The sequence below is a fragment of the Pleurodeles waltl genome, chromosome 3_1 (assembly GCF_031143425.1).
Source record: "Pleurodeles waltl isolate 20211129_DDA chromosome 3_1, aPleWal1.hap1.20221129, whole genome shotgun sequence".
Lineage (NCBI taxonomy): Eukaryota > Metazoa > Chordata > Amphibia > Caudata > Salamandridae > Pleurodeles > Pleurodeles waltl.
In genome coordinates, this window is record NC_090440.1 from 921,749,866 (window position 1) to 922,038,223 (window position 288,358).

Below are 288,358 nucleotides of genomic sequence, written 5' to 3' on the forward strand. Positions count from 1 at the left end.
AATCATCATTACATTGATCAATTCTGCAACCCTGCTTATAATTGTCTCTTCAAACATAATTATAAGGTCCTCTACTTTGATATTGTAGAACACGGATTTGTCTACGTCGCTGTGAGTTTAAAAAATCATTATTCAGCATGTGCATTGGTGATGGGAGCATGAACAATACACCCTTTCAGGGCGTTTGTGTGTTGCGGGAGCAAAGGTGCGTATAAAGTTCAAAGTGAGTGTGGGAAACAGGAGGCGAGAAAGAGAGTAGTGTGAAAGAGCAGCGACAGAGTGTAAGGTGCATGGGGGGCGTGGCAAGACAGTGTGTGAGAAGGTAAAATGAAGGGCTTGCGACGTAAAGGACATACAATATAGATCTCTGTATGTGTCATGGAAAGGTTTTTTGTCAGAGAGGGGGCGGGAGGGTGCCAATGCCAGTGTGAGAGGTAGTGGATTGGTAAGAGAAGTTTTTTTTAAAAGAGAGGGGGTCGCAGAGAGAATGACGCGAGGAAAGGTGAGACTAAAATATACATGCCAGGAAGTGAGAGTAGGAGGTGAGATGATGGGGAGAGAGAAAGAGCGAGAGACGGAGGGAGGCATGGAAATGAAATGTAAGATAGAGTGAGAATGGAGTATGTAGGTCAGTAAAAAGGAAGAGGGGATGAGAAAGGGGAAGGTGTTGTGGTATGCATTTAAGAAAAGGATGAAGGATAGTTAAGAAGGGTACAACAGGAGAGGTGAGAGAAAGAGAGGACGGTATGAGGGACACAGGCGCGGAAAGCAAATCTATGTGGATGCCTAGTTGCTACAAGCAGACTGTGTAATGTTACCTGTACAAGCAGCATAGCTGCTAGAAGGTATGGTACAACAAAGGTGCCTTCCCCTAGGGTAGCAAAACTCCTTGCCCAGGTGGAGGGAATGTAGGAGCAGGAGCTCGCAGGATGTAAGAGGGGAGGTAGTAAAAATCAGACGGGAAAGAGAGTGGGGAAGCTTTAAACTGTGCGATAGAGGAGTGTAGCTGCCAGTGGTGCAGCCCAGAGGTATGAGGGGGCCCAACTGCAGCAACCCCTTGAGCCCTGAGAGGGCACCTAAATAATAATGCTGGAGTTCTGAAGCTGAACAAGCATTAAAGAAGACTTTACATTTTGTTTTATCTTGTCACATTTTCTGTGCATTTATACACAGAGGTCAAATGTCAGTCTAGACTTCAGACAAATTGCTGGTTTTTCTTTTAACAGGGAGTCTGGTGTTTAATTTTCTTTGGCTTACTGCAAGGTTTGAGGATTTTGTATTGAAAAATGAACTATATGACAATCTTGCTGGTGTGAAAGGATAGGTAGTAGAATGTTGTTTTTGTCTAACCCAACAACATTTAAATACCTACAAATGAACAGTACAAGCATAAATAGACAATTAGGAAAACGCAAATGAAGCATTTTTTCTAATTCTGAAGTGTGATGGAAACAAAGATTTTAAAAGGATCAAAACATATCAACACTCTATACTAGATGATGCGCAAATAGTGATGCACACATGATAAATATTCACTGAAACCAAATTTCCACACATTCGCATTTGTGCACTATACATGTTATTAATAAAACTGTATGTTTGTGCAAGTTTAGGTGTCATTTCAGTGGAAAACATGATGTCTGTTAATGACAGTGACTACCACACCATGCTTTAGTAATATATTTGTGACAGTGTGCTCCTAAATGGACTACCAACAGTAAACTACACCATTACTACTCTCCTACTATACGGACATGGCACTTTTGTGACACTTGTTCTTTGAGTGATGCTTGGATCTTTAAGAAACCGTATGAGTTCACTTCCTACTAAGACCATAGGAGCTCTTAAGGCACGCAGAGCATGCTGTTAGCTCTGTCAGATTCCCTCAGCTGCAGGAGTCAGCCTCCAAGCAGCAGAATCTACCGAAGCACCTGTGAGGGTACTGCAAAGCCTCATTGCGCTTGTATTGAATGGCAAAGCAGTGTGTATGCTCACTTTTGTAAATTCAGAGTGTGTCATTGGGCCCTGGCTACCTGATGCCAGCACAGGTCAAAGGAGACGTTATGCTGATCCTGCCGGGTGGCTTCTGAAGACAAGATAGTCACAGCAATCTCTGCATTTAGCCTGACCGGTGAAGGGCAATTGATGGCAGTTCCTTACACACACTAGTTCCATGTCTTTGAAGGAAGCTTGCACTGGTCCTGCAGTACCACACTTATTAAGTGTCTTTCAGTGAAGATGGTGATGCTCTTGATCAGTGCTGTATGTCTTATGCATGTGAGAAAAGGACCCACTGTGCTCCTGCTCCCTGTGCTCTATCTATTTCTGTGGCTTTTAATCTGACAAAAAGACTGTTCTAGCTGTCTCATCAGCCTCATATTGTCCCTAAAAAAATGCTTAATACTGCAGTCATTCACATATTAGCTCAGCTCTTCAGAACAGCATACATACAATTGAGCATTTATTTTGTGGAGAGCTCGAAGGCGCACATCTGTGGTTTCTACACTGTTAAATTTGGAAGATTGTCAGTTGCAGTGCATTTATTCTAACTTTTAACAATCTTGCTTGCTTGTTACATTCACCTGCGCACTTTCAAGTGATCCACTTACTGGTTGGCTGCGGTGTGTGCATCAGCATGAGGAGAGTTCTCCTGTCCTCACACATGCCAATGGTGGGATTTTATTGTACTTTGGAGCAAATCCTCTCCACTGTAAAAAGCACGTTGTTTCACGTACTTCGCAGTCATTTTGAAGGAGCAAGCTCTAATCCACTCTGAAAAGCATGTTGTTGCATGTACTTTTCAGCCTTTTTGAAGCTTTGGGATTGCTTTAATAGCTTTTAATGGAAGTTCTGAGGTTCTCCATTTTAGAAGTATTGAGTGTTGGTAAATATTATACAATTACAGGCACATCTATTTCGCCTGTCTACACAAGGTATGGGCACACCTTGAACAATATCGGATTTCAGATTAATCTACATTGGGAGTTTTAAACATCTTGTTTCTACTTAGGTGACAAGCACGCCCACGACATCTGTCTACACATGATGATGGGCACACCTTCACTTCTTTACTGATAGTTGGTGCAAAGTATTGGCTTTGTTCTTCTAATATTTCTAATATGCACTCTCATTTTTTATTGTATAGCCATTGACTTGTGATTTTTTCAATCTAATTATTTGTCTAGCTTCTTTCTTACAATCAGATTATCACCATGGCAATGCCCAGCAATGTTGTTCAGCCTCCATCATTTCTGCAAATTCCAGGTAGACCATCAATGGCTTGGAAAAAATGGCTTCGGATCTTCGAAAACTACTTGGTGGCAAAAGATGTCTCTAAATTTAATGCTACTCCATGTACAGCATTTATTAATCAATCACTCAGGGGAAATGGGCCAACAAGTCTTTTGACAGTTTACCACAAGTAAATTTGTCTTATGGTAATGAGGCGTGCAATTCTTACACTCAAGCTTTAGACCATATGAGGAAGCAGTATTCTGACGAGTCTTCTGTTCTGCTAGAAAGGCATATTTTTTTTAAACAGAAGCAAATGATGGAAGAGTCTGTTGAAGATTACTTAGCTGTACTCAGGGTGTTAGCAGCAAAATGTGAATTTGGAAGAAACTTGGATGTATACTTATGTGTTTTCAATTGCTATAACAAGAAAATTCAAGAAAGATTTTTGACTCGTAAAAATCCTTCGCTAACTGAAGTAATGGACATTGTGAGAAGTACAGAGCACTTGTTAATGCCCTCTAAAATATTTACAGAAGATATGAGGAGTAAGACAATAGATTGTACAAGTGGTATGCAAGTGGCAGCTGTGTGTGAATGGGACAATAATGAGATTGTGCAATTTCTAATAAAAATAAGTTTAAGAACAATATAGAAAAGAAAATATCTGTAATATGTTACAGGTGTGGATCAAGATATCAAGTGGGCAACAGTGCAACATGTCCAGCACAAGCAAAGAAGTGTAATAATTGTAAGAAGGTTGGACACTTTCACAGAGTATGCAAATCTGCTAAGATAAAATCCAAGGCTAGCCACATCGTTATGGAAGAAGACACTTTATGCGAAAATGTAAACAATGTCTTGCTAACTGTGGATGTTAGCATGTGAAATGCTTCTCGTAAACAATGTAAAGATCCCATTTACAAGTTGGAGATAGGTTTAGTCAGTTTGGGAGTGATGACTGATTCTGGTTTACCTATCACTGTTCTCACTGATGTCATCTTTGAAAATTTGTTAGCAAAAGGTTGTTGAAACCTACAGATGTTAATCCAAAAGCATTTGAGGAGTATGAGATCGTTATGAAATTATATTTTACAGATATAGTACAATTTAAAGGAAGAACATTTTCACCAAAGTGTATGTTGCACAAAATGGATGGAACATGTTGGGTTGGCAGGATCAGGCAGAATTGAGTATGAGACTTAAACCACATCACAAAGGATCAGTGGTCCTACAGGACTATCCTGTTTTGTCAGTGGAGAATTCGTACACACATGAGAGTGTAATGGATTGATCAAACAATATAAACAAGTATTTGAGAACAATGCAGGACTGGTGAAAGGTTTTGAACACTCTATTAAATTGAAAGGTAATGCTACACCTGTGCTTCAAAAGGTTAGACAGTTTCCTATTTCAGTGAAACACGCTTTGAAAAGGCTATTAGAGAAAATGTATACAAAAAGTATTATTACATCTGTCAAATCATCTGAATGGGTGTCAGGTGCTGTGACTACCCGTGAATAACTTGGGGACATGGCATTTGTGTGCAGATTTGAGTGTGAACTGCAATATACTGGTGGATTGTCATATCCTACCCAGAATTCTTGATATTCTGGCAAATCTAGAAAATATGAAATACTTTCCAGCCAAATATTTGAGGTCAGCATATCACCCGATCCCACTGATAAAGAAGTCTCAGCCTTTACCTACTTTCAAAAATTAATTTGGGGCTTATATGTATATGCAAATGCCAATTGGGCTAGCATCCGCAGCTAGTGTTTTTCAGGAATTAATGGATCAAATGTTTGGTGTGGAGGCAATACAAGCCTTCCAGAATGATATCTATTCATACGCAAGCTCTTAAAAATCATTATGAACTGTTAGAACTGGTTTTGAAGGATTCCCTCAGGAACTTCTTGGGACTACGCCAGATTAGGCAGTTATGCCTCTAAGAAGCCTGTTGAAACTTATTAAATATGTGTGGTCAGAGGAAGCACAGCAAGCTTCTGATAACATCAAAAGATTGATTGTTAATAATATCTCAGCCATCAGACCTTTTGCACACAGGAAGAGAAGTATCATTACTGTGGATGCTGGCTCAAAAGGTCTAGGAGCAGTGTTGAGTCAGTTTGTTAATGGACAGAAGCATACCGTAGTGTTTGCCTCTATGATGTTAAGTGTGGCTGAAAAATGACAGCAATATTGAGAGGGAGGCACTAGCTTGTTCTAGGGCTGCAGTAAAATGTAAAATGGATATTTGGGAAACAAAGTTTGGCCCGTTTAAGGATTACAAGCCCATGATTTATATGTTGGGGGATAGTTGTTCTTATAAGCCATCTTGAGGATTGATTAGATTGTTATCTAGGTTGCAAGAGTTCAATTTTGACATAAAGTATTAGCTTGTGTGCAAGCACATCAGGGCAGGTTGCATGTCAAGACTACCTATGGAGGATCATGAGGATTATGGTAGTTATCTTAATAAAGTTGAGTGTATAATGACAGTAACTGATGCCGCAGAACATTTTTAAAATCACTGAATTGGAGGACAATTGTGCTAATGATCAATGTCGGAACAGAGTTACAAAGTATTTGGTGAACGGTTGGTCTTGTGATATAGGTTTAGGTTTGGAGTTGCAAACCTTGGCACTGGTTGCATCTGAGTTATTGTTGGTTAATGATATAATTGTGAGGCAGGATGTTTTTGTACCAATTGTTGGATTATGTGGCAAAATAGTTTCCATTGCACACAAAGGGCATTTAGGGATTACGGCTACGGTAAAAAAAAGATTAGGCAACATTATTGGTGGCCAGGCATTGATAGTCAGGTTAAAAAATATATAGAGAAATGCACAGAATGTTTATGTTCCGACAAGCATTAGAAATTGACCACAACTCCCTTAAATACTGTGGAATGATCTAAAGGTACTTAGAAGAAAATTGGTATTGATTTTGCTGGTCTATTTAATATACTGGACATTGAAAAAAAAATCTCATTGTGGTTGTGGACTATTTTCGAAATGGTTATATTTTGCATTCATCAACAATTATGACACACACACTGTTGTGAAGTTTCTGTAACGATTGTTTCAAGTATAAGGTACACCTAAAGAGATTGCTTCTGATAACAGCATGCATTTTGTCTCTGATGAGATGGCAGCATTTCTTTGAAAGCATGATGTTAGATGTAGTGCCACTGTAAGTCCCTCTTCTAACAGTCTTGTGGAAGAGCAAATCGTATGTTAAAAGATGGTGTAAAAACGGCTATTGCTAATAAGCTTAATGTTGCTGAATATTTACGACAGAAGGTGTGGAGTTACAAACCTACTCCACACACCACTACCGGAGTTACCTCTTTTGTTCTTTTGAGGGGAAGAAATCTCTTGTTTGTTTTTGTGTCCTGCATGGTTGCGGGATAGAGTGCGATAAAGCAGTGGAGCGTTTGATTTGGAGGAAGTTTGTGAACATCTGACAAATATGCACCACCAGGAATGGGAGTGGGTCCGGGTGGCTTTGAAATGGACAGCCACATTATGGACCGTTCTGGCAGGCATGGAATAATGAATGGAGCAAACCGGTTTTCATGATATTACAAGGTCCACTGGCAGGTGAAAAAAATTAGCACCGCAAGCCCACTGAAGAGTAAGAATTGTGCTGTGCGGACTACTAATTCCAGGATGCACCAGTACTGGTAACGTATTTGGGAGCCCACTTGAGGGCAGGAACAATCTTGTGCAGAGTGAATTTTGAATTTTGTAATCCATGTCAGTTTTGTTGGTGTGCTCTCTCTCACCTTTGAAAAAGGTCGATGCTGTCCGAGACGCGTCAGGTGAAATGGAGGGAAATTATCATGAAATTATCAGATTTGTTTTTGCTGGCCCTGAACGGGATTGCGTCTCTGTCTGATGGGCAAACTTTGGGAACTATATATATCTATAGATATAGATATATATACACAAAAACTTGGACTTGAATAGCGAAGCGCCCCTCTGCCGGTGCAGCGTTAGGGTTAAGACCAGAACCCACATATATAACCACAGAAGAACGACGCTGCACTCCCGGAGGCTGCAATAATTACTTTTCATTTATTTCCTTAATGAAAGCTTTCCAACAGACACCACAACGCATTTCAACATAATGTCTTCTTTCAGGTGGTTTTGTCTGCTCTTTCCGTTCCTCTCCTGCCATCCTAATTTATACACAACATTCTAGGATTGGTAGTCCAAGAAATTACCCACACCTGGAAACAATTACGACACTTCTCCTCCCATGAGCACGTTCGTTTCACTTTAAATAATACAATAATAAACATTTTCAATTCGTAGCATTTCTTCATCCTTGTGAAAGTATGTGCTTACATAAATATCATTCTCCAAGACGTTTCATCCATTTAAACACTGCAGAGTTGTTCTCCTTAAGCATCTGTCTTTCACTCCAAATTAGGATAGTATATATCGTTGCGCAATTCACCACGTTCATAACAGATCGTGCCCTTTAAAACAACATTCTGAATGTCCCTGTGTTTCCTTGTAAAATGTAAACCATCAGACCATTTTCTTCTCAACATACTTTCAACTATATAAACTAAAGTAAAACACGCAGTCTCCGGACCCCATATTTAGGGCTGCATCACCTATGTAAGAAACTAAAGAGGCATCTGCTCACCATATTTTTCTGACAAGATAGTGGCTCATTCTGGGGGGGCACCAGGCGTTTTTGGAACTCAGATAATTCCATTATCTTCCAGTCTAATGTACACACTAATGTACACATGCAGGAAGTAAATATTTCCTTGCTCACTCCAAAAATATCCACAGTCCTTAAAGCAAGGTACTGTCTCTACTGAAATAATTCATACACAAAAACTTGCTTTCCGACAGACACCACGATGCGTTTCGACATAATGGTGGTCATTATAACCCTGGCGGATGGTGTAAAAGGTGCAGTAATACCGCAAATAGGCCGACGGACAAAAAAAGGGAATTATGACCCTGGCGGAAACCGCCAACAAAGACAGCCATTTTAACACACCGCCCGCCACGGCGGTACAGACAAGCAGCGCAGCGGTTACCGCCAACAGACAGGCGGAAGACAATGTACCGCCCACACTATTACAACCCGCCAATCCGCCACCTTTTCCGGGGCGGATTCACCGTGGATAAAAACACGGCGGAAACAGTTTCTGTAATGGGATAACGCTCACCTGAACACATCCCACGAGGAACGAGGACTCCATGGACCCGGAACTCCAAATACTCCCTGCCCTTGTCTTTCTGCTCCTTTACGACCAACAGCTACGTAGGCGCAGAAGATACCGGTGAGTACTGCATCTATGACACAGGGGAGGAGGGTGGCAAAAGTCAGGGGGACACCCACCAAACACCCCCACCCCCACCCTCGCATTAGACAACATACACACCAATGCAGTCACAAAAATCACATTAACAACCGACAATCCCCCCGGAAGAATGCAAAGACAATGCGAAATTCGGCCAAACATTGTAATGTGCCAATATACATGTCATACAAAAATATACAGATATATATCTCAAAATCACTCTAACTTACACATACAATCCGAGAAGTAGTGCAGATATGTACACAACAATGTCCGTGCACCAACAGTCCAAAAAAGCATGGGCGAGGCCCGCAATAGATACCTGACCAAAATCCGAGAGAACACTGCCGGGGAATCAGATAGAAACACTACAGGCACCTCAGGGGGAAGGGAAGGGGGGACACCTCAGCCACATGAATGCAGAGCCAGATCCACGACGGGGCTCCATGCCCATTGATGTATCCTGGGGAGTGCAAAGCCACAGTCTCTCAAGTCTCTTCAGTGGGTGGTTTGCCCACTGTACCATCCTGGGGAGTGCAAAGCCACAGTCTCTCAAGTCTTTACAGTGGGTGGTTTGCCCACTGTACCATCCTGGGGAGTGCAAAGCCACAGTCTCTCAAGTAGATGCAGGTCTCCACTGGTTCTGGAGGGGGACTGGTGCCCAGACTGGATGAGTCTCCCCGTGAAAGTTCCTGTCCTGTCACTGTCCCAGCTGCACATGGGATAAGGATGCCTGATGTGGTGGTCCATTCATTCCTACACGGTGCATGCCCTGTTCAGCGGTGCTTTGCATGGCGGTACTGGACTGTTCAGCGGTGCTTTGCCATGGCGGTCTTTGCCCTGTTCAGCGGTGCTTTGCCATGGCGGTCTTTGCCATGTTCAGCGGTGCTTTGCCATGGCGGTCTTTGCCCTGTTCAGCAGTGCTTTGCCATGGCGGTCTTTGCCCTGTTCAGCTGTGCTTTGCCATGGCGGTCTTTGCCCTGTTCAGCAGTGATTTGCCATGGCGGTCTTTGTCCTGTTCAGCGGTGCTTTGACATGGCGGTTCTGGACTGTTCAGCTGTGCTTTGCCATGGCGGTCTTTGCCCTGTTCAGCAGTGCTTTGCCATGGCATTCTTTGCCCTGTTCAGCGGTGCTTTGCCATGGCGGTCTTTGTCCTGTTCAGCGGTGCTTTGCCATTGCGGTCTTTGCCCTGTTCAGCGGTGCTTTGACATGGCGGTTCTGGACTGTTCAGTGGTGCTTTGACATGGCGGTCTTTGCCCTGTTCAGCGGTGCTTTGACATGGCGGTTCTGGACTTTTCAGCGGTGCTTTGCCATGGCGGTCTTTGCCTGTTCAGCGGTGCTTTGACATGGCGGTTCTAATACTGACATTGGTGTGTGGCATGACGATCTCCACACTGGACATTGGTGTGTGGCATGACGATCTCCACAATGGACATTGGTGTGTGGCATGACGATCTCCGCGCTGGGCATTGGTGTGTGGCATGACGATCTACACACTGGGCATTGGTGTGTGGCATGACGTTCCATCATTGGTCAGCGGGGCTGTGGCATCCTGTCCCCTCCTGGGCTGTGACTCCGGCTTTGGTTTCTGGACCAGTAACGATACTTGTGCCCTCCTGGGCTGTGACTCCGGCGGTGGTTTCTGGAGCAGTGACGATACTTGTGCCCTCCTGGGCTGTGACTCCGGCTGTGGTTTCTGGACCAGTGACGATACTTGGGCCCTCCTGGGCTGTGACTCCGGCGGTGGTCTCCTGACCAGTGACGATACTTGGGCCCTCCTGGGCTGTGACTCCGGCGGTGGTCTCCTGACCAGTAACAATACTTGTGCCCTCCTGAGCTGTGACTCCGGCGGTGGTCTCCTGACCAGTGACGATACTTGGGCCCTCCTGGGCTGTGACTCCGGCGGTGGTCTCCTGACCAGTAACTATACTTGTGCCCTCCTGGGCTGTGACTCCGGCGGTGGTCTCCTGACCAGTAACGATACTTGTGCCCTCCTGGGCTGTGACTCCGGCGGTGGTTTCTGGACCAGTGACGATACTTGGGCCCTCCTGGGCTGTGACTCTGGCGGTGGTCTCCTGACCAGTAACGATACTTGGGCCCTCCTGGGCTGTGACTCTGGCGGTGGTCTCTGGACCAGTGACGACGGTGCTGGCGGTTGTTTCTGGACCTCCGGAAATGATGGCGCACTTCTCCGCCGTGACACTCACAACAGGCTGGGCAGACTTCCTCTGGACCTTCCCCACCTTTTTTGGAGTTACAGCTGACTCACCAATCGCCTTCGATCCCATTTCACTTGTTGTCCCACCAGGAGTCTTGACACGGTCCCGTCGTCCACTCTCCAATTACAGAGCCTTTACAGGGGGTGGGCTGCCAGTGCCTTGGCTCCGGGTCCTACTGCCTGCCCCGGTGGACGGTGCACTCCAAAAACCTGGAACACGCACCACTGGTACTGGAGGCTTTTTGGCTGAGGCGCTATGACGGGACTGATGAATTGGGGGGGGTGAGGGCAAAAAGGTCAATTTGACATAGGGACAGTTTCTGATGGACACTGGGATGGGTAGCTGGAGGGGGTCTGGGAGTGGAGGAAGAGGAGGTGGTTATAGGAGGTGTCCCTTTAGGTGTTTTGGGTGCAGGTGCATGTACTGGAGGCTGTCGTGAGGTGGATGGATGTTGGGTGAGTGATTGCCGGCGTTTGTGTTCTTTGGGAAGGGGCGTCACAGACACACTGGGAGAGGACACAGGGGACGTGTAAATGGCAGTGGAGGTGGTGAGTGCAGGTGAGCGGCTTGTGGTGCTGGGTGTCCTGATGCGAGTCCTAGTGCCTGTAGATGTGGTGCATGCAGGTGTGTGTGTAGACAAGACTGGGAGGGAGGAGGGAGAAGAGGAGGAGGGGAACACAGTGGAGACAGTGGAAGTTGCTGTGTCTGTATGGGTGTGATGCTTGTGTGAGTGCCTGTGGTGTGTGTGGTACCTATGTTTGCCTGACCTACTTGTGTGTGTTGACTTGTGTGCATGCTGGTCTGTAGGTGTGCTTGGGATGGGCTGGGGTACAGGGGATTGGGTCTGGGTGGAGGAAGTTGGAGGGGGAGGCTAGACACAGGGACAATGGCTGCCATCAGTGCTGAGGCCAGAGATTGCAGGGTTCGCTGAAGGGCAGCCTGGCCAGAATGAATGCCCTCCAGGAATGCATTACCGTGTTGCAACTGTCGTTCTACACCCTGGATGGCATTCACAATGGTAGACTGCCCAACAGTGAGTGACCTGAGGAGGAAAATGGCCTCCCCACTGAGGGCAGCAGGGGTGACTGGGGCAGGGCCTGAGGTGCCTGGGGCGAAGGTGATGCCCACCTTCCTGGGTGAGCGGGCACTGGGCGAACACTGAGGGGCTGCTGGGAGGACGGTGCTGATAAGGGAGGTGGCGGCTGTACCTGTAGAAGTGGGGCGCACAGATGGTGCCGCCACCACAGGGGAGCTCCCATCGGCGGACGAGTCCGTGTCGCTGGTTGGTGATCCGGTGGCTGACGTGAAGCTCCCCTCGCCCTCCGTCCCACTGGTGCATTCAGAGTCTGTGGTGTGGCCCTCCATGGCCATGTGGGATGCAGCTCCCTCGTGCTCCGGTGCCACTGTACCTCCGCCTGATGATGCTGATGTACAAAAGGACAGGGAGAGCAGGAAAAGGGGGGGAGACAGAAGAAAGAGAGTTTTAGTGCATGGCATACCGCTACCGTTGGCGGACAAGACAGACGCAGCAGCCCCAAGCATAACGCCGTGCTCCTGGCCTCTGCACATGCAATTTCTGGGATATGGCCTACATGGCAATGGTGGACATCTGCGCACATGGATGCCACTGGGGCAACTGTACCTCGAATTGGCACTCTGCTGAGGTGGGGTAGAGTGCCACATGGCCTACATTACAGAGGGGCCTTGCCTACCTAACTCACCCTGGCCTAGGGACACCCACAGCCCACCACCCCACCCAGACCCCTCCACTGCACGGAAAGTCCGCAGAATGAGGTTGTACTTACCCCCTTGTGTCTGCTGTGATGCTCTCAAGCGCCCATCAAACTCCGGGTAGGCCACCGCCAGGATCCGGAACATCAGGGGGGTCATGGTGCGACGGGCACCCCTCCCACGTTGGGAGGCCATCCCCAGCTGAGCCTCCGCCGTCTTCTTGCTGCAGCGGCGAATGTCCTCCCATCTCTTCCGGCAATGGGTGCCCCGTCTCTGGTGGGCCCCCAGTGTCCGGACCTCCTTGGCGATGGCACGCCACATGTCCCTCTTCTGGTGGGCGCTGACCTACATGGCATGCACAAGGGAAGAGGAGCAGTCATTACCAACTGCACCGTCAATGTGAGTGGCCCCCTCCCTACTCTGACCATGTGGCCCATTCATTCCCATGCATTAATGTACTATGAACTCTGGCCCCTTCCCTCTTCCACCCTGGCCTCTCCACCCAGGCCTAGCCCATACAACGTGCTCCCTCTGTACTAACCTGTTGGTCTGGAGGACCGTAGAGTAGCATGTACTGGGGAGGACCCCATCCACAAGTTTCTCCAGCTCCTGTGCAGTGAAGGCAGGGGCCCTTTCCCCAGACGCAGCAGCCATCGTCGCTTCCAGACCGAGGTCACAGCAGCACTAGCAGTGTAGGTCCTCTCCTGTCGAAGGTCAGGTATCTAGTGATTCAACAGATAGAAAATGGCGGTGACGTCCGCGGTGGTGACGTCCTCGGCGGGGCGCATCATCACCGCCGGCGCACCTGTTCATTGGCTCCTGGGACCCATAGGGTCCAATGTTAACCAAAGCAGCATTGCGCCGCGGTCTACGACCGCCTACCGCGACGGTGTGTAACGCCAGCGCAGTTACCCCACAATCCCATTGTCCCAGTTTAGAGGTCAGGCAGCCGCCATTTCAGGGGCCCACATGGCTTCATTTACTACTGTGTCACACATAGCTAGGCCTATACTCAGCACACATACAGGAAGGGTTTATTGTCTGGTGTGGTCTTGTGTGTAACTGTGGGTACATACCTGGAGGAATAGTGACTGTTTGTTCGCTGTTGTCCTTCTTAGGCACCGTCAGCTGGGACATATGAGAAGATGGCGGAATCCTCCGGTGTACCGACCGCTGGTGGACCTGTTGACAATGGAAGAGAGACATGTCATCGTGACCTACAGGTTTGACCGTGCCACAATCCAGGAACTATGTACCCAGTTGGATCCAGACCTGATGTCACCAATTCGCCATCCGACTGGAATCCCCCCTGACGTGCAGGTGCTGTCAGTGCTCCATTTCCTTGCAAGTGGGTCTTTTCAGACAACTGTGGCCATGGCATCAGGGATGTCCCAGCCTATGTTTTCCAACGTCTTGTCCAGAGTGTTGTTTGCCCTGCTGAAACACGTAAGGAGATACATTATTTTCCCTCAGGTGGAGGATTTGCCTACAGTCAAAGGGGACTTATATGCCCTTGGACATATCCCCAACGTCATAGGTGCCATTGATGGGACACATGAAGCTCTGGTCCCCCCCCCACAGGAGTGAACAGGTGTACAGGAACAGGAAGAGTTATCATTCGATGAATGTCCAGATGGTCTGTTTGGCTGACCAGTACATCTCGCAGGTAAATGCTATGTTCCCTGGCTCTGTGCATGACGCCTACATCCTGCGCAATAGCAGCATCCCTGATATGATGGGTCAACTCCAGAGGCACTGTGTATGGCTATTGAGGAACTCTGGTTACCCCAGCCTTTCCTGGCTATTGACCCAGTGAGGAATCCCAGGACCAGGGCAGAGAAACGGTACAATGAGGCCCATGGGCGGAGTAGGAGGGTAATCGAGCGGACCTTCGGCCTTCTTAAGGCCAGGTTCAGGTGCCTCCATATGACAGGTGGGTCCCTATTCTACTCACCGAAGAAGGTGTGCGACATCATCATCGCCAGCTCCATGCTCCATAATTTGGCATTGCGATGCCAGGTGCCTTTTCTGCAGGAGGATGATCCAGATGACGGTGTTGTAGCAGCTGTGGAGCCTGTGGAGCCTGTGGACAGTGATGAGGATGAAGCTGAGGAAGAAGAAAACGACAACAGGGAGTCAGTCATACAGCAATATTTCCAGTGAAACACAGGTGAGTACATTTTCAGGTTTAACATTACATTAACTTTCACACGTCTACCTCTATCCTGTACCTACATTTCACTCACTATTTGTTAACTAAGTTGTCCCCTTCCATTTCAGTTTCACAAGTGTGGTAACCTAAGTGTCAACTGCTTGCATCCTTGAAGGGCTTGTGATGTGTGACATTGGTATGTTAGCCTTCCAATGGGTAACCCATTATGACACTGTAATTGATAATACAAAGTTCCAAATCATAGACTGACTCCAGTTTTTTTTGTGTTTCAAGGGTGTTTATTTAAGTGCTAAAAAATGATGGAGGGGTTGTAAAATGGGGATGGGTGATGGTGGAGGAATGTCCATGGCAGAGTCCAGTCTATTAGTCTCACAGGTACATTGTACATCTGGCCATTGGAAGTGGAGCTGGGGCAGTTCCGATTTGGACAGGGTAACAAAGTGGGACAGTGGGGGGACAATCAAGGTGGTCTTATTTCCTGGCGGGGGTCTTGCCATCTTGCTCTGTCTTGTTCCTGGATCTCAGGGACCGCTTGCGTGGTGGTTGTCCGTCTGCAGGGGATGGGGTGCTGGTGTGGTGGTCCTGTGGCGGGGCGTCCTGTCCACTAGCGCCAGCGGAGGTGGTGGGCAGTTCATCGTCGTGGCTAGTGTCAGGGGCCCCTTGGAGTGCCACGGTGTCCCTCAAGGTCTTTTGAATGTCCGTCAGCACCCCTACGATGGTGCCCAGGGCGGAGCCGATGGTCCTGAGCTCCTCCCTGAACCCCAAATACTGCTCCTCCTGCAGACGCAGGGTCTCCTGCAACTTGTCCAGGACCGTTGCCATCGTCTCCTGGGAGTGGTGGTAGGCTCCCATGATGGAGGAGAGGGCCTCGTGGAGAGTTGGTTCCCTTGGCCTGTCCTCCCTCTGTCGCACAGCAGCCCTCCCAGTTCCCCTATGTTCCTGGGCCTCCGTCCCCTGGACTGTGTGCCCACTACCACTGCCCCCAGGTACCTGTTGTTGTTGGGGTGGTGGGTTACCCTGGGTGCCCTGTAGAGGTGGACACACCGCTGATTGACCTGTCCTAGGTAGGGAGGTTTGGGCCCGCTGGGTGGGTGCTGTGCTGGTGTTAACAGAGAGTGGAAGTTCGGTGTTGGGCTGTGGCTGGGCAAGGGGAACCGACTGTCCTGAGGCCCACGATGGTCCGGGCTGGTCATCAAGATCCAGTAGGGCAGAGCTGCTATCGTCACTGTGGGCCTCTTCTGGGGGTGGAGTGGTGTTGTCTGGACCCTCTGGTGTGGTGACGTTCCTTCGGGTTCCTGCGGGGGTATAAGAACATGATTATTGCATGTGTGTGTTTCGTGGTGTGCAATGGTTGGGTGTGCGTGAACCCCAGTGCAGGCATTCGTGTGTGGGGGCTTGTGTGCTGATGGTTGGGGGGGTGTTCTGGGTATGTGCAGTGGGCATGCTTTAGTGATGGGTGTCCATGCTTAGTTGTGTCATGCAGGGCTTGGGGTTGGGATGGGTGGTTGGTGTCATGGGTACATTAGTGAGGAGTTTGGGTGATAGGGGGGGGTGAGGGTGGGGGTGTGTGATAGCATGCAGGTAGGGTGGGGGAAGTGATAGTTAAGATTTGACTTACCAGTGTCCAGACGCCTCTGAGGCCCTCAGGATGCAAGATGGTCAAGACTTGCTCCTCCCATGTTGTTAGTTGTGGGGGAGGACATGGGGGTCCGCCGCCAGTCCGCTGCACTGCGATGTGGGTGCTGTCCCACGGCGTTGACCCTGTCCACTATTCTGCGCCATAGCTCCATCTTCCTGGCTATTGATGTGTGCTGTACCTGTGAGCCAAATAGTTGTGGCTCTACCCGGAGGATTTCCTCCAACATGACCCTGAGCTCCTCCTCGGAGAAGTGGGGGTGTCTTTGGCGTGACATGGGGTGGTGTGGGTGATGTGTGGGGTGGTGTATGTGGTGATGAGTGTGGTGAGTGTAGTGGTATGTGGTGTTTTGTCCTTGGATGTTGTGTGGGTGATGATGTTGTGTGCCTCTGTGTGATGGGGTTGTCTATTCTGTGCTCTCTCTCTCTCGCCTTCTCTCAGAATTTCAGGTTGTAGGGGTTTGTGGGTGATGTGGGTGTGTGTTTTATATTGTGTTGGGTGTGTGGGAGTGGTGTTTGTATGTGTCTCAGGTGTGTGTATTTGTAATTGTCCAATGTGGCGGTGTTTTGTAAATGTGTGTGTATTTTGAGCGCGGCGGTGTGTACCACCAATGGAATACCGCGGTTGTAAGACCGCCGCGTGGATTCGTGGGTCGTAATGACATGGGCGTGTTTCTGTTGGCGTGGAGGTGGAGGATTTGTTTCTGCATGTTTATCGCTGACCTTTGGTGTGGCGGTATTGTGTGGGTGTCTGAATTTCGGCGGATTCCAAGATGTGTGTCATAATGGCTGTGGCGGTCTACCGCGACCGCGGCTGTGTATTGGCGGTCTTCTGCACGGCAGTGAGCGCCTTTTACCGCCAATGTTGTAATGACCCCCAATGTCTTCTTCCTGGTGGTTTTGTCTGCTTTCTGTTTCTCTCCTGCCGTCCTAATTTATACACAACATTCTGGGATTGGTAATCCAAGAAATTACCCACACCTGGAAACAATTACAGCACTTCTCCTCCCATGAGCAGGTTCGTTTCACATTAAATAGTACCATAATAAACATTTTCAATTTGTAGCATTTCTTCATTGTTTATCTGTTAAGTAGTTATTAAGATATTGAAGAAAATCAAATTTGTTTGTATAGGGACGCAAAGGCTCTGTGAACCCTCTTGATCTCCTGCTGAGATCTGATTGGCTGCCAACACTTCAATCAGGAAATGTTGGCAGTCATTTCGGGTCTCTGCTTCAACCAAGTCCATGAAAAAAAAATGAAAAAAAGAAAAGGGGGCATAGTAGGTACACCCCTGACCCCTTAGCTCAGGTGCTAGTGTACCAGAGGGACCCCGTCAGGGGGAAAAAGCATTTTTTTTAATTCTTACCATAAATCACAGCGGACCCGCTACTATTGTGAAAATAAAAAAACAAGCGCAGGCTCCTGCTATTGTATTGAAAAACGCCCCCAGGTGGGCCTGTTCCTGGGGCATTGTTTAAGAAAGGGAGGGGAGCACACGAAGCCCCCCTTCTGAGGCTCTTGGAGCCCGAGGGACCACCACCTACCCAGAGCTATTTATGAAAAAAGGAGGGGTGCACACGGGGCCTTACTTCTGAGGCTCTATAAGCCCTGAAGACCACTCCCCCAGGGCTAAATGAAAGTAATGGGGGGGCCGCATGGACCCTCCCAAGCCCCAAGGACCACTGCCACCTCACCGGGCTAAAGTACCTGTAATGGAGGGAGGCCCATGGACCCCCCAGTCCACGGGGGTCCCCCTTCTGAGGCACTTTGACAGCTTCCGCCAAGTCAGAGCAAACACTCTGGTTCCAGCAGTCGAGAGCTGGTAAAGTGCTCCCATCTGCTGGAAGCGGAGGTTTCATCTCTTTCTCTGCCTGCAGACGTGAAACTTTGCTATTGCACACAGGGAGCTGCATGTTTAGCAGCTTCCTGCGTGCAATTGCAATGCCAGCTCCCGCAGGAGGTAGGGAACCGGCTGGGACTACAGAGGCCTTGAGGCTCCCCCCACAGTCCTATTGCACCCAGGAGACATATCCGGGCTCTGGTGGATGGGGTCCCCTGCCATAAATCAGCCCATTTAGGGGGACCTCATGGTCCCCCCTTCACCATAGAATGAAGGCTGGGCCCTGGGGTCTCAGGTCCCTGGGGCCAAAATCGGCCAAGGGACGGCAGCCCCCTTTTCCATTTGTTTATGGTCGGGCCCCAGAGGAAATCAGCCTGGGGAGGGGGGGCAGGCAGCCCCACTCCACTATTGAATGAAGGCCAGACCCCAGGGGATAGAGTCCCTGGGGACAAAATTGGCCTGGGGAAGAGGCCCGCATGGCCACCCTCCTCCATTTGTTTATGGTTGGGCCATGGGGGAAGTGGGGTCCTGGGCCAAAATTGTCCAGGTGAGGGTGGCCTTGTGGCCCACCTCCTCTGTTTGTTTATGGCCAGGTCCCAGGGGATGGATTCCCCAGGGCCAAAATTGGCCGAGGGAGGGGGGCCTTGGGGCCCCATCCTCTATTGAATGAAGGCTAGGCCCCGGGGGATGGGGTCCCTGGGGCAGAGATCGGCCCGTGGAGTGGGTCCGTGTGCCCCCCACCTCTATTGAATGGAGTCCAGGCCACAGGAGATGGGCTTCTCGAGCCACGATCAGCCCAGGGAAGCCCCCCTCTTCTATTAAGTGTGTTTACTCTGCAATTCCATATTGAAAAATGATCTGAAATCCACTGTGGAGGTGAATGTATTGTTGTTCTATTGGAGCGCAATCTGTACGTGATTGTGACAAGTGTATTCTTTCTTGTCCTCTCCTGGTGAGAGCAGAGTGCATGGTTCTCCCTTTAAATTGCTACAAGTATGTAAATCACTTGGAAGCTCTGCCTGCTTGGCCCCGCCCCATCCACTTTAGTAGTATGCAAAGGTCTTTCCAGCTATTATGAGGATGATGGACAGCTTACCAAAGGGTCCCCCTGTGTGTTTCCCATTGATTTTGGTGGCATTTTCTTGATGCCAATGTATATGAGGACATCTCCACAAAACAAAGAAGCTCTTATGTCATATAGATAAAAGAAAGGGCCCTGTTTTGGTGGAGATGTATGTCTTTGTAGTCTTGTTGGCCTCTCTGTAGGAGGATTTATGTTATAATAGAATTTTGGAGAAAGACGCATGAGTCACTATCACATTGCCAAATGCACACAAAGTCGTTGGAGACATATGTCTGTGGTCCACTATGCAGCTGTAGTATAGATCACGTACTGGATATTTACCCAAAGAGGCAGAAAGAACTCCAGTTGGGTAGATATTTTGTGCAAAAATTTGAACTCTTCGTGGATTAAAGGACAGGTGAGGTTCCATTGTGGCTGAGTCACTCACACAACTCCTGATACACCCACACAGACACTTACACACCCACTCACAGATGCGTTCAGACACTTACTCGGATACTCATGCAGCCTCTCATAGACTGACTCAGAGACTCATGTACTCACTCACAAAACCACTGAGACACTCACACACCATAATCACAAACTGACTCAGACCCTCATTCACCCACTCACAGACCCACTCACGCATCTACTCACAGACCTACTCTGACCGTCACACACCCATTCACAGACCCACTCAGACACTCATGCACCCAATCACAGACCCACTCAGACAATAATGTTCCAACTCACAGACCCTCAGACAGTCATGCATCAACTCACAGACCTACTCAAAGAGTCATGCATACACTCACATACACATTCAGAGAATCATGCACCCACTCACAAACCCACTAAGGTAATCATGCTCACAGACCCACTCAAAGGCTTATGCATGCAGGTTTGGGTGATTATGAGGGGTTGGATGCAGTGAACTATGCACGGCAGGGGCATGAGTTATAGTTATCCTGGGCTGCGAGTTATAATTACTTGAAATAACTCTAGCTATAACTGCTGAATTTCTATGGTTTTGTGTAAGTAAATTCAAAACTATAACATCCCCATAACCTTTGTTTTTTTAAGGGAATATATATATATATATATATATATATATATATATATATATATATATATATATATATATATATATATGTATATATATATATATATATGTAGATATGTAGATATTGTTTAGGTATTCTTGAAGTGTTATTTTTTTTAATTTGGTAACAACTCTAGCTGGAAATTATACTTTTATCTAGATTTTCAGTCTGTCCCACTCATTAATGAAGTCTAAGTCTGGCAGCGTTGAACCTCAAATATTGCTCTGCATACAAATTAGTCTGCTCCACAATCTCTTCCAAAAACACATCGTCCATAAACAAGTGAAAGAAATGGACAGGCAAAAAGTTTTCCGTATTGACTCTACACCCTGGGAGACCAGTAAATGCAGGTAACTGTGGCTGCTCCATGTTTGGGGCAATCCAGGTGTCAGGTCTTCTAATGGGAAACCCTTCAGCCCCAGGCTGCTGCACTCTTGGCACATCAATGTCCTCCTCTAACACAGGCCCTTCATCTGCACTGAGAGTAGCTTCCTCATCAGAAGAACACTCTTGGACAGAAAACTCCCTGCCAGAATCTCTCACTTCCTCCTCTGCCTCAGATGCAGAGTCAGTCTCGTAATCATGGTCAGTATCGTGTGTGAAATTGGCCTCAGATGGACCATCAATTTTCTGATGGTGGTGCTCCATTGGAATACTCACTCTCATGGCCTGATTGAGTATGGGCTAATGGAGTAAAGGCATCAGACCAACTGCCCAGACCACTGGCTCTATTTATACAAAATGGTATGGTGTTCTTTTCTAATCTCCGTCCCAACCTGAAAAAAAAAGAATAAAAAAGCTCTAAGGGTGCAGTACCATTATTTTTTTTTTGTTTTTCCGAAACGCCTCAGGAATTTTTTTCTGTATAACGGAAAAGTTTGGTGCACTCTGTAAGAAACATTGCAGATGTGCAACATTTTTTTTGGGCGACTCCAGTGAAGGCATAGAGATCACTACTGGTCTGGCAGCGATCTCTAGAAATGGTGGGTGGGAGTTTGGCAAGGGTTATGGAAGTAATGACCTATGCTGCTGAGATACACGGCGGACCGTCCACTATGCATTATTTGAGGCCTTAACTTCCGTTCTCAGAGTAAGTATTCAGCTTTCCCCTGTTCAGTATGAACAGGTACAGTCTTCCCTTTATTGCTATGATATGGTCCCTGTAACTTCAGGGTCTGGGAAAAATGGGACATTCTGTACATCATGTTCTAGACTCCCTGCATTATTTAGTATCAGATGCTCTCTGCCTCTCTCTGTTTCTCTGCTTTTCTCTCTCCCTTTCTATCTGTTCTACCTTCTCCAATCTACCCGTTTCTCTCTCTTCCCACGTGTATCTCCTCGACCCTTTCCAGAGTTTTTCCCTCTTTGTCAGTCCCTCTCCACAGTCTCTCTCGTCTCTGCTTTAATTTCTGTCCTGTGGTATTTTGCAGTCTCCGGAATCTCATTGCATCTTGTAGCAGTATGTGTCTCCCCTGGAGCCAGTGTCTGTCTCTATCTCTCTTTTCTCTCCCTGCCTTTTTTAGATTCCCACACTCCCCCGGCAGGGAGCCGTCTCATATATTCTGTCAGACTCTCTCCTTAGACGTTATCCTTCTCCTAGCTTTAGTTTCTGCCCCTGTTGTTTTATATAAGTCTCTCTGTTTCCATACATTTCATCCCCCAACTCCCCCCCCCCCCCCCCCCCCCGCCCCCGGAAGTCTCTCTCCTCTGTTCTACAAGTCTCTCTCAGGGCCTCTATGCCTTTCTTGCCACACTCTCTCCAGCACTAGTCTCTGCCCCCAGGCTTTCTCTGTGTCACGGCCGTGCTCTGTATAAAAGGCTTTAAGGTATGCGTCCTTGTCACTCGTGTCAGTGTCTGAGGCATCCACCTGTCTCCGTCCGAGGCTCGGGCTCCTTCTTAGAAGTTTGTGCCGAGGAACAGGTCGACCTTCTTGCTTCTTTGGAGCCTGCACCGCGGCCCCGAAGATGAAGCTTCTCTTCGGACTCCTCCTGGCTGCGCTCCTCGGGGCAGCAGGTAAGAAGGCCACGCTAGTCTACTACGCCTCTCGTGTCCCCGAATCCACTGCCAGTCTAATCCAGAGTATTTCTGAATCTTGGTACTTTTCTTGAATTTCTAGGTTTCATTTTTTATGATGCGATCTGCCTGTGTCTTATAACGCGGCGGAGAAACGACAAAAAAACATAACCCCCTGAATAAAATAAAAATTAATAAAATAAACGAATTGAAACACTAAGTGGCTTGAAAGCTTCGGATACTTGTGGTCAACTCCCATCGAAAGTCCAGTGTATTCCACTGAGTATTTATGAAGTCATTGTGTGACTGCACATCAAGAGCTCTGTACCTCCGTTACCGCGCCAAAAAGCAACTAGCTGCGAGCTATGCTGGGTAGTTGCCGAACGGCACTTGTCCCTGTATATTTATCAGAGGGCACATGAACCTGCAAAGTTTCCTAAGCATTTGGCTCTGCACAGTTACTAAAGTGCCATTTTCATTGCACAATTACTAAAGAGCACTTTCTTCTACACAGTTATAGAAACGTTTGTTGCCCTGGACTGCTACCAAAAAGAAGCTTCCTTCGGCGCAATACGTAATTATTATAAATTCCATTCTCAAAATGTTTATACACGGCCTACTCAATTTTGTCCACTCCAGGTTTCGAACCAGGATATAATGATGCTTTATCAGTAAGACATACATCTCCTACAGATCAGTATGCCGTGTCCTCGTTCCACTGCTAACGCCTCCACATCCTGAGTCGCTTCCCCATGCACTGTGCTGCTGACCCTGTCCTGACCTGTCCCTATGTCCTGTACTGCTCGTTTGTGCCTAAAACAAACCTCTGACTTCAAAGTGCTGCTCCATTTGTTTCTATTCTACTAACCTGTGCAATGTGTTACATTCTCCTTGAGGCGTTGTGCTGTTCTCTTTTCTTGTGCAGTTCCTTATGTCCTGCTCTTCACCTTTACATCGTGTCCATCGTAGCTCTCTTGTTGTTCACTTATGTTCCCACCACTGTGCTTGTCCTGGACTGCTTGCCCAATGCCGGGGCTATGCCTCTCCCCCGTTGCTCATACTGCTACCTTAGGCCTCTAGCTGTTCCCCATTTGTCTTTGCTTATGGCCCAAGCCCATACCCTTGTTCCTTTGCTGATCCCTTGCTCCCAGAGGTGCTCCTCATGGTCTGCTCCCCCTATTTCCGTGCTGCTCTCCCATGCACACTTGTCGGTGCTACTCTGCCTCTCCTCTGTATCCTGCTCCATTTGTTCATGTGCCCCTCTCCCTTGCCCTATGCTGCTACAGTTGTTGCTGTGCTTCTCTCCCGCATCTTTTACTGCTTTAGTTGTTGCTGTGCTGCTCTCCCACATTTTTTACTGCTATAGTTGTTGCTGAGTTGCTCTTCTGCGTCCTTTACTGCTTTATTTGTTGATGTGCTGCTCTCCCGCATCCTTTACTGCTTTAGTTGTTGCTGTGCTGCTCTCCCGCCTCCTTTACTGCTTTCGTTGTTGCTGAGTTGCTCTCCCACATCCTTTACAGCTTTAGTTGTTGCTGTGCTGCCCTCCCGCGTCCTTCACTGCTTTAGTTGTTGATGTTCTGCTCTCCCCGCATCCTTTACCTTTACAGCTTTAGTTGTTGATGTGCTGCTCTCCCGCGTCCTTTACTGCTTTAGTTGTTGCTGTGCAGCTCTCCTGCATACTTTACTGCTTTAGTTGTAGCTGTGCTGCTCTCCTGCGTCCTTTACTGCTTTATTTGCTGCCGTGCTGTTCTCCCGCATCCTTTACTGCTATAGTTGTTGCTGTGCTGTTCTCCTGTGACCTTTACTGCTTCAGTTGTTGCTATGCTACTCTCCTGTGTCCTTTACTGGTTTAGTTGTTGATATACTGCTCCCCCGAGTCCTTTACTGCTTGAAATGTTGCTGTGCTGCTCTCCTTCATCCTTAACTGCTTTAGTTGTTGCTGTGCTGCTCTCCTGTGTCCTTTATTGCTTTAGTTGTTGATGTGCTGCTCTTCCGCGTCCTTTACTGCTTTAGTTGTTGATGTGCTGCTCTCCCGCATCCTTTACTGCTTTAGTTGTTGATGTGCTGCTCTCCCGCATCCTTTACAGCTTTAGTTGTTGCTGTGCTGCTTTCCTGCATCCTTTACTGCGTTACATATTGCTGTGCTGCTCTCCTGTCTCCTTTACTGCTTTAGTTGCTGCTGTGCTGCTCTCCAGCATCCTTTACTGCTTTAGTTGTTGCTGTGCTTCTCTCCTGTGTCTTTTACTGCTTTACTTGTTGCTGTGCTGACCTCCTGCGTCCTTTACTGCTTTAGGTATTGCTGTGCTGCTCTCCTGCATCCTTTACTGCTTTACTTGTTGCTGTGCTGACCTCCCACGTCCTTTACTGCTTTAGTTATTGCTGTGCTGCTCTCCCGTATCCTTTACTGCTTTAGTTGTTGCTGTGCTGCTCTCCTGCATCCTTTACTGCTTTAGTTGTTGCTGTGCTGCTCTGCCGAGTTCTTCACTGTTTTAATTGTTGCCATATTGGTCATTCACGTCCTTTATTGCTTTAGTTGTTGTCATGTTGCTCTCACACGTCCTTCACTGCTTAATTTTGTTATTGTGTTGCTGGCCCATGCTTTTCTCCCCCTGCTTCTCTGCTGCTGTCATCCTGTACCATCCCATTCCCTGATACTAGGCACTCTGTCCCGCAAGCCAGTGCCTAGAGTTTTGCGTTCCTGTTCCACTCATTCTCTGTTAGCCATTCCAGACCCATGACCTGTTTCCTCAGGTCTCTAACATTATCGTCTTCTCTTGCTATATCTGTCTTTGCGAGCCAAGAGCATCCTTGTACGCATTCAACATTAAGATCCATCAACTGCTGGCCAGACCATGTTACAGATTACTCCCTTTGTAGTCTGGCTTGAACTAATAAAATCGATTGCATAACTGTTCACCAATACTCATACAATATCATATCACATGTACTATGTGGGATGCTGTATGAAACAGATTAGTAAAGCCAACCAAACATATGGAGCCTAGCTTCCTTCCATAATTCCTGTTTTTCTTTATTATCGGGAAAGCTCTGTGGGTTCACTGAGCGTCACAGTTTGCACCTGGATTTAGGCTGGTTATTACTAGCTAGCCCTTGACGTCCCAGAAAATCTCTAATATGTTCCATGATAGAGGGCCCGCTGCCTTGTGTCACAACAGAAACTAGACTCTTTCATATAGAAATGCCTCTTACGTTTTGTCCTTGAGAAATGTTGGCATCAATCCAGAGCAAGAAACAAACCAACTTTGATTTGTTCACTAAAATTTAAATATATGAGTCTGGGCAAGCTGCATTTAGTTCTTTATACCTATTTGGTTGATTCCATTTCACCACAGCATGTTTCTCATGTTTACTACGCCATATGCTTCTCCTCAGTTAGTGAAGTAGTATTTGTTTTACGTCTTTAGACACCGCCTGTGTATATGTTCTATCTCCAGTGAACACTGATCTGATAACAATAATCAAAGGTGAGCTTCCTGCTTCTGTGTCAAAGCCCCCATCGAGAGAACTTCCCATGCCTCATCATTCCAACTGAATGTATGATGGAACAACGAATGCTTGAACCACCGGTGCCTGAAAAACGCAGTCTGAACAACGACCACGTTGTTACCACGAATGTCTTTACCATGCATGACTTTACAACAATTTTTTTGTTGTAAAAGCATGCCTATTAAAGGCAAGTGTGAGAACGGCATGGGTGTTTCTAGCATGCGACCACCCACCTGTCCTAAGGCCCAGAGGTACCCCACCTCTAATACTAAAACTACCCCGACCACCAACCCTAAAACAAAACTACCACGGATACCTCCCACCCACCCTGAGCCCTAAACCCTTCCCTGACCTTCCCCAACTGCCCTAAAAACAACCTACCCCCCCACCCCAACCCTAAAAACAAAACTACCCCAATCCCCCCAGCAACAAAAACCAAACTACCCTGATCCCCCCATGCCGCCCCTAAAAACAAAAGTACCCTGATCCCTCCACCCTGGCCCCAAAACCCTAAATACCCCAATCCCCCACTGCCAAAAACAAAACTAGCCCAATCCCCCCCACCCATCCTGAGCCCTAAACCCTTCACCGACCTCCCCAACACTCCCTAAAACCAACCAATCCCCCCTCCCTGCCCCTAAAAACAAAACTCTGCCGATCCCCCCACCGCCACCCCTAAAAACAAAAGTACCCTGATCCTCCACCCTGCCCCAAAAACCTAACTACCCCGGTCCCCCTCTCCAAATACCACACTACCCTGAATCCCCCACCCGCCCCTAAAAACCTAACTACTCCGACCCCCCACCCCCAAAAACCAAACTACCCCTATCCCCCATCCCACCCCCAGCCGCAAAAACCAAACTACTCCACCCCCCAAAAACAAAACTACCCCGACTCCCACCCTTCCCCAAAAATAAAAGTACCCTGACCCCCAAAAACCAAACTTCCACGATCCCCTCCCCAAAAACCAAACAACCCTGATCCTCCCGTCCCCAAAACTCAAACTACCCCGGCCCCCGACTCCCCACACCTAAAAAACAATCTACCCCACCCGGTGCCCCCAAAAACGAAAGTACCCCAAACCCAAAACAAAACTACCCCGACCCCACACCCTGCCCCACCACCCCAACCCTAAAAACAATGACTCCAGAACAACGACCTACATTGTTAACACAAGTGGAACCACGCTTGCATTAACAACGACTTCGTTTTTCTCTGCCTTAACCATGCATGTGCTGAACAACACAAATGTGTGGTTAATGCAGAGAAAAAGGGAGTCATCATCGGGAGAGGACTTGGTCAGTTAAGTGGGGCTGGGGCAGGGTTGGGGGGTAGTTTTTAAGGTTGGGGTGAATTAAGGGCTTGGGGTGGGGGGAGGTCGGGGTAGTTTTTTTTTTTTAGGGGCGGGGGTGGGGGGATCAGGGTAGTTCCAGTATTTAGGGGCAGGGGATTGGGGCAGTTCTGTTTTTAGGGGTGGGGTAGCTTTGTTTTGGGGGTGGGGTACTTTTGTTTTTGGGGTGGGGGATCAGGGTAGTTTGTTTTTTGGGGGTGGGGGGTCTGGGTAGTTTGGTTCATGGAGGTGGGGGGTGGGGGATCGGGTTAGTTTGTTTTTTGGGGGTGGGGTTGTGGGATCGAAGTAGTTTGGTTTTTGGGAGTGGGGGGGTCGTTGGTTTTTGGGGGTGGGGGCTCAGAGTAGTTCGGTTTTTTGGGGCTGGGGAACGGGGTAGTTTGTTTTTTGGGGTTGGGGTGGGGGATCAGGGTAGTTAGGTTTTTTGGGGTGGGGGATCTGGGTAGTTTCGTTTTTGAGGGTGGGGAGGTCGGGGTAGTTAGTGTTTTTGGGGTGGGGTTGGGGGTCGGAGTAGTTTGGTTTTTGGGGGTGGGGGTTGGGGTAGTTTGGTTTTTGGGGGTGAGAGGAGGGGGATCGGGTTAGTTTGGTTTATCGGGGTGGGGGGTCAGGTAGTTTGGTTTTTGGAGGTATGGGGTTATTGGTTTTGGGGGGTGAAGGTCGAGGCAGTTTTGTTTTTAGGGGCAGGGAAGTTCTCATTTTGGGGGTGGGGTCAGTTATTTTTAGGGTGTGTGGGGGTAGATTTTAGGGCTCAGGGTGGATGGGGGTATCGGGTTGTTTTTAGGGGCGGGTGGGGGGTCTGGGTAGTTTTATTTTTGGGGTGGGGGGAGTGTTGGGGTAGTTTTATTTTGTGTGTGGAGGTCGGGGTAGTTTTATTTTTAAGGTGGGTGGGTGGGTTGGGTAGTTTTATTTGTAGGGTGGGGTGGGGGGTCAGAGTAATTTTGTTTTTAGGGCCGGGTAGTTTTATTTTTGGGGTGGGGTCAGTTTTTAGGGCAGGTGGGGGGGCGGGGTAGTTGTATTTTTAGGGCAGGTGTGGGGATGGCATGCGAAAAGCATGCATGCCGTTCCACACATGCCTTTACTTGGCAAGTCTTTACATCGAAAAATGGTTGTAAAGGCATGCATGGTAAAGGCATTAGTGGAAACAACACTGTCATTGTTTCGACCGGGTTGTTCATGCATGAGTGGTTGGCGCATGCGTTGTTTCATCATACATTCAAAACAAACATCTAATACGCTGCCCCTTCAAAAAGCCAAGTCTCAAGGTGGCATTTTAAGGTAAGTTCATCCTCCAGTGTCCAAAGATAGAAAATAAGTAAATTCCAAGCATTGGCAGCAAGAAAAGAAAACGAGGAACCACCCCATTTTTTCCTCCTTATTTTCGGGACCACAGTCAGCAAGCCATCAGAAGAGCGCAGGGGTCTAGTCGGATGGTACAGAATTATCCTATTCCCCAAGTACCATGGCCCTAACTGGGGAAAGGCTCTGTTGGTCAGCAAAGCCCTTTAAACAGTACTGTCTCCTCGATGGGTAGCCAATGCAGCGCTTTAAGATGATGCTAAATATGCCGGCTTTTCAGAGGTTTTAATAGAAGCTGAGGTGCAGCATTATGTACAAGCTGCAGTCTTCTGAGTTGGCATGCCGGTTTGCCCCAATAAAGGGATAATCAAGCTGAGAAGTGATAAGGGTGTCTATTATCATCTTCTGATACTGCACAGGTAGCAAATACAGGAATTTCGTTTACCAATTTTAATAGACCAGACAAACGCCCACCAAGCCATTGATCTGTGGGCCAAAAGAAGTCGTGTTATCAAATTTCATCCTGAGATTCCGTGAAATGATAGTAGGAGCTGATGGGGGCTGTACGAACTGGGACAGCGTTCACCATCCCACATGGGGGGAGGTATGCCAAATAGCAGGATCTCAGTTTTGCTTGTGTTGCACTGCAGATTGCTCAGACTCATCCAGTGGAACACTGCGGAAAGGCAAGCCTTGAAACTACTCAAGACTTTTAGTACATTTCCGTCTAATGTAAGGATAACCTGCGCATCATCAGCTTAGGACCCCACCTGAATGCCAAAGGATTCAAGGAGTGTAGCCAAAGGTGTCTTATACACATTAAACTGTGTTGTTCTCACAGCAGAACCATGGGGATCATTGTACATTAAAGGCTTGGATTCAGAGGCATAAGGTGCCATCTAGATTCATTGGCTTAGGTCCAAGGGAAATAATTGAATCCAAGCCAATGCAGATCCTCTGATGCCAACATTATCCTATTGTAGCAGAGTGGAATGAGGCACCATGTCAAAAGCTGCAGATAAATCTAAAAGCAGCAAAGAAACCTGGTTTCCTTGATCTATTGCCGTCTTGATGGTATCTGAGACTTCCACAAGGGTGGATTATGTGCTATGAACAGGGCTGAAGCCCGATTAGGAAAGATGCAGTAGCGGATGTTGTTCAGCTAAGAGTTAAACATACATTTGGACTCGTTGTGTGGAGTATTTGAGATCAAAACCAGTATTTTGACATACTTCCCTTATATACTCAAAGCACATTGGCTCCAAAAGCAGCAGATGTTATGGCATATCCTGAATCACACCAGCGTGATGCACCGATTGCAATGACTGTTGTCATGTAAGTGAACAAAACCACCTCACCATACAGATATACATAATCCATTGGCACTATTTACCAAAGAGAATAACATGTAAGAACACAATGCAGTGTGGTCTCCACGAACATTCATCCCTTTCATAAATGGTACAAAAGCTCGTCCCTCATGAGGCATGTGTCCCTTGATGCCCCTCATCATCTGTTCCTAGCTTCTCAGAGGCAGGCATATAAACCTGACCCTTAACCACCATGGACGTACCTCTTGAACAGCTCCTTGTCAGTGGAAAAATGTATAATCACCATTGGTTCTGCTGTGGTGTGAAAACTTTGCTGTTTATGTCATTATTTCTGACAATTCCGTGCTCTAAGGCATTTTTGACTGCGTGTTTGTCCTAACACATATAGGATAGTCCCTAAAGCGCTGAAATTAGAGAAAGGTGCTTCCCTGTCTGAGTTGAGTGTAGTCGAATACGTCTTGAAAAAAGTTCAACGTGTAGAGCTATCATAATCAGTGACACGAGATGACAACTAAAAATATGGCCATATGTATTTTTAAGCTCTGACTATGTTTTTTGTTTTTAAGTTGTATTTCTGTTGGATTCTACACCAATCCAGAGTCATTATCCAATTATCACGGTTCAGGTTTCTTTACAAAGTGGAAAGATGTAAGGTTCTAAGGAAAATCTTAAAAACCTCGCAAATAGACCATTGACATTGTTCTTGGAGTACTTGGCGGCAAGGTCTGCTTTAAGACACTGGCGAAGGTTATCCTGCACAACATATTTCAAAGGCAATTAATGGATTTTATTAAAAAAAAATACAATGTCTTCTTTCAAATAAGATGGAGTTCCATAATAAAAGTAGTCTAAATATGTTTCCAAGGACATTAGAGAGAACTTGCACTCCCAGCAGTTTGAGACATCTTGAAAATCAGTGGTGCCTGTCTTCACCCTGAATGTCCCCATTCTTTCAGTCAGCCTTCAGTCGCTGTTGCACACACTGGGGCAGGTCGGTCTCAGCAAGTCTGGAACGGACACAGCACAGACTTTAGCACAAAACACATTCCCTGAGTGTTCTCCGAATGTCTTGTTTCTGACGAGTTTATGTGGATTGCTTATCTGTCAGCACCCGTTGTTCGTCCCCAGATCGTATCAGGAATTTATGGAGCTTGATGAGCAGACTTTCTTAGTATGTGTAATACCGGAAGTCAGTTCACCTTCCTCAGTATGCCCCTGACACTTCCGTGGGTCCTTTTTAGGGTCGAGCGCACGCAAGTGCTCTAGACCATGTTGTAATCTCTCTGTGGGCGGCTAACCACGCCAATGTCACGACCTTCACTTTTTCATTAGTTTGTGGGCTTTTTAGGGTTGAGCGCGCACAAGCACTCTGGACCATGTTGTAATCTCTCTGTGGGCTTCTAACCACGCCCATGTAACGACCATCACTTTTATTAGTTCGAAGGCTTGCCTTTTAAAAATCGATTGATTCCATTTGTGGAAGGCATGCATACGTCATGCCTTTTCTGGTGTTTAGACCTCCTTGAGTAACATACAAGACTCTGTATTTCCAGCTGGTTTCTGGACTACTTTATCTTTTCATTTTCTGCGCATCGTGATCTCGCTGGGCAGAAGTCGAGCGCTTTACATGATATCGACCCTGTTACATGGATAATTGCACTTTTGCTGGTTACATGGATAATTGCACTTTTGCCGGTAACATGAATAATTCACTTTTGCAGATAAGTTTCAATGCAAGCGAACTTCTGTTTCCTTTTTTGTGTTCCCTTCACGCTCATGGCGACCATCAGCTTGCATATGTGAAACTGTTTTACTTTTTATTATTAGTTTATGTGACAAGGGAAGTCCGGTCAGGAGTTTAAAACAAAGATTGGTTTGTGTGATTAAACACTCTCATATAAATAATAAAATCAGAGGAATAATTAATTCACAGTGGAGTCTCTTTCTCTCCCACTGTTTGCTTTGAAGAGAAATGCCAATTTAAAAGATAAATTGGTTAGAGCTAGGTTCTCACCTGAAAATACATTTACACAGAAAAGCATTACTGGGACTAACCCCATTTTAGGAAATCATAGATGTGGGCAATGCCAAGCATGCACACAGGCTATAGTATCTGATCATTTGTCATATAATAACAGGAATATTATTTTGGTGACCATGACTAATTGTAAGAGAAAAACAGGAGTTTTTTGGATTTTCTACTTGAATACAGTGGGAAAAGGTTTGAATGACAGAAATCCATGGGAGAATGCATTTTAGTATGTCGGACTATTATGTTATGTTTTGAATTCTCCTTACTTGTTACGCCCTGATGAGTCTTTGCTTATTGACATAGATTGTGTCTTTTTTATTCCATCTGGTAGATCTTGGCTTTAAAATATGATCTTGCTTATACATAGAGGGGGAGGACAATGATAGCTGTTTTTTTACTCTAGAATTTTGATGTAGTAAAATGTATTCCAACTATATTTTCTTCTAGCCTTCTTTGTTGTTCCCACTTTGTCATATTTAGTGTTAGTATATTTCTGAGTGCTCTATAGTTGGTATATACTCTGTTATTAGTATTCTGCACTGTTTCTTTATAAATATTTTTTTTAGTTCTTCACGGTTTATATATCTGCCTATTGTGTTTTATTTTCTTGAGTTTTTATTGTTTATTTCCAGGTGGCGTGTGGCACCACTGTGTTTTGCTCTCTCTATGATCATTTCATATATGTAATTGTCGAGAGTCCCTCTCTAAGATGCCGGCCGCATGGAACATCATTTAGCGGAAAGAACGCATCAGTCTGTTTTCTATGCTTCCTACCAGAGTTTACGCATTTAGCGTCTCTGTAAAGAACAATAAGGTGCTTGATTGTTCCTGTTTGGCAGGGTTTCAAATATAACGTAGTGCACATTTGCTTAAAGGATTCACTGGACTTGTGATTTACCCGAGTTGGTGGCCTTCGTTATATCTTTATTATGTTAGAGATTGGTGAGTACAACGTTTCGAATCCTGTCAGTGCATTTTGGACATAGGCCTGAGAATTTTTCGATTTATATGTTTCTAATGTTTGTGCCATCATACAAGTTTTTGCTACTGCCTGGTCTTTGTGAGCAATCATTATACTTTTACATTCAGGCTACAGATGAGAACTAAATGTATGTATCTCCCGGTGGCATATTTGATGGATTATTCAATAGGTTTACTTTATTATTTTCTTTCCTAATTACTTTATTTCAGACTTTATTGGTTGGATATATTTTTTTAATATTAGGTTTGTCCTAATACATCTGCTTTATATGCAGGATATAACGCTATTTAGCTATCTTTTTGAAACACATGTTTTTTTGATTTGTCTTTTTCTTATTCTAGCACCTGTTAAATGCATTTTGTACACAGTGTTATGGATATAAACTAGAGGCCTTGTGCCCTGATTTAATAGGATGTTTAGTGTTCTGACATTTATGGGTGAGCTTTTTTAGTTTTCTTCATAAAATAATATTTTTCTCTTTGGTATTTCATTCCTCATCTAATTCTTATTTTTTATTTTTTATCTTTATTTTTGCTATTTGGCAGTAGTTTCTCTTATATATCATTTATCTGGGGTCGAATTCTTTTCTGACTACGGGCTCATCTCTTTTAGTCTGTCTTTCTTATATTGTCACTGTAGGATGTCGAATTTGCACTCTTCTTTGGTGATTCTTTTCTTTATACACAGTATCTTGCTGGTTCGAGAGCACAGTGGCATGCTCTATTTTATCACTGGGTGTGTGGAGTATCGTTACTGTTAGGACTTTCGATTGAGCTTCTTTATGATATATTGTTGTTTTTTCAAATTTGTATAGAGTTGACTCTCTGGATTGAATCTCTCTTTCTGGATATTTTTAATTAGTTGTGGACAGTATACCAGTGCCCTGAGAACGGTGGGTGACCTTTTGGCCACATTGCACCGAAACGTATGTCAGCACTGTAGGTGACTGTGTAAAGTTTGGAGAGGGCTAGACAGTGCATTTGGAACATTGGATGTTTACAACCATTACAATTAAAGTCCATCGAAGGAGGAAACAATACAAGATTCTCCAGAAGAACTGTTTGATTGAAAGAGGTTTATAGGCTATCGTACGATATTGTATTACAAATGATTGACTTTATGTATAAACAACATTTTGTATAAGGCACTGATATGAGATTGAATATTGGTGCATACATGTACTGTTTCAATCACTTGTTTACGCTATTTATTATTTATTTTCAATTGTGAATGAGTATGTGTGGTATACATGAGTATGAATGTTGATGAGAGAGAGTATTATAATTTGTTCTGAGAGAGTCTGTCTCTCTCTCTCTCTCTCTCTCTATATATATATATATATATATATACATATATATATATACAAGTATTACATATCTCTGTGTTATTACTTTAAAATAAACAGTATTTCTACGTATGGTATAGAATGATATTTGTTGTAGCTCAACGTTTTTTTATATAATCTTCTTTGGATTCCTTTTGGAACCATGATAGGAGGTGAGTTTTTGTTTTTCATTGTTCTTATCCACCAGATCCTTCTAATTTAAGTCCCTTTCTACACGCTTGCACCTCTTCGGGTTCACAACATGGCTCTTACAAGCGCTTAGGGTGGCCCGCAGGACTGTGTACCCACATCTTTACCTAACATGGGTCAGACTGGCTGGAGGACTGAAGTTAGAATATATTGTGCATTTACGTGTATATATATATATATATATATATATATATATATATATATATATATATATATATATATATGCATGACTTGGGCTTGGATGCCAAGTTTTAGGCTTGCTGGGTTAGTTATGATGAGCTCAAGTGAGAATAGTGATTGTTTAAATGTGATCACTGATTAGATGTCAACACAAACTGAAGTGAACTGTGATAGAGTTGGTCACTTGAATATCAGATCTGTGGATGTATAGATAAGCCATGGTATTTTGAGGGCAAATATGGACATTTTGGGAAAATATGTAGTTATTTTGTGAAACTGTTTTTTGAAACGAAGAAGATAGGTATTCCGAATTTTTTTTACAGTTTGGACAAAACAAATGTGTTATAAAACGTTCTATGGAAAGAGGGGACAATAGTAATGAAATACTACATCCAAGCAAACAGAAACATACATAGACACAGACGGAATACCTTTTGGAGCGAAATGGTATTTTGGGAAACAATATGTTTTTTGTTTTCTTCAACAGGAGACAATAGTGATAGGTAATTGAATGCGTAAGCACAAAAACAACATAAACAACATATAGTTCATAACGCAAACAGTTTATAAGGACAATATGTTATTCATCAATGAAAGATGCTTAGTAGATGTGAGCAATTGGGCTATTGGTTGAGGAGGGTGGAAGTCCCACTCAGACAACAACTACAATTCTTGTAAGGGTGAACCACCAAAGTCAAGAAATTAACCTGTCCTTAACCCTCTTTTAGATTGGCACAAAAGCAGTCAGGCTTAACTTAGAGGTGATGTGTAAAGTATATATGCAACAAAAACAGGGATAAAGTAAAAAAAGAGCACATGAAAATTCCCAAACAATTTACAAAAATAGAGTAAATTTTAATGTATAAAATGTTACCAAAACAACAAAAATCCAATCATTAGAACCCGACATATTGAATTAAAAAAATTATAGTTAGAACCTAAAAGCACAAATCACCACTTGTGGTATTCAGATCACTCAAAACTGGGGGGAAGTCACAGGTTTAGCTCAGACCCAATGGAGCGTGGGTTTGATACAGGGACCAAGCTAGTCCCACTGAAGAGTGACCTTCGGAGTCTTGTGCGAAGAGTTTCGTTTGTGTTGAATGATGCAGTGAGAATCAGTCAGAGCCTTGTGGATGGTCATTGCCGTAGAGTGAAGAGCAGACCGGGCTTTACAAGCTGTCTTCGCTGTAGCTCAAAGATCCAGTCAGTGTCGCAAACGGTCACTGCTTTAGCTTCATGTTGACGGTCACTGTGGGCTATCATTGCTATAGCATGAAATGCGACTCCTGCGTTGCCAGTTGTCACTGGTGGTCACTGTAGCCCAAAGAGCAGGTTTCACCAGAGCTCCGCAATGGCTGTCATTGCAGGTGCCAGAGTATTGGTGCAAATGACGCATTCGCAGTCTTGAGGAGCCCAAACTTTAGATTTCTCATCTTTTCTTCAGGAGGACTACACTGTAGTGCCAACCAAGGGCCAAGGACTTAGGGTGGTGCCTTTTGGGGATCAGGGACTCACATCAGCAGATGCCAGCAGACCACAGGCAGGTCCAATTGCACGTCCACCCAGGTCCAGTTGGGCAATTGCAGGGAGACTTCTGAAGATTGTTGTGACCCTGTAGCTCACACAGGAAGTCAGGAAACTGACCATTTGAGTCAATCTCAGACACCAGGGATGAATGCAAGCAGGTTCAGTCTTCCTTCTCAAACAGCATGGCAGTCCTTCAAGCACAAGGGCAGTCATCTGGCAGCAGGGCAGTCCTTCTGTAACTTCGATAGCTCCAGGAGTGTTCTGAAGAGTGGATCTGAAGTCCAATATTTATACCTGGCGCCAGTCTGTGGGAACTCCCTGTCCTACCTCCACATATGGTTCTGGAAAATTCTTCCCCATCATCTGTAGAATCTCCAAACTATCTGAATGTGACAAAAAGGAGGGCAGGCCTAGTGTCAGATTCCTTTGTCTGTGCATGAGCCAAAGCCCTTTGAAGTGTAAGTGTGGCTTGGATAGCACCACCTATTCATCCTACCAGGATGGCCCGTCCTGTTCACACCTAAGCCCCCTTTGTTTTACTGTCTATAAGCAATACAAAACCTCAACAGTAGAGCCATTCACAATTATGTGACCTGGGACACAGGCAGAAGGCAGAAATTGTTGGGACAAGAAAAAAGAAACTTTCTAAACGTCATATTTTTAGAATTGTGCCCTAAAATCTGACTTTTACTTTAAACAGTATTTTAAATTATAAAACATTTGAGTCTAAACATCATATCTCTCAGCTCCCAATCCACGCTCAGAATGTATTAACGGTAATAAGGAAACCCGTTGTTAGTCAAAGGGAGTAATTGACTTTGCAACAGTGAAAATGACTTTAGTTTTTCACTGACAGAACATGTAAAACTTAAAAACACAACACACATGTCCTGCTTTGTAAATTCAGTGCACCTTGTGCCATGAGCCTTTCTTACGGGTGACATGTAAGCATTAAAAAGGAAGGTTTAGACCCACCAAGGTTTATTTTGCCAAGCAAAAATGGCTGCTTAAAACTGCAATACAGGCTGCAGTGGCACACCTGAGACATGTTTTAAAAGACTACTTTATCAGGTGGCGCAATGGGGATTGCCTCCCACGAGTTGTATTTAATTTAAAGGCCCTAGGTACAAATAGTATAAATTACTAAGGACTGACAAGTAAATTAAATGTACCAATCAGGTAGACACCAATTGGGTCATGTTTTAGGGAGCATGCACAAGCACTTTACCACTGGTATGCAGGGACAAAATGCACAGTCCTAATGCCAACAAAAATGGGTTCAGCAACCAACTCTCTAGGTTAGACCTGCAAGAAAGGGCCAGGTCCAATAGTAAATAATAATGGAAATGTTTGTAGTAGATCTATTTGGTTGGCCAAATATAAAATGCAAAATAGGTAACTGTTTTCTCGAAAATTCTTGTTTTGTACTTTGAAAAATGTAATAGTTCATTGAACATAGTTCCACTTCTGTGCCTATGATACAAACAAATTTTGCCTGCCTCAAACCCAATCCAAGGACCCCACTAAAGTAAGAAAGGAGTAGATCAAAAGCTCTGAGAAGAAGGGCTGAAACTTGTTTCTAATTACATCCTGATGAACTGCTATGCACTTGTACGTCTACATTCCTTGGTTTTAACAAGAAATTCAGTGTTTTGTTCCTTTTCTGAAACTTGCAAGAGCTAAGCTGCAATTTCATGAATATTGCAAGAATGCTACAGAAAAAGATGATGGACGGAATGCTGAACATTCACTCCCAGCCACAGATCTCAGTTTAATCCATCGTTATTTTGCTTGCCATGCCATTCCAGTTTGGACCCAGCTATATGCAAATTAGCCTTGACCCTACTCCCCATGGGAACAAATCAGTCTGAGGTGCCAGGCACGGTCCTCACTGGACCAGAAAATAAGCATCCTGGGATCAGTTTAGGGGTATCACCTCTCAGCAGCCAGGCTAGTTTGAAACCGGTGGCAAGCGAGCACGGCACCCACGTCTGGGAATACCCTTCCCATTTAAGGCGAAAATGTAAACACAAAGATGATGGACGGAATGCTGAATATTGTTAAACATACACCCTTATTCACACATCAGGTTTAATCTATAGTCATTTTGCTCACCACGCCATTTCAGTTTGGACCAAGCCATATGCAAATCAGCCTTGACCCTGCTTCCCATGGGAATAGTCCAGCCTGACCTGCCAGGAAAACAAGCATCCCGGGACCAATTTCGTTAGCCTGGCTGATGAGCGATGATAACTGAAACTGGTCCCAGGACTCTGGAACATGAATCCTACTGAAATGCATAGCAGTAAATGACAGGTTTTCAGGGTCATAAAAAGGAAAATGTATAAATGGTGACAACAGATTTTATTTACAATATAAATCATTTGTTGGTGGCACCCAAAGAAACATCACACACACAAAATGTTGAAGAGTTATGTGATGTTTATTCCACAAGTGATAAATAAAGCCCAATGGTGAGGAGAGGTGCATCACAGCCTCCGTCCACCAGCTCAGCACCCATTACAACTCAAACTCATTCCACTTCTACATCAATAAAAGATTCTAATGAAATAGTAGAACTCCTAGCAACAGAATGGCATGATGTAATTACATGTTAAACACTATGGATTACACAACATACATTTACATATATGATTAAACACATCCAAACAAAAACAAAAAAAAACAAAATAATGTGAAAGCAAAGAAAAGTTTCCACTAAAATCTAGAACCCCTCTAATAACAACATATAACATTTTTCAAATTCACTGGCTATTTGATATCTCTTTTCGACTGACGTCATACCTGGCTCTCACCAGAAACATATGTCAAAACATCTGTTGAACCTGAACCATCTGTTAAATTAGCCATTCTTTCATTAGAAACTACTTTGCAACTGACTTGTTACATCACTGTAAAACCTGTAGATTTTGCTCTTTGTAGCAAGCGTTCATCAAGCACACATCTATTATGACTTTCTGTGTAAGCTTTTTGCATAGGTGTCACATCTGCACCAGGTGATTTACTTATCGAAGACTCCTTTGCTCCCTGTGGCTGTAGCTCATTAAAATTAGGTCCATCCAAATGTTCCCCTCTGAACATCTTCTCCCTGCCTGATTTCAGAACTACCAGAGAGCTCTTATTCCACCAACCCTTTTTATGTAGTATCATTGCACTTCCAAAGACATTATCCACTGGTACAAGTGTTGTGAACTTTGTGGAAGAAGTCACCAGTGAACATCTTTCTTGGTGGGAGAGGCAGGAGATGGGTATTTCATCACTGCTCTCTGGAAAGAATCATACACATATTAGCTCCATGATTAATGAACGGGACACTATGTATTCCACAAACTATAGTTACTCAAATCGACCTGTACTTGGCAGTTTGTAGTTAACAGATGGTTTCCGAGTAGCAAATGTTGGTTTGTCAGGATCACAGAACTTGGACATAAGATTAGGACACATGAACAGCTCATAAAAGAGCAGTACAATAAAACACTTGGGGGCTTATTTACAAGCCACTTGAGTCGCCGGTGGCGCAAGGGGCTTGGGAATAAGCCGCTTGATTCCCAGAAGCACTTCAAGCAGAGCCTAAAAGAACATGACACAAAAGGAACCAAGCATTTGCAAAGCTAATAGGTATTGCAAGCAATTTTTGTTTTGTTGTGTCATGACTTTTGAAAACATTTAGGGGGTCATTCTGACCCCGGCGGGCGGCGGGATCCGCCCGCCTGGAGGGAACCGCCAAATGACCGCACCGCGGTCAAAAGACCGCAGCGGCCATTATGGCTTTTCCGCTGGGCCGGCGGGCGACAGCCAAAAGGCCGCCCGCTGGCCCAGCGGGAAGCCCCCTTCAACAATGAAGCCGGCTCCGAATGGAGCCGGCGGAGTTGAAGGGGTGCGACGGGTGCAGTGGCACCCGTCGCGATTTTCAGTGTCTGCAAAGCAGACACTGAAAATCTTTATGGGGCCCTGTTAGGGGGCCCCTGCACTGCCCATGCTAGTGGCATGGGCAGTGCAGGGGCCCCCAGGGGCCCCACGACACCCGTTCCGAACAGGATGGCGGGAAGGGGGTCGGAATCCCTATGGCGGTGCTGCAAGCAGCGCCGCCATGGAGGATTCCCTGGGCCAGGGGTAAACCGGCGGGAAACCGCTGGTTGCCCTTTTCTGACCGCGGCTTTACCGCTGCGGTCAGAATGGCCCAGGAAGCACCGCCAGCCTGTTGGCGGTGCTTCCGCGGTCCCCGGCCCTGGCGGTCATGCACCGCCAGGGTCGGAATGAACCCCTTATTGTTTAGAAATATGCTGGGCCCTTGTCAATCTAAAACAACATTTAGAAGCAATGTGTTTTTTGGTCTAAAAAATACATTACCATTGTGTGTGAAGAACTTCAACGTGGTATACACACAATTTTAGTAAAATCAGATGTTCTTGGCTAACACAGAACTAAAAAAGCTAATCAGTGGCATTGGCTGCAAGCCTCTTGCCTTTAAGAAAGAAACACTCAAGCAAAAAAAAGGCAGACAAGAAAGACAGAAATTAAACAGGCAAGAAAGTAGGCAGGCAAGACAGAGAAAAGGAAAAGAAAGAAGAAAACTGGAAAAGAGGCAAGCAAGGAGGCAGGTAAAAAAAGGGAAACAGAAAGAAAGAAAGAAGAAAAGAAAAGAAGGAAAGAGGGCAAGTAAGAAAGAAAAAGGGAAACAGAGTGAAAAAGAGGAGGAAATAGTAAAGAAAGAGGAAAACAGTGAGCGAAAAATGCAAGAACAAAGAAAGAAAGAAAGGAAGAAAACGATAACTTAATACAGAGAGATTCAATTAACACAACCTCGTATGATCTGAAGTAGTCACAGTCGGAAAAGCAAAACACCCCAAAAGAAATTTACAACAGCATTGTCAGGTGATGTGATCTAATAAAAACAAATGTGCATTAGAAGCATCCTGCATTCACACCAGGCTCCAAGCATAAAGGCAACACTAAAGTAATAAAGTTAAAACAAAAACACTGGCATTAGTTGGTGTGCGAATGTGCTTCTTGTGAGAGAACAAAATACAGACACTTGAAGTGAGCTTCAACCTGAAGTTAGCCAGTGGCTACAATAGGCTGCCCCACTGCCCCAAGCTATATGATGTAGTGAGTGGAAGCAAAATATGAATGACACAACAGAAGAATGGATGAAAAGAGGTGGCAAAAGATATGTATGTTTATTATACATCTGTCAGTAATGCCAGACATTAAAAGTGTCACTGCAAGAAGGGCAGCTGCAGAACTGCAGTGTCTCTCCCCAGCATCACTGACCAAGCTTAGCTATGTACAGTTGCAGCAGCTTCCCCTGAACTCCGGTTGGAGGATCACAGTAAAGGTGCTTTTTTTTTACCAAGAGTCAGTCCTTGGCTGGCTCTGGCTGCTGAGCCTCATTCAGAGACTGCAGGGAGAGTGAGACAGCAGGTCCCCGCTGCGAGGAGGCGGGGCGGACGGGGCTTTATTAGTGTATTTTAGACGTGGGTGTGCCGTCAAAGAATTCAGAATGCGTGGCCACCACCGTGTTAGTTTATCTGAAGCAGAATAATTAATGGCGCAGTTTGACACCCTCAGGATATAATCTTCGCCTTTAGGGCCCGTGTACTTTACAAGACAGCTCTACAGAACCGCTTTCTACCAGTATTTCTTGTTTTAAGTGTTTGTTTTTCTTTTTTCTTTTCTTAGAAGCTCATGTCCTTCTTTGCCCGCTCTTACGTAAAAATACCTGCTAGGCGACAGCACAACCTCCGTGAGAGATAGCCTCCTGCCTCTCAGCTAAAGGGCGGGCCCCTAAAGTGCTATATCATACAATTACTCTACTATGTATGTGTCCTGTTAAGACGTATGTTTCATGACGGTAACATTATTGTCTTGTGGGGAGTTTATAAAACCTTCAACAAGGCGCAACTTGCTGTAGAACTAAGAATGCCTGCTTCATGAAGTCTTTGACAACCAGAGAGTGTGTGTCGGGGGAGTTCGTGGGAGGTAGGGGGTTTTGCAAAGTGGGGACTATCCAGCCATCAGCTCAAAGAGGTTTGTTACAACCCTCGGTTCACAGTGGTTGGTTCATCCTTCAGCTCACAGACGGGTAAAATCAAACTTAAGTTTATAGTGCGATTAGTTAAATACTCACCTCACAGATGGTCAATCCAGCCCTCAGCCCACAAAGCGGTAAATACAATTCTCACTTAAAATGAGATTAGTTCTACCCTTAGCTTTTTCTGACAACAACGCCATGGCTGCCTGAGTGTAAACTCGTGAGGCCTGAAGCTGTGATATCTTCATGAAGCGCTGCTGCCCATGCCAGAGATTAGGGACCTGTAAAACCTTTAATTTCCTCGTCCTGACATTTACAAGTAGATTCGCATTAATAAAATGTAACTGAAAATCAACTTGGAAATGGCGAATGAAAAACGAAAGTACATGGAGTGCATGAAAGATGCTATATGCCTTTTGAAAAATAACACACACCTGAAATTGCATGCTCATATCTTCAGTACTGTCTGCAATACCTGTGGCTTTCAGACATTTTTTAAGGACATTGTGAATGAAAAAAGCCGCATTTTGCAAAAAAAAATTCCAAAGGTTTTTGGGGGGTGTGAGTCCCAATTCCCTTTGGGAGGGTCAACCTGCTTTGTGCACCTTGAAAATGCTAGAATATTTCATTAGTGTACGGTATATCAAATTCCCATTTCACCAATTTAAGAGACAATTGTGCTGCGAAATCTAATGTCATATCATGTTATATTTATGTACTGCACGTGCTGTCAATGCCTTGGCTTCTTGATGTCATTCAGGAAGTCCTTTGATATTTTCTTCTGCAAGAAATTGGTTCAACTTAGTACTGAGGTCAAAATATGCTACAAGTCAAAAAGTCAGAGGATAGGCAGATGGTGGAGGTTTCTGTCTGAATATTTCAAATGGTCTCAGTCGAGATTCATCTAGAAGTGAGATACATCTTGTGGCCTTCCGCTGAACTAGAACATGTACAGGATTTTCACTGTTTGTGATTACAAATGTGTGTGTGTGTAGTCAACTGGCCCCTTGGGAGCTTTCTACAATGCTGTTGGGGAGGGTTACATTAAAGGTGTTTTGTGGGGAGAGATTAAGGGGGTAATTACAACATTGGCGGTAAAAGCCGCTTACCGCCGTGCAGAAGACTGCCAATACACCGCCGCGGAATTCCGCCAAAGCTATTCTGACCCACACCTCGGAATCCGCCGAAATTCAGACACCCACACAAGTCCGCCACACCAAAGGTCAGTGTTAAACTGGCGAAAACAAAACCTCCACCTCCACGCCAACAGAAACACGCCCATGCTATTACGACCCACGAATCCACGCAGCGGTCTTACAACCACGGTATTCCATTGGCGGTACACACCGCTGCGCTCAAAATACACACACATCTCCAAAACACCGCCACATTGGACAATTCCAAATACACACACCTGATACACATACAAACACCACTCCCACACACCCAATACAGTATAAAACACACACCCCCATCACCCACAAACCCCTACGACCAAAAATCAGAGACGAAGGCCAGAGAGATAGCACAGATTAGACAATCTCACCACACAGAGGCACACAACACCATCACCCACACTACTTCCACGCACAAAACACCACACACCACTACACATCACCACACTCATCAACACATACACCACCCCACACATCACACACACCACCCCATGTCACGCCAAAGACACCCCCGCTTCTCCGAGGAGGAGCTCCGGGTCATGGTGGAGGAAATCCTACGGGTAGAGCCACAGCTATGTGGCTCACAGGTGCAGCACACATCCATAGCCAGGAAGATGGAGCTATGGCGCAGAATAGTGGACAGGGTCAACGCTGTGGGACAGCATCCAAGAAATCGGGAGGACATCAGGAAGAGGTAGAACGACCTACGGGGGAAGGTGCGTTCCGTGGTCTCCAGGCACAACATTGCGATTCAGTGGACTGGCGGCGGACCCCCACCTCTTCCCCCACAACTAACAACATGGGAGGACCAAGTCTTGACCATCATGCATCCAGAGGGCCTCGGAGGAGTCGGTGGAGGAATGGACACTGGTAAGTCAATTCTTAACATTCATATCCCCCATCCTACCTGCATGCTATCACACACCCCCACCCTCACCCCCTCCCCTATCACTCCAAATCCTCACTAATGTACTCATAACACAAACCACACATACCAACACCAAGCCCTGCATGACACAACTAAGCATGGACACCCATCACTAACGCATGCTCACTGCACATACCCAGAACACCCCCCCAACCATCATCACACAAGCCCCCACACAGGAATGCTTGCACTGGGGTACACAGTGAGCCACCAATTGCACACCATGACACACACACATGCAATAATCATGCCCTTATGCCCCTGCAGGATGACGAAGGACCGTCACCACCCCGGAGGGTCCAGACAACTCCACTCCACCCACAGAAGAGGCCCACAGTGGCGATAGCAGCTCTGCCCTACTGGATCCTGATGACCAGCCCGGACCATCGTGGGCCTCGGGACAGTCGGTTCCCCTTGCACAGGCACAGCCCAATACTGACCTTCCACCCTCTAGTAACACCAGCACAGCACCCACCCAGCGGGCCCAAACCTCCGTACCCAGGACAGGTCAATCAGTGGTGTGTCCATCACTACAGGGAACCCAGGAAAACCCACCACCCCAACAACAACAGGGACCTGGGGGCAGTGGTAGTGGGCACACGGTCCAGGGGACGGAGGCACAGGAACACAGGGAAACTGGGAGGGCTGCCGTGCCACAGGGGGCTTACAGGCCAAGGGAACCCACTCTCCACGAGACCCTCTCCTTCATCATGGGAGCATACCACCACTCCCAGGAGACGATGGCGACGGTCCTGGTCAAGTTTCAGGAGACCCAGCGCCTGCAGGAGGACCAGTATTTGGGGTTCAGGGAGGAGCTCAGGACCATCAGCTCTGCCTTGGGCACCATCGTAGGGGTGCTGAAGGACATACAGCAGACCTTGAGAGATACCGTGGCACTCCAAGGGGCCCCTGACACTAGCATGGACGATGAACTGCCCACCACCTCCGCCGGCGCTAGTGGACAGGACGCCCCGCCACAGGATCACCACACCAGCACCCCACCCCCTGGAGACGGACAACCACCACGCAAGCGGGCCCTAAGATCCAGGAACAGAACATAGCAAGATGGCAAGACCCCTGCCAGGAAATGAGACCACCCTGATTGTCCTCCCACTGTCCCACTTTGTTACCCTGTCCATACTTAAACTGCCCCAGCTCCACTTCCTATGCCCAGATGGGCAGTGTACCTGTGAGACTAATAGACTGGACTCTGCCATGGACATTCCTCCACCATCACCCCTCACCATTTTACAACCCCCCTCCATTTTTGAGCACTTCAATAAACACCCTTGAACCACAAAACAATCTGGAGTCAGTCTATTATTTGGTAATATGTATTATCAATGACAGTGTCAAAATGCGTATCTACTTGTAAAGGCGACATACCTATGTCACACATCACAAGTCCTTGAAGGATGTATGCAGATGACACACGTTGGTAAACACACCTGTGAAACCGTCATGGAAAGGAACAACTCAGTTACTAAATAATGCTATGAAATTACACACAGGATAGAGGAAGACGTGTGACAGTGAATGTAATGGGAAAAAAGAAAAATCTCACCTGTGTGTCACTGGAAATATTAATGTATGACTGACTCCCTGTTGTTGTCTTCTTCCTCAGCTTCCTCCTCTTCACTGTCCACAGGCTCCACAGGCTCCACAGCTGCCACAACACCGTCATCAGGACCATCCTCCTGCAGAAAAGGCACCTGGCGTCGCAATGCAAGATTGTGAAGCATCGAGCAGGCGATGATGATCTGGCACACCTTCTTCGGTGAGTAGAATAGGGAACCACCTGTCATATGGAGGCACCTGAACCTGGCCTTCAGGAGGATGAAGGTCCGTTCGATCACCCTCCTAGTCCGCCCATGGGCCTCATTGTAGCATTCCTCTGCCCTGGTCCTGGGATTCCTCACTGGGGTCAATAGCCAGGACAGGTTGGGGTAACCAGAGTCCCCTCATAGCCACACACGGTGCCTCTGGAGTTGACCCATCATATCAGGGATGCTGCTATTCCGCAGGATGTAGGCGTCATGCACTGAGCCAGGGAACATAGCATTAACCTGGGAGATGTACTGGTCTGCCAAACATACCATCTGTACATTCATCGAATGATAACTCTTCCTGTTCCTGTACACCTGTTCACTCCTGTGGGGGGTACCAGAGCTACATGGGTCCCATCAATAGCACCTATAATGTTGGGGATATGTCCAAGGGCATAGAAGTCACCTTTCACTGTAGCCAAATCTTCCACCTCAGGGAAAATGATGTATCTCCTTACGTGTTTCAGCAGGGCAGACAGTACTCTGGACAGCACGTTGGAAAACATAGGCTGGGACAGCCCTGATGCCATGGCCACTGTTGTCTGAAAAGAGCCACTTACAAGGAAATGGAGCACTGACAGCACCTGCATGTCAGGGGGGATTCCAGTGGGATGGCGGATTGGTGACATCAGGTCTGGCTCCAACTGGGTACATAGTTCCTGGATTGTGGCACGGTCAAACCGGTAGGTGACGATTACATGTCGCTCCTCCATTGTCAACAGTTCCACCAGCGGTCGGTACACCGGAGGATTCCGCCAACTTCTCAAATGTCCCAGCTGACGGCGCCTAGGAAGGACAACAGCGACGACTGAGTCAAATTTTAGCAAGGTATGTACCCACGGTTACACAGAAGAGGACACCAAACACAAAACCCTTCCTGCATGTGTGTTGAGTGTAGGCCTAGCTATGTGTGACGCAGAAGTAAATGAAGCCACGTGGGCCCCTGAATGGGCTGCCTGATCTCTACACTGGGACAATGGGATTGTGGGGTAACTGCATTGGCGTTGCACACCGTTGCGGTAGGCGGTCGTAGACCGCGGCGCAATGCTGCATTGGTTAACATCGGACCCTATGGGTCCCAGGAGCCAATGAACAAGTGCGCCGGCGGTGATGATACGCACCGCCGCGGACGTCACCGCAATTTTCTATCTGTTCAATCACTAGATACCTGACCTTCGACAGGAGAGGACCTACACTGCAAGTGCTGCTGTGACCTCGGTCTGGAAGCGACGATGGCTGCTGCGTCTGGGGAAAGGGCCCCTGCCTTCACTGCTCAGGAGTTGGATAAACTAGTAGACGGGGTCCTCCCCCAGTGCACGCTACTCTACGGTCCTCCAGACCAACAGGGAGCACGTTGTATGGGCTAGGCCTGGGTGGAGAGGGCTGGTTGTAAGAGGGAAGTGGGCAGAGTTCAGGGAACATGAATGCATGTGCCAAATGGCAAGGGTAGGGAGGGGGGACACTTACATCTTTGGTGCAGTTGGTAATGCCTTCTCTTCTTCCCTTGTGCACGTCATGTAGGTCAGCGCCCACCAGAAGAAGGACATTTGGCGTGCCATCGCCAAGGACGTCCGGACCCTGGGGGCCCACCAGAGACGGGGCACCCACTGCCGGAAGAGATGGGAGGACATTCGCCGCTGCAGCAAGAAGACGGCGGAGGCTCAGCTGGGGATGGCCTCTCAGTGTGGGAGGGGTGCCCGTCACACCATGACCCCCCTGATGTTCCGGATCCTGGCGGTGGCCTACTCTGAGTTGGATGGGTGCTTGAGGGCATCACAGCAGACACAAGGGGGTGAGTACAACCTAATTCTGCGGATTTTGCGCAGTGGAGGGGTCTGGGTGGGGGAGGAGGCCTGTGGGTGTACCTAGGCCAGGCAGAAATACGTAGACTAGGCCCCTCTGTAATGCAGGCCATGTGGCACTCTACCCCACTGCAGTATAGTGCCAAGTACAGGTATAGATGCCCCTGTGACATCCATGTGTGCAGATGTCCACCATAGCCATGTAGGCCACATCCCAGGAATTGCATCTGCAGAGGCCAGGAGCACGGCATAGTGCAGGGGGCAGCTGTGTCTGTATTGTCCGCCAACGGTAGCGGTATGCCATGCACTCAACCTGTTCTTCTTCTGTCTTCCCCTCACCCTTTTTGTGCTTTCCATGTTCTTTTGTGCATCAGCATCATCAGGCGGAGGTACAGTGGCACCGGAGCACGAGGGAGCTGCATCCCACATGGCCATGGAGGGCCACACCACGGACTCAGAATGCACCAGTGGGCCGGAGGGCGAGGGGAGCTTTACGTCGGCCACCGGATCACCAACCAGCGACACAGAGTCTTCCGCCGATGGGAGCTCCCTTGTGATGGCGGCACCATCTGTGCGCCCCACTTCTACAGGTACAGCCGCCACCTCCCCTACCAGCACCGCCCTCCCAGCAGCCCCTCAGCGTTCGCCGAGGCCATTGACCTCCTCAGGTCACTCACTGTTGGGCTGTCTACCATTGTGAATGCCATCCAGGGTGTAGAAAGAGAGTTGCAACACGGTAATGCATTCCTGGAGGGCATTCATTCTGGTCAGGCTGCCCTACAGCGAACCCTGCAATCTCTGGCCTCAGCCCTGATGGCAGCCATTGTCCCTGTGTCTAGCCTCCCCCTCCAACCTCCTCCACCCAGACCCAATCCCCTGTACCCCAGCCCATCCCAAGCACACCTACAGACCAGCATGCACACACGTCAACACCCAAGGGAAGCTCTGGCAAACATAGGCACCACACAACCCACAGGCACTCAAACAAGCATCACCCACATGCAGACACACCAACACACACTGCCTCCACTGTGTCCCCCTCGTCGTCGTCTGCCTCCTCCCTCCCAGTGTTGTCTACACTCTCACCTGCATACACTAAATCTACAGGCACCAGGAATCGCACCAGGACACCCAGCACCACAACCCACTCACCTGCACTCACCACCCCTACTCACATTTACACGTCCCCTGTGTCCTCTCCCAGTGAGTCTGTGACACCCCCACCCAAAGTACACAAACGCCGGCAACCACACACCCAACATCCATCCACCTTACGACAGCCTCCAGTACCTGCACCTGCACCCAAAACACCTAAAGTGACACCTCCTACAACCACCTCCTCTTCCTCCACTCCCAGACCCCCTCCAACTACCCATCCCAGTGTTCGTCAGAAACTGTCCCTCTGCAAAATTGACCTTTTTGCCCCCACCCCTCCCCTCCAATTCATCAGTCCCGTCGTAGCGCCTCAACCAAAAAGCCTCCAGTACCAGTGGTGCCTGTTCAAGGTGTGTGGAGTGCACCGGCCACCAGGGCAGGCAGTGTGACCCGGAGCCAAGGCACTGGCAGCCCACACCCTGTAAAGGCTCTGAAATTGGAAAGTGGCCGACGGGACCGGTGAAGACTCCTGGAGGCAAAACAACTCACAGGGGTTCCAGGGGGATTGCAGAGGCAGCTGTGACTCCTCCAAAGGTGGGGAAGGGCCAGAGGAAGTCTGCACAGCCTGGTGTGAGCATCACGGCGGAGAAGGGCGGCATCCTTCCTGGCGGTCGGGACGCCACCGCCAGCACCGTCGTTACTGGTCTGGAGACCACCGCCAGAGTCATTGCCCAGGAGGGCCCAAGTATCGTCACTGGTCAGGAGACCACCGCCGGAGTCAGTGCCCAGGAGGGCCCAAGTATCGTCACTGGTCAGGAGACCACCGCCACCGCCGGAGTCAGTGCCCAGGAGGGCCCAAGTATCGTCACTGGTCAGGAGACCACCGCCATCGCCGGAGTCAGTGCCCAGGAGGGACCAAGTATCGTCACTGGTGAGGAGACCACCGCTGGAGTCAGTCCCCAGGAGGGCCCAAGTATCGTCACTGGTCAGGAGACCACCGCCAGAGTCAGTGCCCAGGAGGGTCCAAGTATCGTCACTGGTCAGGAGACCACTGCCACCGGCAGAGTAAGGCCCCAGGAGGGCCCAAGTATCGTCACTGGTCAGGAGACCACCGCCGGAGTCAGTGCCCAGGAGGGCACAAGTATCATCACTGGTCAGGAGACCACCGCCACCGCCGGAGTCATAGCCCAGGAGGGCCCAAGTATCGTCACTGGTCAGGAGACCACCGCCAGAGTCAGTGCCCAGGAGGGCCCAAGTATCGTCACTGGTCAGGAGACCACCGCCACCGCCGGAGTTAGTGCCCAGGAGGGCCCAAGTATCGTCACTGGTCAGGAGACCACCCCCGGAGTCAGTGCCCAGGAGGGCCCGACTGCCACAGCCCCGCTGGTCAATGAGGGAACGTCATGCCACACACCAATGCCCAGTCCAGAGACCACCATGGCAAAGCACCGCTGAACAGTCTAGAGACCGCCATGGCAAAGCACCGCTGAACAGTCCAGAACCGCCATGGCAAAGCACAGCTGAACAGTCCAGAGACCGCCATGGCAAAGCACCGCTGAACAGTCCAGAGACCGCCAGGGCAAAGCACCACTGAACAGGGCATACACCGGGGAAGAATGAAAAGGCCGCCACATCACGCATCGTTATCCCATGTGCAGCTGGGACAGTGACGGGACAGGAACTGTCACGGGGACTCTAATCCAGTCTGGGCACCAGTCCCCCTACAGAACCAGTGGAGGCTGTTATCTACTTGAGAGACTGTGGCTTTGCACTCCCCAGGATGGTCCATTGGCAACCCACCCACTGTAGAGACTTGGGAGACTGTGGCTTTGCACTCCCCAGGATGGTCCAGTGAGCAACCGACCCACTGTAGAGACTTGAGAGAATATTGCTTTGCACTCCCCAGGATGGTCCAGTGGGCAACCCACCCACTGTAGAGACTTGAGAGACTGTGGCTTTGCACTCCCCAGGATACATTAATGGGCATGGAGCCCCGTCGTGGATCTGGCTTTGCACTCATCCGGCTGAGGTGCCCCCCCTTTCCTTCCCCCTGAGGTGCCTGTAGTATATCTATCTGTTGTCCTGGCAGTGTTCTCTCCGTTTGTGGGCAGGTATCTTTTGTGGGCCTCGCCCATGCATTTTTGGACTAGTGGTGCACGGACATTGATATGTGCATATCTGCACTACTTCTCGTAATGTATATACTTTTGACTGATTTAATGATATATCTGTAAAGTGTTGAGACATGTATTTTGATACATTACAATGTTTGAACTGATTTCGTTTTGTCTTTGCATTCTTCCGGGGGGGTTGTGGGTTGTTACTGAGATTTTTGTGAATGCATTGGTGTGTGTGTTGTACTATGCGAGGGTGGGGGTGTTGCGTGTGTGTCCCCCTAACTTTTGCCTCCCCTATGTCGTAGGTGCAGTACTCACAGTTGTCTTCGCCGGCGTTGGTCTTCATAGATGAGTAGGAATACAAGGGCCAGTAGGATTTGTAATTCCGGCTCCATGGAGTCCTCCTTCCTCGTGGGATGTGTTCAGGTGAGCGTTTTCCCATTGCAGAAACTGTTTCCGCCATGTTTTTATTCACGGTGAATCTGCCCCGGAAAAGGTGCGGATTGGCGGGTTGTGATACTATGGGCGGTACATTGTCTTCCGCCTGTCTGTTGGCGGTGACCGCCGCGCTGCTTGTCTGTACCGCCGTGGCGGGCGGTGTGTTAAAGTGGCTGTCTTTGTTGGCGGTTTCCGCCAGGGTCATAATTCCCTTTTTTTGTCCGCCGGTCTGTTTGCGGTATTACCGCACCTTTAACACCGTCGGCCAGGGTTGTAATGAGCCCCTAAGTCCTGTAACCTTCGTCAAAGCAAAACTGGCAACTGGGGGTTATAGGCAAAGCCAGCTTTAGAGGGGGGCAACCGGTGTGGCCACACTGGGAGCTGACCTGGGGGGCACCGGCATCGGGGGCTGTGTTTTTAAATAACTTACAATAAAAAATATTTTAGCTTTCGCGTCAAGAATTTTCAGTTCTATTAAGGACACGGAGGTGAGGATTATGCTTCTCACTCTTTACTGCACAGAAAACAGCAGCCAATGAAACACATTAAACACAAAAAAATACTTCTCCCAAGATAGCCAGTAGTCCATATCACTGTCCAATCATATGTCATCATCATATATGTATGCCCCATGCAACAAAGCCCTTCCTCTTTCTTTGCGATGGACTGAAAACATAACCTGACTCTTAAACTCATCGAACCGAATCTTCTCAAAATGTCTTCCCAGCGTCGTCAACCCACAGGGCTCCAACATGCCAGGTGAAACTTAATCCTCCAAACTCCAGACTTCATGCGCCTTTATTATCCTCCCCTAGGATAAGCAAAACGTTCCAGTAATATACATTCCAAACAATGGATCAACGGGTGGGTATTAAAAGACATTTCATTCCAAAAAATAAATGATATTAACTCAGATTAATACAACATAATCCAGTCTATTATAAGGGGGGGTTAATCCTTGCTTCTGTATCCTTAATATAATTGAAAATTCTGTGTAACATTTTTCTATTCTATGTCAAGACAGGAGGCTTCGGATTATGCTAGTTCACAGCTGATCCACCGCTACCGATGCTACATCAACAATAGGTTTATGATAAAACACTTTGAATGTAGAATCTGAAGACCAGTCTGCAGCTGCCATAATGTCCTCCAAACGAGAACATGCACCAAAGGCTTTGGAAGCCATAGCACCCTGAATTGAGTGCACTCCAAACATAGAAGTATCTATAACAGCCTCATCTGGCAACCATCTAAACCACCTGGCCAGAGTGACTGACGAAAATAAGTAATTGGCATTGGATATCACGACAAACCTCAAAAGTAGATTCTTCTTAAGCAAATTTACCAACACATAACTTTTGATGCTGAGATAATGCAGGATCCGAAATACATTTAGAAGCTGTCTTTGTTCTCTTGGAAATCGTAAGACACTCCTGAAGGAGTAAATATTGTATCTGCTAAGTCGAGTGCCTTCACATCCGAAACACGGCAGCAAGATATTAAACAAAGATGCACTGTAAGCTTCACTGACAATTGTTTGCATGAAAGATCTTTGTTGCAAGTTCTTGCTCTCTAGAAATGCAATCTCCATCCACATCCCACAGAACCGAATATTTCGGTTGTGGAGGTTTGACCATCCTGATGCAAGGCAACAATTTGCATACCAAAGGATACTCTCTAACAGGTTTACTCCCTACATGGGGATGGCCTGCAAATATTGCAGACCTAAAATTATTAAAGGTCCTATAAGCCAAACCCTGGGCGGCTAAATCAGAAAGGAATTTAACAATTATATTAATGTCTGTTGCCACTGGATTAATACGTTGCTCACTACACCAACCAGTCCATCTTTTCCAAGATAACTCATATCGCTTGTGAGTGGAAGAGGCCATGGATTGAGACAAGAAAAACAACATGTTGTCCGAAACTCCTGGCACTTGCCAATGCCCCCTGAAATTCTCCACGCCATGCAAGACAACTGTCCTGTTAGTGTCAGGGGATGAGATAATCCCGCTAGATCCAGCAATAGAGATGGATGAGAGGAGATGCGAATTGGACGAGCACATGGCAGTGACATCACCACAGGGAACTGTGGCTGAGCCTTCCAAAGAGGCGTTACCAAAACAATCTCCACTGATTGGCTCCTCACCTAAGAGTACTCTCTGAATCATGGAGAACGGGGGAAAGGCATACAAGAGTCCCATCTCCCTTGACTGGAGGAACGCATTCAACCCTGCTGTTATGGATCTGGTCTCCAACTGAAAAACCGGGGCAGCTGAGCATTTAGGCATGGTGCATACAGGTCGAGGGAACATGGGCCCCACAACCGATTTAGGTTGAAAAACGTAGTGAATCCAGTTTCCAGTAGCTGCCATCCCTCAGGAAACGAGAGTTCCAGTCTGCCACCAGGTTAGTCCGTCCCAGAATGCACTCCGCCATTACAGAACTCTGATGTTTAGAGACAAAATTCCCAGAACTTCTTGACTATCGCTACTGAAAGCTGTGATCTGGTACCCCCTAGGCGATTTAAATAATGCACCGCCAAAATGTTGTCCATGCGAAGCATGATACAACAACTCGCTTTGCGAGGGGAGAGGGACCGAATCGCAAACACCCCCACCAGAAGCTCTAGACAATTGACATGGAGCGTCTTCTCCTGAGAGGACCACCGTCCTCCCATTTCCATTGAGCTGCTGCGAGCTCCCCAGCCCCATAGAATGGCATCTGACTCTATCACTACCTCCAGAATGAATTAAAATATTGCCCTGCCAGGCATCCATATGATCAAACCACCAGGTTATCTCTGCTCTGGCGTCGTCGGACAATAGAATCTGCTCCGGATACAATAGACCCTTGCGAAGTGCAAGATCTTTAATAGCTGAAGAGCCCAATAATGACGGGGCCTCAGAAAGATCCCCTGAATGGAAGAGGCCAGGAGACCCACCAGGTGAGCCAGACTCTTCAATAATACAGTTGGAGAGACAAGGGCTCTCCTCAACTCCTTTTTGATAGAGTTCAGCTTCGAAAGGGGCAACAACATTTGGGTCCTGATAGAGTCTACCTGGAAGCCTAAAAATTCAATGTTCTGATACGGTGTCAAGATTGACTTGTCTGAGTTGATGAGGAAACCTAGATCCTGAAGAAGTTACATCACCCATGACAAATGCGTCAGCACTGTCTCCTCTGATCGGGCCATGAACAGAAATTCATCCAGGTAGATGATAACGCGAACGCCTCTTTCCCTGAAGAACTGTACCACCGGACTCAAGAGCTTGGTGAAGCGTCAAGTAGCAGACAATAGACCGAAGGGAAGGATGATACATTCATACCACTGGCTTCTGCAGAAGAATTGAAGATACCTTTGATGCGGCACATAAAACCGGAACTGTTAGGTAAGCGTTCTTGAGATCTAGCAGCACAAGATAATCTTTCTTCTGTAAAAGGTCCCTTTGAAGATGGATAACTTCCATCTTGAAGTGTTGACAAACAATCCAAGAATTGAAATCTCATAGATTGAGTACCAGGCAAGAGCCTCCACCTTTCTTTTGTACCAAGAAGATTGAACTGACAAACCCTGAAGGATGAGGACTTGTTCTGATTATGGCATGGTTGCGAAGCAGCGCAGAGAGTTCTACGTCTATAAAATTGCTCTCTTCTTGGGGAAAAAAGTATAGCTCGAGGAGGCTTGGTTTGTTGAGGAAAGGCGTAAAATTGCAGCCTGAGCCCCTGAACAGTTTGCAAGTTTCACAAATCTTGAGGAACACTATCCCAAGCGTGGACTTACCACCTCAGTCTTACCCCCAGAATTACTTCTGAAAACAGGATGATTCTTCCCTGCTGTAGTGCCATCCGATGCATTGAAACCACCTTGGTTATTGCCTCGGAAGCTTCGGCTACGACCCCTTCTAGATCTGGAGGGGTAGAATTCAGATGCGGCATAGGTGCCACCTTGTCCTTTTTGGGAATAGCCTCCTGATGCCTGTTTATATCCATGGTTTGGCACACTGAAGCACCCGGCCTTGACAAAAAGGCCCCCACTAAACATCTTCTTCATTGATGTTTGGACCTTGTCTTAGGCAGAAAAGGTGGCCACATATTTTCCCAGGTCTTTAAAAAATTTATTCTCGAACAACATGCTGTTTACCATGGTGCCAGCTCTGCCAACTTCGGGTTAATTCTCATGAGAAAAGATCGTCTATGCTCTGTAGACATCAAACAGTTGGCATCGCCCAACAGGCATATGGCTCGCTGAGCCCACTACTAGATAATTTCAGGGTCTAAGGGCAAACTAGATCCCTTAGCCTGCACTGCAAGTTCCAGGATTTTTGTGATGTGACCAGAAATGTCAAGCAACTTGTCCTGACAGCCCTTCCATGCCTGGTCCGGACCTTTCTTGGGATCCTTTGTGATTTTGTAAAACTGATCAATAAGTTCAGATCCAACTCAGGCGTTTCCGCCACCTTGCCCAATAGTGAGTGGCGTGGTCATTTGGAGCGCAAGATACTGCTGACATTCTGATCAAATCCTTTACAGAGTCTGTCCGGCACATAGTGTGCTACCTCGCCACAAGGTACCCACTCAGTAGATCGAGGGTGGATAATGGTTTCTGCGTCAAAGAATAAAGTACTCTGAGACTGGGTATCATCCTCAAGGGTCTGGGATTTGCAGTCGCGCTTGCCTGATGGCTGAGGATCATCTCACACTTGATCTGAAACAGAGGAGTGGGAAGAGGCAGACTGGGAGGTATCCAATGTGACTGTGGAGAGCCCTGGGTCTGAGTCCGAGGCTCTCAACGAAGTGAAGGAACCATATTCATGTTCCTTTATCACCAACGCAGCCAGCTAGCTTCCGAGTCACTTTGGTGCACCTGTGTTCAAGGGAGCAGGTCCAGTCTTCCTCCCTCAGACAGCAGAGCAGGGCAACAGAGCAGTCATTCCAAATCTTCCACAGGTCCAGGAGTGATCTGATTTGGGGTCTGAGAGTTCCACCTTTTATCCCCAGTGCCAGTCTGTGAGTGGGGGATGCCACCTTTTTCTTTTCTAGGTCAATTGTGATCCAGTTCCGGGAGGACCTGGCATTGAAGTTTGGGCTGGACTGTACCAATGAGGAACAAGTTCAAGGCTGATTTGCATATGGCTGGGTCCAAACTGAGATGGCATTGTAGGTGAAAAACAATGGATTGGGATGTGGCCCGAGCGATTGCCAGTGGCTGAGATTAACTTAAGCATTCTCTACATCACTTTTTGTTTTAGCATTCTAAAAGTGGCATTTTCACTATTGTGATTTTAAAAATAAACTTCACTATTAAAGAGGATTTTAAAAGACAATACATTTGATTATAAAGAACATATGTCTACCTACTCCCAATCTAAAGTTAGCATTTATTATAGGTAATAAGGTATCCAGTGTTGGGAGAGACAGGCCTTAGTGAAGAATGACTTCAGGAGTTTGTCACTGTCAAGACATGTAAAACCTGAGTTCACATGTCCTGTTTTTAAATAGAATGCATCCTGCCCTGTGAGCTTTTAGGGCTTACCTTAGGGGTGATTTATAAGTACTAAAAAGGAAGCCTTTGGCCCTGTGAAAGGTTTATTTTGCTAGGTCAAATTGGCAGTTTTAAACTGCAGAGAGGTTGTAGCGGCAGGCCTGAGACAGGTTTGACAGTACTACTTTAGTGGGTGGCACAATGAGTGCTATTGCCAATAGCATCATATCATTTACAGGACCTGAATACTGCTTGTACCATTTTACTGGGGACTTACAAGTAAATTAAATGTGTCAATTAGGTGTTGTCTAATTTTGCCATGTTTGAAGGAGAGCAAAAAGAACAGGTGATGGACGGAATGCTGAACAATGCAAACATTCACCCCCAGTCACAAAGATCTGGGTTTAATCCATAGTTTTTTTGACCACCACACCAACCAAGTTTGGACCCAGCCATATGCAAATCTGTCTTGACCCTGTTCCCATCAGTCCAGCCCAAACTGCCAAGCCAGGTCCTCCCAGGACTAGAAACAAGCATCCTGGAACCGGTTTTAGAGTATCACCCTTCATCAGCCATGGTAGCATGAACCCAGTGGTGCAGCGAGCACAAAACCCACATCTGGGCATACCCGTACCACTTAGGGCAACTAAACAGGTGATGGATGGAGCGCTGAACAATGCAAACATTCACTCCCAGTCACAAAGATATGGGTTTAATCCATTGTTTTTTTGCCCACTCCCAGTCACAAAGATATGAGTTTAATCCATTTGTTTTGCCCACCATGCCACCCTAGTTTGGACCAAGCCATATGCAAATGAGTCTTGACTTTTTTGTTGTTATCTACTTACTTGTTAGTGTCAAGTGAGTGTTTCCCACCATACATACAATCCAAGTCTATTTCTGAGTCTGTTGCAGCTTGTGTAAAAGTCATACTGCTTGCTTCTGCTGTTGAGGTAATTTGGTTGGGTTTTAAACTATTTAGAATTAGTCAGTCCACATCACTGTTTGTGGTAATGGGTCTCGTGATTGCAGTGATGAAACAATCTAATATGGTCTTTCACTTCATCTTCTTTTCATACCCATACACGTTAGGTATGAATTGTCTTTCAAGGCTGGATTAACCATTAAGCAAAATAGGCACTTGCTTAGGGCATCAAGGGAAGGGGACTACCACAGAACATTGCCATTGCCCGATTCACCATGGACCATATGGTGCAAAACTGGACATGTTGCATCTGAACCAGGTTCTACAAAAAAGGGCTCCCACAATAAATGAAAAAAAATCATATTTATACATATATATATACACACACACACACACACACATATATATCAATAAATAAATAAATATATATATATATATATAAATAAATAAATATATATATATATAATAAAAATAATAATAAAATAGTAATAATAGAGGTTAATGATATACATTAATCTTGGGAATTAGAATAATTAGGAGAAAACTTTTCAAATATAAAGCGGAAGTATAAAAAAATGAGCATAATTTTCCATCTTACTGTAAAAAAAATTCATTTAAAAAAATACCATTTTGTTTTATGGTTTATTATTGTTTATATTTTGTATTAGATATATATGGGGCACCAAAATCTTTTAAGTGCTTAGGGCCTCTAAAGGTCTTAATCCGGCCCTGTTTAAACCAGTTCTTTTTGGTTGTCACTACCAGCAGAACTCCCATTTTAATTGATGTTATTAGCCTCATGTCCAAAGTACGTTACCTATGTGTTTTTTTTTTGGGATCACTTTAGCATTTTCCAGACTTTCAGGATTATCTCTTTCAGTATTTTTCATTTTTCAAATTTTTGTTTCATGTTAAAGAAATGATTGGCAGGTGATCTCAAAAGATCACATGATGTTACAAGGTAGTGAAGAGTGCAGGTGTGAATAAAAGTTGTGAAAGATGAGACCTCGGGAGGATGCCACCCAACAAACTACAACTTGGATTGGGCAGTGGTTATTTCTGCCCTGTAGAAAGTAGTTGTAGCATCCTTCCCAGCCAGGGTATCCACCAACGACTACGCCACACACAGAGTTTAATATTACACATCTTTATTCTTCTGTATGTAACTGCGAGCTCAACATTCTAAACTAAGCTTTCATTGCATTTTGCTCTAACAACTACATCACCCTTCTATGGAGTCAGTTTGGAGACAAAAAGGTTCTGTCATAAAACTCTCAAGACACTTCGGGGGTCATTCTGACCCCGGCGGTCTAAAACCGCCGGGGCCAGGGTCGGCGGGAGCACCGCCGTCAGGCCGGCGGTGCCCCGCAGGGCATTCTGACCGCGGCGGTTCGGCCGCGGTCAGAAGAGGCAAACCGGCGGTCTCCCGCCGGTTTACCGCTGCCCTTAGAATCCCCCATGGCGGCGCAGCTTGCTGCGCCGCCATGGGGGATTCTGACACCCCCTACCGCCATCCTGTTCCTGGCGGTTCGCCCGCCAGGAACAGGATGGCGGTAGGGGGTGCCGCGGGGCCCCTGGGGGCCCCTGCCGTGCCCATGCCAATGGCATGGGCACGGCAGGGGCCCCAGTAAGAGGGCCCCACAAAGTATTTCAGTGTCTGCCTAGCAGACACTGAAATACGCGACGGGTGCAACTGCACCCGTCGCACCTTCCCACTCCGCCGGCTCAATTCTGAGCCGGCATCCTAGTGGGAAGGTTGATTTGCCCTGGGCTGGCGGGCGGCCTTTTGGCGGCCGCCCGCCAGCCCAGGGCAAATCTCAGAATCACCGCCGCGGTCTTTCGACCGCGGTGCGGTGTTCTGACGGCGGAACCTTGGCGGACGGCCTCCGCCGTCCGCCAAGGTTAGAATCAGCCCCTTCATCTTTGTTAAATATATATATATATATATATATATATATATATATATATATATATATAAATAAATATAAATATAAATGTATAAGTATGTACAATTACATCTCTTCAATCAACCTTCTTGGAGCTTTGATCAGTGGTCAATCAACAAAGGGGAAACAGAGTGTCCGAGGGTCTGGAAGAACTTTTATGGGGGGGAAATAAGGAAGGAGAATCCCCCAAAAAGGGTGAATCAGGGATACACACTCCCTTTCTTAACTTATTATCACAATAGAGTATCCCTAAGCCCTACAGTAAATGATGATACCATTAGTATCACCAGCTTCTCTATGGTCGTCCCGATATAGAAAAGATTCATTTTCTTTTTTAGTGACCCTTACACACTCTAGTAGTGGCATGCTTCATCATCGGGTCCACCCAGCCCCGAAAAAGCCAGGGTGGGCTCTACCGACTTGCAGGAGCTTTTATTAAGATCCTCCCAGGGGTATAGAGATAAAACTACCTTACGGTTTACAAATGTGTCCCTTTATTCAGAGTGACAATAGGTATGATTAAAAACAAATCACAAAAAGGGTTAATCTAGGTTATAGTCCTATGTCCCTTCCTAGTATGTCAACATGTTTCAGCTTTTGGAAAGGCCGTTAAGGTCCTGTGCTTTTATTAGGACATATATCTCTAGTGTGGCCCGGTTAGTTGACACAGCTTATTCAGTGATTTTGTTGAACATGCATAATATACTAAAAATGCATTCAGGTTTTCTACCTTCAATCGCCTGTAGGTAGTATGAAACACGGATGTGGTTGTGTCTCGGGTAAATACTCAGCTTCTCTGGGGAAGTAGGGGAGTGTGCCCCTATAGTCACACAGTCATCAAGAGGACAACGTGGTGTATTTCACATAAGTGGTCCTTTTGCCCGAGACCTGTGCGACTTATTTACTTCCCTCAATTTGCCTCAACTGATGTCGCCGCTTGGCCTTGAGGGTAAGGCACTGGCACTTATCCTTTTGTAAATGAAGTACTGTCACCACTCAACCCCGAATGAGGGTTGCAAGCGGCACAAGGACCACCTTCGCTCAGGGTCCTCAACACTCAGCTGCCTGATCTGCTCTGCAAGCACTAGGCACTTCAGAGATTAAAGGTCACCAGACACCCCAACCCTGGTTGGTACAATGGCCGGGCTAACGGTCACCAGGAGTGACAGCTGAGCTGAGCCGGGTCAAGGTGAGAAAAGATGGAGTCAGATTGATTAATGCCGAGGAGCATGAGTTCTTCCAGCCCTTCCTGCGTTCCTGCAAGCATAAAGCAAGATTTGATAAGTTGGAGGGAGAGCAGGTGGTCACTATTACTGCATCTGGGAATTGCTCACGCCGTCCGCCAAGGTACCGCCGCCAAATGACCGCACCGCGGTCAAAAGACCGCGGCGGCCATTCAGACATTTCCTCTGGGCCGGCGGGCGCTCTCCAAAAGAGCGCCCGCCGGCCCAGAGGAAATGCCCCTGCAACGAGGACGCCGGCTCAGAATTGAGCCGGCGTAGTTGCAGGGGTGCAACGGGTGCAGTTTGCACCCGTCGCGTATTTCAGTGTCTGCATTGCAGACACTGAAATACACAGTGGGGCCCTCTTACGGGGGCCCCGCGGCACCCCCTACCGCCATCCTGTTCCTGGCGGGAGACCCGCCAGGAACAGGATGGCGGTAGGGGGTGTCAGAATCCCCATGGCTGCGGAGCGCGCTCCGCAGCCATGGAGGATTCACCTGAGCAGCGGAAAGTCGGCGGGAGACCGCCGACTTTCCGCTTCTGACCGCGGCTGAACTGCCGCGGTCAGAATGCTCGTGGGAGCACCGCCAGCCTGTTGGCGGTGCTCCCGTGGTCGGTGGCCCTGGCGGCCACCGGCCGCCAGGGTCAGAATGACCCCCTTAGAGTTGATGGCCTATGTTATATTATCAGCACATAATAAAAATGTATTTCAATAACACGTGTATGAATTTTGTTGGTGAAATCCTAATAACATATTTACTCATACCAGTTATTCACTTTAAGCATCTCTTTCTGCCCTAACAGAGCCGGCTTGTACTCCTGTGTGTGCCATCGATGAGATCTGCCAAGATGCCACTTCCACCTGTCAGTGCAACTCCACCCAGTATCAAAACTCAAGTAAGTGTTTGTTTGTGGGTTCATGCTTGTGTCAGTGTGTGCAAAGAAATGAGGCAGGAAGGTTTTTGCACCCAAATTAATTTGCTTGTAGTGGACAATACCTTGTCAGGAGAGCATGACTGTGTTTGAAGCAGTACAGAGTAGAGCACATCTGACTGCACAGCCATTCAACATTGAAGTCTGTGCAACCCCTAGAAAGATATTACTATCAGTGGTGTTGGAAACTATTTTTAGACTGGGTATGCTGCCATTACTGTTATGTCATTGAACTCATATGGTTTGAATAAAAATGTCACACAAGGAATAAGTATAGTGAAAGAGCCATATCCATTTACACCCATTAGGCAGGGCAGGAGAGTGGGAAGGGTGTGGTATGTAGCCAGGGGTCAGTTTTGGAACACACTTTTACAAATATATTACTAAAGCATTGTGTAGTAGCACCCTATCATATACAGACATCACATTTCCTATGGAAATGGCCCATAACATTTGCACTAAAATACAGTTTAAAAAACCCAAAACTATATAGCTCACAAATAATATGTGAAAATTAGGCACAGCAGATATTTATCATTTGCTCTTTGCCAAGTAATCAATCAGTCAATTAATCAGTATTTGTAGAGCAGTGCACTGTCATCCCTGGGGGTATTTGGGTGCTGGGGTGCAACGTCTCTGTTGAAAAGTCAGATCTTGAGTTTCTCTCTATAGTCTATGATGGTGGATGCTGTTCGAAGGTGGAGGGGTAGGTTGTTCCAGGTCATGGCAACAATGTAGGAGAAGGAACTACTGCCACTGAGACTGCAACTGATGCGGGGGGAGTGTGCAAGGGCTAGTGAGGAGGATCCCAGGTCTCTACTGGGTTGGTGGAAGTTCAGTCAAGGTTAACGTAGGTCAATCCTTGGTCTTGGTCTCGTTGTGCATTGTAGGGTTGAGTAAGGATCTTGAACTGGCATCTCTTCTGAATGGGGAACCAGTGGAGGTTTCTGAGGTGGATGGGTGATGTGGGTCCATTTTGGGAAGTCCAGGATGCGTCTGGCTGCAGTATTCTGTAAGGTCTGGAGTCTTTTGAGTAGATGGGTGGAGATGCCAGAGTAGAGTGCATTGCCGAAGTTGAAGTGGCTGGTGATGAGGGTCTGCTTGACGGCCTTTCTAGTCTTGACTGGGATCCATGTGAACATTTTGCAGAGCGTGCGGAGGGTGTGGTACCAGGAGGCAAAGACTCAGTTGATTTGTCGCTTCTCTGTGAGTTTGCCCTCTAGTATGATGCCAAGGTTGTGTGCATGGTCTGTTGACGCAGGTATGGGTCCGAGTTTGGTTGCCCACCAACTGTGGTCTCATATGGATGTGTTTCCCTGAAGATCAGTACTTCTGTCTTGTTTGAGTTGAGTTTGAGGCAATTGGCTTTCAACCAATTGGCAACATTGGTCATGGCGTCACGAAAGTTAGTTTTGGTGCTGGTGGGGTTTGGTGAGTAAGAGGATGAGCTGTGTGTAGTCTGCATAAGATTTGATGTTGAGGCTGTGGGATCTGACAATGTCCAAAAGGGGGGTCCTATAGGTGGTGAATAACATAGGGCTATGGGGAGATCCTTGGGGCAACCTACATATGATGTTCTTGGGTTCAGAGGCAAAAGGAGGCAGCCAAATGCTCTGTGTGTGTCCTGTAAGGAAGACTAACCACTTGAGGGCGTTCTTCTGTATGCCAATGTCGTATAGTCTGTTGATGGGGGTGTGGTGGGATACGGTGTTGAATGCCACTGATGGGTCGAGGAGGATCAGGTTTGCAGTCTCCCCATGGACAAGGAGGGTTCTGATGTCGTCTGCGGCTGCGATCAGTGCAGTCTCTGTGCTGTGGTTGGCTCGGAATCCTGATTGGGCGATGTCAAGTAGGCTATTTTGTTCCAGGTGTCTGATGAGCTGTTGGTTGATGGACTTCTCGAGAACTTTAGCAGGCCAAGAGAGAAGGCAAATCAGTCGATAATGTTTGAGTTTGCAGGGGTTGAACAGGGTGTCTTTAGAAGGGGTCTGATGACTTCCTTTTTCCAACTGCCCGAGAGGGCTGCTGTGGTGATGGAGGTGAAAAATGGTGGGTGCATTGGTCGGTGTGTGCTCCGGTTTGGATGAATGACATGATGGCCTTGGGTGATTTTGTTGTGAGGTGGGTGTATGTAGTGATCGTTCGGCTTGTGTGCTGTGGTTGACTAAGGCTCTTAAGGTTGAGAACTGTGGTATGGAGGTCAAAGTTATAGATGGTGGCAATCTTGGTGTGGAAGTAGTCTGAGAGGGTGTTGCAGAGTTCTTGGGAGGGGAGGACTGTGTTCTCTGTTGCTGTTGGGTTTGAGTATTCATTGACTTTTTTGAATAGTTCTTTTGTGTCCTTGGCTGTTGTGCCGATGCAGGCTGTAATGGCTGCTCTCTTGGCTTCTTTGATGCTCCGGAGTTAATTGTTGAGGGCTGCTTTGTGAGCGTTTCCATCAGAGGGGTTCCTGGTGGAAGAAAGTAAAGTGTTTTGATGTGCTTGGGTCCGATTAAAATCTTTTTTTCTCATCACACTTAGAATTACAAAAGAAACATGCTTGATCCCAAATGCTGATCACCATTGAAATCTTATTAGTTAATTTACATGTATTTACATTTTGTTGTATTGGGAAGAAACTGACATCCTACAGCTTTTTCCTTCACACTCTGTGTATGCCTACAAGATTGTCAGATAGTTAACATTACCAAACCTTCAACCTTTGTAGTTAGATTAAAAAATGTAAACACTCCTATGTTAAAATAATACTGAGCAATTCATCAGAAGACACAGTCTGACATATGAACTCTGTCTTTAAGAGCGTAGCAAATGTGACAAGATAACAACAACATTTATATGTTTCCTTTGTTGCACATTCTCCTACTGAACTCCAGCATGGTTATGTTGGGGGTGTTGCAGGACCCCCTACCCTCACCCTTACCTCCAACACTTATGATCAAGTGATAAAACATTTTCAGCCTGGTTCGGTCAGTTTGATTGGCACAAATGGTCTGTGCAAACCATAAAATGGTAGTGAGGTGAGGTCTGGAATGTGCCATCTTTTTGAAAATTTAGGCTATCATTAGTAGGTGCAACAAACTGCTTTTGCTCCATGGGAAAGAATGTAACCTACAGGGCACAGTTCCATCTGCAAATCGCAAGTTTCATCCTCAATTCACGAAGAACCATGCAGTTTGAGTGTGTGCATCTTCCTTTGGCAACTACTTCCAAACTAAAGAAGACAAAGAATTAAACTCTGTTATACCACCTGCTGGAAAACAAGAAAACACCAATGTCTCTACATTGATGTTATGTGCATGACAGCTGTAGAATATTACTTTTAGAACATGTGAAATTTTTGCATAAACAGTGCCTCTTTTGTACATGGTGCATAAGTATGAATTTTTGCACACTGAATAAATCTGGTGTTGAGATTGTTTCATCCAACAATGCCTCACTATTGATATACTGCATTATGTGGTTCCGCAGCATGGTCTCATGGCTTCCCTTTGCAAATTAATGTGCTTTCAATCATAACTCAAGATGGCTGCTGAAGTTGGCCACAGAGGATCCATCTGCCATGTAAACTGACAACAGGGAGACACTGGCTGTTCTCACATGCACAGACAGACACACAGGGATTCTATTCTTGAATTATTTTGCAGCTCTTCGCCCTTATCCCACAAGTTTAAGTAGGGTAACCTTTTTCCTGGCAAGTGAATGAGCCAGAGGCACACAGGTCTGCTGCTGTAGTACAGAAAGAGAAGGATGTGCCCACCATCAAGGATCACCACACCAGACATGCATACCTGCATGACAGTCTTCAGTTCTTGCTTGTCATTTAGGTCTCCTCTGTGGCTCACTGTAATAGGGTCCCAGGTTACAGGGTAATTTGTTTATTAATTCTTAACATTTATATTGTGGAACTGGACCTCAAAGTATGAAAGTACCTTCCATTTAAATATTTCAAACGAACAACATGAAATTACATAAAGATGGCGGGGAATTAGCCTGTAATGCTAACATATGGCAGGTAATAGACTTTGCAATATACATAACGTAGCTCAGTTTATGTAATAATGGTATTGGAGTGAGCCACATAACGTAGCATTTAGCACATAAAACTAACATTCAAAGTTAGTATAAGGATGTCTGAAGAGCTGCACCTTAAGTTGCTTTTGGAAGAAGAGGAATGTGTTCAGGGTTCTTAGATCAGGAGATAGAGAATTCCATGATGCTAATGTTGCATCAGAGAAGTATGTTTTTGTCTGTTGCAATTTGAGAGTTACTAGAAGAAACGTTTTGTGACTTCCTAGACCCTCCGGCCCACCTGCGAAGGGGATAAGCCCCCTAGGATAGGCTGGGCTAATTTGGTGAATGGCCTTGTGTAGTAGGCAGCAGATATAGAAATGGGTAACCAACATAGATCAGTCTTGAAAGTGTCCTTCTGTGATGTTTTGCTGTGGTACCTCTGCTCTCAGACAGGCCCCTTGTTAGTCCAGCTGGCATTGTATCATGTCCTCCAATGAAACAGCTTCCAACGTGTTGCCTGCCTTGTGGACATGGACATGGTGAAATTCCAGTGTCCAAAAAATACACCCATAAAGCCAAATCACATCTATATTCGAAGTAAAGGGTGCTTTGATATATGGGCTCAAAGGGGCATGAATATGCATCCAGTATTTGGGGAGGTCGTTAGACAGGTCAGGCAATCAATCACATCAGATCAGGTTACAACTAATCAGATCAGGTGCACGTTTTAAATAATGGGTGCTCAATTAGTCTGGGTGATGGTTGGCTTGTTACTTTCTCCCAGGTTGACCTACATGAAACAGGTGGGGACTAGATGAAGGGGCTGACTTTAAATCTCAAGCCAAATCATATGAAAAGCAACTCAATATGGAATTCTTTCTTTCCCCCAGAAGAGAACATTTATTGACATCCCATTGAAATTTTGAGAGATAGCTGACTGTGGTGCAGTTTAGAAGCTAAGATCAATGTATGTCCTATAGCCAAATCAGACAAGGAATAAGGACATATAGAATCTGTGGAGATTAAGGGGGTCATTATGAACATGGCGGAAACAACCGCCATGTTCATGCTGGCGGTCAAAACACTGACCGCCAGTGACCCCGGAACCCCGCTGGCCAGATAATGAACCTTTCTGAGAGCCGGCTTGTTTCCGCCCGCCGGCTAACAGAAAGGCTCGGCCGGGACATTGATGGCGGCTCCACATGGAGCCGCCGTCCATGCCTCTGTGCGGCAGGTGAGATGGCACCCGTCGCGCAGATCACTGCCCGAAAATCAGGCAGTGACCTGCGCGTCGGTGCTCTGCACCGGGGCCCCTGCACTGCCCATGCAAACTGCATGGGCAGTGCAGGGGCACCCCCTCCGCCACCCTTTTCCTGGTGGGAATCCCGCCAGGAAAAGGCTGGCGGAAAATGAAACATAATCCGCAGGGTAGCGCAGCTACCCTGGCGGATGTGTTTCAACCCGCCGCCAGGCTGCCTGACGGTGGCAGCCTGGCGGTGGGTGACAGCTGCCGCTGGCGGCCATCACCATGTACATTATATGGTGGTTTGGCCCGCCATGCCGGCATGGCGGGCCGAACCGTCATGTTCAAAATGAGGGCCTAAGTTTGGGCCAACATGCAGGGACAAAGCCATTGTTTCAGAAACATAGCTGTTTATCAAAGAGCAGATTCATTCTGCACGTGTTATCAGCTTGACCTTGTGGTAGAGGAAAAGGGAGTCCAAATTTAAAGGATCTGTAAAGATTTTACAAGGGGAAGAAGACCTTAACACTTGGGGGTGGGGGCTACAGCAAAAATGTCTATGCCACCAAAGCATAGGAATTGCACCTCATAAGACATAGATGGTCAAAGGAGTGAATACCCATGAGAAGGGTGGTGTTGTTTGGAGTTCTCCAGCAGCAGGCTAGTGATAGAGTGTAAATAATGTCACTGTTCACAAATTGGACAGAATTTAGATGTGAACAAGAATCTTGTTTATTTAGCAGCAGCACTGCAAAGAGTCTGGTACACTTCAGACCAGCAATATATATGTGTTCAAAGCACCATTGGTTACAATTGAAATAGATGAGCCAGGACACAAAAATATCCCATTGTGTGTGAACAGCTTCGAAAGGATGTGGCTATAAATGTGCCTGACAGATTTATGACTCACTTTTAGAATTCTTGTTTTGCCCTCATAACTTTCAAATATAAATTAGAAAAGGCCTAACCAGATACTTTCCAGGGCAAAAACACATAACTTAGCAGAATTTACTGCAGACTTCAGCAGTCCTCTTAAGAACAAGCGTTTAACCTTGAGGTATTATAAGACAGGAAAGAATTACACTATTCAGCTGTTCCTGAGTATCAGGAGAATTTAGAGGTTAGCGGTATGTGAACAGATAAGCATTTCTCAGAAATAGCACAACACGTAGACAGATCAATTAGTGAACAAGAATAAGTAAAACTTGTCTGGCACAGAATTAATAAAAACCCCATGAAATGTAGACATTACGCTTTCTCACTAGAGAAGTACTGGTGATGGTATTCCAATGGTCACTAATACTGTGAAAAGAGCAGACAAAAAAACTGTGGTGAGAAGTTTCAGATTTTTTTTAAAAAAATTACAGATCATTCATTTGCCACTGTAGAGTTTCACTATTAAAACAATGTCACCTTTGCTAGCTGACTTCTGAGAGGTTGTTGTTCATGTGGTCATGTGGTCAGGAGCACTGTCAGTAATGTTAATAAAAGCTTGGTTGATGTTCTAGAGGGAACCTTGTTGGTGGAGAATGAGTCACTGAATCTATCAGTGTTATCCAGAGAAAATCTGCAGCGGGCTCTAGGAGAAGCCCTGTTACATAGTTAGAGGACATTCTGTTGTTGGGGTAGGAGAGTCATGAGTTCTGCCATTGGTGGTAGAAGATTACTCGGAACCTCTGTTGGGTGACAAACAGAGCAAGTTTGGGAGCTCTCCTGCTGTTGTGTGAGCTCTTAATTGGACTTGGAAGTTGCACTGTTATGGAGCTTGGCAGTGTTCTGGCAGTTTCAGTGATGTGTCTTATTGGAGGATGTCGGTAAGGTCTGTTGGGACAGCTAGGGCACTAGTATGAAGAGGAGTCTTGGCTGGAAACAGGAGAAACATTTGAGGGAGTAGATTTGGTGGATTTGGAGAGCTCTATCTATTTTAATTATAAGTCACAAAACTTGGGGAGGAAGTTACAGGCATACCTCTGGCACTAAGGCATAACATATAATAAAAATCAGGTAAGAAAACAATTTTGCTTCTCTTTATAGTGCATCTAAATAGAAGAGGATAGTTCAGTAGTCTTACCTACCCAAACAAAATCGCAAGTATTACTGTGAAACCCACATTAAATTTTGGAAAAGGGATGGCGCAGTTAGTTTCCACAACTACAATCTGCATTCCAGGCAATCAAACACCCTCCTGAAGTCAATGTAGACACAATATAGGGGATTGGACCAGCATTCCACAGAAGCCCACACAGCCTTTCAATCAAATGGGAAAATACCCTTTGCCTCAACCTAACACAATAATTGGGAAGAGAGCATCTCTCCAAAGCATCCTGGCCCACAGTCCTTACCCAAGAAGAGCAAATAGATGTAAATTACTTGGACTTCTCAACAGACCTTTTTGTAGATTGGAACCTATTTTGCGAAATTGGTCATTTGATGAGCTTCATTAGGGCCTCTATTGACCGCAAAAATATTGTGTGTCAAAAATATCACTTTCAAAATATCAGCAACTAAAATGTAGACCTTACATACATATAATATAACTCCTTCACTGCCAGGCCTTTTCCCCTCAGGTGGCAAGCCTTTTTTTGGCTATATGGGGCAATTTGCGCTTAGGCCCTCATAACTTTTTGTCCACATAAGCTACCCAGGACAAATTTGCATTCTTTTTTTCCAACATCCTAGGGATTCTAGAGGTACCCAGATTTTGTGGGTTCCCCTGAATGAGACCAATAAATGAGCCAAAATACAATGAAAATTTTGTTTTTTTTTTATGGGAAAAAGGGCTGCAGAACAAGGCTTGTAGTTCTTTTCCTAAAAAATCACCTAAAATCACCAGCTTCCCAGCTTTCAGGAACAGGCAGACTTGAATCAGAAACCCCATTTTCCAACACAATGTTGGCATTTTACAGGGACATACTCACTTTTAAAAATTTTTGTGATTTCAGCCTTCTTCCAGTTAATGACAGAAATGGGTGTGAAACCAATGCTGGATCCCAGAAAGCTAAACATTTCTGAAGGGTAGACAACATTTTGAAATTAGCAAGGGGTAATTTGTGTAGATCCTACAATGTTTTCCTACAGAAAATAACAGCTGAAATAAAAAATAGTGAAATTGAGGTGAAAAAAACAGCAATTTTTCTCAACGTTTTACTCTGTAACTTTTTCCTGCAATGTCAGATTTTTTAAAGCAATATACCGTTACATCTGCTGGACTCTTCTGGGTGTGGGGATATACAGGGCTTGTAGCTTCATCAAGAACCCTAGGTACCAAGAGTCAATAAATGAGCTGCACCTTGCAATGGGTTTTCATTCTATACCGGGTGTACAGCAATTCATTTGCTGAAATATAAAGAGTGAAAAATAGGTATCAAGGAAATCTTTGTACTTCATAAATTGGCACAAGATAAGGTGTTGAGAAGCAGTGGTTATTTGCACATCTCTGAATTCCGGGGTGCCCATACTAGCATGTGAATATAGGGCATTTCTCAAATAGACTTCTCTTTTACATAATGTCTTACATTTGGAAGGAAAAAATGTAGAGAAAGACAAGGGGCAATAACACTTGTTTTGCTATTCTGTGTTTCCCCAATTTTCCCGGTATAAATGGTACCTCACTTGCGTTGGTAGGCCTAATGCCCGTGACAGGAAACACAACCTAGACACATCACAATTTTACATTTAAATCTGACCTGTTTTTTGTAAAGTGCCCAGCTGTGGATTTTGGCCTCTAGCTCGGCCGGCACCTAAGGAAACCTGTCAAACCTGCACATATTTGAAAACTATACACCTAGGGGAATCCAAGATGGGGTGACTTGTGGGGCTCTCACCAGGTTCTGTTACCCAGAATCCTTTGCAAACCTCAACATTTGGCCCAAAAAACACTTTTTCTTCATATTTCGGTGACAGAAAGTCCTGGCATCTGAGAGGAGCCACAAATTTCCTTCCACCCAGCGTTCCCCCAAGTCTCCCGATAAAAATGGTACCTCACTTGTGTGGGTAGGCCTAGCGCCCGCGTCAGGAAACGCCCCAAAACACTATCTGGACACATCAAAATTATCAAATACAAAACTACCTGTTTTTGCAGGTGGGGGAACCTGCGTTTTTGGTCCTGGGCTCAGCAGCCATCTAGGGAAACCTACCAAACCCAGACATTTCTGAAAACTAGACAGTCGAGGGAGTCCAGGGAGGTGTGACTTGCGTGGATCCCCCGATGTTTTCTTATCCAGAATCATCAGCAAACCTCACATTTAGCTAAAACAAAATCACATTTTCACACATTTCTCTGTGGGATCACCACACTGGAACAAATTTCCCACCACCCAACGTTCCCCTCAGTCTCCCAGTAAAAATGATACCTCACTTGTGTAGGTGGGCCAAGTGCATGTGACAGGGAAGACCCAAAAGCATGTTGAAATTGAGGGAGAACCAAAGGTGGTCCAAAAGTGCAGTTTGAAAAAAAAAATATTTTTAGGCTAACAAGTGCAGCAGAATTGTATCGGAATAGATGAGACAATGCTGGGTGGTAGGAATTTTGTGAATTCCTGCAGATTCCGGAAGGTTCCATCACAAAAATATGGGGAAAATGTGTGATTTCCAAAAAAGTTGGAGGTTTGAAGGGCATTGTGGGTAAGAAAATGGTGCGCGTGCATGTGAAGCACACCACCCTGGAATCACCCAGATCTTTAGTTTTCAGATGTGTCTTGTGGATTTTTCTACATGGCAGCGTCCCAAAGTCCACAAAGTGCAGCCCTCGACATTCCAAGTGGGACGATTGTGAGAGTTAGCCAAGCTCTCATGGCCCAAATGTAAAACCAGATCCCAAAATAATCAAATGTCCTCTTGCTTGTCATGGGATAAGATGTTTTAGTGTGCAGGGGGAGAGTTAGAAGACTGTTACCCCCTTCAGTTGGGGTGGTGGCATAACCAGGCCCATAGTGGTTGGTAGCCATCACCTCACTATTTTATATATTTTTTTAATTCCCTGACATCTAGTATGCTTTCTGCCGCCCCGGGGCGTGGATCCGGGGTAATTGCCCCATCTGCCCACCGGTGGGCAGAACAACTTTGGCCCCATTTATTTGGGGTGGGGGAATGGCCAAACTCCCACCCTCTTATTTTGTGAAAAAAATCTTCCCTGGTCTCTGGTGGGCTTTCTGCGCCCCTTGGGGACAGATGGCCTTCCAAAATTAGGCCGATCTGCCCCCAGGGGGGCAGACATGGCCAACAGTAATGTGCCCCCGATGGGGAGTGACCCTTGCCCAAGGGGCTGCCCCCCAAACAAAACATACACACACACCAATCCCTGGTGCCTAGTGGTTTCTGCCCCCCTTGGGGGCAGATCGACCTAATAAAAATAGGCCGATCTGCCAAATGACCTAAAATAAATTTGCCTCTCAGTGGAACGACCCTTGCCTAAGGGGTCGCCCCCCTTGCATGAAATTGACGTAAAAAAATAAAAATCCCTGGTGTCTAGTGGTTTCTGCCCCCCTTGGGGACAGATTGGCCTAACAAAAATAGGCCGATCTGCCCCCAAAGGGGGCAGAAATGGCCTAAAGACGATTTAACCCCCGGGGCGCGACCCTTGCCTAAGGGGTCGCTCCCCATATATAAAAAAAAGGTAAACATAAATAAATCCCTGGTGTCTAGGGGTTTCTGCCCCCGGGGACAGAAAAGGCCTAAACATATTTTGCCCCCCTTAAGTATAAACATAAATAAGAAACAAAACTCCCTGGTGTCTAGTGGTTTCTGCCGCCCTTGAGGGCAGATTGGCCTAATAAAAACAGCTGATCTGCCCCCAAGGGGGGCAGAAATGGCCTAAAATAAATTTGCCCCTCAGGGGAACGATCCTTGCCTAAGAGGTCGCCCCCCTTGCGTGAAATTGAGGCAAAAAAATAAAAATCCCTGGTGTCTAGTAGTTTCTGCCCCCCTTGGGGGAAGATTGACCTAATACAAATAGGCCAATCTGCCCCCAAGGAGGGCAGAAATGGCCTAAAGACAATTTGCCCCCTAGGGGAGTGACCCTTGCCTAATGGGTCGCTCACCATATATAAAAAAAAAAGTAAACATAAAAAAATATATATCCCTGGTGTCTAGGGGTTTCTGCCCCCCACCCCCAGGGCAGATCAGCCTTATTATATTAGGCCAATCTGCCCCCAGAGGGGGCATAAATGTCCTAAAAGTAAATTTGCCCCCAAGGTAACGACCCTTGCCTAAGGGGTTGCTCCTCACATACATAAAACAAAAAAACAAAGAAATTATCCCTAGTGTCTAGCGGTTTCTGCCCCCCCCACCCCGGGTCAGAAATGGCCTAAAAATAAATTGCCCCCTGAGGAGCGGCCCTTGCCCAAGCGGCGGCTCCCCTTATGCACAAGTATATACAAAAAAATACCTTGTGTCTAGTGGTTTCTGCCCCCCCGCCCCTTGGATTGGCCTAATTATAATAACTTCCAGCGCGGTGGGGGCAGCCTCTTATAAGGTCAGCGCCTGTTCTCATGTTGATGTCATCAGACGCCACGGGGGTGCAGGGGGGCAGGGGTGGAAGGGGAAGTGATTCCGCTTCCACCCCTGCCCAGGGTAGGGGGGTGCCATGGCAGCGGGGGAGCGCTAGCGCTTCCCCCGTGGGCCCCTGCCTGGACGTACGGTTACGTCCTGGGCACCAGAGCGGTGCTGCCCAGGACGTAACCGTTACATCCACTGCACCCGAGGGGATAAAGTTAAAAAATATTGATTACCAAAATACATTATATTGGTAAGTAAATGTGTTTCATTCTAAATAATGTAATTTTAAATAAAAGTAAAAATGTTTATGTAATACATCTAAAACAATAACATAAACATAACAAATAAACAGTAATGTATTAACTTTAAAAAAATTGCAAATGACAAATAACTTTAAATTAATGTTATAAATAAATGTAAAATAACAAAATATGCATTACAATAATTTTATCATACACCTATAATATTTTTTAATATTATGTAAATATTACCCAATAAAACACAATACAAACAAATGGAATGATTAATAAATTAAACATATCAAATATTTTACATTTTATAAACTATTATAAATAATCTTTGGAAATACATAACACAATGCATTTTCTTTCATTTTAAAACACGACAAAAAATAAAAACAATAAAAATTTAAAGAATTAAAATAAAATGTGAAATACTTTAAAGATAAATATGCTTTAAATAACTTGAAGTATATTGCATCGATGTAGTAATCTAACTCCAAGCTAAGACCTTTAAAAAGTACTGACATTGGGGAAAATGTATATACAGGGAGTGCAGAATTATTAGGCAAATGAGTATTTTGACCACATCATCCTCTTTATGCATGTTGTCTTACTCCAAGCTGTATAGGCTCGAAAGCCTACTACCAATTAAGCATATTAGGTGATGTGCATCTCTGTAATGAGAAGGGGTGTGGTCTAATGACATCAACACCCTATATCAGGTGTGCATAATTATTAGGCAACTTCCTTTCCTTTGGCAAAATGGGTCAAAAGAAGGACTTGACAGGCTCAGAAAAGTCAAAAATAGTGAGATATCTTGCAGAGGGATGCAGCACTCTTAAAATTGCAAAGCTTCTGAAGCGTGATCATCGAACAATCAAGCGTTTCATTCAAAATAGTCAACAGGGTCGCAAGAAGCGTGTGGAAAAACCAAGGCGCAAAATAACTGCCCATGAACTGAGAAAAGTCAAGCGTGCAGCTGCCACGATGCCACTTGCCACCAGTTTGGCCATATTTCAGAGCTGCAACATCACTGGAGTGCCCAAAAGCACAAGGTGTGCAATACTCAGAGACATGGCCAAGGTAAGAAAGGCTGAAAGACGACCACCACTGAACAAGACACACAAGCTGAAACGTCAAGACTGGGCCAAGAAATATCTCAAGACTGATTTTTCTAAGGTTTTATGGACTGATGAAATGAGAGTGAGTCTTGATGGGCCAGATGGATGGGCCCGTGGCTGGATTGGTAAAGGGCAGAGAGCTCCAGTCCGACTCAGACGCCAGCAAGGTGGAGGTGGAGTACTGGTTTGGGCTGGTATCATCAAAGATGAGCTTGTGGGGCCTTTTCGGGTTGAGGATGGAGTCAAGCTCAACTCCCAGTCCTACTGCCAGTTCCTGGAAGACACCTTCTTCAAGCAGTGGTACAGGAAGAAGTCTGCATCCTTCAAGAAAAACATGATTTTCATGCAGGACAATGCTCCATCACACGCGTCCAAGTACTCCACAGCGTGGCTGGCAAGAAAGGGTATAAAAGAAGGAAATCTAATGACATGGCCTCCTTGTTCACCTGATCTGAACCCCATTGAGAACCTGTGGTCCATCATCAAATGTGAGATTTACAAGGAGGGAAAACAGTACACCTCTCTGAACAGTGTCTGGGAGGCTGTGGTTGCTGCTGCACGCAATGTTGATGGTGAACAGATCAAAACACTGACAGAATCCATGGATGGCAGGCTTTTGAGTGTCCTTGCAAAGAAAGGTGGCTATATTGGTCACTGATTTTTTTTTTTTTTTTTTTGAATGTCAGAAATGTATATTTGTGAATGTTGAGATGTTATATTGGTTTCACTGGTAATAATAAATAATTGAAATGGGTATATTTTTTTTTTTGTTGAGTTGCCTAATAATTATGCACAGTAATAGTCACCTGCACACACAGATATCCCCCTAACATAGCTAAAACTAAAAACAAACTAAAAACTACTTCCAAAAATATTCAGCTTTGATATTAATGAGTTTTTTGGGTTCATTGAGAACATGGTTGTTGTTCAATAATAAAATTAATCCTCAAAAATACAACTTGCCTAATAATTCTGCACTCCCTGTATAATCAGGGATTGGGGCCAGATGTATCATCCAATTTTCAATCTAACTTACATTGGAGAAAGCGCATACTTTTGGGGGCGGTGAGCATTTGTACTATTTCAACTCCACTAAGTTTGAGGAAAGTGAATACATGGTGGAGAGTCAGATTTATAGTTCTAATTTCAGACCAACAAATTTTGGGGGGATTGCATTATGGGGCGGGTCACCTTATCTATTCTAAATCTGTTTTATCAAACATTAGGGAAAGTGTATACATGGAGGTGGGGTTTTTAAATGTACTATTCCACAAACATTAGAGAAGTAACATACATTTTAATAGTCCGATTCCATGCACCAAATAATATAAGTGAACATTTAAAATATTTACAAAGGTAAACACATTTTTTTAAAGTACAAATTTCAATAAAACATCATACTGTATAAAAACAAAATACATTAACAACTTACAAAATATATTGTTAAAAGCTATTCAAATGAAAATAAAAAATATAAAATAAATAGTCCCTTAAATGTACGCATAAAAAAGCAAGCCATAAAACTATGATAATAAACAAATATTTTCAACATCAGTTTACAATTTTGAAATTTTACATATTTAACCTTCAAATTATTTATAATGTAATAAATTCTTCTACAGGACACAACCCACCCATTTCTCCAATAAAGCTCACAATCCGCAATAAACATTTACTAAACAGTTTTCTTTTACAAATTAATGCAGAACAAATTTAAGTAACTTAAAACACATTAAATACAAGTTGTCCTCTTAAAACGGAAGAACATTACTTAATAAATAATTATAAATTAGTAAGCATTTTACATTACCACTACCAGCACAATTCACTAATAAACCACTTTTCCATAAAAATAAAATAAAATAATTGTAAAATTACCGGACATTAAAACAACAAAATAACAATATCAAACTTACACATTTAAAATATTAAACTGTTAACAATATTTATCATAGACTTTAAAACTAACACTACTCACACATACCCAATAAGTTCCACAACTATAGAAAATGAATCAAATATTTTTCTAAAAAACATAAACAAACTATGTTATATATTAAACTTATTGAATAACTGAAATAATAATTTTCAATTAAAAAATGAATAATTAATGTTAATACACTTAAACATATTTTATTTAAAACACAACCCACTCAATTTTGCAAAACAAATCCACAAGGCAAGATGTAAATTTGGTACTGGATTAAAACATGTATTAAGCATGTAAACAAATAAAATAATTTAACCCTTTGGGCGCCACGGACATAATAGTTACATCCGGTGGCACGTGGACGTAACCATTACGTCCTGGCACCAGCCCATGGAGGGAGTGCTAACACACCCCCCAGGCGCCTCCCGCCCAACCACCCTAAGGCAGGGATGGAAGGAGAAATGCTTTCCCTTCCACCCCAACTCCCCATAGTGACATCTGATGACATCAGCTCAGCATCCAGTGCGATCGGAAGAGAAATGAACGCATTTCTCTTCCAATCGGGGGTGGGGGAGACTGGAGAGACATGAAAGGAAAGGCTTTTCCTTTCCTTTCATGTCTCTCTGAGCACGTCTGCAGCCCGATCGCATAGCGATCGGGCTGCAGAAATGCCCACTAGACACCAGGGAGTTTATTTTTTTGAAGAAATGGACATGAGGGGAGCGGCGCCTTGGGCAAGGGTTGCTCCCCAAGGGGGGCATTTTGTATAAGGCCATTTCTGCCCCCCTTTGGGGCAGATCGGCCTATAATAATTAGGCTCATCTGCCCCCAAGGGTGCAGAAACCAGTAGACACCAGGGATTTTTTTATGACAATTTAACGAAAGGGGAGCAACCACTTACGCAAGGGTCACTCTCCAGGGTGCAAAAATATTTTAGGCCATTTCTGCCCCCCCCGGGGGGCAGGTCGGCCGATTTTAATAAGGTTGATCTGCCTTCACAGGGGCACAAACCACTAGGCAGAAGGTATTTTTTTTCTTTAAAGATGGGGAGCGACCCCTTAGGTAAGGGTCACTCCCCTGGGGGGCAAATCTATTTTAGGAGATTTCAGATTGGCCCATTTTTATTAGGCTAATCTGCCCCCAAGGGGGGCAGAAACCACTAGACACCAGGAATTTTTTTTATGACAATTTCACGAAAGGGGAGCGACCCCTTAGGCAAAGGTCGCTACCCTGAGGGGCAAGTTTATTTTAGGCCATTTAAGGCACCGGGTATTTTTTTTTTTTTTCACAAATGGTGAGCGACCCCTCAGGCAAGGGTCGCTCCCCTGCGGGCATTTTTATTTTAGGCCACTTTGACCTCCTTTGGGGCCGAGCGGCCTATTTTTCTTAGGTCAATCTGCCCCCAATAGACACCACAGATTTTTTTTGTGTGCCAATTTCACGCAAAGGGAGCGATCCCTTAGGCAAGGGTCGCTGACTAGTGGGCAAATTTACTTTAGGCCATTTCTGCTCCCCTTGGGGCAGATCGGCCTATTTCTATTAGACCCATCTGCCCCAAAGGGGGCAGAAACCACTTAGGCACCAGGGATTGGTGTGTGTGTGTGTGCTTTTTGTTCGGGGGGTAGCCCCTTGGGCAAAGGTCACTCCCCATGGAGGCACCTTACTGTTGCCCATTTCTGCCCCCCCCCCTTGGGGGACAATCGGCCTATTTTTGTAAGGCCCATCTGCCCCCAAGGGCGCAGAAAGCCCACCAGACATCAGGGAAGAATTAAAATGGGGATATGGCCTTCCCCCCACCACAAATAAATGGGGACAAAGTTGTTCTGCCCACCAATGGGCAGATGGGGAAATTACACCTGATCCACTCCCTGGGAGGGGGGGCAGAAAGCCTACTAGATGCCAGGGAATAAAAATAGTGGTGTAGTGGCTACCAACCAGTATAGGCATGGTTATGCCCCCACCCCAACTTGAAAGGGGTAACAGTCTTTCAGCTCTCCCCCGCACACTAAAATATCTTATCCCAGCAGCAAGCAAGAGGACATTTGATTATTTTGTGTTTTGATTTTACATTTGGGCCATGAGAGCTTGTCTAACTGTCAAAATCGTCCCACTTGAAATGGTGAGGGCTGCACTTTTTGGACTTTGGGACGCTGCCATGTAGAAAATCTACGAGACCTAGACACATCTGAAAACTAAACATCTGGGTGAGTCCAGGGTGGTGTGCTTTACATGCACCCTGCACCATTTTCTTACCCATAATGCCCTACAAACCTCCAACTTTGTTTGAAATCACACATTCTTCCCATATTTTTGTGATGGAACCTTCCGGAATCTGCAGGAATCCAAAAAATTCCTACCACCCAGCATTGTCTCATCTATACCTATAGAAATTGTGCTGCACTAGTCAGCCTTAAAAAATTTTTTTTCAAACTTCCCTTTTGGACCTGCTTTGGTTCCCTTCAATTTTAACATGTTTTGGGCTATCCCCTGTCACAGGCACTTGACCCACCTACACAAGTGAGGTATAATTTTTATCGATAGACTAAGGGGAACGTTGGGTAGTAGGAAATTTGTGCCAGTGCAGTGAGCCCACAGAGAAATGTGGGGAAAATGTGATTTTTTGGTAGCTAAATTTGAGGTTTGCTCTGGATTCTGGGTAAAAAAGCCGTGGGGAATCCACAAAAGTCACCCCTCCCTAGACTCCCTCAGGTGTCTAGTTTTCCGAAATCTCCGGGTTTGGTAGGTTTCCCTATATAGCTGCTGAGCCCAGGACCAAAAACGCAGGTGCCCCCCGCAAAAAAAGGTAGTTTTGTCATTGATCATTTGGATGTGTGCACATAATGTTTTGGGGCATTTCCTGTCGCAAGAACTATGCCAACCCACACAAGTGAGGTACCATTTTTATCAGGAGACGTGAGGGAATGCTGGGTAGAAGGAGGTGTGTGGCTCCCCTCAGATTCCAGAACTTTGAAGCACCGAAATGTGACAAAAAAAGTGTTTTTTTGTTAATATTTGAGGTTTGCAAAGGATTCTGAGTAACGAAACCTGGTGAGAACACCACAAGTTACCCCATCCTGGGTTCCCCAAGGTGTCTAGTTTTTAGAAATGTCCAGTTTTGCTATGTTTTTCTAGGTGGTGGATGAGCTAGAGGCCAAAATCCACAGCTAGTCACTTTGCAAAACACAGGTCAGTTTCCTTTGAGAAAATGTGATGTGTCCATGTTGTGTTTCTGGGCATTTACTGTTGCGGGCACTAGGCCTACCCTCACAAGTGAGGTACCGTTTTTATCAGAAGACTTTGAGGAGTGCTGAGCAGAAGGAAATTTGTGGCTCCTCTCAGATTCCTGAACTTTCGTCACTGAAATGTGAGGAAAAAGTGTTTCTTTGCCAGATTTTGAGGTTTACAAAGGATTCTGGGTAACAGAACCTGGTGAGAGCCCCACAGGTCGCCCCATCCTGGATTTCCCTAGGTGCTTAGTTTTCAAAAATGCACAGGTTTGGTAGGCTTCCCAAGGTGCCGGCTGAGCTAGAGGCTAAAATCCACAGCTAGCACTTTCCAAAAAACACGTAAGATTTAAATGTAAAAATGTGATGTGTCCATGTTGCGTTTCCTGTCTCGGGTACTAGGTCTGCCCACACAAGTGAGGTACCATTTTTATCAAGAGACATGGAGGAACACAGAATTGAAGTACAAGTGTTATTGCCCCTTGTCTTTCTCTACATGTTTTCCTTCCAAATGTAAGACAAATGTGTAAAAAAGAAATCTATTTGAGAAATGCCCTGTAATTCACATGCTAGTATGGGGACCCCGGAATTCAGAGATGTGCAAATAACCACTGCTTCTCAACACCTTATCTTGTGCCCATTTTGGAAATACAAAGGTTTCCTTGATACCAATATTTCACTCTTTATATTTCACCAAATGAATGGCTGTAAATCCGGTATACAATGAAAACCCATTGCAAGGTGCAGCTCATTTATTGGCTCTGGGTACCTAGGGTTCTTGATGAACTTATAAGCCCGATATATCCCCGCAACCAGAAGTGTCCAGCAGACATAACGGTATATTGCTTTAAAAAATCTCCCATAGTTGGAAAAAGTTATAGAAGAAAACATGGACAGAAATGGCTCTTTTTTTCACCTCCATTTCAATTTTATTTTTATTTTAGCTGTTACTCTCTGTAAGAAATCCATGAAGGATCTACACATATGACCCCTTGCTGAATTCTAAATTTTGTCTACTTTTCAGACATGTTTAGCTGTCCTGGATCCAGCATTGGTTTCACACCCATTTCTGTCACTAACTGGAAGGAGGTTAAAAGCACAAAAACTAGTAAAAATGGGGTATGTCCCAGTAAAATGCCAAAATTGTGTTGACAAATGTGGTTTTATGATTCAAGTCTGCCTGCTCTTGAAAGCTGGGAAGATGGTGATTTTAGCGCCATAAACCCTTTGATGATGGCATTTTCAGGGAAAAACCCACATGCTTTCTTCTGCAGCCCTTTCTACCCATTTTGTTTAAAAAAACAAATTTTAGCTGTATTCTGGCTAATTTCATGGTCTCCTCCAGGGGAACCCACAAACTCTGGGTACCTTTAGAATGCCTAGGATGTTGGAAAAAAGGACACAAATTTGGTGTGGATGGCTTATGTGGCAAAAAGTTATCAGGGCCTAAGCGTGAACTGACCCAAATAGGCAAAAAAAGGCTCGGCACAGAAGGGCGAAAAGGCCTGGGAGCAAAGGGGTTAAATAATAAATAAGTGATGCTAGTAATTTCAAATAAATTAACATATAATTTTAAAAAACACTACCTACCCAATGTCACAATAAACACAATTACTCCAAGAAAGTCTCCATTACTATCTTACATTTAAAAATAATTACAGATACATTTCACAAAAATATAAACAAATAGATAAAAGCATAATTCAATGCAAAGAGCATAATAAAAACACATTATACAAAGCTATATGTTAAACATAATTATTTTTGTAAAGCTACAAACAATAACCTCCCCTAAGATATTTTTGCCCATACTATTTTTTTAATCACAATATTTTGACACAATATTATGGTCAGACAATGGGGCTCATTACAACATTGGCGGTCCCACCACCTGACCGCCAATGCCGTGGGGAACTCCACTGTCATGCCGACCGCATCCCCCCAGTCATATTACAATGTTCCCGCTGGGATCCCAACTTTGGATAATAAACAGTAAATAAATTCCTCCTTTGTTGACCACTAGTTTCATGGAAGGCCGAAGTTTGAATTTTTTTCACTACCTTGCCTCTCATTCCTATTTTGTTTAGACCAGTCTTGTCTCATACAGTTCTCTATTCAATGTAAGACAGTATCGTCATTGTTCTTGTTACAGTGCAGAGTGCTTTTAGAATGCACAGTGCCTGGGCACTATTTAAAACCATTACATAAAATAAATAAATCAATGTTCCTGAGCTCCCAAGATCTTCTTGCTCTGACCTTTCACGTGTAGCACTCTAGTCCTCTCACAACAGAGTAGCCAATGCAGGGATTCTAAAAGTTAGACTATTAAATCTGCAGATACATAACGTGTGGGTTGGGAAAACTAAGATCCAGTAAATGTTAACAAAGATGTAGATGATTGTGACTTTACCCAGAAGGCACTTTGAAACAATTCCATCTACTAGTTAATTACCAAGGCCTTTATGCTCCTGACAGATGCAGGGTTGCCAATTGGATAGTTTATAATCTTCCAGGACAGCTGAATTTTTGTTTCTGGGAAAAATTATTTTGGAAGTCAACTTATAAGAAATGATGTGGATTATAAATGTCGTTTCATTCAAAATCAGCACCAAAGTTGATCTTTTTTCTTTTCCAGCTTACAATGACATTGATCCAATTGTCAACTGCCTTTCCGGTAAGATGGTGGTCTCTGTTGGTAAATGCCTAACCAAGAAGTTGCATATCGACCCTCAAAACACATCCCTGGCTGACACTAACTGCACAGGAGCCAATATAACCTTGCTGAATGGTATATTTGTGTATGACATCACAGCCACAGCCAGAACTGCCTACTGTGGAAATGTAATGACGGTAAGAGGGGTCAATTGGAGAGCCGCATAAAGGTGTATGAAAGTCACCTACAAATGTACAACAGAACCACCTGTTAAAGAGTCATCTTGCATGTGTGATGGATGGTCAGGGTGAGACCCCTTACGGTAAGAGAGAGGGGGCATTTGGAGGGATTCTGAGGTTGGTGTGAGAATAGTGACTACAGAGCACTTGTGTACTAGCGTGAGAGAGCTGGCTGGGGGAGATCAGTTGATGGAAGGACAGAGGATGCTTAAGGGAGTGTTATATTAAGGTAAAAGAGAGTTGGCTATTAGAGAGTCATCTGGTGGAGTGAGAGCCTGGTGAGGGAGAGGGGCCTTAGGGTGGGAAAGAGGTGACTGTGAAGGAGTCAATTGATGGTGGGAGAGAGGTGACAATCGGAGAGTGTGCTGACATAAGATGGCTATGGGATAGCCACCTGGTGTGGGGGAGCCCATTGGAAGTGTAAGAGAAACATCTGATGGTATGAGACAGATGAGAGAGGTCTGCAGCTAAGACACCTGATGGTGCAAAAGAAGCAGTTTTAGGAGCGTCATCTTGTAGTGTGTGAGAGGAGACTCTAAGGAACTCCCCTGATGCAATAAAGGAGAGGGGTGTTAGAACGGGCTGTGAGACAGGAATGTTGTGGGACAGTCCGGTGGGCAGCATTGTAGTGGCCTGTAAGGTAACCTGGCAGTGTCTGAAGGGCTGGCCTGACAGGTCAGTGTGTGGGCCGTTTTTTTGGATGTTTGTGTGTCAGTTTTATGGTCTGGTGGGCCAGTTTTTATTGTTGATTGCCACAATCATTGCCTGCATAAAGCACAAATGCAGTCTCCCCTATTCTGCAAAACACGTATAAAGTGTCTTTGCAAATTCAAAACTGCCACGATTAGAGAATGTAGGCAACTTTTTTAGTTATTTGACTCACTAATGGGGGCCACGTTTATTTTTGTGCCAGGGCCTAATTTCAGTTTCAGTCCATACTTGTAGGTGGGAGATGTATCTGATGGAGTGAAGGCTTGTGGGGCAGGGATATGTGGAAGTGTCACTTGATGGAATAACAGCTGAAGAAAAGGATATAGCTGTCAGACTGCAGTACCTGTAGGTTCCACCAGCATAAGATGATAGTTCCTAAAGCAGAGAAATGAGAACAAACAAAAAGCTCAGGTCCCACACAGAGAGCCCATTTCCCTCCAATCAGATCCCACACAGAGGGCCCATTTCCCTCCTACTACCAGAAGGTCGAGTCTACTTTAACCAGAAGAGGTTTTACACTCATGAGTTGAGGGAAATAACAACACTTCTTAGCTTTTCCATAATTGCAAGCGGAGAAGTGAAGTAGTAAAGCTTCACATTAACATTGAGGTACAGGTATTTCATGTCACCTGGTGGTCAATGATTGTTTGTTTGTGCAATATTGACGAAGTAACCACTAGAGCTTTTAGCATCCACCGTCTAGTCTAATAGATTGTGTGTAAGGCGTTTTGTGCTAGGAACACTATTATTGAGGTGTTTAGTCATAATATATAGAGGAGACAAGCAGCAGGTAGCTGAGAAAGATGGGCCTATGCCAGAGTAGACAGGACCTATACTCAAGGACTACACCAAACACAAGGCCTGATTTAGATTTTGGTGGATGGGTTACATAATGGTGACTGGATATCCGTCACCCTTATGAAAAAGTAACCTGTCTGCTGAAATCTAAATCAGGCCCACAGTCCCCAGGCTCCAGGTGGCCACTGCAAGCTGGCATGCGAGGTTAAGAGAAGCTTCACTGTCCTGAAGGGGAGGACACTTTCATCTTCTTTTGGGCTACAAAAGGGCAGAAGGAAGATTCAGGACCTTCACTGGAGGAATAGCTCAACATCAGTTCTTGCTACCAGTGAGTCCAGCCCACCACTGCAGTCCGAAGTTAAAGGTGCCCTCATTCTCCTGCAGTCAAAGAAATATTAATCCTGTTTGTAGATGTTTGGAAGGGAGGGCTAAAGGAAGAAGCAGAACCTCTGCAGGCCTTTGCTCTCTTGTGGCACAGTGTGTCTAGAGAATGCGGCAGGGCCACTCCCAGGTAAAGTAAGCCCTATTAGAGGCTGGAGGAGACTGGGCTTTGCCCATTTCTTAGCACTCCAATTTTAAGCCCTGGTTTTAATGCTATTAAACGTCACTGAGATGGAAAAACTTAAAGTCAGTAACCCTTTTGAGAGAGACAGTTAGGGTAAGATCAACTCTAAATATAGGTAGGTACTTGGACAAAGTGGATGCGGATATGAACATTTAGATTGCCTACACAATGTCTAGCCTAAATACGGCTCAGGATGTAAGGCTCTCATTTCGAGTTTGGAGGTCGGAAAACTCCGACGCTAAACTCGCAGGGAGGAGACAGCCATCATACTGGCTGCCTCCCCCAGTTGTATTACTATGTTCCCATCAGGCTGACCAGCGGGAACATCATACTACAACGTTCCCATCGGTCAGACAGGTGGGATCAGTGCTACGGTATTTGTCTCAGTTCCCTTAAGGGAGTCGAGGCAAATACTGTAGCACTGCAACATCCTCGGAATGCGCACTGTCTGCAAAGCTGACAGTGCGCATTCCGAGGGTGCGGGGCAGGGGGGCCCTGCACTGCCTATCTCATGGGCATGGGCTTGCAGGTATCCCCCAATATCCCTCAGCACTGTGTTTCTGCCAGCCTTTCACCCTTTGGAAAGGTTGATGGAAACAGGAGTCGTGATCAGCACAATGGTGCTGAATTCAGCGCTGCTGTGGCTGATCACAAGTCCAGGCCGTCGGGAACCTTGTTCCCAGTGGTGACGGCTGTCCCCTGGCAATCCCACCGCCAGACTTGTAATGAGGCCCTTAGTCGCCATAAACAATGACCTTATCATTGGATGTAGCAACCATGTTGATTTGACCTGTAGCCTAAGAAAAATACAGGTAAACACTTGCTGATGTCTGCTGCCTTGAGTCAGGCAACCATGGTAACCATGAATGCATTATGCCCCTGTTGCCAAATCTCATCAGCTTAACTGGGGAAATGAATGAAGTGGTCAGGTGAGTAGCAATGTGTATGATGTGTACTCTTTGGAGGGTGGGACACTTGGCCCAAAAAATTCCTGGGGACTGCATCTTTAGGAGGCCATACAAATTGGAAGAATTATTTAAACATATTAAATTGTGTTGTAATCTAAAAACGTGTCAAAGCAGTTCTTCTAGGCTATTTTTATAAACCCCAAATTAATATTGCAATTCTACTGTAATTGCATTTATATAGCACTTACTACCCCTGACGAGGCATTGATCTGTTTTATGCCCAGGTACCATGCTGCTCCAAAAACTCAAGGTTAATGAGTAGTTCAGTGTTATTGGTCACTTTTGGTTATTAGGATTAGTCCTGTGTGCTCAAGCAAACCATTCCATTGTATGCCGATAGTGCTATACTAGGAACTTCGCTATGCACTAGATTAGGTCAAACAGGATATCCCCTAGACCACTGCTTGCGCAAGGACATCTGATCACTTCAGAGGGTTTTAGCATAAGGCAGTTGCAGGACTCGAACATTGATGGACGATTCTGCAAATGCTGGAGTGAATGTTACCGATGTTCACCCTCAAGGTTGGCTCACAATATTATTTATAAAAGCAAAGTGGGACCCATTTGGATGCCGTTGGTTGTGGCATGACACAAGGTGAAAGGTGAGGGGCTCCCTTTAAAAATTAAATGAGGAGTTTGTTAGCAAGGGGCTGCTGGTTAGACTTCCTGAAGCAATACTAATTGTTAGGTGGTAGGTAGACGGTTGGGTCTGTAGGATCAGTTGCACAAGGTCAAGGGGCACCCATTAGGAAGCCTATGAGCCCATTAACCTCAGCCATATTTGTCTTCCTTGATCACACTTTCAGTTTGGCTGATGACAGGGAAGTGCTGAAGCCTCACGCCTCTTTGCGCCTCTGTTGTGGGTGCTACAGGTTAGAGACTACCCTGCTGTGAGGGGCATCAGTACACAAAGAATGTGTCTGAGCACACTGGATTAGGCATCTCAAAGGAGAACCAATCTAAACTAGTTCTGCTACATGCATCCTTTGGAAAGATTTATCACCAGGAATTAAGAAAATAAATGTCTTTACTTTCAGTTTGCAAGTGGTCATGCCAAACCTCTTAATGCAACCAGAAACAAGCACAAAGCATGTGAACACCTGCTCCATTCATCTGTCTTTTGAGTTAGCCATTTTTTCACCTATGCTGTTTTGGTCTCATTTTCACTTCTCTTGGCTGGAGGGTTCTCTATGATATTTAGGTTTCTCTTTTATTTATCCACTGGAATGCATTTCATATTTAAATGGTGATATGTATTATCTTCATAAAGGCATCCTTTCAAAACTACTCCCTCCCTAAACACAAACTCCTTTCTGCTGACAAGGTCACTGTTAGACCTGACATCCTTGGTATAGTCCTCTTCCAAATGATTTATCTCCACTGCTCCTGTTTTCTAAAATTGGTCAATGGTGGCATAAGGACTCTGTGCACTTTACTACTGCTAACCAGAGTTAAAGTACTTGTGCTCTCTCCCTTAAGCTTGGTATTTGGCCTATATATCAATGGCACATTTAACTTACAAATAAGTCTCTAGTAAAGTGGCACTACATGTACACAGGGCCTGTAAATTAGGCGTGTGGCACTCATTGTGCCACCCACTAAAGAAGCACTTTAAAGGCTGTCTCTAGAATACCATTGCAGCCTGTAGTGCAGTTTAAACTGTCAAACCGACCTGGCAAAATACACCTTTTGCCAGGCCTAAACCTTCCAACCCTACGGTAGGCACTAGAGAGCTTAACGGACAGGAGACACTGTATTTAAAAAGTAGGACATGTGTTTTTAAGTCTCATATGTTCTGGTAGTGAAAAAACTCTTATATTTGTTTTTTACTGATATGAGGCCTACCTCTCACATAGGGGGACATTGGATAACCCTATTACATTTTATAAGTGAAAACATTTGATTGGGAGCAGATATAAATAACATGTTTGGACTCAAATGACTTGTAATTTAAAATCCTCTCTAATGGTAAAGTCAGATTGTAAATTTGAATTTTGAAAATGCCACTTTTAGAAAGTTGTCATGTTCCTACCCGAAACTTTATGATTTCAAGACTATCCAGCTGCCTTGGCCTATTAATTCCTTCCCCATCAGGAGTGCATTTTGGGCCCAGACAGTGAACATAGGACCTGGGTATAACTGGAAAAAGGCCATCCTTCTAGGAGGGCTGGTGGCAGAGATGTTGTCTGCCCTACTTACAGTTCAAAGGGCTACCTCCAGCACAGACACAAAGGAATCTGACACTAGTCTTTTCTCATCCCAGGCTTCTTGGAGCCTTGAGAAGGGAGGAGAATAACTGCTCTGATTCGTACTGAACAGAGACGTGATTTCTTCACCCATGGGCACTCTACAAAATTTAATGACACTTGCGATTGTATTGCCAATTTGTGTATCTCAACTAATTGCTTTCCAGCAGCAGATGTGGGGATAGCTTAGAAGATTTTCCCTCTTCAACAGCCAGCACTAGGTGTAAATATTGGACCTTCAGAACACCTGAACCTGCAGACATTACAGAAGAACTCCCTTGTTTCCTAGAAGGTGCCCCTGCTACTTGAGGCCTGCCTTGTTCTAGGACTGATCTGCTGCTTGAGGTCTGCCTTGTTCCTCAGAGGACTTCTTTTCTGCTACCAGAGGACTGGCCTGCTACTTGTGGCTTGCCTTGTTCCTCCGGAGGACTGCCCTGCTGCTTGAGGCCTGCCTTGTTCCCCAGATGACTGTACTGGTGCTTGAGGCATGCCCTGCCCTGCCTGAGGCCTGCTCTGCTCCCATCATAACAGGCTAACCTGAGTGACTTCAAGGGTTAGTTGGCTGACCTCCTGTTCTCAGCAGTCTAGCATGACCAGATGACTGTGAGTGGCAATTTGTGATTTTAGGAGATATACTTACCTAAAACTTTGAAACTGCATATCTTATTCTACTGATTGGATTTTTGTCATGCTGACCTCTTTATTACTGTTTGCGTGCTGCTTAAATACTTAACACATTGCCTCTATATTAAGCCTGACTGATTTTGTGCCAGATCACTGAAGGGTTAGGCACAGGTTAAATTAGTGACTTTCATGGTTCAGTCTGACATGGGTTGTGGTTGTTGCAGGAGTGCGGGTTCCACCCCCCTATACCCATAATGGCATTTCTTACAATTACCATTTAATCCCATTGTATAATCCATTCTAAATTGCAATGCTCCAGGTGGGACACTGCTGTCCTATATGTGCACTGCATATTCCTCTACTACTCTTTCCCAGTTCTGCAAGTTTGTGCTTTCCCCCTTTGTGACAGTTTTGTGTCATTCTCCTCCTCCTTTCTACTTTGTGTGTTTTCCCTCTTTTGCGCTCTGTAAATTTCCGATGAGGAAAAATAGATGCCGGTTGTTAGACCTGTCAACCTTAGGCTGGTCTTTTTCCTCAGACCCTTTTTCTCTCCTCCTCCATTTTTGCAGGACCCTTTTTTGTTGGTGTTAGGACTCTGGGCACTTTAGCACTGCTAACCAGTGCTAACGTGCATTGCCCTCTGCTTAAAAAATTGTAGTATTGGCCTATCCACAATTGGTATATTTAATTTACTTATAAGTCCCATGTAAAGTGCACTGTAGTGCCCAGGGTCTGTAAATTAAGTGCTACTACTGGGCATGCAGCACTAGTTGTGCCATCCACTTCGGTAGCCCTTCAAACATGTTTTGGGCCTGCCACTGCAGAGCCTGAGTGTGCAGTTTTAAACTGCCACGTCAACATGGCATTTAAAACCCCTTGCCAAGCCTTAAACTCCCCTTTTTATTACATATAGGTCCTCCCTAAAGGCGCCCCTAGGTAGCCCATAGGGCAAGGTGCTGTCTAATTAAAAGGTAGGACATATACTTTTAGATTTTACATAGCCTAGTAGTGAAAAACCCTCAAATTTGTTTTTCACTGCTGTGAGGCATACTCCTCTCATATGATAACATTGGGGATTCTTTATTACATTCAATAAGCTGTAATTCCTGATTGGGAAGAGGTAAACCTGTTGTGTTTAGAACTATTGAAATTGTAATGATAAATCTTCCTTAATGTAATGGTAGGGTGGGATTTATTAGTACCATTTTGAAAATGGCCCTTTTAGTTTCTTGCTCTAAGCTCTGTATGCTTGCATTCTGTCTCCAAAACATATCTGGGATAGAGTGATAGCTGAAAATGTGCATACCGTCTAGACAGCCACACACAAAGGAAGCTTAAGTGTTACTGATGTACCATCCAGGGCAGGATGGGGGGGAGAAGCTGGTCATAACCTCACACTTGTATCTGAATGTACTGTGCCCTGTCCACACACAATAGATGTAACAATCCTATATTGTCACTCCAGCTAGCTTAGAGCCATGGCATGGGAGGAAGGGGGGTCCCTGCACTTTAAAGTCACTGTCTAGAAGCTTTTTCCATCTTCCAGAACCAGGGCACCACAGTATAAATACTGGACCTCACCCACCACCAACTCAGTACACTTCCGTACCTGTGTATACCCTGCCAGTAAGAAGGACTGCTGTGCTGCCACAAAGACTGATACTCTGCTGGACTGATACACTGATGGATCTGCTGTCCTTCTGCCTCAGAAAGAAGAACTGGACCAGCATCTCAATCTTGCTCTCAGGACCCAAGAGTGACACAGAGGGTTAGTCTGTTGGCCTCCTGGTCTGAGCCTCTGGGACAGAGCAGGCTCCCCTCTGTTCCTGGACCAGTTTCCAAGAAGCTCCTGATCCCCGAGAGGGTCCTCTCAGGCCCCTGGAAGTGGTTGTGTGGCTCTTAAACTCAAGGCTTGGGCACTTTGCAATTGCGGACAGACCTGCTCTCACCAGAATCACGCCGCTTGCACAAAAAATAGGTGCAAGTCGCAGTCAGTTTGTCAATTTGTACAGCAAGCATTGCTAGTCCACGACGCCTGGCCGACTCTTCGGGCCCCCAGACCACTATCAGCGACATCCTTCTTGCTTCCAGCAACCTTCTTCCCCTCGAATGGGACTTTTGGCTCAATTTTGAGAAGGTAAAACTCGAGCTGTACTTGTCTGGGACTGTATCTGACCCATGCTCCATCGTGGTCAGCCTGGACTTTTAGTGTGTATTTTGCCTACCCTGTCTAGGATTGTGGATTGTGATTGTGCACACAGCTGCCAGCCTGAAACCCAATTTCTAACACTGGTCCCAAAAAAATTAGAGCAGTGGGCTTCACCTGTAACTCCTGGCTCAGATAACGCACTGGTACAGAGCTATATTTCTGGACCAATAATTTAGTTGTTTTAGTCCTTGTCTAGTTTTCGTTCTCTGAATCCCATCACTTTCTCTTTTCATTGTAATACATTAGATGAGCAGTTCTTAACCTTTTACATTCTGTAAACCCCTCTTGAATCACTCTTAGATTCTGGGGACCCATCTAGGTGCTACAATTGAGGCCACCATCATCAGTATCAGATCTGATTTGCTGTATTTGTACTGCATTCGCTAATCTAGATAAGGATACCAATTTAGGGCCTAATTCACTAAGGTAAAATTACAGTTTCTGCATTAAGAGCACAGAACTCCGCACATAAAAGATAAGCCTCTGTTCTGACTACAGAGTCTCTGCAGTTGTAATCTTACTATTAACTCGGAGTTTGTGACTACCAAACAAATGTAAACTTACACAAAAGTTTAAGTTTACCACTGTGAATCAGGCCCTCAATGTTTAGCCCCAAATGTCAAATTCCTTCACATTTACAAAACATTTTAAAATGTTTACATTTGTTTTTATGTGTATGTACTTCATTAATCTACTAATAATATTTAATTTTCCAAACAGTTGTGCACACTTAGAGTAGTTGTCATGGACCCCCAAGGATTCACTTACCATAGTTTTAGAACTGCAGAATGAGAGCCTTCTCTCCTCGCTCCCCAGATCCGGCAATGGTTCTGTAGGCAACTATGCTTAATTTGAGCTGGTAGTGCAGGTGGGGCCCTTGGCACTCATGTGTGGGAACTGGCAAACATTTTTCCTCTACAATCTTTTGATCCAGTGCAATAAAGAGAAAGCTACAAAAGTGAAAAAGAAAGGGGTAGAGAAGGATGGAAAGAACCTGCAAGAGTGAGATATTGACAGGTATTAGAGGAATGGTGTGAAATCAAGACTACACAGTGGATACCCGATCTTAATAGCACCAGAACTTATTATTTTTACAAATTAAGCGCTAGTAGGAATGCCTTTGTTTCCCGGGCCACTATTCCCCGCTTCACTCTGCATTTATAAATAATGTTTATCTGCTTAGGAGATTAGCTGCACCTTGTAACCGGTTTTACGTTGCTTATATTTTCTACAAAACACCCCAGTGATGGGCCCACAGCATCATGTCTGTCTGAGCACTGTTCGATTTATCAAACTAAAAGGGTTGTCGCTCAGGGCTGCATCTTGGGATGCATTGACAGAAACATTCTCTCTCTGTAGTTTCCAAGCTCACAGAAACATGCCTTCCCACAGCACAATGACATAATCATACTTCCAAAACAAAGCCGTCTTCAGCTCTTTCACTTGACATACTCCTAACAGCAGGCCTTCCTCAGAATTGCTGTGTGGACCAAGCCTTCTTGGATTTTTTCCAGTGATGCTCGTAGTTGGGTTGTAGTATGAGGATCTGCAAAATAGGATGGTGATATTCGTGGTGGATTCTGAAGTGTAGGTGCATGTAATAAGTAAGTTATCTGCAAATGACAGTAAGTGTTGTTTTATATTGGGCAGTGGTTTCCTGTCCTTGTACTGGAACATTTTGTTTGGATTAAGGGACATTCCTGCGCATGACAGCAGCGTGGCTGTTGATGTATCTTGCTCACAGGGGCTCAGGTTCAGTGGCTTGGTACCCAAATCAAATCTGATGGCAGGAGTGTCCCATGAGAAGTGGGGATGTTCGGACTGAGAGGGCATTTGCCGCACTGACAAGAAAACTGCCCTGCCATGTGAGGAAGGAATTCCTAGGCTACGGAACATGAAAAAGGAGTAAGCAGGTTGCGATGTAGAGGAAGGGAAATGGGATATAGTCGACCTTTTACTGAGTAAGATATAAGTGGGTATGGCATCAGTTTCAATTTCCAGGAATTTATCAGGGATAACTTTCTATGGGAAGTGCTTATGGCAATATGTGTTGAGAGGTTGGGAGTTGAGCAGGAGGATTTTGCAAGAATGTGCTAGTGAGAGGGGTTAAAGAGGAGACTATCAGTTGGCAATGATGATGAACTTTGTGCAGGGCATTATCTCTCAGGTGAGACAAGTGTGTTCATCGACGTGAACAGTTAAGCTGTCAAGAGCGATTGTTTTGGTTTTGTTCTTTGGGGCATTTTGGGTGCCAGAGGTGGTGGGGTAAAGGAGTATGAGGTTTCCAAAAGGAATATGTGCATCTGAGGGGTGATAGGATGAGTAGTGTGGGTGCAGAAATGTAATATTTACAGGGTCTTCAGGAGTAGCAGCAATATGCTTGGTATGAGCATGAGCAGATGAGATCGGAGGCCCTTTGTTTTTGAAGTAAAGTGATGGCCACGCAGGGGTGTTTAAATTCTGCTTACCGAGGGGTGGATTGGGCTCAATGAGATTTAGCACTTGGGCCCATATTTATACGTTCTAAGTGCTGCATTCTTGCCATTTTGTGACGCAAAAGCAGCACAAACTTGCAAAAAATAAATTGTATTTTGTAAATTTGACGCAAATGCGGTGCTAAAAATGTATAATTATGGGCCTAGTTCTTTCCGGATAGGTGCAGCCATTGAGGGGGTTTAATGTAGACTTAAAGTAAGGGTAGCTGAAGTCTTTGAGAAGGTGGAATAGTGATTATATATTGGGTTATGTGTGCTCAGGGAGTGAAGAAATAGGGATTATGGATTGATCATGATGTTTTCTTCATCAAGTCAGGTGGCAAGGAATAGTAGAAAGGAGGTATGAATGTGCAGACACTCTATCATGTAGTGGACTGGGGCCCATGTGGGCAAACACTGTTCATTAGTAGGGTATGAGATGTGAATGCCCTCCTTATGGAAGCTGAGGGACAAGTGGCTGCAGCTGAGGTGTTGTTACTTCACTTAAGTGTAAATGACCTGGTCCAGGCAATAGGTAGTAGTTTAAGCTGTTGAAGAAAACTTTGTGAATGGGAAAGACCGGTGGGGTGGTGCAGCTATGTTTAGGATGCATTCGGTACCCAGGATGGTATGGAGAGGGGTTAGGAAGTTGGGCATGATCAACAAAACCTGGAAGGAGCTGAATACAGAGGTGTTGACTTACCGAAAATTAAGGGGAAGGAAATCAAAAGGACTAAACACATGTACATAGTATATGACAGTCTGATACTAAAGATGTCCCCCGTCCCCACTGGGTAACAGACTATGGTGGTCATTACAACCCTGGCGGTCGGTGTTAAAGCGGCGGTAAGACCGCCAACAGGTGGGTGGAATTTTTTTTTCAATTATGACCGTGGCGGAAACCGCCAACAAAGACAGCCACTTTAACACTCTGACCGCCACGGCGGTACAAACAAACAGCTTTGCGGTCACCGCCAACAGACAGACGGGAGACAATGTACCGCCCACACTATTATGACAGGCCAATCCGCCATCTTTTGCGGGGCGGATACACAGTGGGTAAAAACACGGTGGAAACAGGAATTTCGAAGGGAAAACGCTCACCTCTATACACTCCACAAGGAATGAGGACACCATGGAACTCCAAATCCTACCTGCGATAGTCTTCCTGCTCCTCTACCAGGAGCACGAACGCCGGCGGCGAAGACCACAGTGAGTACTGCACCTACGACACAGGGGAGGGGGAGGGAAAAAACAGGGGGACACACACGCCACCCCCCCACCCACTACAACATACACACTAATGCATATCAATACATCACAGTTACACCCTCCAAACCCCCCCGGAAGAATGCAAAGACCAAAGAAAATGAGTGTAACCATCGGAATATCTTACAAACAAGTAGGCAGAAATATATATATATATATATATATACACCATGTACAAAATAAATACCAGGCCTAAAAGTCCAGGTATTGCACAAAGAAAGTACGTGGAACACTGGGACCACACGGTATGGGCGAGGACCACACAAGATCCCCGACCATGACGGAGAGAACACTGCAGGGGCATCAGAGAGCAACAAAACAGGTACCTCAGGGGGAGGGAAAGGGGGGGCACCTCAGCCGCTTGAGTGCACGACGCAAAATCCACGAGGGGGCCACATGCCCACTGTTCCATCCTGGGGAGTGCAAAGCCACAGTCTCTCAAGTCTCTACAGTGGGTGGCTTGCCCACTGTTCAATCCTGGGGAGTGCAAAGCCACAGTCTCTCAAGTCTCTACAGTGGGTGGCTTGCCCACTGTTCAATCCTGGGGAGTGCAAAGCCACAGTCTCTCAAGTCTCTACAGTGGGTGGTTTGCCCACTGTTCAATCCTGGGGAGTGCAAAGCCACAGTCTCACAAGTCTCTACAGCGGGTGGCTTGCCCACTGTTCAGTCCTGGGGAGTGCAAAGCCACAGTCTCTCAAGTGGATAACAGTCTCCACTGGTTCTGGAGGGGAACTGGTGCCCAGAGTGCTTCATCCTGTGAAGGACAGAGGTAGTGGATGGTTGTCTCCACTGGTTCTGGAGGGGGACTGGTGCCCAGAGTGCTTCATCCTGTGAAGGACAGAGGTAGTGGATGGATGTCTCCATTGGTTCTGGAGGGGGACTGGTGCCCAGAGTGCATCACTCACCCCGTGACTGACCCAGTTGCGTCAGTGCCCCTGTCGCTCATGGGCTAGCGGTGCTTGAGTTGCCGGTGCCCTGTTCAGCGGTGCTTGAGTTGGCGGTGCCCTGTTCAGCGGTGCTTGAGTTGGCGGTGCCCTGTTCTGCGGTGCTTGAGTTGGCGGTGCCCTGTTCTGCGGTGCTTGAGTTGGCGGTGCCCTGTTTAGCGGTGCTTGAGTTGGCAGTGCCCAGTTCAGCGGTGCTTGATTTGGTGGTCCTTCATGGCCCAGCGGGGCTTGTGCTGGCGGTCCTTCACGGCCCAGCGGGGCTTGTGCTGGCGGTCCTTCATGGCCCATCAGGGCTTGTGCTGGCGGTCCTTCATGGATCAGCTAGGCTGGGGCGGGCGGTGGCCTCCTGGGCAGCTGGGCTGGGGCTGGCGGTGGCCTCCTGGGCAGCTGGGCTGGGGCTGGCGGTGGCCTCCTGGGCAGCGGGGATGATGGCGGTCTTCTCCGCTGTGCAGCCCTTCCCAGACTTGCCGGGTTTCTTGTGGCCCTTCCCCACCTTGGAAGGTGTCACAGCTGACTCCACACTCACAACGGGACCCCTGGGAGCAGCTTTGGTGGCTGGAGTCTTCCCCCTCTCCCGCCAGGCACTGGCCAACTTCTGATGCTTCACAGGTGGGGGACTGGCTGTGCTGTGGCTCCGTGCCACACTGGCTGTCCTGGTGGCCGGTGCACTCCACATACCTGTGACTACAGGTCCCGGAGATGTTGTGGCTTAGGTTCTTCTTCCGGACCTATGAGATGGACGGGGTGGGGGAGGTGTGGGAAAAAGGTCAAAGCTGGACAGGAAAATTCTTTTGGACACACTGGGATGGGTAGCTGGAGGGGGTTTGGGAGTGGAGGAAGAGGTGGTGGTAGTAGGAGGTGTACGTTTGGTGACTTTGGGTGCAGGTGCATGCGCTGGAGGCTGTCGTGAGGTGGATGGCTGTTGGGTGGGTGTGTGCCTGCGTTTGTGTATCTTGGGAGGGGGCGTCACAGACACACTGGGAGAAGACACAGGGGACGTGTGAATGGTAGTGGGGGTGGTGACTGCACATGAGCGGGGTGTGCTGGTGGGTGTGCTGGTGAGGGACGTAGTGGCTGTAGAGGTAGTGCATGCAGGTGGGAGTGTAGACGAGACTGGGAGGGAGGAGGGAGACAACGAGGATGGGGACACAGTGGAGGCAGTGGATGTTGGTGTGTCTGCATGTGTGTGTTGCTTGCGTGAGTGCCTGTGGGATGTGTGGTGCTTATGTTTGCCTGAGCTTCCCTTGTGTGGTGAGGTGTGTGCAGGCTGGTCTGATGGTGTGCTTGGGATAGGCAGAGGCACAGGGGATTGGGTCTGGGTGGAGGAAGTTGGAGGGGGGGCTAGAGACGGGGACAATGGCTGCCATCAATGTTGAGGCCAGAGTTTGAAAAGCTCTGTGAAGGACCGCCTGACCAGAATGAATGCCCTCCAGGAATGCATTAGTATGTTGCAACTGCCTTTCTACACCCTGGATGGCATTCAAAATGGTAGACTGCCCAACAGTGAGAGACCTGAGGAGGTCAATGGCCTCCTCACTGAGGGCAGCAGGGGTGACTGGGGCAGGGCCTGAGGTGCCTGGGGCGAAGGTGATGCCCACCCTCCTGGGTGAGCGGGCACGGGGCGAAGGCTGAGGGGCTGCTGGGAGGGCGGTGCTGGTAGGGGGGGTGGCGGCTGTACCTGAATATGCGGGGGGCACAGATGTTGCCGCCACCACAAGGGAGCTCCCATCAGAGGACGAGTCCATGTCGCTGGTCTCAGCTCCTGTCCCCGCTGTGGACCTCCCCTCGCCCTCCGTCCCACTGGTGAATTCCGAGTCTGTAGTCTCGCCCTCCAGGGCCATGTGGGATGCAGCTCCCTCGTGCTCCGGTGCCACTGCTCCTCCGCCTGATGATGCTAATGCACACAAGAACAGGAAGACCACAAAAAGTGGGGGGGGAGACAGAAGAAAGACATGTTGAGTGCATGGATTACCCCTACCGTTGGCGGACAAGACAGACACAGAAGCCCACTGCACTGCGCCGCGCTCTTGGGCTCCACAGTTCAATCCCTGGGAAATGGCCTACAAGGCTATGGACGACATCTGCACACATAGATGACACAGGGGCATGAATAGCTGTACTTGGCACTCTACAGAGGTGGGGAGGGGTGCCACAGGGCCTGCCTTACGGAGGAGCTTAGCCTACGGAACTCGCCCTGGCCTAGGGAAACCCACAGCCCTCCTCCCCCACCCAGACAACTCCACTGCACGCAAAGTCAGCTGAATGAGAGTGTACTCACCCCCTTGTGTCTGCTGTGATGCCCTCAAGCGCCCATCCAACTCCAGGTAGGCCACCGCCAGGATCCTGAACATCAGGAGGGTCATGGTTCGACGGGCACCCCTCCCACGTTGGGAGGCCATCCCCAGCTGAGCCTCTGCCGTCTTCTTGCTCCAGCGGCGAATGTCCTCCCATCTTTTCCGGCAGTGGGTGCTCCGTCTGTGGTAGACCCCCAGGGTCCAGACGTCCTTGGCGATGCCATGCCAAATATCTTTCTTCTGGTGGGCGCTGACCTACATGAAATATACAGGGGAAGAAGAGAAGTCATTACCAACTGCACCGTCAAAGTGAGTGGCCCCCATCCCTACCCTTGCCATGTGGCACATGCATTCACTGTCTTTCATGCATGCAGCACTCTGCCCCCTTCCTTCTTACATCCAGCCCTCTCCACACAGGCATAGCCCATAGCCCTGTGTACTTACCTGTTTGTCTGGAGGACCGTAGAGTAGCGTGTACTGGGGGAGGACCCCATCAACGAGCTTCTCCAACTCCACCGATGTGAAGACAGGGGCCCTTTCCCCAGACGCACGAGCCATTGTCTATTCCAGACCGAGGTCACAGCAGCACTTGCAGTGTAGGTCCTCTCCTGTCGAAGATCAGGTATCGAGTGATTGAACAGATAGAAAATGGCGGTCACGACGCGGCGGTGCATACCGTCACTGCCGGCGCACATCGTCATTGGCTCCTGGGACCCATAGGGTCCAATGTTAACCAATGCAGCATTGTGCCGCGGTCTTCGACCGCCTACCGCGACGGTGTACAACGCCAGCGCAGTTACCTCACATCCCATTGTCCCACTTCAAAGGTCATGCAGACTCCATTTCAGGGGCCCACATGGCTTCATTTTCAACTGCGTCACGCATACCTAGGCCTAGACTCAACACAGAGATGGCGGCATCCTCCGGTGTACCGACCGTTGGTGGACCTGTCAACAATGGAGGAGCAACATTTGATAATCACCTACAGGCTTGACCGTGCCACAATCCAGGAACTGTGTACCCAGTTGGAGCCAGACCTGATGTCAGCAATCTGCCATCCCACAGGAATCCCCCCTCAAGTGCAGGTGCTGTCAGTGCTCCATTTCCTTGCAAGTGGCTCTTTTCAAACAACTGTGGCCATGGCATCAGGGATGTCCCAGCCTATGTTTTCCAACGTTTTGTCCACAGTGTTGTCTGCCCTACTGAAACACATGCGGAGCTACATCATTTTCCCTCAAGTGGAGGATTTGCCTACAGTGAAAGGTGATTTTTATGCCCAGGGACATATCCCCAACATCATAGGTGCCATTGATGGGACCCATGTGGCTTTGGTCCCCCCCCACAGGAGTGAACAGGTGTACAGAAACCGGAAGAGTTATCATTCTATGAATGTACAGATGGTATGTTTGGCAGACCAGTACATCTCCCATGTGAATGCCATGTTCCCCGGCTCAGTGCATGACGCCTACATCCTGCGGAATAGCAGCATCCCTTATGTGATGGGTCAACTCCAGAGGCACCGTGTGTGGCTATTAGGTAAGCACCTGGAAGCAAGTCAGTGGGAATGGTTGTCTGGGTCTGGGGTTATCCCTCCAGGTTAGTGTGTGTCTAACAGTTGCCCCTCACCATTTGCAGGTGACTCTGGTTATCCCAACCTGTCATGGCTACTGACCCCAGTGAGGAATCCCAGGACCGGGGCAGAGGAACGCTGCAATGAGGCCCATGGGCGAACTAGGAGGGTGATCGAGTGGACCTTCGGCCTCATGAAGGCCAGGTTCTAGTGCCTCCATATGACAGGTGGATCCCTATTCTACTCACCAAAGAAGGTGTGCCAGATCACCGTGGCCTGCTGTATGCTTCACAACTTGGCTTTGCGACAACAGGTGCCTTTTCTGCAGGAGGATGGTCCAGATGGAGGTGTTATTGCAGGTGTGGAGCCTGTGGACAGTGATGAGGAGGAAGCAGAGGAAGAAGACATGCACAACAGGGACTCAGTGATCGTGCAATATTTCCAGTGAGACACAGGTAAGAATACAAACCTGCCTACTAGATGTACTTTAACACTACTACCTCTCTACTGTCTGTCGTTTTCACCCAGTGTATGGTCACTGAGTTGTCCCTTTCCCTTATGGTTTCACAGATTTGGGTCCCACTATGTGACATCTGCTTAGATTCCTCATGGACTAGAGCTGTGTGACATAGGTATGTTGACATTACTATTATAAAAAACATTTTGTCACTGTAATTGCTACTACACTATTTCGAAATCACAGACAGACTCCAGATCATTTTGTGCTTTAGGTGTGTTTATTTAAATGCTCAAAATTGGAGGGGGTAGTGAAATGGTGAGGGGTGATGGCGGAGGAGTGTCCATGGCAGAGTCCAGTCTATTAGTCTCACAGGTGCATTTCCCATATGGGCATAGGAAGTGGAGCTGGGGCAGTTTAATTTGGACAGGGTGATAAAGTGGGACAGTAGGATGACAATCAGGGTGGTCTCATTTCTTGGCGGGGGTCTTGGCATCGTGCTCTGTCTTGTTCCTGGATCTCAGGGACCATTTGCGGGGTGGTTCTCCCTCTGCAGGGGGTGGGGGTGCTGATGTGGTGGTTCTGTGGTGGGGCGTCCTGTCCACTAGCGCCGGCGGAGGTGGTGGGCAGTTCATCATCCATGCTAGTGTCAGGGGCCCCTTGTAGTGCCACAGTGGCCCTCCTGGTGTTGAGTAGTTCCTTCAGCACCCCTACGATGGTGCCCAGGGTGGAGCTGATGGTTCTGAGTTCCTCCCTGAAGCCCGTATACTGTTCCTCTTGCATGCACTGGGTCTCCTGAAACTTGGCCAGTGCCGTTGCCATCGTCTCCTCGGAGTGGTGGTAGGCTCCCATGATGGAGGAGAGGGCCTCGTGGAGAGTGGGTTCACTTGGCCTGTCCGCCCCCTGTCGCACGGCAGCTCTCCCAGTTCCCCTGTGTTTCCTGGGTTCCCTGTAGTGGTGGACAAACAGCTGATTGACGTGTCCTGGGGACGGAGGTATGGGTCCGCTGGTGGGTGCTGTGCTGGTGTGTCCAGAGGGGGGGAAGGTCTGTGGTGGCCTGTGCCTGTGTGAGGGGAACCGACTGTCCAGAGGTCCCCGATGGTCCGGCTGGTCATCTAGATCCAGTTGGACAGAGGTGCTGTCATCACTGTGGGCCTCTTTTGTTGGTGGTGTGGACATGTGTGGACCCTCCTATCCGGTGACGTTGGGTAGGGGTCCTGCAGGGGTATAAAAGGATGTTTATTAAATCTGTGTGTGTAATGGTGTGCAATGGGTGGGTGACCGTGTACCCCAGTGCTAGCATTCCTGTGTGGGAGCTTGTGTGATGATGGTTTAGGGGGGTGTATGGGTATGTGCAGTGGGCATGCTTTGGTGATGTGTGTCCATGTTTTGTTGTTGCATGCAGGGCTTGGTGTTGGGATGGGTGGTTTGTGATGTTGGGACATTTGTGAGGAGTAGGGGTGCTGGGGGTGAGGGTGGGGGTATGTGATAGCATGCAGGTAGGGTGGGGGATGTAATAGTAAGGCTTTGACTTACCAGAGTCCATCCCTCCACCTACTCTTGCGAGGCCCTCAGGATTCAGAATCGCCAAGACCTGCTCCTCCCATGTTGTTAGTTGTGGGGGAGGAGGTGGGGGTCCGCCACCAGTCCGCTGAACCACCTGGTGGTGTCTTGAAACAACACAACGCACCTTTCCCCGTAGGTCGTTCCACCTCTTCCTGATGTCCTCCTGATTTCTTGGGTGTTGTCCCACTGCGTTGACCCTGTCCACTATTCTTTGCCATAGCTCCATCTTCCTTGCAATGGAGGTGTGCTGCACCTGTGATCCGAATAGCTGTGGCTCTACCCTGACGATTTCCTCCACCATGACCCTGAGCTCCTCCTCCGAGAACCTGGGTTGTCTTTGCCGTGCCATGGGGTGGTGTAGTTGATGTGTGGGGTGGAGTGTGTGGTGATAAGTGTGGTGATATGTAATGGTGTGTTGTGTGAGGTGCGTGGAAGTTGTGTGGGTGATGGTGTTGTGTGCCTGTGGATGCTGTTGTTCTTGCTGGTGGTGTTTCTCTCTGGTTTTCTCTCGGTAAATTTGTTGTAGGGGTTTGTGGGTGATGTGGGTGTGTGTTTTATATTGTAATGGGTGTGTATTTTGAGCGCAGCGGTGTGTACCGCCAATGGAATACCGCGGTTGAAAGACCACCGCGTGGATTCGTGTGTCGTGATAGTGTGGGCGGATTTCTGTTGGCGTGACGGTGTCGGTTTTGTTATCGCCAGTTTGTCACTGACCTTTGGTGTGGCGGACTTGTGTGGGTGTCTGAATTTTGGCGAATTCCGAGATGTGGGTCATAATAGCTGTGGCGGAATTCCGCAGCCGTGGCGGTGTGTGGGCGGGCTTCTGCACGGCAGTAAACGGCTTTTACCGCCAATGTTGTAATGAGGGCCTATATCTGGAGAAGTTGACTGAAGTGATGGAGGATGGGTAAGGTAGATAAGGCTGAAGTGAGGTATGGTGGGATATAAAGAAGACTGCAAGGGAGAGTTTTTCTGGTGGCAGTGATGTTTCAAAAGAGATCTGGTTAATAGGTAAAGGGAAGAGCAACAGGTGTAGCAAGAAAGAAAAGGAATGGTGTAACCCAGAGGTAGGCCTGTTCTTGGAGAGGATAGGCCAAGGAAGCAATGGAAAGCATTAACAGCCAAGCAGAAAAATGTATGTTCTGAAGGACAAGAGGTTTAGTTGGCGCTGCAGTTAATAAAGTAAAGAAATGGTGCGATTCCCTTGTCTTATCAGCAATTACCACTTGATGGGTGGGAATGGCTTAGGGTTCGGAGGGAAAGGATAGGGCATGAATGTTGGATAGGGCATGCTAGAGTGTGCGGTACAGCCAAAGGTTTATATGAGGCAAACTCATCCGGTTCCTAGTTGAACGTGGCCTTTTACACTATGATAAGTGTATCCATGCTATTTCCTTTCTCAAAGTGGGCCTTAGGCAGAGGGGAAGGCAGAGATGTGGGCAAAGAGAAGGGACGACCCTCTCTGTCCAGGTGTGCTAGGAGGGGGGACAGCAAGGATGCTTTGATCCAGGGCCACAGTGGTTGCATCGTTATGCTAGTTGACCCATTACCCACCCAGGTATAATTAAGCACTTTTCTGCAGCAAGTTAGTTAATAGGGGAATACTCTATGTATATGTTGTACCTGGGAGGAAGCAGTGTGATAGCCATAAGAAAACGTTTTGGTTAACATGTAAAGGGACGAGTGACAGGATTAGAGATTGAGAGTGGAGGAATTGAGCAGTGGAGGTAGGAATGATCCTGGAGAGGGCAGGCTACGGCAAGCACTGGGAAGGATGTAAAGCCACTTGGAAGAGTATTTTGTTTTAGTTTGTGATTTAGGGCCTGATTTAGAACTCGGTGGACAGGTTATTCCACCACAATGGTGACGGATATTCCGTCCGCCGAAATCTAAATCCCATAGAACATAATGGAATCTATATTTCAGCAATGGGATATCCATCACCGGTGTGACAGAGTAACCTTTCCTTTGAATTCTAAATCTGGCCCTTAGTTTTAATTTGCATTAATAAGGAGAGAAGTGGATACTATAAAATTGGAAATTGCTGATGGGTGGGGTAAGGGATAGGGGCATATTAGAGCGTGCAGCATAACGTTTGTATAATGTGACCTCATCTTGCTTCCATTTAAGAACAGCTTTTTACACTGTAAACGGTTCCTTCCACACTGTCACAGTAACCCCTGGAAACAGGTCTGCCTTAGCACTGCCACAAGGCTGACCCCAAAGAAACATATCTGCCTTAACCTTGTGGTCACAGGGAGCAAATCCACACTTCCATCGCACTGTCATATGGAGCTACCCTAAACATAAAAAAGATTTTGTCTAAGTTGTGGTAAGCCTCGATCACAACCCGGGACACAGTGTGAAAAGACGAAGTATTCCAAAAACGTTCTCTTGTTACTGATAAGTGGAGCCATGAGGAGAGGATATAGTCAAGAACAATGTTTATTTTCTGTTCTTTAAATGCCTTTATGGTAATGTACCTGTCCTTGCTGACATGTCCCATCTTTTCTAGGGTCTCTGTGCCCTGTGCTTGCTTCATATTTGTATCATCTCCATTTTCATCATATTCCTGCCGGAATTTGCCTTCCTGCTTCTCGACTTGTGTCTGGGGCATTTCTTCTGAGTCCCTGTGGAGTTCTTCCTGGTGGAGTCATGTGTTATCTACTTGCCGCTGGTTCTGTGGATTTCACTGGAGTTTTACCCTAGCGCATCGGGGTCAGCAGCGGCTTCCTGGCCTTTCACATGTTCTGGAATCTAGTGTCATTCCTCACAAATGCTCATGAACTTGTGCTGATTGTAGAGCACTTCCCATCTGCTATTGTCTCTATGTTTCTGCTCCTGTCTTGTTACTCACGTTTAGCCCAGCTCCCTCCAAGTCATGATTGTCTTTACATTCTTGACTGTTCCATCTAGTGTTTTCTTTCAGTCCTCTTACATTTGCATCTCTCAGGGTGCCCTCTTTACTTGTGATGGAGGCATGACTCCTTGTGAACCATTATTTGCAAGACATTCATTCATACTGATAGTGAACTGGCTCGTTATATTCCTGTTCTATTGCTCAGTGGCTTTGTTCATCATTCACTCTCTTTTTCTTTAATCTGACTTGCTTTTATCTTTTTCTTATTAACTGATTAAGTACTATCTTCATGCAATTTTGTAAAACACTTTGGCTAAATTCACTATACTATTTATTCCAAAGTAATAACTAAATACATATTTGCATGCCAAGTTTGGCGAAATTTAATGGAATTTTTTTTTAGAAACTCTGCAAAGAAACCCGAGCTATAATTGTGCTCAAAACTGACATCAAAAGAATCCTATAAATAAGAAATCCTTGATCAATGTCCACCAAACATCATTTGCATACTGGGAAAGTCTGGTCATCTTCCATTCAAAGGTTATAATGGCCATGCCAATAGAAAATGTATACGGCTTTGCTTTGAAAGGATAAATAATTCACATCTATTTTTTATGGTCGTATAATGCCAAGAAAAGAACTGGCAGCATTCTAATCATCCATGAGGTAGAAGGGTTTCCAATGCAAGTAGAACGCAATAATATATAACCTGTTTTATAGATTACTTGTTATGAACATTGACACCATAGCCCCAACCGCATTTACTCTCAGAAACACTGCCATCCCATAACTGTATCATACAAACCTGGTAAGCAGAATAGCCATTTTTTGGTGTTGTGACCCCCTGCATTGTATTTAATTGAAGCTCCAGGGAGGTGGTCGTCACTGGGGCTGCAGGAGGTGGGGTGGGGGAGGCAGCCCCTCGGCATTACATTTAGTTGAAGCCCAGGGGAGGTGGCGGTCCCCGGGCTGTGGGGTTGCAGCTGGGCCGCCCCACTGCATTTTGATTCATTAAAGCCCCTAGGAGGTGGCGGTTCCCAGAGCTGCGGGGAACTGGACCTCCCGCATTATATTTTATTAAAGCCCCAGGTAGGTGGCGGTCCCCAAGGCTGCAGGGGGGGTCCAGACGGCCCCCCGCATTTAATTAGACATAAGACCTGGGGTGGTGGTGGTTTCCATGGCTGCAGGGGAACTGCCCCCGCATTGAAAATTGCAATGCTCCTGAGACCTGGCCCACCCGGGGGCTTCACTGAAACAAGCACAAGCCAGCGCTTGTTTTTTTTTAACATTTATTTTTGTACATTTTCAGCAAATCTGCAGATCCGCCTTGTCTCCAGCCAAATTCTTTTAAAAAAAAGCTTTTTTGCTCTGTGGCGTCCCGCTGGGACCCCAGCACCAGAGCAAAAGGGTCAGGATGTACCTACTGTGGTCCCTTTTCTTTTTTTTCATCTTTTTTCCAGGACTCGGCTGAAGCCGAGTCCCAACATGGCTGCCAGCACTTCCTTGTTGAAGTGTTGGCAGCAATTCAGATCTCAGCACAAGATCAGGAGGGTTGGCAGAGCCTTCGCGTCCCTATATATACAAATTTGTTTTTACTTTTATATTTCAAAAACTACTGAATTTAATTTACACCAAGTAACAACAAGCAATTGAAATGCAATGGATCTCACGTTTGCACGAGTTAGAGCTAATAGTGTTGTAAATTCCTAACTGGACTTTTCTTGCCACATAAATTGACAATGAAAAGTTTGACATAAGCATGCTGAGTCTAAACTCCATGGCCGCCATGAGCGAGAAGAAGGGACACAAAAGAAAAAAGAAGTTCGCTCAGTCAGTCAAGCATATCATCAAACATGCAATTATCCATGTAATAGGATCAATGTCCAAGGCAGTAACAAAAGATCCCCAAGGAGCATTTACCAATGATAACAAAGGATTTTTGAAAGGCAAAGCACATGAACGAGTGATAGTGATGGGGGTGAAGTAGGAGTGGTTAAAAGCCCACATAGATACCAACAGGTCAGAAAAGCAGCCATTGCGCGCTGCTATACTCAACCTAAAAATCTCGATTTACATCATTTCAAAATAAAATGGGTCGATTTTATTTGAAGAGACTAAATGAAAAGTAAAAAAGTTAAAAGCAGATGCAATGGTTTACCCTGGGTGTACGGCGCTCCTATAAGCAGGTATGAATGCCACAAGAATAGTTGTTTTGCAGGGAAGCCAATGATTTGCCCAAACATTGACATAAGTGACTTCACTCAAATTTGGCAGGGGATCAGCATGCAAATTAACAACCACTTGAGATGTTGGGCTTCATTCCTTAATGGATTTTCACGGCTGGTGCACAGGGATGTGTTTACACAGCACAAATGACTTTATACCTGTGGGACAAATGTGCCTTTTCTTTTCGCTCTCCCTCTTGAAAGCATCTGACAAGGGGTTCAGAATTTGTGCCCGACATCAACCAGGGTTCGGGATTATGGAATTAAAAATGTGACTGCAGCCTTTAGATTCTTTATACATCAAGCAAATGCCCTTGCATACAGCAAAAGGCTGGCAGCTAGACCAACAGCAACACAAAGGCCCATTTTCACCAAGAGTGCACAGGAGGCCGGTTCCAAAGCTGCTAAATTACTTGTATGTACCATCAACAAACATGCATGGGCATCGACTACTGCCTTGCAACCAGGCAAAAAGCAGCATGGAAACGGTTTCAAATCACACAAAAAATAAGCAACGGCAAAGGCAATAGATCTGAGTTGGCTGACAGCCACCTGGCTTTGCCAGTGCTTGTTTTTTTAATCAGTGCTTTTGTAAAACTTTGTTTGGGGAAGCTGCTGCACCCTCACTAATATAAAAACAAATGCCTAAAACTCAAAAGTATTTTTTTCTCAAAAAGCACAGTGCCATTAAGTGCTCCTTGTAAAATAGCAGAATAACTTAATTCTCAGTGAAATGTTTAACAATAGCTTATGTAGGCTGACTAACTGTCCCATTGTATATATCTACCACTGGAGCATACATCAGTCTAGGCTAACATCACACCGATCAAGCATAATGCCTTCTTCACTGTCAAGCACTGAGAAAAGTGTCTGACTTTGCCGTTACCCCTGCATGCCTTGCAAACCCAAAGAGCACAACAGACAGCAAAGTGCAAGCTTCCACTAAACTCAGAACTAAACAAATCAGACCCACGAGCAACGCCAGTCTCATCCAGGCATTATATCATCATGGTTACCCCCAATGAACAGCCAACACCACTAGATGGGAAAAAGTGCAGATTGACTGCCGTACAGAGTCACATGGCGCTGCATATCGCATGCCAAATTCCTCGCCTTGTGTTCAATCAAAACCAAAAGCAAATACCTACGTGACCAAAAAGTGGAGATTAAACTCACTCCACTGATTCCGGAAGACAGACGGATTGTGAAGTAAATGTCCCTTTGATAGCCATTTTTCAAACATCAGAAAGCTTAATATTGCCCGGAGATGTCTTGCAATTAAGAATAGAGATTTTCACAAACAGCTTTAATGTGATAGGAAAGAATGGGATATCGGTCTTAGTCCTAAAATCACAAAATGCTGCTTTGAACATACATTGTAACAATACAGCTGTTTACATAACTCCTGATGCCTGCACAACATGACCGAGTGAGCACCTGGCAGGAGCTATCATCCATATGAAAACATTTTCATAAACCCAATGAAGCCAGTCTTCGGTGCCCCTGACCAACCCACTCCCCTTTCTTGCCTACCCATCAGCACATGACCCCTGAACCAGGAGAGAGGCCAGACCTCAGAAAAGTAACAGCACAGGGCCCAGCAGCAGGCTACCCAGGCACTGTTAATAAGCACCAAGGGCGGACTCAGGAAGCCCACAGGAATCGAGAAAATTACCTTCATAATTGCACAGACAGCTCGTTTAAACTCCACTGACCTGAAACCTTGACAGGTTGGAAGAGTCATTATCCATTTAGAAACCCACGAAGCCAGCTGCAGAGTTGGTTTACATTTTAGAGAAATTTCCACAATACGATAGTTCTTGCCAGTTAAATACCAACCCACTGAAAACAAGCATTTTTGCCTTGCATTTCAACAACTCTAATGAACTTAGTAGAACAGCCTGAGAAGATGTATGGCCCCAGTAAAAATAAGCAATACCCTGTGTGCGATGTCGTGAGTGCTGGCAGGGAGGGACCCTGGAGAGAGAGCTATGAGGACAGCACTGGGATAAAGCCAAAACAAATGTCAGGGACATGGGAGGAGGTGGGAAGAACAGAATGCTGCAATAAAACACAGGCTGCTACCAGCCTAAAGCACCCACAGTGAAAGGGAGCATCAAAGAAATATAAAAAAAAGTCCATCACAGCAGCAGATAAAGAAACCAAAGTGGAACAATACAGTAGTAGGTCACTGGTCTGAAATAGAAAAAGGAGGGAGAAAAGGACACTGCAACCAATTAATGAAATTGCTTCCTTCCACAGTATAAGTATACTTAAGTATACTCTAGGTCAAACGCTAACGCTCAACCTAAAAAGGGGTGCTTTCTGAACTATCTGGTCCTTTCTGCCAAATTTGGTGTAATTCTGTCCAGTGGTTTGGGCTGTAGTCGTGTTCAAAATCCCTATGGGAATTAATATGGGAAACACAACTTTTTTGACCCTCCCTTTTTCTCGGTCCCCGCTTGACAGATCACCCTGAAACTTTCCAGACTGCAGCTGTCATGAGCGTCACATTTTTGGGGAAAATTCTGAGACGATTCATCAACCAGCGCCAAAGATATAGGCAAGTAAAAAAAAAAAAATTCTATAGAAACTAGGTCCTAACGATAAGTTCCTACTGGCACCTGCCAAAAGAGGAGATCTGGTTAATAGGTAAAGGGAAGAGCATTGTCCTTACATTCAGTCCCCTTTACGGACCTCCCATATGCCAGCGCGACTGACTCCATCCAAACACGATACCATATTCAACTGAAGTTCAATCCTTCATTAAAGCGAATACTGAATTAAAAGACACTCGAAGTGCAAAAAAGTTTACAAATACACAGCTGACGTGTTTCAGCTTCATGAATTCCACTAGGCCTATATATAAATATATATATATAACCTTAGACACTCCTTCAAATATCAGGAGAACCAGGACACCTCCAATATGAAAATTCAATTTATTTCAGCACAAAATCCAACGCGTTTCGGCAACAGCCTTACTCATGGATATATATATCTCTTCAATGTATGTAGTGCAGTTAAGAATAGTAAATCCATACTCACCCTTTTGCACATACCTTCTCAATATGTTAGTCCTCGATATATTTTTTACACAGTAATCTGTCCACACAATATTTTGTTTCTGATATTCTGTCAGTGATCCCATTTTTCAGCATTTTCCAAAAAGTCTTCCAAAAGGTTCCTGTCCGATCTTAATCAGCAGGCAATTTCACAATTGAGGACAAGCACTGATAATCAACTGCCCTGCCTAGATATACATTTTGTGCAGGTAAAAACTAGAAGCAGATTGGAAATTGGAGGATGGCAATGTACTACCAGGGCTTTACTAGCTAAATGTATTGGCTAGGATTGCACGTCCTAAACTATGTCACCATTTAAATGTCAGTGTAAGAATTTTAAACCTGATTCTGGCATGGATGAAAAGCCATCGTAGCTAGTAATTTTATTTCCTGTGATCTAAAGCTGGATTACATTTTTTGGTCCAAAAATCATTTAAATGCAGTGTTTTGAATAGCTTTATCCATTGTATGTGACACTATGTGTGTCCCCCATAAAGAGGGTTTCCATAATCAAGCCTAGTTCTTTCATGGCTCCACCTATTCTTGCTATTTGTGAAGCACAACAATCACTCAAAAAGGAATCCTGGTGCACTGAAACAGCTAAAAAGAAAAAAGGGAACCCAGAAGAAAGAAGAGGAGAGTCAAGTTTAAATAGCCTTCTGGAACCCTGGAACCCTCAATAATTAAATGTCAGAGTACGCTTTAGAAGAAGTGAGTTCCAGTGTTTGGTGGCAAGATAGGAGAAAGCTCATCCTTCTAGTTTTTTGAGTCTGAAAACCGGGGATCTGAAACAAGCAAAAGGACGAGGGTCTAAGCACTCAAGCCAGAATATAAGGAAATAATTTAGAAAAGGGGCTCAGAGGACCAAGATTGTAATAGGCTTAGTAAGCCAAACAAAGCCAAGAGCCAGGAGAGGAAAAATAAAACAATAGTTACGCTAGTGTTTTATTTTTCATCTGCTGGCTCAGCCAGCAGTACAGGGGAGGGGCAGGTCAGGTCAACAGAAGGTGGGAGGGGGGAAGAGGAGTGCACATGTGTGTTTGGCCAGCCATCTCAGTGGCTAGAGGGAACACATGGGGGAATTAACACAAAGGGAGAGCAGTGAGAAGTTCAACACCCTAATAGACCATGACCTATGCAGGCCCGCAGGTCTCCGTCATTAACCCAAATTCATACAGATGGCTGTCAAATTCTGGCATAGATACATTTTTAAGACTAAAATGGTTGCCCTATATGCACCACCGATTACCCCAGCAAGCTCATTGTGGGAAAGGTTGTCACAATAGGTGGACCACCTGCCCAAGGGGGAGGGTTCCAGATCTCTTACAGTAGGGACTGTTACAGAGAAGGGAACCTCCTAACGATTGAAGATGTGGTGACTGAGCCGTAACTGCAACAAACACACTTCCTAACAAATGGCGAGCTAACTGAGGCTGTGAGAGATATGTGGGGCCTAGCTGATGAAGAAACACAGACCCATGAAACGTTGCAGCTATTGTTCATGATGGGGAAGAATACCAAATAGATATCCTTGTTTTAAAAATCGCTAATACACATAACCTGACCCATTCTACAGGAAAAAAGACAGGTGAGAGCAATACCTTGGAATGGAGCCCACAGAGAAGGAGTGACTCATGGTCACAAATTATGCACACAGTATTTCTAGAAATGCAAGACTAAAATACACACAAATCAATTTTTTCCACCTATCTCATGAATAAACCTCATACTGAAAGTTCGCACTAACATGTGCCTGCTCTGCCAAGAGCCAGATGCATACTTCATACATATGGTGTGGCAGGGCTGGCTTTAGGGCAGTGCGACTGCTGCAGCGATCGCACTGGATGTGGACCTGGAAGGGGGGCACTGACCTCAGGGGGCCGCTGTGTTTAGCAACAACTTACTATTTAAAAGCACCTGCTGCGGAGTTCCTTGTGCGTCCAGCTTTCAGGGAGCAACAAAAAAGTCAAGATAACTTGTGATTAATGATGAATTTTGTCTAGTGGCAGTTTTGACTCGCCATAAAGTAGTGCAGAGGGTTAGTATACCTGCTGCACAGAACAGATCTCTATTTTATGTGGCTTGCTGAGTGGATTAGTGAAGCCATCCTTTACCAGCGCTTTAAAACAAATGAAACACGTGTGAGAAAGGGGCTATGGAGAGATGAGTGACACTTTCGCCAGGTGGTAGTGAGGGAATCCATGAAGGAGTTTAAAGGTGGTCACCAAAAAAGATTGTTGCAACAGGTGGTACCATCACTAAAGCCGACCCTGTGGTGAGGCATTGTGATGATCTGCAACCTTACTGGGAAGAGGTGACCGGGACTCTCAACAGGGTGGCACATGCAAGCCTGCTCCCCACTCCCGGCATGTCTTTATTGGGCTTATTCCAGAGGACAGCGACTAATAGCCTGAATGCCCGATCAACAGAATCGGCCCTAATGCTGGTTAAACAGTGCATCGCGAATCACTGGAAGGCAAAGATAGCCCCAGCCATAGAGAAATGGAAACAGGACGTAGGCAAGTGGGCCACCAGTGAACAGCACACACTACCACAGGAGGAGTGATGTGGACTTAGGTGACAATTAATTGTGGAACGCTGGAGTGAAATCCTCACAGCCTTCACCAATCCAGAGCAGATCCCATCCACTAGCCCTTCGCAGCACACACAAGGTCCTCATTACGAGTTTGGCGGCCCTGGGACCGACAGACTCACAGTGGAGGTCGGACCGCTGCCAAAGCAATGGTCCGGCCTCCACAGTACGACCACAGCGGAGCCACCACGGTCCAACTGTCGGCATCGCCAGGTTGCCGCCACTCGACAGCCCCTGTGGTGCTGGGGGTCCTAATCCGCCAGGGCAGCGCCACATGCAGCGATGCCCTGGGGATTAGAGTCACTTCTCCAACAGCTTTTGCATGGCAGTCCCACCATTTTGTGAGTTAAATTACTGTGTTCATGCACATGTATATGCCAGATGTTATCACATTTATTTAGTTTGTTATATTTATCTTACTTTTTTATAGTTTTTTTATACAGTATTAGTTTTTCTTAACTTTAATTGGTAATAAATTTCAGATTTTGTTTACTTTAGTGATGATTAGTTTGGGGTAGGAAATACTTTCATGCATTTTGTATTCTTTGAAATGGAAATGGATTAACTTCAAAGAAGTATTCCTGGTGCATGAGACATTGCATCAGGCCACATCAGGATGTCTAAGATAGCTGAGGACTGTCTTTTCTTGGTATGCCCCCAGTAGAGCCTTGAGTTCAGTAGAGAACAAGAAGCTAATACCCCCAGATTTAGGAAGGCCAGATGGAGGGGGGCTTTCTCAATGGCAGCAGCCAGGCTTTGGAACATGCTAGCACCAGACATCAGAAGGATTGACTCACATCTTGAATTTCACAGGGCGGTCCAAACCTGGCTATGTAGGATAGGTCTGTGAAAGAACTGCTTCACTGCGCTGAGGGCTTATTCACACACCAAGCGTTTAGATACCCACTGGGTTGTATGCGCTTTACAAATGCAAATAAATAAATAAGTAAATAAATAAATTAGCTTCCTTCACTCCCATTCCAGCCCTCAATGCTTTCCTCAACGTTGCATAGTTTAGAGTGGAAATAGTATATTTGACGCCTCACCCCATAGCCAACGTCATCCTAAAGTTGCCTAGTTTGGAGTGTGAATAATACCCCAGATTCCAATGCCTTCTCCATGTTGCTTAGTTAAGAGTGGGAATAGTGAAGGACCAAAGGACCACTGTGTACTCATAAACTTTTTTTTTTAAAACATCCTTTTTCATTTAAGGTAAATGGGCTGCATTTAAAAACAAAGATTGCTTTATTTAAAAGCTGTACAAAACATGGGGGTCTGCTCACCCCAGTAGGCTACCACCGTGGTCAATCAAAGTGGATGTGCATGTGTGTGTGTGTGGTGGGGTGGGGGGGGCTGTTTGTAGGGGAGGGTCTGTTGCACCTACTGGAACAGCTAAGAAGGGTTCACCAGTGCATGAGGAGTTTCATCAGCAATATTAAAAAATCTTTTATGACATTGTCATTGTTGCTGTCTGAGTCCTGAGAAGGTGTTGCCTGACTGCTGCCTCATCCTATGGTCTCTGTGTAGCTGAGCAGCAGCATTGCAGTGTGTGTCTGTAAGATTGCCCTAGCTCTCGTATCTACCTGTGATTGTGTTACTTGTGTTACATTGATTTGCTCACCCTGCCCCTTTCATATGAAGTCTATTATAAGATATGACTGGAAATCAACTTGGCATGGGATGAATAGAAAAATGAAGTGATGGAAAATGGTGAAAGCATGTTGAAAAACAATAATTCATGTGACCTTGTATAATCAGATATTTTAACTGCCTGAAATACAGCTCTTCGGCCAAAATTTAAGAAACATAATGTTGAAAAGTCTCTATGTTGCCAATTCTTTTTCAGATAGTTGGAGAAGTGAGTCCAAGCTCCATCCACGGAAGGGAAGGCTTGCTTGCACAGCGCAAAAGTATAAGTGTAGCATGCAGAAACTGTACTACAAAATTCACAAGTTGGCTCTACTTTCTTTAAACAAATGTATTGCAAGGTCAAGCACTTCCCTTGCTCGTCCAATCAAAGTTGATGAAATTATTAATGCCTCATGCCTTTTCAAAGATCTCCAGTCTCCTCTGACAGGCCATGCAAACTGTCACATTGTTGACAGAAAGAGACCTCACTCATCACTGTCACTGGGGAGCTGCTTAGAAATATATGTATCACAGAAACAGGCCCCCGTCAGCAGTGTCACAATTGTTCACCTCATGGAAATAGGCCTTGCTTACCAACAGAGACTTAGCTTCTGAAAATAGATATCCCTCAACACTGCCCACCACCCTCAGCATTGCCACACATCCTGACTCCAATGAAACAGGTGTCTCCTCTGATATTCTCTGAGAGTGGCCACAAAGGAACATGTCTATCTACTCATTGATATGGGCTTGTTCCAAAAGAAGCAAGTCTGTCATCAGGACAGAGAGCATTTGCTGTTATGTGTGACTAGAAAATCGTGGCCCTAATAAGCATTAATAAGAGGAAATATTTTACATTCTCAAAAAAACACTCAATACTTGTGTTCTGAAGTGCGCAACACACATCCAGTGTGAGGGATCCTTCAGACTAAGTATTTGTGCTGTTCTAGTACACAACCTGTAGCAGCTAGCATATGCTCACATCTGCACCATGATGTGAGGCTGTTTGTTGAACACTGCAGTTTAATTAGAGCACCAATCCAGGGGATGACAGCGGGAGCAGATCAATTTTAGTAGATGTTGCTCTGGATTATTTTTTCCCTTGTACAATGCAGTGCAACAAATTTATTTCCAGTACTGTGTTGCATTAAAAATGAGAAAACTAGCCCTCTTGATTTTAGGGTCAAGCGCTCAAGCGCTGTAGCCTGCTGTAATCTCTCTGGGGCTTTTAACCAATCCCACCGCACGCCCATCAGTTTAGTTGCTTCGTGGGCTTGCCTTGTAAAAATCACTTGCTTTCATTTGTGAAATGCATGCATACGTCATGCCTTTTCCCATGTTTAGCCCTCCTTGAGCACACCAACCAACCACTGAAAACATACGAGGCTCCATGTTTTCCGCATGACTTCTGGACTACTTTTTTTCTTTTTTAGTTTCATACACAGCAGGATCTCGCTGGGCAGTAGTCGAGCGCTTTGAATTACATCGACCCTGTTACATGGATAAACGCACATTTGCAGATACGTTTGACGGCAAGCGAACTTCTGTTTCCTTTTATGTATTCCTTCATGCTCATGGCCTGGCACTTTAAATCGGCTCGCTTATGTAAAACTGTATTACTTTTCATTTTCAAATTATGTGGCAATAAAAGTCCGGTTAGGACTTTAAAACTCTAAAAGCTCTAAGTTGAGCAAATGCGAGACCCATTACATTGCAAATGCTTGTTTTATATAGCGCTAAACACCACACTTCTGCTGTTATTGAGTACTGTCAAAAGTGTATGTCACAATTTCCTAATTTGAAGTACTCAGTTTATTCACATCTAAAGATGGAAGGTTAAGACTTTTTTCTGGGATTCAAACTCCCAACCACCCAACACCAGATTTGTTGGTAGCAAATGCTCATCCTCCCAACAATCAGAGCAAATTACAAACTGTTCAGTAAAATGAATGCTTGAATTTCTTATTATTGGATAATGTGTAATATCATCTCTGAAGACCTGATTATGGTCAGCAGCGGACGTCCAATTCCCAGTGAATGCTGTGTCCAAATCAGCATTATTCTTTGAAATAATGTACTAAAATCACTTCTTTGATTTTCACGAAATGTTCATTTTATCCTAGATTAACACCACCCATGTAACCTACTCGAATATGCTGCATATCCCACCCTTGAAATACGCAGCAGGATTTATAGCAGGAAAACAGGTGGAGTTTCCTTTCTCCTGCACTTACCTTCTGAATATGAAGACCAGCCTGGATACCGTCCTGAAACCTGTGGCAAAGTAAGATGGTTTATAATCACTCTTTGAATGCCTGGGTGGTCTCTACCCCTCACTCTCAGGGCGGTGATATATCACTACATTCTGATAAACTGCTTTAACTGATTTCTACAAGTTGTCCAGATCTCTTTCAGTCCTCCTTATAGTTCTTTGAAAGTCATTTACAGTTTACTCAGACCAGCCAAACTCACTCAGTTCACTTCTGTTCCTCCAACAACCTTCTCCCTGAGAATCACATGCGTGCCTCTGAAGAAACAGAGGGCCTGATTACAACTTTGGAGGAGGGGTTAATCCGTCCCAAATGTGACGGGTATACCACCAGCCGCATTACAAGTTCCATAGGATATAATGGACTCGTAATACGGCTGGTGGTATATCCGTCACTTTTGGGACGGATTAACACCTTCCTCCAAAGTTGTAATCAGGCCCAGAGTGTGTTTCCCAATTCTCATATTGGCCATACAGTTTGGGATTAGATTAGGTTTAGACATCAGTCTCAGGGTATATCACAGACGGTGGAAAGGATTAGTGCATGAACGAGTCACTTGGTTGGTGTCCCTGGCATATTGGGCCGATTTGCCCACAGAGAAAAGGTGTGTGTCAGTGTGAAGTGAACCATGTAATTTAATCTCATGACATTGTAGCCATGGCATATTTCCTCACACAGCTATCACACTTTATTCCTTTGAATCAATTTCCTTGTCATGTTAGGAATAGTATTGTAATATTCTCAGTGAACGTGAAATAACTTCTAACAAAGAGGAATGGTCAGATGTAACTTAACTGTGTGTCTATTGTGTGTGTGTTTGAGTAGCACTGTGGGGTTGTGGTGTATTTAAGTAAATTGACATGGTATTACTGTGGGTAGTTTATTTTTGTGGTGGGCGCGTCTGTGGTGGATTGGCAATGATGCGTTTTGTCAGGTGGTCTTGTGTTCAGTAGCCTTCATGGCTGCAGAGGTTAGGTGGTGTTTAACTGGGAAAACAGTGACTGTGGTGGAACTTAATGCAACTATATTTCTATATACTTTTCTGTAGGTGGTAGTATTGTGCTGGGTGAAGGACCTTGGTACTTGAATGTTGATGTGTCTGGGTAAATGTATGTGGGATTTGTATACCGCAAAACTAGCTAAAGGCAGCACAGCACTGTACAGGGTCTACGGTAAGGATTCTGTGAACAAGTGATTTGAGAGGCAGCTTGTTTGTGGACTGTATACATGTATGTATGCGTTATGTGGTCACAGCTTGGGAGGGCAGTTGTGTATTGGCTGCAAACATGGCTTTAATAATTTGTTGGTGGTAAGTCTGTGTGTTGAGGTTGCTTTGGTTGAAGTCATGAATGGGAAGTTGGGTGTAGTAGTTTGCTGAATGTCATAGATTCTGTGGGATGGATTGAGTGTGTGCATTTGTGACAGCATGAGTTAGGTTAAAAGTTATAGTGAGTGTTTGCTATAAAGATTTTGATTTGATCTTCAGTACTATAGGTCTGTCTACAGGGGGCAATGGAGTGGCCTCTACCACCATGGCAGCATACAGCAACCCTTCCTACACCACCCCTATCCCTCAAGGTCAGGAGGACACGTCTATAGGCTCTACCATCTATTTTGGTATGACCACAGAGTTTGAGGATGCTGATGTCTTCGTCTTAAGAGTGGATACCTGCTATGCAACTCCAGTACCAGACCCCAACAGCAACATCAGAGTATCGATCATCAAGGATGGGTAAGGAATGCTTTCAACTACAATCACCAACCAAAAGAGTGCACTTTATGCAGTAAAGTTGTAATCTCAAGCTAAATGAATCTCGCACAGTATGGGTAAGCAATGGCCTCATCTTACAGCCACTCATCAAAGAGTACGATATTCAGAATGGATAAGAATATAAGATATTTTATTGAAGAGTTGCGAAATGGCTGTCTCTGAGCAGAGTTGCTCAATGCCCTACACTTACCACACTGCCTTAGATCTCTACAGTGATTATGGAGCTTAGTGTCTACTGCATTGATGGGGCCTAAGTGAGTACCCTAACCATGGTGCCTCAATTTTTGCATTAACATTGTGCTGGCCACATGCATGGCACTTTAGTACCTACCTTAAGCATGATCTTTAAAAGTCTACCATAACAGTGATGTCTCACTGCCTACCTTAACAAAAGCACCTCAGTGGCCCAGTTTAACCATGGTGCATCAATATCTGACCTTACACATGGTGCTCCAGTGACCTTACCTTCCTTGTCCATGCCACTCAAGTGCCTATCTTAAGCATGATGGCTCATTATCCCACCCTAATCATGCTGCTGCAATGGCTTAAATATCTGTGGTGCTTCAGTGAATGTCCTTAACCATGGTGGCCACGTGTCCCTCTGTAATGCTGTGCTTTACCAATGGTGCCTTTCTCCCTACCAGAACCTAGTGGATGTAATGTCCTAACTGAACTGCAGCGTCTCATTTCCCTAATGGCATCTCAGTTAACCATGCTGGTCATGTGTCCCCTTTTATTCCGAATTCCACTATAGGGTAACACAAGCGAGATCCTATTTCAGAAACCAATGACTGGTGTGAAAAACTAGCACCCTGTTGCAGTGCCGCCAACTGTTTCCTGGTTTCTGAATGCAACTTGGACTGGAGTGCACTAGGGATCCAACTAACCAGGCTCCCAGGGCCAGTGTTATTTTCCCCAAAAGTTACAAAAGTATTGATCCAATTGGCAACACCTTTAGCTGCCCCTGTAAGTCCCTAGTAAATGATACTTTGGTACCTAGGGCATGAGGCACTAAGGGTAGGCCTCTGAGGGCAGCAGAACAGATTGTGCCACCCTCAGGGGCCATGCATCCAAGAGCACCTAGCCCTGTCATTACAGGCTGAGTGTCCTGGTGCAAACCCAAAATGCAAACCTGACATGGCACCCATCCTGGGTGCTCTGTACACTATACACTGCATGCCTTATAGGTAAGTCACCCATTTGGCAGGCCTTCCAGCCCTAAGGCAGGGTGCATTATACTGCATGTGTGGACATAGATTCTTGAGCGATATGCCCCTATTGTGTTCTTGCCAATCCTGGGACATAGTAAATGTACAGAGCAGCCATTTGTAATGCATGTGCTGGAAACTGCTCAGTACGAGTTTCACATCTGCATGATGGCCACTCTGAACCCTAGGTTGTTTGGCATCAAACAACTCAAAACAGAAAACCCAAACTTGTGCCAGTGTGGGTTTTGCTACCAAAGATACCCAGGAACCAACTTAGAGGTGACCCCTGCAAATCTAACTAACCCTGGCATGGTTGCTGGCTGGTCACAACCAGCCTGCCACCACTAGAAAAGATTCTGGAACCCTGTGGTGAGAGCCTCTGCTCTCTGAGATTAGGAACAAAGCCCTTCCCGGATGAAGGTGTTACACCTCCTCTCCCAGGAATGAGCACTGCCCTGCTAGCAAGTTTTAAAGGGCTACTGCCCTTAAAACTTGACACCCCCAGCCTGCTGCTAACAGCAGATTGGCGCCCCCACTTCAAACCCCCACTTTTGGCAGGAACAACGGTGGTAAAATGCACAAAGGACGGGAGGAGTGGCCCCTCCCAGCTTGCACCACCCCTAAGGGGTTGCACGCAAGGTGACCCCTCCATTTAATTTTCCTCCATCTTGCAAGGTAGTTAAATAGTCAATCAGGGATAGGGAGGTGACCTCTGCCCACAGGAAGTGGTCACTTAGTGGGTGTAGCCACCCTAAGGTAGGTGACCCATTGGTCACTACTAGGTACTCCTCTATACACCCACCAAATATAGTATTTAGTGGGCACCCCTAGACCTGCAGATTGGATTCCAAGGATACAAGAAGATCAGCAACAAAGAAGACTCAAGGTGTGAGACTGCAGTCCTGCTGCATCAAGAAAAAAGCATCAAAAACTGCCTGCTGCACCCGGGACTTTCAACAGTCGTCGCTGAAGGGTTGCTTGGACTTTAGATGGACTCTACAAACCCCCAGGGAACCTCCACTCTTTTAAACATCACTGAAGATCCCCCTCAAGAGTGAAGGTATCACTTTTTTACAACAAAGACCCAAAAACTTCACTAACCAGCTGCTGACCAAAGAACCAGACAGTGCAGCCAGACCAAGTTTACCTGACAGACTCAGAGAACAAACCGTGCAAGTGTGCCATGTTTGGTGGCACTGCAATCTCCAATGGCTCAACCGTGCAATAGCCAGGGGTACCGGCCCCTCAACATTGGACACCTAGAAGGACAGTCCACTCTGGATTCCAAAAAGACAGGAGGAAGGCCCAGTCAAGGGACTTCAGAAACCACCAGGATCCACCACCAGAGTGACCCTGCTGACCTACGAGAGGCCATCAAAGAGACCTTGCTCATAGCTTTTGGCTCACGATTTGCTCTGCATCTGGCCGCCCTGTGCCCTGCACCAAGGATTCAGCTGTGTTATAAAGGTCCCCCACCCCTTGCGACCTAAACACACCAAGGGGACCTACAATACTCACCTTGAAGTCCACCTATGCAGTACTTTTCCAAGTGGTCCTCCATAGTGGCCTGGCACCACCTCCAAAGAGCCAAAACTGGGTGCCTCCCAGACTTCTCCAACCTAGTGTATAGGGCCCACTGATGACCTTGAACCACTACCAAGATGAAACATTGGTAAATGCATTGCCTGATTTTATATGCATTTTTAACATATTTCTCCATTGATTCTGCATAATTACGCACAGAACTGAGACATTTTCTAAACTTTGAAAATTAATAACTTAAAAAGTACTTACCCGATTTTGAAGATCTTGGTCTTACAATTTAAAAAAAAATCTGAAGTAGTTTTGTAAATTGGTCTTGAGTTACTCTTTTGAGTGTGTGTCTTGCTTTATTGATACTGTGAGTACAACAAATGTTTTGCACTTCTTCAAGATTAGCCTAACTGCTCGACCAAGCTACCATAAAAATGATCAGCATTAGGAGGTCTAGATTTTACCTCTGTAAACCAACATGTGGTTGCCCGGACCCTCTGCACAGTGTACAACATTTTGCACACTGCATACAGAGCCAGCCTCCTACAAATAGAGTGCAGTGGATGGAACTTTGCTCTATAGCTCCCTGGTGTAATAGTGGTCCACCTACTGGATTAGGAAGTAGGCTTTTTAGAGTGCAGAAAGCCTATATAGTGCACAACTTCAAGAAAACTATTGACAAAAATTCCTTAAATTCCTGAGCCAGCGATTATCGTGATCATGAACACAGTCAGGAGATACGTGCAATATGTTTCCAAAAACCTGTAATACCATGATGAGGTCTTGTGGGAGATTTTCTCTTTGCTCTCTCTTCTTGCTGAGGCATGGACCCTGCAAATGTCCCTGTGATAAGTTAACTCCTATAGTCAAAATAAAGGGGTATCAAAGGGTGCAAACCCAGTAGCCTAACACAGGACCCTGAAGCTCTTGAAGCGCTAAACACCCCCTCTTACATCCCACCCTTCAGGGCCCTGCATTCACTCCAAAGGTTGTAGAAATCTGTGAATTATGGAGGCTTTGGGGTGGCAATTTCAGAACATGTTGAAGGGGTCGGTCATCATTTTGATTCACATGGAGTTAGCTGTATCATCCCTTTTCTGATGTAAAATTCATCATAGTGGAAGTGCTTAATTTGAGCTGGTGGTTGCAGGTGGGGCCCACCGGCACTCATTTTCAGGGACCGGCACTTATTTTCTCAACAAACTTTGATCATTACCGCTAGAGCGAAAAACACTAAAGGGGGAAAGAATGAGGAAGAGAACGATGTGAAAAAAACTGACAAATAGAGAAATCAGGAACTAAAAAACACCTGCAGGAGTGAGACAAAGAGCCAGGAAGTGTGGGGTGGTGGAATAACGAGGAAGGCAGCATAATCAAGACAACACAGGCTTGCTATTCAGAAACCTGCCCTTCGATAGCACCGACCTCTGGCTTCTGAACAAAACTTTGGGCCTCTGCACATAATTCTTTTTACAAAGTAGGTACTGGATATGAGTCCCATAATGTTATGATATATGGAGTCACAAGAGGCCTTTTCGAGCTCTCTAACTCAGGTTTGTTGCCAAGGCATCCAAGCAGCAAGCAAAGCTGAAAGTTGATTTCATAGTAGTTTCTGTTTGATTTTTTATTTTAACATTCCATTAATGTTTCCTTTTTTTGGACTTTTACATTTATTTGAATATGAGGAATGCTGATGTAATATTTATTTCTCTTTATATTTATGGATGCGTATGAGGGAGGGCCTCTGAGGGCATCAGGAGTGGCAGAAGCACTCACCATGTTTCAGAAAGCACAGACAGTTTTAGAAAAAGCTACAGAAGAAGTGGACGAGGCAAAATATTTCACAGACGGAGAGAGGCAATAGTATTAGAGAAAATATATAAATGTGAAGCCATTTATGGTCGTGTGCCTACAGCAGGATGAGAAATCAGGTCTTCATCTGCACTCAGGTGCTGTGTTTGTATTTTTAGCATGGGCTGGACAAAAGAAGAGTGTATTCCTAAGAAGAAACCTCAGCAGTAAAGAACATTTTCCAGAACGAGCTAGAGAAAATACTGAAAAAAAGCAAGCCTTGCCTTACGGAATTTCATATTTCATTGTCTTTTCAATCTTATGCTACTCCTTTTGGGCATTCTAGCCCTTCAGTTCTGACACATCTCTTAGGGCCTGATTAGGACCTCAGTGGATGGACTTCCATCACAAACTTGGTGGATATCCCGTCCGCTGTATTACAAGTTCCATTATATCCTACAGAACTTGTAAAACGGCGGGCATGATAACCGTCATGTTTGTGACCAAGTATCCCATCCGCCAAGACAATAATCACGCCCTTAATTTTGTTGTTATCGCCTCTCACCCCAGACTTTACTGATTTGATTTATGTTATCACTAACTCAGTCCATCTCTCACTTATGTCTCTACCGAAACACGTACAGGTTTCTTAACCCTATCTTGTACTTAACTCACAGTATCTATGCCATTTATAATCCTGCATTCTCCTCACACCTAGCACTCTCCTTCTCTTTCTGTATGCCTCACTACTTGTCCAGTGGCGGCGGGTGATATTAAGAAGTGGTTGGGCCAGAAAATCAATTAATTTGGCCTACTGACAAGCACTTTGAGGAACTAAGAATGCCTTTAATGTCAACACCAAAGTTCTCAATCATGTCTTGCTATAAACATAGTTTATAATGGACAATAATTGAGAGTTCTGGTACTGAGGCTGAAGGCATTGCAAGTCTCTCACAGTGCCTGCCAATGAAAAATAAAATGTGTACTTACCCACTGCCTCGCCTCATCCAGGGCTTGGTGTTTTTGCAGTCCGTTCAGCGCACGGCTTAAGAGCCAACTCCCCTAACCAATCGGCAGACCACTCTCATGCTGTTAATAATCTTAAGCAGCATGAGAGAAGCACCAGGTTTGGTTGGAGCAGGCTGGCTCAATGCTCTCAGACTCGGGTGACCTGTGCCTGCTATCAACCCAGCTGTGTAAGACAGCTGAGGTTGGAGATGTCACAAGAGAGCCAGCCAAAGTAACATGTGCATGTTAAACAGGACTGGGCACCACTCCTCCACTACTGCCAATCAGCAGCAATGGCCCTCCCCACCCACACATGCGGCTCAGCCTGGGAGCAGTGAAAAATAAAATGGTAATAATTCATTTTATTATCACTTTATTTTTCCCCTTTGCAGCGCAAGCAGCTCGTCACTCACTCTCACTGCTCTGACACTTAAACTTGCCCTATTCATTTGACTCTGCAAGTCTCTCACCTCGACTCTGCATATTTGTGTTCCTTCACTGTGCACATACTTTTATAGGGTGTGTAGTTTCTGCTCAGGATGTCAGCCTTGATTGCGCTTCCAATCCCTTCCTTGTTCATATAGTGTATTAGCTCAGTAGCATGCAGTATCCCTTGCAGTGCTTAATTTGAACCTATGGTTGCTGGTGGTGGCAGCGGCACAAATTTTTGGGGGGCGGCACTTATTTTTCTGCATCAGGCATTTACTGCAAGCAAAAGACATATATGAGAAAGATGGCGGATAAGAAGGACGAAAAAGCGTCACAAAGGGAAACAGCAGAAAGCTGCAAGAGTGATCAGAAGGGGCAGGGAGTGCCTGTAAAAGGATTAAAGAGGCCCAAGATGGCTTTAGGATTACACTGCGTCTGTATTCTCTGCTCATAAATTTAAATGCAGCAGCCGTGTGTTTCCGAGGAGAGATTTGGGAACCAGCACGTTTTTATTGACAGATTAAGCACTCGTCACTTGCCTTTAAAAACAAAAAAGTGAATGGCTACTACTCAGGTTACTAATTCCAGTTCTTGCCCTTCGGCATCCTTTTAGATCACTGCATCTTCTTTGAGCACCCACTTTTTGTAGGTGTACACACACACAATGATCATCTCACTTTCCTTATAGTTAGAACTGTGCGTGTAGCTGTCTATATTTTTTAGTCTTTATTGTAATTACAATTGGCATGTTTATCTCCACATACCCTCACCCATGACACCACAGCAGCTGCATTATATTACACAAAATCCCACCTCGGTGGTTGTCATACACGACATGAAAACATTTATTGCTAAGCCTCAAAACAAAGCAAAACACCTCTACCACACACCCTACATGTTGTAGCTTACTATCCATGTGATAATAGCTCAGCACCCCACGCAGGGCTAGTACGTACTACATAATGCTACAATACAGTACAATACGCCTGATTCCTGAACTTACGTGTGTCTCACACTTGATGCTTTTTAAGACTACTAAACTTTAACTGTGACAATTGAAGTCATTTACCAGTCATATCCTGGGGCCACGGTGCTACTGGACTTCAAACCAGTGCTTAATTTGTGCCTGTTGTTTCCGGTGTGGAGCACTGGCACCTATTTTTGAGGGACGGCACTTATTTTTCCACCTCTAAAAGACAGATATAGGAAAGACGGAGGAAGAGAAAAATGAAAAAGCGTCACAAAGGGAGAAAGCAGAAAGCTGCAAGAGTGAGTTGAAGGGGCAGGGAGTTGTTTAAATGGATTGCAGGCATCTGAGATGGCTTCAGGATTACGCTGCCTCAGTATTTCGTGTTTGCACATTTAAATGCAGCAGCCGTGTGTTTAAGAGTAGGGCTTTGGGCACCGGCACACTTTTATTTACAACTTAAGCACTGCTCCAAACTGAACAGCCAAGTGTTTTCTTTTAGTCCTTTACACATTCAAGTTGACAAAGCAGGGGAGCCCAATGCTTACTCAAGGCGGTCGTGTAGGTTAAACACTATGGGCCTTATTTACAAGGCGGCAGCAGCACACTGTGCCACCTGAGCATCATTTTTTTTTTTTATACTCTGGTGGCGCAGTGTGTCAGCCCATATTTACAAGGCTACGCAAAGCCACCTTGCATGGCTTTTCATGGCTTGGTAAATATGGACCCTTTCACGCATAACACTGCATGAAAGGGGCATTCCATGGGTGCTGCTTGGGGTGTTCCCACACAACACACATGGAACCCGAAAGAATCTGATGCATTTCCAGATTTACAAGTCTGGAAATGCGTCAGATTCCTACACCAACTCATGGGTGGTGTAAAAACGATGCAACAGGGGGAAATATTTGTATTTCTCCACTTTCGTTCCTCTTTCTATGTGTCCTGAATTCTGCAGCACACATAGAAAGAGGAAAACACCTCTTGCGATTGTTTTTGTGCAAGAAGGTGTCCCTTCCTGCACAAAAACAATCATCCTCACAATGCATTGGTGCTTGTGTTGAATAAATTTTAAAAAATCAATGTAAAAAAATAATAATACACTGTAATATACTACAGTTTAGAAAAATAGTGTGCTATTCTGTGTTTTCTATTTTTAACATATTTAAATATTCACAAAAAGTCTTTAGCGTAGTGAATTAATACATACAAATTACTGCATGGGAGAAATAGGGTTGTTGGTTGACTAGGATGTGAGCCCTGGTCAAGCAGCAACCAAATTCTCGTCATGGTAAGGCACAAGCAAACCCCAAATTAACCTGTGTTCATCATAAAGTAGCTTGGAACAGAGTCGTTAGGCTTAACTTAAAAGTTATGTATAAAGCATTTGGCAAAACACTTCAAACAGTAAAAACACCATGCACAAATAATCCCACACCGGATTAGACAAGTAGGAATTAATTTAGTAAATAAAACAAGACCAAAATGACAAAAATCCAATACGTAGAACATCCGTAATGATTTTTTAAAGAATAAACAGTAAAACAGCTCTTAGAAACAAGAAGCACCAACCTGGGATATCTGTTCGCAAGGACCTGGACGAAGTCAAAAGTTCTGGCTGGGTGCAATAGAGCGGATGCCAGCTCGAGAGATCCATTAGGCCAACTGAACCACGGTGCCTTAAATTCTGGTATTGGAGCATTGCATGGGTCTGAGACAAAGATGCATTGTGCAGCCGAGGTGATGCGTCGGTTCCAAGATGCGGTGAGGCTGTGCTGCGAGAACCTGATATGTTGCAGATCCTATTGATGGGGATTGTGATTCAAAGACTGGTGTTGAGGATTCATGGTGTAGTTGAGATGATGTGTTGGTTCTGAACAACGCAATAGTGGTGATGTGGTAGTTCATCTTTGGTGCTGCTGTCAGCAAGAGATGCGAGGAGCTTGCACTGAGGAGAGCTTCACTTAGTGGCTGTTCTGAAGGCGATGTGTCAGTCCCAAGTGTGCAGGGCCTGTTGCATCAGTTCCCACCCATGCAGAAGAGGTGATGCATCAGTTCTGTTCCACGCAGCAGCAGCAATGCTTCAGTTCTGCTCCTGCAGCAGAAGATGTGTTGGTTATGCTGGAGCAATACCTCAGGCCACACTGCCAAGGGTCCAGGATTGTGGTGGCACCACTTGACAGAGCAGACTCACAGATGGCAGAGTCCAAGCACGAGAGCAGGGTGGTTGGAAGTCTTTTATGTCTCTGAGACTTCAGATCAGGAGGTTAGCCAACTAGCCCTCGAAGTCACTCTGGGTTCTAGATTGGAGAGATGCAAGTCCAGACCTTCTAACTCCCAGTCACGAGGGCAGCAGACAGCAGGTCAGCACAGCAAGGCATGAGTCCGAAAGAGTAGCAGTGCAGCAGAGGGACACTCCCTTAGCAGGACAGCAGTCCTTCTTTCTTGTAGAGTATCCACTGGTCCAGATGTGTCATTACTTATACTCAGTTGTGCCTTTGTAGTGGATGAGACTTCAAAGAAGTTTGCAGAGTCCCTGTCCTGGCTCCAGACTCATTACAGGGTGCTATGCAGCCTATTGTGTGTGGACAGGACACAGCCTATACAGGTGTAAGTGAGGCTGTGCCCGCTCCTCCCTCCTGTCCTGCCAAGGATCGCCCATCAAGGCTTGTCAGTTCACACATAAGCTCCCATTGTGGCTGTCTAGGAGGAATACACAAAGCCCAGCTATCACCCCTCCCCAGACATGTGAGCGGAGACAGGCAGCAGGAATGAAATGGCTAAAGTAAAACAAATGGCAACTTTCTAAAAGGGGCATTTTCAGAATTGCAATTTAAAATCTGACTTTACCATAAGCTTTGATTTTAAATTGTGATTCGAGAGCCACCAAACTTGAAAAATCAATCTCTTCCCACTTGGAAGTTATACTTATTGAAAGTTATCAGGCAACATGGTATCCTATGGAACAGATAGGCCTTGCAGGAGGGATAAATGAATTGAGGAGTTTTTCACTACCAGGACATGTAAAACTTAAAAGTACATGTTCAACCTTTTAAATACACTACACCCTGCCCTTGGGGCTGGCTAGGGCCGACCTCAGAGGTGATTTATATGTATTATAAAAATAAGGATTTGGGTCTGGTAAAGGGGTTATTTTGCCAGTTCCACATAGCAATTCAAAACTACACACACAGCCTCTGCAATGGCAGGGCTGAGTCATATGTGTAAAGGGCTATTTAAGTGAGTGGCACAATCAGAGCTGCACGTCCACTAGTAGCATTTAATCTACAGACCCTGGCCACAGGTGTTGCACTTTACTGGGGACCTATAGATGGATTAAGTATGCCAATTGGGTATATTAATATCTAATCATGTTTTAGCGAAAGAGCCCAAGCACTTTAGCACTGATTAGCATTGGTAAAGTGTGCAGAATCCTAAGGCCAGTAAAAAGAGGAGAACTGAAGACAAAAAGCTAAGGGAAACCATGCCAAGGATGCCAGGGCTAACACGACAAGACTTAAAATAGTTTTAAATGTGTAGTTCTCACTAAATGTTTATAAAAATATATAGAAAATTATACATACATTTCTCTACCAATTACCACTTTATTAAAAAGATAATCTGTAGTGAACAACAAATAAAACCTACTATTTACCTATATGAAAGATCCTATCTAGAAACATTGCAAAACACAGAATTCAACCAAACTGCGATAAAAATTACATGGCTGTCTTTTACCTTTGGTAAACACAGCCATTAGCCAATCACATACTCTCTTCTCAAACACATGTACTTTTCCATACCGTCACACAATTTATAACTAAGGGCCTGATTTAGATCTTGAAGGTAATACCGCCACCACGCCCCTGTGGCAGACCAGAGTACTCCGTCAAGCAGATGGAGTTCGACTGCCATATTTAGCTCTATTGCGGCTGAGCTGCCAACTGCCTGGATGGAGAGTTCTTCTTAGCCGTCAGGCTAGCGGGCTCCCGCCGACCATATTTAGATGTTACAGCTCTGCGGGCAGCATACTGGCAGCAGATTTCTGATGAAGGGAGCCCGTCGTGGGACTAAAAGCACAGTGTACAATGGCATTGGCCCTGGAATAGAGGTAAATTACATATACACACTGTACGTTAGCCATATGTGTCTACCTGTACAACACACTTCACAACACACTACATACACACCAACATCCATTGCCATTCCACCACTACACAACATGTATATGAAGAAAACACACTTTGCTATACATCCATGACACAACAAACACACGCTATTAATATTACTCCCACCTACAACTCAACCACAACAACAACTACTCGATGCGGATGGAGTTTTCTGGCAGTCAGTAGGATTCTGGCGATCTTTCACCTGTGGGACCACCAACATCTAAATCAGGCGGACGGGCCGTCAAAGTGGTGGATGGGTTTTCTAACAGAAAACCAGTGGCAGGTCCATTGCCACCAAGATCTAAATCAGCCCTAAGTTTTTTAAACATATAACTTTAAAACTCCTTACACTATTCACACACTACCATAAATTACCAAAATTTACACCTCATAATGTACACTCCTAACACATTACATCTACATCCATTCATACACTTTTACACTCCATCTGTTTCAATCACCACACTTCACTTTACACCACTGCACTCTAAGCTATTACACTTTACACCACTCCATTCTTGTCACTCCGCTATATGACACTACACTGTATGATAATTCATTCAACCCCACTTTACTTTACTCCACTCCAGTCTATGCCACTCCACTCTACACCACTCTACTGTACGCTGTTATATCCAATACCACACAATTCTATGACCTTCCAGTCTACGCCACTCCACTGTTCATGGCTCTATTCTATGCGACTCAACTGTAGGTAACTGTACTATACTCCACTCTACCACAATGCTGTATATGTTATTACACTGTATACCGCTCCATTCGAAGCAGGTCCACTATACTGTACCTCATTCCACTGTGTCACTCCACTGTACACCATTCCATTATACACCACTCTACTCTATTCCATACTATGCCATTCCACTCTACCCCATTCCAGTGTACACTGTTCTGCTGTAAGCCACTCCACTGTATGCCACTCCACTCAACCTCACTACACTGTACGCCAATTAACTCAATGTCATTCCACTCTGCAACACTACGCTGTATGCTACTCCTCTGTATGTCACTCCACTCTTCATTACTCCTTTCCATGCCACTCCACTCTATTCCATTCTGTCACTCTACTACAAAATACCACCCTACACCACTCCACAGTGTACTATTAGACCACTCCACTACAGTCTACCCCACTACACTACACCGTACTCCACTATATGCCTCTCTACCCTATGCCACTCCAGTCTACACTATTCTATTGTACGCCACTACACCGTATCTCACTCCACTCTATGCAACTCCAATGTACACTACTCCATTGTAAACCACTCTACTCTTCTGTATACCATTCCATGCCCTTCCAATCTACCCTGTTCCAGTGAATGCTATTCTGCTATATGCCACTCCATTGTATGCCACGCCACACTATGCTATTTGACTTTATGTCATTACACTGTACCTCATTCCACTCTACACCAGTCCACTCTACATCACTCCACTGCACACCACTCCACTCTATGCCACTCCACTCTATGCTATTCCACTCTATGCTGGTTCTTTCGAACTCACTTCTCTATGCCACTGCACCGTACAGCACTGCACTGTACACTATTCCACTGTATGCTGCTCCACTGTACGACACTGCAGCGTATGCTACTCTACTGTATTCCTCTGCACTGTATGCCAATCCACTCTACACTATTCTACTGTATGCAACTCCACTGTACAACACTTCACTCTATGCTATTCCACTCTATGCTACCCACTCTACCCTAGTCCACTGCACTAAATGCTATTCCATTGTATGCCACTCTACGCCACTCTACTCTATGCCATACCAGTATACGCCACTCCATCGTACATTAATCTACCCTACCCCACTATATGGTCTTTCACTGTACGCAACTCTACTCTTGCCACTCCATTCTATGCTATTCTCCTCTATGTTATTCCACTCTACAATACTCCACTCTATGACACTCCAGTCTCTGCTATTTCACTGTACGCACTACACTGTACCTTACTCCACTGTATGACACTTCACTCTATGCTACTTCACTGTATGCAATTCCACTCTTTGCTATTCCACTCCACTCCACACCACTCCACTCTACGCCACTTCAATCTACTCCACTACAATGTACGCCACTCCACTCAATATTATTTGATTATACGCAACTCCACTCTATGCTACGTCAGTGTATGCCACTCCACTCTATGCTATTCTGCTGTATACGGCTCCATTATACTACTCTCCTCTCTACAGTATTTGACTTTATGCCACTCCACTCTTCGCCTCTCCACTGTACACTATTCTACGGTATGCCACTACACTCTACAACACTTTTCTGTACGCTTTTCCACCCCACTCTACTGCATGCCAGTCTACTCTTCGTCACTTCACTGTACCCTTCACTCAGCAATGTTTCACTGTACACAACTACATTCTGTGCCACTGAACTCTATGCTTTTCCACTCTGACACTCTACTCTACCACACTCCAGTGTACACCACTCCATTGCACGCTATTCAACTGTACCCCACTCCACTCTACACACAACCACAGAATGCCACTGCACTCTTCGCCATTCCATTGTCTGTTATTCAATACTACTCCAATCCAGTGTACGCTACTCCATTCTACTCTTCTCGACTGTATGCTATTTCAGTGTATGACAGTTTACTGTATACTATTCCACTGTATGCCACACTACAGAGGACTCCACAACACTACACTGTACCCCGTGCCACTATATGCTATTTCACTGTACAGCACTTCACTCTACGATGCTCAAGTCTGTGCTGTTCTACTGTATGCCACTACAGTGTACCTCATTCCACCGTATGGCACGCCACTCTATGCCAGTACACTCTACATTATTCCACTGTACTCTTACACACTCTACAACATTCCACTGTACACAATTCCATTGTATGCCTCTCCACTCTCCACTACTCTACTCTATGCTGCTTTACTGTACTGCGCTCTACTCTATGTCGCACTACGCTATTCCACAGTACACAACTGCACTCTGTATAACTCAACTCTATGCTATACAACTCTATGCCACTCCACTGAATGCCACACCACTATACCATATTCCACTGTACACAACTACAGTCTACACAAAGCAACTCTACGCTATTCAACTCTGTGCCACTCCACTCTATGCAACACCACTTAACACTGTTCTATTGTACACAACTACAATCTGCGCAACTCATCTATACACTATTCAACTCTATGCCACTCCACTCTACCCTACTCAACTGAATACCACTCCACTATAGGCTTTTCCACTGTACACTACTCCACTGTACCCCACAGTCTACACCACTCCATTCCACATTATTACAGTGTATGCTATTACAGTTTATGCTAGGGTATTCTGCATCTTTACAATGTATACCACTCCACTGTACTCTACTCCACTCTATGCCACTCCACTGTACACCACTCCTCTTTATGCCACTCCACTTTATGCCATTCCACTGTACGCCACTCCACTGAATGCATTTACACCATGCCACTTTATGCCACTCCACTTTCCGCCACTGTACTGTATGCCAATCTACTGTACCTGACTCTACTGTATGCCGCTCCACTGTATGCTTTTCCATTCTGCAGCATTCCACTGTACGATATTCCACTGTGCACCACTCTACTTTCTGCCACTGCAGTCAGTGCCTCTCTACTATACACTACTCAACTCTGACACTGTACTCTATGCTATTCCATTGTACGTAACCCACTCTCTCCCACTCCTCAGTATGCTATTCCACTCTACATCACTTCACTAAATGCCACTCCACTATACGCCACTCCACTGCTGTAGGAAAGTACCATCTTGCCTGGCATGTTACCCCCATTTTTCACTGTATATATGTTGTTTTAGTTGTATGTGTCACTGGGACCCTGCCAGCCAGGGCCCCAGTGCTCATAAGTGTGCCCTGTATGTTTTACCTGTGTTATGACTGTCTCACTGAGGCTCTGCTATCCAGAACCCCAGTGGTTATGCTCTCTCATTTCTTTCCAAATTGTCACTAACAGGCTAGTGACCAATTTCACCAATTCACATTGGAATACTGGAACACCCTTATAATTCCCTAGTATATGGTACTGATGTACCCAGGATATTGGGGCTCCAGGAGATCCCTATGGGCTGCAGCATTTCTTTTGCCACCCATAGGGAGCTCTAACAATTCTTACACCTGCCTGCCACTGCAGCCTGAGTGAAATAACGTCCACGTTATTTCACAGCCATTTACCACTGCACTTAAGTAACTTATAAGTCACCTAGATGTCTAAGCTTTACCTGGTAAAGGTTGGGTGCTAAGTTACTTAGGTGGTCATTCTAACCCTGGCGGTAAAAACCGCCAGGGCGAATGACCGCGGTAGCACCGCCAATAGGCTGGCGGTGCACCGCTGGGCATTCTGACCGCGGCGGTTCAGCCGCGGCCAGAAACGGAAAGTCGGCGGTGTACCGCCGACTTTCCGCTGCCCTTGAGAATCCTCCATGGCGGCGGAGCGCGCTCCGCCGCCATGGGGATTCTGACACCCCCTACTGCCATCCTGTTCCTGGCGGGTCTCCCACCAGGAACAGGATGGCGGTAGGGGGTGCCGCGGGGCCCCTGGAGGCCCCTGCAGTGCCCATGCCAATGGCATGGGCACTGCAGGGGCCCCCGTAAGAGGGCCCCACCTTGTATTTCAGTGTCTGCTTTGCAGACACTGAAATACGCGACGGGTGCCACTGCACCCGTCGCACCTTCCCACTCTGCCGGCTCAATCCTGAGCCGGCGTCCTTGTGGGAAGGCTGTTTCCCACTGGGCTGGCGGGCGGCCTTTTGGCGGTCGCCCGCCAGCCCAGTGGGAAACCCAGAATGACCGCCGCGGTCTTTCGACCGCGGTACGGTCTTCTGGCGGTTCCCGCTTGGCGGGCGGCTCCCGCCGCCCGCCAACATCAGAATCACCCCCTTAGTGTGCAGGCACTCTGGCACTAGCCAAGGTGCTCCCACATTGTTCAGGGCAAATTCCCCGGACTTTGTGAGTGCGGGGACACCATTACACGCGTGCACTACACATAGGTCACTACCTATGTGTAGCTTCACAATGGTAACTCCGAACATGGCCATGTAACATGTCTAAGATCATGGAATTGCCCCACCAATGTCATCCTAGTATTGGGGAGACAATCCCATGATTTCCCGGGTCTCTAACACTTCTGCACGACTCTTCACGATGTGGGACATCTATCCTCCAAAGGGGAAGTTTCTAGCCCTTGTCGTTCGTGCAAAATCCTCCGGTTCTACCATCCGGTGGCAGCTTCTTTGCACCCACAGCTGGCATTTCCTGGGCATCTGCCCACTCCCGACTTGATCGTGACTTTTGGACTTGGTCCCCTTGTTCCACAGGTCCTCTCGTCTGGAAATCCATCGTTGTTGCATTGCTGGTGTTAGTCTTTCCTGCAGAATTCCCCTATCACGACTTCTGTGCTCTTTGGGGAACTTAGGTGCACTTTGCACCCACTTTTCAGGGTCTTGGGGTGGGCTATTTTTCTAACCCTCACTGTTTTCTTACAGTCCCAGCGACCCTCTACAAGGTCACATAGGTTTGGGGTCCATTTGTGGTTCGCATTCCACTTCTAGAGTATATGGTTTGTGTTGCCCCTATCCCTATGTGCCCCCATTGCATTCTATTGTGACTATACATTATTTGCACTGTTTTCTATTGCTATTACTGCATATTTTGGTATTGTGTACATATATCTTGTGTATATTTGCTATCCTCATACTGAGGGTACTCACTGAGATACTTTGGCATATTGTCATAAAAATAAAGTACCTTTATTTTTAGTATATCTGTGTATTGTGTTTTCTTATGATATTGTGCAAGTGACACTAGTGGTACTGTAGGAGCTTCACTCGTCTCCTAGTTCAGCCTAAGCTGCTCTGCTAAGCTACCATTTTCTATCAGCCTAAGCTGCTAGACACCCCTATACACTAATAAGGGATACCTGGGCCTGGTGCAAGGTGTAAGTACCCCTTGGTACTCACTACAAGCCAGTCCAGCCTCCTACATTGGTTGTGCAGCGGTGGGATAAGTACTTTGCAACTACTTACCACTTTTGTCATTGTACTTTTCATAAGAGAAAAATATACAAAACAAGTTCAGTGTATGTACACCTAACCAAAAAGTTTTGCTTTTCTTCTTTCACTTCTTTACTAAGGGGGTCATTCTGACCTCGGCGGTAAAAGGCGCTTACCGCCGGTCAGAAGACCGCCATAACACCGCCGCGGTAAACCGCCACGGTCATTCTCACCCGCAACTGGCAAACCGCCAAAAACCCGACATCTACAAAAGTCCGCCACACCAAAGGTCAGTGAAAAACTGGCGATGACCAAACCTCCACCATCACGCCAACTGAAAAACGCCCATGCCATTCCGACTCACGAATCCACGCGGCGGTCTTTCAACCGCGGTATTCCATTGGCGGTACACACCGCCGCGGTCAAAATACACACACCCTTACAAAACACAGCCACATTGGACAATTTGAAACACACACACCTGATATACATACAAACAACACTCCCACACACCCAATTAAATATAAAACACACACCCACATCACCCACAAACCCTTACGACCACAATAGCGACTGAAGGACAGAGAGAGACAGCACTGCTTAGAGTAGACCATCACACAGAGGCAAATCACAACATCACCCACACAATTACCACGCACAAAACACCATACACCACCACACACACCACACTCTACAACACATACACCACCCCTCACCTCATCCACACCACCCCATGGCACCCCAAAGACACCCCAGGTTCTCTAACGCAGAACTCAGGGTCATGGTGGAGGAAATAGTTCGTGTAGAGCCCCAGCTCTTCGGGGCACAGGTGCAGCACACCACAATTGCTAGGAAGATGGAGCTATGGCAAAGGATAGTCGTCAGGGTCAACGCTGTGGGACAGCATCCACGCAATCGGGATGACATCAGGAAGCGCTGGAACGACCTACGGGGGAAGGTGCGTTCCATGGTATCAAGGCACAACATCGCGGTGCAGAAGACTGGCGGCGGACCCCCACTACTCCCCCAGAATTTACAGCATGGGAGGAGGAAGTCTTGCACATCCTGCATCCTGAAGGCCTCACAGGAGTAGGCGGAGGAATGGACTCTGGTAAGTCAAATCTCCACTACTTCATTCCCCCCACCCCACCTGCATGCCAAATCATACCCCCACCCTCACCCCCACCCCCATCACACCAACTCCTTGCAAATGGCTCACCATCACAACCCACCCATCCCACAACCTAGCCCTGCATGCGTCCCCAAAGCATGTACACCCATCACCAAAGCATGCCCACTGCACACACACATCACCCCCACAAGCCACCGTCACAAAGCCCCCACAAGGGAATGCCTGCACTTGGGTACACGGCCACCCACCCATTACACGAAATGCCACACACAGAAGCAATAACCATACCCTTATATCCCTGCAGGACCCGAACGCCACCACACCGCCACGGAGGGTCCAGAGATGTCCATCCCACCCCCAGAAGAGGCCCCCAGTGATGACAGCAGCTCTGTCTCCCTGGACCCAGATGACCAGCCCGGCCCATCGGGGACCTCGGGACAGTCGGTTCCCCACAGACAGCCACAGGCTACAGCAGACCTAACCCCCTCTGGGAACACCAGCACAGCTCCCACTCAGCGGGCCCATGCCTCTGTCTCCAGGACACGTCAATCAGCGGTGTGTCCGCCACTACAGGGCACCCAGGTTGACCCACCACCCCAACAACAACAGGGACCTGGGGACAGTGGTAGTGGGCACACCGTCCAGGGGACAGAGGCCCAGGAACACAGGGGAACTGGGAGGGCTGCTGCGCGACAGGGGGGGGACAGGCCCAGGGAACCCACTCTCCAAGTGGACCTCTCCTCCATCATGGGAGCATACCACCACTCCCAGGAGACGATGGCTACGGTACTGGGCAGGTTCCAGGAGATCCAGGTACTGCAGGAGAAACAGTACATGGGGTTCAGAGAGGAACTGAGGAACATTAGTTCCGCAATGGGGACCATCGTTGTGGCCCTTAACCAGATAGTCACCACATTGCGGGACCATGTGGCACCCCAAAGGGCCCCTGTCACTAGCCTAGACCAGGAACAGCCTACCACCTCTGCCGGCGCTAGTGGACAGGAGGCCCCTACACAACGACAGGCCACCAGAACCCCACCTCCTGCAGAAGAAGAACCACCCCGCAAGCGGAACCTGAGATCTCACAAGAAGACAGAGTAGGATGCCAAGACCCCCGCCAGCAAACGATACCCCTGATGTCATCCCACTGTCCCACATTGTCACCCTGTCCAACCTTTAACTGCCCCTGCTCCATCCTTCCACAGGCATATGGACAATGCACCTGTGAGATTGAGAACTGGACTCTGCCATGGACATTACTCCACCATCACCCATCACCGTTTTACAATCATGTACCTAAATGTAGCACTTTAATTAAATCACTTATTGCACTTAAAAAATCTGGAGTCTGCTTGTATTCTTAACAAATGTATTAGACATAACGGTGCAAAAAGGTTCAGTTACATTGTGATGACAACATGCCACTGTCACACAGCTATAGTCCATGGGCAAACAAAGCAGAGGTCACACAGTGGGGCCTACAGCTCTAAAAAGGGAAGGGAAAGTCACAAATCAGTTAACAGGAACTGGGGGGAAACACAGACAGTAGAGAGGCAGGAGGCTTTAAGTAAATGTAAAATGGCGTGTTTGATTCTTACCTGTGTGCTACTGAAAATACTGTTGTATCACTGTGTCCCTGTTGTCTGTGTCGTCCCCGTCGTCTTCCTCCTCTTCAGTCTCCACAGGCTCCACAGCTGCCACAAAACCACCATCTGGACCATCCTCCTGCAGGAAAGGCACCTGGCGTCGCAAAGCCAGGTTGTGAAGCATACAGCAGGCCACGATGATATGGCACACCTTCTTTGGTGAGTACATTAGGGATCCACCTGTCATATGCAGGCACCTAAACCTGGCCTTAAGGAGCCCGAAGGTTCTTTCTATGATCCTCCTAGTTCGCCCATGGGCCTCATTGTAGCGTTCCTCTGCCCTTGTCCTGGGATTCCTCACTGGGGTAAGTAGCCACGACAGGTTGGGGTAACCAGAGTCCCCCAATAGCCACACACGGTGTCTCTGTAGCTGTTCCATCACATAAGGGATGCTGCTATTTCGCATGATATACGCGTCATGCACTGACCCAGGGAACTTGGCATTTACATGGGAGATGTACTGGTCTGCCAAACAGACCACCTGGACATTCATCGAATGATAACTTTTTCTGTTCCTGTACACCTGCTCACTTCCACTGGGGGGGACCAAAGCCACATGGGTCCCATCAATGGCACCAATGATGTTGGGGATATGTCAAAGGGCATAGAAATCACCCTTCACTGTAGCCAAATCGCCCACCTCAGGGAACACAATGTAGCTCCGCATGTATTTCATCAGGGCAGACAACACTCTGGACAAAACCTTAGAAAACATAGGCTGAGACATCCCTGATGATATGGCCACTGTTGTTTGGAATGATCCACTTGCCAAAAAATGGAGTACTGACAGAACCTGCACCAGAGGGGGAATCCCTGTGGTTTGGCGAATGGGGGACATCAGGTCTTGCTCCAGCTGAGCACACAGTTCATGTATAGTGGCTCTGTCAAGCCTGTATGTCAGTATGATATGTCGTTCTTCCATTGTCGACAGGTCCACCAGCGGTCTGTACACAGGAGGATTCCTCCATCTCCTCGCAAGTCCCAGCGGACGGTGCCTAGGAAGGACAACATGGAGCACAGAGTCAAGCAACCCACAGGTACGTTCCCACAGCTTGCACAGTATACGATTCGCTATGCATTGAATGGCTTGTATGAGTGGCAATGCAAGGCCTAGGCCTGTGTGACGCAGTAGAAATTAAGGCATGTGGGCCCTTGAAATGGCGGCTGCCTGACCTGTGAAGTGTGACAATGGGATGTGAGGTCAATGCGCTGGCGTGCCACACCGTGGCGGTAGGCGGTCGAAGACCGCCGTGCTAATCCGCATTGGTTAACATTGAACCCTATGGGTTTCAGGAGCCAATGACGATTTGCGCCGGCGGTCGTGGTACACACCGCCGCGGTACGCACCGCCGCGGGCGTGACCGCCATTTTCTAACTGCTTAATCACTCGAGACCTGATCATCCACAGGAGAGGACCTATACTGCAAGTGCTGCTGTGACCTCGGTCTTGGAGATACAATGGCTGCTGCGACTGGGGCAAGGGCCCCTGCCTTCACATCTGAGGAATTGGAGAAACTTGTTGATGGGGTCCTCCCCCAGTATGCGCTACTCTACGGTCCTCCAGACCAACAGGTAAGTACACAGGGAGCACGTAGTATGGGCTATGCCTGTGTTGAGTGGTGTGGATGTAAGATGGTGGGGAGGTGAGCGAATGAGGAGTGCAACGCACGACAGATGAGAGCATGGGGAGGGGGGCCACTCACATGGACCATGCAGAAAAGTGATTATATTTATTTTCCCACCCTGTACATGTCACATAGGTTAGCGCCCATCAGAAGATCGAAATTTGGCGTGCCATCGCCAAGGACGTCCGGGCCCTGGGGGTCCACAACAGACAGGGCACCTACTCCCGCAAGAGGTGGGAGGACATCCGCCGCAGGAGCAGAAAGACCGCCGAGGCTCTGCTGGGGATGGCCTCCCAACGTAGGAGGGGTGCCAGCCGGCAATTGACCCCCCTGATGTCCCGGATCCTGGCGGTGGCCTACCCCGATTTGGATGGGCGCGTGAGGACATCACAGCAGACACAAGGGGGTGAGTATCAGCACATTCTGCTATATTAGCGCACAGTGGAGGTGTCTGGGTGGGGGAGGAGGGCTGTGGCTATCTCTAGGCCAGGGCGCTTTCTGTAGGCTAGGCCCCTCCGTTAGGCATGGCCATGTGCCCCCGCCCCCCACCTCTGTAGGGTGCTAAGTACAGCTATCCATGGTCCGGCCTCACCTATGTGTGCATTTGTCGTCCATAGACCTGTAGGCCAAGTCACAATAATTGAGTAGTGTACCCCGAGTGCGCAGCGTAGTGCTGGGGGCTTCTGTGTCTGTCCTCTCCGCCAACGGTGCCGCCAATGCATGCACTCAACATGTCTTTCTTTCTTCTCCCCCCCCTTTATCTTGGTTTTCCTGTTCATGTGTGCATTAGCATCATCAGGCGGAGGAGAAGTGGCATCGGCGCACGAGGGAGCTGCATCTCACATGGGCCCAGAGGGCCATACAACCGACTCCGAGTACACCAGTGAGACGGAGGGCGAGGGGAGCTCCACAACGGGGACCCGTGGAGACGTCAGCGACACCGACACGTCCTCGGAAGGGAGCTCCCTTGTGGTGGCGGCAACATCCGTGCCCACCGCAACAACAGGTACAGCCGCCACCCAGCGCACCAGCCCCGCCCTCACAGCAGCCCCTCAGCGCTCGCCCCGTGGCCGCTCGGCCAGGAAGCCGGCCATCTCCTTCGCACCTGGCACCTCAGGTCCTGCCCCAGTTACCCCTGCTGCCCTCAGTGTGGTGATCATTGACCTCCTGAGGACGCTCATTGTTGGGCAGTCTACCCTTTTGAATGCCATCCAGGGTGTAGAGAGGGAGGTGCATCGGAGCAATGCATACCTGGAGGGCATTCATTCGGGTCAGGCTGCCCATCAGCGATCGTTCAACGCTCTGGCCTCAGCACTGACGGCAGCAATTGTCCCTGTGTCTAGCCTCCCCCCTCCAACTTCCTCAACCCAGTCCCACTCCCCTGTTCCTCTGCCTATCCCAGACACACCTACAGACCAGCCTGCACACACCTCAACACCCAAGGGCAGCTCATCCAGACATAAGCACCACAGATCACACAAGCATTCACCCAAGCAACATCCACATGCAGACATGACAACAGCCACTGCCTCCACTGTGTCCCCCTCCCTCCTCGTCTCCCTCCTCCCTCCCTGTCACGTCTCCACTCACACTTGCATGCACAACATCTTCTGCCACTACGTCCATCACCAGCACACCCACTAGAACACTCCGCACATGTGCAGTCACCACCCCCACTACCATTTACACGTCCCCTGTGTCCTCTCCCAGTTTGTCTGTCACCCCCTCTTCCAAACCACACAAATACAAGCAGCCACCCACCCAACAGCCATCCACCTCACGACAGCCTCCAGCCCAAGCACCTGCACCCAAAGATACCAGACTTCACACTCCTACAACCACATTCTCTTCCTCCACTCCCATACCCACTACACCTAACCGTCCCTCTCTTTCCAAATTGCTTTTCTTTTCCAAACTTCACCTCTTTCCTACAACTCCCCCACCACGTCCATCTGCGAAGACTGCAATCAGCACCTCAGCCACCACCAAACCAGGACCTATCAGGACTGTTGTCCAAGGACTGTGGAGTCCCCCACCCTCAAGGGCAACTACTCCGACTATGAGCCAAGGCACGGCCAGCCCACCCCGGAAAAGCACCCAAAAATTAGCAGTGCCCGGCGTGAGAGGCCACGAACACCAGGGACCAAAATCCCTACCCTGGCTCCGTCTGGAAGTGGGGTGCCACCTGGCAGACCGCCAAAGGTGTCAAAGGGCCACAGACGACCAGGGAAGGGTGGGAAGGGAAGCACGCCCGACAAGTCCGGCAGCAGGCCAGCTGCCCAGGAGTGGCCTACCAGCCCCCTCCCAGGTGTGCAGGAGGACACCCAGAGGCCAGGTACGGCAGCCCAGGAGGGCCCAGCAAGCCAACGGACAGATGGGCAGGAAGGCCCCGCCAGCCACATGTCAGGTGGCGAGTGACACCCATGCCTGGGCCGGAACCGCTGAACTGGGCCCTTACAATCAAGCACCGCTGAACTGGGCCCTTTCAAACAAGCACCGCTGAACTGGGCCCTTTCAAACAAGCACCGCTGAACAGGGCCCTTTCAAACAAGCACCGCTGAACAGGGCCCTTTCAAACAAGCACCGCTGAACAGGGCACCGCCGTCTCAAGCATCGCTGAACTGGGCACCGCCGTCTCAAGCACCGCTGAACAGGGCCCTTTCAAAGAAGCACCGCTGAACAGGGCACCGCCGTCTCAAGCACCGCTGAACAGGGCACCGCCGTCTCAAGCACCGCTGAACTGGGCACCGCCGTCTCAAGCACCGCTGAACTGGGCCCTTTCACTCAAGCACCGCTGAACAGGGCCCTTTCAAACAAGCACCGCTGAACAGGGCACCGCCGTCTCAAGCACCGCTGAACTGGGCACCGCCGTCTCAAGCACCGCTGAACTGGGCACCGCCGTCTCAAGCACCGCTGAACAGGGCCCTTTCAAAGAAGCACCGCTGAACAGGGCACCGCCATCTCAAGCACCGCAGAACTGGGCACCGCCGTCTCAAGCACCGCTGAACAGGGCCCTTTCAAACAAGCACCGCTGAACAGGGCACCGCGGTCTCAAGCACCGCTGAACTGGGCACCGCCGTCTCAAGCACCGCTGAACAGGGCCCTTTCAAAGAAGCACCGCTGAACAGGGCACCGCCGTCTCAAGCACCGCTGAACTGGGCACCGCCGTCTCAAGCACCGCTGAACAGGGCCCTTTCAAACAAGCACCGCTGAACAGGGCACCGCCCTCTCAAGCACCGCTGAACAGGGCACCGCCGTCTCAAGCACCGCTGAACTGGGCACCGCCGTCTCAAGCACCGCTGAACAGGGCCCTTTCAAAGAAGCACCGCTGAACAGGGCACCGCCGTCTCAAGCACCGCTGAACTGGGCACCGCCGTCTCAAGCACCGCTGAACAGGGCCCTTTCAAACAAGCACCGCTGAACAGGGCACCGCCGTCTCAAGCACCGCTGAACTGGGCACCGCCGTCTCAAGCACCGCTGAACAGGGCCCTTTCAAAGAAGCACCGTTGAACAGGGCACCGCCGTCTCAAGCACCGCTGAACTGGGCACCGCCGTCTCAAGCACCGCTGAACAGGGCCCTTTCAAACAAGCACCGCTGAACAGGGCACCGCCGTCTCAAGCACCGCTGAACTGGGCACCGCCGTCTCAAGCACCGCTGAACAGGGCCCTTTCAAACAAGCACCGCTGAACAGGGCACCGGCATCTCAAGCACCGCTGAACAGGGCACCGCCGTCTTAAGCACCGCTGAACTGGGCACCGCCATCTCAAGCACCGCTGAACTGGGCACCGCCGTCTCAAGCACCGCTGAACTGGGCCCTTTCACTCAAGCACCGCTGAACAGGGCCCTTTCAAACAAGCACCGCTGAACAGGGCACCGCCGTCTCAAGCACCGCTGAACTGGGCACCGCCGTCTCAAGCACCGCTGAACTGGGCCCTTTCACTCAAGCACCGCTGAACAGGGCCCTTTCAAACAAGCACCGCTGAACAGGGCACTGCAGTCTCTGAACTGGTCCGCTGGGCCCTTCCTGTCAAGCACCGCTCCGCTGGGCCCTTCATCTCAAGCACCGCTCCGCTGGGCCCTTCCTGTCAAGCACCGCTCCGCTGGGCCCTTCATCTCAAGCACCGCTCCGCTGGGCACCGCCGTCTTTGAACTGCTCTGCTGGGCCCTTCATCTCAAGCACCGCTCCGCTGGGCCCTTCCTGTCAAGCACCGCTCCGCTGGGCACCGCCGGGCACCGCCGTCTCAAGCACCGCTGAACTGGGCACCGCCGTCTCTGAACTGCTCCGCTGGGCCCTTCCTCTCAAGCACCGCTCCGCTGGGCCCTTCATCTCAAGCACCGCTCCGCTGGGCACCGCCGTCTCTGAACTGCTCTGCTGGGCCCTTCATCTCAAGCACCGCTCCGCTGGGCCCTTCATCTCAAGCACCGCTCCGCTGGGCCCTTCCTGTCAAGTACCGCTCCGCTGGGCCCTTCATCTCAAGCACCGCTCCGCTGGGCCCCGCCGTGTCAAGCACCGCTCCGCTGGGCCCTTCATCGCAAGCACCGCTCCGCTGGGCCCTTCCTGTCAAGCACCCCTCCGCTGGGCACCGCTGTCTCTGAACTGCTCTGCTGGGCCCTTCATCTCATGCACCGCTGGCCCATTGGCAGGGCCGGATCTGTGTCGGGCAGGGCTTCACGAAGCACTCTGGCCACCATGCCTCCTCCATAACCAGTGGAGTCTGTAATCCACCTGATGGACTGTGGCTTTGCACTTCCCAGGAGGCAGCAGTGGGCAAACCACCCACTGTAGAGACTTGAGAGACTGTGGCTTTGCACTTCCCAGGATGCAGCAGTGGGCAATCCACCCACTGTAGAGACTTGAGAGACTGTGGCTTTGCACTCCCCAGGATGCTACAGTGGGCATGGAGGCCCCTCGTGGATCTGGCGTCGTGGACTCATGTGGCTGAGGTGCCCCCCCTTCCCTTCCCCCTGAGGTGCCTGTAGTTTTATCATCTGATGCCCCAGCAGTGTTCTCTCCAATGGAATCTGGTCTCGTGTGTGGGCTTTGCCCATGTGTTTGTGCACACTGGCCCACGAACGATGGGACTTTGCCAAAAAGTGCCGGACTTTTGGCCTATGTATATATTTTTTATTATGTTATTTATTTGATATATATATTTCATATTTCAGATTTCACATTACTTCAAATGTCCAATAATATACTTCAATTTTAATGATCAGTTAATTTTGTCTTTGCATTATTCCGTGGGGTTTGGGGGGTGTCACTCTGACTTGTTGCTCTGCATTGGTGTGTAGGGATTTGGGGGGGGGGGGGGTATCGCGTATGTGTGTGCCCCTAACCTTTTCTCCTCCCCCCTCCCCTGTGTCGTAGGTGCAGTACTCACCGTTGTCGTCTGCGCCGGCGTTCGTGCTCCTGGTAGAGGAGCAGGTAGACAATAGCTGGGAGGATGTTTAATTCGGGTTCCACGCTGTCCAGATTCCTCGTGGAGTGTACAGAGGTGAGCGTTTTCCCGTTCGTTGTCTGTTTCCGCCGTGTTTTTATCGGCGGGGCTCCCGCCCCGGAAAAGGTGGCGGATTGGTGAGTTGTGATAGGGTGGGCGGTACATTGTCTGCCGTCTGCCTGTTGGCGGTGACCGCCGCGCTGTTTGTTTGTCCCGCCGTGGCGTTCGGAGTGTTAAAGTGGCGGGCTGTGTTGGCGGTTCCCGCCAGGGTCAGAATTCAATTTTTTTGACCGCCTGCCTGTTGGCGGGTTGGCCGCCGCTTTATCACTGACCGCCAGGGTTGGAATGACCCCCTAAGTGCTGAAAAGTACCTCTAAACTTTCTAAAAAGTTCTTTAAAAGTTTTTTTCTGTCTTTCAAAAAGTTCTGAAAAGCTTTTTCTCACTTTTTCTATCCCTTAAACACTGTCTAAAATGTCTGGTACAGGCCAAACTCTTGATCTGTCCAACATAGCTTATGATAACCTTAGCTGGAAGGAAGCAAGGAGTCTCTGCATAGATAGAGGTTTAGGGGTAGGGAAGAATCCCTCAAGACAACTGTTGGTTAATATGCTCATTGAACAAGATTAGACCTTAGGTGGCACTTCTGGTGAGAAATTAGCTGATGGTTCCCACTCTGATTCTGGGGCACCCCTAGCAAAAGATGTGGGAGGGAAACTTTCCAACCTGCCCCCTAGCAAGCCACATAGCATAGCTGGTACTGATGTGAATTCACATCACAGTATTAGTGTTGTTTCTCATCACAGTCATAGTGTTGTTTCTCATCACAGTAAAAGTGTTACTTCTGTAGGCCAGAATGTTAGAGTGTCATCTGTTAGGGCCAGGTCTCCTTCTGTTCATTCTCAGCATACTTCTGTATCTAGACATGCCTCTCCCACCCACCCTGATGACTGAATGTTAGAAAGGGAGCTCAATAGATTGAGAGTGGAACAATCCAGACTGAAGCTCAAGAAGCAACAGCTGGATTTAGATAGGCAGTCATTAGAGATAGAAAGAGAAGGACAGAAATTGGGATTTGAATCCCATTGTGGCAGCAGCAGTATTCCAAATAGTCATCCTGAAAAAGAGCATGATTCAAGGAATCTGCACAAGATAGTTCCCCCTTACAAGGAGGGGGATGACATTAACAAGTGGTTTGCTGCACTTGAGAGGGCCTGTGTTGTACAGGATGTCCCTCAAAGGCAGTGGGCTGCTATCCTATGGCTATCATTTAGTGGAAAGGGTAGGGATAGGCTCCTTACTGTAAAAGAAAGTGATGCCAATAATTTCACAGTTCTTAAGAATGCACTCCTAGATGGTTATGGCTTAACCACTGAGCAGTACAGGATGAAGTTCAGAGAAACAAAAAAGGAGTCTTCACAAGACTGGGTAGACTTTGTTGACCATTCAGTGAAGGCCTTGGAGGGGTGGTTACATGGCAGTAAAGTTACTGATTATGAAAGCCTGTATAACTTAATCCTGAGAGAGCATATTCTTAATAATTGTGTGTCTGATTTGTTGCACCAGTACCTGGTGGACTCTGATCTGACCTCTCCCCAAGAATTGGGAAAGAAGGCAGACAAATGGGTCAGAACAAGGGTGAACAGAAAAGTTCATACAGGGGGTGACAAAGATGGCAAAAAGAAGGAGGGTAAGTCTTCTGACAAGGGTGGGGACAAATCTAAAAATGAGTCTTCATCAGGCCCACAAAAACACTCTGGTGGGGGTGGTGGGCCCAGATCCTCTTCAAATAATCAAATCAAAGAAAAGAAACCATGGTGTTATTCATGTAAAATAAAAGGCCATTGGACAACAGATCCCAGTTGTCCAAAGAAAAGCACCAAGCCTCCTACCACTACAACCCCTGCTGCTACACCTAGTGCCCCTAGTGATAGCAGTGGTGGTGGGAGCAAGCCTACTAATAGCCAATCCAAGGGAGTAGCTGGGCTCACGTTTAGTAACTTAGTTGGGGGTGGTCTGATTAGGGGGACCACAGAGGCTGTGTTAGTCTCTGAGGGGGCTATTGATTTAGCCACCTTGGTTGCTTGTCCCCCTAACATGGATAAGTACAAGCAACTACCCCTAATAAATGGTGTTGAGGTTCAGGCCTACAGGGACACAGGTGCCAGTGTTACAATGGTAATAGAGAAACTGGTCCACCCTGAACAACACCTACTTGGTTACCAGTACCAAGTAACCGATGCTCATAACAACACTCTTAGCCACCCCATGGCTGTTGTGAATCTCAACTGGGGGGGGGGGGTTACTGGTCCAAAGAAAGTTGTGGTTGCCTCAGATTTACCTGTAGACTGTCTATTAGGAAATGATTTAGAGACATCAGCTTGGGCAGAAGTGGAGTTGGAGGCTCATTTTTGCTTTGACCAGGGCTCAGGCCAAAAAGCAAAAAGGACAGGGTGACTTGGATCCTGGAAGAATGGACCAAGTGCTCCCTAAAGCTAGGGTTAGTAAAGGTAAAACACTACCTACTATCCCTCCCTCTACAGTGGATTCTAATTCTGAGGAAGAAGAATTTCCACTCTGTGCAGAACCTACACCAGAGGAGCTGGAAGCAGACACTGCTGAGCTTTTGGGTGAAGGGGGGCCTGCCAGGGAGGAGCTGAGTGTGGCACAGCATACCTGTCACACACTAGAGTGTCTAAGGCAGCAAGCTGTCAAACAAGCAAATGGGGATGTCAGTGACTCTCACAGAGTTTACTGGGAGGACAACCTCTTGTACATTGAAGCAAGGGATCCAAAACCTGGAACTGCCAGGAGATTGGTGATTCCTCAGGAGTACAGAAAGTTCCTCCTAACTCTAGCCCACGACATTCCCTTAGCTGGACATTTGAGGCAAATGAAAACTTGGGACAGGCTTGTCCCCTAGTTTCATTGGCCTAGAATGTCAGAGGACACAAAGGAATTTTGTAAGTCCTGTGAAACCTGTCAAGCCAGTGGCAAGACAGGTGGCACTCCAAAGGCACCCCTTATTCCACTGCCTGTGCTTGGGGTTCCCTTTGAAAGGGTAGGGGTTGACATAGTTGGCCCCCTTCACCCTCCTACTGCTTCAGGCAACAGGTTTATCTTGGTGGTAGTGGACCATGCCACCAGATATCCTGAAGCAATTCCACTAAGGACCACTACAGCTCCTGCAGTGACAAAGGCCCTCCTGGGAATCTTTTCCAGGGTGGGCTTCCCAAAAGAGGTGGTATCAGACAGGGGAAGCTATTTCATGTCTGCTTACTTAAAGGCCATGTGGAAGGAGCGTGGTGTGACTTACAAGTTCACTACACCCTATCATCCACAAACAAATGGACTGGTGGAGAGATTTAACAAAACTCTCAAAGGCATGATTATGGGACTCCCTGAAAAACTCCACAGGAGATGGGATATCCTGTTTCCTTGCCTCCTTTTTGCTTACAGGGAGGTACCCCAGAAAGGAGTGGGCTTCAGCCCCTTTGAACTCCTATTTGGTCACCCTGTGAGAGGTCCTCTAACACTTGTTAAGGAGGGTTGGGAACAACCTTTAAAAGCTCCTAAGCAAGACATAGTGGACTATGTACTTGGCCTCAGATATAGGATGGCTGAGTACATGAAAAAGGCCAGTAAAACCTTTCAGGCCAGCCAAGAGCTCCAGAAGCAATGGCATGACCAGAAGGCTGTTTTGGTTCAGTACCAACCAGGGCAGAAAGTGTGGGTCTTGGAGCCTGTGGCCCCAAGAGCACTCCAGGACAAATGGAGTGGACCCCACATAATTGTTGAAAAGAAGGGTGAAGTCACCTACTTAGTTGACTTAGGCACTGCCAGGAGTCCCCTTAGGGTGCTCCATGTCAATCGCCTGAAACCCTACTATGACAGGGCTGATCTCACCCTGCTCATGGCAACAGATGAAGGACAGGAAGAAGAGAGTGACCTTCTCCCTGATCTCTTCTCTTCCACAGAACAAGATGCTCTAGTGGAAGGTGTAGTTTTGGCAGATTGTCTTACTGCTGAGCAGAAAGACCACTGCATAAATCTCCTGGGTCAGTTTTCTGAACTCTTCTCTACTGTGCCAGGTACCACTTCTTGGTGTGAGCACACTATAGATACAGGAGACAGCTTGCCTGTCAAAAGTAAGATCTATAGGCAGCCTGGCCATGTCAGAGACTGCATAAAGCAAGAGGTGCAGAAAATGCTTGAACTAGGAGTGGTTGAGCACTCTGAAAGTCCATGGGCCTCTCCTGTGGTACTTGTACCAAAACCTCATTCCAAAGATGGAAAGAAGGAAATGCGGTTTTGTGTAGACTATAGAGGTCTCAACCAGGTAACCAAAACTGATGCTCACCCTATACCCAGGGCAGATGAGCTAATAGATACACTGGCATCTGCCAAGTATCTAAGCACTTTTGATTTGACTGCAGGGTATTGGCAGATCAAGTTATCAGAAGATGCAAAAGCAAAAACTGCATTTTCAACCATTGGAAGCCATTACCAATTCACAGTAATGCCTTTTGGATTGAAAAATGCACCTGCCACTTTTCAAAGGTTGGTGAATACAGTCCTGCAAGGGCTGGAAGCTTTTAGTGCAGCATATCTAGATGATATAGCTGTCTTTAGCTCCAGCTGGGATGATCACCTGGTCCACCTATGGAAAGTTTTGGAGGCCCTGCAAAAGGCAGGCCTCACTATCAAGGCTTCAAAGTGCCTGATAGGGCAGGGGAAGGTGGTTTATCTGGGACACCTGGTAGGTGGAGAACAGAGTGCACCACTGCAGGGGAAAATCCAAACTATTATAGATTGGGTTCCCCCTACAACTCAGACTCAGGTGAGAGCCTTTTGAGGCCTCACTGGGTACTATAGGAGGTTCATAAAGAACTATAGCTCCATTGCAGCCCGTCTTAATGACCTCACATCTAAGAAAGTGCCTAAGAAGGTATTATGGACAGCAAACTCTCAGAAAGATTTTGAGGAGCTGAAGCAGGCCATGTGCTCTGCACCTGTCCTGAAAAGCCCCTGTTACTCCAAAAAACTAATTGTCCAAACTGATGCATCTGAATTAGGGGTAGGGGCAGTCTTATCACAACTTAATTCTGAGGGCCAGGATCAACCTGTTGCTTTTATCAGCAGGAGGTTGAGCCCTAGAGAAAAGAGTTGGTCTGCCATAGAGAGGGAGGCCTTTGCTGTGGTCTGGGCACTGAAGAAGTTGAGGCCATACCTGTTTGGCACTCATTTCATTGTTCAGACAGACCACAAACCTCTACTTTGGCTAAAACAAATGAAAGGTGAAAATCCTAAATTGTTGAGGTGGTCCATATCCCTACAGGGAATGGACTATACAGTGGAACATAGACCTAGGAGTACCCACTCCAATGCAGATGGACTCTCCAGATATTTCCACTTAGACAATGAAGACTCATCAGGTCATGGCTAGTCTTATTGTCCTTCGTTTGGGGGAGTGTGTGTAGGAAAATACCATCTTGCCTGGCATGTTACCCCAATTTTTCACTGTATATATGTTGTTTTAGTTGTATGTGTCACTGGGACCCTGCCAGCCAGGGCCCCAGTGCTCATAAGTGTGCCCTGTATGTGTTACCTGTGTTATGACTAACTGTCTCACTGAGGCTCTACTATCCAGAACCTCAGTGGTTATGCTCTCTCATTTCTTTCCAAATTGTCACTAACAGGCTAGTGACCAATTTCACCAATTCACATTGGCATACTGGAACACCCTTATAATTCCCTAGTATATGGTACTGATGTACCCAGGGTATTGGGGTTCCAGGAGATCCCTATGGGCTGCAGCATTTCTTTTGCCACCCATAGGGAGCTCTGACAATTTTTACACAGGCCTGCCACTGCAGCCTGAGTGAAATAACGTCCACGTTATTTCACAGCCATTTACCACTGCACTTAAGTAACTTATAAGTCACCTATATGTCTAACCTTTACCTGGTAAAGGTTGGGTGCTAAGTTACTTAGTGTGTGGGCACCCTGGCACTAGCCAAGGTGCTCCCACATTGTTCAGGGCAAATTCCCCGGACTTTGTGAGTGCGGGGACACCATTACACGCGTGCACTACACATAGGTCACTACCTATGTGTAGCTTCACAATGGTAACTCCGAACATGGCCATGTAACATGTCTAAGATCATGGAATTGCCCCACCAATGCCATCCTGGTATTGGGGAGACAATCCCATGATTCCCCGGGTCTCTAGCACAGACCCGGGTACTGCCAAACTGCCTTTTCAGGGGTTTCACTGCAGCTGCTGCTGCTGCCAACCCCTCAGACAGGTTTCTGCCCACCTGGGGTCCAGCCAGGCTTGGCCCAGGAAGGCAGAACAAAGGACTTCCTCAGAGAGAGGGTGTTACACCCTCTCCCTTTGGAAAAAGGTGTTAAGGCAGGGGAAGAGTAGCCTCCCCCAGCCTCTGGAAATTCTTTCATGGGCACAGATGGTGCCCATTTCTGCATAAGCCAGTCTACACCGGTTCAGGGACCCCTCAGCCCTGCTCTGGCGCGAAACTGGACAAAGGAAAGGGGAGTGACCACTCCCCTGACCTGCACCTCCCCTGGGAGGTGCCCAGAGCTCCTCCAGTGTGCTCCAGGCCTCTGCCATCTTGGAAACAGAGGTGCTGCTGGCACACTGGACTGCTCTGAGTGGCCAGGGCCAGCAGGTGACGTCAGAGACTCCTTCTGATAGGCTCCTTCAGGTGTTGCTAGCCTATCCTCTCTCCTAAGTAGCCAAACCCTCTTTTCTGGCTATTTAGGGTCTCTGCTTTGGGGAATTCCTTAGATAACGAATGCAAGAGCTCATCAGAGTTCCTCTGCATCTCTCTCTTCACCTTCTGCCAAGGAATCGACTGCTGACCGCGCTGGAAGCCTGCAAAACTGCAACAAAGTAGCAAAGATGACTACTGCGACACTGTAACGCTGATCCTGCCATCTTCTCGACTGTTTTCCTGGTGGTGCATGCTGTGGGGGTAGGCTGCCTCCTCTCTGCAGTAGAAGCTCTGAAGAAATCTCCCGTGGGTCGACGGAATCTTCCCCCTGCAACCGCAGGCACCAAAGAACTGCATCACCGGTCCTCTGGGTCTCCTCTCAGCACGATGAGCGAGGTCCCTTGAACTCAGAAACTCTGTCCAAGTGACTCCCACAGTCCAATGACTCTTCAGTCCAAGTTTGGTGGAGGTAAGTCCTTGCCTCCCCACGCCAGACTGCATTGCTGTGAACCGCGTGTTTTGCAGCTACTCCGGCTCCTGTGCACTTTTCCAGGATTTCCTTTGTGCACAGCCAAGCCGGTGTCCACGGCGCTCTAACCTGCATTGCACGACCTCCTGAGTTGTCCTCCGGCGGCGTGGGACTCTCTTGTGCAACTTCGGGCGAGCAATATTTCACTCCACTTTGTAGTGCCTGTTCTGGCACTTCTGCGGGTGCTGCCTGCTTCTGAGAGGGCTCTTTGTCTTGCTGGACGCCCCCTCTGTCCCCTCACGCAATTGGTGACATCCTGGAGCCTCCTGGGCCACAGCAGCATCCAAAAACCCTAACCGCAAGCTTTGCAGCTAGCAAGGCTTGTTTGCGGTCTTTTTGTGGGAAAATACTTTTGCACGACTCTTCACGACGTGGGACATCTATCCTCCAAAGGGGAAGTTTCTAGCCCTTGTCGTTCGTGCAAAATCCTCAGCTTCTACCATCCAGTGGCAGCTTCTTTGCACCCACAGCTGGCATTTCCTGGGCATCTGCCCACTCCCGACTTGATCGTGACTTTTGGACTTGGTCCCCTTGTTCCACAGGTCCTCTCATCTGGAAATCCATCGTTGTTGCATTGCTGGTGTTGGTCTTTCCTGCAGAATTCCCCTATCACGACTTCTGTGCTCTTTGGGAAACTTAGGTGCACTTTGCACCCACTTTTCAGGGTCTTGGGGTGGGCTATTTTTCTAACCCTCACTGTTTTCTTACAGTCCCAGCGACCCTCTACAAGGTCACATAGGTTTGGGGTCCATTCGTGGTTCGCATTCCACTTCTAGAGTATATGGTTTGTGTTGCCCCTATCCCTATGTGCCCCCATTGCATTCTATTGTGACTATACATTGTTTGCACTGTTTTCTATTGCTATTACTGCATATTTTGGTATTGTGTACATATATCTTGTGTATATTTGCTATCCTCATACTGAGGGTACTCACTGAGATACTTTGGCATATTGTCATAAAAATAAAGTACCTTTATTTTTAGTATATCTGCGTATTATGTTTTCTTATGATATTGTGCAAGTGACACTAGTGGTACTGTAGGAGCTTCACTCGTCTCCTAGTTCAGCCTAAGCTGCTCTGCTAAGCTACCATTTTCTATCAGCCTAAGCTGCTAGACACCCCAATACACTAATAAGGGATACCTGTGACTGGTGCAAGGTGTAAGTACCCCTTGGTACTCACTACAAGCCAGTCCAGCCTCCTACAACTGTATACTATTGCACTATATGCTACTCCATTCTACACCAGTCCACTCTACCTAATTACACTCCATGCCACTCCAATGTGCTCAGCTCAACAACACTATTTGTCCACTCAACAACAGTCTATGCACCTCCACGGTACCACACTAGAACTCCACTGCATGACACTACACAGTACAACAATGTACTCCTATCAATACCAGTGTACAGCACTCTACTTTACTCGATAGTTCTTTACAACACTGTACTTCACTATACCACACTTTACACAACGTCCTCTACACCACTATACCCCAGTAATATACACCACCCTATGTGGCACACCTCCGCTGTAGTCCACTCTACTACACTACTGCATTCTACGCAAGTCCACTGTATGCTACTCTGTGCCACTAAACTGTATGACAGTTTATCCCACTCCACTCTACCACACTGTACTGCATTCTACTCTATTTCACGTCATTACACTTTACAACACTTTCATCCACTCTTTGACTCTTTCTGACACTCTGACACTCAACACTCTTCTGACACTGTTCCCCACCCCACTCCACTCTACAACATTTTACTCCCCTGTTTCCTAAGCCAATCCCCTCTACTTGACTCCATGCCAGTCTACTGTGGAACATGTTACTAGACCCTATGCAACGCCACTCCACTGGACTCCGTTCCACTGTACTCCACTGCACAGCCCTTTACCCCACTCTATGTTACTAAACAACACTCTCCTCCACACAGCCCCACTATACCATACTATATTCCACTCTATGCAAATCTCCTCTACAATAGTCTACCACTCTGTGTGCTACTATACAACACTGTACTCCACTCTATGCCCATAAACTGCACTGTACAACCCTCTATTCAACTCTATGCCTCTACACCCCAGTGTACAACACTCTACAACACTTTCCAATACTCTATGACACACCACTCCAATTCCAATATGCCACTCAATTTATAACACTATACTTGTCTCTAAACCATGCCTTTCCACTCTACTGCACTCCATGCCCCTGTACCATACAGCATGCCACTGCACTGTATAGTAATTTACTTCACTGTAAGCTACGCCACTCCACTCTTCTGCACTCCATTCTACTCTACTCTACTCCAATACCCTCCACTCTACTCTTCTCTCTACATGACTCTACTCTACCCCACTCCACTCTACCACACTCACTCAGCATCATTCCACTGTTTGCTATTCAACTATTTGCCACTCCACTGTGACACACTCCAATCTAATCCACTCAACTCTACTCCAGTCTACGACAGTACACTATACAACAGTGCACTGTACAACAGTCTCCTCCACTCTACTGTACCATGCTCGACTTCATAACACTCCACTGTATGAGAGTAAACTCTGCAATTTGGAAGCATTTTTATTAAAAATATCAAAAAACATTGAACTTGAAAGAAAAATTGAAGGTTAAACATTTGTTATAGTTAGGAAAACTCCAGTTATTTTTCTATACAAACCAAACGTAAAATTCGCAAACTTTACAAATTCTAAAGTTATAGTTATACTTTCAACTCCATAAACAGTGTATTCAACTACATAGTCAAACTACATTAACTATAACGTGCGAATTCTCCATGCACTTCTCGTACCGTTCCAAATTATATCACTTATACCATTTAAAATAATAGTATTTATAACAATAGTGAACACATCGCAGGTCAAATCTTTTGGGAGAACACAGTGCATGGTAGAGTGGCAATTTATAGTTAATGTTGTGTGGCTACGTAGTTAAATACATTGTGCATGGAGATGTGCGAGTTGTAATGATTTGAATGTGTTGCATAAATTATAAATGAAAGGTATAAGTATCTTTTTGAAATATCACATGATATATTGTTTTTTTTGTAACTTTGCAGTGTTGTTGAAAAAATGCCTTGATCTAAAAAAGGCAATAGAAAAATAAAAAATCTTTTGAATGCCATTGGCCATTATTCAATTTTATTTTATTTAACTTAATTTAGATAAAAGCATGTTTGTCTAAAACCCTAGTATAAACTTAAAAAATATAAATGATACTAAACATATATGCTTATACTGATTCTGTTTGCAGAAGGTAATACATTGAGAATCAACTACCTGTAGGGGAATGTGCATGATAGTGCCATTAGTAATCTAATGTAATTTAAATGAAACTTAAACTTAAAGTCAAAAGAATTATTACGTAGCAAATCGTGGTGACAGTACACCATGCTCGTTGGCCCAGACAATCATTGGCTAGTGCAAACATGCCTAGCCATAATGGCAAGAACATTATGGTGCGGGTACCCATTAACACAAAACAGCACCTTGTTTCACGGTATTTGACATGTATGGTAAGTGTCACCCACAGATTAAAAATGTTTAAGCAGAAAATGGTAACCAACAACCAGGCTACTAACCGGCAAGCTCAATGTGATGCTTGTGCATCTGCTGTGAAATACATGTTACATTGGATTATTAAGGACAGCTCATGGCGAATCACCGTCATGCAAGGTATAGTAGCATGCACCAAGCTTAAAGACTATCAAACTTAATCTGATGTTCTATTGTTTAACTAAAAATACACAATGGTGTTACATTATTAAGCACAGACTCCAGATGAGCAGTTCTCAGAATACCTACAGTATTTGGTCCTGAGTGAAACAAAATCCAACTGTCTCTGTGGTCCGCATGCTCTTGTCTCATTTCTAGGAGTCGTTGTCAGTGTTCTCCTCAAGCACCATTTTTAAGCGGTCTAGAAATTATTAGCCCCACCTCAGTCTCGGAGTTCGGATCTGGCCGTGAGCCAACTAGAAAATAGTCTGTGCTATCTTGGAGAAGGTTAATATATTATATTATGCCATGTGGTGGCTTTCACTGTTAAATTAGTATGTTTATCTACATATGTTTATTTAAAGGATACTTCTCCCTATTTTGTGAGTAAGTTTTTACATCTGATAAGCTCCAATATGATTTTTTTTTTTTTTTTAAATAGACGCTTAACTGGTACAGTGAGATAAAAAATGGTACCCGTGAAGATTCATTAGACAAACATGCATTTTGCAGTAAGGCTCAATGGTTTTTGGAAGTTACTCATAACAAAGATATTTGACATTAAATCTTTCTACAGTCTTTACAGAATAACATAAATGATCATTTAGTTTTTTTAGTACACATTCCCAAAGAGATTATAAATAATTTTACACATACGCTGTTGTGAGAATGACTCTTAATGATCTAATAAATCACAAAGAAGTTCATGTTAGTTATTGGGTGCCCAAAGGACAGTTCATCTAGTCTCTTTTGTTAGTCTAAAATTGTTGATACCAGATTGGGTTTCAAATTGGATGTAGTATGTTTGGAATTTCACTGCTTTATGGTTCTCTGTATTGTATTTTAAAAAGGATGTTACAATAGCACAACCAGTTGTGAAGTTCAGCATCTTTATTTAATCCTTGTTTTAGTGTTTTGAACCTTAGGATCATATTGATTTCCCACACACCCCTTGGGTTTCTGTAGAGTTTTTCAATCCCATAAAACGTGAAGAATCTGTGATGGGGCTGATACTTTTCAAAGTGTTCAACTAGTGATAGTTTTGGATCTGATTTTTGTATATTTCAAGAGTGTTCTTGAATCGGATGTTTTGGTTGTATAATGGTGCCACAAATGTATTTTTTCCACAAGGACAGACTATATTGTAAGCCAAATATGTATTTATCATGCAGTCTGTCCTTTTGTGTTACCCCAATTTGCAAATGGAGCATTTTCTGCAGGTATAAAAACCAACAGGTTTATCAAAAAACATATGTCTTCCTTCTTTTCTCTTGGTAAAATGAGTGACACAGTTTTTGTTTTAGATTTGGGGCTGTTTTGAAACTAATTTGGGGAAAGGGTTTGATGCCCTCTTGTAGTTGCGATGGTGTGTATATAAGTACTGACCAATGTTGTCTCAGGATCCTTCCGATATGGTGGTGAATCTTATTGTTGATTTTGTGGTTTCAGTCGTGTATGCATCCTGAAGGAGTTGGTTTCTGTCCAGCTGTCTAATTTCTTGCATAGTAATATGTGGATGCTTTTCCTCATATCCTCATTCGTTCAAGCAACACCTAAGTTAAGTTGTTTTTTGTCTGTAGTCCTCACATTTACTACAGTTTGTTCTGATTCTTTTGTACTCCCTTTTAAGTATGTTGTCTATAGTAGTCTTGTGATGACATGCATGCGAAATAGAATTTGCTGCTGTCACTTTTCTGTGTATTTTGCTGTGAAATTTGTTTTTTTCAATGTAAAGTGTTAGGTCTAAGAATTCTATTTCTTCTTTGAAGGTAGAGGATGTTACTGTTATTCCCCATTCATTCACAGATAGCTCCAAGATGTATTCCTTAAGGGTATCCTGTGGTCCTTGCCAAATCATCAGAATATCATGGCTAAATCTGGCATAGAGAATTATGCTGTTTTTAAACCGCTCATCTTTTTGGTTCCAAAGCCAGTATTTTTCTATCACACCCTTGAGGCTACAGGCATATGGGGGGGGGGGGAATGTGGTCCCCATTGCAGTTCCTTGTTGCTGTAGGAAGATGGAGACATTGAAGGTGAAGACATTATATCACAAGCAGAAGTCAAGCATTTCTAGGATTATCTGGTTCCTTTCTAAAAGGTGTACTGATCTAATTGAGAGTGCTTTCTTTACTGCTTCTAAGCTATCAGAATGGTTTATTGATGTGTATAGTCTGACCACATATGTTGTGGCCAGTATGTAGTTTGGTTGCCATTCGATGTTGTTATGTTTTTGAAGTATGTCTTTTGTGTCCCTTATTTATGATGGTTGACTCCTAATAAATGGTTGTAACTCATGGTCTATGTATTCTCCTAGTTTGAAGCAGACTGAATCTATGTCTGCAATGATGGGCCGTCCTTTTGGAGGGAATCCTGGTTTATGAATTTTTGGTTATACATATAAAGTGGCCATTCCTGGGTGTTTTAATATATAATAATTGCTCCAGGGTAATCCGGCCTTTGTTGCACCATTTATCGAGATATTCTGATCTGTTTTTTTGGACTTCAGGTGCTGGATTTTTTGGGTAGTTTTTTGTAGCATGTAACATCCCCAAGTTAAGGGTGAATTTCCATTAGGTACTCATCAGTGTGTAGAATGTCAATGTTTCCTCCTTTGTCAGCTTATTTTATTATCAATTAGGTATTGTCATTAAGATCCTTGATGTCCTATTTTTGTCCTTGTGTAATATTGGATGGACCATAAGTAGCTGTTTTTGTTTTTATATTTTTTATATTCTTGTTCAAGGTCCTCTAAAACTGCTGTATAAAAGAGATCTATTGTGTTTCCTGGAGGTAAGATGGGAGTGAACGTAGATTTGGGGAAGGATTTTTTGTTTTCTTTTGTATGTAATGTATCAATATCCAGTTCAGCAGAAATTTATGTCAAGTCCACGATGTTGAAGGCAGCTCGCTCGGGTTGGCTAAAGCATTAGCCCAGTCAGGGGGAGCGCGCTACTCCTGTCCATTGATGGTCAGACAGACGTGCTAAATAACCTGTGCTTACCCTTGGGTAGCTTGTTACAGAGCAGTCAGGCTTATCTCAGAGGCAATGTGTAAAGCAACAGCACAGCACGGTCCCATAACACTCTCACTGAACAGCCCCAAAAAGAGACTTCACAGGAGTTGTAAGTATAGACAACTTGTATTCAACACACACACATGATCAACACAGTTCGATTACAATGTGATCTCAGCCTAAAGGTCAAGGAGTTCATAACACACAATAATAGACAATGTAAACATGGGTGTGAATCTCAATGAACAAAGCAACACATGATAATAGGCCCCACTGCATTGAACATCAATTATTGTATATACATTGGAGAAAATACTCACTTCCTCCCCACATAAGATGCCTGCCCGGTGTCAGCTCTAGGCCCACCTTCATGTACCCCCACGGTCATTATAACACGTGTAATTCAGGGTGTATCCCTGGGCTGGCAGTAGCAGCAAAAATGTACATCACACTTTCCCACCCAGACCCACAGCCTCAGCAGTGCTAATAAAATGTTATGTCAATCTTAGGACCTCCCTGGCAGAACCCAAGTACCCAGCAATACCACAGTGCTGCCCCAGCACTCACTCATTCTCACTCGGACTCACTCCAATATATCCACCCTGTGCGTAGGCATGGGTATCAGTTGTCATAGGTGCTCAGGCACACACTCTTATATTCACTCACTTCCGGCACCCTAATGTGGTGCCCTAATAACTAGCAAGTGGATGCCCATCTGTTTTCAAACACCCTGGGTCCCAATCACCCTCACCTGCCACCCAGCAGTCTCAGCAACCTCACCCCACTGCAAACCACAGAGTATGGGCACCCAGTCGCTCCTGACCAGGTCACAGCCCCAAAGTTGTCAGGGTTAAGGTAGGGGACAGAAAAACAGCAGCCAACAGACAAACAAGGTAAGACATCCAGGCTCCAAATGGGAGGTTCACTCAGAGGCCTGCAAAATACAGGTGGAGGATCACCAGGACCAGCCGACAGACTCAGAGATGCCCAGCCCCTCCAGACAGTCCAATGTTGCAAAATTGTAACTATGTTTAGCACCTCCGGAATGGAGAGGTGCAGTCAGGGCGTGTTGTCTCGATCTGCCCTAAACAGCTCAAATTGTACCCAACAAGATATTAGGTTTGTCCCTCTGGACTGGGGACACCCTGTCTGGTGCCTGGGAACTTCTAAGGCCCCCCCAGACAGGTTTGATCTGAGATAGAAAGTGCTCAGCGCTGTGCCACCGCAAAAAGAGGACACTTGTCAGGGATACCATGACTTGGGGTACCCTGATGGCATAAGGTTGATCCAAGCAACTCCTGGTTCTTATACCCCTCTGGATTGACATACTCTGTCCAGTACACTATGACCTTACTCCGTACTTGTACTGAATCCTCACTCCGGATGAACACACTAGGCGCAAGCTCCATCGTACAGTACGAGGCCAAGTATTGCATTCCTCAGGTTGTACACACACCTTTGAGGGTTCCAGCCTATGAATGGGCACAGCACACAATAAGCATGTAGCCGAGAGTCACATGAGAGAAATGCTTCCCACTCGATCTCTGCCAAGTCCCAGAAGGCTCCCGCAATATCGATCCATTCACTTCACTAGCAGTCTCGGGTTGCAGTGGTCCTCACTTTGAAGGGTCACACACCAGTCATGCATGTAGTACTCTGCTGTCCCGCACCTGATGCACCCTGTCTTCCAGACTTCTTCCTTAGGTCACAAGCACACTTCTCCTGCCAGGTGGAATCCATCACAGTGTACGCATAATAGAGGGCACTCCTCCCCATATATTACCGATTACGATGTAAGTCTCCCTCTGGAGGTCTTTGATGTCCCTGAGACCTTTGCTGAGAACAGGGGGCAAGCCAACATGCCCTTGGAGATTCACTTTCCGGATGTCACACAGCAGCAGGCAATCAGCCACAGGCCAATCTCTAATCTGGAAGGGTGCGAGGATCCCCTCCTTGGACAGATATCCTCCTGGGCACTCAGATTCCTCTGTCAATGCGCTGCCACGATCTAGCTGCACTGGTCCTGTGTATCCGTAGGTGGCACTCTAAGTTGCAGACGCTGAGTAGCGCTATTTATACCAGGTAAATGCTTTGAAGTCGGGTGGTTCATAGGGAATTTCTTTGAGCCACAGATGTCTCCCATAAATTTCCTCCTGTCTGCCCTAGACTCCTGGAATGCAGATCTGTATCTTTATGGGCGCTAAACTCTCACTCCAGGAGGCCAAGTGTTACAACCTCTCCCCACATCTGTCTGAGCAGGCCCCAAATGGCAGGGATCTGTCATTTTGGATGTCCCAAGTTTATAACGGTCATCTGGGTAATGTGTGGATGTGCTCTTCATCTGGGGCCGATGGAATGAAAGCTAGTTTCTGGGGCACCAGACCCAGCCTGACCTAGAAATGCCCACTTCCCCGAAGTGGCACTTCTCGGGCATTGATGACCAATCTACTGTGCTCAACAGTGCAGGTTTGTCATCCTGAGTTCAATGATACCAAACAGTACGAGGCTGCTCCCCTGCAATCTAATATTGCAACCGGACTTAACAAACCTAGGCTTCCCATACCACTGTATGAGAAGAGAAACTCTCATGGGTAGTGCAAACATGGGTGTTTGGAACTTCCTGGGCACGCACGCCCCAGGCACACACACCTGCCTGCTAACGCAAGTGACTCTTCGGTTCTGCTACCAACATGGTGCTTGTGCACCCTGTGTTAGCCTGAGCCCACAGGCTCTGTTCCTAATAAGAAATAAGCAGGTATAAATATGCGCACTATGGTCACTATGGCTATGCGCTCCCCCACAATAGGAACCACTCCACCCACCCATGACCATATATGTCTGTGGTCAGAAAGGTTAACCTCCATCCATACCTGGCTCTGCTGGGGTACTCTAAACCTGCACCCAGGTAGCAGTGCCAGTCTGAATCCTTATGAATGGTGTGTGCTCTTTCACACTGCATTCCCAGAGGGAAAGAGCTCTGAGCCCCAGGCTCTTGCATCGTATGGTGTCTTGATGCAGTTTCAGGCATCTGCAGGGCCACTGCCTCGGCTCTCTCCATATAGGGAGACCCCGTAGGTACTAAGCCATGCGTGAACGCCTTACTGGGGCCTACCCAGGGCCAACAGGGCCAGGTGCACCATACATAGATTAGCATGGTCTCCACATTTGGGGAGCACCTGCGCCTACCCATCCCCCTGCCTATACAGGGGGTCAGGGTCTGTGGCCCAAATCCACTTATTAGGAAACCGACTCCCCACATGGGGTCCTGGCCGGCTTCCCTCCGGTAGGGGGCCTCCCTTCTAGATGGCCTTCCCTACCCGAGCCGATCTGGCCCTATCGAGTCCTCTTGCCCCTCTATCTGTGCCCTCCAAGGACAGGGTAAGGCCCACTCAGGGTGAGCCTCCCTTTAAGGAGTCCCCACCCTGAGTGCAGGTGTCCACTGGCCCTGCAGGCCTATTCAATCAGGCCTTGGACGTGGCTCAGGGGGTTGCAAGATGGGACAACATAGATGCCCATGCATCTTCCAGCAACCGGGTCACCCACACACCACCCACGTATCTAATACACCTTTTCTAAGGGGCCAACCATGGTGTGGTGGCTACCAAGTCCTTCCCCCCACCATTTCCTACTACAGGTACGATAGGGATCTCAATTCCTCCCTACCGCACAGCCAGGGAGTGTCCAGAGTCCTAAGGCCCAGCACAGGGAGAAAGCATAGGCAGAAGGAAAAAAAAGTAAGAAGTTTTATGATTTTTCCCTAAGGGGAGCCATGTCTGAAACACATGGTGATATCCATTATGCTAGATTTCGGGTGACAGGATCCCTGGTCTGACCAAGTCTGGTGCAATTGAGAAGACACAGGTTTTTGCCAGGATCACCAACAGGCCGCAAAGCTTGCCAAATTTCTGCAGTAGCTGTAATAGAAATGGGACCTCTGTGATCACATTGGACATATACAGTGTAAGAAAACTGGGCTCTTTGCAGATGCCCCACACTTTTTGCCCCTAATTGGACTACTAGAGCCTAATGGTTATGACTCTGCTAGTGCCCTGGTGCCTGCTGTCCAGGCCCCAGTACTGTGCTCTCACCCAAAACTGATTTGTCAACTTTGTAATTCTTAAATTGGCAAGGACTCTACCCCCTTACAAGTCTCATGTAAATGGTACCTGTAGTACATAGGGCATAGGTGGTAAAGGGGTCTCCAGGTGTATCACGAGTTTGTGCCACTCTGAGTGACCCATATAATCTACTGATAACAGGCCTGCCATTGCACACTACAGGAGCAGTCCAAACTCTGCGATCTATCTCGACTGTGCCCTCACCATGTGTGGCACAGTCCCATGCACTGCTTTTACTGTATGCCAGACACCCCCAAGTAGGCCTCTTCAGCCCAGGAGGCAGGGTGCAGTATATTTAAGATATAGGCATGTAAGCCCAAGCCTATATGTCTCTATAGTGTCTTTACCATTAAAGTACATGATAAGTCATAGCCAGTCCATAGGACAACATGGGGCTTGTACCCGGGCAGACCCAGGTTGCTACCATCATTATGATACTGCCTAGGTATGTAGATTTTGGTGTCAAACAATGTGCCTTCTTTCCTCTGACACAAATCTGGTGTTGAGGGATGGCTGACATGTACCCAGGCGGCGCATTAGAGTGTGCCCACCTGGTTGTACCAACTTCTTTGTGCTCTGGCTGGTCAGCCCGCACTTTCCCACCACTGCTGGAGCGAAGACAGGATTCTGACCTCCTGCCAGGTTGTATGGAACACCCGCAGGAGTCAGTGACAAAGGTTGAGGCAAGAACCAGGTCACAGTTCTAGTGAATTGGCACTTCAGGGCAGTGAGCTTCAAAGGCTCCACAGCTCTTCACTGCCCTTGATAGCCATCTGTGTTGCCCCCCAAGTGGAGGAAACCACTTGCCCCCACCCCAGACACATCTGCTCATGGACACATGGGAAATTAACTACGCAGGGTAATGCACACCCCCAGAAGGCTGACCACAACTCTAGACCGAGCAGCCCAGTCTGAGCAGTACATTTTGATTTCTGCCATCTTAGGAGTGGCAGAATAGAAGGTTCTCCGTAGTAAAAGGTGTCCCACTCAACCAGATGTGTTCACCTCAGGGGCGCATTAGCTGCAGAAACTAGCTGCCCATTGGCCACTAGCCTCCAAATCCGTAACTCCCCTAAATCTAGGATTTAGGGAACACCCTGACACCGGAACCTCAGATCTGATCGACCAACTTAATTGAAGGACTCAGAGGAGACCTGTGTCACTGACAACAGAACGTTGCACACTGTACCAAAGCAAAAGAGGAATACACTGTCCCAGCAGCAACAGGCTTGCAACTGCATGACTAAGCCTCATCCTTGGCACAAACTGTGTAGTCCCGACCAAAGGGATCCCTGTGGAAGACAGAAGCACCCTCAGTCTCCCTTGGACTAGTTGCACTAGTCCCCTCCAAATTGCAGGTAATAACGCTTGCATGATCTAAAGATTCACTGGTCATTGGACCCACTATGGGATCGTTCAAATCCAGGTGGTGGAGGGTCTTCTGGGAGTTGTAGTCTCACCTGCCCTGAAGTTACAGGCCACTACCTCACTTCTCCAAACCCTGTGAAGTTCCCAAAGCTTTTCTGTGAGGTTACCGTTCCCAAGGCTTGTTGGTAGTCTGTCCGGTAACTGACCCCCACACTCAATGCTGAATCTACAGGGCACACTGTGTTGCCTGCATCTGTTATCGTCACCCCAGCTGCGTTTTTGCATTTTGTTTGTTGCAACATAAGGTAAATGGTAAAATCAGCCCCACCGCGGGTCCCATTCAGCACCAGGGAAAGCCAGGTCAACATTGCACTCAGACGCCACAGGCCAGGTAAAATTGAACTGACTGTCGTGGCTTGGTTCTAGGGTCCACAGCACCAAACCCTGCAGGGATTCCACGTAACTCAACCTCAAAGTCACCAATTGTCACTAGTTGTTTTTCTCACTGACTACAACATTAAGTTTTCAAAGTGTATTTTTTCTGTGATTTAATTTTGCTTCTAAAATCTATAACTTAGTTTGTACTGATGCAATTCTGTTTGTTTTGGTGTCTAATTTAATAAGCTCTTTTTTTATAAATTGGTGTCAGATTTCTTTTGAGTCGTATCAATTACTTATCATATGGGTGCTCTGAAATGCTTAACACATGTTCCTCTAAGTAAAGACTGACTGCTCTTTGCCACTCTGCCAGGCCTGAGCTAGGGATTTACTAGTGTGAATCCCAGGACCATTTTTGGGGTGGTGTACACACCACATAGTACTCCATTTCCCTAGATATATCAACAGGTCATCCTCATAGACTAATATCAGATGTTACATGCACAGTATTCTCTTCAATAATTTTATTGGAAATGTTGCAGTGATATTATGAACGTCCCTGTAATCTTTGTTCCTTAAGTGAATTCCTATGGATATATATATATATATATATATATATATATATACATACATAGGGAGTTGGTAATTATGGTTGTACACCATTGTTTGTGAACAAGACTTCTTTGTATTTTCACAGCTGCCCTGCAAATGGTGATGTGCAGATCCAAGTGGTGTCCAATGGAGAATCCCTGCAAGTTCGATTCAGCATCGAGGTGTTCATCTTCCAATCGACATCCTCAGCATACATCTACTGCAGTGCCCGCTTGTGCCTGAGAGCGACAAGGCAGTGTTCTGGGGTGAGTAACACATGAGAGAAAACCAGGGAGAGTACTGGAGTCACCACTGAGGGGGCAACTGAGGCGAGTACTGAGGGAAATCCTGTCTAGGGCAAAATGTGTGAGTACTGAAAGGCAGCCGGTGAGTATCAAGGGTGGCCACATAGTGGGCATTGAAGGGGAAACTCTGGAGTAACTATTAAGGGACACAAATGGGGGGGAGAAAACAAGGGAGTATTGCTGGGGTAAATCAAAGCAAATAGTAGTGTGTAAATAGGCCCCTGCATGAGACGCTTACTCCTCTACTTCCCAAGGCCTTTTTTATATCAAAGTGATGGATCGCCTAATTGAAATTCTATGGACCCTGCTACAATATTTTCAGCTGGAGTCTCCATTGCATCACATGCCTGGTGGCAGGTGCTGATGCGACAGCTGAATAAGTACTAAGGGGAACAAATGGGATGAATAATTTAGTGGAACAATTCATGTGAATTCTGGTGGTGGTAAAAGGATAAACACTCGTGAGGTACAACAGGGATAAATACACACACACGCACTGATATTGTTAACTTGGCTATCTTTAATATCAGGCATAGATCCATCCCACCTGGACCTACGCCAGAAACCCCTGGTGTATAATATTCACTCGTTTAAAGAGCACTTACTTAGATTTAAGCATGCACAGCTACTAGCACCTCACTATATAACAGTATACGAAATTTGTAAAATTAGTAATCTCCTTGAATTAGAAAAGAGTCTTAAAATCCAGCTCTTCTAAGAGACATTTTGTGTCTTTTATGATGTTCATCTCCTGGACACCCTGCTGTTTCTTGAACGCTCCATAAAGACCAATAAAATGCCTGGAAGTCTCCTGGACTGTCCTACATATTAATCAACTTTAAACATAAAGCTTTACAGTGTTCCTATGATGGCATTCTTCTACAATGCGACTTACCGAGCTTTATCAATTAATATTTCTACATAGGTGAGGGTTCGGTTCTAGGCCTGCAATGTTGCTGGGTGGAGCAGCCCGGTGGTTCATAATGTGTGAAGTCTACTTGACACCTCACACATTAAACTGTCCTGGAAGCCCTGCTGACCTATATATATCAGGGCAGGCACCACTAGGTCAGCCGCATAACACATTAATGTATTTTCTTACCCCTTTGAAGGTCAGATGAAAAGGGTGGGTGGGGTTCTTTTACCCAAGCTATTTCATAATGTAATCGCACTTTGCATCAATGGACATATGACATTAGACAGATTTCCTTTCCCTGCAGACATGACAGGTATCTGTTTGAGAAGTTTAGGGGCAGATTTATGGAAAGTAGCACTGCACCAGGTGCAGTGCTACTTTCCCTGTGCCCCTTAGCGCCCCCCTACGCCACCATGTGTGTGCCGTATGAAATACAGCACACTATGGCACAGGGTAGGGGGCAATAGTGACATTCAATATGACGCTGTTGAAGTGCTCTGCAGGAGTAGTGCCAAAATGGCCCATTCTAAATAATGTAAGCTCCCTTTTAAGGTCTTAAAAGTGCCATAGAATATGGCACAAGGATTTCTCATAGATATCTTTGCAACATTTTTTTGGTCCCCCTAATGGGGAAACACCCCCTTTCCATACATTATGCCTGGCGCAGGCATAATGTAGCGCAAAGGGTTACAGGGTAGCATAATGCATACATTGCGCCACTCTGTAAATACGGCGCAGGGATTTTGGCCTCTTTGGGCCACATCAACGTAAATACTAAGGACGCTAATGTGGCGTAAGGTGCCACTAGGGGATTATAAATATGCCCCTTAATGCTTAATGTTATATTCAGTGTAATATTTTGAATGCTCTGGTTGAAAGGCGAGCAAAAGGGCTAATCTCCTTAGGCAATAGTAAACTGAGAATTCAGGAAGCAACCATCATTTTGGAATTGGACGACCACCTCCCTGCTTAGAACAATAGGTTAAGGACACGTATGTAATATGCCTCTTGGAAGTATTAAACTTAGTTGAACTAGACCAGCTCTTTGTACTATGAGAAGTGTTTAGAAAGATGTATGTAGCATGCATCATCTTATAATTGTCATAAAAATGAATGGTGATCTTTGGAAGCAAAGTACAGATATTTTGAGACATTACTAAGGGTTAAGTCTTCCAGGACGTTCGTTACCCAAACAGGATTAGCCTGATAGAGTATTTCACAAACTTTGGAAGTCTGTTTTCTACTTCTGTAGCCTGTACCTAGCTAGTTTTTAGTTGTAGGTGCTCAGAATTGAAGAGACCATGAAATCTGTAACATGAATCATGTGTTAATATGAACATTTTTTCATTGACAGGATGTAATGGGAAGTTTATTGTTTAATAGATATTTTTTCAGAGCCAGTCAGTTAGGTCTGACCTTCCTGTTTCTCAAGGAAAAGTGCATCCTGGGACAAAACAAAAGAAAGAATATTTAAGCAACAGCTGAAGCAGCAAGGGGTGACCCACAAGCTTAATGTACTTGACTAGTAGGGTGCTGACGGAGCCTGTTTTCACTCCAAACGTTTTGCCTTTGTCTCTCTTTTTCTGACCTCGTTTTTTTTTGGCTTTAGGACTCTGAGTACTTTACCACCTCTAACCAATGCTAATGTGCATGTACATTCTCCTCTAAACATGGGCTCATACCCACTTGGCCTATTTAGCTTACTTATAAGTCCTAGAATAGTCCACTACATGTGCCCAGGGCCTGTAAATTCAATGCTGCTAGTGGGCCTGTAGCAGAGATTGTGCCACCCACATCAGTAGCCACTTACCCATGTCTGAGACCTGCAAATGCAGAGCCTGTATGTGCAGTTTTACACTGCCATGTTGATCTGGCAAGTTAAATTTATTGACTAAGCCTTCCTTTTTAGGATTAGCACGCAAACATTTCGACCTGTTATGAGTATTGTTGACTTTTACCCACATCCACCTCATGCCCCTCACGTTAAAAATCACTTGATGCCTTTGGTAAATGCTTTAAGTTTGTCCCGCTTTGGGGCGGTTTGGTTACCGCCTTGGGCATCAACCCTGTTCCAGGGATAATTGCACGATTGCCAATATACTTCAGAGTGGGTGAACTACATTTTCTTTTGTCTGTGCTCCGTGGTTTCCATAGCTCTCACAGAGCTCAGAACTTGATCGGCGGTATTGTTTTTACATTATATGTACTCTGATCTGCTTAGTACACGTTCTTTGCATGAGGCATATTGTTAGAAATGGGGTTTTTGGTTGGCAGTCAGGTTACCCCCTGTCCAAGCAAAAGCCCTCACTCTAGTCAGGGTAAGTCACACACAAGCCAAGATTATCCTGTGCCCACCCTCTGGTAGCTTGGCACGAGCAGTCAGGCTTAACTTAGAAGGCAATGTGTAAAGTATTTGTGCAATAAATCATACAAAACCACCATATAGCACCACAAAAATACACCACACAGTGTTTAGAAAAATATATATAATTTATCAGGATAATTGTAGGTCAAAACTTATAAAGTTGCAATGTGAATTTGTAGAGATATCACTGGAAAGTGATATAAAGTGTCTTAAGTCTTTAAAAAGCAAACAAAGTCTCTTTCAAGCACAAAGTAACTGGTTTGGAGTGGAAAATCTCCTCAGAGGGCCACAGAAGAAGAGATCCGTGAAAAAAGGGTGTGTGCGTCGATTTCTCCCAAGCACACACAGACTTGCGTCGTTATTTTTCACGCGGGGAAGTCGTGCGTAATTTTCTGGTGCGCGGACAGTCTCTTTCTGTGGATCGCGGGGATTACCAGATGTCCCGGGTCTGTGCGTGGATTTTCCTGCTTGTTTTCCGGCTGCACGTCGTTCTGCGGGGCTGCGCGTCGAAATTACAATCTCACGGCAGGCGTCGCATCGATTTCTCCTCTAGAGGTCGGGCGGCGTTGTCCTTGCGAAGCCGTGCGTCGAAGTTCCGGGCGTCCCGAAGGCGTCGTGTCGATCAGCGTCGGTGTGCGGCGTTTTTCTCGCCACGGAACAAGCTGTGCGTCGAAATATTCGGCGCACGGAGCGTCCAAGTGAAAAAGAGAAGTCTTTTTGGTCCTGAGACTTCAGGGAACAGGAGGCAAGCTCTATCCAAGCCCTTGGAGAGCACTTTCACAGCCAGACAAGAGTTCAGCAAGGCAGCAGGCCAACAGCAAGGCAGCAGTCCTTTGTAGAAAGCAGACAGGTGAGTCCTTTGAGCAGCCAGGCAGTTCTTCTTGGCAGGATGTAGTTTCTGGTTCAGGTTTCTTCTCCAGCAAGTGCCTGATGAGGTAGGGCAGAGGCCCTGTTTTATACTAAGTTGTGCCTTTGAAGTGGGGGTGACTTCAAAGAGTGTCTAAGAAATGCACCAAGCCCCTTTCAGTTCAATCCTGTCTGCCAGAGTCCCAGTAGGGGGTGTGGCAGTCCTTTGTGTGAGGGCAGGCCCTCCACCCTCCCAGCCCAGGAAGACCCATTCAAAATGCAGATGTATGCAAGTGAGGCTGAGTACCCTGTGTTTGGGGTGTGTCTGAGTGAATGCACAAGGAGCTGTCAACTAAACCTAGCCAGACGTGGATTGAAGGGCACAGAAAGATTTAAGTGCAAAGAAATGCTCACTTTCTAAAAGTGGCATTTCTAGAATAGTAATATTAAATCCGACTTCACCAGTCAGCAGGATTTTGTATTACCATTCTGGCCATACTAAATATGACCTTCCTGCTCCTTTCAGATCCGCAGCTGCCACTTCAACAATGTATGAGGGCAGCCCCAATGTTAGCCTATGGAGGGAGCAGGCCTCACAGTAGTGTAAAAACGAATTTAGGAGTTTTACACTACCAGGACATATAACTACACAGGTACATGTCCTGCCTTTTACCCACACAGCACCCTGCTCTAGGGGTTACCTAGGGCACACATTAGAGGTGACTCAGATGTAGAAAAAGGGGAGTTCTAGGCTTGGCAAGTACTTTTAAATGCCAAGTCGAAGTGGCAGTGAAACTGCACACACAGGCCTTGCAATGGCAGGCCTGAGACAAGGTTAAGGGGCTACTGAAGTGGGTGGCACAACCAGTGCTGCAGGCCCACTAGTAGCATTTAATCTACATGCCCTAGGCACATGTAGTGCACTCTACTAGGGACTTACAAGTAAATTAAATAGCCAATCATGGATAAACCAATCAATAGTACAATTTACACAGAGAGCATATGCACTTTAGCACTGGTTAGCAGGGGTAAAGTGCCCAGAGGTCAAAAGCCAACAACAACAGGTCAGAAAAAATATGAGGAAGGAGGCAAAAAGTTTGGGGATGACCCTGTCAAAAAGCCAGGTACAACACATATTAACCCTCTTTGCTACCTTATGATGATTCCAAGCTTATACTAGACAAAAGTATGTTTTCTTTCCAGAAAGAACATAAATCGCTAGTTATTTTGACATTTTTACATTACATGCAGTTTGTGATTTGCCTAGTGCACATTCTTTGTAGCAAGCACATTAACCCTCTGCGCTACCTAATGATGACCCCAAGCTTCCACTAAACAAAAGCACATTCTCTCTCCAGAAAGAACATAAATCGCCAGTTATTTTTACATTACATGCACTTGTGATTTGTCTAGCACAAGTTCTTTTCAGAAGGCACATCAACCCTGTGCGCTACCTTATAATGAGTCCACGCTTCTACTAGACAAAAGTACATTCTCTCTCCAGAAAGAACATTAACCGTCTGCGCTACCTTATAATGAGTCCAAACTTTCACTAGAAAAAACTACGTTTTCTCTCCAAAAAGAACATTAATCGCCAGAGTTATTTTGACATTTCTACTGTATATGCACTCTAATCTGCTCAGTACACATTCTTTGCAGATCACATTTTCATTCTGGACTTGTAATTGTATTTTTTTAATGTGATACAAGCTGAGAGAGTTGTCCAGTTCCCTAGTTCGATGCGTGATTTGCTCATTTAGTTTATGTTTCAGCTTTGCATTCTGGGACTTGTAGTTTTATTTTTAGAACATGATGGAAGCTGCTATAACAAAGCCGAAACCTGACTAGATGAACTACATACGTTTGAGTCAGTGAAACTTGAGCTGTGTGTGCGTATATTTATAAAACTAACCTCAAGAAGAGCTCACAGTTGATTATGCTGTGCACTGGTCAATATTTTACAACTAATATTTCAGTTCAAGACTGACTGAGGATCACCTGAGGTGGCTCTTCTCAAGGGTGGGGAAAAAATCACAGGCATTTTTTTCAACTCCCCAGACTCCTTTAAAGGGACAGTGATCCAGTAAGCTCGCATTTTTGGAGTACAATTAGTTAGGCATTGTTGCCTGTACCAACTGCCAAGTATGTTTTGTACCTGGGAGTAGTTTGTTTTTTAAGGGCCTTGTTTAAAAATATTCCAGTAGGCCTACTAGCCCTGTAGTTATATGCAACGTCATTGGAACTATGTGGCAGAAAGGATCAAAATATGCAGAAGGGGTGTCCAATTAATGTGGCAAAAAAAAGTCCAGTTATGCATTTACAATGCCAATAGCTCCAACTCAAGTAATTGCAAGACCTAGTACGTTGCAAATGCTTGTCAATACATATAATTCACCCCTAAGGTACCATATAGCCCATGGGCAGGGTGCAGTGTGTTTACAAAGTAAGACATGTACTTTAAGTTTTACTTGTTTTGCTAGTGAAAAACCCTTACATTTGTTTTTTACAACCGGATGGCCTATTTCTTCCATAGGATAAAATTGGGACTACCTTATTACATTTTATAAGTGTAATACCTAATTGGTAACAGATGGTACCCCCAAGTTTGGTGTCTCTGGAATCACAGTGTAAAATCACAACTAATGGTGGAGTCAGATTTTGAATTGTCATCCAAAAATGCCACTTTTCGGAAGTTAAAGTATAATAACAGCAAAATACATTGACTGATGATAATTTAGATAAGGCTGTTAACTTAAATTTTTGCAGATCAAGAACATAATCAACTTGACTTTGTTTATTATGAACATAGTAGCTTAAACTTTCATTTGTGTAAATTAATCATAAACATTGGATAATATTACCAAAAGTTGTATGAGCTATTTGTATATATCAAAGAAAAGCTAATACTTTTACACCAATAAACATTTGCATTACACATAGAGTACAATATACTAGTCTTGAGTTTTCCACTGAGGGAGCCTGCGTTATGTGCCAGTTATCTAGAATCTGCAAATACATGCAGCACGGCCTGATGATGGTGCTGCTCTTACTGGTATTACAAATGTTTCTTTCAAAAAGAGACAAGAATACACACTGTTAATGTTGTACCCGGGCGCGGTGAGACTCCATTGTGATTTTTTAACTATTGTTAGCCACACACCATAACGCTAATAGCTTACCACTTGCTCAACCCATTTCAGTGGACTTACTTTGTTTTGATTATGTCTGGGTGCTCCGCCGTCCTGATTTCTTCAACAAAGGCTTCGGCCGCAGGCTCCTATGCAATTGTGTGGTTGTAGGTTTGTGAAGTTCTGCTTTATAAAATTCTACTGTGGCTGTTTGAGGCCTTCGATCATTGTGTAAATCCTAACAAGACCAATGCAGTCATCTAGGATGAAGGCAACAGAATCCTGGTTGATGTAGTTCAATTCTCCCTTCGTTTTATTTTTAAATCCGTTTGGCGATTTGAAAATTGTATCAAATTTGTGTTGATATATTTTTCTCAATTTTTAGTTTGTAAATACCTTGAATCTCTTGTAAGATGATCAATACATAATGCTTATGTGGGGATGACCACAATAGATTCCATTATACTTTACATTTTTCATGAGTGCAGCTTTTGTAGTAGGCTGAGCTTTATTTGTCAATGTTCATTCCAAAATTGGAGCCACTGGTGCTTATTTTGTACCATAAGATTCAATTGTGCTATTCATTCTCTTTGAACTATACACAATGATAACCCAATGCAACTTGTGTCAAGTTACATTTGGTATTAAAGCCTCTGCAATTCTAACATTTAATTCAAACCCTTCATAGTGTTGAAGCACAGAATTAAGTAAGCTTCTTTTTGAGTGAGAGTCCTCTCTGAATCTCCACCTCTCTGGTTAGACTCGGTGTGTCTCCACTTAATGTTCTCCAACTGAAATTCTGACCCTTCTATTGTTTGGTTACATGCTAAACATGTGCCACATTAATGATACCCTTCAAGGGGGTTTGACATCCAGTGTTGCCATTGATTATTTTTCGTAGGCTTAGGAGGAGTGTAATTCCAGACCAGATGTTTGCCTATACAGGCAGTCTTCTTAAGTGTGAACAACTGTTGCTCAAACATACTGCCCAAGTTTGAGATTAGATACCAGTTTTGTAGAATGATTTTTTTAAATGATTTGTATGGGGACAATATATGGAAACACACACAAGTTGGTCAGACGTTGTTCGATTTTTCTTTTCCAGGAGGGATTCCCTTAGAGTGAACCACACTTTAGAGAGAGTTATTTAGAAGCTTGTGAGGATATCCTTTTCCTTTCAATTTATCAAAGAGTATTTTAGCATTTTAAAAATAATCAGTCTTCAATGTGCAATTTTGACAAATCCTTAGAAATACCCCATAGGGTATGTTTTCTTTAAGACTACGTGGATGAAAGCTTGTATAATGGAGGGCATTATTTTTATATGTCAGTTTCCTGTAGACCGTGGTTATCAAATGTTCATCAACGACCTTCACTTCAACATCCAGAAATGTTATGTTACTCTTGCTCATGCTGAACTTGATGTCTGATATTCTTTTGTTCAGCCAAGAGTAGAATTGATCCAAGGCTTCCTCTTCAACAGTCCAGATGCACAGTGTGTCATCTATGAATCAAACCTACTTTGCCCTGTTGGAAATGGCCTTTCTGCAGGGTCACCCCCAAATTATTTGCTTCCTCCCCCTCTTTTTTTGACCTCATTTTTGCTGGCTTTATGACTCTGCGCAGTTTACCACTGCTGATCGGTGCTAAAGTGCATATGCTCTCTCCTTAAAACATGGTGACATTGGCTCATACCCAATTGGCTTATTTAATTTACTTATAAGTCCCTAGTCAAGTGCAAGACGTGTGCCCAGGGCCTGTAAATTAAATGCTACTAGTGTGGTGCAGCACTGGTTGTGCTACCCACATAAGTAGCCCCCTAACCATGTCTCAGGCTTGCCTTTGCAGTGCCTGTGTGTGCAGTTTCACTGCCACTTCAACTTGGCATTTAAAAGTATTTGCCAAGCCTTAAACTCCCTTTTCTTTACATATAAGTCACCCCTAAGGTAGGTCCTAGGTATCCCATAGGGTAGGGTGCTATGTAGGTAAAAGGCAGGACATGAACATGTGTGTTCTATATGTCCTGGTAGTGTAAAACTCCTAAATTTGTTTTTACACTGTTGTGAGGCCTGCTTCTTTCATAGGTTAGCATTAAGGCTACCCTAATATACTGTTTGAGTGGTAGATCCGGATCTGAAGGGAGTAGCCAGGTCATATTTATTAGGGCCAGAATGGTGATACAAAATCCTGCTTAATGGTGAAGCTGGATTTTATATTACTGTTTTAGAAATGCTACTTTTAGAAAGTGAGCATTTCTCTACACTTAAATCTTTCTGTGCCTTCCAATCCACGCCTGGCTAGGTTTAGTTGACAGCTCTCTTGTGCATTCACTCAGACACACCCCAAACACAGGATACTCAGCCTCACTTGCATACATCTGCATTTTGAATGGGTCTTCCTGGGCTGGGAGGGTGAAGGGCCTGACACTTGCATGTCAAAGGACAGTAGCCTGCCCTCACACACTGTCACACCCCCTACTGGGACCCTGGCAGACAGGATGGAACTGAAAGGGGACCGTGTGCACTTCTAAGCCACTCTTTGAAGTCTTCCACACTTCAAAGGCACATTTGGGTATTTAAGTAGGGTCTCTGACCCTACCATCTTGGACACGTCTTGACAAGACACTCTTGTCACAGACACTTCCTGGAGAAGAGAACCTGAACCAGAACCTGCATCCTGCCAAGAAGAACTGCCTGACTGCTTTCTGTGAAGGACTGCTGCCTTGCTGCTCTCTGGCTGTGCTGAGAAGTGCTCTGCAAGGGCTTGGATAGAGCTTGCCTCCAGTTCCATGAAGTCTCAGGACCAAAAAGACTTCATCTCTACAAGAAGGACTCCTTGTGCGGCAAACATCAATGCACAGCCTACCAAAAACGCCGCACAGCCTGCACCGCGGTGAAAAATTCACTGCATGCCGAACCAGACCTACACAGCCCGACTTCACAACGAGAAGATCTACGCAGCGCCAGCGTAGCGACTGGAAATGTGATGCACGGCCCACTGGTTCGATGCACAGCTGAGCCGGAACGACGCAGCCCGACTTCCAGAGTGGAATTGACACAGTGCCTGCAGTGCAGTAGAAATTTCCACGCAACGCCCACTAGATCAACGCAGCCCCAGTGACTTTGTCCTGTCAGCGCAGGAAATCCACGCATCATCCCCTGAGCGTCTGAAAACCGTACAACCCGAAGAGGATCCACAACCGAGTGCCGGAAATCAACGCACAGCCGACCCTGCGTGAAAACTAAACGACGCATCGCCGTGTGCGGACCGAGAAATCGATGCACAGCTCCCTGTTTTCCACGCATCTCCTCCTCTGCAGTTCTATGCTGAGATTTTGAACGCAAACCAGGTACTTTGTGCTTGAAAGATACCATTTATTGCTTTTAAAAAACTAAAGAAACTTTATATCACTTTTACAGTGATATCTCAACATATACTTATTGCATCTTAATCGTTTTGATCTGCATTTTATCAGATACATATTATATATTTTTCTAAACACTGTGTGGTATATTTTTGTGGTGTTCTACTGTGTTATTGCATGAATTATTGACCAAATACTTTACACATTGCCTTCTAAGTTAAGCCTGACTGCTCAGTGCCAAGCTACCAAAGGGTGGGCACAGGATAATTTGGATTGTGTGTGACTTACCCTGACTAGAGTGAGGGTCCTTGCTTTAATAGGGGGTAACCTGACTGCCAACCAAAGACCCCATTTCTAACAGTCACATTATTTTGAAAGGGGTTATTATTGTACACAGATTTGTTTTGAACAAGGTCAGGTACAGAATTGCCATTTCTGGAGCAAAGCAGCATCCCACATCAGTCCCCTTGGTCTGAAAGAAAACATCCTCCTTAACTTTAAAGTAATTCATCTTGAGTGCTAGGCTAGCCAATTAAAGAACACATTGTGTAGGAACCCTTTGCGGTCTTGGTCTTGCCTCTAGGTGATATTCTATTGCCTCCATCATCTTGAGGGATTTGAGTGTAAAGGGAGACTATATCAAATGTGACAAGCCACCATGTATTAGAGTCAAATTTGAAACTTTCAGTTTTATTGATGAAGTCCATCGTGTCCCGCAGGTAAGACGGAACTTCCTTGATCCAAGGCTTTAGGAAAGTGTTAACATATTGTGAAATAGGGTCAAGGACCGAGTCATAGCCCGAGACGATAGATTGCCCTGTGGGATTATTTTCATCTTTGTGTATCTTTGGAAAGAAGTACATTACTCAAATTCAAGGACTCATTTTTTTAAGAAAGTTCAATTCTTTAAGACTGAACTAGCCATTGTGCAATGCGTCCTGAAGTATTGCAAAGATCTCTCTTTGAATAGTTTTGGCTGGATCCGTTGGGATCATGTGGTAAAATTCTTGATCCAAAAGCTGCCCGTGGCCTTCCTTAATGTAGTTTTCTTTTGCCCAAACTACCCCTCTTTCCCCTTTGTCTGCTTGTTTGAGCACTATTGCTTTGTCATTTTGTAAATTATAAACAGCTTTTTGATATACTGTTTTTACAAAACTACACAAAGGCAACCCTGAAAGTCAAAATGGGTGCCTGGTCTTGGGCAAAATAATTTGTTGTTACAACTCTTTCATATGCTACAATTCTAGGAGTCTAGATAACTGGCACATTACAGTAGACTTCCCTCTGTTGAAAACTCAAGACTGGTTTATTGTATTTCATATGTAATGCAAATATATATGTGTGCAAAAGTATTGGTTTTTCTTGGTTTGTTTGGATTTTTATGTGGGCCAAATATTTCATACAACTTTTAGTAATGCTATCCAATGTTTTTGATTTATTAATGCAAAAGGAATTTACACAAACTAAGGTGTGAGCTACTATGTCCATAATAAACAAGATCAAGTTAATAACATTTCTTCATCTGCAAAGAATGAAGTAACAGTGTTGACTAAATAATCATCAGTCAAGGTATTTTTGCTGTTATTATACTTGAACTTGATCTAACCTTGCTGATTAAAATGACCCAACCTGTTAGTACAGACTTTTATGACAGTTGACATTTTCTTTCTTTAACCATTTGGTGCCTTCTGCCTGCCTCCAATACTTGTCTGGGGTAGGGTGACATCTGGGCTTGTGCATTCCCTCTAGATAGCTACACACAAAGGGAGCTTAGGTGTGACTGATGGGCCATCTATTGCCTGAGTTGCCATTCTGGAAAGGGTGGGAGGGAGGGACTGACACACCTGAATAGGCAGTGCCCTTTCCCCACACAATGGCCGGCATACCACCCTGTAGTGAGCCTGCAGCCAGGCCAGGAAGGGAGGACTTATGTGCACTACATAAACTTTCTTTGAAGTCTCCTCCACTTCAAAGGCACAACTGGGTATAAGTAATGGACCTCTGACACTACCAACTCAGTACACTTGTGGACCTGTGAATGCTTTGCCAGGAAGAAGGACTGCTGTTTTGCAAGGAACTGCTGACCTGCTGTGCTGACCTGCCTGCTGCCTTCTTGCCTTTGGAAGGAGAACTGGACCTGTACTTCATCTTGAACCCAGGACCCCAGTGTTAGTCCAAGGCTGGTCTGATGACCTCCTGATCTGAGCCTCAGGGACTTAACAGGCTGCGCACAACTCTTGGACCCGTCTTCAACAAGCTTGTGATCCCTGAGAGATGCTTCTTAGGTCCTGGGCCCTTGAAAGTGTTTTTCTGCTCCTGAAAGCAAGCTTTTTGGCTGTTTGTGAACGTGAACTGGTTTGTTTGCTCGGGACCCCGCTGTTCGCCCATTGAATCAGCATAATCTGTCACAAGTTAGTCTCTTCGTAAAACAAGAATGGCTCCTTCCGGCTGTGAGGCTCCGACCTGCCCTGCTAACTGTTTGCACCTGTGAACTACTACCAGCAACGCTCTCCTTGATCCTGGTGAACTTCTTCCCCGCAAACAGGCCTCTTCCTGAAAAGGCAAAACTTCAGCAGGACCTGACCAGGACTGTATCTAACCAGCCCTCCATTGTGGTCAACCTGAACATTTAGAGTTACCCCATCTTGCGCAACCAGATCGCCCAGAATGGTATTTTATGCTTTTAAGCACTACTTTTCAGTTTGTTCTTTAAAAATTTATCTCAGCTTCTACTTATTTAATGTTTGTTGTTTTGGTCTTGTTTTACTTGCAAAAATATAATCTATTTTTCTAACCTGGTGTGGAGTGCTTTTGCGTTGTTTCCATTCACTGTGTTACTGTTTGAAGTGTTGCACAAATACTTTTCACATTGCCTCTTAAGTTAAGCCTCACTGCTCTGTGCCAAGCTTCCAGAGGGTGAGCCCAGGCTAACCAAGGGTGTGTTTGTGACTCACCCTGACTAGGATTGTGGTTCCTGCTTGGGCAGAGTGCATACCTCTGCCAACCAGGTAACCAATTTCTAACATAGAGCACTAATTGCAGCCAAGCACTAGGCAATGCTTAATTTGTAAAATAATAAGTGTTGGTGGCCAAAGGTTTTTCCAGGAGCCCACAGCAGGTGATGGTGAATGCATGAATGACTGAATGCCAAGGCTGTCTAATCTTGAATCCATCTCATTCGTCTTACATTCATCACCCTACACACCTGACACTTCCTGCTTTCTCCCTTTCTTGCTGATTTTCCATTAATCTCTTTCTCCTCCTTTTCCCCTTTTCTATCTTCCAATTTCTTATTTTGGGTTTCTGTTTGATAAATGAATTATAAATCCCAGTGCCCAAATATGAGTGTTGATGGGCCTTGCATACAACCACTAGCTCAAATTAAAGACTGGTTCCATAGAACACCGGAGATGGTAATGTGGGGGGGTGCATAAAAGCTTAACAACCTGATGGGTGCCCGAGGTGAAAGGTAAGAGAACAGAGGGGGGTCTAACAGGAATGTCAGCAATGTGCAAAGCCCTATATGAGGGAGCACTGGGAGCTGGTGGGGGTTGTGTTTAGAAGAGGTGCAGAACAGTGGTCCATGCTGAACGGTGCTAAGGATGCCATCTGACTGCAGGTCTCACTAATGTTGCAGTGGGAAGAGGTGGTCAACTTGGCCAGCCTAAACATAGAAAGGGAAGGTCCACACCACAGGCCCTGCCAGGCCCATGAGACAAGAAAGTAAAAGAAGCCATGCTGGAATAGGATCAGTGTGATAGGCTAAAGTGGAAAAGCAGCTTACTGAAAAGATTAATTAAGAAAGGAGCTACAGAGAAAAGGAAGAACACTACAAAACAGAGAGCAGAGAAGAAGTAAAGGAAAAGCCTTAATCCGGACTCGCCTGGTGTTCAAAATAAAAGGTAATTCAAGCTGCGGCACAATGTTCACAAAACGAGGTGGACTCCTGAACGAGATATGTCAATCTAACATACAACAGAAGATAAATAATAGTAGTCTGCAGAGAGCAAGCAAAATTGCTGGAGGTGACAAACACATGATGGACTTTCAGTAGAGGATGGCACATAATGGACTTTCAGTGGGGAGTGCCACATGATGGACTTTCAGTGGGGGATGCTTAGGGAAGGAACCCTTTTGTACCAGAAACCAAATAAGAAGCAGAAGAGTGAAAGGGGCAGGCAAATGAGTTCTCTAGAGGTGGGAGGCACATTTTAATTAAGGGTTCTCTGGCCAGCTTAGTCCAGAAGCAGGACATTTCAAACAGAATTGCCAAGGGAAAACTTTAATTGCCCTAGATTCAGCACACAAAACGAGGGACAAAGGGAAAAGAAGGAGAAAAGGGAAGGAAATGGAAGAAAGATCAAAGTTAGGCTCTGAAAGGTTCAATAAAGTAAACTTGGTTGGGTAGCTACTGCAGAGCAGGGTGAAAGTATATGTTACCATTAGTGAGGGAGCTGATAAAGAAAGTGGCAAGCAATGTTGTTGAAATTAGAAGGGGCCTGATTACTTGGGGATCAATCTATCAGAATTTGTAAAGCGCACTACTCACTCGTCAGGGTCTTAAGGCGCTGGGGGCAGGTGGGTGGTCCTCTGTGCTTCAGTAGAAGAGTCAGGTCTTAAGATCCTTCCTGAATTGAGGCAACAATGGTGACTGCCTGAGGTGAAGAGGCAGGGTGTTCCAGCACTTTGCTGCGAGGTAGGTGTAGGATCTTTCTCTTGGTGAGGTCTTCTGTATGTGGGATACAGTGGCCAGTGCTTGTTGAGCAGAGCAGAAAGGCCTGACGGGGGAGTAGAAGGTGATGCGGTGGTTGAGGTAGATGGGTCCTAGGTCATGGAGAGCCTTGTATTCATGGAAAAGGAGTTTGAAGTTGATCCTTTTCTCGACGGCAGCCACTGGAGATCTCTTAGGTATCTGGTGATGTGTTTGCGGCAGGGACATCCAGGATGAGTCTAGCGGAGGCATTTTGGATGTGCTGTAGTTTCTTCAGGTTCTTCTGAGTGGTGCCGGTAGAGGGCATTGCCATAGTCAAGTCTGCTGGTGACCAGGGAGTGGGTTACCACGTTGCGTCAGTTGTTTGGTATCCATTTGATCTTCCAGAGAAGTCAGAGTGTGTGGAAACAGGAAGATGTGACAGAGTTGACTTGGCGGGTCATGGTGAGCGATGAATCCAGGATAAAGCTGAGGTTACATGCGTGGTTTGTTGGGGTGGGGGTGCCGAGAGTAGCAGGCCACTAGGAGTCATCCCAGGCAGATGTGGAGTGTCCCAGGATGAGGATCTTGGTTGTGTCCGAGTTAAGCTTGAGGCAGCTCTCCTTCATCCAGGCGGTGATGGCTTCCATCCAGTTGTGGAAATTCTTCTTGGCAGTTGTTGGGTTTTCCATCTGTGACATGATCAGCTGGGTGTCATCGGCATAGGAGATGATGTTCAATCCGTGGTTCCTGATGATGGATGTGAGAGAGGCCATGTAAATGTTGAAGAGTGTGGGGGTCAGGGAGGAGCCCTGGGTTACTCTGCAGCTGATCACTGTAGGTTCTGCCAGGCATGGTGGGAGTCTGACTCTCTGTGTTCTGCTGGTCAGGAAGGAGCATAACCACTTAGGGTCTCTATGGATGCCAGCTGCGTGGAGTCTGGAGCACAGGTATGATAGAAGACCTTGTCTAAGATGGCCAATAGGCTGATGTTTGGCCACAGTTGAGGTGTGAGCGGATGTCAGCTGTAGTAGTGAGGAGGACAGTCTCCGTGTCCTGGTTGCTCCTGAAGCCGGATTGGGAGATGTCCAGTATGTTGTTATCCTCTATGTGTTTGCGGAGCTGTGCGTTGATGGCCTTTTCAATGACCCTGGCTGGGAAAGGCAGCAGAGAGATGGCGGAGTAGTTCTTCAGGTTCAGGGTGGTCGGCGATGGATTTTTTCCTGAGCGGGCAGATCTCGGCGTACTTCCACTCCTCAGGGAAGGTAGCTGTCTCCATGGAGCAGTTAAGAGTGTGGAAGAAAAAAAGGGGGACTGGGAGATTGACTGGTCCAGTGCACGTTCTCCCAATGTACAATATGAAAAGTTACTGGGTGCACTGTTACAACATGTGAGGGTTATATTTGACCCCTCTCACAGGCACACACTAATTCAGAAGCAATAGCCCTCTTGCATCATCATCGGGCTCTGCTCCACACCAGACTGGCACTGCAATGTCTGACGGGGTCCTACATGGGACCAACAAGCCATTAAACGTTTTTTTTTATCTCAGTACCAAAAAAAATCTTAGGTTACTAAGAGAAAACTGGAGAGAATACGGATTAAAATATAAGAAGATTTTTAATAAATAAGTGAGGACCCGGTCAAGGTTAAAAACACAGAAAAAGTGAAGGGGAAATAATGGTCCTGCACTTTCTATACTCCTAGGGTAAAGTACAATGACTTCTGCCTCTTGAAAAAAGTCAACATGTTTTGGGCCTAAAACATGTCCACAAGGATCTCACGGCGCTTCATCAGGACTAAACAGTAATCCTCCTCCAGAACATCACATATATGAATATAATTTGTTCAATCAAAAACTTTATAAGGAGTAAAAACATTTTTTTTACTCACTACAGTTTTGTGTATACTAGCACAAAAACTACTGGTAACCTGTAAAAACAGAAACACAAAACACATGTGTGCCAAAAGAATTGTAAATCACTTGAGAAACAATAAAACATGACATAAAGATAGCTGGAAGTGCAATACTACAACAAAACTCTTAGAAATAGCCCAATAAATGACTTACTTACCCACCATGGTTCGGAAAGGAACTACCTCCGAAAGGACAAGTAAATCATATATAAGACAGAAGAACTTAATGAAAATATGTTGGGATGATATGACAAGAAGACATGGAACTTAAAATACCTAATAGTAGAGATTATCAGGGAGTACTATCCAAACAGAGCAGTACATAGTGAACGAAAGGAGAATAAGTCACATTAACTGCATCTATTCTGATCTTGCACAATATCTATATATGATCAGTACAAAATGTAAGGAGTGGAACCAAAAAAGGCACCCCACAACACGGGTCCTAATCAGGCCAAGCTAAATGAATAGCCTAGGGCTGGTACAATGCCATCATAATTTTAAAAGGACCAACAGAATACCTTGTATAGAGGAGAGAAATACTCACTAGCGCGCCGTCATAGTCAACCTCTGCACTGTGTAACCTGTCCGCATTCTCGACAGTGTTGCCAGATTTTACAAGCCTTCTAAAGCCCAAAGCTGTTGAAAAACCAGCCCAAAGTAAGCCCAAATGAACCGGTCCCAGCCCAAAAAGTAGCCCAAACTTTTAACACTGAACTAATGCAATCGTAGGCAGAAGCAAACATTTTAAAGCATAAATCTAATTTCTATTGTAAGCAAATATGTGAATATGTTTCAGGCAGACAATTGACTCTTTGGATTTGTCATGTTTTGAAATGGGGAATGAGCCAAAGGATGGCAACTCCCTCGTATTCAAGGTTAAGTAAGAGGTATGCTCTAGCTTTCAAACTGGTTTTACAATAAAGCAACAATTCACCGATAACAGCAAAAAGTTATACATCTTAATGGACTACCCCTCATACTTACTCAACTTTTCATGCCGAACTCAAGATTGTGGAAAGCAGACTCAATGCTGTTTTCCCTTTGCATTTTACAGTTCAAGTCCTGTTAATCCCAATATGTCAGCCCCAACATGCAAAGATAACATTTGCTACATTAGCTCAGTCATTAACCTATGATAATCAACACCCCCCAAATGGATTCAAAGCACAACCTTTGTTCTTTTCACTGCCTTTCAGATGCACACGGTAGATAAAGGTGAAATGCAAATAGCCATCTAGCATTCACAGTGTGTATCTGCAGTCTGCTCTACTACTGTTCTACTTTCTGGACTTTTCATTAAATGGGCAGCAGACCAACATTTCACTCATTTCCTGCCTCCTTCGGACGTACTCAGGCACTACCCCTACACTTGTTTTAGCGGGCTACCTCTACCCTGGACAGTGGAGGTCAACAGGGCCCTGCAGACACATACATCCTTGTGTGAGGTGAAAAAGGCTGTTTGTGTGAGGCGATAAACACCCTTTTGCAAGCTACGCTGAGCAGAGCATGACTACAAGTGATGTCAATAATTTAGGCACTAAGATCACAAACAGAACCATGCAGTGAGGCTGTGCACTGACCATGTACCCTCATTTCGCTTAGCTCAGCCAATGAGACCACATTTGTGCTTGCACTGCCTGCAACTGGAGGGAAATAAATGGATAAATCAGCTGAGCACACAGCTCAAAGTGCATTAAAAAAAGTATGGGAACAGTGATGCTGCATGCAATGGGGCAGGGTTAAACGTGTGGCTAAAAAAATATATATTTATATTCTGTTTTAGGCAGCCACATACATAACTCATGCCTTAAAATAAAAAAAGTTAAGTTAATCACTGTATATTATGAAACCTTTATTAGTTAATGCACTGAAAGGTCTGTGTGTAACCAAAAAGCCTCAGAATTAAATCTTCACTGCAGCAATGGAGAGCTGTGTATTGTGCAAATGTAAGTCATTAGGTTAAACTTGCATTACTGGCAGTATAAGACAGACTGCTACCAAACGTGCAAAAAAGTTTCAGATAAAATGGTTTAAGTAATACCCAAATTTAATGATTTATTTTTATTTAAATGCCCTGCAAAGCACACACTGCACAACTCAGCTGGTAACCCCTTTGCATTACCAGACGAACACAATAACTCTTTGTCATCACCAACCTTCATTTGATTCCACCCAGTGCTTAATTTGTGCTTGTTGTTTCCGGTGCAGAGTACTGGCACTTATTTTTGAGGGACAGCACTTTTTTCCTGCCTCAAGCATTTACTGCAAGCAAAAGACACATATGGGAAAGATGGAGGAATGCAAAAATGAAAAAGAGCGCCAGAATGGGTGAGAGCAGAAAGCTGCAGGAGTGAGGTAAAATGGCTTAAAATGGACTAAAGAGGCCCAACATGGCTTTAGTATTACGCTGCCCTAGAATTCCGTGTTTGCAAATTTAATTGCAGCAGCTGCGTGTTTAAGAGGAGAGCTGTGGACACCGGCACGTTTTTATTTACAAATTAAGCACTGGCTGTGCCACTCATTCTTAGTCAATCCTGCCATGCTTTAGATCCTATGCACTGTCAATCCACAATTAGTCCCTGAATATTAAAAATAAGGAACACATCTACTCACAACAAGTCACAAAGGTACAAATTGAAGGACACTTACCTTGTCTTACGCAGCTGCGCACCAACCGGCCGCACGTCAGTGTAGGTAGGGGACGTAGGTAGCACCTACACAACAGGAAGGGGCCATGGGGGAGTCTCCCCTCTACCGGGCCCCAATCACGCACTCTGGGGCTGGGCGCTGGCTTTAATTTGGGGTCCAAGACTGAAGCGCACAACAAAACAGACTTTTCCAGGGCGGATGGGGGGGCACCACACCTGTGCAGGCTGAGGGCTGAGGCTCACAGCAGGGCTGAAACAGAAAGGAGCCACACACCATAGTACACCACCACCTGCTCAGCGCAGCCAGTGAGTCAACAGTGTGCCACACACTGGCTCTCTCCTGGCACACCACTGTTGGCGCCCACCCACGCAGGCATTGTAAATAATGCCGCGGGGGCAGGCCAATACTTCTTCTCAGGGCCTTCAATTGGTAGCGCTTTCGCGCGCTACTAGATTGATGGCCCTCTGCCCCCATCATCAGCTAATGTGGGGCGTGCTGCGCCCTGCTGCCAGCTGCTGTGTGGAGTGCCGGGCAGCGTGTGCGCCGCACAGTGTCTCAGGGGGCTGTCAATTGGTAGCGCTTTCGCGCGCTACTAGATTGACGGCCCTCTGCACCACTGAGAGCTCCGTCGAGCTCTCAGTGGGGCAGAAGGCCGTCAATTTAGTAGCGCGCGAAAGCGCTACCAATTGACAGCCCCCTATGACACTGCGCAGCGCACACGCTGCTTCCTGCTGCTGTGTGCGCCGCCCGCGAGTCCCAAACTCGCTATTTCACGGGCGGGGCCTGGCCGGGGCACCAGTATCTCCGGCGGAGCCGCACCGCCGTGATTTTAACGCACAAAGGGCTAAAAATAGCCCAACAATCGGGTCCCCGCAATTGGGTTTTTTTCCCGCACAAATGGGAAAAATATCGCCCATTTGTGCTGGAAACCGCCCAATCTGGCAACACTGATTCTCGAACTTCGAGAAATGAACGCGGGCAGGATGCAGTAGAAGAGGGGAAGGTTGCATAGGAATTCCGCCAATCGGAGCAGCCGACCAGAACTTCGTGGTTCCGCCCTCTGGTATCCCAACGGAGGGTAAACATAGAAAACGGACACGAGACTCCGTGTATGTGGTTCCGACAACAATCGGAACACTCGGCCAAGTGTTACAAATTAGAAGCCCTCATTGACAAGAAAAGGATTAGAAAAACGACTTCTTCTATTTACGATGAGGACAAAAGAAGGCTTATTAAAGCACAGTGACGGGAATTGCAATCTGAAGATTGCAGTCACAATTGCCAGGTTAAATAACGACAAAAAGACTTTAAATGGGAAATTATAATAAAGACCAAAATTAATAATGAAAAAATAATATTAAAGGAAAAAATAAACGATTGAAAAATTGTCATGGCACAAGACTTGTTTCCTTATCTATATATGTGGCTCCAAATAGCCTAATGAGTTAAAACGTTTTAAGCACGTGCATGTATGTGTTTTTGTGGGGCTTCCAGTTTTATCTGTGGACCAATGTGTGCCCCCCCCTTGCCTCCCCCCTTCCTCCCCTCCTCCAGAGGGGAGCCAAAGTCTGGCTAGTGTGGTTCACTGTAGTAGTTTTGTTCCCATTAATGCCCAGCTTTGGTCTGAGTAATCAGAAGACTCTGAGTTCTGGTCTTCTGGGGAACTCAGAGTGAAGTGGGGGGATGAAGCAACATCTTTCAACCTTGAGACGCAGCAAGACAGGAGTAGACATGCGGACACCTTGCAAGACCTCTTGTTCCCTGGCTTTCTGTCATGTGCACTTCCCAACTCCTCCGAATATGCAGAATAGACCAGGCAAAAGAGTTACTTTGCACAAAATATTCAACTCTGCCAATGACAATGTGTTAAACTATTAGGAGAATAGCCATCAGATCCCTACCGCAAAAAAGAAGGAGATGCAGAACTAATTAAGAAACTGCAATAGTACTCGGCGGGGGCTGTTCTGATGTGCATTCCGTATCAATCAAAACACAATACATGTACACGTATGGTGTGTAGTCCAATATAGCAGAGTGCATTTCTCCTACAGTAGAAGAACAGAAACAGATAAAAGGAGATAGGCTTTCTCATTAATGTTGATTTGTTTACATGAATGGATTGTGCTGTTTTTGTATAAGCGAAGCTACTTCTGGTATCTGGGTTTCTGTACTAGTGCACTGAGGGGCATATTTATACTCTGTTTGCGCCAAATGTGCGTCAAAAATGTTGACGCACATTTGGCGCAAACCGTGCACCATATTTAAACTTTATTCCTCTGTGTGCGTAATTTTTTGGATGCGGGAAACTGCCCTGCGTTAATGACATGCGTTCCCGCCCAAAAAATTACTTTAAGGCCTATGAGCCTTATTTATACTCCTGCATCATTTTGATGCACAGGAGGGAGCGGGCCTAAAAAAACGGCGCACAGCCTGATGTGCGCCGTTTTTTAACGCATGGGTGAGGGCAGCCGTTAAGGGACCTGTGGGCTCACTTCCATGGTCTCTGACCATGGAAGGAGTCCAGAGGTGCCCTTCCCTCCCCCCAGGGACACCCCCTGTCACCCTCGCCCACCCATGGATGGGGGGACCCCATGGGGGGACCCATCCCAGGTAAGTACAGGTAAGTTGAGGTAAGTATTTAAAAAAAAAAAATTAAAGTGGCATGGGGGGTCTAATTTGCCCCCCCCCTACATGTCACTGTGCCAAAGTCCCCTGGGCATGGCCATTGGCAAGGGGGCATGACAGACAGGAGTCATTTAAATGGGGTCGTGCGTCAAAAAATGTTGCAAGTCCGGTTTGAGGCATGATTTTTGCCTCAAACCTGACTTGCACCATTTTTTTACGCACAACCCCCATTTTCCCCTATGCCGGCGCTGTCTGATTTGAGTCATTTTTTTTTTACTCTGACCAGTCCGCAGGGCCGGCTAACGTCATTCCTTAAATAAGGCGCCCTCATGGTGCGTAAGAGTGGCGTTAGACGGCGGTAACATTTTTTACGCAAACCAGCGCCGGCACTGGTTAGAATCAAAAAGTATAAATATGGGCCTTAGAGTACACTTCGCAGGTCACTCTAGTAAATAAACAGTACTGCTCCAAAACTCACCAGGGTGTCTGTAGCAGTATGTGTCTATGCCCAGCTCTTGCTGGCCAATCTTGAGCCACACTAGCGGCGTGTTTGAAACCGAAGGCAGCCAAGAGCCCCAGGCTTCTTGAAGGGAGAGTCGAAGTGACAAGCGAGTTTCGGCTTTTTGTGCATTAGAAATTATAATTGAACAGTGTAATATCATTGGTGTCTGGGACCCTCTCCCCATCTTTATTGTAGCACAGTGGAGAAGCACTCGGGTTTATAAACACATTTCCAATGCCAATGGAGTCCGTTTACAAATCACACTGTTTCTCGAGGCCACGCTGTGGTGCGGCTTACCCATATTAACGTGGCCCAGATCTTATGAAGAACAGAAAACTAACTATACTGGTAGGTGCTGTTTCACTTGAAAGATGTGAGAGGGTGAGCAAGCTTGGGTGCTGGTTGAAAGGCTAGTGCTCCTCTGTGACACCCTCAATACTAAATACTCTAACAGCATCCTAAAATGCACTACCTTTCATGCTCCATTACATGGAAGGGTCTGTTACCATCCACGACTAGGTGTGCATAGGCTGGTCAGAGACAGCAGTGGGCTCTTTGTGTTGTGGCCAAATCTGCAGCAACAAAGACCTGGCAAGTCAAGGATCTTCACAAATGGGTAATGTGACTGCAATGCTGTCAACTTTAAGAAATCAAAATTATGGTGTAATTTGCATGGTGATATAGACCTTGCATCTGAATGGGTTATTGAGCTTTCTCTCTTGCACTATAACCATCACAGTGAAAGCTCTTGGCATACAGTAGCGGGTGTTGTGCTTGCCCAGTGTAATTGCTGCATTTCGGCTGGGACAGCTATATGCCCAGAAGCAGCAACATGTGTGGTGCTGCCTTAAACCCTGAGCGTCTGTAAATAACCAAGTCCAGGATTAAACATGCTCCTTGTGGTAACAGGCAAGTAGATTTGTTGAAACTTGTGATTCATTGGAAGACCACTGCATGCAACAAGTGTACCTTTGCTCTGATAAATTTGGTGTTTATTTTGAGAGACATTTAAAAATAGCCATGGAATCAGTTGACGGGTAGCAAACAAACATCACACCACACATTTGAAAAAGGACTCCTATTGTAAGTCCCTGTCAACACACAACGGAGCCAGTGTTGAAGCACCAGTTCAGTAAAGCTCTTTGCTTTCTGGCTCATAAATAGTGATTTGGCATCCACGGGCTCAAAATTTATCCCAAGTATCATCAAATACCTGAATTTGATCCTGGAGCCTGTAAATCTGATGTAGCTAACCAGAAAAGTTCTGTTAATCATTCCTGATGACAGGGGCACCTGTATTGTATGCCAATGCTGCAGAATACAGTTCTTAACCACCATTAGGGCCATGGACATCCATCTACACCAATAAATATTTGTACTATCCGATGCAACAAAATCATGCAATAAGGCCATCTTGTTTGTCTCCTCAAAAGGAAGAAGACTAGTTAAACGTAGCGTCTCCCATACATGGCTCAGATGGATATCTAATGCAGGTCACGACCAAAGTATCTGGTACAAATCACATGAAACATTTGGACACCTCTAGCATGCCTCACAAGAAACCAGATGAGCCTTATATAATTTGAAAGGAGACCAATACCAATTATGAAGGATCTTGATATAGGAGTGCTCTAAGTGCACCTCTCTGAGCGATCGATCGTGATACTCTAGAATTTCTTTCTATCCACTATATGAATACTCTACAACCAACTGCTCTTGCCAGTAGGATTTCCTATACTGTAAGTATCATGTGAGTACAGATTGTCAATCAGTATCTGGTACATGTTCGACACTCCTCCCCTAGATAAACCCGACAACTTGAGGTAGTTTAGAAAGATGAATCTGATCACGCCAAAGCTTACCCATTAAGAAATGCTGTATTTGCCAATATCTCCAGAGCTGTGACTGGGGAAACAAAAATGCTAATATTAGCCCCTCAAAGGAACGAAGCAATTCCTGATCAAGAAGATCTCCAATTGTTTTAATACCCTACTCTTCCCATAAAGTCCATTTAATTGGATGCCGGTCCACAGTAATTCCTTCATTGTGCCAAAGTAGTACATCTTTACGTATTATTCTGTCAACTCCCATGAGTCGATGTGAATCTTTCCATGTGGCCCACATAGCCTGTATGGTAGGAGGACAAAGCAGTGTTATTAAAATGTGCATATTATAATAGATATGCCAAATGCGATAAATGTTGAGCCAGATAGTAAAGCCGCATATCAGGAAAACAGAGACCACCAGATCTAGTATCCGCATGTAACTTTGAAGATTTAAGGCTTGGTTTCTTGCCTGCTATGATAAACTTCTTAATACTCTGATTTATATTGTGAAGTGTACTTACTGGAATCATCAGGACAGCATACCAAAAATATAGTTAAAACTGGGAGCCGTCAACATCTTAATCACTTGTACTCTACCCCAAAAAGAGACCTGTATGGCAGACCGTCTTGTGAAGTCCTGTTCCATTCTATTCATCAATGACTGGATGTTATCAGTCACTATATTGTCCAACCCTTTATTCATCACCAAACCCAGATATTTCAAAACTGAGGTCTTCCATGGGAAGCCAAATGTTTCTTGTGGCAATCTACAATCCCTATGCGTGAGTGGCATCCCTTCACACTTATCTTATAACCTGAAAAGGCTGAGAAAGATTCGATTAAAAACATATATTAGGAGAACAGAAGAGTCTGTTTCACTCAGAGTCAATAAGAGATCATCAGCATATAACAAGATTTTACATGTACCAACAGGCGATTCTACTCCTCGTACAAGGAGAGATTGGTGGATTGCTCCCACCAATGTCTCAGTTGCTAAAAGGAACAGCAATGTCAAAAGTGGCCAGCCTTGTCTTGTGCCCAGCATGATATGAAAGGGCTTCAATAGGTGACCTCCACGATCAATCTGCGCTGAATGGGCAACATATAGCCATCAACGTTTGGCCAGAAAGCCAGGGCCTATTCCTGCCCTACTCAAGGTACAGAAAAAAAAAACACTCAACCCGCTCAAATGCCTTCTTTGCATCCACAGAGAGCAGCAACTTATCATTTCATACTTTTCATTTCACATTGGACAGAAGACTCGTGATTACAGGAATAATGCCCTGATACAAAACCAACCTCAGAACTATGAATCAAGCACAGGATGACTTTCTTTTAGCAGGTTGCAAGGATCTTTGCAAAAATGTTCATGACTGCATTAATGAGCGAAATTGGGTGGTAACTTGAGCATTTAGTGGAATCCTTATTAGGATTCAAAATAAGACTAATGAGCTCTCTGTTAAACTCTGGTCTAATGAAAGCACCAGCTTCTACTTCCTTAAAAAGCCTATAAAGCAGCGGGATAATCAACTCTCCATTAATCTTATGCAAATCAGATGGAAAACCATAATCTGCAGGGGCTTTGTTGTTAGGCATGCTTTTGATAGCATCTGAAATCTCCTCCTCAGTGATCTCCCCCTCAAGGAGCTGCTTACCATCTTCATACAAGGAGGGGATTTGAAGATCTCTTAGGAAATCTTGCTCAGAGGCAACATCAACAGGAGCTTCCATGCTATACAGTACAGAGAAGAAACGTGCAAATGTTTCTGTAATCTCTACCAGGTGTGTTTGCAATTCTTGATTCTCACTACGAATTGCTGAAATGGCAGAGTTTGAGTCAGCTTGCTGCAATTGTGCTGCAAGGAGCCTTCCAGCCATCTCACCTTGCTCATAGTGGCACCACGTCAGATTAAAGCAGAGCATATTCAGCTTGTGTTGTAAGATGAGTAATTAGTCCATATTTTGCTCGCTCTAACCGGTGTAATAAAGCTGTTGTGGGATGCTGTACATACTTTTTAGTGAGATCACATACCGCTCTCTCTAATTGAGTTTGCTCTTCTAGTGCTTTGTGTTTGCGAATCGCTGAATCACGCATGAGCATACCTCTTAAGGTGGCCTTTTCTAGGCCTCATTTCTGGCAGGAAACCGACCCACCCTGAGGGCACCCACATCTGACAAGCTTCAGACATTCAAATACGTCAGTTAGATGTGACAAGGCAAATGTTTGTCCACAGAAGGGCATGACAACTTTGAGCTTAGCCATCAACTCATGACTCTGAAGAAGGTGTTGCTGCCTAACTATTTCTCTTTTACAAAAAAATAGATCAAAGTTTCTCCTTTTTACTTGGGTGTTTGAGATACTAAGTCAATCTTCACCCAATCAGTTCTTGTTCCATGGCATCCCTAATTCCAAGGTACTACCACTGCACAGTCGCGGCTCACAGGAGGGAAAAGGGGCGGGCGGCGTGGGCGAGTTCCTCAAAAAAAAAAAAAAAAAAAAAAAAAAAAAAACTTACCTTCATCCCGCGCTACTCCATCCGCTCTGCTCCATCGTTGCAGGCTGCAGGCACAGGCTCCCAGCCTGCCCTGTGGCTAATTCTGACGCTGCTCAGCAGTGTCAGGATTGGCTGGGAGCACCCAGCCAGGGTGCTGCCAGGCAGACTGGGATCCTGTGCAGGCTCTCTCCAGCCCGGCAACACAGTGTCAGGCTGCAGAGAACACAGAGCGCATGTATGTTTTGCCGGCCCGAGAGAGTCGGCCAAACATACTTGCGCACTGAGGGGGAGTGCTGTGCACTCCCCCTCCATCCACGTCACGCCCGTGCCCCCACCCACTTTTATAGAAACAACATAATAAACTCAGTTTAATATGTCATTTCTGTAAAGGTTTTGCAGGTCATGCTGCTAGCGGGGGCGGCGCTCCTCCGCCCTAGCGAAGGAGCCACCTGTGCCACTGCATGCATATTATGGTGCTTAATGAAGAACAGACTGATTCACAAATATTCCTACATTTTTCAGGCTAAAAAATAATTCAATTTGTAGGTCCCTAATAGAAGTGGCCTTGTTAATTGTGCTATGTTCAGTAACTTCGTTTACCAAGTGTGTTGCAATTGGAAGCTTTCAGGTCAGTTGCCATCAATAGAAGAATGGATGCCTGAGATGTGTTTCAGTGGTCCCAAAGTCTTGTGACCTTTTAATATGCATTTACGCCTAGAAAGTTGTAGTCCTCCTCCCTGATCTGCCTTGCCTTCCATAATATCCCTGGCCATCAGATTGTAATGTATGTGTAAATGCGACTGAGAATACAAATAAATACTGACTACCATGCTAGAGAGGAAGTATAACAGCCAAAAAAACGTCCGAGGCGGAAGTAAAGGGGAGGGGTCCAGTGACTTAATAAAATGCCCCAGCAGAGTCTACTCTGTAGCACAGATTCCCTCCTAGCAAATGAGGACTGTTGCTTGGAGAGCAGGCACAGAACTACATTTAGAGCATTACCTTCCGCTGTCACTCATTTTCTCTAGCGGTGGTTGATTCTGTCTAAGGCAGTGGTTCCCAACCTGTGGTCCGGGGACCCCTGGGGGTCCGCAAAGCCTTCTCAGGGGGTCCGCGAGAGCCTATAAAATTAAAAAATATCATTAAATATTGACGAATTAGGTCCCCAGCTTCGAGTAATGACTCAGGCGGGGGTCCCCCGGATTCCCATGATGATTCAGTGGGGGTCCCTGAGTTCCATTAATGTTAAAGTGGGGGTCCACAGAAATCAAAAGGTTGGGAACCACTGGTCTAGGGGGTTCTCGGTGTCCAATAACCCAGGGCACCCACACTAGTCAATTGGTCGGGGGAATTGGAGGGCCTCTGTGGTCACATAGGGGGCATCAGCCCTTATTATTATCAAACACAGTTGCAGTTTCTTTTCCTTCCCTAAAACCTTCCTGAAGTAAATTCCTGTTAATACACTGGTGGTCTCTCAACGAAATGGCGCCATCGTTCTGATTGTTGCTGGTTCAAGCCCTCATCTTGCAATCTCTGGAACTGTGTCTTCAAACGGAGTGTGTCTACAAGGCTCCTGTGCAACCACCCAGTGGGGGAAGAAATGTGTTTTTTTACAGACAAAGAGCTTTACTGGAGCTTGCAGTAATAGTGACATCTTAAATAATGATGTAAGCATGTGTACCTCTTTTAAGAGCGATATAACTATAGATGGAAGAATGGAGTTAGTTGTGATGTCTGTCAAAACTCACATACGGAGTCATTATGGATGTGAGCAGTTCCTGGGTAAACCTTACTTTGCACAAGAATCATGAATTGTGTTGTATTGAATTTTCCCCCACCCAGTGGTCCCTTGGTAAATTTGGACAGATGAAACCTGCTGAAATTTGCCATGCAAAATACACAGTAATTCCAAAGCGGTGGTATTTTATGTACCAAGATCCACATTCCTAATGTAATTCACAGTGAAGGCTTTAAATAGGAAGTAATTACCTCACCCAGTATACATCTGACCTTATGGTATTGGTATTTACCATAGATGTAAAAACTTCACATCCTTCCAACCTGCTCATGGTCCGACCAGAGCATTAATGGTTTGTAACTTTTGTTCTAAGAGATAGACAAAGGTCAGAGTTAATGGTGTAACGCGTGGTCGCTGTCATGGGTGGTCTAGTGGTAAGTGGGAGCTCGCATCTGTGTCCGGTTCCCTGTCTTATGCAAGCCTGGTCTTCCTCTCGCCTAGAACGCTGCCTCTCTCCCGCGTAGCCCGTGTGCGTTCTGACTCAGCACGCGACCCTCTAACGTATGTCTGTTTTTCCCCCCCTCAGTGTATTCCTTCTAGCCGCTCCGGATCAGTCAAAGCAGACACGCTCAGCCCATCCACTTTCGCCCTGGGACCACTTTACTTTCAAGGTACTGTATTATCTTACTTAACTGAAAACAAATAATGCCTTGTCACACTTAGAACTTACACTGTCAGCAACAGAGACTGTGTAGGTGTGGGTAACACTCAGATTCCTCAGGTGTTAATGTAATTGTTTGGTTTACTAATAACTTTGTCGCTGTTTGGCGATTTAGCATGGGACTTTTAAATTAGCAAAATTAGTTTATTTTCAATATGTCAAGTTTCACGACGAATATTCCAAAGGGTGACAGAAAATGGTGGGGTTGGACGAAGACAGAAAAGTTGTGATTGCAAATCAGGCTCCAGTAGGAATTCTTGTGCTTCGCTAAAGGAAAAACCACTAAACGAAATTGCAACAAACTAGCACAGCGACACTAGCACTTTAGTCAGAATGGGGCTTTTTGCGGTTTGATGTAAATCTATTTAGTAGCTGTTTAGATATTGATATTAGAATAATCTTTAACTTGGTTAGTCTATCAGTTCGACAGTAATTCACATACCCCAAACTTCTGATAAAAAAGAAATTAATCTCATCGGATAAATTAGTATATTCTCTTTATTGTCTGGGCACAACAAGAACATTTCTGTTTGAGCCACCAAAACGTCCTATACGGCTCAGTCCCTGAGTCATGAAAAACATTAGTGGGAGTATAATGGAGCATCTCTTGGCCCCTAGGATGACGTGGGTGGTTTGGTAAAGGGGTCAATTTAGCCCCCAATTGTTTTTAATAATCTCTTCGAGTAGCTGAATCTGTGATCCCCAGGCTAGGTTTGCCAACCCAGAATTTCCCTCAAGGTCTGAGGCCCTTTGGCAGACGTCACGATAGCATTCCCTGGTTAGGGTCAACTGGCCCAGCATGGACCCAGGAAGATCGCAGGCATCATTTAAGGTCCGCACACCCCTCCGCCTAGAAAAATATACAGGGAGTGCAGAATTATTAGGCAAATGAGTATTTTGACCACATCATCCTCTTTATGCATGTTGTCTTACTCCAAGCTGTATAGGCTCGAAAGCCTACTACCAATTAAGCATATTAGGTGATGTGCATCTCTGTAATGAGAAGGGGTGTGGTCTAATGACATCAACACCCTATATCAGGTGTGCATAATTATTAGGCAACTTCCTTTCCTTTGGCAAAATGGGTCAAAAGAAGGACTTGACAGGCTCAGAAAAGTCAAAAATAGTGAGATATCTTGCAGAGGGATGCAGCACTCTTAAAATTGCAAAGCTTCTGAAGCGTGATCATCGAACAATCAAGCGTTTCATTCAAAATAGTCAACAGGGTCGCAAGAAGCGTGTGGAAAAACCAAGGCGCAAAATAACTGCCCATGAACTGAGAAAAGTCAAGCGTGCAGCTGCCACGATGCCACTTGCCACCAGTTTGGCCATATTTCAGAGCTGCAACATCACTGGAGTGCCCAAAAGCACAAGGTGTGCAATACTCAGAGACATGGCCAAGGTAAGAAAGGCTGAAAGACGACCACCACTGAACAAGACACACAAGCTGAAACGTCAAGACTGGGCCAAGAAATATCTCAAGACTGATTTTTCTAAGGTTTTATGGACTGATGAAATGAGAGTGAGTCTTGATGGGCCAGATGGATGGGCCCGTGGCTGGATTGGTAAAGGGCAGAGAGCTCCAGTCCGACTCAGACGCCAGCAAGGTGGAGGTGGAGTACTGGTTTGGGCTGGTATCATCAAAGATGAGCTTGTGGGGCCTTTTCGGGTTGAGGATGGAGTCAGGCTCAACTCCCAGTCCTACTGCCAGTTCCTGGAAGACACCTTCTTCAAGCAGTGGTACAGGATGAAGTCTGCATCCTTCAAGAAAAACATGATTTTCATGCAGGACAATGCTCCATCACACGCGTCCAAGTACTCCACAGCGTGGCTGGCAAGAAAGGGTATAAAAGAAGGAAATCTAATGACATGGCCTCCTTGTTCACCTGATCTGAACCCCATTGAGAACCTGTGGTCCATCATCAAATGTGAGATTTACAAGGAGGGAAAACAGTACACCTCTCTGAACAGTGTCTGGGAGGCTGTGGTTGCTGCTGCACGCAATGTTGATGGTGAACAGATCAAAACACTGACAGAATCCATGGATGGCAGGCTTTTGAGTGTCCTTGCAAAGAAAGGTGGCTATATTGGTCACTGATTTGTTTTTGTTTTATTTTTGAATGTCAGAAATGTATATTTGTGAATGTTGAGATGTTATATTGGTTTCACTGGTAATAATAAATAATTGAAATGGGTATATATTTGTTTTTTGTTAAGTTGCCTAATAATTATGCACAGTAATAGTCACCTGCACACACAGATATCCCCCTAACATAGCTAAAACTAAAAACAAACTAAAAACTACTTCCAAAAATATTCAGCTTTGATATTAATGATTTTTTTGGGTTCATTGAGAACATGGTTGTTGTTCAATAATAAAATTAATCCTCAAAAATACAACTTGCCTAATAATTCTGCACTCCCTGTATATAACAATGAAAATTGTGCAGTTTCACGTGAGCTGGGCAAAGGATTTTTGTCACAGGCCAGTCGATGACACTACATGACAAATTATTTCAGTGCGGTTATGCGGTGATGCTAGCGCATGTACATTAATATAACCCCTGATGAGTGACACTGGACAGGGATACTAAAGTTCAATCTCCACAAGGAGACACTACTTGCCTTCGTAAGCGAATGTGTGTTGGTGAGGGCATATGAGCAGGCTCCTGCAACAGGACTGTTGGGTCGTCAACATGGATGTCTTTAAGTACGGTAAAATGTGAAAAATATTTCAATATATATTTTTCTTATTAGTGACCATATACTTAGTGAGGGTCAGAAATGCTGAGGCTCTTAATCTGTGTGATGTTTGGAGCATGCACATAAAAGCCCCACACAGATCTTTCATAGCTGACAGAGTCACAACCATGGCCTCATAGGCTTGCCACACGCAGGAGCCACCCCTACTGATGACGTGCATTAGCATCACTTACAAAGTAGCCCTGGACATTTTAGGCTTCTACCCTGTACTGACCATGGCCACCTGCCAGTCAGCCTCATATCCCATGCTTTCGCAACACGACACAGGATAGGATGGAATCAGCAAGCCTCACTCACCACACCCTACCATGTGACGAGTAAGGATTAGGTGGGGTGGAAAGGCGAGAGGCTGCTTTGCAGCAGGGAGCTGAAAGCTGAAGCCTGCACAGTGCATTAACACAGACCTAACATCATAGGATCACATGCTATAGACACTGCAAAGGATACCGTTTCAACTTCTTACTTGAGTGCTGATTTCCAGAACTTTTAATGGGAGGTTGCTGTGTCCCTGCCCATGCAGCTGAGAATGAGCCGCAGTGAACTAGTGCAGGAAGTTGTGGGTAAGGAAAGGAAAATGCTCTCAGATGTATATGTGTGTGTGCACGTGAATGAGTTTGTGATTGAGTGTGTGTGTATGTGTGTGTGAGTGCAAGTATTATACATACCTGGAAGGACTCTTAAGTTTGATGACTGTTAATGTGGTCAGTTTCTTGGTCGCTTAGGGTTCTTTGGCCCATATCATAATATGCCCCACTCAATTCTCAGAAGTGGGCATCAAGACCTCCATTTTTGGAACATATGCCATCAGCGGGGCCATGCCTTTTGAGTCATACTTTCTAGAAATGAGGCTAGATGGTATAATGTACATGGCTGATAGGTGCTTAGAATCAGTTATCAAATATTTCTGTGACTCAGCAGGTAACCCATTTTCAATGGTTCTGAAGCCTCTAGTCTTGTCAAAGAATTGAAAACATTATTTCACTTGTAAACAACAATTTTCAATTCTATTAAGGACACGGGGCTAGGATTATCCCACCCTTGGTCATATGTTGTGATGTCATTAATGATATATGATGGAACCATGCCTTTTATTATACACTCATTGTGTTATTGTGATCCCTCTCAATACATACTGGAAAGTATTTTTGTTCTTGATAAGTGATTACCTCTACCCTTTGGGAAACCTTGGAAACGTATTCTAAATAAGTCATTTCAAGGTTGTCCAAGGCTGCCTTAGAGACCATCTTTTGCATTTTGGATGAGAAGGCATCTCGATCCAAAAATGGGGGGGAGTGGGGTCTGCAGGAGAAGTGCTTGGATGGGATGGGGATCAGGAGTCAGAACCAGAGAAAATAATGTTTGGAGTTTTTGTTCCAAAGGGCCCAAAGATGTCGAAAAGACCTTTGGACATATATCTGCATAGTCTGATCCGTATTTGTTCTACATTCCCAATTATAAAATCCTGAGCTTCTTCAGGTCAACAGGTGGCGCAGCAGGATTATTCCGAGACATGATCACTGTATAAGGGAAATTCTGGGAGAATTAATTTCCGTCCATAACTACTCTTAATATACCATGGGTACTTACCACTGCCCACCTACCGATGTAAAATAAAAGAGGGGCACCCTCTAGTGTGTATGACATAGTCTAAGTAAATATATTGCTCGCAGTTTCCTGTGAACCTAATTGAGTTATTATTAGAACCCAGCACCCTCTATAGAGGTGGGCATCTCACAATGTCAATGAGATGAACCCATAGAATTATCCAATTGAGCGGCAGGTTTCACATAGTTATAGATCTGCGACATTGGCCTCATATAATCCATCATCTGCCGCATAATCTGCAGATTTTAACAAAATAAATGCTGTGTCTGGCTTAAACAGTTACTGTAATGCAGTGGCTTGTTGCCACGAAGTGGAGGGCCCTTTGCAAGCTAGACTGGTCAGCTTTCTGTTGCTTATTTCTATATTTGGGTATTAAACTGATACTAATGAGGTGCAACCAATGCCCACATAGTGTTGGCAAGTATAAAAATTACAAAATAATGAGGTAATACTATTATAAAATCTGCAGCATAATGCAGCATAATTTGCCTTTTCTTTTTGCATAATGACTCAACCCTGCTGAATAATTTGGCCACTTCTGCCGCTTATATCCAGTGGCCTTGTCAATGAGTTAACCAGAGAAGAGTGGTGGCGAAGTACGAGTCATTGTGTTTATTAGGAGTGTATCAGAGAAAAGAAGAAAAGGTTGCTTTTACAACGGATGACGAGTGTCACACAGTGAGATGACTGTCAGGTTCGAGGCACATACCATTTCACAACATACCGTGGACAGGTAGCTGAGAGAGGGAAAAATGTGTTTGAAGACCACAGAGTGCCGCTTTCAATTAAATACACTGAATCATTTGAATCAATCAATCAGGATTTATAAAGCACTGCCCATGAGGGTCTGAAGTTGCTAACTGCTTCACGGTGCTCTGTTTATTCGAAGAGCCATGTCTTGAGTTCTTTTCTGAATTCCAAGAGTGATGCAGCATTCCTGAGGTGCAGGAAAAAGTCAATCCGGGCTTTGGCTGCCAATTGAGAGAAGGAGCATCCTCTGCTGTTGGATCAGTGGATCTGAGTGGTGTCTGCGAGGAAAAGAGAGGCAGATCACAGGTGTGTGGTTGGTTGGTGGAAGGTCATTTGTTTGTTGATGTATGCTGGTCCTTTGTTGTGCAGGGCTTTCCATGCATGGGTCAGCATTTTGAACTGAGCTATGGGGGCATGTTTCAGAGTATTGGCGACAGCAAAGCCATAATGTCTAACTTGATTACTAAATTACATATTAAGAAATTAAAAATATTACAAGAAAGAAGGAAATATATATACTTAACATGGCTGCTCCAAGCAGCAAGAAAGTTACTTTTGTCAAGAGTGATGGGATTTGAAGTTGTTTTTCTCAAAGAGCCATGGATATTGTAGTTATTTGTTTTGAAACCATTGTCAGAGAATCTGCTGAAGTCTATAGAGGGTCATTTGCTGTCCCAATTAGTAGTACTAGTAGCTTCAGCAATAAAAAAACAATTTTTTCTTCTGATTTTGAACTGTGCATAGTTTCAACTGGATTCTCCTTTTCAAGAAAAATAACTATATATTTTCATGATTTCCCTTTATAGATTGTCGAACAATAATGTGACAGGGAGAAGCACTGTTGTCTGTGCAGAGGCATTTCTATACCTTCACCCTCTAACACCACCCCAACCCTAGCAATGATTTTAAGTATTTTAGGCTGACCCAAGGCATATTGGTGGTAATTTCTGGCATTTTGTGACCTTTCCTAGCAGGATGGTGCCCTTACTAAACAAAATTATTTCCCCTGCAGTTTGGGGGTAGTTTATAGCAATGTGGGCACACCTATGGTACACTGGTAGCAATTCCTGGTGTTTTAGGCCATCTGTGACAGCCTGGTGTCCTTACTGAACAACATATCTGATCTGGCAAATATTATGTTATGTTAAGTTGATTTGTAGAGCACAATTTGTCACCTGTGAGGGTATCCAGATGCTGGAGCAGGAGTGTAGGCCGAGCGGAGCTCCTATTTGAACAGCCAGGTCTCCAGTTTCTTGTGTAAGTTGGGCAGAGAGAGAAAGGGGTCCTGATGTGTTGGGGAAGGTGATTCCAAGCCTTGGCAGTGATGTAGGAGAAGGCCTCCTGTTTTGCTTCTGTGAATGAGAGGGATATGTGTGAGGGAGAAAGAGGCTGAGTGTAGTTGTCTGACAAAAGTGAAAGCAGTGGTTGAAGTAGTCAGATCTGGCATTGTGAAGGGCTTTGTAGGTGTGGACGAATAGCTTGAAATGGGAGCATTTATGGATAGGTAGCCGCTGTGGCTCTCTGAGGTGGGGAGTGATGTGTGCACTTTGAGAGATGTCTGGGACACATCCGGTGGCAGCTTTCTGGGAGGTCTAAAATGAGTGAGTTGGCTTGGGATTCCAGTGTAGAGTGTGTTGCCGTAGTCCAGTCTACTAGTTATGAGGGCCTGGCTGACAGTGCATCTCACGTTGGGTGGGAGCCACTTGAAGATATTGCAGCACATTCTTATTATGAAGAAGCAGGAAAAGGTTAAGGCATTCACCTGTTTGGTCATTGTGAGTTTGTCCTCCAGGATGATTCTCAGGCTTCTGGTCTGTGTGGGTGGGTGCTGGCCGTTAGGAGAAGTCTTATAGAGAGGTCTTGTTCCTGAAGTTCAGCATTTCCGTTTTGTCCATGTGGAGTTTTAGCCAGTTCTCTCTCATTCAGTCTGCCAGGTTAGTCATGCAGGTTGTGAAGTTGGTCCTAGAGGTGTTGTTATCATCTGTGAGGAAGAGGATGAGTTGCGTGTCATCAGCATAGCAGACAATGTTGAGTCTGTGAGCTCTTACTACGTGGGGCAGGGGTGCTATGTATACTTGAAAAGTGTCAGGCTGAGGGAAGATCCAAGAGGAACTCCACAGATGAGGTTATTGGGTTGGAGGTGTACAGTGGGAGACTGACTCACTGAGTTTTATTTGAAAGGAAGGAGGCAATCCAGCTCAGGGCAGCGCCTTGTATTCCAGAGTTGTGGAGTATCACTAGTAATTTGGCCCACACCAGGCAAATTGATACAAATTCCTTGCATTGTGGCACTATTCATGGCAGCATATGACACACTGTGGGGAAAATACTGTCTCTAACATATTTGTGGTTATATTTTGCATATTGAGATCATCAACAGCGTCATGGCTCACATATTTAGTGTAGAAAGAAGCACAGCACGTATATTTGAAATAATGGAGGCAAGGTGGGCCAAGAAAGAAGTCTGGGGTGAGAACTGTAGGATGGAAGACAGACTGTAATTCACATCAAAAGAGTGGTATAAATTGTGGATACTTTGCAGAAAATTAGAAGACAAAGTCAGAAGTGGAGTGGAGCAATTTGGATCTGGCGTTATTCTGAGGCAAATTAGAAAAGTGGCAGTCTGTATGCCATGCTGGGAGAGGGAAGGAGACAGTTTGGTTTTTAAAGTATGACACTTAAGTGGTGATGATATGGTGTGTTCAACAGCCATCTTATAATCGCTGAGTAACTTGGTATTCCACCAGTTTGCAGAGATAATTTAATGTGTGTATTGTGGACTTAAATGTTTAGAGGTTATCCAAGGTTGTCAATGACTGGAGTGAATGTGTATATATTGTAGTGATAGTCAAGCATACAGTACATTGTAATTTAGAGGACCTTTTCAAATACAAATATTTGTAAGTAACCGCACCTTCTCCCACTGAGGTGCCGGATTACTGTTCTGAGAAGCATCAAACATATAAGCTTCTCTAGCTGCAATTTAACTCATTTAAATGTTCTACAGAGGGAACATAGGTTGACGCATACTGATCCAGTGGAAATATACAAGAATGATGGCGATACTTACAAAAAAGTGTGATATTCCAATATATTAGATGCATACTCTGTATTATTGTGTGCTAACTCTGTCAACTATGACTTCTTGCTCCAATCATCATCCTGTGCCAAATATATACGCAAACCACAGGTTATGAAATTACCTATGTCTGTTTCTCACATGCAGATGACCAGTCAAAGACATACAATTACCCATCTTAGATAAATGATCTATGCTCAGTAGAATCACCAAAAAACCTTGATTCATGTGCAATCCCACATTCTGCACGCCAATGTCGAGGTGAAATGGGCAAAGGTCTCAGCAATTCTACAGGTTTATCATGCAAACTTGTCATTTGGGGAAAAATGAACATGTTTGTCTATAGGTTTTTAGCATCAGCATTTAGGCTTGCCTACCAAATATATTTTGGTATTTTGCCTACCAAGATTTTAGCAATTACGGGTGCCCAGCCAATTTGGAATCATTAAGTCAACTCATAGCCTGTTGGCCTGTGTGCCCTAACTGCTCTGAAATTGCATAGACAGTTGTATTGCTCTAACTCTCTAGAACTCTCTTCCTCTGACCCTTCACCGTATCAATGATTTCATGAGGGTTAGGAAAGATTTCTAAACTTGGTTATTTAAACAAGCCTTCCACCTGTAAATTAGTTAAAAAAAATACTGAACATGGCTTTCACTATCGTTACCTATTTGTGCCAAAAAAAACATTGGGTGAACGTGCGCTGTATAAATTTTACTAACGTAACATAACATTACACACCATGATAATGCATCCACTTCTTGTCTATATTCTTGTTCTTTTAACCACTCCTCATTATCTAGGAACTCTTGGTACATACACAACCAAAATGAATCAACAATAATCAATTCAACAGAATGATGACAGTCCTTTTAGTGACAAAAAACAGTGACGGATTCTTAGTCACTTGTTTTTCATTTTCTAACTGTCCTTGACTTAATAAGATTTCTGCCTTCCCCTCTTAAGACCTAGCCTATAATTGATCAGAAAATCATAGTCAGGGAATATGAAAGACCTCCCGAATTGCTTAGAAGTGAGTGCTCTAGGTGACAAAAAAGTGCAGATTTCTGTGGTCTGTATATACTTCTAAATTAGGTATAGCTCCATGCAGATACTGTCTCCATTTTTTGAAAGATCTTTTTATGGCTAACATTTCCTAGTCACTGGTTGTATAATTTAGCTCTTCTGGCGAAACTATCTTAGAGAAATAAGCTACAGGATGACCTAGGCCAGCATTTGGATATCTCTAAGATTAAACACCTTCAATTGCATAATAACAAGCATCTGTCTCGTCTCCAAAATGAAAGGTTATTGTACTTTAGTGCAGTGGTCTTCAAAGTTTTTTATGCTGTGCCCCCTCAGTGGGAATAAAAAAAATAGTCGGGCCTCCCCTCAGAATTTTTCACAATTATTCTGTTAAGTTGGCAATGTTTAAATATGTCTAGAGGTAATCAAACATTGCAGTTAAGTTCTGTTATCTTTTTTAAAAATGCAAAAAACGTTTTTCTGCTTAAAACAAAGCACTGTTATCTGCATAATGCTTCTTTTGGCTAGAACCTGGTGCTGCCCGGGGATCACTTGATGCCCCCTAGGGGGCCTGCCCCCCAGTTTGAAGATCCCTGCTTTAGTGTGCTGCAAAATATTTTAAGCACTTTAAAAATATTATTTCAAAAATCAAAATGCATGACCTGTTTCAGCCCAAACAAAAGCTACCCTTTTCTACCCTAGCTTAATTAAGAGCCTTACAATTTAAAAAAATACTAATGAAAAAACTTGCTAAAGATTGGTAATGCCCAAAAATCTGAGTTGCCTTAAGTGAAGGGTGTAGACAATTGCATTGTGGCAGCTAATTTCTCTTCATCTATCGTCATACCCTCTGTTTTAATGATGTGCTTCAAAAACTCCACAGCCGTAGTGTGAAAAGAGAATTTACCCATTTTAGTAAAAAGATAATTTTCCCTTAATCACTGCAACATCATTTTACATGTGATTTGAGTCTCCAAAGTGTCATAGTAAATGAAATATCACATAGATTGACAATATAGTAAGCCTCTTCTACTCACAGTAACCTTTTTCGAAATTGACGTGTAACTGCCAGTACCCACCTTTTAAAATAAGGTCGGCTACTGCAAATCTTGGTCAAGAGGCTCTATGCTTATTATACATCAATACTTGTGCATATGTGCCAGCTGAGTGAAGAAGACTGTTGACTGACTCAGCCTACTATCTGGACACAAATTGGGTTTGGCTTTCTACATGTAAGTCAGAATTAAAAAAAAAAGTGCCCTTTCTTTTTTGGTAGAGTACAAAGCTGTAGAATTTTAACTGCATGTACACTTTGGACAAAACATGCTTATCATGCAGTTTTGTGGTAAAAGTGTAGAAAATATTCCTATTCAGCTTCTTCCTGGAAAGAGGAGGGGTCTTAAAACGCAAAATCCCCATGCAATTTCCAAAGAGAATTTTGAAATGACTAGAGTCAAAACAGCTGAATGGAATTACACCAAATTTGAGAGGAAGCTAGATCTTGCTTCACAAAGCATGGGTTTTGTGAGTTGATATCAATGGAAGACATGTTGTATAAGTAGACAGCAGCAAGGGGAGAGTGGGCACTTTCCTCTTTCTCTCACCTTCACATAGATTATGGAGGATGCAGTTCAAAAAGGGGTAATACTGTAGTTTCCTTAGCACGTCCTGCACAGTGGGAGCAAAATGTGCTGCTTGGAGGTGCAGAGCAACAAGGGGTTAGGAGCTACCTTCCTCCATCTCTCACCACCATATGGATTATGCGTAATGCAGTTCAAGGTGCAGTAGTTCCCTTTGTGCATCCCACACAGTGAAAGCAGAATGCGCTCTTTACAAGCACACAGCACCAAGAGGAAGAGGCCTCCTTCCTCCTCCTCTCACGCCTGATGGATTAAAGCAGTGCAGATCAAAAAGGTGTAGTAGTTTCCTTAGTATACCCCATATAAGAGCTACTTTTCCTCTATACACATCAGTTTATCTATGTTATTATTGGCAATATTTCTCAGAACAAGCCTTAAAGGAATTTATGCTTTGAGTTGGAAAAAATAAATGACTCTGCTTGCAAGTTGGCAGGTCAAAGTGCCACCCAGACCAATAGACCCATCCTAGAGAGATTAAAGTTTTCCTGCGAGAGGAAAGGAGCAGGGAGAAATGTCTATATTGTGATTGTAATTGTATTTATATAACACTTACTACCCCTTTTGAGGCATTGAAGCGCCTTTCGGCGAGTAGAGTACTCTGGAATCCAAAGGAGTAGTGCTGAATTCATATAGGGAATATAAATTGTTAATTTAATGGGTGGCCATGTGAGTCTGTTAGTATGATTGAATAGGATAAAGTAGGCATAGAGGAGGGAAAAGTCTAGATAGTGCTATTTGGGAGTTCATATTAGTTAGATGAGGTTTGGATGCGTCACAGGAGATATAGAAGAGGGTAAAGTCTAGAAAGGGTTATTAGGGAGATGATTGTAGTAAAATGAGGATTAGGTGAGTCAAGGAGGGATAGAGGAGGGAAGAGTCGAGAAAGGATTTTAGGGAGATTATAGTAATAGAATGAGATTTGGGATGAGTCAGAGGGTGGAGGTAGAGGATATGTTGAGAGAGGTATATGAGGAGACATAGAACAGTGCTTTGTAGGGAGTTGAACATTTTTTTCAACAGTAGGAGGAAAGTAAAAAACAGATCGATACATAACTACATAGAAAGGGTGTACATTTATAAGGAAAGTAATGGAGGGATAAAAGATTGTATTGCATAAAGTTCCATATGGTTCAGCATAGATAGATAGAAAAAAATTAGATGTTCAGGTGTTGCCGTACACAGAAGCTAATTTATTTATGTGTTTTTATTTTTTTAAGATATTTATTTTATTTTTATGTTTTCCATAATATTTCAACACTGAAGCACTTATATACAATTGTTATGGTCATATTTATATATTGTAAAAGATAAATAAAATGAACAGACACTCATAGGCACCTAATCAAATAGCTTATAAGAAAACTATGCAGCGATTTATATACATGTATATATGTATACAATTATGTGTGTATATGTATGTATTATACATATATACATATATATATATATATTAACCAGAAGTAATTATATACATTTGTTAAACAGGCCTGAATAATATATATTTTATATATTTTTAAACCATAGGTTTTACCTGACATGTGCTTACCTGTCAAAACCCTGGCTCAAATAACCACAGAGGTTACCTTTGAAGTCTTAGGTGACTCAGTCTAGGTGGCAGGGGGAGAGATCTTTGATGACTTTTGTTGAATCTGCCTTCCTGAAAATACTCACAGAGCTATATAGTAGTGTTGAACCCAGGTTCGAGTGGAGAGACCATTCTGAAACTGTGACCATGGCCTCGTGTGGACTCCATCTCCAGAGCAAGTGGAACTAGCTACCCCAAACCCTTTGGGGAATTGTAGTGGATAAACCTACAGCTCCCACCTTCCAAGAAGCCTCCTTGTAAAGTAAATGAGTCTTGAAATTCCTACCACAATAATGTTGCTCATAAAACCCAGTTTATTTTTACTAATTTGACAAGTAAACATGCTTAATAGAATCTCAAGGCTAGATTTAGTAAGGGTTTGTGTCAGGGAAATGTCACACAAAGTGATTGTGATGCTATTAATTGTGTTTGACCAATAACTTTGTGTTTCACCACTGCGCATATTAGTTGTTCAATGTTCACAAGTAGCACTTTATGGGGGTTATTACAACTTTGGAGGAGGTGTTAATCTGTCCCAAAAGTGACGGTAAAGTGACGGATATACCACCAGCCGTATTACGAGTCCATTATATCCTATGGAACTCGTAATATGGCTGGTGGTATATCCGTCATATTTGGGACAGATTAACACCTCCTCCAAAGTTGTAATGACCCCCTATATGTTTTGTTCAGTTTAGCTGCCTATTGGCTTTAAAATGGAGTTAGCCATTACATTCTGTATTCAGTTTAGCCGCCTATTGGCTTTGACATGGCATTAGCCATTATATTCTGTATTAAGTTTAGCTGCCTATTGGCTTTGACATGACATTAGACATTACTTTTGATATTCAGTTTAGCTGCCTATTGGCTTTGACATGGCATTTGATATTTAGGTTAGCTGCCTATTGGATTTAACGTGGAGTTAGACATTGCAGTTGAGACATTACAGAGGAGCTGTGTTTTTCCAAGCTGTGTTTTTCCACAAGATGGACCAAGCTGTTTTCTTCACACCAGACCTTAGCTGATAAGAGCACGTGGATTTTGTGTTTACCTCGCAATCCAGTCTGAGAGCGAATTTGCTCAGGAGAACTGGCCCCTCTCCAAGGTTATTCGGCTCTCACACTGAGTTTGCTTTTAAGGATGACTCTGGGCTACAGTGAGTTAGATTTGAATCTGCTTGACTTTAGGCTGGAGCTACACGTCAGTTGCCAGTCTCCCGTTTGGGTAGAGAATCTGTTTCTCGCAGTTGACCAGAGTCATCAACTTGCAGACCCAGAAAGATGAAGCTGATATATAGGCCCTACTTGCCCATACGGTGATGAATTTTGACTTTTATGCTTTGCTTTGAAATTATGATATAAATGTAATCACCTGTATTTGCTGTGTACATTGCAACTGAGAAGTACTTTGATATATTTTGCTTTCATTGCTGCGACTACTTTTAAACGTGTGCTTCCAATCTACTAATTTGTGGGTGGGGAATTAATAACAATAAATGTCTTCTTTAAACTCAGAAGTGCATTCAAGAGAGGTTCTGTAAGCTCGGTTATGAGATAAGTGGGAAAGCAGAGTGATGCAAAGAAGCATAAAATCTTGCAAGGGTATTGACTTTCCAGTACAAAAAGTATTTTGTGCTGGCAAGGTGCACTTTTCTCAGGGCAAATAGTGCATTACACTGCTTTGCACATTTTTAAAGGGGACATTGCTTATATATAATAATGTAGGCAGATGAGCACAAGCACCCATAGTTGTTGATGCAAGTCTGATCTACTAAGATAGCCAGACAAAAACACATCCCAACCCTAGGAAGCAGGTCTTAACATGCAGAAATGTTTTCGTCTCTCCAAACATTTCACATATTGCATGTGTTCTGCACGGTACAATAGACATGCACCGAAATGTGCGAAATACTTGAGAGTTGTCTAGGCATAGGATTTTGTAGTTGAAAGGTATGACTCCAGTACTCTCCTATGTTACAAAGTATGAACACACCTCGCAAAGGTAAAAATGTTGTGTATAGTCCTAGGCAGCCTGTTTGCACGCCATCAGTTGAATGGAAGTGAGCAGAAGCAGGCCATTTTTTGTAAATATGTTTTTGCATTGTTTTCTCCCCATTGCACAATGCAGCACAGCGACTTTGACTACTGCACTGTGTTGCACAAAACAATAATACAATTACCCCTTAATATGCATGCCGGGCCTGCCCAGCCTTACCCCTCACACTCTCAGGCAGTTGATGGCAATTACATCCGAAGATAATCTTTTTGTACGATAGCTCTCTTTTTTCTTCATCTCACCACTTCCATATTAACTCTCTTGCTCCTAAACTCTCTATCATACTTCTCTATGTACCATTCATTGTCGCTCTATAGATCAGATCTCTCCAGCTCACCTTTGAGTACCTCACCATTCTCTCAATATAGCCAACATAGTTCACTTGACTACATCTCCCTCTAACTGTCTGTCATCATCTTGCCCCTCCCTTGATCACTCTCTATGCATGCATGTGTGTCTATCACTCTTGGGGCCACACGTACAAAGCTTGATTCTGAGAATAGGGCCATTTGGACGAGAAAAAAGCATTTTGCGATGCACAAACCTAATTTTGTGATTTGGTAATCTCTTTACCGAATCGCAAAAAGGGTTTGCGAGTCTCAATTAGGAAGGGGTGTTCCCTTCCTAATTGTGAGTCGCAGTGCGATGTATGATTGTTTTGTGACTGTGTGAAACAATCGCAGTTAGCACTAATTTCAAATTGGTGCTAACTCATTCGTAAACGGGAAGGGGTCCCCAGGAGACCCCTTCCCCTTTGTGAATGGAAGCAAAAATATTTTTTCAGAGCAGGCAGTGGTCCGTGGGACCACTGCCTGCTCTGAAAAAATGAAAAGAAACCTTTTCATTTTTCATTTGAATGCATCCCGTTTTCCTTTAAGGAAAACAGGATGCATTTTTATAAAAAAAACACTGCTTTATTTAAAAGCAGGCACAGACATGGTGGTCTGCTGTCCCCAGCAGGCCACTATTCCCCACTGGGAATCACAAACAGTGTGAGTTACACTGTTGTGCATATGGTATTGCTACTCCCAATTTGCGAATCGCAAAAATTCGCAAATTGCGGGCCGCAGTACTAAAGGGTCGTACATCTGGCCCTTGATCCCCTCCCTCTACCTCAGCTCTCTCTACCTCATCCCTTACTGGAATTACTATCTTTTTTCCATTTGACCTAACTGTATCTCTCCTACATCTACTGCACTTCTCACAGAGCCGTAACTCTCTTTACTGCATGTCTCTACTACCTTACCTCTCTCTACCTCCCTAGCCACCCTTTCTCTACCTCACTGCTTTCTCACCTCTCTCTGTCTCTCATTTCTGCCTCTACCTCGCATCTCCATCACTACCTATCCTCTTTCTACCCCGCTGCGCGCTCTCTCAATGCCTCACCTCTCAATTCACATTACCATCAGATCACTACCTCTTCCCTTACACTGCCCCTTTCTCTCACCCTGTCCCTTTTCCCTTCCTTCATCTCTGAAAATATTTCATTCTCTTCAGGCCACCTCTGTTTCTCAATTGCTTTTATTCTTACCAACCCCACCTCTTTATTTCTCTCTGTCTTACACACAAACACATATCTCTCTGTCGGTACCGCCTTGTCCATTTCAATTCAACCCCTCCAACCTCAACCATCTCTCTCACCCTGTGTCTTTATAGATGTCTCTACCTGACCATATTTTCCTCTGACAACTGTCTACCTCTGTATAAACTTCACCTCTCTTCCTCTTTTTCAAATGGTTTTCTACTTCCTGTTTTCCCTCTACACCATATTCCTCTTGATACCCTCTTTCTACTCTTCACCCCTCTCTCTATCTTTCTTTCTTCCCCACTACACTCCTTACCTAACCTGTTTTTTATGCCTCTTGTCATTTTTCTCTCTCTCTACCCTTGCATCTCTTTGTACTTCATCAGGTCTCTCTATCTACGTCTACCTCTTCCTATGCTGACATCTCTTTAATCCACCTCTTTTTCTGCATTACTTCTCTCTACCTCATCCTTGGTGTACTGTGCTCCTCTGCCACTCTACATTTCCTTCTCCTTATCTGTATTTCTCGCTACCTCTTTACTACACTCTAAAACCTTCTTCGTTCTACCTCTCCTTATCTTTCTTTCTGCCTACATGTCGGCTGGTAATAAATGGCATAATGACTACTGTATTTCCTTACCATCATGGAAGAGAAGGAAATTCAAACACCTTAAAACAAAGGGTTACTAGATGCTTGTGTTAAGTCACCCTAATCTTTTTTTATGAGGGCTTGGTGCTAAGGCTGGAGAGCCCTGCATATGTACCTTACAAGGAAAGTCCTCGCCCTGGAAGGACAAGCCAAGGCACTAACATCACATTAATGGTTGTGGCAAGTTTTAGAATTGCTTACAATGTTTGCATTCAGCATTTGCATTCAGCTTTCCTTCAGGCAAAATAGGCAACATTAAAACAAGATTGCTTTATTGAAAAGAAATCACAAACATGGAGGTCTGCTAACTTCAGCAGTCCACCATCCTTATGGTGGCTGTGAATCCTAATGTGTTGCAAAGTGCGACCTACCTCATTAATATTCATGAGATGGGTTGATTTGTGACCCGCTAAGAATATCAAATTAAGGAATAAACATTTCCTACATTTAGAATACCGATTACCAAATAGCAATTTGGCATTAAACGCTATTTGTGAATCGTTATTTTAGAGGTATGACATATGGCCCTAAATGCTGCAAATACAGAAATACCACCAACATATCTTTTATAATTGAGTTCAAAAATAGCTCTTTTGGAATACAGCTCTTTCTCATGTTAGATGGGTCAGGGTCTCGTATCAGCTAAAATGTTCAGATATATGCAGTCATAATGCTTTTTCACTCAGTGGTTTCATGCACATTGCAAGCGCTTGGGGAGTGTAGGCAGGAAGAGTGATCTGGCTGAGGACCATATGGTGCTGCTGCAAGAAGACCACAGCTGAGGAGACTACCAAGAGCTATAAGAGGAGGGCAGGTCCTACATCGTATAGCCAACTGCTGCTAAGAAAAGAAAGCAGCAGAACCCAAGGACTGTTAGAATTCATCTAAGAGGGAACAAAAAAAATGTTAAAGGTTAGGACGGCTTCAACAAACATTCCTGGTGGCTGATACATGCCACTAGGAGAAAGAAAGAACAAACCCATTCAATTTGTCCATCAGGACCAGGGATCCCTGAGTTTTCTTCTGTCCTGCTATGAGTTTTTTTATCACTGAGGTATCTTCTTTGAAGTCGAATAAACTAAGGAACATTTGCATAACCGGCTCATGGACATGTTAGCAAGCATATAAATAACTACAACTTTTCAAGCAAGCCATTGTCCATTTTATTATAGTCCACTATCCCATGCCTCTAACCCCCTTTTTGCACTTCTCCTTTTGCTGAGGATTTTAAAATAGGTATTGCTTCTTCAACAGAGCAGTGTGGAGAGCCAATGGACAGTAGTGATGCAGTGAAAGAGGTTTAACCAGTGTTAAGGAGGTTATTTTATTTTACCACTATCTCCATGAGGTCTCAGTTGGATGAATGTGGACAATTCTGGGGGTCACATCACTAATATGAAAGAGATATGTAAGAGTATAAATTTACACATGCTTTCAGATACTTATAAAAAATGCAAAGGTTAAATCAGTGCACATTTATGATATTATTTTATTTGTCAGAACAAATAAAATGGGTGACAGACGCCAACAGATTTGCGCCAATCTGATTTGAGTCACTGTTGATATCTGAGGGTGATGTTTAGGTACTAACCCTATTTCAGTATCCTTATTGTTTGGCTTCAGCTGCGTCCTCAGAGCAGCACTTCACAGCTATACAAATGACTATTTATTAACATTATTCTTACTTTTTCAATTTCCCCCAAAAAAACCTGCGGTTGAAGTAAAAATAATAAGCCTCTTGAACTATTTTGGGGAATGTTGCTCGTTCCCTACATATTCTAGGACTGCAGTTAGACTAATTATTCTGCCTTTAGGAGTCCACAAACCCTCTGCTGCCCTGGGGACAAAGATGAAGGTAAGAAACAATTCAATATAGAAGCAATTTCCATGGAGTGCGATTATGCTCTCATCACCCAAGTGGCACAGTACACGTGACCCAGGTCAAGACTAGCCATATAGGACACTCGAAATATCCTGTTTGGGCTGGAAGACAGCCTGCTGTTTTCATGGCTGGATGTGCTGTACAACATTTGGTTGCATTTCCACTCTCGCACTGTGGGGCTACTATTATAGAATTTCCACAGTTAGTTTTAGCTTCCGTTCTAGTCCTAAGGGTTTAATGTAGTAAACTCTTTTCTGGTTGTAAGGTCTGCCATTCGCAAAACCCACAGACCGAGGCTTTGCGGTCATAATATAGTGAGTTGCAAGTACAAAGTGTAATTTGTGAGTTTTCCTACTTGCAAACTATATTTTTTGACTGATTATGAATGCAAAGTGGAGAAAGTATAAAAGAGGCATATTCTTCCTCACTGAGATTTGCAAAGGAATGTATCAATGCTTTGTAACCATTGTTGCACCACTGAACAGAGACTGAGAGCTAACATGGCCAGGTATTTAATATACCAAGTGGTAGCTACTATTGATGCTGGCTGCCAATAACAGGGTAGGGGGCAGATAGTGGTTTAGGGGATGCCAACTTTATTTTTTAGAATGTTCTGATATTCCTCGCATGCCTTCATCTCTGCATGCACAGCCATCTCCTAAAGTGGCAAACAGACCACTGCCTCATAAATATGGACTTTTTGTGACTTCCTCCACAAAATGGGAGTTTTAAGATGTGATTGATTAGTACATTTCGATTGCAGCTCAGAATTATATTTAATTCAGAAACCAATCACATCGACTGCCTTGTGAATTGACCTCAGTGAATCAACCCTAATTTTAATAAACCCAGCCCACACTCTTCACCACATGGCACAATAACACAACCCATATCCACTCACCCTAACGATGCCAACTGAGAAAAACAGTCATATCTCATGTCAAAGTATGTGCTCACAAATCCAGTCCATATCCTCTAGCATTCCTCACACACACAAACTAAACCCAGCACTGCCCAGTCCACTATCCACTAGGCAAGCATACACCGATGTATGTCAGAATATTGATGACAAAATTATTCTCTGACATAAATATTGTGGCCTACATATCCTTTTCAAAAATATTCGTCCATTTGGTGTGCAAGTTATATTATTAATTTCAGTGTTTCTTCGTAAATGAGTTATATATACCTCACCAAATAACTGAGGGGGTTAAAGTGTCTACTGCAGAGATGTGTGTGGTACCTGCAGATCTCATGCAATCTCACTTGTACCTTTGGTGGTTTGTGTGCCTGATGCTAAGAGCCATATGCATAGCCTTTGGATCATTTTAGTTTCAGCAAGGGCAACCCAACTTTTCATCCTTCTATGGAAGACAAAATGAGTACCTCTGAATTGGAGAAGACTTTACAGGAAACCAGTATCTCTACTATAAATACACTAGAGCTGCTACTATTACTACTACTACTACTAATAATAATAATAATACATTGGCTTTCTCTTTTACTTGTTCAAATTGGCTTTTACAGTCTATCGGAATTTAACCTGCGCCCCACTCCCATTACGTACTCTCCAGCAACAGAAAAACCCACCAGTGCCTTCCAATATTACAGAGCCGGAAAGAGGGCCAGTGGGGGGAAAAAGAGGAGCAGGTTCTAATTCTCACTTGAAATGTGCTGGGTAGAGTGAATGTTTAGGTAGATAAAGATGTAAAATACACAAACCATTCAAACTATAGTGGTACAAGCGGGCAGGCAGCTCCAGTGGAGCTTGGTTTATTCATGGACCTACCAGAGAATATTTAGGCTTGTTTCAAACATTTTAGGGATAGAGACCTGATTGTCTTAGAACAATGAATGTTTTGTATTTGGATCCTCTTTGAATTGACAGGTCTCTGAAGAAGTATAAATGTATACTGCAGTCTGGTTATTAGAAGGAGCAAACCAAAAGCAATGAGATGGCAGAGCTCTGTGAGGAGAAAACAACCTATAATATGGTATTTTCGTTCCATTGCGATAGTTTGTGAGTTATGGTTTCCAAACATTTGACAATGTTGTGTTGGAGGTGGGTGGGGAATGCAGTTTGGTGGGAGTACTAGGGGAGGATGTGTAATCAGTGCGGGATGCGTGGTACCTGTCCGAGTGTGATAGAAGAGAATGGCCGACGTGTACCTTGCGGGGAGGGGGAGGAGAGGTAGCCTTCCTCAGTTTTTGTGAGACTAGGGCCCATATTTATACTCGGTTTGCGCTAAATTATTTTTTTACGCTAATTCAGCGCAAACCTAACTCCATATTTATACTTTGGCGCTAGACATGTCTAGTGCCAAAGTTATGGAGTTAACATCGTTTTCTGGATGTGAACACCTACCTTGCGTCAATGAGATGCAAGGTAGGCGTTCCCGTCCAGAAAAAGACAATATGGCCTTTGCGCCATATTTAACCCCCCATGCTAAAATCCAGCATGGGGGGACAGGGGCCTTAAATAATGGTGCTAAGCTTGCTGCTCGCTAGCCGGTGCTATACTTTTTCACACAAAACTGCGCTAACTTAGTTTTGCGTGAAAAGGTATAAATCTGCCCCTACGTCTGTACTGGCGGAAAGATCCATATTTTTAGCAGATAACAGAGATACACGGTGGAATTGGTGCAAAAGCTTCACTCTTTTAATTAAGTGTAAGAATCCTGCTGAGTGAGCCATGGCAGTCCAAAAACAGTAAATCAACAGATTTAATCGCTGAGTAGGACAACAAGGGCTGCACGAACACCTCCAAAATAACCAGTTTGATATAACAGTGAAACTTATCTAAGTGGAGTCTTGTCTGCCAACAGCCTCTATCCGGCGAAGTGTCTCTCAAGGCCTCAAGGTCTTATACTGTTGGGACCAGATTCAAAGAATAATTTATGTTCTAATTAAGGGCCAAGCACTGGGAGCCTGGCAGAGAGGTCTCCAGAAAATACAGAAAATGTCTCTATTTAATACTCTCTGTTTTCACTTTTTAGATGCGATTGGTTCCAGTTCACAGACAGGTAATAGTTACAGTTCATTATCGCTTGCTCTCTCTTCGTTGTTTATGTGAGGAATTCCCAGGTTCCAGGATATGGAAAATCCTAACTTCTCCAGTTTTCCTCTTTTTTTCTCCTATCTGTCCATATCACTCTACCCATCTTGCCACCCACTCGCCATTCTTTTCCATTCTGATCATCCACCTTGCCTTTCCCTCTTTGCCTGCCCCACTTCTTTTGGCCCCTCCCACCGTGGCTTAGCAAAGTAGCCTTACGTGCAAACGCAAGCTATTAAAAATGGGCCATATGGCGCTTGGTTGATAAGTAAATGATAGGGAGAATTACTCACAGAAGGGAACCTGTTGCACAAAGAATAGTCCTACCTCTGCAATGGATGTCCTACATGAAAGGGTGTGAAGCAGTAAAAAATGTTTTTTCACTTTATGTTCTTATTGCTAAATTAATATATGTTATATGTTCTTTTTCATTTGTAACTTTTATGACGATAGCTCATTCGTCTACTTTGTAAACCTTTTGATTTTTTTGGGAGTATACTTTTTTGATGGGATGTGCACTTCTTTTAAAGGTGGATTGCGCTACTTTTCTATTTCTGACCTCCCCACATCTTCTCACTCGTTTTGTCTCCTGTGCTTCTCTTTTCGATGCCTCACTTATTGATCTTCTTTTGTCTCTCGCTGGCTGCAGTGCATGGCCAGCCTCCCTGAGCACTGCAGATTGGACTCATGGGTACAGAGCTTAAGGGCCAGATGTAGCAAGCCGTTTGCATGGTGCAAACTGCGAAAATCGCAGTTTGCGCAATGCAAATGGCCTAACGCGATGCACATTCACAAATTGCGAGTCGGTACCGACTCGCAATTTGTGAATGCGACTCGCAAATAGGAAGGGGTGTTCCCTTCCTATTTGCGACTCGCATCGCAATTCAGAATTGCTTTGTGACCACGAATGCGGTCGCAAAGCAACTCGCAGTTACCACCAGTGTCACACTGGTGGTAACTCATTCGCAAAAGGGAAGGGGTCCCAATGGGACCCCTTCCCCTTTGTGAATGTCGACAAAAATATTTTTTCAGAGGAGGCAGTGGTCCCATGGACCACTGCCTACTCTGAAAAAACTAAACCAAATGGTTTTGGATGTTTTTTCATTTTGCGAATCGTTTTCCTTTAAGGAAAACGAGCTGCAAAATGAAAAAAAAAACTGCTTTATTTAAAAAGCAGTCACAGACATGGAGGTCTGCTGACTTCAGCAGGCCACCATCCCTGTGAGCGCAGGGACTCGCTATGGGGTCGCAAAATGCGACCCACATTATGAATATTGATGAGGTGGGTCTTTGCGACCCCATAGCGAGTCGCAGACGGTGTCTGAGACACCGTTCTGCATCCGAGATTGCGACTCGGAAATTGCGAGTGGGACAGACTCGCAATTTCCGAGTCACAATCTCGGAGTTTGCTACATGTGGCCCTTAGTGTTTTGAGGGGTTTCTGTGTTTTTCCTCCACTCTGATGATCAAATAACTTTCTCATCCGCCATGTTCTTTCTTTGCTTCCAGCTGTCTCCTGGGCTCTGCTTGGGAGCTCCCTGCTGGCGCTGCTAAGCCTCCGACTGATGTGAGCAAAGACCCCAAAGGCCTGATCTCACAACCAGGACTGGTCACCTGAGAGGGATGCGGGAAGTTTAATCATCAAGGAGCTGCAACAACCTATTATCACCCAGGGATGCACAAAAGTGTTTTGTAATCTCTTTTTTCAGATTTATTATTTATCCTTCTATTTTTCACATATTCGGTTCATTTTCGATACATTTCATAACAGTGGGGAAAATAAAATGTAATTAAACATAAAGGTTGTAGTAATGATGAAGAGGTAGGCAGTTGTTGCACCAATCACCAGGAATCCAGTAGAAGGAAAATGGTAGTTCATTCCAACCAGCAAAGGGCCATATTTATACTCCGTTTGCGCCGAAATTGCGTCGTTTTTTTTGACGCAATTTCGACGCAAAACTAACGCCAACTAACGCCATATTTATACTATGGCGTTAGAGGCGAATAGCGCCAAAGTTCCCGGAATGTGCGTCATTTTTTAGCGTGAACCCCTTCCTTGCGTTAATGATATGCAAGGGAGGCGTTCCCGTCTAAAAAATGACTCCCAGGCCTTTACGTGGTATTTATACTCCCGGGCAAAAGAGACGCCCGGGAGTTGGCGTGGCAAAAAACGGCGCATTTGCGCCACTTTTTAACGCCTGCTCAGGGCAGGCGTTAAGGGGCCTGTGGGCTCAAAATGAGCCCACAGGTGCCCTCCCATGCCCCCAGGGACCCCCCCTGCCACCCTTGCCCACCCCAGGAGGACACCCAAGGCTGGAGGGACCCACCCCAGGGACATTCAGGTAAGTTCAGGTAAGTTTTTTTTTTTTTTTTTTTAATAATATTTTGTGGCATAGGGGGGCCTGATTTGTGCCCCCCTACATGCCACTATGCCCAATGACCATGCCCAGGGGACAGAAGTCCCCTGGGCATGGCCATTGGGCAAGGGGGCATGACTCCTATCTTTCCAATGATAGGAGTCATGTTGATGGGGGATGGGCGTCGTTAAAAAATGGCGCAAGTCGGGTTAAGACGATTTTTTCGACGTAACCTGACTTGCCCCATTTTAAGACGCCCATGCGCCATTTTCCCCCTACGCCGGCGCTGTCTGGTCTACGTGGTTTTTTCCCACGCAAACCAGGCAGCGCCGGTCTGATTGCGCCGTCTAACGCCATTCCATAAATACGGCGCCCGCATGGCGCTTCAGAATGGCGTTAGACGGCGCAAAACTTTTTGACGCTAAACTGCGTTAGCGCAGTTTAGCGTCAAAAAGTATAAATATGGGCCAAAGTGTCTGGCAGACTCAGCAACTCTCAGGCAACTGTGTTACCCTAGAATTCCAGAATCCACCATCCACTCCAAGAATGGAGTGAACTGCAGTAGGTAATGAAATACCTGCCATTACCATGAATGAGATAAAATGAAGTAACAATACCATAAACATAGTGAATAAAGGTACAACCAATAAAAAACAGCATACTACATCGATGCTACATACTCAACATCTGGCATCTCAGTCAATGCAGGCTTTTGTAGGAGAGTTCACACTAGCCACTTCATCTACTCAGAAGTCACACTCTCAGAAGTTACTGAGGAAGAAAATGAGCCACTGCTCATTACTTATTTAATGTGGCAAAGGCAAACTGACTTTTTCTGACTCAACAATGACTAGCCACTTGGCAGGGCATGGCCGGTCCTCCTAATACTATTCAGGATCTGCACTTAATCCACCATTTCACAATGCACGTGTCCTGTGCCTTCTGTCTTGCCTTCATCTTTCTACTACCTAAAACTGTGGGCTGATTTGCGTCATATACCTGCTGCGAACTCGAATCTTGGTGGCCAACAGTTTTTGTTGCAATGGAACAAATATAAGAGGTGCATATGCCCACCACAAGATCCTGCCCAGATGTAAAGAGTGTTGAATTCCACTGAGGAGCAATGTGCTATCGGGTTTCGTGTCAGAATATTTATAACGAAAAAAAGTCTGACAAAAATTTGTGGCCTAAATATAATTTATAAAAGTAGATGTTCTACTGTTAACACCAATAATGGGATGCCTTTTCAAACAATATTTATGACGCAAATTTATGTCAGATGGTATTTGGAGCAAGATATTTACTAGAGTCTATGATGCATAAGCGATGGGGAGAATAGAGTCACTAGGTCCCACTAAGAACATATCTCATGACAAAAATATTGCGACCCCGCTACATCACAGAGTAAGACTAACTAAGTAGATGTGGCGTTAAGAATGGTCATTTTTTATTTACCCTGCAATGCTGGGGTAGTCGACGTAGTAAATGCTATATTTTTTTTGCAGGTCAATATTATCACCTTTGATGTTGTGGTATACAGCTGTGAGTATGGGAATGGATAGCAAATATAAGCCTAGAGGTGTTGACTGACTGTCATTATCTATCTACTATAACGGGTATTGAATAAAGTCAATGTCTTGGTTCTTTGCTAATAAGCTGCCGAGATTCACATTTATGTTTGATTTTTCATTCTTCTTTCAAGAATTATATTGCAAAAACGTTGTTTAAAATAAAACAAAAAAAACACTTTGTCTGTGCCTTTGCGTCAATGTATTCATAATATGGTGAGGGCTTCTAGGCAGATCATTCAACTGAAATATAAAGAGAGGTTTACTAATTCTAAAGGTGGTTGTTCAAATGGCACACTGAGTTGAACATTTGAACATTCATTACAGGTGTCCTCTGTATTCTGCTTGGAAATGCTGGAAAGTTTCAGATCCAGCTCAGCTTGGCCAGAGTCTGATCTATGCCACTACCCTTGATTCCACGCTCTGTGGTCCCTTTGTGTTTTCTGACATCTCCTGCTGGAGGAAGAATCCAAGTTGTCTCTGGTGGTCCAGGACGGCTTAGAAATCCACATCAATGGTGCTTGGGCATTTAAAATATTCTTAGCATCTTCATTAAGAAAAACGTCCCTCACTGTCTACCTTGTGCAGCCTGCTTTTATATTTTATTAGATCACAGCCTGCCAGAAAGCATAGCTGTCTGGTTTGCTAAAGACATCATGGGGACTGTCAGAAGTTAATTACCATTGGCTTTGTAACTCACATTTTCAGGCTTTCTATTTGCAGGCTTTATGCTATCCAGGTTCACTTCGTCCCTCCCTTTGCCTAAACTGTGTTTACTGTATCCTTCCACAAATCCTTCTCTGTAAACTGGACTTTAAATCTTCTTCTTAGCTTGTCACATTTGCTGTGCATTCAAATTCTGAGGTCAAATGTCAGGCACTGTCTTACAAAGGTGCTTGTTTACTTTTCTTTCTCTGACTTCAAAGTGAGCTGATTTATGTGACAACCTTGCTGGATACTGGGGGTAGGAAAGAGATTTTTTCTAGCGCATGGCAACATTTAAATTAACTGTGTAGGTATTTCAGAATATATCAGAATTAGTAACACAAAAGAAGCACATTTTTGTTATTTCTGACGTATTTTGGAAACAAAAACATTAATGTGGTCAAAACAAATCAGTACACTAGGTGATGCAATTTCCACACATTTTCTTTTGTGCATTTTATAGTTCTGTTAGTAAAACTGTATGTCTGTACAAATGTAATGGTCATTTCAATTGAAAATGTGCTGTCTGTAATGGCAGTGCACTATCATACCATGAATACTCTGCTCTGCACCACTCCAAACCACTGCACTCTACTCTGCACCACTCCACTTTACACCACTGCACTCTGCACCACTCCACTCTATGCCACTGCGCTCTATGCCACTTCATGCTACGCCTCACTACTCTACCTCATACCACTCTACTCTATGCCAGTGAACTCTTTGTTTCTCCACTCTAAACCACTGCACTCTTTGCCACTGCACTCAACACCACTCCACTCTATGCCAATACACTCTATGCCAATGCATTTTACTCTATAATACTCAACTCTATGCCCCTGAGCTCTGTGTCAATGCACTGTACTCCACTCTGATCTACTCTGCATCATTGCACGCTAGGTCACTGCACTCTTTACTCACTTTATCACTTTATGCATTACATTCAATGCCACTCTATGCGACTACACTCTACCCTGCACTACTTCACTCATGACACTTCACTCTACTCTGAAACAATCTACTCTATGCCACTGCCCTCTATGCCACTTTACTCTACTCTGCCTCACTCCACTCAATGACACTGCACTCTGTGCCACTCTACTGTTAACCACTGCACTCTACGCCAATGCACTATACACAACTGCACTTTATGCCATTGCACAATATATCACTGCTCTCTGCTCTGCATCACTGTACTCTATGGGCCAGAAGTACAAAGCCCTTTTGCATTTCTTAACAGTCCGAATCAGTAGTGCAGGCCGTTAAGCAATGCGATGTACAGAGCCTTTAGGAAATTGCAAATTGCTATTTCTACCCTGTAGAAATAGCAATTTGCGGTCCCCAGAATAGGAAATTGCAAATAGGGATTACCTATTTCTTATTCCTATTCTGATGTACACAGCATTTCCTAAATGTGATTTGGGCATTTAGGAAATTAAATTATCATCAACTTGAAGTTGATGGTAATCATGTGCAATTTAAAAAAAAAACATCCCAAAATGCATTTTTTTTTTATTTCATAGAGCACACACATGCCCTTTGGGCATATGTGTGCTCTACATGTGCACCCCTATTTTTGTGGTGCACCAAGAGGGGCCTTTTGCCCATTGCCGTCCTTGGTTTTGCATTTCCCAAATAGGAAATTGTTATTTGAGAAATGCAAAGCCGACCCATTGAAACAAATGCAATAGAATTCCTTGTTTGTGATTTCCTGATAGTGATTCCTCCTTTGTAAGAATTGCTATTAGGAAATCGGTCTCTCTGTACATAGCATTTAGCATTTCCTAAATAGCAATTTCTATGAAGTCGCTATTTGGGCAATGCAAAATTGCATTTTAGTACATCTGGCCATATGCCACTGCTCTCTAAGCCACTCTAGTCGACTGCGCTCTGAAACGCTACTCCAACACTGCACTCCCTGCCACTGAACTCTACATCACTCTATTCTGGACTGCTCTGCGATACTCCACTCTATGCTACTGCACTCTATGCTGCTGCACTGTATGGCACTATACGGTACTCTGCACCACTGTATGCTACTCTACTCTGTACAACTGTACGCCACTGCACTCTATGCCACTCGATTTTACTCTGCGTACTACACTTCTGCATTCTATGCCACTTGACTCTAATCTGCGCCATTGCCTCGTTCATCACTCAACACTATGGCACTCCACTCTGCATCACTCTATGCCACTCTACTCTACACCACTCTAACCTGCGCCACTGCCCTCTGCACCACTGCACTCTGTGTCACTCTACTCTGCACCACTCTGCTCTTCGTCAATCCACTTTTTTTCACTCCACTCTGCGCCACTCCACTTTGTGCCACTGCACTCTACTATGTACCATTCTAATCTACGCACTGCATTGTATAACATTGCATTATATGCAGCTGAATTCAGTGCCACTGCACTCAGTACTACTACGCTCTACACTACTATATCCTGCAACACTCTATACCACTGCACTCAACACCTTCCACTCTACTATATGCCACTCCAGTTATGCCACTCTGCGTGATTCAATACTATGCCACTTTTGTAACAGTCGCACATTTTTTTCAAAGTTGTCCACAGAAATCCGCAATGTAAATGAATTGAGGCCAATCCTCCTTTTCTTGGTTCTGCTCTGTACTGGTACAATAAAAGAAGAGTGAGCAGCAGGTTAACAGGTGACAGAGGTGTTAGGTTCCTCTGTCGCCTGCCTTTAGAATGCACAAGCCCTCCTTCTCTAGGGATATTAGAACCCTACCTTCCCCCTGACGTTTGTTTTCTGGGATCAGCTGCCCTTTAATCTTTATTTCTTGCACCTTTATATAGTGCAAACTTGGCATGCATTGAGGTGAGTTACATTAAACAACTTTTATTTTTTTTAGTTATGGTGCGATTATATGGTTTGCCCAGAATCACATGTTGATCCCACACTGGGACTCAAACCTTGTTCCCTAGGTCCAAAGTCTGCAGCTCTGGCCTTAATGCCACATTTTCTCAGTTTACCTCCGAAAATAGGAGTCCCCCTCTACTGTGTCTCCTCTCTCCCGTGATAAACACTCTCCCCCCAAAAACCCAACTTATAGCCCCCTTTCCTCACCCCTATTGCAGGGGTGGCTCCTTCACAATGGTGAAGGAGCATCTCCCCTCTAGCTGAGCCAGCAGCTGAAAAATAAAACAATATTTCAATATCATTTTACTTTTCAGCTGTTGGCTCAGCCAGCAGGTGCAGGGAGGTGTGGGCAGGGCTGGTTCATGGGAGGAGAGGGAGTGGAGTCTACCTGCATGTTTTGTACATAACGGGTGACACTAGATGGACACTTCAAGAATCCTGGTGGGATCTTCAGAACCATGTTCTGCAATGTGCTTACCATGTGCTTTTCAATGCAATGCTAGCTCTAGGAGCTGCTGCTCCACATTTTCACCTTATTACACCAGGTGAGTGGAGTCTATCTTCAAAGCGCTGTAGCCAATGCAAACAAGCATCCACCTAACATTGTCTGTAACACTGCAGAACAAGAGTGTCATAGTCTGTGAGTTATTTGATTAACAGTGTGAAGTAAGGAGACGAGGGTTCTTGACTTCGATATTTTTATTAATATCGTAAGTTATCACAGTAATCCTCTGAGCGCTCCGACACAGTCAGGAAAACCGCCCGGCCCCCAAAGCGTCCATTTCACCCTCGCGCTCCCATTCCAAACCCGATGCTTAGCAACCCCACAAGATCGAACATTCCTCCCGTTCCCACCCAACGTAGTGTAAGTATAACATTGAGTTGTTTTTTTTTTTTTTTTTTTTACAAAACCATAATAAACCTCTACCCCAACATATTCAAAATACCATTACATAAACCTCTGGGATATACAAACCCACAATAAAATTTTTCGTCATTGACACAATTTCCAAGGGAGTTTTCGTACCCTATTACTCCTACGTAAAGGTAATTCATGACCACCTCTACGACCCGGGTCTGATTGCTCCACCAAAGACCGCTCACACATGAGCTGATGATCAAACTCCCGCCTCAGTTTCACCACTTTAGACTTGTTCCACCACTTGTTGCCCTCAACCCTGACTACATTGCCAGAAACCAATTCCACCCTAACCGGTTCAGAAAATTTGGAGCTTCCTTTCTTGACAAAAGTTGGCAGTTTTATAACCACCCATTCACCTTCTGATATGAAGGACTCTTTAGCTCCTTTCTTGTTGTCAAAATATCTCTTTTGTGTTTTTTGTTTACTTTCAACATTAGCTTTGATAAGGTCGGAACAATGCATTTGTTTGAAAAATTTAGACACCCACCCAGATTTAACTTGAGTATTTGGTTTTCTCCCTTTCAAAGCTTCAAAAGGAGATACTCCTGTAGTGGAATGCGGAGTTGTTCTGTAAAGCCACAACATTGACTGAACTGACGCCTGAATCTGACACCCACTCTTCAATGCCCACCTAATACAGTCCCCCAACACACAATTAAATCTCTCCAATAAACCATTTGTTTGGGGTTGATAAAGTGAGCACTTCAAATGTTTAACAGAACCTTCCTTCAGAAATGCTTTGAACTCCTCAGACACAAACTGTACACCATTGTCAGAAATTACTTCTTCTGGGAACCCCTCATTCATAAATAATTCTCTTAAAAATGTTACCAGTGATTTAGCATTGGGTTCCTGTATAAATTTGACATGGAAAGTAATCAACAACTACATATGCATACCGTAAACTGTAATTCAGAGAGTGCAATGGTCCCACCAAATCAACCCCCAGTTTTCTCCACGGACCAACAGGACATTCAATAGGCATGAGAGGTGGTGTCACAGTTTTCAGAATTTTGTCAGAATTTGAACAAATGATACAATTTCTTACTAATTGCTCAATTTCACTGTCCATACATGGCCACCAAAAGCTGTCACATACTCTTCTTTTGGTTAAAGGCGCACCCAAATGGCCCTCATGAGCCTTCTCCATAATGGAACACCTCAAGTCCTCTGGTGGAATAAGTTTATCATTCCTCAATCGTCAACTCATCTGATATTTTCCAGAAAGGTTGAACACCTACAGTTATGTCTTTCTCATAAGGCCACCCATCTTTGACAAACTTCATCACTTCACACATATCCTTGTCACACACCAATTTCTCCTTCCACTCTTTCTCCAAGCAAACAGAGACATATTCGACCTCAACAGCTACAATCAAGCATCTTTCATCATCCACAGGTTCATCACTAGAAGGACTTATCTGACAAGGAAATCTTGACAAATAGTCTGCTCTGACATTCCTCCCACCAGGAATATGCATGACTTCAAAATCATATTGCATCAATTTTGCCACCAATCTAGTGATCCTAGGTGTACCTGTTTTGTTGCTGGTTCCATTTAGAATTGAAACCAAAGGTTTATGAACTGTTTTTAGTACAAAATGCCTGCCCCACACATAGCTTCTGAACTTTTCAATAGCCCAAACACAAGCCAGTAACTCTTTTTCAATCATAGAGTAATACATTTCTGGTTCTCTAAACACTCTGGATGGAAAACCAATTGTGCTTTCTGTGCCATCTATTGTTTGAGTCAGCACAGCACCCAGACCTACATTGCTAGCATCCACTGTGAAACAGCACTGAAAATGCTGATCGTAAGGTTTTAATACTTTTGCTTGAGTTAACTGGATTTTGATATCTTCAAAAGCTTTTGCACGCTCAGGGCCCCATTAAAACCTTGTCTTATCCTTCAACAAATTAGATATGGCTCTGACACGACTTGCATATTCGGGTATAAATCGAGAATAAAACTCATACATGCCTAAAAACTTTTTCACTCCAGCTTTGTCATTGGGTGGAGGTGCTGCCTTAATGGCATCAATCAAACCAGGTTTTGGGCAGACACCCTCAGCAGAAATCACGTGACCCAAATACTCAACAGACGACCTCATAAACTGGCACTTTTCTCTTCTAAGAACAATGCCATGAACCATGAACTTCTGTAACACTTGTCTTAGAATTTTGTTGCGGACCTGCAGATTAGGCGCATGAATGAGTACATCGTCCTGAAAGACCACTACATTGGAAATATCCCTAAGAAGAGCATTCATAATCCTTTGAAAAACCGAAGCTGCAGATGCCAACCGAAACGGCATGCGGCAAAATTGGAAAACTCCAAAAGGCGAAACAAATGCTGTCAAGTACCTAGACTCCTGGTCCAATTCCACCTGATGGTAAGCACTGGCCAAGTCTAACTTAGTAAACATCCTTGCATCTTTGATGGTAGACAACATTTCACTAATGTTCGGTAGAGGATGTGAGTCTACCCATATCTCTTTGTTGAGTGCTCTCAAGTCCACACATATTCTCAATTCACCATTCTTTTTCTTAGCCACCACCAACGGAGAAAGCCATAGAGAAGACTCAATGGGCTCTATGATCCCTTTGTTGTGTAAACTTTCCAATTTCCTTTCTAAGTTATCCCTAACACTAAATGGTACACTCCTAACCTTATGTATAACTGGTGTGGCATTGGCTTTTACTTTAATTTTATGCTTAAAGCCCTTTAACCTCCCTAATTCTCCAGAAAACACATTAGGAAAATCATTGAGAAGATCTTCAATTTCTTCTGCATCTCTAATCACTGCTACTTGGTCAGATGTGCCAGGTCATAAAATAATTCCAAATAGGCCCTTATGGCACCAACCTAAAATGTTCAGGCCTCTTACTGCCACATAAATCTTCCCGGGTATGCGTCTCCCCCTGAACTCTAAGATATCCTCAAAGAACCCTTGAAGCTCAATCTTCCTTCCTTTATAGGATACAGGAGCTCTGTCAGGTGGCTCAAGTGTACGCTCCTTCCAATTTTGCCCAAACAATTCTTGGGTTATCATGGCGATCCTAGCCCCGAGTCAACCAGGAGGCGTAATTGTTTTTCTCCCACTTTTATACACACATAGGGGTCCATGCAATTTTCAGGATCACCATACTTAACCACGCCGCAATCAACTACCAATACCATATCCTGAACCTCTCTCATGAGATGTTCAAGAACTTCATCATTCTCTTCCATCACCGTCATTGCTGACTCACGTTTCCCACCTTGACACACTTTGGCAGAATGGCCAACTTTGCCACAGCTCCTACATAGAATATTCAAAGCAGGACAACTCTTAATCCCTTTTTGATGTAGAGCATTGCCACATCTGAAACAAACATTTCTTTGTTTGAAGAAAACATTAGAATTAGTGGACTTATTGTTCTTCGGTCCACTTGACTTGTCCATTCCACTTTTGTCATCTTTGGTCTTGACAGCACTAACTCTGCTCACTGTTGCTTTTTCTATTTCTCTTAATAGAAGATTCAATACTCTTTGCATTTCTTATCGTTTTAATCAAAGTAGGATTGTCTAAAGAGAGCAGTTTCCATCTGATAGACCTATCCGATCCTTGACAGATAAATTGGTCCCTGATCAGTTGATCGCCCAACTCTCCAAATTGACATTCCGCAGCCAAAAAGCACAGAACAGAAATATAAGTGTCGACATCTTCACCAGTGCGCTGTTCTCTTTTAAAGAACTTGTGTCTGGCCACCACCAAACTGGGAGGCGCATCAAACCTATTACTCATTTTCTTCACTGCTATTTCATAGTCATCCATTTCCCCTTCTTCCATTTGTAATTCCGGTAAATGCTTGAATATTGCCCTTCCTTCAAATCCAATGGAATGAAGAAGAAGGCATTTCTTGCGTTCTGGTCTAAATCGTGCTGCCCTTATTGCTCCTAAGTAGGTTTCAAAGGCATCATACCACTGTCTCCAAGCAATGTGTGGTTCACCAGGGCACTCTAAAAATGGCGGAGGTGGCGTTACTGATTGCATGGTTTACTGCAATACGGTATATTTATTCTCAATAAAATCTGCTTCTTCCAAACGGTATCTTTATTCTCAATAGAATCTGCTTCTTCCAAACTGCAAAACGTTTAAGGTAATAATGTTCTTTTTTTTTTCTCTTATATTTTTTTCCTTTTTTTTTCTAGATATTAATATATTAACAAATGTAGACCAGACATTACTTGCATTAGCACGTGCAATGGAGTTCCTTGTGATTGTGTCCTTTCGTGGGAATTGAAAAGCTTGAACTGTTAGGCTCTTTTTGACAGTCAATGGATGTAACCACTTGTGAAGCAAACCACCCCTACAAAATGGCTCCGGTTTGTATGTTGTTTTTAGGGTGAGTAGGGCACGTAACATAGAGCGTCTTGCTTTTCCTTGTAAAGCCTGCCCCTGACACTGCCGTTCGTAGAAATCAACCTTGAGCACAGCTTTGGGCGTGTCAGAGCAAAGCTCGTCTGATAATAGCACAGACTGCCGCAAATCACGACGAAGATGTGAAGAAACTGCCAGCCTGGACGATCTGGACTCAGCATACACGTGGGCTCTCACCGCTCGGAGGAACAGCTCGTCTCCAAGATGAAGTAAGGAGACGAGGGTTCTTGACTTCGATATTTTTATTAATATCGTAAGTTATCACAGTAATCCTCCGAGCGCTCCGACACAGTCAGGAAAACCGCCCGGCACCCAAAGCGTCCGTTTCACCCTCACGCTCCCGTTCCAAACCCGATGCTTAGCAACCTCACAAGATCGAACATTCCTCCCGCTCCCACCCAACGTAGTGTAAGTATAACACAGTGATCTTTAAATGACTAGTCCTAAAGGTCTGCAGTCCTTGTATATTATCCATAGCTTTCATTTCACCATCTCATGATCTCATTTCTTCCTACGCTATGAAAAGAAGGATGTTTTTTCTGTAATCTTATACAAAGGCCATATCTTGCCTCTCTGAAAGAAAATCTATATTACACAGTCGTGCAGGGCGGAATTCCAGGGAGAAATTCTGTTCTGCCTGGTCAGTACTGGCCTGTTGTTACCGCACCTGATTTTCCTTGGTGTGGGATCACTTGATCCGATTTTACCGGGTGGAAATCTCAGCTAGTAATCATGAACGTCAATTCATTGAATGCTAGGGGTAGCTGAAGTGAAATCACACGCCCTTTGATCTTCAATTACAGTCACACACATGCTTACACATACACACATTCACGCTTACACTGTCTCACCTAAACACATCACACTCCAAGCACGCACAAAACATATGCTTACAAACATTTTTTTACTTACCTCAACTATCAGGGAGGGCCATAGTCCAGTTAATTGCACTCCATTTTGTATTACACTATTAGAGAATAATTAATCTTTATTTACTATTATTGTAATACAAAATGAAGGAAAACAACGAGAAATGAGCTCCAACCGACGTCGACAAGGACGCGCGGCCACTGTGTTCCTGGCACTGATTTTGCCACCTCAGAAACCAGGGGTAGCAAGACAGTGCCAGGGGTCGCAAGGGACGCCGCTGCGACCACTGGCGACCTCTAAATGACGTCCTTGCAAGTAATATTACTTGAGGCTTCAGCAGCACCAGCAGTCAAGCCTCCAAGGCAGCCCTAACTATCGTTTTTCTCTGCCAGAACTATTAGTCCCCTTCCCTCCTCTACTCTCCCTACTCCACCTTTCAGCCTGCTCTACAGTGAGACCCTGCCCCCTACATTTACCACCAACTTGGAGCAGGTGGAAATGTGTGCTTTAAGCCCTTCAGAGTAGAAAATACAATGACAATTCCATACCTGCAAAGTTATTTCTCATTCTCTGGGGTTTAACTTGTAAGTGCACAGTCATGATGGGGGTGCTAATTCACAGTAACAGTCATTACACGTGTGGAGGTTGCTCCTTGTTAGTATGGTGAAACTCTTAACTGGGGCCTAAGTCAGACCCCAAAGATCTTGCGGGCTGGGATGGCAAATTTTGTTGCAGAAAAGCACAATTTATGATCCTAAATCTCCAAAATGTGCAGTATTTTTGCGGCAGGCAGAACATATGCTTGTCACAAAAATACCACTCCGCCACTACAGGAGACTCTGACCAGTATTTCTGTGACTTGCCAGAAATATCCAGCAGCATTGCCCCTCAGGACAGGATGGTGTCTGATGCCAGAGTGCATTTCCAAATTTGAAAACTGTCCTGACACCAGACGGCCTCCATTCCTAAGGGACACAGGGCAGAAGGGGGGCAAATGGAGTGGCGGGACACTGGAGACTTGGGGTTGGGAGGACTATGGGGCAGCAGAGGCTGACCCAAATGTCAAGGAGAGGGGAGGGGAGGGGAGAGAGATATAGGTGGTCATTCTGACCCTGGCGGTCTTTGACCGCCAGGGCGGAGGACCGCGGGAGCACCGCCGACAGGCCGGCGGTGCTCCAATGGGGATTCCGACCGCGGCGGTAAAGCCGCGGTCGGACCGGCACCACTGGCGGGGTCCTGCCAGTGTACCGCGGCCCCATTGAATCCTCCGCGGCGGCGCAGCTTGCTGCACCGCCGCGGGGATTCCGACCCCCCCTACGGCCATCCAGATCCCGGCGGTCGGACCGCCGAGATCCGGATGGCGGTAGGGGGGGTCGCGGGGCCCCCGTAAGAGGGCCCCTACATGTATTTCACTGTCTGCTGCGCAGACAGTGAAATACGCGACGGGTGCAACTGCACCCGTCGCACAGCTTCCACTCCGCCGGCTCGATTCCGAGCCGGCTTCATCGTGGAAGCCTCTTTCCCGCTGGGCTGGCTGGCGGTCTGAAGGAGACCGCCCGCCAGCCCAGCGGGAAAGTCAGAATTACCGCCGCGGTCTTTCGACCGCGGAACGGTAACCTGACGGCGGGACTTTGGCGGGCGGCCTCCGCCGCCCGCCAAGGTCAGAATGAGGGCCATAGTGTGAAATAAAATTATATTTAAAAAAAAAGTACCTGCTGCTGTTACCCACCTCAATCCTCTTCCTGCAATTTTGTTGGTGTCCCAGCAGTCCCTGGGACACCAGCACAGGCTCCCCAGCAATCCTGGTGCAGCTCTCATGCTATATTTGGCATGAGATCCGCATCAGGATTGGTCTGAGCAGCTTGGTCTGCCACTTAGACAGTGCACCAGTGTCTGTGTAGTAGCCAGTTTGGAGAAACCTAAATGCGCATATCAGTTTGGATGACCGGCCAAACTGACATGCACACTTAGTGCACTGACACGTAAGCTAATGAACTGGCTTTAAATAACATACCATACTTCCATGGAACTATCTATGACTTTCCTTGACTGTACTAGCTTTCCTACTTTGGATTGGTTTTGGCATTACTTTCTTTTTGTAAATACGTGGTTATTTTCTTCCTGAAAAATCAACAGTTGAACTGGTGGGTGAGGTCTTAAAACCACATTTTTCATCACACAAAGTCCAAAGAAACTTGTCTTTTGTGAACATTTCCGCAATACCAATTCCTGATGGGATTGTTTGGGATAGAGTAACTTTTTATATATGCGGCCCTTCGAGGTCATTCAAATACTATGGCCCTCATTACAACCCTGGCGGTCGGTGTTAAAGCGGCGGTAATACTGCCAACAGGCCGGCGGGAAAAAAATGGAATCACGACCATGGCGGAAACCGCCAACACAGACAGCCACTCTAACACTCAGACCACCACGGCAGTAGATACAAACACTGCGGCGGTAACCTCCAATAGACAGGCGGAAGACAAAGTACCGCCCACTGTATTTTAACACGCCTATCCGCCACCTTTTCCGGGGCAGAACCAACGCTATCAAAAGCACGGCGGAAACAGTACACAGAAGGGAAAACACTCACCTCTCAACACCCAACGAGGAACCAGGACGCCATGGAGCCCGAACTACAGGTATTAACAATGCTGCTCTTCCTCTTGCTCTATCAGGAGCAGGACAGACGCCGTCGACGACCACGATGAGTACTGCACCTACAACACAGGGGAAGGGGGGGAGGGAAAAGAGAGTGACACACACATGCAACATGCAATACCCTCACCCTCACCCACAACACCATACAGACAAATACATGCAGCAACATTACATATACACCCCATCACCCCCTGGAAGAACGCAAGGACAAAAGGAAATTATTTTAACCAGTGTAATCATGAAAAATCTGATAGTCAAAAATCAAAATTCAGTATATACAAATATGTACACCAACTACACAAGTCCGAATAGTGTACCAATCATTGTCCGTGGACCACTGGGCCCAAAATGCATGAGCAAAGCCCACACTAGATACCTGACTGGAAACGGAGAGAACACTGCTGGGGCATCAGGTCGAAAATATACAGGCACCTCAGGGGGAGGGGGGGCACCTCAGCCAGATGAACGCACAACGCCACTGCTGCACGAGGGGGCTCCATGCCCCTTGCTGTATCCTGGGGAGTGCAAAGCCACAGTCTCTCAAGTCTCTCCAGTGGGTGGTTTGCCCACTGCTTTATCCTGGGGAGAGCAAAGCCACAGACTATCAAGTCTCTCCAGTGGGTGGGTTGCAACTGCTTTATCCTGGGAGTGCAAAGCCACAGTCTCTCAAGTCTCTCCAGTGGGTGGGTTGCCCACTGCTTTATCCTGGGGAGTGCAAAGCCACAGCACTCAAGTCTCTCCAGTGGGTGGTTTGCCCACTGCTTTCTCCTGGGGAGTGCAAAGCCACAGTCTCTCAAGTCTCTCCAGGGGGTGGGTTGCCCACTGCTTTATCCTGGGGTGTGCAAAGCCACAGTCTCTCAAGTGGATGCTTTTCTCCACTGGTTCTGGAGGGGACTTGTGCCCAGAGTGCTTCATCCTGCCAAGGACTGAGGTAGTGGATGTATCTCTCCACTGGTTCTGATGGGGCCCTGGTGCCCAGAGTGCTTCATCCTGCCAAGGACTGATGTAGTGGATGTATCTCTCCACTGGTTCTGGAGGGGGCATGGTGCCCAGAGTGCACCACGTGCAGTGTGGCCAGTACAATTCCCTCACCTGGGTTTGTGTGCCACGAGATTGCCGAGGTACAGGTATTATGATACACCACGGAGGCACCAACATACCCCACATTGCTGCGGCTTCGCCTTCCACCTGCAGGTGAAAACAGTGATGGAAGTCATGCCTCATGGAAGCCGCCCAGGGCCCAGGAACTCTCCTCCAGCCTGGGATGACTGACCACTGGGGATAGTAGCCATGTCAGCAGTGGTGCCACTGTCCGAGCACGTCGCGGGGCTGGTGGCGGTGCTTGCAGCAGTGTCTGTGGCGGCGGTGCTGGCAGTGGTGCATGGGTCAGCACCTGCTGAGGGACACAGCGGGACGTTTCCTGCAGCCTCGGATGGCTGCCCACTAGGGAAGAGGCTGGGGACTGTCGCTGAGGCTGTAGACGTGCCAGTGGCTATGCAGGTGGCGGTGCAAGTGGCGGTGCAGGCGGCGGTTGTGGTGGCGGGGCTGCTAGCGGTGTTCGCCACCATACAGGTTGGTGTGGTGGTGGACAGAAGGTGACACCGGTCCCTCAGTCGGTGCCACCGTGCCCTGTCCTGACCTGCTCTTCTGCTTTTGTCCCTACCCCACCTTTGATGGTGCTGCAGTTGTCTTGCCATCCCCTTTTGTTTTTGCTGAGCCCTTGGTGGCTGGTAGTTTCGTCTTCTCCTTCTGGCATGTGGGCACCTTTTTCACCTGGGCAGGTGGCGGAATGTCCTTGCCCTCACTACATGGCCCACTGGCAGTTCTCATGGGGGAGGGGGGGGCACTCGATGACCCCGCAGTTGCTGCCACCACTGTGCCTGGGGATTTGGTGGCTGAGGTGCTGGGCTGGGACCTGGAAAGCCTGGCCCTAGTGGAAGGACGGGGGGAGGTGAAGGGAAGAGGTCAAGGGTTGCCAGGAAAAGTTTTTTAGACACACTGGGACGGGAAGATGGAGGGGGTTTGGGAGTGGAGGAAGAGGTAGTGATTGTAGGAGGTGTACGTCTGCTGAATTTGGGTGAAGGTGCATGGGCCGGAGGCTGTTGTGAGGTGGATGGCTGTTGGGTGGGTGTGTGCCTGCGTTTGTGTACTTTGGGAGGAGGGCTCACAGACACACTGGGAGAGGACACAGGGGATGTGTGAATGGTAGTGGTGGTGCTAATTGCACATGACCGGTGTGTGGTGATGGGCATGCTGGTGATGGAGGTAGTGGCTGAGGATGTAGTGCATGCAGGTGTGAGTGGAGACAAGCCAGGGAGGGAGGAGGATGACGTGGAGGAGGGGGACACAGTGGAGGCAGTGGATGTTGCTGTGTCTGCATGGTGATGGTGCTTGTGTGAGTGCCTGTGGGATGTGTGGTGCTTATGTTTGCCATGTCCACTCTTGTGTGTTGATGTGTGTGCATGCTGGTCTGATGGTGTGCTTGGGATAGGCTGAGGTACAGGAGATTGGGTCTGGGTGGAGGAAGTTGGAGGGAGGAGGCTGGACACAGGGACAATGGCTGCCATCAGTGTGGAGGCCAGAGCCTGAAATGCTCTCTGTTGGGCCGCCTGCCCAGAATGAATGCCCTCCAGATGTGCATCTGTTTGTTGCAAATGCCTTGTAACACCCTGGATGGCATTCAAAATGGTAGATTGCCCAACAGTGAAGGATCTCAGGAGGGCAATAGCCTCCTCACTGAGGGCAGCAGGGCTGACTAGGGCAGGGCCTGAGGTGCCTGGGGCGAAGGAGATGCCCACTCTCCTGGGTGAGTGGGCCCGGGACACACACTGAGGAGCTGCTGGGAGGGCGGCGCTGGTAGGGGTGGCAGCTGTACCTGTTGATGCGGTGGGCACAGAGGTGCCCACCACCGCAAGGGAGCTCCCATCAGAGGAGGAGTCGCTGTCACTGGTGTCTGCTCCTGTCCCCGCCGTGAAGCTCCCCTCGCCCGCCGTCCCACTGGCAGCTTCAGACTCCGTTGCTTCACCCTCCAGGGCCAAGTAGGTTGCTGCTCCCTCCTGCTCCGGTGCCAATGCTCCTCCGCCTGATGATGCTATTGCACACAAGAACAGGGAGACCACAAAAAGGGGGGGAAAGACAGAAGAAAAACATGTTCAGTGCACGCAACACCACTACCGTTGGCAAACACAACACACAGGGAGCAGCCCTCAGCACTACGCCATGCACTAACAGTTCCTAGAGTATTCACCTGACCATAGGGTACGAGGCCTAAGCCCAATTGCTGCACACCTGGAAGTCACAGGAGCCTGACTAGGTGTAGATGGCTCTTACCAGTAGTGGGGTTTGGGTGCCACAGAGCCTAACTCACAAGGACCTTGCCTACCAAGTTCGCCCTGGCCTAGGGGAACCCACTGCCCACCTCCCTCACCCAGACACCTCGTAATGCGCGCAGAGTCAGCTGAATGAGAGTGTACTCACCCCCTTGTGGCAGCTGTGGTGTCCTCAAGCACCCATCCAACTCCGGATAGGCCACCGCCAGGATCCGGGACATCAGGGTGGTCATGGCGCGACGGGCACCCCTTCCACGTTGGGAGGCCATACCCAGCTGGGCCTCCGCCGTCTTCTTGCTCCAGCGGCGCAGGTCCTCCCATCTTTTACGGCAGTGGGTGCTCCGTCTGTGGCAGACCCAGAGGGTTCGGACGTCCTTTGCGATGGCATGCCAAATACCCTTCTTCTGGTGAGCGCTGACCTAGAGGAATGATACAGGGGGAAAGGAAATTACTCACCCGTCCGGACCGTCATACTCATTGCCCACCAGTTCCCACACATGCCCTGACGCACATACACTCACCATCCGCACATGCAGGCCTCAGCCCCCCCATGTATCTTCTATCCACACCACTCAAAGCAGGCATTGCCCATGCAGCATGCTCACAGTGTACTCTACTGTTTGTCTGGAGGACCGTACAGTTGTGTGTACTGGGGAAGGACCCCATCCACTAGTTTCTCCAACTCCTCCGAAGTGAAGGCAGGGGCCCTGGGACATATCCCCAACATCATTGGTGCCAGTGATGCCATTGATGGTACACATGTGGCATTTGTCCCCCCCCCGCAGAATTGAACAGGTGTACAGAAACTGGAAAAGCTACCATTCAATGAATGTGCAGATGGTGTGTTTGGCGACCAGTAAATCTCCCTTGTATGTGAATGACAAGTATCCTGGCTCTGTGCATGACGCTTACATTTTGCGAAATAGCAGCATCCCTTATGTGATGGGGCAACTCCTGAGGCACTGTGTGTGGCTAATAAGTGAGGCCAAGGTCCCAATACAGTTGACATAGGTGTCTGGGTATGGGGTTGTCCCTAAGGGTTAGTGTGTGTATATCTGTTGTCCCTCGACATTTGCAGGTGACTCTGGTTACCCCAACCTGTCATGGCTATTGACCCCAGTGAGGAATCCCAGGACAAGGGCAGAGGAACGCTACAATGAGGCACATGGGCGAACTAGGAGGATAATAGAACACACCTCCGGCCTCCTGAAGGCCAGATTCCGGTGCCTCCATCTGACAGGGGGTTCCCTATACTACTCACCGAAGAAGGTGTGCCAGATAATCGTGGCCTGCTGTATGCTGCACAACCTGGCTTTGCAAAACCAGGTGCCTTTTCTGGAGGAGGATGGGCCAAATGGTGGTCTTGTGGCAGCTGTGGAGCCTGTGGACAGTGAAGAAGAGGAGGCAGAAGAAGAGGATATTGACAACGAAACAACATCATCATGCAATACTTCCAGTGAGACACAGGTAAGAAGATGTCACTGTTTCCCACATCTCATACTATTGTTGGAGCTAGCATAAGTCTGTCATTTTCACTCAGTGTATGGACCCTGACTTGTCACTTTGCCTTTCCATTTCACAGATCTGGGACCCACTTTGTGCCCTCTGCTATGTTTACTCCTGGCCCACAGCTGTGTTACATTGGTATGTGAACGAGTAAATTGACATTGCTATATTCCATAGATATTGCAATTACACATTTGTGAAAGCACAGACTGACTCCAGATTGTTTTGCGATTGAAGTGTGTTTATTCCTGTACAAATAAGTGGAGGGGGTTGTAAAATGGGCTGGGGTGATGGTGGAGGTATGTCCATGGCAGAGTCCAGTCTATTTGTTTCACAGGTGCATTGTCCAAAGGGGCATAGGAAGTGGAGCAATGGCAGTTTAAGGATGGACAGGGTGACATAGTGGGACAGAAGGGTGACATTCAGGGGGGTCTTATTTCCTGGCTGGGTTTTGGCAATGTTCTCTGTCTTGTTCCTGGATCTCAGGGATCGTTTGTGGGGTGGTTCTCCATCTGCAGGCGGTGGGGTGCTGGTGTCCTGTTGTTCCTGTGGCAGTGCCTCCTGTCCTCTAGCGCTGGCGGAGGTGGAAAGCTGTTCATTGTCCAGGCTAGTATCAGGGGCCCGTTGGTGTGGCACTGTGTCCCTCCTGGTGCTGAGAAGGTCTGCCAGCACCCCTGGAATGGTGACTAGGGTGGTGTTGATGGACTTCAAGTCCTCCCTGATCCCCAGGTAGTGTTCCTCCTGCAGCCGCTGGGTCTCCTGAAACTTGGCCAGTACCGTGCCCATGGTCTCCTGGGAATGGTGGTAAGCTCCCATGATGTTGGAGAGTGCCTCGTGGAGAGTGGGTTCCCTGGGCCTGTCCTCCCCCTGTCACACAGCAGTCCTCCCAGCTTCCCTGTTATCCTGTGCCTCTGTCCCCTGAACCGTGTGCCCACTGCCCCCAGATCCCTGATCGTCCTGTGTTAGTGGGGTTGCCTGGGTTCCCTGTAATGGTGGACACACTGCTGATTGACGTGTCCTGGGGACAGAGGGATGGGCCTGCTGGGTGGGTGCTGTGCTGGTGTTTCCTGAGGGGGAGGCTCTGTGGTGGTTTGTGACTGTGTCAGGGGAACCAACTGTCCAGAGGTCCCTGATGGGCCGGGCTGGTCATCTTGATCCAGGTGTGCAGAGCTGCTGTCATCACTGTGGGTATCTTCTGTGGGGGGACTGGATATGTCTGGCACCTCCTGTCCGGTGACGTTGGGTATGGGTCCTGTTGGGGTGTAAATGCATAGTTATTGTATCTGTGTGTGCCATCTTTGTGCAATGGGTGAGTGACCCTCTACTCCCGTGCCTGCATTATTGGCTTGGTCCTTGTGTGATTGGTGATTTTGGGGCATGAGTGAGTCTCTGTACTGGAAATGTTTTGGTGATGGTTGTCCATCCATTGGTGTTACATGCAGAGCTTGGTTTTGGGATGTGTGGGTTGCGTTAGTGGGGTATCTGTGGGTTGTTGGGGTGATGGGTGTGAGAGTAAGGGTGGCAGTATGTGATGGCATGCAGGTGGGGTGTGGGGGATAAAGTAGTAAAGACGTGTCTTACCAGAGTCCAGTCCTCCTGCTACTCCTGCGAGGCCCTCAGGATGCATAATTGCCAAGACTTGCTCCTCCCATGTTGTTAGTTGTGGGGGAGGAGGTGGAGGTCCCCTACCAGTCCTCTGTACAGCAATCTGGTGTCTGGATAACACAGAAGGCTCCTTCCCCCGTAGGTCGTTCCACCTCTTCCTGATGTCATCCTGTGTTCTTGGATGCTGTCCCACTGCGTTAACCCTGTTGACAATTCTGCGCCATAGCTCCATCTTCCTTGCAATGGATGTCTGCTGCACCTGTGATCCGAATAGCTGTGGCTCTCCCCGGACGATTAACTCCACCATGACCCTGAGCTCCTCCTAAGAGAACCTGGGGTGTCTTTGAGGTGCCATGATGTGGTGTGGGTGATGTGTGAGGTGGTGTCTGTTGTGATGTGTGAGGGGATGTGTTGGTGTGTGTTGTTTGAGGTGCCTGGATGTTGTGTAAGTGATGTTGTTTTGTGTCTGTGGATGCTGGTGTTGTTTTAGGTAGTCTCTCTCTCTGGCCTTCTTTCAACCTTTTGGTAGTAAGGGTTTGTGGGTGATGTGGATGTGTGCTTTTTATTGGATTGGGTGTGTGGGTGTGTTGTATGTATGTGTATCAGGTGTGTGTATTTCGAATTGTCCAATGTGGTTGTGTTTTTTAAGTGTGTGTGTATTTTGAGCGCAGCGGTGTGTAACAGCCAATGGATTACTGCGGTTGAATGACTGCCGCGTTGATTTGTGGGTCGTGATACTGTGGGCGTATTCCTGTTGGCGTGACGGTGTGAGTTTTGGTATCGCTGACCTTCGGTGTGGCGGATTTGTGTGGGTGTCTGTATTGTGGCAGATTCCGAACTGTGGGTCGTAATACCTGTAGCGGAATTCCGCTGCCGCATCGGTATGTTGGCGGTCTTCTGCACGGCGGAAAGCGGGATTTACCGCCAGGGTTGTAATGAGGGCCTATATTGGTTCAAACTTTCAATAAATGATATAATAATACCAGGCATTGTTTCTGATGATTGGGATATGAAAACAGTTGATTCTATGATGACTGAATTGCAGTATTTTACTGTATTTGAAAACGAAGATGTTTATCAATCTAAAGAAAATTATGGTGATATGTTTTGCTATAATTATTATGGGCACCATTTCATATACAGAGCAAGCAGCCCCAAAACTGTTTTTAACTATACACAGTGGGAACATTGTCCGACTCCACCACAAGGGAGTTCCAAAACGTATTCTGAAAAGTTTACATATTTTTCTCGGCATGATGTTAAAAATGCTGAGTCGCATTATTTTAAATTGCCACCTACTGAAAACATACACACATTATTGACAAACACGAAATGTATATATTCGGATTCCTTTGTTTCCCGGTTGACTATAGAAGGCTATGAATATTGGCTGAAGTCGATTGACTTAAAAAGTGTGTGGGGAACTAGACATTGGCAAATAAGGGGGAAGGAAGCTTTATTCAGAGCATGCCTGGTACCTGTACAAATGATATTCTTAAATGAAACAGTACAACAAACAAGTTGTCTAGGCTTAGCAAAGATCAAAGAATTAAACACACCAAATATACCTGCCCCTGCAAAATGTTATAAATGTCAAAAATATACAAATGCAACTGAAGATCAGCTCGACGAATGGGTCCAGAATGGTATATTTAATGTTTCACTGACACGTCCAGGCGGGTGGTTATTGTGGCCGGTAGATACCAATGGGTGTCACAAACGTTTTATTAACTCCTCAGGGGCTTTCGAACTAATAGGCCGGACCCTCGCTATATATCTTCTGAACATACGGGTATATTAACGACATACAGTGTAGGGAAACAATGCCAGCAATGGTTAAGAACTTTCTCACTAGATGCAGTTAGAGAACACCTCTGTCTCCTGTCTAATAATACAGATTTACAGGACTTTCTGTTAGGCCCCAGAAAACACTGCAGAAAGCATTTCTTATATGAAGTATATAATGAAATTTGGAACCTCTCCCAACAAGAAGCAGCTGCCCGGTTAAGGCAAATAGACCAAGACAATCTAAAAAAGCGATTAGCTGGTATTGATAATGGGATTAAAACCCTGTCAAACCAGATATACACTTTAAATAACATAGTTTATTCTGCTATAGACATTATACAAACAGATATGTCTTCCTTACAACATGGACAGAGTCATGCAGTTGGGTTGGACACTTCAAACACTGAAGACGGGTCACGTTCCCTGGTAGCATGTCAGCGCAAGGGAAATATTTTCTTCCTTTATTTTAACAGGACAACAAATGGCTAAGAAAGAAGCGACTTATGTCATGTTAAACATCGAGAAATTAGAAAAATTGCCTTTTACTGTGGCTGAAATACCTTCTGCTGAATGGTTAATACACAGGGTCATCAATCTGCCTATTTCCACACTTCAATTCACCTCCTGTTTAAAACACATTCCAGTGGGCAGATTTGAAAGGCTAGGAGATAGTCACATCCATGAGGCATGGGAGCTTCCCTTCTCATACAAATGTCTAAGTGCCATGAAAGAGGTCTTTCTAGTGAATGGAAGGCTTCCGTCAGCCATTCAATGGTTTGTAATCAGCTGTCTTTGCATGGGGCGTGTAACTCGTCTGCAGCAAATTTAGCTTGTTATCTGAAGGGAGTTCCTGTCTCTTTGATTAGAACTACGTTCCAGGTGCTTTCAAACGGCAGCTATGTTTTCCTCAATGGTGAAGAATGATGTTGGATGCGAGCCAGAATAGTTTATGTTGTTTCGGTCTCTAAGGTTGTTACATGCTGTGGGAATGTACTGTTTCCTCCTACTAAAATAAAAGAGGTAGCCGATATTTGGCCTCACATTGCTACTTCTAAAGTGAATTTTGACAAGTTGAGCAGACTCAAGGCTTTATTGTTTCAAAATCATGTGGCCCTTACATCTGCACGCGAGACCTACGCACTTCAGGTGGCAAGGTCGTTAGCACAGATATAGTCCCTTTTAAGTACCAACTTTCCGAGACACTTTGGTTAACTCGTGGGACAGATATTTAATGCATCCAGTACTACTGGAATCGCACATTTTTTTAAGGCTGTTGGTTCTGGTTTCGTTCACACCTTCTCCTCCATATTCGGTTTAATACCATCAGCCATTGATTCAATTTTCTCCAGTATTTTTAGGGGGATTTCCGATAGCTTTGGCTATATTTGTTGGCATTTTGCTGTTGCTATTTTCTATGTGCAATGGCTGTCCCACAGCAACAAGGTGGAATGAAAGCGCTTCCATCAGCGCAGCTGTGTTCTGAAAGCATGATGCAGTACTGTGGAGCAATACTCCTGGAGCAATTGGAGTGTGACTGATCCCTGTCATTCAGACCGGTTTTGCATTGTGTGCAGCTCGCGTGTGTCGGTGCCTCTGGTGCTCTTATGAATACGCACTGGAAGTATGTCTTTATACGCAGGGCTTACTTTCATTGGACGCTGATCTGTTGATGTTCTCACTGAGGGCTCATTACCAGACATGCGCATTGAGGTTGCATTTGCCACGGGAAGCTACTTATGAGTTGCCCTTCCTGGAGGATGTGGCTCTTGACTCATCATTGAGCACACCGCGGAATGACACCTTGCTAAGGCTAAGGCTATGGAACACGACTGCTCCTTGGTCTTTCTTGGTGATGCCTTTCCAACTTTAACATCTGCCGAAGTGGAAGATTTCCTGTCCTCTATGGTCCCGGAACCGATTGGAACTTTCAAAAATCACTTTGACTTTTGAAATTCGGCCTTTTTATGCCACATGTTCAAGTTTTAAATTGTCCTTTTATATGCTCACATGTCCCTTCAACTTGTTATAATTGACATTAATTTTTACATGTATGCCTTAGGTTGAGCTTTTTAGTAGCAATTTTATATGTAACTAGGCTTTGAATCACCTTCAACCGACAAGGGGAGGGTGTTGTGTAGCCATTTTAGCTATAGCTCCATGCACCTCATTTTAACACACTAGGCCCTGCCGCTGTGCACTCTAACCTAGATATATTTTACTCAGCTTCATTTTATTATTGTTACAATAGCCACTTTGACGGTCTTGTTTTATTTTCTGTTTATCTAACTGTTTTTGCCTAGGCCAACACTCTGTTCTCAAACAAGACATTCTTCTTCCAAGGCTACAGCAAAATAGATTGCTGATGAACGTGGTATAAGTTTAGTCTCCAATATTCATAGAAAACATGCATCTTTACGCAGGGACATTTTCTTAGAACATCAGCTGTTTTATTATAAAAACACTTCCTTGTCCCTTACACGTTAGAGGGAGATTAGAACCACGACTGTATGCTGATTGCCGAATGCTTTGCTACAGCTATTTTGCAGACTTCAGGCCTTTGCTCAGGTATGGGGCATGGTGTCTTCCCAGGGGAACCTGAAGGGCAGAATTAGAGCTTAACACGCTGTGCTCTATCAAAGCCTAGGTAGGAACTAGTCTATTGACTGTAGTGACAATATGGTAGCATTATTCTTATGCTTCACTCTCCTTGTCACAATTTTAATACTGCCATACTGTGTCATCCTGGTTATTGCAGCTCACACTTTGCTATCTAAGATGCAGTCGCTTCATTAAAATCATTATTGAAACATATCCTACCTCTGTTTGTCATTGTATATATGAGACTAATGTAACTGAGAGAAACGGATGAGACCTGAGTGACCACAGATTCCCTGAGAAACCAATTATGTCATGCGCTCGGCTGCTCAGTCATCCCTGCCCTCAGTTAGAGATGAGGCACTGCTCGGAGCAAAACCCAGATTGGAGCGACAGGTGTCACCTGCAGTGGGTTAGACATAAGTCTCCCACACCACGGGCGATTCTGTCGCTCAAAATCCAGTAGACTCATTAGAATAATGAGAGCCTGCGCGACACAATCATTAGTCAATTCAAATTTAGCAGCGTCAATAATCTTTGGCTGGGCACAGGTCAATCCTACATCTCACCAAAGTAGGGAAATACATGTGTTGGGAGGAACGTATGGATAAAATACAAAAAGGACAAAAAATAATTTGGAAAAAGATAACCTTGGATTGCAAGTCAAAATCTAAGTTAGGCAAAAGAGAAGGAAAAAGAGAAAGTGTTGGCATATCAGAAGCTCATGCACAAGTCTTCTGAAAGGGCAGAGTAAGAAGGATTACTAAATCTAAAAAGGGCATTTCAGAGATAAGGGCAAATGATGGAGAGGAAAATACCTCTTCAAGGGTGCAGCATCTAGAGAATCTTCATCAACAAGACATCAGGATCAGCAAGCATAAGGACAACCTCTGCAAACAGCAAAGATTTGCTCAGGACTGCTCAGGACAATGCTGCAGACTGACCAAAACTAGGACTGACCAAAGTTTGAATATCCATTGGTATATCAATTCACAAGAAATATTCTGATTTGGCAAAGGTGTCAGTTCATATTACATTGACTAGGCCTCATCAAATCATAATTCATCACCAGATTCCAGGTTGCAACAGCTCAACAATTTCCCAAGTCTGTCATGGGAACATCTCATTTCCGTGTGACTCCAAGCAGGTTTGAAACAAATGTATACGACCTCAGACCATGTTCCTGCTCTGTGATATTTCCAAGGACAGATGGGTACATTTCTCCACACTCAAACAATACACTTATTACAAAAAGGACTTTGCTTCTCATGAGAATGAAATCTGAAAGAAGACTTAGGGGGTCATTCTGACCTCGGCGGTAAAAGGCCCTTACCGCCGGTCAGAAGTCCGCCATTCTACCGCCGCGGCCGCGGTAAACCGCCACGGTCATTCTGACCCACAACTGACAAACCTCCAAAAATCCGACATCCACAGCAGGCTGCCACATCAGCGGCCAGTGGTAAACTGGAGATGACCAAACCTCCACCGCCACGCCAACACAAACACGCCCATGTCATTCTGACCCACAAATCCACGCGGCGGTCTTTCAACCGCGGTAGTCCATTGGCGGTACACACCGCCGCGCTCAAAATACACACACAGCTCCAAAACACAGCCACATTGGACAATTTGAAATACACACACCTAATACACATACACACACCACTCCCACACACCCAACACAATATAAAACACACACCCACATCACCCACAGACCCCTACAACCAAAGATCAGAGACGAAGGAGAGAGAGACACATCACAGAATAGGGAGCTACATCACACAGAGGCACACTACACCATCACACACACCACATAGAAGCACAAAGCACCACACACCAACACACTCATCACCACATACACCACCCCACACCTCATCCACACCACCCCATGGCACCCCAAAGGCACCCACGCTTTTCGGACCAAGAACTCCGGGTCATGGTGGAGGAAATTATAAGAGTTGAACCCCAGCTCTTCGGCTCACAGGTGCAGCACACCACTATAGCCAGGAAGGCGGAGCTATGGCAGCGGATCGTGGACAGGGTCAACGCGGTGGGACAGCATCCCAGAAATCGGGACGACATCCGCAAACGCTGGAACGACCTACGGGGAAAGGTGAGCTCGATGGTCTCGCGACACAAACATCGCAGTGCAGAAGACTGGCGGGGGACCCCCACCCACTCCACCCGAATTCACAGCATGGGAGCAAGAGGTACTAAACATCCTGCATCCTGATGGCCTCGCTGGAGTACACGGAGGAATGGACTCCGGTAAGTACAATCTCAACTACTTCACCCCCCCCAGCATGCTAACCCCCACCACCACCCTCACCCCCAACCCCCATCACACATCCTCCCTGAGAATGTCTCTCCAGCACAACCCTCCCAACACCAACCCCTGCATGCCACCACAAACTATGGACACCCATCACCTAAGCATGACCACTGCACATACCCCCCCCCCAAAACACCCTCACAACACCTCCCCCAAGGGAATGGCAGCACTGGGGGACAAGGGTACCCATAAATCGCACGCAATAGCACACACAGAAACAATAACCATACTCTCTTACCCCATGCAGGACCCGAACGCCAACACACCGGTCAGGAGGGTCCAGAAATGTCCATCCCACCCCCGGAAGAGGCCCCCAGTGATGACAGCAGCTCTGTCGACCTGGAACCTGATGACCAGCCCGGACCATAGGGGACCTCTGGACAGTGGGTTCCCCACACACAGACACAGGCCACACCAGACCCAACCCCCTCTGGGACCAACAGCACAGCTCCCACCCAGCGGGCCCATGCCTCTGTCTCTAGGACAGGTCAATCAGCGGTGTGTCTGCCACTACAGGGCACCCAGGCTAACCCACCACCCCAACAACAACAGGGACCTGGGGGCAGTGGTAGTGGGCACACCGTCCAGGGGACAGAGGCCGGGGGAAACCGGGCAACTCGGAGGGCTGCTGTGTGACAGGGGGGGGAGGAGAGGCCCAGGGAACCCACTCTCCAAGAGGCCCTCACCACCATCATGGCAGCCTACCACCACTCCCAAGAGACGATGGCGACGGTACTGGCCAGGTTCCAGGAGATCCAGGCACAGCAGGAGGAACGCTACATGGGGTTCAGCAATCAACTCACCAACATCTCTACCGCTATGGGGAGCATAGTCCAGGCCCTGAACCGTATAGAAGACACGTTGCGGGACCATGTGGCACCACACAGGGCCCCTGTCACTAGCCCGGACCAGGAACAGCCTACCACCTCCGCCGGCGCTAATGGACAGGAGGCCCCACCACAACAACAGGCCACCAGAACACCACCTCCTGCTGAAGAACAACCACCCCGCAAGAGGAGCCTGAGATCAAAAAAATAGACAGAGTAGGATGTCAAGACCCCCGCCAGCATGAGATACCCCCTGAAGTCATCCCACTGTCCCACATTGCCACCCTGTCCAACCTTGAACTGCCCCTGCTCAATCCTTCCACAGGCATATGGAAAATGCACCTGTGAGACTGAGAACTGGACTCTGCCATGGACATTACTCCACCCCCACCCATCACCGTGTTAATATCATGTACCATTATCTAGCACTACAAATAAATCACTCATTGCACTGAAATCTATCAGGAGTCAGCCTGTATTATTTACAAATGTATAACACATTACAGATCAATTATGTTCGGTTAACTTTGTGTTGAAAACATACCGAGGTCAATAAGCATTAGTCCATGGGCTAGCCAACCAGAAGTCACGCAGTGGGTCATACAGCACTGAAAAGGGAAGGGAAAATCAAACATCAGTCTAAAAGAACTGGGGGGAAATAGACAAAGTTGAGATGCAGGAGTCTTCAAGTAAATGTAAAATGGCGTGGGTGATTCTTACCTGTGTGCTACTGAAAATACTGTTGGATAACTCTGTCCCTGTTGTCTGTGTCGTCCTCTGAGTCTTCCTCCTCTTCACTCTCCGCAGGCTCCACCGCTGCTTCAACACCACCATCTGGACCATCCTCCTGCAGGAAAGGCACCTGACGTCGCAATGCCAGATTGTGAAGCATACAGCAGGCCACGATGATCTGGCACACCTTCTTTGGTGAGTACATCAGGGATCCCCCTGTCATATGCAGGCACCTAAACCTGGCCTTCAGGAGGCCAAAGGTCCTTTCTATGATCCTCCTAGTTCGCCCATGGGCCTCATTGTACCGTTCCTCAGCCCTGGTCCGGGGATTCCTCACTGGGGTCAATAGCCAAGGCAGGTTGGGGTAACCAGAGTCACCTATTAGCCACACACGTTGTCCCTGTAGCTGTTCCATCACATAAGGGATGCTGCTATTACGCATCACATACGCGTCATGCACTGAACCAGGGAACTTGGCATTTACATGGGAGATGTACTGGTCAGCCAAACAGACCACCTGGACGTTCATAGAATGATAATTTTTCTTGTTTCTGTACACCTGCTCATCGTCTTTTGGGGGTACTAAGGCCACATGGGTCCCATCAATGGCACCAATGATGTTGGGGATATGTCCAAGGGCATAAAAATCACCCTTCACAGTGGCCAAATCAACCTCCTCAGGGAATAGAATGTAACTCCGCATGTGTTTCGTCAGGGCAGACAACACTCTAGACAAAAGTTTTGAAAACATGGGCTGAGACATTCCAGATGACATGGCCACTGTCGTCTGGAATGAGCCACTTGCAAGAAAATGGAGGACTGACAGAACCTGCACCAGAGGGGGAATTCCTGTGGGTTGGCGGATGGGGGACATCAGGGCTGGCTCCAGCTGGGCACACAGTTCATGTATAGTGGCACGGTCAAGTCGGTATCGTAGTATGATGTGGCGTTCTTCCATTGTCGACAGGTCCACCAGCGGTCGGTACACGCGAGGATTCATCCTTCTCCTCGCAAGTCCCAGCGGACGGTGCCTAGGAAGGACAACATGGAGCACAGAGTCAAGCAAATCACAGGTACGTTCACCACAGCTTGCATAGCACACGGTTATCTATGTATTGAAAGGCGTGTATGTGTGGCAATGCAAGGCCAAGGCCTGTGTGACGCAGTACAAATTATGCCATGTGGGCCCTTGAAATGGCGGCTGCCTGACCTGTGAAGTGGGACAATGGGATGTGAGGTCAATGCGCTGGCGTGGCGCACCGTGGCGGTAGGCGGTCGAAGACCGCTATACGAAGCCGCATTGGTTAACATTGAAGCCTATGGGTTTCAGGAGCCAATGAGTATGTGCGCCAGCGGTCGCGGTACGCACCGCCGCGGTACGCACCGCCGCGGGCGTGACCGCCATTTTCTATCTGATTAATCACTCGAGACCTGATCATCCACAGGAGAGGACCTATACTGCAAGTGCTGCTGTGACCTCGGTCTGGAAGTGACAATGGCTGCTGCGACTGGGGAAAGGGCCCCTGCCTTCACGTCTGAAGAGTTGGAGAAGCTCGTGGATGGGGTCCTCCCCCAGTATGCGTTACTCTACGGTCCTCCAGACCAACAGGTAAGTACACCGGGTGCACATGGAATGGGCGATGCCTGTGTGGAGTGGGGTGGATGTAAGTTGGTGGGGTGGGGGGCGAATGAGGAGTGCAACGCACAACAGATGAGAGCATGTGCCATTTGGCAAAGTTGGTGAGGGGGGGCCAATCACATCTAACATGCAGTTCATTGATGAATGTTTCCTTCCCACCCTGTACATGTCAAATAGGTCAGCGTCCATCAGAAAGTCGACATTTGGCGTGCCATCGCCAAGGAAGTCCGGACGCTGGGGGTCCACAACAGACGGGGCACCAACTGCCGCAAGAGGTGGGAGGACATCCGCCGCGGGACCAGGAAGACCGCCGAGTCACTGCTGGGGATGGCCTCCCAACCTAGGAGGGGTGCCAGTCGTACCATGACCCCCCTGATGTCCCGGATCCTGGCGGTGGCCTACCCTGATTTGGATGGGCGCTTGAGGACATCACAGCAGACACAAGGGGGTGAGTATCAGCACATTCTCCTATCTTTCTGCGCAGTGGAGGCGTCTGGGTGGGGGAGGAGGGCTGTGGGTGACATTAGGCCAGGGCGCTTTCTGTAGTGTAGTCCCCTCCCTTAGGCATGGCCCTGTGCTCCCGGCCCCCACCTCTGTAGGGTGACAAGTACAGCTATTGATGGTCCAGCATCACACATATGCGCGTTTGTCGTCTCTAGACCTGTTGTCCTAGTCAGGAGTACTGAGTAGTGTACCCCGAATGCGCGGCGTAGTGCATGAGGCTCCTCTGTCTGTCCTCTCCGCCAACGGTGTTGACATTGCATGCACTCAACCTGGTCTTCGTTTTTCTCCCCACACCCTTCTTCTTCATCTTCTTGTGCATGTGTGCATTAGCATCATCAGGCGGAGGAGATTTGGCATCGGAGCACGAGGGAGCTGCCAGTCACAAGGCCCCGGTGGGCCCAGGAACAGACACCGAGGGCACCAGTGATCCGGAGGGCGAGGGGAGCACCACAACGGGGAACGGTGGTGAGACCAGCGACACAGACACGTCCTCGGATGGGTGCTCCCTAGCGGTGGCGGCAACATCCGCGCCCCCCGCCTCTACAGGTACAGCCGCCACCCAGCGCACCAGCCCCGCCCTCCCAGCAGCCCCTCAGCCTACGCTCCGTGCCCGCTCGCCCAGGAAGGCGGGCGTCTCCTTCGCCCCAGGCACCTCACCCCTGCCCCTGTCACCCCTGCTGCCCTTAGTGCGGAGCTCAGTGACCTCCTGAGGACGCTCATTGTTGGGCAGACTACCCTTTTGAATGCCATCCAGGGGGTAGAAAGGGAGGTGCATCGGAGCAATGCCTACCTGGAGGGCATTCATTCTGGTCAGGCTGCCCATCAACGATCGTTCAATGCTCTGGCCTCAGCACTGACGGCAGCCATTGTCCCTGTTTCCAGCCTCCCTCTTCTGACTGCCTCCACCCTGTCTCTGTCTCCTGTTCCTCAGCCTATCCCATCCACACCATCTGACCAGCCTGCACACACCTCAACACCCAAGGGCAGCTCATCCAGACACAAGCACCACAGATCCCACAAACACTCACCCAAGCAACACCCAGATGCAGACATTCCAATAGTCACTACCACCTCTGTGTCCCCCTCCTCCTCGTCTCCCTCCTCCCTCCCTGTGACATCTACACTCACACCTGCATGCACACCAACATCAGCCAGTGCTTCCATCACCACCACACCCTCCAGTACAGTCCGCACGCGTGTAGTCACCACCCCCACTGCCATTTACACGTCCCCTGTGTCCTCTCCCACTGTGTCTGTCACCCCCTCTTCCAAGACACACAAACGCAGGCAGCCATCCACCTCACGACAGCCTACAGCACCAGCACCTTCACCCAATGACAGCACACCTGACTCTCCTACAACCACATCCTCTTCCTCCACTCCCATCACCACTTCTCCTACCCTTTACCTTGGTCCTAAAAAACTTTTCCTCGCTAATCTTAACCTCTTTCCTTCTGATGACCCACCCCCTCCATCTGCAAAGAGTCCCAAGAGCACCTCAGCCACCACCAGCCCAGCTACGAGTGTCACTGTTGTGCATGGGTTCTGGAGTCCACCCTTTGCCAGCAGTGACACTTCAATCAGCAGCAAGGACACATCCAGCCCCCCCCCAGGGAAGAGGACCAGGAAACAAAAGGGCTGCCGTGAGAGGACTGACACGGCTGCCCCCAAGGAGCAAAGTTCGCCCACTTCACCTGCCACAACATCTAGGGGAGGCAAGGGCCCGAGAGCCACATCTAAGGAGCGAAAGGGCAGCAGGGCGGAGAAGTCAGGCAGCAGGAGCGCGGAGCAGGTGGGCCCCACATGCCACGTCCCAGCTGTAAGGGAGGACACCCATGGGCCCAGGACTCCGTCACCGAAGGGTCCAGAAACATCACGGTCAGAGGGAGACTGAGCAGGGAGTCCAGCCCAGGTCTGGCTCCCTTGACTTACTGGATGAGCACCGCTGAACAGGGCCCGCCGTGTAGATAGGCACCGCTGAACAGGGCCCGCCGTGCAGAAGAGCACCGCTGAACAGGGCCCCGCCGTGTAGATACGCACCGCTGAACAGGGCCCGCCGTGCAGAAGAGCACCGCTGAACAGGGCCCCGCCGTGAAGATAGGCACCGCTGAACAGGGCCCGCCGTGCAGAAGAGCACCGCTGAACAGGGCCCCGCCGTGAAGATAGGCACCGCTGAACAGGGCCCGCCGTGCAGAAGAGCACCGCTGAACAGGGCCCCGCCGTGAAGATAGGCACCGCTGAACAGGGCCCGCCGTGCAGAAGAGCACCGCTGAACAGGGCCCCGCCGTGTAGATAGGCACCGCTGAACAGGGCCCGCCGTGCAGAAGAGCACCGCTGAACAGGGCCCCGCCGTGAAGATAGGCACCGCTGAACAGGGCCCGCCGTGCAGAAGAGCACCGCTGAACAGGGCCCGCCGTGCAGAAGAGCACCGCCGAACAGGGCCCCGCCGTGAAGATAGGCACCGCTGAACAGGGACCCGCCATCTCAAGCACCGCTCCGCTGGGCCCCGCCGTCTCAAGCACCGCTCCGCTGGGCCCTTCCTGTCAAGCACCGCTACGTTGGGCCCTTCCTGTCAAGCACCGCTCCGCTGGGCACCGCCGTCTCAAGCACCGTTCCGCTGGGCCCTTCCTGTCAAGCACCGCTCCGCTGGGCCCCGCCGTCTCAAGCACCGCTCCGCTGGGCCCTTCCTGTCAAGCACCGCTCCGCTGGGCCACGCCGTGTCAAGCACCGCTCCGCTGGGCCCTTCCTGTCAAGCACCGCTCCGCTGGGCACCGCCGTCTCAAGCACCGCTCCTCTGGGCCCTTCCTGTCAAGCACCGCTCCGCTGGGCCCCGCCGTGTCAAGCACCGCTCCGCTGGGCCCTTCCTGTCAAGCACCGCTCCGCTGGGCACCGCTCCGCTGGGCACCGCCGTCTCAAGCACCGCTCCGCTGGGCCCTTCCTGTCAAGCACCACTCCGCTGGGCACCGCCGTCTCAAGCACCGCTCTGCTGGGCCCTTCCTGTCAAGCACCGCTCCGCTGGGCCCCGCCGTCTCAAGCACCGCTCCGCTGGGCCCTTCCTGTCAAGCAGCGCTCCGCTGGGCACCGCCGTCTCAAGCACCGCTCCGCTGGGCCCTTCCTGTCAAGCAATGTTAACGGTTCACTGTGCCCACCATGCCTCCTCCTTGACCAGTGGATACTGTAATCCACCTGATGGACTGTGGCTTTGCACTCCCCAGGATGGCACAGTGGGCAATCCACCCACTGTAGAGACTTGAGAGACTGTGGCTTTGCACTCCCCAGGATGGCACAGTGGGCAATCCACCCACTGTAGAGACTTGTGAGACTGTGGCTTTGCACTCCCCAGGATGGCACAGTGGGCAATCCACCCACTGTAGAGACTTGTGAGACTGTGGCTTTGCACTCCCCAGGATGGCACAGTGGGCAATCCACCCACTGTAGAGACTTGTGAGACTGTGGCTTTGCACTCCCCAGGATGGCACAGTGGGCAATCCACCCACTGTAGAGACTTGAGAGACTGTGGCTTTGCACTCCCCAGGATGGCACAGTGGGCATGGTGGCCCCTTTCTGGATCTGGCGTCGTGGACTCATGTGGCTGTGGTGCCCTCCCCTTCCCTTCCCCCTGAGGTGCCTGTAGTTTTTTCATCAGATGCCCCTGCAGTGTTCTCTCCAAAGGACTCAGGTCTCCTGTGTGGGCTTTGCCCTTGTGTTGTTACACTTTGGCCCACGGACACTTCGATTTACTTTTGATGTACGGAACTAATTGCCTCGGTTATCCATTGCAGTGTATATAGTATTATTTTGGTATGAATATTTTGCATAGTTGACCTATATTTGTCAGAGCCTATTTATTACATACATTTTTCTTCAGAATTTAATTATGTCTTTGCATTTTTCAGGGGGGTTTGGGTGGTGTCACTGTGACTTGTTGCTCTGCATTGGTGTGTACATAGTTTGGGGGGGTGGGGGTCGCATATGTGTGTGCCCGTAACCTTTCCCCCTCCTCCCTCCCGTGTGTCGTAGGTGCAGTACTCACCGTTGTCGTCTGCGCCGGCGTTCGTACTCGTGGTAGATGAGCAGGTAGACGAGAGCAGGTAGGATGTTTAATTCGGGTTCCATGCTGTCCTCCGTACTCGTGGAGTGTGTTTCGGTGAGCGTTTTCCCGTTCGTGGTCTGTTTCCGCCGTGTTTTTATCGCGGTGCTCCCGCCCCGGAAGAGGTGGCGGATTGGTGAGTTATGATAGTGTGGGCGGTACATTGTCTGCCGCCTGCCTGTTGGCGGTGACCGCCGCGCTGTTTGTCTGTACCGCCGTGGCGGTCGGAGTGTTAATGTGGCGGTCTCTGTTGGCGGTTCCCGCCAGGGTCAGAATTCCATTTTTTGGACTGCCGGCCTGTTGGCGGGTTGGCCGCCGCTTTATCACCGACCGCCAGGGTTAGAATGACCCCCTTAATATTTTGAAAAATAATTCCCTTTTACATCACTGCAAAATATCAACTCTATAGGCCTTATTTATGCTAACACAAGGAAATATAATAAAATGCATTTAATTAATAAGTTTTAGTGAAACACATACAATATGCACACTTTTAATATCAACATTAATAATGCATCAATATGAGCAATACATTTCATCTGAATGGAAAAATGTGTTACTGTATTTTATTATGTATAACAAAGGAGTGCATTTTTCTCATTGTGCATGGATTTTTAAACCATGACATTCAATATTGTTTCTATATGAACAGTTAGTTTAAAGTCTAAATTACATTTTAACATATAGCATGTGATTTAACTCAATAGGCACCTAAGTCAAACTTTGAAATACAAGCAAACGTGCATTTAAAACGTGTTTCAGTGCAGCTCCCAGCGTTTTTCTCTCTTTTACTTTCATAAAATAAAACTTGTCATAATCAAATGACTTTTTTGACACGAGGGACAGCACTAAAATTTACACACTATCAGTCCTTCCTTTGGTGGCAAAATATGCCATCACAAAAAGGCCAAAATCCCATTTCAGTGACTTATTCTGATAAGGCATGCTGTAATCCTCCATTCTCTTGAGGTTACAATAAGAAATGTTTCTCCTAGCCTCCATGTCTATCTCATGCTTCTTCTGCCTAGTCTTGGCTTTTTCTCCTTCAATATCTTGTACACCTTGTTAAATCCAAGTGTAACTATGACACATAAAGCCACAATCAACAGATGTCTCAAGATGATTCCTACTATTCTAGCCAAACCGCCAATGTACCATTCCGACCACCAGGGTGGTAACAGCCCCCAGTACTTCCAAACCAGCTCTCTGAGGATACCACTGCAGCCCCAGCTTCTGCCACCGCACAGGCAGGCGTCTGCCCTCCTGGGGCTTGAGCAGCACAATCCCAAGAAGGCAGAACAATGCATTTCCTTTAGGAGAGGGGTGTTACACCCTCTCCCATTACAAATAGGTGTTACAGGCATGGGAGTGGTATCCTCTCAGAGCCTCTGGAAATGCTTTAAAGGGCACAAGCAGTGCCCTCCTTGCATAATCCAGTCTACACCGGTTCAGGGACCCCCAGTCACTACTCTGCCGCAAAACTAACCACTCCCCAGTCCATTACCAACCCAGGGGTGGTTCCCAGAGCTTTTCCAAAGTGTCCCTGGGTTCTGCCATCTTGTTTTCAGGATGGTCAGAGAACTCTGGGAGCATCTGAGTGGCCAATCCCATCAGGTGACGTCAAAGACCCTTCCTGATAGGTGCTTACCTGGTTAGGTGACCAATCCCCCTCCCAGGGCTATTTATGGTCTCTCCTCTGGGTGTTTCCTCAGATTTGGTTTTGCAAGATTCCAGCAGGACTCCTCTGCAACCTCTGCTTCACCTTCTACCATCGATCAACCTCAGAACTGCTCCAGGAACTCCACAACTGCAACAAAGTATCCAAGAAGTCTACTGCAATTCTGTAACTTCAGCTCCTGCCAGCAATTGCAACAGTTTCTAGGTCATGCACACTCCAAGGACTGCCTGTCTTCATCCTGCACCAGAAGGACCGAAGGAATCTCCTGTGGAGTGACGGAGTCACTTCCCTCCTTCAGCAGGCACCTCTCTGCAGTGACAACCGGTACTCTGGGTCCCCTCTCCTGACAACCAGCACGGATCCTGGAACACAGGTGATGGGCCAAAGTGACCCAGACTGTCCAAAGGTCCAACTGTCCAACTTTGGTGGAGGTAAGAGCTTGCCTCCCGAGCCAGAGAGTACCCCTGTGCACTGTATGGTTTGCAGCTCCTAGGGCTTCTGTGTGCTTCTCCAAGGAATCCTTTGTGCACAGCATACCTCAGGTCCCCAGCACTTTATCCTGTGATGCTCAGCTCCCTGAGTTGTTCTCTAGCGGTGTGGGATCCCTTTGTGTAGTGCTGCGACAACACAATTTGCAACTCCTTTGTCCCCGTGTCCTGGGACTCCTGTGGGTTCTGCTTGGTCTTCTGAGGGCTCTCTGAAGTGCTGAGAGCCCCCTCTGTACCCTCAGTCTGAGTTGAGACCCCCAGGTCCCTCCTGAGTCCAGGTAATGCCTTTTACCACCAACCGCGTCTTTTTGCGTGAGCCAAAGCTTGTTGGCAGAATCTAATGAGAAAACCAGCCTGCTTTCTTCTACTTGACGTGGGACATCTCTTGCACCAAGCAGGAACCCGCAGCTGTCTTCCTTAGTGCATTTCTGACTTTTTCATCTAACCAGAGAATCCCCTTTTGCACCTTCTGGATTAGCACGGGCTCCTGTTCTTCCTGGACTTTTAATCTGTTCTTGGACTTGGTCTCATCTCTTCACAGGTCTTCAGGTCCAGGAATCCATCGCTGGTGTCTTGCAGTCTTGTTTGGTTTTTGCATAATCCTTCATCATGACTCCTAGTGTGTTCTGAGAAACTTGCTTTACTCCTGTTTTCCTGGGCTCTGGGGCGGGGTACTTTACTTACCTTTGGTGTTTTCTTACACCCCCAGCGCCCCTCTACACTCTACTCTTGCCTAGGGGAGAACCAACTTTCGCATTCCACTATTTTAGTATATGGTTTTTGTTGCCCCTAGGCCCATTCTAGCCTATGGTGATTTTCACTATTTGCACTATTTTACGACTGTTTACTTACCTGATTTTGGTTACTGGTGTATCTTTTATGTGTATTACTTACCTCCTAGGGGAGTATAGCCTCTAAGATATTTTTGGCCTTGTGTCACTAAAATAAAGTACCTTTATTTTTGGCAACACTGAGGCCCTCTTTATGAGATTGGCGGTAAATCCTGCTTACCGCCACGGTGACGGCCGCCAACATACCACAATGGTGGCGAATATCCATTCCCCATATTATGACACACACACACCAATCCGACAGAATACATCCACATAAACAAATCTGCCAGCCCAAAGGTCAGTGCTAAATTGGCGGAACCACCACCCATACCATTACGCCAACAGAACAACGCCCACCCCATTATGACCCATGAATCACCACGGCAGACATTCAATAGCGGTAAACCATTGGTGGTACATATCGCAGCACCCAGAATGGACACCCACATACAAAACAACACTCCATTGGCCAATACTAAAAACACTCACCTTACACTCATACACACACCACATACACCCACCCAGAGCACCATAAAACACACACCCACATTACCCACAACCCTTTACAAACAACTATTACTGCCAGGAGATTGACACAAACAGCACAGAGACAACTAGACACAAAACACTACATACACCCATACATCCCTCACATACCTCACATCACACACCACACCACATTACTCAGCACACTCTCACCAACACACACCACACACACCCATGTCCCCACAAATGCACCCCGCTTCACTGATGAGGAGTTAAGGGTCATGGTGGAGGAAATGACCTATGGGGGAAGGTACGTTCTGTGGCAGCAAGGCACCAGCTCACCATACAGAGGACTGGTAGTGGACTCCCACCTCCTCCCCCACAGCTCACAGCATGGGAGGAGCATGTCTTGGCATTACTGCATCCTGAGGGACTTACTGGAGTAGCCAGAGGACTGGACACTGGTGAGTCAACATTTACTACTTATCACCCCCATACCTTCATGCCATCACACACCCTCACTCCCATCACTCCATTCCATCCCACACACTGCACCTACACATATGACGAACCCCAATGCCTAGCCCTGCATTCTATACCAATGCATGGACAGCACTCCCAGCCCTGCATTGACACCAATCACTAAAGCATGCACAGCATAGGGAAACTAACAATCACACAATACATCACCATACACAAACAAAGGTGGCAAGGCAACAGCAACTATAGAGGGGAAGCCAGGAATGTACAATATGTCACAGACATGAAGCATAATACACCACTTACATGCCCACAGGTGCCCCAGCCAATCCCAGCAAAGAGGAGGTGCCACGACTATCCAGTCCCCCAACAGAAGATGACCCCAGTGATGACAGTAACTCTGGACTTCAGGATCTGAACCAACAATCTGGCCCATCAGGGACCACTGGACAGTCGGTCACCCAAGCCCACACACAGTCCACCATGGAGCCTCCCCCATGAGTATCCAACACCATGGCACCCACCCAGCGTACCCACACCAGTGTGCCCACCTGTACAGGGACCCCAGGCCACACCTCGCCGCCAAGACAATCAGTGACCTGGTGTCAGTGGCAGTGGGCACACCGTTCAGGGGACAGAGGCACAGGGGAACAGGGAGACTGGGAGGGCCGCTGCGCGCCAGGGGGAGGATAGGCCCAGGGAACCGACTCTCACCGAGAGCCTGGGAGCCTACCAACATTTCCAAGACACGATAGGCCAGATCCTTGACAATGTGCAGGAGAACAGGTGGCTAGAGGAGGAACAGTATCAGGGGATCAGGGAGGACTTGCAGGCCATCAACACCACCTTGATCTCCATAGCAGGGGTGCTGACAGACATGGCCAACATCATGAGGGAAGCAACAGCACACCAGCGGGCCCCTACCACTAGCCAGTCCATTGACCAGCCCTTCACTTCCACTGCAGCTAGTGGGCAGGAGGCCCCGCTACAGGACCCACAGGCCACCAGCAGCCCTCCCCTGCAGAAGGTGAACCACCGCGCAAACGTTCCCTGCAACCAGGACAGAAGCCAGAGACACTTGCCAAGAGCACTGCCAGGAAATGAGACTCACCTGATTGTCCCCCTTGTGTCTCACCCTGTCACCGTGTCCACTTTGAACTGCCGCTGCTCCCCTTCCTATGGTCCCTTGGACTCGGCACCTGTGCTACAAACAGACTGGAACAATACCCTGGACTTTCCTCCATCATCATCCAATTCCATTGCACTTTTTCCACAATTTCATAGCACTACCATAAACACCTTTGAACACAACTTGACTACTAGTATTTTATGTGTTGAAAATGTGCATTTATGAAAACAGTCACATCTAGTGCAAATGATCTGAACACTGTGAAAGCATAGAAATAATGACCTGTAGCTGTCTGTACTCGTCACATCAGTACAGAGTTGTTATCTCACCATCATCTGTAAAATGACAAGCCATAGGTGACAGTAAGTTGAGCTGCAATGGAAGTTAATGCCATCATGCTACAGCCACACAGAAAACATCAATAGTCAGAGGAATGGTCAGTTGCATTGTCTCACCTGTGTGTCATTGGAAGTATTGACGTATAACTGATGTTCAGTTGTTCTTATCCTCATCCTCTGCCTCCTCATCCTCACTGTCCTCAGGGTCCACTGCTGCCACAGGGGCATCTCCAGTCTACTCCTCCTGCAGAAAAGGTACATGCTGTTCGAGGGTCAGGTTGTGCAACGTGCAGCATACCACTACTATCTGACAGACCTTCCCAGGTGAGTAGCATAGGGATCCACCTGTCAGATGGAGGCACCTGAACCTGGCCTTCAGGAGCCCGAAGGTCCTCTCGATGATCCTTCTGGTTTGCCCATGTGCCTCATTATAAGGTTCCTCAGCCCCTGTCCCGATATTCCTCACAGGGGTCAGCAGCCACGGTAGGTTTGGATAGCCAGAGTCACCTGCAAGTATTGAGGGACAACATTTAGCCTCACACAATGATATGGGTATGACTCCTGAAGGCATACACTAACATATAGCGGGTGGGGACTCAGGCTCACCTATTAGCCACACCCTGTGCCTCTGTAGTTGGGCCATCACATTTGGGATGCTGCTATTCCTCAGAACAAAAGGTGTTGTGCACCAACCCAGGATACTTAGCATATACATGGGAGATGTAATGGTCCGCCAGGCACACCATTTGCATATTCAGTGAGTGGAAACTCTTCCGATTCCTGAACACCTGTTCATTCTGGCGGGGGACTAACGCAATATGTGTACCATCATTGGCCCCAGCAATATTGGGTATATGTCCCATTGCATAGAATCCGGCCTTCACAGTGGCCAGATCTTCCACCTGGGGAAAAGCTATGTAGCTGCACATGTGTTTCACCAGGGCAGACAAAACTCTTGCCAGCACGATTGAGAATATTGGGTGTGACATTCCTGCTACCAAGCCCACTGTTACTTGGAAAGAACCAGTTGCCAGGAAATGGAGCACTGATAGCGCTTGCATAATAGGGAGGATCCCAGTCGGATGATGGATAGCAGATATCAGGTCAGGCTCCAATTGGGCACACAGCTCTGTGATTGTGGCTCAGTCCAGTCTACAGGTGAGTATAATGTACCTGTTCTCCAGTGTAGCCAAGTCCACAAGGGGTCTGTACACTGGGGTTTGTCTCCTCCTCCTATTTATCCACAGCAGTAGGTATTTAAGGGACACAAGAGTGAGTAGGCTGTCACAATTTGAACAATGGAACCCCAACCTCAGTGTACATAGTGCATTTATGTGATGGGACAGTGGGAATGGCAAGGTATGTGCTAATCCAGGCTGTGACGCAGTTAAGGTTGAAATGATCATTGTCTGCCACCATGAAATGGCAACAATCTGTTCTGTATGTAGGGAGAGGTGGGAGTGAGGTAACTCCGCTGATGTTGGGTGTCGTGGTGGAAGGCGGTCTTGCACCGCCGTGCAATTCCTCATTGGATAATATGGGGCTCTATGGAATACAGTGGCCAATGGGGATCAGTGCCGGCAGTGACGGTGTACACCGCTGCGGATGTGACCGCCATTTTCTATCCTCACTTGTTTCCTGACCTTCAAAAGGAGAACACCTGCACTGCGTGTGTTGCTGTGACCTGTGTCTGGAACCTACCATGGCCCATGTGACCGGGAAAAGGGCCTCTGCCTTCACTTCGGAGGAGTTGGAGCGTTTGGTTGATGGGGTCCTACCCCAGTCCGGACTGCTGTATGGGCCTCCAGACCAACAGGTGAGTACACCTTGGGCATGATGCATGTGGGAAGGATGCATGTGGGAAGGATGCGTGGAGATGTGTGTGCAAGCATCGTGTCATCAGGGGGGATGTCTTGTGGTGGTGTAAATGGTGTGCGCTAGCCGATGTGTGTTCCAATGGTGACGAAAACAGGATTGGAGGGCCATATCTGTGACAGGCTGTATTGCATGTGTAATGGTGTCCTCCTGTCTGTATTACCTCTGCAGGTCAGTGCCCATCAAAAGAAGGCATTATGGTGTGCCATCGCCAAGAACATGTGGACCCTGGGGGTCTATGGCAGGTAGAGCACCCACTGTCATAAATGGTGGGAATGGTGGGAGGACCTGAGACGCAGGGAACGGAAGACCGCAGAGGGCCAGCTGGGGATGGCCTCCCAATGAGGAAGGGGTGCCAGTTGGAACCTGACCCCCCTGATGGCCCGCATACTGGCGGTGGCCTACCCAGAGCTGGATGGGCTCTTGCGGGCATCACAGCAGCCACAAGGGGGTGATTACAGTGGGCATTACTACAATAATTGGCAGGGGGCATGGGATCTGGGTGGTGGGTGTGAGTTAGTGGGTGCCCTAATGCCAGGCCAGACATTACAGCATGATCCAGCTCAAGGGTAATGGGTGTATGGCAAATGCAGGTAACCTAGCATGTTAGCATTCCATGTCAGTTAGGGCTTTGTGGGTCCCAGGAGGGGTGCAGTTGGCGGTGTGTGGCCCTTATCCTGATGTGGCATCTAGCCAAATCACTGACAGTGCAATGCATAGTGCTCAAGCCTGATCCCTATGTGTGACGGTGCTGTGTATGCCAACTGTGGTGTTGGTGCAGTAACTGACCCAGTGTTTTCTTTCTCTCTCTCCCCCCTTTTTTCTTCTGTCATCCTGTCCATGTGTGCATTAGCATCATCTGGCGGAGGAGCAGGGGCACGATGACCGAGGTAGCTGCATCCCACAGGACCTTGAAAGCAGAGTCCACCGACGCCAATGAACCAGTGGGACGGAGGGGAGCACCACGGTGGAGTCAGGAGGCGACAACACAGACTCAGATACCTCCACCGATGGAAATTTCCTGGTGGTGGCAGACACCTCTGTGACCACCCCAGCTGCAGGTACAGCCGCCACCCCTGAACCATCACCGCCCTCCCAGTAGCCCCTCAGCAAGTTGCCTGTGCTCACTCAACCAGGAGGGTGGGCAACTCCTTTGCCCAGGCACATCAGGCCCTGCCCCAGTGAGCACTGTTGCCGTGAGTGAGGAGGCTATTGACCTCCTGAGATCCATCTCTGTAGGGCAGTCAACCATTGTGAATGCCATCCAGGGGCTGTCATCCTAGATGCAGCAATGCACTGCATTCCTGGAGGGCATCCACGGTGGATTGGCGGCCCAACAGAAATCGATTCAGGCTCTGGCCTCCTCTCTGATTGCAGCTATTGTCCCTGTTCCTACCATCCCCCCTCCAACTACCACTTCCCAGTTCCAGTCCCCTCAACCCCAACTCATCCCATGCATACATACAGACCAGCATGCACACAAGACAACACACAAGAGTGGCACAGTCAAACACAGGCACCACACTTCATCCCACAAGCGCTCACGCAAACACCAGACATTTGGAGACACAACCACATCCACTGCCTCCACTGTCTCCCCTCCTCCTCCTCCTCCTCCACCTCCCTCACAATCACGTCCACACGCACACCTGCATGCACTGCATCAACATCCACCACCAGCATCACCACACCAAGCAGTACACACACCTCATTAGCAGACACCCCCACAACATCCATGTACGCGTCCCCTGTGTCCTCTCCCACCATGTCTGTCCCCCCTCCTAAAAGACACAAACACAAGCACTCACATACCCAACAGCCATCCACCTCACATCAGCACACTGGCCATGCACCTGCACCCAAGTCCAGCAGACATACACCTCCAACAACCACTCCCTCAACCTCCACTCCCATCTCTTCTCCCTCATCCTGCCCCACCGTCCCTAGGAAGCTTTTTCTTGCCCAACTTGACCTTTTCCTTCCCACTACCCCCTCCGTCCTGCCCGTAAGAGCAGGTCCCAACCACCCAGCCCAGCACCTCAGCCAAACAGTCCACGTGAACAGTGGTGGCATCACCTAGTCATGGTGGCAAGCCAGTGAAGGATCCCACTCCACCAGCAAGGAAGGTTAAGGATCCCACACCTCGTGCCATGAAGGGGAAGGAGCCCGCACATCCTGCCATGAAGGGGAAGAAGCCCTCAACCCCTGCTAGGAAGGATAAGGATCCAATGCCTCCTGCCATGAAGGGGAAGAAGCCCTCGACTCCAGTGGAGGCTGTCAGGTTGACACCACCAGTGGTCACGGGGCCCTCACCACCAGCTGAGGAAGTGCAGCCCTCACCTCCAGCAGAGGCTGCCCAGAGGCACCTTCACCTGCTGAGACAGTGCAGACCTCACCTCCAGAAGAGGCTGCCCAGGAGGCACCTTCGCCTGCTGAGACAGTGCAGCCCTCCCCTCCAGATGACACAGTGCAGCCCTCACCACCAGAGGAAGCCATGTAGGCCACCCTCCAGGGACTGCTGTACAAGGGGCCCCCTCCAGTGGGCATGTTCCCCCCCTGAGAGACTGTGACCTTGCACTCCCCAGCAGAGAAAAATGGGCATGGAGCCCCCTCCAGAACCAGTGGGAAAGTCACCCACCTGAGAGACTGTGGCCTTTCACTCCCCAGCAGAGGGAGATGGGCATGGAGCCCCCCCCAGGAGCAGTGGGCTTGTTCCTGTATTCAGATGAGGTGCCTCCCCCACCCCCATCCCCCTGAGGTGCCTGCCCACTTACAAACTGATGCCCCTGCAGAGTTCTATCCGGATGCAGTCAGGATTCGAGTTGAGCCTTGGACTGTGCCCTGTGGCCATGTGGGCCCTGAGTACTTTGGACTGGGCATTGGCCCTTTGGTACATTTGTACATATCTGTTTTTCCTACAATTGGATGATTTGGTAGCTATTTACAATCAATACATTCTCATTATTGCATTCTTGTTGTCCTTGCATTATTCTGCGATGTATTGTGTGCCATTCTTTTTCGTCTGCAGCTGGTTGTGTGTATGGTGTGTGTGTGTCGGTGTGTGTTGTGCATGTCACTCTTGTTTTCCTCCCTCCCTCCCTTGTGTGCTAGGCGGCTGTACTCACCGTCATCGTCTTCATCGGCGTTGGTGTTCCAGGTGGACCATGACATAAATGAGCATGGGGAAGACTTGCAGTTCCGGTTCCATTGCGGCATTGTTCTTCCCTGTGTCTCCGATGGTCAGTCTTTGCTCTTCTGTGATGTGTTTCCACCAGGCTTTTGATGGCTTTGGTACAGCCCCAGAAATCCTGGCGGATTGCAGGGTCAAAATATGTTGGGCAGTACTTTGTCTTCCGTCTGGCTTTTGTTGGCTACTGCCATGGTCAGTGGTGTTAACTCCCTGGCAGTTGGTGTGGTACATCGGCTGTCTATGAGAGTTATCTCCGCCATGATCATAATTACCGCCAGCCTGTTGGCGGTATTACCACTACTTTATCACTCACCACCAGGGTCATAATGTGGGCCTGAGTATGGTCTCTCTTGTGTGTGAATACTGTGTGACTACAGTGGTATTGCAAGAGCTTTGCACGTCTCCTAGTTCAGCCTTGGCTGCTCTGCCTACAGCTACCGTTAGACAGTCTGGCCTGTAGATACTGCCTACATTTCACGAATAAGGGATAACTGGACCTGGTATAAGGTGTCAGTACCTTAGGTACCCAGTACAAATTAGGCAAGCCTCCTACATTCGTGGTGCCGCTGTGGGATAAGTACTTGCAATTGCCTCATCACTCTGTCACTGGTACTTTCCACAAGAAAGTGTACTCTAATACATAAGTATACCTAGCAGTCTCACTTTTACTCTAAAACGTCTACAAAGTTAGATAAAGTAAGTTTTATTCTTTTCTCAACTCTATCCTCACTTTTTCTATCACTATGTCTTCTATTGAGGCCACCCCTATGGTTATCAAGACAACTTATGAGAACCTTAACTTTAAAGTCTGAGGGGACTGTGCTTAGAGATAAGCTTAGGGATTGGGAAGAACCTCAATAAGGATTTCCTTTTAAATCTCCTCTTGCAAGATGATAAGGACCATTCTGATAGTCATGTAGAACCAGAGGGGAAGGTTGAGGGGGATTCTAATAAGGTAGATTCAAGAGAGGGTCCTGAAGATCCAGGGGAGGGTCCTTCCACAGATCTTTCCACTAACAAACCTCCTTGTGTAGCTGGTACTGAGAAGGGGTCACACACAGATAGGGCGCCTTTCACACCTAGAGGCCAGGTAAATAGGGTTACACAAGTTAGGGAAAGATCAGCCTCTGCTCATTCCCATGTCACCTCTCTCTCAGAGGTGTCCCACACATCCAACCCTGAGGACAACACCCTAGATAGGAAACTCAGAAAGCTGAGGGTGGAGGAGGGCAGACTGAGACTGGAACAGTTGGCTTCAGATAGTGAATCTCTAGCTGTGGAAAGCAAAAGACAGAGGTTGGGGTTAGTTCCCCGTGGTGGCAGCAGCAGTAGCAGTTTTAGAAGTTACAATGTCAGAGAAAACACATTTCACTCTAGAAACGTGCATAAAATTGACCCCCCTTATAAGCAGGGGGATGACATCTACAAGTGGTTTTCTGCACCTGTGAGGGTTTGTAAAGTTCAAAGGGTCCCTCAGGTACAGTGTGCTGGTATTCTGTGGTTGTCCTTTTCTGGCAAGGGGAAAGATAGGCTCCTTACTGTCAGAGAAGAGGATTCAGATAACTACAATGTTCTGAAGATAGCACTCTTGGGTTGATTTGGCTTCACCAATGAACAATATAGGATTAAGGTCAGAGAAACCAGAAAAGAGTCTTCACAAGATTGGATAGACTTTGTGGACTTTTCAGTGAGGGCCTTAGAAGGTTGATTACATGGCAGCAAGGTGTCTGCTAGGAAAGCTTATATAATCTAATTTTGAGAGAGCGTATTCTCAACAATTGTGTGTCTGATTTGTTGCACTAGTATCTTGTGGACTCAGATCTGACCTCTCCCCACGAATTGGGAAAGGAGGCAGACAAACGGGAGAGAACAAGGGTGAGCAGAAAATCTCATACAGGGGGTGAAAGTTATAACAAGAAGAAGGATGGTAAGTCACATGACAAGGGTGGGGATAAAGATAAAAAGTCAGAGTCTTCATCAGGCCCACAAAAATCCTCTGGGGGTGTTAGGCCCAATTCCTCTTCCAACCATCAGAAAAAGCCTTGGTGTTATTTGTGTAAAATCAAAGGCCAATGGGCAAGTGACCCCACTTGTCCCAAGAGAAACACCAACCCTCCCACCACCACAACCCCCACTGCTTTCACTAGTGCCCCTAGTAATAACAGTGGTGAGGGGGAAACCTCTACAAATAGCCAATCTAAGGGTGTAGCTGGGCTCACTCTTGGTAATGTAGTGGGGGTTGGTCTAGTTAGGGAGACCATTGATGCTGTTTTAGTCTCTGATTGTGGCATTGACCTTGCCATCTTGGTTGCTTATCCCCTTAATATGGATAAGTACAAGCAACTACCCCTAATAAATGGTGCTCAGGTTGAGGCCTACAGGGACACAGGTGCCAGTGTAACTATGGTGATGGAAAAACTGGTTGCCCATGAGCAACACCTACTTAGTCATCAGTACTAAGTTACTGACGCCCATAACAACACTGTTAGCCACCCCATGGCTGTTGTGAATCTCATCTGTGGGGGGGGGGGGGGGGGTGTACTGGTCCTAGAAAAGTTGTAGTATCCACTGACCTACCTGTAGAATGTCTACTGGGCAATGATTTGAAAACTTCAGCTTGGGCTGAAGTGGAGTTGGAGGCTCATGTAGCAATGCTGGGCATTCCAGGGCACATCTTTGCTCTTACCAGGGCTCAGGCCAAGAAGCAAAGAGGACAGAGAAACGTGGATCCTGGAACAATGGACTAAGGGCCAGATGTAGGTAGCCTTTTGCACGTCGCAAACTGCGAAAAATGCAGTTTGAGACGTGCAAAAGGCCAAACGCGATGCACAACCGCAAATTGCGAGTCGGTACCGACTCGCAATTTGAGGCTGCGACTCGCAAATAGGAAGGGGTGTTCCCTTCCTATTTGCGACCGCATCGCCATGCTGAGTTGCTTTGTGACCACGAATGCGGTCGCAAACCAACTCACAGTTACCATCCACTTGAAGTGGATGGTAACTCATTCGCAAAAGGGAAGGGGTCCCCATGGGACCCATTCCCCTTTGTGAATGCCCCCCAAATTTTTTTTTCAGAGCAGGCAGTGGTCCTATGGACCACTGCCTACTCTGAAAAAAACGAAACCAAATGGTTTCGGAAGTTTTTCTTTTTGCAGCTCGTTTTCCTTTAAGGAAAACAGGCTGCAAAAAGAAAACAAAAACTGCTTTATTAAAAAAGCAGTCACAGACATGGTGGTCTGCTATCTCCAGCAGGCCACCATCCCTGTGAGCGCCTGGACTCGCTATGGGCTTGCAAACTGCGACCCACCTCATTAATATTCATGAGGTGGGTCTTTGCGACCCCATAGCAAGTCGCAGAAGGTGTCTGAGACACTTTTCTGCATTTCGTTTTGCGAGTTGCAATTTGCGAGTCACTACGACTCGCAAATTGCAAGTCGCAATTTTCTACCTACCTACATCTGGCCCTAAGTGCTCCCAAAAACTAAGGGTAGAAAGGGCAAACCCTTGTCCACTATTCCTCCCTCTCCCGAAGATTCCCCTTTTGATGAGGAGGGGTCAACTCCTTATGTAGAACCTACACCAGAGGAGCTTTAGGCTGACAGAGCTGAACTCTTGGGTGCAGGGGGGCCTGCCAGGGAGGAACTGATTGTTGCACAGCAGACCTGTCCCACACTAGAGAGTCTAAGACAGCAAGCTGTCAAACAGCAAGCTGGGGATATCAGTGACTCACATATAGGGGGTCATTCCTACATTGGCGGGCGGCGGGAACAGCCGAATGACCGCACCGCAGTCAAAAGACCGCGGCGGCCATTCTGGCTTTCCCGCTGGGCCGGCTGGCGACCGCCAGAAGGCCGCCCGCCGGCCCAGCGGGAAACCCCCTTCTACGAGGATGCCGGCTCCGAATGGAGCCGGCGGAGTCGAAGGGGTGCGACGGGTGCAGTGGCACCCGTCGCGATTTTCAGTGTCTGCAAAGCAGACACTGAAAATCTTTATGGGGCCCTGTTAGGGGGCCCCTGCACTGCCCATGCCAGTGGCATGGGCAGTGCAGGGGCCCCCAGCGGCCCCACGACACCCGTTACCGCCATCCTGTTCCTGGCGGTGAAAACCGCCAAGAACAGGATGGCGGTAAGGGGGTCGGAATCCCCATGGCGGCGCTGCAAGCAGCGCCGCCATGGAGGATTCCCTGGGCCAGGGGTAAACCGGCGGGAAAACGCCGGTTGCCCTTTTCTGACCGCAGCTTTACCGCCGCGGTCAGAATGGCCCAGGAAGCACCGCCAGCCTGTTGGCGGTGCTTCCGTCATTTTAGCCCTGGCAGTCGCCGACCGCCAGGGTTAGAATGACCCCCATAGTTTATTGGGAGAATAATCTCCTTTATACTGAAGCAAGGGGCCCAAAGCCTGGTGCTACCAGGAGACTGGCCATTCCCTTGCAGTACAGGGAATTCCTCCTAACTCTTGCACTCTTGCACAATATATTCCCCTTGATGGTCATCTGGGGCAAAGTAAGACCTGGGACAGACTTGTCCCTCACTTTCACTGGCCTCACATCTCAGAGCATACAAAAGAGTTCTGTCACTCTTGTGTTACTTGTCAGGCCAGTGGCAAAACTGGTGGCACCCCAAAGGCCCCCTTAATTCCACTGCCTGTGGTTGGGGTGCCCTTTGAAAGGCTAGAGGATGATATTGTTTACCCCCTTGACCCTCCAACTGCTTCTGGAAACAGATTCATCTTAGTGGTAGTGGACCATGCCACAAGATACCCAGAAGCAAAGCCCCTCCTGGGAATATTTTCCAGGGTGTGCTTCCCTAAAGAGGTAGTATCAGACAGGGGTAGTAACTTCATGTTTACATACTTAAAAGCAATGTGGAAGGAATGTGGTGTAACCTATAAATTCCCCACACCCTATCATCCACAAGCAAATGGACTGGTTGAGAAATGTAATTAAGAAAACTCTCAGAGGCATGATCATGGGACTCTCTGAAAAACTCAGAAGGAGATAGGATGTCCTCCTGCCATGCCTCTATTTTGCCTACAGGGTGGTACCCCAGAACGGAGTGGGCTACAGCCACTTTGAACTCATCTTTGGTCACCCTGTTAGGGGTCCCTTGCAATTGTCAAAGAGGAGTGGGAGCAACCCTTGAAGCCCCTTAAACAAGGCATTGTGGATTATGTGCTTGGCCTAAGATCTAGAATGGCTGAGTACATGAAAAAGGCCACTAACAACTTTCAGCCCAGCCAGAGCTTCAAAAGCAGTGGCTTGACCAAAAGGCTGTCCTAACTGCGTACCACCCAGGACAGAAGGTGTGGGTATTGGAGCCTGTGTCACCAAGAGCACTCCAAGACAAACGGAGTGTCCCATCATCTTTTTGTGGAAAAGAAGGGTGAGGTCACCTATTTGGTTGACCTTGGCACTCCAAGAAGTCCCCTCAGGGTACTTCATGGCAACCGCCTTAAACCCTACTATGATGGGTCAGATTTGACCCTACTCAGGGCCACTGATGAGAGACTGGAAGAAGAGAGTGACCTTCTCCCTGACCTCTTCTCCAACACTGCAGCTGATGGCTCAGTGGAGGGGGTTGTGCTTGCAGTCTGCCTTACAGCAGAGCAAAAGGAGGACTGCAAGAACCTCCTAGGAAACCTTTCTGAAGCCTTTTCACTCACACCTGGACAGACTACCTGGTGTGAAATACTATTGATACTGGAGACAGTTAGCCTATTAAAAGTAAGATTTATAGGCAGCCTGACCATGTCACAGACTGTATTAAATCAGAGGTTCAGAAAATGTTGGACCTAGGAGCCATTGAGCGCTCAGACAACCCCTGGGCCAGTCCAGTGGTGCTTGTCCCCAAACCTCATAGTCAAATGGAAAAAGGGAAATGGGGTTTTGTGTTGACTACAGAGGGCTCAATACAGTTACAAAAACAGATGCTCACCCTATACCCAGGGCAGATGAGCTGATAGATACACTGGCATCTGCCAAGTATCTGAGCACCTTTGATCTGACTGCAGGGTATTGGCAGATCAAGCTCTCAGAGGATGCTGAACCAAAAAATGCATTTTCAACCATTGGAGGAAATTATCAATTTGCAGTTATTCCGTTTGGTATGAAGAAAGTACCTGCCACCTTCCAAAGGCTGGTGAATACAGTCCTCCAATGTCTGGAATCATTCAGTGCAGCATATCTAGATGATATTGTATTTAGTTCCACCTGGGATTACCACCTAGTCCACCTGTGGAAAGTTTTAGAGGCCCTGCAAAAGGTAGACCTCACTATCAAGGCTTCTAAATGCCAGATAGGGCAGGGGAAAGTGGTTTATCTGGGACACCTAGTTGGTGGGGAACACATTGAACCACTCCAAGGGAAGCTCCAGACTGTTTTAGACTGGGCTCCCCCTACCACTCAGACAAAGGTCGGAGCCTTTCTTGGTCTCACTGGGTATTGCAGGAGGTTCATTAAGAACTATGGCTCAACTGTTGCCCCTCTTAATGACCTCACCTCTAAGAAAATGCCCAAAAAGGTATTATGGACATCTAGCTGTCAAGGAGCTATTGAGGAGCTTAAGCAGGCTATGTGCACTGCACCTGTTCTAAAAAGCCCAAATTACTCTGAAAAATTAATTGTCCAGACAGATGCTTTTGAACTGGGGGTTGGGCAGTGCTTTTACAACTAAACTCAGAGGGCCGGGATCAACATGTTGCTTTTATCAGTAGAGGTTTGACACCTAGAGAAACGCATTGGTCAGCCATAGAAAGGGAGGCCTTTGCATTAGTCTGGGCCCTGAAGAAGCTGAGACCATACTTATTTGGGACTCACTTCATAGTTTAGACAGATGACAAACCTCTGTAATGGTTAAAACAAATGAAAGGAGAAAACCCTAAATTGTTGAGGTGGTCCATTTTCCTACTGCAGTGGATTTTACAGTGGAACATAGACCTGGGAGTAACCACTCCAATGAAGATGGACTCTCCAGATATTTCCACTTAGACAATTAAGACTCATCTGGGCAAGGTTAGCATATTGTCCCTCGTTTCGGGGGCAAGGGTTGTGTAGGAAAGTACCATCCTTCTTGGCATGTTACCCCCAATTTCTGACTGTCAGTGTGTTTTTACTGTCTCACTGGGATCCTGCTAGTCAGGACCCCAGTGCTCATAGTTTGTGGCCTATATGTCACAATGTTTTACTGTGTTGTCAGTATGCTTGACTGTCTCACTGGAGTCCTGCTAATCAGAACTCCAGTGCGTATGCTCTCTCTGTTTCCAAATTTGTCACTATAGTCTAGTGACCACTTATTTCACTCCAGATTGCCATACTGGATCCCCCTTATAAGTCCCTAGTATATGGTGCCTACGTACCTAGGGCATTGGGATTCCAGGAGATCGTTAAGGGCTGCAGCATTACTTTTGCCATCCATAATGAGCTCATACAAACACACCTTCAGGACTGCCACTGCAGCCTGAGTGAAATAGTGCAAGCACTAATTCACAGCCATTTTCCCTGCACCAGGTAATTTATAAGTCACCTATATGTCTAACCTTCAGCTCCTGAAGGCTAGGTGCCAAGTTACTGTGTAGGAGGGCACCCCTGCACTAGCAGAGGTGCCCCCACGTTGTTCAGGACCAATTTCCCGGTCTTCATGAGTGCGGGGACGCCATTATAAGTGTGCACTACATATAGGTCAATACATATATGTAGCTTCACAATGGTAACCCCGAATATGGCCATGTGCGGTGTCTCCGACTGATAAATTGTACCCCCAATCTGATTCTGGTTTGGGGGCCAATTCCATGCACCCTGTGGGCTCCACCATGGACCCCCAGTACTGCCAAACCAGCTTTCTGAGGTTTCCACTGCAGCCCCAGTTGCTGCCACTTCACAGACAGGCTTCTGCCCTCCTGGGGCTTGAGCAGCTGAATCCCAGGAAGGCAGAACAATGCATTTCCTTTCAGAGAGGGGTGTTACACCCTCTCCCATTTAAAATAGGTGCTACAGGCATGGAATGGGTCTCCTCAAAGAGCCTCTGGAAATGCTTTGAAGGGCACAAACGGTGCCCTCCTTGCATAATCCAGTCTATACCGGTTCAGGAACCCCCAGTCCCTGCTCTGGTGCGAAACTGGACAAAGGAAAGGGGAGTAACCACTCCCTTGTCCATCAACACCCCAGGGGTGGTGCCCAGAGCTCCTCCAGAGTGTCCCTGGGTTCTGCCATCTTTTTTTCAGGATGGTCAGGGAACTCTGGGAACATCTGAGTGGCCAGTGCCAGCAGGTGACGTCAGAGACCCCTCCTGATTGCTGCTTACCTGGTTAGGTGACCAATCCCCTTCTCAGGGCTATTTAGGGTCTCTCTGTAGGAAAGTACCATCTTGCCTGGCATGTTACCCCCATTTTTCACTGTATATATGTTGTTTTAGTTGTATGTGTCACTGGGACCCTGGTAACCCAGGGCCCCAGTGCTCATAAGTGTGCCTGAATGTGTTACCTGTGTAGTGACTAACTGTCTCACTGAGGCTCTGCTAATCAGAACCTCAGTGGTTATGCTCTCTCATTTCTTTCCAAATTGTCACTAACAGGCTAGTGACCATTTTTACCAATTTACATTGGCTTACTGGAACACCCTTATAATTCCCTAGTATATGGTACTGAGGTACCCAGGGTATTGGGGTTCCAGGAGATCCCTATGGGCTGCAGCATTTCTTTTGCCACCCATAGGGAGCTCTGACAATTCTTACACAGGCCTGCCACTGCAGCCTGAGTGAAATAACGTCCACGTTATTTCACAGCCATTTTACACTGCACTTAAGTAACTTATAAGTCACCTATATGTCTAACCTTTACCTGGTAAAGGTTAGGTGCAAAGTTACTTAGTGTGAGGGCACCCTGGCACTAGCCAAGGTGCCCCCACATTGTTCAGAGCCAATTCCCTGAACTTTGTGAGTGCGGGGACACCATTACACGTGTGCACTAAATATAGGTCACTACCTATATGTAGCTTCACAATGGTAACTCCGAATATGGCCATGTAACATGTCTATGATCATGGAATTGCCCCCTCTATGCCATCCTGGCATAGTTGGCACAATCCCATGATCCCAGTGGTCTGTAGCACAGACCCTGGTACTGCCAAACTGCCCTTCCTGGGGTTTCACTGCAGCTGCTGCCAACCCCTCAGACAGGCAGCTGCCCTCCTGGGGTCCAGCCAGGCCTGGCCCAGGATGGCAGAACAAAGAACTTCCTCTGAGAGAGGGTGTGACACCCTCTCCCTTTGGAAAATGGTGTGAAGGCAGGGGAGGAGTAGCCTCCCCCAGCCTCTGGAAATGCTTTGTTGGGCACAGATGTGCCCAATTCTGCATAAGCCAGTCTACACCGGTTCAGGGACCCCTTAGCCCCTGCTCTGGCGCGAAACTGGACAAAGGAAAGGGGAGTGACCACTCCCCTGACCTGCACCTCCCCTGGGAGGTGTCCAGAGCTCCTCCAGTGTGCTCCAGACCTCTGCCATCTTGGAAACAGAGGTGCTGCTGGCACACTGGACTGCTCTGAGTGGCCAGTGCCACCAGGTGACGTCAGAGACTCCTTGTGATAGGCTCCTTCAGGTGTTGCTAGCCTATCCTCTCTCCTAGGTAGCCAAACCCTCTTTTCTGGCTATTTAGGGTCTCTGTCTCTGGGGAAACTTTAGATAACGAATGTAAGAGCTCATCTGAGTTCCTCTGCATCTCCCTCTTCACCTTCTGATAAGGAATCGACTGCTGACCGCGCTGGAAGCCTGCAAACCTGCAACATAGTAGCAAAGACGACTACTGCAACTCTGTAACGCTGATCCTGCCGCCTTCTCGACTTTTTTCCTGCTTGTGCATGCTGTGGGGGTAGCCTGCCTCCTCTCTGCACCAGAAGCTCCGAAGAAATCTCCTGTTGGTCGACGGAATCTTCCCCCTGCAACCGCAGGCACCAAAAAGCTGCATTACCAGTCCCTTGGGTCTCCTCTCAGCACGACGAGCGAGGTCCCTCGAATCCAGCGACTCTGTCCAAGTGACCCCCACAGTCCAGTGACTCTTCAGCCCAAGTTTGGTGGAGGTAAGTCCTTGCCTCACCTCGCTGGGCTGCATTGCTGGGAACCGCAACTTTGCAGCTACTCCGGACCCTGTGCACTTCCGGCGGAAATCCTTTGTGCACAGCCAAGCCTGGGTCCACGGCACTCTAACCTGCATTGCACGACTTTCTAAGTTGGTCTCCGGCGACGTGGGACTCCTTTGTGCAACTTCGGCGAGCACCGTTTCACGCATCCTCGTAGGGCCTGTTTCTGGCACTTCTCCGGGTGCTACCTGCTTTAGTGAGGGCTCTTTGTCTTGCTCGACGTCTCTTCTCTCTTCAGGTCCAATTTGCGACCTCCTGGTCCCTCCTGGGCCCCAGCAGCGTCCAAAAACGCCAAACGCACGATTTGCAACTAGCAAGGCTTGTTGGCGTTCTTTCGGCGGGAAAACACTTCTGCACGACTCTCCACGGCGAGAGGGATCCGTCCACCAAAGGGGAAGTCTCTAGCCCTTTTCGTTCTTGCAGAAACCTCAGCTTCTTCTGTCCAGTCGAAGCTTCTTTGCACCCGCAGCTGGCATTTCCTGGGCATCTGCCCATCTCCGACTTGCTTGTGACTTTTGGACTTGGTCCTCTTGTTCCACAGGTACCCTAGATTGGAAATCCACAGTTGTTGCATTGCTGGTTTGTGTCTTTCCTGCATTATTCCTCTAACACGACTACTTTGTCCTTAGGGGAACTTTAGTGCACTTTGCACTCACTTTTCAGGGTCTTGGGGAGGGTTATTTTTCTAACTCTCACTATTTTCTAATAGTCCCAGCGACCCTCTACAAGGTCACATAGGTTTGGGGTCCATTCGTGGTTCGCATTCCACTTTTGGAGTATATGGTTTGTGTTGCCCCTATCCCTATGTTTCCCCATTGCATCCTATTGTAACTATACATTGTTTGCACTGTTTTCTAAGACTATACTGCATATTTTTGCTATTGTGTATATATATCTTGTGTATATTTCCTATCCTCTCACTGAGGGTACACTCTAAGATACTTTGGCATATTGTCATAAAAATAAAGTACCTTTATTTTTAGTATAACTGTGTATTGTGTTTTCTTATAATATTGTGCATATGACACTAAGTGGTACTGTAGTAGCTTCACACGTCTCCTAGTTCAGCCTAAGCTGCTCTTCTAAGCTACCATTATCTATCAGCCTAAGCTGCTAGACACCCTATACACTAATAAGGGATAACTGGGCCTGGTGCAAGGTGCAAGTACCCCTTGGTACTCACTACAAGCCAGTCCAGCGTCCTACACTCTCCTCTGGGTGTTTCCTCAGATTCGGCTTTGCAAGATTCCAGCATGACTCCTCTGCAACCTTTACTTCACCTTCTACCGTTGGATCAACTGCAGAACTGCTCCAGAAACTCTACAACTGCAACAAAGTATCCAAGAAGGCTACTGCAACTCTGTAACTTCAGCTCCTGCCAGTAACTGCAACAATTTCCAGGTTGTGCACACTCTGAGGACTGCCTGTGTTCATCCTGCACCAGAAGGACCGAAGGAATCTCCCATGGACTGACAGACTCACTTCTCTGCTTCAGCAGGCACCTCTCTGCAGCAACGACCGCTACTCTGGGTCCCATCTCCTGATGATGAGCATGGATCCTGGAACACAGGTGGTAGACCGAAGTGAGACTGACCATCCAAAGGTCCAACTGTCCAAATTTAGTGGAGGTAAGAGCTTGCCTCCTGAACCAGACAGTACCCCTGTGCACAGTGTGTTTTGCAGCTCCGAGGGCTTCTGCACACTTCTCCAAGGAATCCTTCATCCACAGCACAGCTCAAGTCCCCAGTACTCTATCCTGTGACGCTCAGCTCCCTGACTTGTTCTCCGGCCGCATGGCATCCCTTTGTGTAGTGCTGCGACAACCACGATTTGCAACTCCTTTGTCCCCTTCTCTTGGGACTCCTGTGGGCACTGCCTGGTCTTCTGAGGGCTCTCTGAAGTGCTGAGAGCCCTCTGTCTCCTCAGTCTTTGTTGAGACCCCCAGATCCTTTTTGGGTCCAGGTAGCGCCTTTTCCAGCCAACCACGTCTTTTGCGAGAGCCAAGGCTTGTCGGCAGAATCCAACTACAAAAATCAGCCTGCATTCTTCTACTCGACGTGGGACACCTTTTGCACAAAGCAGGAACCCGCAGCTATGTTCTTTGGTGCATCTCTGACTTTTTCTTCTAACTGGAGAATCCACTTTTGCACCTTCATCTGGGTTAGCAGGGGCTCCTGTTCTTCCTGGACTCTTCATCTGTTCTTCGACTTGGTCTCCTCTCTTCACAGATCTTCAGGTCCAGGAATCCATTGTTGGTGTCTTGCAGTCTTGCTTGGGTTTTGCATAATCCTTCATCACAACTCCTAGTGTGTTCTGAGGAAACTTTCTGTACATTACTCCTGTTTTGGGGCTCTGGGGTGGGGTACTTTACTTATCTTGGGTGTTTCCTTACACTCCCAAGGCCCCTCTACACATTACTCTTGCTTAGGGGGGAACCGACTTTCGCATTCCACCATTTTAGTATATGGTTTGTGTTGCCCCTAGGCCTATTCTAGCCTATTGTGATTTTCACTATTTGCACTATTTTATGACTGTTTATTTACCTGATTTTGGTTACTAGTGTATTACTTACCTCCTAAGGGAGTATAGCCTCTAAGATATTTTTGGCCTTGTGTCACTAAAATAAAGTACCTTTATTTTTGGTAACACTGAGTATTGTCTTTCTTGTGTGTGATTACTGTGTGACTACAGAGGTATTGCAAGAGCTTTACATGTCTCCTAGTTCAGCCTTGGCTGCTTTGCCTACAGCTACCTCTAGACAGCCTGGCTTCTAGACACTGTCTACATTTCACTAATAAGGGATAACTGGACCTGGTATAAGGTGTAAGTACCTTAGGTACCCACTACAAACCAGGCCGGCATCCCACAAATAAGTATACAAGTCAAATTATTCTTGTGGGCATATGCTGCTCCAAACGTCAAGGTAGGCTCATAGAATCTTCCCACAATGTCAATATTTTTGCTTTAGCAATGCTACTCAGGTGCTGCATGATAAGCACAGAAGAAAACACTAGCTCACAGTTTGAATTAAAGTATTAGTAATACTCCTGCTCGTACAATATAATAGTGTTAGTATTAAATGCTGTACTGTGATAAGTGATTTCTTCCTGTTCTGATGAAGGGTTTTTTGTGCATATGTAGCAATCACAAACTTCCATGGTTTTGATGTATTCAGATAACAATTTAGAAAACACATTTAGGCCCTTGTTACGATTTTGGAGGTCTTTTTGGAAGACTGCTGTGGTGGGGGTCTCAAGACCACTGTATTATGAGTCACAGACAGAAGTCCATCCAAAACCAGTCAAAAATCTGATATCGCCAGGCTAGCTGAAGGCAACAGAGAGGCGGTTCCACCACCAGCACCGCCACGCCGACAACATACCGCCCTCCAAATAATGACCCACAAATCAGCACAGCGGTCCTTCCACGGTGGTAAACCATAGGCGGTGCTACCCGCCGTGCTCAAAAATACACTTCCGGATGAAACCAAAGCCACATTGGACAGTACACGCACACCACACCTGAGACACATACAGATATCAGACAGACCCACACAAAACACACACACACAATCCTTTGCAAAAGGAACAATTTACACAGACCCAGGGATACTGCCACAACCAATAGATAGCACATATACCCCATTGGCACCCACACATATCACACACAGCACAACTGCACACAAACACCACAACCCACCACAAACCACCACAACAACAACTGAAACACCCCACACACCCCTTCAAGTACCAAACATATCATCCTTGTGCACAACATCCCCCCAAATCACTTCACTACTACCATGTCCCCTCAAAAGCACCCACAATTCACAGAAGAAGAGTTGAGGGTCATGGCGGATGAAATCCTCAGGGTAGAGCCACAACTGTCCAGCATACATCCATTGGCAGGAAAATGGAGTTATGGCGGAGGATCGTCGACAGGGTAAATTCAGTAGGCAACCATCCACGCATAAGGGAGTATGTCAGGAAGAGGTGGAATGACCTACATGGGAAGGTGCGTTCCATGGCATCACAACACCACATTGCCATCTACAAGACTGGCGGTGGGCCCCCACCTCCTCCCCCAGAGTTTACATCATGGGAGCAGAAGGTCTTGGAATAATCGGAGGACTGTAGTCTGGTAAGTCACTAACACTCACCTGCCACCAACGACTCCTGTACAGCATGCGTCCCCACCACCCTATCACACTCTCACACTTCCACACCCCACCCAGTCACACAATGCCCCTCCCCTGCATGCCACACCACCCCACTTCCACCATCCCCACACACTCCACCCCAATTGCACGGATAGCACTCACAATAGGAAGCACTACAACTCCCACATTACATGACTCCCCACGTATGAAAAGCTGCCAGTCCCACTTCACAGTGGACCACCTGCACCTAGAACCAGGTCAACAGCAGCAATAACTGGATGCTCCGACTGCATTCCACTACATGACAATGACAGCTATGCTATCCACAATACACAACCCTGCATGGAGCATGGTACCAATTCCACAATCCATCACCGGCTAACAATGTTTGCAGTTCCGCATCTGTCATTGCCATCACGGGGAAGTAAGACAAGCCACTGTATGCATCATACCATGATACGAACAAGTACACCTCCACAATGTAACTCCCCTCCTATCCATCTACAGGTACCCCTGCCACTGCCACTCTGCAGAGGATGCCAGAGACAGACAGCCCTACCAGGATGAAGGCCCCAGTTAGGACTACAGCTCTGGATGTCTGGACATTGATGACTTACCTGGCCCATCTGTGGCATCTGGTCAGTCCGCCACCACCAGCCTCACTCTGCCCACATCTGAGCTCCCCCTCCCCTGTGGTAACAACAACATAGGCAGCCCCTTAGCCCCAAACTTGTGTCCGAAGGACTGTTCAAACAGCAGTGTGCCCCACAGTACAAGGACCTGAGTCTACCCCTCTCACCCAAGACAATGATGGACCTGCTGTAGCTAGGAGTGGGCATACCATGCCAGGGGGACAGGCACAGGGATCCAGGGCCAGTGGGAGGCAACCTGTGGGCCAAGGGATGGGACCCACAAGGGAAGGGACTGCCCAGGAGGCCATCTCCCAAGTCCTGGGAGCATACCAGCAATCCCACGACAAGATGGGCCAGCTACTCTCCACCTTGCAGAAGAACCAGAGGCTGCAGAGGGAATACCACCAGGAGACGATGCAGCAATGGCAAGCTCTCATTGCCACCATGGCCATCATTGCAGGGGTGCTAAAGTAACTCACAGCCATCCAGCGTGCGTCCTCCACCCACAAGCAGGCCCCTTCAACTAGGAACATACCATCTGTGCCATCCACTTCCACCTCAGGAAGTGGAAAGGAGGCTCTGCCAGAGGACCCACAGGCCACTAGCACCCCTCCCTCTTTAGCTGAGGAACCCTCTCACAAACTAGGCAAACTGGGTCATTGTAGGAAAGTACCATCTTACCTGGCATGTTACCCTCATTTTTACTTGTGTGTCAGTTTGTTTTTGCCTGTGTCACTGGGATCCTGCTAGCTAGGACCCCAGTGCTCATATTTTGTGGCCTATATGTGTTCCATGTGTGGTGCCTAACTGAATCACTGAGGCTCTGATAACCAGAACCTCAGCGTTTATGCTCTCTCTGCTTTTAAAATTGTCACTGCAGGCTAGTGACCATTTTCACCAATTCTGAATAGCACACTGGAACACCCTTATAATTCCCTAGTATATGATACCAAGGTGCCATGGGTATTGGGGTTCCAGGAGATCACTATGGGCTGCAGCATTTCTTTTGCCACCCATAGGGAGCTCAGACAATTCTTACACAGGACTACCACTGCAGCCTGAGTGAAATAACGTCCATGTTATTTCACAGCCATTTTACACTGCACTTAGGTAACTTATAAGTCACCTATATGTCTAACCCTCACTTAGTGAAGGTTAGGTGCAAAGTTACTAAGTGTGAGGGCACCCTGGCACTAGCCAAGGTGCCCCCACATTGTTCAGGGCAATTTCCCGAGCTTTGTGAGTGCGGGGACACCATTACACGCGTGCACTACATATAGGTCTATACCTATATGTAGCTTCACAATGGTAACTCCGAACATGGCCACGTAACATGTCTAAGATCATGGAATTGTCCCCCAAGCCAAATCTGGTATTGGGGTGCCAATCCCATGCATCCCGGGGCTCCAGCATGGACCCCGGATACTGCCAAACTAGCTCTCTGGGATTTTCTCTGCAGCTACCGCTGCTGCCAACCCTCAGACAGGTTTCTGCCATCCTGTGGTCTGGGCAGCCCAGTCCCAGGAAGGCAGAACAAAGGATTTCCTCTGAGAGAGGGTGTTACACCCTCTCCCTTTGGAAATAAGTGTTAAGGGCTGGGGAGGAGTAGCCTCCCCCAGCCTCTGGAAATGCTTTGAAGGGCACAGATGGTGCCCTCCTTGCATGAGCCAGTCTACACCGGTTCAGGGATCCCCCAGCCCCTGCTCTGGCGTGAAACTGGACAAAGGAAAGGGGAGTGACCACTCCCCTGTCCATCACCACCCCAGGGGTGGTGCCCAGAGCTCCTCCAGTGTGTCCAAGACCTCTGCCATCTTGAATGCAGAGGTGTGAGGGCACAATGGAGACCTCTGAGTGGCCAGTGCCAGCGGGTGACGTCAGAGACCCCTCCTGATAGGCTCTTACCTGGTTAGGTAGCCAATCCTCCTCTGAGGGCTATTTAGGGTCTCTCCTGTGGGTTTCTTGTCAGATAACGAATGCATGAGCTCACCAGAGTTCCTCTGCATCTCCCTCTTTGACTTCTGCCAAGGATCTACCGCTGACTGCTCCAGGACGCCTGCAAAACCGCAACAAAGTAGCAAGACGACTACCAGCAAGATTGTAGCGCCTAATCCTGCTGGCTTTCTCCACTGTTTCCTGGTGGTGCATGCTCTGAAGGCTGTCTGCCTTCACCTTGCACTGGAAGCCAAGAAGAAATCTCCTGTAGGTCAACAGAAACTTCCCCCTGCTAACGCAGGCACCAAACTTCTGCATCACCGGTCCTCTGGGTCCTCTCTCATCTTGACGAGCCTGGGCCCTGGAACACAGGAGCTGGATCCAAGTGACCCCGACAGTCCAGTAGTCCTTTTGTCCAAATTTGGTAGAGGTTGGTCCTTGCCTCCCCACGCCAGACAGTAATCCTGTGCACTGCGTTATCTGCAGCTGCTAGGGCTTCTGTGCACGTTTGCAAGGATTCCTTTGTGCACAGCACAGCCCAGGTCCCCAGCACTCCGTCCTGTATTGCTCAACTTGCTGAGTCGACCACTGGCTTCGTGGGACCCCCTTTTGTTGTGTTGAGACAACCGCCGTGTTCAGATTTCTTGAACACCTGTTCAAGTGCTTCTATGGGTGCTGCCTGATTCTGCATGGGCTCTCTCTGTTGCCGAGCTCCCCCTCTGTCTCCTCCTCCAAGGGGCAACGTCCCGGTCCTTCCTGGGCCCTGGCAGCACCCATTATTTTCAACTGCGACTCTTGCAGCTAGCAAGGCTTGTTTGTGGTCTTTCTTCATGGAAACTACTCTGCTTCCTCCAGCACACCATGGGACATCTTCTGACTTAAGGATCAGCTCCTGGATCCTTCCGTTGTTGCAGAATCTTCAGCTTCTTCCACCCAGAGGCAGCCCTTTTGCACCTTCATCCAGGGTTTAGTGGGCTCCTGCCCCCCTGGACACTTGCATGACCCTTCGACTTGGTCCCCTTCCTTTGCAGGTCCTCAGGTCCAGGAATCTGTCTTCAGTGCTTTGCAGTCAGTTGTTGCATTTGCAGAATCCCCTATCTTGACTTTACTGTCTTTCTGGGATAGTAGGGTAACTTTACTCCTATTTTTCAGGGTCTTGGGGTGGGGTATCTTGGATACCCTTAGTGTTTTCTTACACTCCCAGCGACCCTCTACACATCTACACACTACACTAGGCCTGGGGTCCATTTGTGGTTCGCATTCCACTTTTGGAGTAGATGGTTTGTGTAGCCCCTAGGCCTATTGTGTCCTATTGTATTCTACAGTGTTTGCATTACTTTTCTAACTGTTTACTTACCTGATTTTGGTTTGTGTGTACATTTTGTGTATTTGACTTACCTCCCAAGGGAGTATATCCTCTGAGACACTTTTGGCATATTATCACTAAAATAAAGTACCTTTATTTTTAGTAACTCTAAGTATTGTGTTTCTTATGATATAGTGCTATATGATATAAGTGGTATGGTAGGAGCTTTGCATGTCTCCTAGTTCAGCCTAAGCTGCTCTGCTATAGCTACCTCTATCAGCCTAAGCTGCTAGAACACTACTAATCTACTAATAAGGGATAACTGGACCTGGCACAAGGTGTAAGTACCATCAGGTACCCACCATAAGCCAGGCCAGCCTCCTACAGTCGTACATCGAGACATCCTTCAGGAGCTGATGCCAAGACCAAGACTACTGCCAGGAAATGAGACTCTCCTGAACATTCTCCCTTGTGTGCCACTGACACACCCTGTTGACTGTCCACTGTCATCTCTCCATATTCCCATGGTCCTTGGATACTGGACCTGTACTACCAACAGCTGGTCCAACTGCTCTGATGATTTCATCCACTATGACCCCACTCATCGCCCATTGCACTTGTAAGTAACAATAAACACCATTGAGCAGAGCTACCGCGTACCTGTCTTTATTGTAACATGTATGAATTAACTGTTGTACAATATGTCAGCTTACTTAAACCTTTGACCAGCAAAAGTAGGTAAGGTGGATGGAAGGGGGAGGCAGGTGCAGCAAGTTTGTCAGCAGAACAGACTCATCCACAAATCCTGTGTCAAGCGAGCCACCAGTCAAGGCAGGAACCAGAGTAGCACCACCCAAATTACCTGCAAATACACCAAGACAGGGACAACTGTCACGATAGTAGTCACTGTTGCCCAGCCAACACACATGCAGTACATTGTCACCCTCCCTAGTGTGAGTATCCAAGTGGCATGTGAACGCAATTGACCGTAGCAGACCTACAATGTCAAAACATCCATTTCCAATGGTCCATCCCTCACAGCTCACAGTACCCAACTAAAGCCGAGTTCCACTGTCATTATTAGTTACCTACCATATCCGTCCATTGTGTAGAGTGAGAACAAGTTGCAATACTGCTGACACAACCTTGGTTGCTAGTCCCTTAACAGTTTACATGTATCACTGGGACCATACATCATGGCCATTTCCATGCAGATGTGATGGCAGCCAACAGCACAGTATACATGGCACTGGCAAATGTCATTGCCAGAAACACACACAGAGGGATAGCTGCACTTAACACCTCCACTGATGGCACACACCAGAATGAGCTATGTCACAAGGCAGACAGGCGTACAGTTCACATACTTGACACATACCTGTAGATCATTGGAAGTACTGTTGAATCAACTCTGTCCTAGAGTCAGCTGCATCCTCATCATTTGCCTTGTCATCAATTTCTATGTCACCATCATCAGCCACAGGTCCAGCTGCCACCTCCTCAAGGTATAGTAATGGTATGTGGCATCTCAGAGCCAGATTGTATAGCATCCAGCAGGCAACTATGATCTGGCACACCTTCAGTGGTCTGTAGAGCAGGGCACCTCCTGAGACGTGTAGACACCGAAATTTGGCCTTTAACAGCCCAAATGTCCTCTTGATGACAGGCCTAATCCTGCCGTGGGCCTCATTGAAATGGTTTTTACCATCTGTTGTTGGATAATGTTGGACCTATCACAATACTGGTAGCGACACAGGGTAGAATGTGAAGACAGGTGACATAACAGTTGCACACATACTCTCTCTCTGTAGTTGTGCCATCATGTGTGGCACATCCTGGTCCTCAGGATGTAGGAGTCATGCATAAATCCAGGAAACTTGGCCGTCACTTGTGAGATGCATTGGTCAGCGAGACACACCACCTGGACATTGATAAGAGTAAACGTTTTTGCTCTTCCTGTACACTTGTTCATTCACCCTTGGAGGTACCAAACCAATGTGGGTGCCATCTATGGCCCCTATCACATGAGGGACACGTGCCATAGCATAGAAGTCAGTTTTAACAGTCGCCTAATCTGCATATTGGAGGAATCTGATGTAGCCGTCCAGGTGTTTCAGTCAAGCATGCAGTACATCGTTCTACACTATACTGAACATAGGCTGTGACATCCCTGCTGCCAAGCCCACTGTCAACTGGAGCAAGCCTGAGGCAAGGAAGTGCAGAACAGATAAGGTCTCTACTGTGGGAGGGATGGCATAGGGATTACGGATGGCTGGCAAGAGATGCGGTTCCAACTCGGTACACAGTTCCATGTTGGTCTGATGGTTCAAACAATAGGTCTGAATGATGTGTCTCTCTTCCAGGGTAGCAAGGTCGACTAAAGACCGGTACACCGGTGCATGTCTCATTCTCACCATTGCACTGTATCTAGAAATAAGAGAGAGGGAAAGCCACACGTTGATGTTGACAGCTCACACACCACCTAACTATACATGTGGGTTGGTAACACACACATTTGGTAAGGCCATCTACGATGCAGTAATTGACTGCACATGTTGTGTAATAGTTCTCAATACACACACTTGACTATCCCTGAATGTCACATATGAACCTTGCTTTGATGGATAATGTATGCACATATTACTATCATTCATACATACTATCATTCATACGTGACGCACTTTTAATTCACCTACAATACACTAGCTACATGTAACATGGCAGCTGCATGTCCTGCAAGCACAGGACAGATGGAAGTGGCCTAATTCCACCAGTATTAGTCGTCACAGTGGTAGGTGGTCATAACCGCTGTGCGACTGGTCATTGGCTAACATTGTTGCCAATAGGAGACTAGGGTCAATGATGATCACCGCCGGCGGTGACGGTCATGTACGCGGCGGCCATGACTGCCATTTTTTATTGCATAGCTCACTTGACTCCTGATACTCAAGCAAGCAAGACCTCCACTGCGTGTGCTGCTGTGTTCTGTCTCTGGGTGCCATTGTGTCACAACCTGCAGGAGATAGGGACTCTGCCTTCACCCAAGAGGAACTGGAGAAGCTTGTGGATGGGATCCTACCTCTGTATGCGCAGTTGTATGGGCCACCAGAGCAGCAAGTGAGTCCAGTGTTCCTGTCCTGTCTGATGTTGATGTGTGTGGGGTTGAAAGACGTGTAGAGGACGCACATGGAGTGGGTGCATGCAGATGGAAAAGGAGTAGGTGCAGAAGTGCCATTAAGACATGTTTGTGTGGTCATGAGTGTGTCTGATGTGTGAAGTTCACTGTTGTTGGCCACCCTACATGACTATCTCCTTCTGTCTGTGTCACCCATGCAGTTCAGCGCCCATCAGAAGAAGGGGATTTGGTATGCCATCGCCAAGCAAGTGCGGACCCTAGGGGTCCATGCCCAGCGGAGCACCCACTGCAGAAAGCGGTGGGAGGACCTGAGATGCTAGGCCCGGAAGACCACGGAGGCCCAGGTGGGGACGTCCTTCCAGCAAGGGCTCTGACCCCCCCCCCCCCCATGGCACACATTTTGGCGGTTGCCTACTCTGAGTTGGATGGGGCACTTGAGGGCAGCACAGCAGCCACAAAGGGGTAAGTACACACTCCCTAATGATAGGCATGTATGGGACTGGGGTGCCTACTAGTGGGTAGATGTTGTGTAGACCATAGGTAGTTGCACATTGGCTATGGCTATGTGCCATCCTGGCAGGAATTGTAATTGGTATGTGTGCCAATACTATGCGAACGGTGACTCATGTGGTTAGAAACTAAAATTTAGGAAATTGTCTCCTGACATTTGTCATATTTTGGGTGACCAGCTCCTTCCATCAACATCAGTATACCTGAAGAGTCATAGCATTGCCATCACTAATGGTCTGCCACTATGACAGAGGTAATTGGTGTGATCCAAATCAGCTGCCTCAGACTCTAGGTGTAGATGGCTGCAGGGGACAAAATGTAACTGGCCACATGGTTGATGGATTTGTTAGCATGCCACCTTGCCATGCAGGAGTCAGTAGAGTAAGGTGTAGAGGGTATGGATATGTAAACGACAATGGGTGTGTGGCAAGTACTGTGCTACTGTGCATTGTAAGACTCTTCATGTAGTCAAGTGTGCCAATGTTCCCACATTAGTTGGATTAGAGTGCATAGCTTCTGTTTCCCCTCTGATTTCCCAAAGTTGAGCCTTACAATGTAATGGTATGCAGTGGCATGGCATACCAGCAGTTAATTAGGTAGTCAGTCTGTGTGCGTGATGTGTAGGTATTGACCCACTGCACCTTTTCTTTCTCATCCCACCCTCCCTCCCTCTCCTCCTCTGTCTTTGTGTGCATCAGCATCCTCAGGTAAAGGAGAAGGGGCCCGATGAGTGGGAAGGCTGCACCCATGGGACCCAGGAGGCTGATACCAGCAGAGCCAAGGGGACCAATGTGACGGAAGGCGAGGGGAGTGCTACGGGGGAGACCGGATCAACAACATCCTCTTCAGATTCCTCCTCCGATGGATGCTCCCTGGCAGTGGCAGATCCATCTGGAACCAGCCCAGCGCCATCCTTGTCTTTCACGCCTCTTACCAGCACCGCCCTCACTGTTGCTCCCCACCCAGTTGTCTGTGCCCTCTCATCCAGGAGGGTGGGCTTCTCCTTCACTGCAGGCACCTCTGCTTATGCCCTTGTCAGCCCTGCTGCCCTCAATGAGGAGGCTATTGACCTCCTGAGGTCCATCTCTGTCGGGCAGTCAACCATCCTGAATGCCATCCAGGGTCGGGCATCACAGATACAGCAAACCAATGCCTTCCTGGAAGGCATTCACAGTGCCCTGACTGGTCTGCAGAGATCCTTTCAGGCTCTGGCCTCCTCATTGATGGCAGCTAGTGTCCCTTGTCATCC

General features: G+C 46.5%; 1 protein-coding gene across 1 annotated transcript; it reads left to right on the forward strand.

The window, feature by feature from the left end:
- The first annotated feature begins 22,155 nt into the window (after positions 1-22,155).
- LOC138284761 (uromodulin-like) lies at positions 22,156-221,582 on the forward strand. Its single transcript, XM_069223899.1, has 9 exons — positions 22,156-22,347; positions 61,907-61,999; positions 82,937-83,151; positions 116,384-116,544; positions 118,017-118,262; positions 165,877-166,036; positions 195,726-195,810; positions 217,416-217,442; positions 218,984-221,582. The coding sequence occupies exons 1-9, from the start codon at positions 22,299-22,301 to the stop codon at positions 219,043-219,045; spliced, it is 1,098 nt and encodes a 365-aa protein (XP_069080000.1). The 5' UTR covers positions 22,156-22,298; the 3' UTR covers positions 219,046-221,582.
- Positions 221,583-288,358: the final 66,776 nt, after the last annotated feature.

Excerpts from the sequence above, each read along its gene's own strand:
- LOC138284761 (XM_069223899.1), top strand. The coding sequence starts at position 22,299 with ATGAAGCTTCTCTTCGGACTCCTCCTGGCTGCGCTCCTCGGGGCAGCA. Across the intron at positions 166,037-195,725 it reads CGACAAGGCAGTGTTCTGGG|TGTATTCCTTCTAGCCGCTC; the intron begins GTGAGTAACACA and ends TCCCCCCCTCAG. Across the intron at positions 195,811-217,415 it reads GGGACCACTTTACTTTCAAG|ATGCGATTGGTTCCAGTTCA; the intron begins GTACTGTATTAT and ends TTCACTTTTTAG.